The sequence below is a fragment of the Dipodomys spectabilis genome, unplaced genomic scaffold (genome assembly GCF_019054845.1).
Source record: "Dipodomys spectabilis isolate Male_0828 unplaced genomic scaffold, ASM1905484v1 ptg000229l, whole genome shotgun sequence".
In the NCBI taxonomy this organism is placed as follows: Eukaryota; Metazoa; Chordata; class Mammalia; order Rodentia; family Heteromyidae; genus Dipodomys; species Dipodomys spectabilis.
The window spans coordinates 415,007-665,000 of record NW_024870906.1 but is presented as its reverse complement, the minus strand read 5'-3'; the positions used below and the strand labels follow the sequence as shown (position 1 = coordinate 665,000).

The 249,994-nt window shown below is 48.6% G+C and overlaps 6 protein-coding genes across 8 annotated transcripts; 4 read left to right on the top strand and 2 right to left on the bottom strand.

Annotated features, from left to right (window-relative positions):
• Positions 1–13,485: 13,485 nt before the first annotated feature.
• On the bottom strand, positions 13,486–27,016 carry Trim35 (tripartite motif containing 35). The gene is made up of 6 exons (XM_042697838.1): positions 26,538–27,016; positions 22,881–22,976; positions 18,696–18,926; positions 15,862–15,884; positions 15,005–15,123; positions 13,486–14,152 (listed from the first exon to the last, which is right to left on the bottom strand). The coding sequence occupies exons 1-6, from the start codon at positions 26,973–26,975 to the stop codon at positions 13,575–13,577; spliced, it is 1,485 nt and encodes a 494-aa protein (XP_042553772.1). The 5' UTR covers positions 26,976–27,016; the 3' UTR covers positions 13,486–13,574.
• Positions 27,017–32,281: 5,265 nt separating this feature from the next.
• Ptk2b (protein tyrosine kinase 2 beta) lies at positions 32,282–129,141 on the top strand. 3 transcript variants are annotated; one of them, XM_042697790.1, is made up of 31 exons: positions 32,282–32,348; positions 89,034–89,274; positions 100,269–100,447; positions 100,905–100,992; positions 102,341–102,420; positions 106,986–107,048; positions 107,233–107,287; positions 107,680–107,820; positions 108,074–108,148; positions 108,664–108,765; positions 109,378–109,495; positions 110,007–110,046; positions 110,409–110,455; positions 111,108–111,158; positions 111,537–111,634; positions 112,306–112,390; positions 112,686–112,786; positions 113,003–113,118; positions 113,843–113,943; positions 114,122–114,211; positions 115,117–115,321; positions 116,720–116,828; positions 117,934–117,999; positions 119,508–119,633; positions 123,707–123,853; positions 123,983–124,018; positions 124,352–124,376; positions 125,587–125,633; positions 126,090–126,227; positions 126,415–126,495; positions 128,088–129,141. In XM_042697790.1, the coding sequence occupies exons 2-31, from the start codon at positions 89,071–89,073 to the stop codon at positions 128,301–128,303; spliced, it is 3,030 nt and encodes a 1,009-aa protein (XP_042553724.1). In that variant the 5' UTR covers positions 32,282–32,348; positions 89,034–89,070; the 3' UTR covers positions 128,304–129,141. The 3 variants fall into 3 exon arrangements, with proteins under 3 accessions (XP_042553724.1, XP_042553722.1, XP_042553725.1); XM_042697788.1 differs by lacking the exon at positions 32,282–32,348 and adding an exon at positions 67,071–67,163; XM_042697791.1 differs by lacking the exons at positions 32,282–32,348; positions 119,508–119,633 and adding an exon at positions 67,071–67,163.
• A 1,281-nt stretch (positions 129,142–130,422) lies between these two features.
• Positions 130,423–138,332, bottom strand: Chrna2 (cholinergic receptor nicotinic alpha 2 subunit). Its single transcript, XM_042697819.1, has 6 exons — positions 138,260–138,332; positions 137,231–137,382; positions 136,794–136,838; positions 135,636–135,745; positions 131,662–132,688; positions 130,423–130,605 (listed from the first exon to the last, which is right to left on the bottom strand). The coding sequence occupies exons 1-6, from the start codon at positions 138,330–138,332 to the stop codon at positions 130,480–130,482; spliced, it is 1,533 nt and encodes a 510-aa protein (XP_042553753.1). The 3' UTR covers positions 130,423–130,479.
• A 10,578-nt stretch (positions 138,333–148,910) lies between these two features.
• Ephx2 (epoxide hydrolase 2) lies at positions 148,911–172,196 on the top strand. Its single transcript, XM_042697823.1, has 19 exons — positions 148,911–149,089; positions 153,291–153,375; positions 153,996–154,155; positions 154,948–155,138; positions 156,045–156,167; positions 156,959–157,033; positions 158,146–158,241; positions 158,717–158,795; positions 160,018–160,052; positions 162,771–162,797; positions 164,043–164,128; positions 164,678–164,789; positions 166,768–166,839; positions 168,203–168,236; positions 168,858–168,960; positions 169,998–170,067; positions 171,186–171,266; positions 171,538–171,596; positions 171,747–172,196. Exons 1-19 carry the CDS (start codon positions 148,989–148,991, stop codon positions 171,823–171,825), a joined length of 1,668 nt encoding a protein of 555 aa, XP_042553757.1. The 5' UTR covers positions 148,911–148,988; the 3' UTR covers positions 171,826–172,196.
• A 5,497-nt stretch (positions 172,197–177,693) lies between these two features.
• On the top strand, positions 177,694–222,058 carry LOC122123509 (disintegrin and metalloproteinase domain-containing protein 2-like). Its single transcript, XM_042697829.1, has 21 exons — positions 177,694–177,781; positions 183,246–183,322; positions 187,252–187,307; positions 190,165–190,243; positions 192,499–192,575; positions 192,886–193,054; positions 194,973–195,029; positions 200,458–200,529; positions 200,926–201,092; positions 202,382–202,463; positions 204,337–204,473; positions 205,741–205,924; positions 207,920–208,018; positions 208,200–208,395; positions 211,207–211,312; positions 213,841–214,024; positions 217,532–217,609; positions 217,895–218,024; positions 219,780–219,939; positions 221,363–221,423; positions 221,792–222,058. The coding sequence occupies exons 1-20, from the start codon at positions 177,694–177,696 to the stop codon at positions 221,394–221,396; spliced, it is 2,232 nt and encodes a 743-aa protein (XP_042553763.1). The 3' UTR covers positions 221,397–221,423; positions 221,792–222,058.
• Positions 222,059–233,653: 11,595 nt separating this feature from the next.
• Positions 233,654–246,267, top strand: LOC122123508 (L-gulonolactone oxidase). The gene is made up of 11 exons (XM_042697828.1): positions 233,654–233,803; positions 234,728–234,853; positions 236,006–236,100; positions 236,731–236,821; positions 239,057–239,242; positions 239,468–239,575; positions 240,502–240,578; positions 243,716–243,865; positions 244,023–244,187; positions 245,553–245,643; positions 246,139–246,267. The coding sequence occupies exons 1-11, from the start codon at positions 233,654–233,656 to the stop codon at positions 246,265–246,267; spliced, it is 1,368 nt and encodes a 455-aa protein (XP_042553762.1).
• Positions 246,268–249,994: the final 3,727 nt, after the last annotated feature.

Genomic DNA, 249,994 nt, shown 5'->3' with positions numbered 1-249,994 from the left:
TCTTTGAAGAAAAGGTCATTGCCAATGGTCAAATACTTGTATTAGGCTGTACAAACAGAGAAGCTACCGATAGAAAGAATATTTGCCTTCTGTGTGCACTGTGTCTTTCCCTGCATCATCTGCAGGGGTTAAACACCGTGAGATATGGAGCAGGCGGCTCTGACTCTTCCAACACAGGTTAGGGGTGAGGGGCCATCTCCTCAGTGGCCCAGTTCTAACATCTGCTGCATGTTTCTCTGTGTGCAGAAGATGCTGGAACCCTGGAGCTGGAATCACCTCTGGGGTCAATCCTCACACAGTCCCTCTGTCCCACTCAAACTGGGGTAGGGGCCCATTTACACCTCTCCCATAAAGAGTAAAAGTTTACAGACACTAAGGACTTAGAAGAGAGTTAGAGCAGGTTACAAAGAAGTATGGACTGGAAAGAAATATACAGTTCCTCACCAGGGTTACCAAAAACCATTACTGCGACTCTCATCCACCTTACTGTACATTAAAACTTTTTTCATTCTCTTTAAGTAGTGGTACAAAGGGGTTTCAATTCAACAATGACGTGCTGAATGTGTGAGTGCAATGCATCTTGATCAACATCACTCCTTGAAATGCTTAAGATGAGAGAATAGATCTTAAGTGTTGTTGCAAAAAGTAATCATAACAAACAAAGGAGGAGGCTGCAATGCTTGGTAAGAAATGTACACATTATCCTGCCCATGTAACTGTAACTCCTCTGTACAGTATGTTCACAAATAAAATTAAATTAAAATTAAAAAAAAAAAGTAATCATAACAATAGTGACAGTAGTACTAATTAGGTACCTTGTGAAATGATGGCTATGATAATTAACTTGATTATGATCACGGTTTGATTTGTCAGTGGATATGTATGTCACTAAAGCACACCGTACAGGCAATTTTATTTGCCAATTGTATCTCAACAATGAGAAAAAAAATGGAAGATGGAAGGGGTGTGACTGGCTTGCATGTGAGGAAAGGTTCAGTTTCCTTAGGAGAGGGGCAGGACTTCAGGCTCCAGCCATCCTGCGCAAGGTAAAGTGACTGAGGTAGTAGAATGGTATGATCACTACTGTCCCTGGCAGAAAATCCTGAAATGTCCCATGACCTTGGTGATACTCAGATAATGGACTCTGCCTAACAGCATATCAATAATTACCATGCCCAAAGCTCCCAGCTTTGTTTAAAGTCACCACAATCTCCTCTGTGATCTGAGCTATCGCTGCCTGAGGACAATTCCTTCTCTGCCCATGCGTTGGCCTCTGCTTCCCCTGTCCACTCTGCCAGAATACGGGCAAGGGGGGTGAGGAAAGGGAGGATGTCACTCTTGTGGCAGTGCTGGGCACTTTCTGCTTACCTTTTCCCTTGCTCATACACATACCCTACCCTCTGTCTCCATGTCCCAGACTCTCCACCACAGCTCTTTTGCTTGCTCAGGGATAGGTGAATTTCTCCTAGCAGATCAAAGTTCCCTAGCAGGCCCTGTGCATATGGATCTGTGCCAACTTCTTTGGGTTTAACGTCCCTCTTCCCTTAGGCATACAGCTCAGGCAGAATCTAGGACAACTCTAGATAGTGTGTCTCACAGGCCACATCTGATCCTCAGAGGATTCTCAAGAACTCATCGTTCTAACGGAGCTTGCAGGTACAAACCACCATGTCCTCATCCCTGTGCAAGCCTCTCTCTCCTCTGATAAGGGGGGCTGGAGGCCAAGTAGCCACCTTCCTAATGCAATTTCTCCAGCATTCATCATGGCAGCCCATTGCAACTTCCCAACCCCCAAGGGTGTGTGGCAAGTATTGCAGGTCATCAACAGAGCTACGGGTGCTCAGTGTGAGAAGAACTGGGGATGAGGGCCTGGGATAGAAGGTGGGATATCAAGCACACCACCCATGTTCCTCAAGGAAATCCCTTCTCACCCCAACTCTGTCATTGGTTTTCCACTTTTGTACACATTGAGGGAGATTATTAACTTTCTATCATCTTATGGTATCTCAGTGGAAAAATTTGATCCCAGTCTACCACCTTGGGCCAGTCTACCCCAGGAGGCTGTGATCCTTCACTATTTCCTACCAGAACTGACCTGGGAAGTGCAGTGAATCGAATGGGAGTGGCTACTCTCTGTTCATAGCCTGGCCTCCCCCAGTCCATGGGCCTGCCCTCTGCCTGGGGAGAGCTCACTAGAAACAAGCACAAGGATTGTTGTCCCAGGGAGAAGAGGCTGCATTAGGCATGACATCATCCCGGGGGACTGAGGCTCTAAGGACCCCATTAATGTGATCAGCCCCTAAGGGACACTGCTGGGCAGGTACTCCAGGGATCACAAGCAGGTCTTTGGGTAATGAGTATCATTGCTGTAGGAGTCAACCATTATCACAGCCTGTCTACATACGGAGAATGACTTCACTGGGCTGGGGATTGGGAGAACAGAAGGAAGGGAAATCTGCTTCTGATCACACCTTTACCTGCATTTAGAACCCCCAGTGGTTTCTCAGCATCTACAGGAAAATGTCCAAACATCACAGTCCCACAACCCTCCACAGACACCACTTCCTCCCACTCCTAACACACACAGGTTCACTATCTTAGGGAACTCTAGAGAAGCAGAATTAATGTACTATAGATATAGTTATTGATATAAATATATGTTATAGCTGTAGATATGGATAGGTTGAGAAGATTTATTGTAAGACCTTTATCATGGAAGCCAAGAGATTCCATAATTTTCTGGCTACAAGCCAGTGGCATAATTTCAGTCTGAGACTGGAGGATTGAAAAGCAGGAACTAGGAAATCCCAGCACAGTTACTAGTGTAAGATGACCTAGACCTAAGAGCCAGAAGCCCAAGTATCTATGGACAGAAGACGGATGTTCTAGCTCAAGAAGAGAGGGAAATTTGCCTTTCATCTACTTTTAAGTTTGGAACCTCTCATTGGATTATTTGGGCCTCATTCATTGGTGAGGGCAAATCTTACTCAGTCAACTGATTCAATTGCTAATCTCTTCTGGAAGCACCCTCATAGATACAACTGGAAATTATCTGGTTACTGGTCATCTGGACAACCCTTAACCAATTCAAATTGATACATGACATCAACCATCACACACCCCCTATGTACGGAGAATTACTAGGCTGCAATTAAATGCTATTGGCTTCCCAAAGATGGTACGTCATTTCCTGCCACCCACCTTTGAATATGCAGTCACAAACAGGGTGACCTCTTGCACCTCTCCTAATTCCTAATTCTCAGTGCCCACTGTCTTCTCGTATGATAGTTCAGATGCCATCTCTTCCCTAGTTCATCTGTACAGTCCTCAGAGAATGATAATGATCAGACACAGCCAAAGGGAGAGCTGAATGTGAGTGTGGCATTTTTATGTAGAATTTGAAAATTATAGGAAGAAGCGTGATGGTCATGTATGGATGTTGGAGTGCAAATGTTTACGTGTGCAAAAGATATCTTGAATAAAGGTGGCATATTACTATTGTAACATTTTACACCACTGTCTATGCCCTTTATTTTCCTGCACAAACATGAAAATATTTACTTATTTTAATTTCTGGATGCATTCTCAATTTCATGTTGGGTTTATAGCCAAATGGTACATTCTTGTAGCACATATGACATATTGACTAGGATTGTACTACATCTATGCACCAACTGAGGGGATAACTAGGTTCTTAGCAATATTGAGCATTAGCTTCCATGAGCATGGTATATCTGTCATTTATTTAGATCTTCTTTAAGTTTACAGGTTGGAATTTTATGTATAGCCTTGCATTTTATTGTGTTTATTCCTAAATATTTAACAAATATATATACATGTGTGTGTGTGTGTGTGTGTGTGTGTGTGTGTGTGTGTGTGTATCTTTAAATCCTGCAAGTTTTGGTTCATTGTTTGTTCAGAACTTCTGTTAAGGGTCTTTAGTTGAAAGTGGCCTATCATTATCTTTCCTTACAATGTCCTCCTCAAATGTTGATGGTTAATGCTAAACATGACAGTTAAAATCATAGAGAATTTATGTACTTTCAGTGTTTCTAAAGGAAAATATAGAACAAAAGATGAAGAAGATGAAAATGAAGTAAAAAAGTATAAACAAACATTAAGCTGCTGACAGCAAAAATAAGTTTTACATGTTTCAATTAAAAGCAATGTTTGGGTTGGGTATGGTGGCACTCAGAAGACAGAAATCAGGTGAGTCAGAGTTTGATACCAGCCAAGGAAAAAATTAGTGAATCCTCATTACACGAAATAAGCCTGTGGCCTCAGCTGTGGGGAGAGGCAGATAGGAGGATTACAGTCTGAGACCAGCCCTAGAAAAACAAACACATAATCAAATACATAAACAGAAGCAATCAAAACAAAGTAGAAGTAGAAGCATTCAAACCACAATTCATAGCATAAATCTGATGCAGAATTAAATTAAATCATTCAGCTTATTTGATGTTTTACTTTGCTTAATAAAAAGAAAGAATTCACAGACTTGGTTGATACACGTACGGATAGCTATTGTAGGATTATTTGTAGTTGTAGATATTAGAAATAGTTTAATTTCCCTGAAAAATGAGATGACCAAATAACTAGATAAATTATTAGTTCCAGATAATGGGATATCATAACAGCTCCTTAAAAGGAATGAATTAACTCCACATGTAATTAAATAACACATGATCTCTAGACTATATTATGATTTTAAAGCAAGGAAAAACTATTGTGTGTGACTATTTTATGATTGAAATAGAAAAAATGTACTTATTTTTAGAGAATCCCTGGAAAGACCCACAATAAAGCAATAACAATGATTGCTTATGAAAAGAAGAAATAGGTAAAGACAGAGAAGAGAGACTTACTTTTTCTCATCATCTTCCCTTCTGAAGTTTGCATTTGTACTCAAGTGAATATTTCTCATTTTAAACAAATTAGTAAAAAGTTAAATCATGTGTTAACAAATTAACAGATTTGTTAATTAATAAATGAGCTCTTGGTTAAAACTTTAATTATTTTAACAAAAATAATCAAAATTAAAAAGTTTAATAAGTAGCTAATTAAATTGAGTTGGTTAATAATGTGAGATTTTAGAAGCATCAAAAAATTAACAGCAATGATAGCAGGGTCCTGTATATGTCCCAGGAGTGTACTACATACATGTATGCTCAGCAAAGAGAAAACAAGAGACATCATCTGAGTGTGTTTCAGAAGTTAGGGCACATCAACATGCAAGCCTGTGGACCAAGCGCACAATAAAAGGAAAAGGTTCAACCACATAGGCTGGGAAAAAGAGATCCACAAAAATGATGTCAGGTTGAAAGTAAAGATCTTGCAGACAAACGGATTAGAAAAAGCAGCCACCCTAACATAAAAGCCAGCAAAGAACATGGATAATTCAGAAAGAAAATACGAGACCACCGCATGTATGGAAACATAGTTAAGTCCCTAGTAATAAAGGAAACAAAAATAAAACATATTAATGTGGTATTATCTTGTACTGAATTACAATAGTTTTAAAAATGGATGACATTCAAAGTTGTTTAGAGTATGAAGAATTGGCAGTCTCTTAGACTGTCTACACATTTCTGTATGGTAAACTAGCAAAATGTTTTCCTTCCTCCCTTCCTTCCTTTCTGACCCCCTCTCCTTCTCTTTCTCCCTTCCCTCTCCCTCAGCCTTCTCCTCCCTTCATTTCTCCTCCTTCCATCTTTGACAACCGAAGTTTCCCTTCTAAGACTTTGTTCTAAGGCATTAATTGGACAGTAGTTCTACAAAATAATGTATATGTACTTGTGTTATTTGATTTTTTTTGTTTGTCTAATTTCTTGAAACTACTAAGATTAATACCACAGATGTTTATAGGGAAAATGGTAGTTATGAAATGTCCACTTGAAAAGTTTTGCAACTACTAAATACTACGCATTTGAAGGTTAATGCTAATGGGAAAAAATCACAATAATACAAAGGACCACAAGAATATATAATGTGAGCTGATTCCTGTAAAAAAATCACATTTTTTTAGTTTAAAAACATAGGTGTTCTTGTAGGTGAGTGTGGCATTTCATACCTGTCAGAATCCTAGCACTCAGGATGCTGAGGCAGGAGTATCCTGAGTTCAAGACTAGTCTGGGCTACATGGTGACACCCTATCTCATAAAACAACACAACAAAACAAAATGATTATAGCATTACTCTGTATAGGGAATTCTGGGCCATCCTGTTGATGAATTTCCAAATAAATATTTATACCTTAAACGAAAAATACACACTCACCCACCCCTATAGAATATTGGCACTATGTTTCCTCTTATTTGGCTTATTTCCTGTCTTCACCTCCTCAGCCCACTACAAGGGCAAAGAGGAATCAGTGGTGAGTGGCCTTGTTTTTGAGGGATCCCTTGGCAGGAAAGAGTTAACTCCTACTTAACTCCTTTGCCTGGGAGGAGCACTGAATTCGGATTGGATGATGGTGACATCATGCCAGCAGCAACAGCCAATAGTGTCATCCATCCAGGCGTGGGAAGTTTCTTAAGACCCAGATGCGTTAGGGAGGCGGCTGGACCAGCTCAGTCCAAGTGATTTCTGCTTTCAAAGTGCTCGGCAAGGCACTTCCTGCTCATACACCTGAACCCTCTAGGCTTTGCCTGGCTGTGGATGTGTTCACCAGGAACCCTTGCAGCCCTAGCTTCGGGTTCCAGCCCTTCCATTCCGGAGCTTCCTTCTTTGCCCCCCTGGGCAGTTTTGTTGCCGGTGACCCTGCATTCTTTCGAGAATATCCTGGATTTCCAAGGAGTCACAGCCATTGCTTTTTTTGGTCCCTCTTTATTATCCTCTCTTGAGATGCAGCCCCTGGGCTGTGCCCTCCTCCCTGGCCTATTCAGGATCAAAGCAAACCTCTGCTGACACCACCAGTAAGCTCCGAATCGCCAAGGCTGCAGGCAGGTTTCCTCCAGCTCTGACCCCACCACACTTCCTCCTTTGTCGTTCAGAGCCTAGTTTGGTGACTATAGAAACAACAATGCACTGTATTAAAAAATAAATAAAAATCTGAAGAAAGGATTTTTAAGTTTTTTACCATAAAGCAATGATAATGTCTGAGGTAATGGCCCTGATTTGGACATTACACACTATTACATGTATCAAAATATAACATACTTTCCCCTAAATATGTATGAGTTTTATGTATCGGATAAGCAAAAAAAAATGTAAGTAATGTAGAAAGAATAGAGAAGACATTGAAGAGAACCCCTCTAAAATAATGTCTTGATCCTCAACTGCAAGAAAGGTCATTCCCAAGCTCAACATGGTAGTACACAGCTATCGTCAGGCACTGGGGAGGATGAGCCTGAAGGATCAAGAGTTTGAGGTAACTCAGTAAGACTCTGCCTCAAAATAAAAACAAAACAAACAAGAGAGGGGAAAAAATTCCAAGTTGAAAAGAAATGGTTGGATCCCACAATCCCCATTTGCTTCCGGAATTCACTTTCTATTCATCGGTTTATGCATTTCTTCAGTGGTCCTGTTATGCGCTGTCACCTGGTGCTGATGTTCAGAGAGCCCCAGGGAGTCAGTCTACATATAATTCCCACAGCTGAAACCAGGCTGTCAGGAGAGCAAAGGAAAGTGATGAATGGATGAACTCAAGGGCATGATGCCATAGCACCAAGACCAACAAGATGCAAGTCCAAAGACCAACATCAGAAGCTCCGCAGCTGCTGCTCCTCAGGCGCGAGAGGGGGAAAGGCACGGGAACTTTCCATGTTTTTAGATGGGTGGCCAAACTCCAGCTCCATTTTATAGCTAGTGGGGACATTCCTTTCCATCTCTGCTAGGAGGCTGGACCTTTACCATGTTTGGTTGATGATGGGTAATTTAAACTTTACTTCTGGATTTGCTAGCATGGGAGGAAGCCACTCTAGTATCTATAAGGTGTTTCAGACATCTTAAGCCAGTGACTTAGTTCCCATCTTCATTTTACCTGGCTGCCTGGCAGCATTCACCCACTTTCAACATAGCTTTCATTGTCATGTTTTCTTATGTACTACCTTCCTTGGTTTCTGTCTCTGCCTGTCTATTCATCCCTCTGTCTCTAACTGGAATTCCACCTCTCAAATGGGTCAACATTCCCCAGAATTTTGTCTCAGCCTTATTCTCTTATCTGGATGTTCTATGTCAGAGCCCAGCCTCCAGTGGCCCCCAATAAAGGGTCACTGCTGAACTCATATCTCCCATCCAGACCCTAAGTGGCCTCAAAGTTCACACAACAACAGACCTCACATGCCTTGTGACCAGCTGTGTTACTCAAGCTGGAAGTCTGGCAGCCATCAGACTCCCAACCTTCCTCCTCTGATGCATTCTGTCCACTGGGCCTGAACCCCACTCCTTCAGGATTCTCAAAGGTCATTTTTCCACTTACCCCCATGGTCTGTCTTGGGACAAGCCCTCAAACAAGACTGCCTCAGTTACTGCTGTTCAAGATTTGGGATCCGATAGACTCTAGACTTGGATTTGAAGTCTAGCTCTGTGCTGCTAAGTCCTGAAACTTCATAAGCCTCCTTCTTACCTGTGAGGATTAAGATGAGAGCAGGCAGGACAGATGTTGTCAGTGAGTAGGGCGGTTCCTGAGATAGGTGGGTTAGGCAAGGGCAGCCTGTACTTATGGCTGAAGGCTGGGAGGTAAAACAGCAGGACTGGATGGGCCCCCACACATGTAATTTGAACTGTGCCCTGTGGGGAACACTGTTCATGCCTCCTCTCCTCTTCCGGGGGTACCTGCTGGCACCTGTTCAGAGAGCTTGGAGGGTATAGTTTCAGGCCCAAAGAGCTAGGGTGGAGTGTCTCCCCAGACTCTCCAACTCATACCCATGTGCCTTTTTGTTCTCAGTCCACCGTGTTCCCAGACTGTCTCTGAACTACATTATGCAAATCCCAGCCAGCCCAGTATCCATGGAAACTGAATCTCCCATCTTTTCCAGCCTGTTCCCTGGCAGATAAAACCCACCCAAGTGACACCCAAAAGCAGGAGTAACAGTACACAGAGCAGAAAAGCATCTCTATGCCCTGGCCATCAGACTTCCAGGCTTTCTGAATCTTCTTTTTGGCCTCTTATTTGTACAGGGGTGGGTGAAACAGGCCATACGAAGCAGCAGCATTTCTCTGAAACCTTGAAGAAGATGCTATGACTTCAGCATCTCCCATCACTCACAGTGGTCTCTAGCCAATCCTAATAGCTGCTAAGACAGCCTTCTCCGTGACTGTGAGGCAGCACTTGACATCACTCTTAATTCCATACGTACGGGAACCATCTTGGAACATGACAACACAATTATAAAGTGCCTGGTCTGATTAGTAGTTTTATGATCAGTCTCTCAAAATCTGTTCCTCATTACAATATCCTTTCATATAACTCGTGTTTTTTTCCCTCCAAACCCAAAGCACAAGGCAAATCTTCAGATCTGTTACCCTGATTCTTAAAGACCCATCTGTAGCACCACCCCCAATCAGAGGTGATGCCAGGTCCCACATAGCTCAGTCAGAGTCTGAAGCCAGGCTGTTGATCTCCTATTCCAGCCTCGTAACTACTAAATGCTTTTGTGAAGATTGAGATTTTTTTCAATGTGTTTTGAGGTTGTTTACGAAGTTCGCATTTTAACTTTTTCTTTGTTTTAAAGCCTTAGGGAGGAATATTTAAACAGAAACAAAAGGTGAAATTCACCAATTGAATGGATTACATGAAAACATCCAGGACAAACCTCCCCCATGAGGAGAGAAATTTTAATAGCATCCTTCTGAGTTTTCTCCTCTTGCTTGGGCTGCTGAGGATACAAAACAGGACAGTCTGCTCTTCAATTGCAGTATATGGAGGAAGGAGGCAGAATATATTCATAAACAGAGTACTGCTATGCACAAATCTCTGGAAAGATTATAAACAAAATGATGATATGAATTACCTGCTGGGAGGAAGATAAGGTAGGGAAGAGGTTGCTCCTTCATTTCGTACTTTTGCCATTTACAGCCATATAAACACATTATCTAATCAAATACATACAGGTTAAGTTCTGGCTTGTCTTTTTGTATGTTGCACATCTATGCATTTAACTTTGAGGCCTACTTTTGAAAGGTTAAAGTTTGAGGCAGTGACCACCACGTGTTGCTTGTTTCTGTCTAGCAAAGCAACACGTGGTGGTAATCAAAACACCTGGTTGATTGTGTGCCTATATAAGACCTGCAAATCCTTAGCTCGGGGCTCTCCTCCTGGGCTCCGCTGTGTCAGAGTGTAGGACGAGGCCCAAGCTGCAGCCCGTTTAAATAAAACAGCTGTAGAGTCTGACTCTCGGTGGTCTTCTTGTGGGGGTCCTGTGACCTTGGCATAACACTTTTTTGTTATTAAAATATATTCATTGCCCCATGTACCTGAAAGTTTTTAAGTGACATATATATACATATATATTTATATATATTCTTGTTTTTAAAAAGTTGATGAAAGTGAGAACTCCCAATATAACTTGTACTTTTCAGGTTTTTTCGTTGGGATTTGTCATCATTGTGAATCATAATTTCAACATACCAACTCTCCCACCTTCTGAAAAACTAACCAACATGTTCTAAGCCTATGCTAGGTTTAGGACAGAATAGCTGGCATTTTCACCTAAAATTGCTTCACTGGACTCTTCTGCCTCCCCCAAAGACTAGAACAGATGCTATCATCCTTATTCTCCTTGTGGGAAGCCACATTTGGAAGCATGTTCAAGTTTAGGAACCTCTTCCATCACAGGGTTAGTATCTGATTTGAGAATCTGAATTTGAACTTTTGTATAACTTTTTTTTTGGTAACAGTGGGTCTTGAACTCAGAGCCTTACACTTGCCTAGCCTGAGCCATACATAGCCTAGTCCTTTTGATTTTAGTTTGTTTACAGATAGGGTCTTCCACTTTTGCCCAAGTTTGCCTTAGACCTTAATCCTCCTACCTTTGGTCCTCAAGTAAAGTACTACCACACCTGGTCTTTGTGGAGCTTTTGAAGATGACCTATTTTGCACTAAGTTCTCACTAAACAATAATTAGGGACCAAGGTTGAGGTTCAAGGAGCCAAGAATATCAACAAGGGACTGGCATCCACAAGTGGTGTCATGACTCAGGTCTGAAAGGCTCTGTACTTTCAAGAGGTGATCCCTGTTGCTAAAGGCACAAGCTCTAGCCAGGAAGGATGTGCCCAGGGTGCCCCAGTGAGCTGGAGAACGCAACCAGAATAGCGAGGATGAAAAATGGCAGAACACTGTCATGAAAATGCCTGAGTGCACCAGGCAGAAGCCTGTCTGACCAGAGTCCCATGTGATGCAAAAACAGAGCCAAGAGATCGTGAGCTTCAAGACACATTGGAAAAGGTTATATAGGCAGACTACCCGTGGAGACACTCAGGGTAACCAGGGGAGACTTCAGCCACGCTCAGGATGAGTAGGAGGAGACTGGGGACAGGAGGCATCCTAGTGAGCTGCTGCCTTTGGCTTGAAGGAAGGAAAAAGGGCTGGAAGCATAGGGAAGGATTAATAAAACTATCAGACCACAACTTCCTGTCACCCAATCCAGCTGCAAAAAATTCTCCAATTGGGATATATGGGCTCAAGTCAGTGCCCAAAGCAAGATTCCTAGAACTAGAGGTATCACTCAAGTGGTAGAGTGGCAGCTCTAAGTGAAAAAGCCAAGTGTGAGCTCAAGTCACAGTCTTGGCACACACAAAGCAAGATTCCTCGAATGGGCAAGCAACAAAAAGAAAACATAAACAGGACATCACACAATGGTAAATTTTTGGACTTCAAAGGACATCAAGAAAATAAAAGGACAAAAAGTGAAAAGATAGGGGCTAGGAAGGTGGCTCAGTGGTAGAGTGCTTGCCTTGCATGCCTAAGGCCCTGGGTTTGATTCCTCGGCACCACATAAGCAAAAAGAAAAAAGCCGGAAGTGGCACTGTGGCTCAAGTGGTAGAGCACTAGCCTTGAGCTGAAGAGCTGAGGGTCAGCGCCCAGGCCCAGAGTTCAGGCCCCATGACTGGACCCCCCCCCAAAAAAAAGTGAAAAGATAAGTCATGGGATAGGAGTTAAGATTTATAAGCCATATAGCTGACAAAGGGACTGGTATCCCAAATGTTAAAAAGAAGTCTTACACTCAACAATTAAAGTATAAATTTCCCAACTAAAAAATAACCAAAGGAGCAGGGCACTCGTGGCTCATGTCTGTAATCCTAGCTACTCAAGAGGCTGAGATCTGAGTACTGAAGTTCAAAGCCAGCCTGTGTAGGAAGGTCCATGAGACTCATCTCCAATTAACCACCAAAAAACCTGAAGTGGAGCTGTAGCTCAAAGTGGTAGAGCACTAGCCTTGAGCAAAAAAGCTCAGGGATAGTTCCCAGGCAGTGAGTTCAAGCCTCATGACCAACAAATTAAAAAATGGCCAAAGGCTCTGAAGATTGTCTCCTAAGCAGACATTTTATAATGGCCAGTAAGCACTTGAAAACCTTTTTTGGGGGGGGAGGGGATGACGAATACAGAATCAAAGGCCTTGGGCACGATAGGCAAACACTCTACCATTGAGTAATACCCAGAGGTCAAGTGATGATCCATCACCAACTATCAGGGAAATGCAAATAAAAGCCACAATGGCAAACTATTTCACCCATACTAGGATGGCTAACTTAGAAGACACTAGCCAGTGTTGGCAAGGATGTGGCATAATGTTCTTACATTCACTGCTGGTAGGAATATACAGTAGAACTGCACTAGAGAATGGCTTGACAGTTCTTAAAAGTTAGGGCTCCCATAAAATCCAGAAAAACCGGCTGGGAAGTTGGCTCAGTGGTAGAGCACTTGCCTTGCATGCCTGAGGCCCTGGGTTCGATCCTCAGCACCACATAAGCAAAAAGAAAAAAGCTGAAAGTGGCACTGTGGCTCAAGTGGTAGAGCACTAGCCTTGAGCTGAAGAGCTGAGGGACAGTGCTCAGGCCCAGAGTTCAGGCCCCACGACCGGGCCCAAAAAAAGAAAAAAGAAAAAAGAACTGGGGCTGGGAAGGTGGCTCAGTGGCAGAGAGCTTGCCTTGGATGCATGAGGCCCTGGGTTCGATTCCTCAGCACCACATAAGCAAAAAGAAAAAAGCCGGAAGTGGTGCTGTGGCTCAAGTGGTAGAGTGCTAGCCTTGAGCTGAAGAGCTGAGGGACAGTGCCCAAGCCCAGAGTTCAGACCCCACGACCGGACCCCCAAAAAAAAAAATCCAGAAAAACCTTTCCTAAGTATATACCAAAGAAAATTAAAGACATTTACACCACATACACACACACAAACATTCACACAAATGTTCATAGCAGCATTATTCCTAAGAGCCAAAGAAGTGGAAACAAGCTGAGTGCTCGTCAACCAACAAATAAACTGTATTTATTTCACTGAACACAATGAGATAGTACAAGGAAAAGGAATTAAGGTAAAACATCAACTTTTGCTTATAAGAACACTAAAAGAAATGTAGGCTTCCAAGGCAACAAGAGAAGAGGCACATGGCATAACACCTAACAAGTTAGAGACAGCTCAGCCATCCAGCTCCTCCTTGATAGTGATGTGAAGGGGGCAGATACGCAGAGGCTCATGGGCCTCATTGCCCTGCGGGGGGCCTATGTAGAAGTAGGGCCGCACTGCTCCGAAGTAAGCATGAAAGGTATACATGTGGCATTGGCGCTCAACATCATAGAATGACAGCTCACCATCCTCGCACTCCAGCTCAACACGCAGGCGGTGTGGCATGGGCAGTGGCAGAATCACTGTGCCCTGTTCTGAGGCTATACACATGTCATCCTCCTGACCCCGCATATGGTACATGTACCAGAAGCCTGAGCGTGTGTCGTAGAAGCAGTTACGTGTGTAGCATTCTTCTCCTGCTTCTGACTCCACACGCATCACACCTACACGCCAATTCTGCAGCCCACCCACAGAAACCTCCCAAGCATGGGAACCCTGGGAGAAGACTTGGGAGCCCATCAGGGCTGGTGCTGAGGAAAATCGATCTGGATTCTCCACTTGTCTCCAGTAGGGTTGGTTGCTGACACTTGCAAGGTCATCATGCACTGACAACCAGCCAGAGGCAGTGTTTGGATCCAAGGTGATGGGCACTACAGGCAGAAGGAGAAGGGGGACAGTCAGTAAAACAGTCACCTTCCAGCTCCCAGGTCAGCTGACATCATCAGTATACCAGCACTCTCCCACTTGCTCCAGTGTGTACAGGAACTGATGGAGTGGACATGGGTTGAACTATGCTCCTCATGAGGAGATGTGAAAGCCCTTAGTATGTGACTTGATTGGGAATAGGGTCTCTGTAATTAGTTAGGCTGAGACTAGACTTTTAATCCACCATGACCATGTCATTGTAAAAAGAGGAAGAGACAAAGATACATAAAGGAAAATGCCATGGGACAAAGTATTGCAGCTTAAGCTAGAGACAGCTGGCACTATCAGCGACCACCAGAAACTAAGGAGAGGTGAGGAGGCTCTTCCCTACAGGCCTCAGAGGAAGCATGGCCTTGCTCACAGACTGACAGTGGACTTCTAATGAGAGACTAAACATCAGTCATTTTAAGCCACTCAGTTTTTAGTCCTTTGGTTATAGCAGAAAAGCACTGACATTTCTTCCTGTAAAAACAGGACAGAGTGACTAGTATGTACAGAAGTCACCTTGGGAGAGGTGATGCTGGAACAAGGAGGTAGGATTCTGAATACAAAGGAAAGCACTTGTCTTTCTGAAGAGGAGGCAGAGGCATGACCTGAACAGGAAGGGCCTAAACTCCATCCCCTACTACAAGGGGATGGAGTAGAAGCAGGGCAAGGAAGAAAGCAGAAGCCGAGGAGGAAAGGGCCAGGAGCCTTTTCTAGACTAGAAAGATAGCAGGTGGAAAATGAGCTGGATCTAGCAGAGGTAAACTCAGCTGGCTCTTTGCTAAAACACTTGCCTGCACCCCCCCACTCACCAACTTCAATGAATGAAATCATCTTCTTCCAGGTGCGGTACTGCAGAGATCCCAGGTACTTGCAAACATCAATGAGCATGCCAGGCTGGATGGGCTCCGGCTCCAAAGTGTAGAAGAGCCTGGGAATGGAGGACTGGGCATAGTGGTTGGGGCTGGGACCAGGCATCCCAGACTGAAGTGTGTTAACTGAAAATGTGCAACAAGACTGGGTCCCTTGCTTAAATCCTAAATTTCCTCACGACTTTCCTCAAAACAAACTGGTCTGGACCAGGAGCCCACTGGGCTGCCACACCCCTTCAGGATTCCGTACTAAGAGTCCTCCCACCCAGCTAAGAAAGATACATGTAGGAAGTTCTCCAACACTGAGACTTCTTCTTGTGGGTAAAAAGCACATGCATCTGCTCAGGAGATGTCTGAGTTGGAGGGACCTTAACAATGCTTTTGCCTACAGAGCCAGGTATCCTAAAGCCTCTGCTTAAGTTCGTCTAGTAACAAAGAACTCACTACCATTTTCAGTACTCTTCCATTTTTGGACATCTTGGACAAGGACCCAATTCTTTCATATTCATCCGAGAGCTCAATGGCCATTAACCTAGTGTCCTGAAGCTCTCAGAGGTAGGAGGCCAATCAAGAAGCTAGTTTAAATGACTAGTGGAAAACACAAGCCACAGGTCTGGTGTTCTTCCCTGAAAGGTGAACAGTGGCTCTTCACTTTCCCTGTGCCAAGCAGAATTGGAATGCTTTGAAAAAGAGCTCTTTCATCTGATCTTGCCTGCCTGGTCTTAGAGCCACTGGATTTTAAGCCCCTAATTTCTCTACCTACTCTTCCCCTTCCCTCACAAGACTTAAAAACTTACCGGCGTTTTCGGGTCTTGTGTTTCTGAAAGAAAAAAAAAACAACAGGAAAAGTATGTAAGTTTCTGGGCTCAAAAGGATGTTTATCAGAAGACTTGCTAGTGTTAAGATGTCAACATTGCCCAAGTGTATCTACAAATTCAGTGAAATCATTGTGCCAAGGCTGAGGGAGAGAGCGCTGGCTTAGCATTTATAAGGCTATAGCACCTCAAAACAACATGAGTGATCATTTAACTAATCCCACATGCCTTCTTGGCAGAAACGGAAAAACAAATTTTTAATTGATATAGAAATTCAAAAACAAATAGCACTCACACACGGCTATTTCAAAACTTACTATAAAACATTAGTGATCACAACAATGTGGTATATAAGGATAGACATGAGTCAGTGGAATAGAACTGAAAAGTCCAGAAATAGACCCTCACATTTATCCCCAGCTGATTATCTACACCAGGCCAAGGTCAATGAGGGAAAGAACAGTCTTCCCAACAAATTATGTTGATAGAACTAGATACTAACATGGTAAAGAATGGAGTAGGGCCCTAATCTTAAACAAGATTGAAAAAACTCAAAAGTATACAAAAATATTCAAAATAGATTTAGTAGTAACTATACAGCTAAAAGTGAAAAAGGCCCTATATCTAGAATATTAAAGAAGTATAAAAAGTAAATATTAAAAAGACAATCCAATTAAAAGTAGGCGAAGAATCCAAATAGACATTTTCCCAAGAAAGATCTATAAATACCAATAAGCATGTGAAAAGATGCTCAATATGATCAGCTATCAGGATATGCAAATCATATCATAAGATACTAGTTCACACTCAAAAGGATGGCTATCTAAAGAGAAAAGAAAATTGGCAAGGACATATAAAAATTGGAGTCATGATACACTGTTAATGAGGATATAAAATAGTACAGTCTATTTAGAAAATAGTCTGGCAGTTCTTCAAGGAATTTGAAAAAATCATGTGATAAGGTAAATCTTAGGGATATACCCAAGAGAAATGAAAAAGATATCCACATAAAACTTGTGTATAAATGCTTATATCCCTATTTTCCATAAGAGCCAAAGAGTAGAAACAATCCAAATGACTATCCATTGAGGAATAAAATGTAATAGATAAGGGAAATTGTCCATAAAAATGAAAGAAGCATTGAAAGATGCCACAAAGTGGAGTTTTAAAAGAAGCCAGTCATTAGCCAGGCAGCAGTGGCTCATGCTTGTAATCCTAGCTACTTAGGAAAGTGAGATCCAGAGAGTCATGGTTTGAAACCAACTCAGGAATAAAAATCCTCAAGGGGCTTTATCTCCAAAATAAACAGCAAGAGCAGAGCATCAGCTTAGCAAGCAGGACAGACTCAGTTCAAGCCCCAGTACTGCCAAAAAGAAAAAAAAGTCAGTCACAAAAGACTATATATATTTATATGACTGCATTTGTATGAAATTTTTAGAAGAGGCAAATATAGACTTTTTTTAAAAAAAGTAGGGTGGTTACAGGATTGGGGAGAATTGCCAAGGGGTGTGAGGCTTTTTATTAGGGTGATGAAATGTTCTAAAATTGATTGATATGATGGTTGCACAACTCTATACAATACTGAAAACCATTAAATTATACATTTTTAATGGCTGAATGAAGCCAAGCATGGTGATGCACGACTGTAGTCAAACTAGTTAGGAGGAGGAAAATTTAAGCCCAGGAATTTGAGGTCAGCCTGGACAACACAGTGAGACCTCATTTTCTTAAAAAATAAATTTTAGAAAATGGGTGAATTGTATAGTATAGTACGAAAATGACATCAAAACAGCTGTTTTCTAAAAAAATTGTCACAAATAAAAATCATTTCTGAACACAGGATAATACAATTTCCTAAACAGAATAGGCAATGAGCACAATGCTAAGAAACTCAAATGACTGTAAGAAGGGGCCTCCTACGGAATACAGATGTTATGGGTCAAGGCTTTGTATAGTACACACAACTCACAAAGGTCCTACCCAGGATGGACGACACTGTCTCCAGAGACTTCCCTGACCCTTCCAACTCCACTGTGCAAAGACTCCTTTCTGGAAAGTTCAGCTGTTCTATGGGAGGAGACTGTACCTCAAATCCTGACTGATTTACAAACCAGCTGTCAAGTTCCAGAAACTTCTCTGTAAGGACCAATGACAAAATCACTAAATGGCAGAAAACCTGAATTCAATCTTGTTTTGTTTTTTTTTGGGAGGGGGTCCAGTCGTGGGGCCTGAACTCTGGGCCTGGGCACTGTCCCTCAGCTCCTCAGCTCAAGGCTAGCACTCTACCACTTGAGCCACAGCGCCACTTCCGGCTTTTTTTCTTTTTTGCTTATGTGGTGCTGAGGACTCGAACGCAGGGCCTCTGGCATGCAAGGCAAGCGCTCTACCACTGAGCTACCTTCCCAGTCCTCAATCTTGGTTTTTAAAAGAGAGAATGAAATCATTCTTAAGAAGGGAGGAGGACTGAGGACTGATGATGTAGCTTAGTGGTAGAGTGTTTGCCAAACATATACAAGATCCTAGGTTTGATTTCCAGCATAAGCACACACACACACACACACACACACACACACACACACACACACACACACACACACGAGAGAACCAACCCCTTACTTAAGTAAAAAAATTCAAATCATAACATAGAAAGTGAAGACCCCCCCTAAGAGGCTCCTGGGACTGCTCTAATGGACTTCCTAGTCTCAATCACAACAACATAAGCTCATGGGGGGCCAGTTTCAGAAAGTCACAGGCAGAGTGAGTGAGGGGGAACTGGCGGTCTGGGGCACCCTGAACCCAGATGCTGAGCCTCTTACCAGGAGAAAGGAAATATCATCTTCCCTCATCTCCACCTTCAGCCGCTTAACCTCTCGGTTCAGCGCCTCCACCTCTCGTGAGAGCTGCTTCACCCTCTCATCTATCAGCAGCTGCTTCTGTCTGCTCTCCTGAGTCATCATGTCCAAGGTGGCCTTTTCTTCTACCCTCAGGAACTCTTGTAGCTTTTCAAACTCCTGGTGAATGCGGCCCTCCAGCCAGGTAGTCTCAACCTGCAGCAGAGCAGAGGGCTCAAGGTCAGATGTAGGGAGGGGCCTCATCTGTTCTCCAGCTAGGGACCTTCAGACTTTAAGTGAAGCACTTGTGTTCTATACTTCACTGTAATCATGGGTTATCATGGGGGGTTAAGATCACCTTAGAAATGGAGAAACAGTTGTGCTGAATATTTTTTAAATGGAATCACTGCTTGTAGCTGACCTTGTCAACCTCAGTCCTATAACCTCCACTACATAAAATCTTCTGAATCTTATTTAGGTTGAACAACAAGGAAAGTCCTGAATCACAGAAATGAATTATTGCAAACTAGCAGAAACTTTTACAAGTGATTTGTCTTCAAATCTGAGGACCTTAGATGTATCTAAGTGAAAAGCTTTAGTAAAGATGAAATATTTCTTTTAAAACGCATTCATTAATAATATTTACACTCCAAATCCTAATACAAAAAGTAGTAAAGAAGGGAGGATAAAAACCACACAAATACTTAGGGAAAAAGCAAAGAAATATTTCTTACCTTGGAATGAGAAAGACCTTCCTTAGCATTACATGAAACTTGGAAGGCTTAAAGGAATGAGATAACTGAATTATGAAAATAATAATTAAGACTTTTATATGGCAAGATTATTAACACAAGTAAGTATATAGACATAATTAGAAGACAACTATTAGAAAAACAATCAAAATGTATGTTTAGCTACAGCAGGTTGTGACCTCATTTTGGTGGTGGTGGGGCCTGAACTCTGGACCTGGGCGCTGCCCCTCAGCTCTTCAGCTCAAGGCTAGCGCTCTACCACTTGAGCCACAGTGCCACTTCTGACTTTTTCTGCCTATGTGATGCTAAGGAATCGAGCCCAGGGCCTCATGCATGCAAGGCAAGCACTCTACCACTGAGCCACCTTCCCAGCCTGTGATCTCATTTTGGGATTGAAAAATTCAATAAATATGTATGGTTCTGAAAAGATGACAAAAATAATTTACTGAGAAAATAACAAACTTGAAAAATATTTACAACATATTTGATAGACTACAGCTAGTCTTAATATACAAAGCACTTTTACAAATGAACTAGGAGAAAGATAAATATTTCAAGAACAAAAAGGACATGAACTGACATTTACTGAAGACAATTATATGAAAAGACTTATACTTTGAAATGATACACAAATTTACCAATAATAAAAAAGGTAAGTGAGACAGACAACAGCATTAGGCTAAAAGACTGATAATGTACATAATAGAGAGGATGGAAGATAAATTTTTTCTTTTTTTGTGGGGGGGGTCCGGTCGTGGGACCTGAACTCTGGGCCTGGTTGCTGTCCCTCAGCTCTTCAGCTCAAAGCTAGCGCTCTACCACTTGAGCCACAATGCCACTTCTGGCTCTTTTTTCTGCTTATGTGGTGCTGAGGAATCAAACCCAGGGCCTCAGGCATGCAAGGCAAGCGCTCTACCACTGAGCCAACTTCCCATCCCTGGAAGATAAATTTTTATCATACAGAACAAAGAACTGAACAAGGTAGGAAAAATCAGTAGTGTCAAGGCACCTCTAGCCATTATCATTGCTAGCAATAAAGGACATAAACATTGAGATGTATATTCACGGTTTTGTGGGATTTAGCAATAAAAGCATCAATCAAACAGAAATTCACTGGACTATGTACAACTCTTGACCTGTACAGAAAGCAGAGTCTTCCAATATCTGGGATGATGGACAGACTGATAGATCTCACCTCTAATATGACTAGTCCAGCCCTGCCCCATGGCAAAGCCACTCAAATTATTTTAGTCATAAAGGAAAGCAAAGTAAAGAGCAGAGATGAGGCTAGATGAGTCCACGACAATATGGGAAAAACAACTTGAAAGGTGTCCTCCAGCAATGGCAGTGTGGGTAATTTTCTGACAGTGAGCTCAATCTGTGTTTATTGTTCTGACATATAACAAAATAATTCAATGAAAAAGTAGAAACAACCCTATTTGTAAGGAAATGGAAAGACTTGGAAAAAATAATATTAAGTGAAGTAAGCCAGACCCAAAGGAGTAAAGGTCCCATGGTTTCCCTTATTTGCAATAAACAGTATACGTCTAGGATAATCTTAGCAGATGGGCAGAATAGTTCAATAGCTACATACATATGACCCTATAAGATGATGCTAAGTGAAATGAACACCAAGGCATGGACACAAGAGGTTTTTCCTTTGTTGTTGTTTTTTAAATAAGCTTTTTATTGTGAAAATACTGTACAGAGGGGTTACAATAACATAAGCAAGGTAATGAGTACATTTCTTATCAAGCATTGTTGTGTTATTGTTTTTAATGTACTGTGTGATTTCTTGTATTTTTTTTTGTATTTCTTCCCCCAATGCTATATCCCCTGTTGTCACTGTATTTGATTTTGATACCCTGTACTGTATATCTATTTATCTAAATTAGGGAAAGGAAGGGTAACAGCAGAATTTTGAGACAAAGGACAAGCAGGGAACCAATGCATTAGCGATATTCATAAGACAGTATGCTGGAAATAATCTGTACAACTTGAGGGACTGGGGAGGAAGTGGGAGAAAAATGAGGGAAGGGGTAACAAGTTTGACAAAAAAAATGTATGTACAATATTACCTTACTTATGTAACTGTAACCCCTCTGTATATCACCTTGACAATAAACAAAAAAAGTAGAACCCTATGAACTTGTGGGTTTCAAAGACATCAGAAATACTGAGTGACTGCTCTCTGCTGGATACTTTTATGCTTTGCCTTATCTAAAGGAATAAAAAGAATCAGATTCAGGGAGTTTGTTTGGCAGGGTCTGAAAGGCTTGCCTGGAGAACTGGACTTGGTTGTGAAAGGCTACTGGAGAGTTACTGTCCTAATCTTTCTAGATTATAGCAACATGGTTTATCTGGGTCTATTACCTCTTCAGGTGAATGCTCTTAGTAATTATCATTCAGCTGGACATATCCATAGCAGAGCCACACCAGTTTGGGCTGCCTGACACTGCTCTGAAAAACATCCTAGTATGTGTGCCCACTGACAAGGCTTGGGTTCAGGAAAGAGCCTCATTATCAGCTGGCTATGGAACTAAAACCCACTGCTACGAGCTTTTCCTTAGTCATTTACAATTTGCCCAGAACTTCAAGATAACAGGAATAGTGTATCCACTTGTCTTTATTTGGATGGGAAGAGATAAAAAGAAGGGACCAAAAAAGTGATGATAAATAATGAAATGTCTTGAAGAGGATAAAGCAGGGAGACTTGACAGTGAGCCATGTTACCAGGAAAAGCTCCGAGAGGGGAATGTGAGCCGAGGTAAGATGCTGAGTGAGAGGTCTGGGGAGACTTGGCTATATAAGAAACAGAGAGGGCAGGTGGCTGTGGCAGACAGCACCAGGCAGGCAGGGCAGATCACAGCCTTAGTGAACGGCACTTTCAGGGGAATATGCTGCCACGGAGCAGTTTTAAGTAGAGTAGTAGACTGGTTGATGTCCAGTACACAGACAGCAGACAGTGGAATGCAGAACAAAGGCAGAATCAGGTGGGATGCATATGAGCGATTTGACAGTGACAGTGATGGACATTATATACTTAAGGAATAAGGGGTCTAACACTGCCATGGAGTAGATATGGTTTGAAAGGAAACAAGGAATCACTAAGGAACACCAAATCATACTGGCTTGAAAACCCAGTAGATGGTAGCATATGACACATATGCCAATGGCACAGGGGACTTCTTAGGCAAGCCTGTGGCTGCTGGCCTTACAAATCCAGGTTATCAAAGGCAGAGTGGCCCAGTTCAGCATCCAAAGGCATGGTGAACAAAACCATCAATGCTGAAGTCAACTCAGAGTCAACAGTTACCCTAGGGGCAATGTCGGCCTAAGTCAGAGCCAACTCTCCCTCTCTTACCTCTACTGGATTGTGGTGTCCAACCACTCCCACTTAGCCCTGTCGCTCACTCACCTGATTGTGCTTGGCCAGGGCCTCATAGGAACTCCGAGTACTGCTGAAGGTCCTGACTTTCTGCTGCAGTATATGCTCCATGTTCTTACATTTGGCCTGATGTGGGGAATGAGTAGGCAGGAAGGTGAGTTAAGGGCTGGAGACCAAGCACATCTACAGCTAGAATCTCAGTTTAACATCTATATTACTAGTTACAGTTGAGCCACGTACTACAGGCACAGCTCAAATCCTGTTTAAATCCTAGTGTTTAAGTCCACATTTGCAGTACAAAGGGCCCTCAGAGGTTTCTAACCAAACCTTCATCTATGCTTGCTGCAGGTGGATAGATGGGGCTGAGGAATTAAAGGGGCCCAATCTCTCTCAAGCTGGTGATAATACAGCAGAGTAAGCTATCCTGTCCAGACCTACAGCTAGTCCAGGGTGGGCCCTGGGATCCCAGAGCTATGGGAATAGCTATAACCTTTCCAAATTCCCAAACTGGATGGTCTGACAAGGATAGGGATGTCATCTCCCCAGAGGCTTTACCTACACATGACTGATTATTTGGATAGTGTGAAAGACTTTAGCTGACAAACTCAGACTTTGTTTAATTTAGTTTTTTAAATTTTATCTGTCACTTCTGGCCTCCATATACTTCCTAAAGAACCACTCTGAGCGAGGCATGATAGTGTACACTCTGAGCCAGGCATGATAGTGTACATCGGTAATCTCAGCACTCAGTAGGATGGAGGCAGAAGAATCAAGAGTTTGAGGCTAACCTGAGCTACAAAGACCTTCTTTCAAAAAAGAAAAGAACCACTGAGTTTTAGGTTAAATATCTATCTTTTACATCTGAGGCTTATCACATCCCATACCCAAACTAGAGTTTAGACTCAGGGTCTCACATTTGCTCAGCAGGCACTTATCCTCTACCACTGAGTCATACCTCCATCTAGTGACCTGATATTTTCTCTCTATACTTTTTCTTCTCCATATTCTGAGAAAGGTTTTCAAGGGTTGTCTTTGGAAAAATAATAAAAATAACAATTCTAATGATACTAATTATAAACAGCCATGATCATACCATGTAAGATGGTATGTGCTTATTAACAAATTATGACATTTAATCATCACATTCTCATTCTGTATAAGTACACAGAAATGCAAATATACTGGATCTCATCCAGACCTTATCCTTACCCAACTCAAAACTGACTTCCAGATTCATCATGAAATACATGACCTGTCAACACACAGGTGTCAATCATGGCACCTAAGCTTGCAGTTCAGTTACTCAGAGCCTCGGTGTAAAGCAGAATGAGAATCCCTCTGCCCTGGACACAGGCTCTGACAAGTAGGCAATAACTGTGCTCTGTTGCATCTGAGATCTGTAGGGACTGGCTTGAAAGCTGAGGACAGCAAGTGTGTCAGTAATCAGGGCAGGATGAAAGAAGTTACTTGGATGGGGAATGTTTTAGTCCATTTTCTACTGCAGATAACAGAGTACTACAGACTGCATGTCCTCAGATCCTCAGGTACTAGATCTCTCCAACTCTCAGACCTCTTGCATGACCACTGATCTCACATTACCCATTTTCTTCATTAAACCTCAGTAGAGATAAAGCTACAATTTGTGCCTCCTGGCTTTGAGTGCATCTCCACTCCCAGTTTAACTACTCTGAAATTCTCCTGGTGCCTACAAGGGCAAGCTTTCCACCTTCCAGACTTCCATGTGCTGTTGCCTCTGCCCAAAATACCTTTCCTTTGCCTCCTTAACCTGCCTAGCACTTCTGGCGAGGGAACTATTGGCTAGCTCACCTCCTGCCTGAGACTTAGCAGTTCAAGGCATCTGTGCAGATAATGGCAAGATGCCCCTGGACCTGACCTCTTGAATCCTGGCTGGGGGCTAACATGGGGCCTCTGCCTGAGGGTTCTCAGCATTGTCTCCTGCCTATCCTATCTATACCAGCTGCACCAGGACTAATCAGGACTTGATCTTCAGTCTCCCTACTAAATGAGTCCCAAGTCCCCAGCTGCCCAACTCAGCTCTCCAGGCACCTCTGCCAGCTCAAGTGGGGAAACACATTGTTGTGGATCCTTGCTAACAAATACAGTTAACCAGGGTTACTTATTCAAATATGTATATTGATGTCATCTTTCCATCACCTTTCATTGGAACTGTGTCAACATGTGTATGGAACTGTAATGTTTTTGCATGGTGCTAGGGATGGAGCCCAGTGTCGTTCATGCTAGTGTCCCATACATGCAGTGCCCCACACATGCTAGGCAAGGGCTCTACTACTGAACTACTTTACTTGCCCTGTATTCAACTTTTAAAATAAAGTTATTGCAGAAAAGGGGATAAAGGGGCCTAGAGGACAAGTATTGGGGGGCTCCTGAACTATCTCCTTTGCAGTACAACCCTGCTTCCTGCCAGCTAACCTGCCAGCTAACTCAAGTATTAGTAGGTGATGAAAAACTAACTTTTTTTAAAAGGATGGGGAAAACTGGCCAGAATACAACACACATTTTCAGAAACTTGTTTTTTTAGTTGATACATAAATGACCACATCGGAAGATACATTTCTAAAGGTGAAAAGTCAAAAACATTTTAAGCCAGTTATGGGTGGCTCACACTTGTAATCCTAGCTCCTCAGGAGGCTGAGTCCTGAGGATCTGAGTTCCAAGCCAATCCTAGCAGGAAAGTCAGTGAGGCTCTTATTGCTAATTAACCAGCAAAAACCACAAGAAACTCCACAAAACACTGAAGTGGTGGTGTGGCTCAAGTAGTAGAGCACCAAGCTTTGAGTAAAATAGCTAAAGAACAGTGCCCATGAGTTCAAACCCCAGTACAGGCTCACACACCAAGTTTTAAAATTAAAGCAACAACAAACCTCTGAACCAGATGAACACTTTTCTAATCATTTTCTCATCCTGTAAGAAAAACTACTCCGTGTTAGTTTTGCCCTGCTAAGTATATTTATTGCCTATTTAGAGAGATTCAGAATAAGTTAGCCCACTACTGCCAGGGCCTTCTCCCACAGCTAGGCACGCTGCAAGTTCTGGGCTCCAGGGAGGAAAAAAAAAATCTCCAAATTCCTCCTGCCATGGGCCAGATCTTGGACTCCTCCTCCACCTCTCAGCTGAGGGTGCCAGGCTTGGGAGCCCGTGGGTATATCCAGGTTACCGTGGGGCTGGGCCACATGCCACTGTCTGACCTGACCCCTTGAGCAAAGGGCAGGGTGTGGTCTTGGGAGAGTAGTCCTAGCTATCACCTAGCTGCCATTGCCTCTCCTGCCATTCAGGAGCCCTGGGTACCTTGGCCACAGATGGGAGTGGGGATTCACTCAAGCCAGAGAAGCCACCAGAAGCTGGGGCAGGAAGGGTGTGGGGCCGTGGGACGGGTTGCGAGGATCGCGGGGCCGACACAGGATCGCGGGAACAGCGCAGGTGGCGGGGACGTTTGCAGGGACCGCGAGGGGTTGGGAGGGGGGGCGGGTGTACGACGTGAGGTTGTGGGACGTTTGAGATCGCGAGGACGGGCGCGGGGGTTGCGGGGCGGGGGAGGCGCTCGGGGACGGCGCGGGGTGGCGGGACCGCTGGGGGGTCGCAGGGGCCGCGCGGGGTGGCAGGGACGCTCGGGGTGGCGGGGACGGCGCGGGTCCCGCCGGCCCTCACCCGGGCGTTGCGGGCGGCGTCCTCCAGCAGCAGCACGCGGTGGTCCTGGTGGCGCGAGTCGGCCCCGCAGGGCCCGCACAGCAGCTCCTTGTCCTCCTGGCAGTAGAGCGAGAACTCGGCGCGGTGCTGGCGGCAGCGGCGCGTCGGGCGGCGGCCGGGCCCGCACGCGCCCTCGGCCTGCAGCACCTTGGCCACCAGGTTGTTGAGGGTGTGGTTGGTGCGCAGCGCCGAGGGCGACGCGGGGTCTTTGCACACCGGGCAGGCGGGCTCCAGCTGCTCCAGCCAGCAGCGGCTCACGCACTCGCGGCAGAAGTTGTGGCCGCAGTTCAGGGTCACCGCGTCCCGGAAAGGGTCGTAGCACACCGCGCACTGCAGCTCCTCCTTGAGGGAGGCCGCGGGGAAAGGCCCCGGGGTCTCCGCGGAGTCTGGCTCCATCATCCCAGGAGCCCCGCGGGTCTCCCAGAGTGGACGCGCGTGCCACTCCCACCTTCAGGCGACGCTCGACTGCCTAAGCCCCAAGGGTCCAGAACGTTCCCACTCAGATTGCTGAGCGAAGGCAGTGCGGACCAATCGCGAGGCCCGCTTCCGCCGCGAGCGACGAATCCCGGAAGAGCGGGGCGGGCCTTTGAGCCTTAGTCTCCGCCTACCTTGGTTTTCCCGCCAAGGGCCTTCCAACGGTCGTCGTCGAGCGGCCTGGGTTCCATGGGGAAGCCTGGGGATGGGGCCTACAAGCTGTTTCCCGACCTGGCCCGGGGTCGAGGGGAAGCCCCGGCCCGGGAGGTGGGAGGCGCTGCCCCTCTTAGTCCCATCAGACCTGCTGCCTGCCCTCGGGTCGCACTTGGTTTACTGATTTGGGGGTCGGGAGGTCGAGGAAACCAGTCAGGAAGCGGGTGGAGGGAGCCCCAGAGGAAAGAGGGTTAAATACAGGCGCCCACCCGCAACATGGCTGTCGAGCCTGTGTCCCGTGAGCTGAGAGGGTTGGAGTGAACTCAGAGGACAGTGCTCATGGCTTCGGCCATGGCGCGGGCCTGCGGCTCAGGCCCACCACCCACCAGGCACAGGGCCGGGAGGACAAGGCCTAGACCCTGGGCAGACTTTATTCTTATTTAAGTGGAAACGAGTTTATTATAGGGCGAAGGGGGAGGGGACACATTTCCCTTTCCCCGTACAGGAAATGGGAGCTGAAAGAGCCTTTGCAGCCCTTGAAAGAATGTTCTCCAGAAAGGGATGAAGATGGGCTCTTCTTGTCTTCAGTGTCTCTGGATAGGCTCCCCAGCCCTCCTGCGGTCACTGGGGAGACTTAGGGACCAACATTTCCTTCCACAGGTTTGCAGAGGGATGCTCAAGTACATTTGAGAACCATTGCCCTACACCTACTTACCCCACAAGTTGTCAAATCTCCAACGTTGGCTAGCGGTTTCCAAAATTAATCCTCTAAGCAGTTAGTGAAAGAGCCACAAGATGGAGCCCACGTACTCTAGGAACTTCCCTGGGAAAATCTTGTTTCCTGTTCTTTCCCTGTGTTCTCAGCTGTGACCTAAGATTCTTACTTTCTAGGCTTCTGCCTGTGGCTTTCCAGATTGAAAACTGAGTGTGGAAACCCCACGCATCGTATCCTGATAGGAACCAGTATATATATATGACCCTGGTAAGTCTTATTTCTTGAGCAAGACTCCAAAAGACTTCTTCACCAGACTGGGTGACCCACTCTGCCCATGAAAGTAAGACCATCATGACTGAATTGAACCAATCAGGACTGACCTGAATCACGTGGTAGGGGAGGAAGGTCATTCAGACAATTTGAGGCTTTGCGCTTTGCTATGGAAGAAGGGAAAATCATCATTAGGCAGGCAGTTACAGGTTCAGAACAACGCAGAACTTACCATTTCTACCTTTGCTTCCCATTAAAATTGTCTTAAGTTGTGAGAATAAATGAGGTGGTCAGTACGATTAAAGTACTGTATATTCATGTGTCAAATACTGTGGTAAAAAACCCTATTGGACAATCAATATACACAAAAACTAATGACAAGAATACAAAACAGAGGTGTGGGTACTAGTGGGAAGGGGAAGGGGAATGAGAGGAATAAAGGTGGGCGAATATGGTCAAAGTACTTTGTGTACATGTGTGAAAATGGAATGATTAAGCTTGGTGGGCTAGTTTGGGATGAGAGATGATGAGAGTGATGGAATGGGGGCATTTGATCAAGGTACTTTGTATGCATAGGTATGCGGGGGTCCATATGGACTTGTTAAAGTGAAGTTCCTTCATGCAATTAATGCTAATAAATACGTTTTTAAATTTTTTTAAATTTAAATTGTAATATAAAAGTTATCCTGTACATTTTAAGTGTACAGTTCATTGAGTTTTTTTCAGAGTTTTTTTTCTCATTGCTATGTACCAGTCTCCAGAATTTCTCTTCACATAAAACATTTTATCTTTACCAGTTTTTATGCCAGCCCTCTAGAGTATTGGTTACTGCATCTTTGTACATTTTGAAATCTGGAAGTGTAAAGCCCCCAACTATGTTCTTTTTTTGGGGGGGGGTCCGGTCGTGGGGCCTGAACTCTGGGCCTGGGTGCTGTCCCTCAGCTCTTCAGCTCAAGGCTAGTGCTCTACCACTTGAGCCACAGTGCCACTTCCGGCTTTTTTCTTTTTGCTTATGTGGTGCTGAGGAATCAAACCCAGGGCCTCAGGCATGCAAGGCAAGCGCTCTACCACTGAGCCACCTTCCCAGCCCCCAACTATGTTCTTTTTAAAGATTATTTTGGCAACTTAGGGCCCCTTGAGATTCCACATGAATTTTAGGATTGATTTTTCTATTCATAAATAGTGCTGGGATTTTGATAGATACACATTAAATCTGTATTTAGATTGTTTTGGGCAACGTCAGTCTTATAGTGTAAATCTCTTAGTCTTTGATGCTGTCTTTCCATTGATTTATGTCTCCTATGATTTCTTTCCGTGACATTTTGTGGCTTTCAGTGCGCAAGTATTTTACTGCCTAAGTATTTTACTCCTAAGTATTTTGTTCTTTGTGATACTACTACAGCTGAATTTTGTTCACATGATTTTTTTTAGAGTTCTTTGTTTACTTTTGCTTACTGTGTATTAAGAACATAGGCTTAAATTGAAGGTGCATTAGGATGTTAAGAAAAAAGAATGTCTTTTTTCTCTTCTGGCTCTCATACACCACTTGGTATTCATTTCAGATGCAGGAAACTTTCCAGCAACAGACAGCGCTCTGTCAGCTGGCCTGTAATTCAATTTGGACTGGGCTGAAAATATTTTGAACCTGCTTTCTGGGGACAGCTCTCATTCTGAGTTCATTTAGAGGTCTCCAGCCACTATAATCACATTGGTGTGCAAAAGGTAGTTCTCACACTGGAGATTCCCAAGGTTTGGGGGAACCAGGAACCCCAGGCAGTGGCCAAATACACATTTCTTCTTGTATTTTGTTGTTGTTTTCTTTTGTTTTTGCTGTGTATTCTAGGCTGGCCTCAAACTCATGATGATCTGTATGATTTTGTTTGTTCATTTGTTTTAAGACTCACTATTCTCCTTCTTCAGCTTTCCAAGTGTTTGGGTGTGTTTGGGTGTGTGTGTGTGTGTGTGTGTGTGTCCCAATTTCTTAATATATCACAGTATCACAGTGCAGGTTAAGATGTGGTAACAGAAAGTCTCCAAATGCAGTAACATGAACAACTTAAATGTTTCTTGGTCTTTTAAACATTCACTTAGATCCAGACCGTATCCAGGCTGTGCGTGGTGCTGGGTGGCACTGAGGGTTCAGACTTTATCTCTCATGTAGTTTGTAGCTTGTCTGCTTTCAGCAAGAGCTGAGACCAAGATGGCCATTCCAGGTCCCATCATCAGGTAGAGGTAGACAATGTGGCCCTTCCCTTAAAAATCGTGTTCCTGAGGCTGCCTGTGTAGCTCCCTCTTGCTCCAGACAATCGAGACCATTCTTGTAGTTTCAAATGCCAGCTGCAAAGTTTATCACTGCTCAGGCAACTTTCTGGAGCTCCAGTTACAATGACCCCCAGTCACAGAGGTGGAGGATCTTTCACAAACACCCAGACAGGAAACAAAGATAATCTGAGCCAGATTGGGGATGATGGAAATGGGGGGAGGACTAGGGAGAAAATGCTGCATAAGAAAGATTCTTGGTTCCAGGTGCTGGTGGTTATGCCAGTGATTCTAGCTACTCAACTGAGATCTGGAAGATTGTGGTTCAAATCAGCCTGGACAGAAAAGTCTACAAGATTCCATCTTCAATTAACCAGCAAAAAATTGGGTTAGAGATATAGACCAAGTGGTAGGGCACCAGCTTTGGGCGAGACAGAGAAGTCTTGTGAGGTCTTGGGTTCAAACCCCAATACCATTTTATAAAATAGGAAAAGTGCTTGAAGCAGGGTTTGTAGCTTAGTGGTAGCATAAGGTCCCAAGTCCCAGCGTTTGAGCTTCAACACCATGCAGACACAAAAATAAATGCTTGGAAAGATTCCTAGAGTGTAGATTTCATAGCTATGGGGAATGAAGGAGTTACTGGTGACTCTCAAGGCTAAACATGGTGCCCGGGAGAAGTCTCTGGGAAGACTGGCCTCTTGGGTGAACAGTGAATGCACGGCTGCAGACGGGGGGGGGGGGGGGGGGGGGGGGAGGGGGGGGGAGGGTGAGAAGGCCAAGGCCCAGCTAGCGAAGCCATTCCTTCCAGTGGCTTCCCCCTGGCGGCACAGGACGCGCCTGTCCCGGGCCAGGGCCTCCCTCCACGGAAGCAGATGCAGACTGAAGGGGAACGGTTTGCTTCTCCACTGGGAGTAGGTGGTTTCCACACCCAGGAGTTCTCAGGACAGGTGCTGGGACCGTGTGCGCCTCTCTCCGCCGTCGCGCGGGGGCTGCTGCGTGCGCTGGGCTCGGGCACCGCGGGGGCTCTCCAGAGCCCTGGGGTTGGAAGTACGGTTCCCACCACAGGGTCCAGGTTTTACTGCTGCTCACCGGGGGCCCAAGGACTCAGCGGCCGGGACTCCGCGCTCCGCGGCGGCCGCGTGGGGGCAGCACACGCACACACCCGCCTCGACCCGGACCCCGAGCGGACCTCCCCGGCCGGCCCGCCCCGTCCGCCGGTCCTGCGTGCAGGAACTCGGGAGGTGCCCCGGGGTCGTTCGCCGTCCCCGACCCCCCCCCCCCCCGCGCCCTCCGCCCGCGGGTGGCCCTCGGGGTAGGCCAGGAGCGTCGCGGCCCTGCGCCCCGGCCTCATCCCCGGTCAGGGAGGGTCGGCGCGGGGACGGGCCTCGGCCTCCGACCCGCGCGGGCGCCCCCCGCCAGGCCCGCTCCTCCTGTGCTCGGGGACCGGGGCCGCTTCCCCCCGAGCCCCCGGCGGTCCTCACCGGATGGCGCCCCGCCGCCACGGGGGCTGGCGCGGCCGCCGGAGCGTGCGGGGAGACTGAGGCACTGCGCGGGGCGGGAGGGGCCCCGCCGGGGAAGGGCGGCCTCCGCGAGGGCCACAGGTGTGCGGGGGACCGGGGCGGGCGCGGGGGGCGCACGCGGGGCCCGGAGGCCGCGGCCGCTCGCGAATCGCAGGCGGCGTCTACTTGAGAGTTTATGGTAGAGGCTGGGGCCGGCCCACGCCGCGCACCCCACCCTCGGAGGAAGCGGGCGGGGAGCCGCAGGGGTGTGGTTAGCGCCCCGAGGAGGGGGCCGCAACCTGCCAGCCTGCTCCCAGCCGCAGCCGCGGAGCCCCGCCGCGGCCCCGCGCACCTGGCCGGCCCCGGAGCCGCCACCGAGCCCGCGCCTGCCTCGCACGCACGGTGAGTCCCCGCCGGTCCCGCCCGCCCGCCCGCCCGCCGCGCCCGGGCCGGGCTGGGCACGGTCGGCTTGGCTGGGTGGAGGGGGGCCGGCGGGACCCGGGTGCCCCGGAGCCACGGGCCGCCAAGTCCCAGTGGAGGGCCCGGCCCGCCGGCCTTCGGCGGGGCCCGAGTCCTGTTCTGATAGTTCACTTAAAACCCAAGGGTGTTCCCCACCGTTCGGCGTCCTGGGTGTGCAGACGGGGGTGCGGGTCAGCCTGTGAGGGCGCTGAGAGGAGCGGATTCAGACCGGCCCCTCCCGCGCCTCCCGGCCTGCCTCCAGCACCGCGGGGGCTGAGCTCCCCACGCCCTGCTGGTCTCCCCCTCGCACCCCGCGGGCAGGGGAGGGGTCTTCCTGATGTTCTCTCTGCAAAGGGGACTGGAATCTAACTCTGTCTCCGTCTGTCTGTCTCTGTCTATCTGGCTCTCTGTGTCTCTGTCAGTCTGTCTGTCTCTGTCTATCTGGCTCTCTGTCTCTGCCTCTGTCAGTCTGCTCTGTCTAAGTCTGTCTCTATATGTCTGTCTGTATCTATCTGGCTCTCTGTGTCTCCTCGGTCTCTGTCTCTGTCTGTCTGTCTGTCTGTCTGTCTGTCTGTCTGTCTGTCTCTCTCTCTCTCTCTCTCTCTCTCACTGTGTGTGTATGGTTAAAGTTACTGCTGTCCGAACTGGCTCTTTCGGAAGCTGCCTTTCCAAATGCTGCTCAAGGGTTAAGTTCTGGGCTGCTTGTTCTGCTGCCAGGCTGTGCGTGGGCAAAGCTTTGGGTGGGTGAACATGGAACACATGGGTGATGTTCTGAAATCCCACCAAACCCTGCCACCTGCCCTCACCCTCAGCCATACGACACCCACATCTCCCCACACCCCCAAACTGGGAGTGAGAGCCTACTGGGCTCCCTGAAGGCTGTTGGTACCTAGTGGGATGGGCTGGAGGGAGGGGGGCCATGGGCCAGGAAGACCCGGAAGTCAGAAGCAGCAGGCTTTCCCAGACCTGTACCTAGGATGAGTCCTCCGAGGCAATGTGCATGGCACAAACAGGGTTAGGAAGCCCCTCAGTGCCTAGGCTTCCTCTGACCCTCTGAAGGGCGACCCTAAGCCCCTGCTTAGACTTGGTCAAGACTGCTGAGGGGGAGGGGAGAAAGTATGCCGCATGGAAAAAAGTAAACTCATGAAGGAAGGAAGGATGGAGTCACATTCAGAAGACCCAACTTTGGCGGGACAGCATTCATTCATTCATTCATTCATTCACTCACTCCCTGGCTTTCTACTTGATGCCAGGTCTAGTGCTTCTTGTGGGAGACTTGATGGGTCAGTTGCTATGGCCCTGCTTGTCAGGCACAGTGGGAAGGGGCAGGGTACAACTAGCCCTGGGCAAGGGTTGACATAATTGCTTCCTGGCAGAGCCGGCTCAAGTCCAGGGAGGTCTGAAGAATTAGCCCGGCCAGGGAGAGGGGAAAGAAACGGCACTGAGCTGGGGAAATGCAAATGCCCAGGGCCGAAGGTGGTAGAAGCAGCCTGACTACACATTCTAGAAACTGAAAGTCCTTATGCTTGTTCAGAGCCCGGAGAGCAGGAGTGAGGGGAACCGCTTCTCAGGGCGCAGAAAGGTGTGCTCAGGCTGCCCTGGCAGCTCTTGTTGAAACAAAGATGGGGGGCCTGGAGCTGGGCTTGACATTTCCCAGCATGCCTGGCTTCAAGGGTGGAGATGCTGGATTCTACAAAGAAAATCACAGGATAACCAGATCTGAGTTTTACATAAGCATACTAGAATATTTTGTTCTTTGTAAAAGTATGTTTCATGATGCATGTGAGAGATACTCAGACACACTCTGCTTGTCTGAAGTTCAAATTTAACTAGAAGTCTTATATCTGTCTGGAACACAGAGTTTGGCGCTCTGCTGGGAAGTCAATGCCAGGAGTTGTCTTGGTGCCCAGAGGAGGACAGGTTCTGAACAGAGTTAATTTATAACCAAACATCCTAGATTCTCCTTGAGTTCTCTGCTAATAACATGATGGATCGTGTTGTTATTATGGGGACCAAAATCAGCTTGGCTAGCTTGTTTATCTACATGGAGAAAGATGATACCTTGGGGCAGGGGGCGGGGAATTGGGCTTTAGATCCTGACAGACCTGGGTTCAAACCCATGTAAGCCAGATAGCTTCTCTCAGCCTCAGGTTTTGTTTGTTTAGTCTGTGATAGCTCTTGTAAATTACCCATGAGCACTAGGGGAAAAAGTGGTACACATTAACCTTTATAACACCTTCACAGAGGGTGATCAAAACAGCAACGCACAACGTGGGGCTTATTTATTTTGATTTCTACTAACCCAAACACACAAAGGTCTCAGGAGAAATGCTTGGTGGTCTGAATTCCTGGTTCAAGTGAGAGAAGTTAGCCCCTGGGTAGGGAGAGAAAGCTGGAATCATTTCTCAGGCTACTGCTTCATGGAAGGAGACGGCAACCAGCTCTCCTCTTAGAGGGTGACAGGTGGGCAGAGTGGCTCAAAGTTCTGGTAACAGGAGGGAAATGTAAATGAATTAGGGAGAATGCACATAAAATGCCTAGCACAGTGCCTAGGTGTGTGGTACCTAGGCAACCAAGGTACCCATAAAGTTAGCATTCTTAGTTTTATAAGGAGTCCTTATTAGAAAGGTGGAGCTTGGGGAGACAAAGGAAGGATGCCTTGTGGATGTGTTTTGACTTTAATAGGAACATTAGTAAGGACAAATTAGAGGCTTCTCAAAAAGGAACCTGAGGGGAGTTAAGAATTCGTTAAGAGAAAGAGGAAGTGGAAAGTATGTTTCCCTTTGTGGGAACTGCTGGGTTATAAATGATCCTTCTTTCCTCCTCCCCTCCCCCCCAGCCCAGTAATAAGCATTTTGCCCTCAAGCCCTTAGGGCTGCACTTAGCAGGCAGTACTCAGAGGCTATGCCTTGAGAAGCTGGGGTTACTCCACTGAGGAAACATTCATACACATTGGCATGGCCAAGGTGGTGCTACTTCTGGCAGAAAAAGAGAATGTATCACTTGGCTCCCCTTAGCATTCCCTGACTCTGGCCACAGAACTCTTGCAGGTTCTTGTTGGGCATGCTGGTTCACACTTGTAATCCTTGGTATTCCAGAGACTGAGAACGGGAGGATCATGGATCAAGGCTAGTCAGGACAAAAAGTTCACAAGACCTGATCTCAGCCAATAAAAACTGGGCATGGTGGCTTGCACCCGTCATCCCAGCTACACAGGAAGTGTATATACAAAGATTGGAGTCCAAGCTGGGTTGTGCAAAAATTGAGAACTTACTAGAAAAATCTTGAAAACTAAAATGGTTGGGGGCATAGCTCAAGGGGTAGAGCTGACAAGCAGAGGCCCTGAACATTCAATCCCCAGTACCATGAGGAATGAAGAGGAGGAGGAAGAGGAGAAAAAGAACCTTTTTAAGTTTCCAAGGGAAATAACCTTTCACACGCAGGATGTGGGTACAGTGTGGGAATTGCAAAGGCCTTTCTGAAGGCATTGTCCAAGTCAGAGACCTCAGGGAATGGAGTCTGGTGCACAGTGTTTTAGCATCACCATCCTTCACAGATTCAGACTCCTATCTGCAGCAAGAGATCTCATGCCATGGCTCAGAGCCCCTAGGGAAACCTGCATTTCTGGCATTACATTCTGCATGGTGATGCCAGTAGTTTCGTATGCCTGAATTCTGACTTCTGGAACAAAATTTCAAGCAAAGATAATGGGATAGAGACTGCAGAAATGGGCTTTGATTACAGGGGATCTCTAAGTCCGTAGGTTCCTCCCTGCCTAGGAGCTTCTTGTCCGGGGACCATGTGGCCTGGCCTTCAAGATGAATGGGGCTCTGAGGTAGTCACCCTGGGCATGGGCATGATGGGAGTAGACACACATAATTGCAACAGATTTAGGGCTTAGAGTGTGGTTAAAGAGCAGTTTGGGGTGGTTTCATGGCATGTCTCATAGAGTTGGGGCCAGTAAGGGAATAGAAACAGGGCATTGGTGACACATACACTTCCTGCTCAAGCAGTTAAGTAGTCAAGATCTTGGGCTCCGAGTCACTGCCCCGGCTCTTGCACCAGCCTCTGCTCCAGCCCCAAGCTCCCTCTATGACCTCAGGCAGTCAGTTTAGCTGTAGCTCCCTCATCAGTAGGTAGGCTTAAGGTGGTAGTAAGGCTTTGGTGAACATGGGGTTCAGCAAGGTAACGGCCACTACAGACAGGGCACTGATGGAACAGGAATGAAATGAGTCACTTGTGTACCAGGGTGACCCCCTCAGGGCCAGGTCAGGGAGAGTCTTGTACAGGAGACAGCCCTTCATGGTGCTGTGGCTGTATGCACGAATGGGGGAGCACAGGCTGTCTTTTCAGCATCGTAGTAGCCAGATGGCTTCATGCACCCATTTAATACCTCAACTGCACATTTCCCAGAGCAGACACACAGTAGGCATCCAATAAGTGTTAGCTGACCCATTTCTTGACATAATTGTATCTGAACCTGTAGGAAAGTACTATATTTTGTTGTTTGAGTCTTCTGTTTTAACTTCAGTTTTTGTTTTTCTTAAGTAGTTGTATACAGGGGTTTCATTTCAACATGTCAGTTTATGAGTGCCATGCATCTTGATCAACGTTACCCCTTAGGTCATTCTTCCTCATCTTTCCCTCTCCTCCTTTTATTGACAGGGTCTTCTTATGTAGATAACCTAGGCCAGCTCTGAACTCACAACCCCTCCCTCCTCAACATCCCAAGTGCTGGAATTACAGGCATGTACCACTAGGCTTGGCTTTTTTTTTTTCTTTTTGCAGTATTGAGGGTGGAACCCAGAGTCTCACGAATGCTGGGCAAGCAGTCTACCACTAAGCCACATCCCCAGAACCTATGCCAGTTATTTTCATTATTATTATTCATGAGGACATAGTCCACCTACTAAGAGGAAAGGACAGCTCCCCCAGAGCACACACTACTATTTGCTCCCAGTCTACTGTGCTTTGGGAACAGCTGGTCTAAACAGCCCTTGAGCCAGCAAAGACACTGTCTTCCCTTAGTCCACCAGACCCTGCAGTCCTAGCAATCAGTTCATGCATTTGGAGAGCTGTCAGGCAGGAGAACATGGTGCACAAAGCTCTAAGCTGTTCGAGGGGGTGGATGTGGGGGGAAGGGATAGCATTTTGAGTCACTCTGCTGTTTCCCAAGGTATAATTATTACTCATGATGACAGTTTGATTTAGAGAGCAGACTCCAGGCTACATGTTCCCATGCGCTGTCTATGTAGACACAAGGGGCAGAATGATACAACTGTTTGGTCTTCCAATAGGCCCTCTGTGTAGACTCTAATGTACTGCAGGTGTGTGTACTGCTCCAGGCTCTGGATCTTCCATTAGCCTAGTGCCAAGGGAGTTCGACCCCTTACAGAGCAGTCAATCAGTGTGATTAGAACCAAGATCAACAACTGCCAATACTCAGGAAGGACAAGCTGTTTTTGACATCTTGGCCACAGTCCACTAACATTTTCCCCTTCTCCAGTTCTCTCTCTTCCTCTTGTGTTCTGAAATCTACCACACAGAATCTGGGAGAGCATTCATGAAAGACTGAGGGCTAAAAGGAATGTATCTGATCCATCGGTATGGATGGGTTTAATTTACATCTCATGGATTTGTCTCCCTCGAAAGTGGGCAATGCCCTGGTCAGTGCTGAGGGCAGCCCTGTTCTTGCGCATCCTCTAGCTGAGGATCTGATGCTCTCTGATTTCTGTTCTGAGGCTTCTTCCAACCATAGATGTCCCAGCCTCTGGTGTTTCTCTCAGACCTACAGGGAATTCTCCTGAGTTTGGCTCTTCCAGAGTTCTTTCCCATCTATGGGACAAAGGTCCAACAAAGGTTGGGGGTCTTTGAAGCCACATAGCTGTTCCTGGTTTCTGAACATTGTGCATGTGTACATTGCCCCTCCCTGATCTCTTGCGGCACCCCAAAACTTCTCTTTCTTCTCCTGTAGTACATGGCACTAGAAGTTTTCTCACTTAATGTTTCCACTTCCTGCCCCTGGTAGGTTCAAAAGAGCTGGTTCTCCCACCTTTGTGTACAAGCTCCCAGCATCTGATCACCCTGTCTACCACGGTGCAGGTGCTGAGAACTGATAGAGCCCAGGCCCTCAGGTCATGAGGCTTGCTTGGTGCAGCAGAGACTCAGCTCAAGCAGTGCTTCAGCCAGAGTAGTGTGGAAAGGACCCAGGATAGGGAGTCCTGGGCCCCAGCGTATTTCTATTGTGGGACACTGAGTGTCTTTGCTCTTTTAAGCCTCTCACTGAGCATTCTAAAATGAAGATGTAGTCTCTCCTGTCTGGTAGAGTCTTTGAAAGAAATACTTGGAGTGAGAGGGTCCCATAAATTATCACCTGCTCTGCCCCAGGGAAGATGGGCTGTTTAGGGGGTCAGAAAGATATGTGTCTGAGTCTTGACTTTATCATTTTCCACCTGTCACATTGCCAAGTGATGGAACCCTCCCAGCTCAGTGTTCTCACTGGTAACTTGTTCTGAGTACTTGGGTGTCTCCCCCTACTCTACTTCCTGCACATTTAGGATATAGTCTTTCCCCCCAAATTTGAAGGGTTTTATCTGCCTGCAGCCCATTTGTAGTCTGGCAGGGAAGGTAATAAATGAATATGAGTAATTATAAGGCCAGGGGTTTTTTGGGGCCATGAGAGAGACTCAAAGTGTATAAAGGAGAGAGAGATTCCTTCTCACTGTGAAGAATGATAGAGGTTCCTAGGGGAAGTGACACTTGGAAAAGCTCTGGAAGGACAGGTAGGATGCCCCCATAGGAACCTGGGACCATGGTTGTGGTCAGAGAAGAATGTAAATATAAGCAGGAAGGTGGGTAGGCAGGTGGGTTTGGGTGACTCATTTTGGTGGAGCCAAAGGTGGCAAGAGATAGTAGACATAAGGTTGAAAGGTGAACTAGCACCTGGACATGGAAACTAAAGACTGTGGAGGTTGTTTGGAAAGCTGTGGGACTTTGGAAGTTTGTTGAGAAAGTGTCAGGTTGCTGTTGAAGGTGTTGACCTAGGGAAAGGGGCTTTGATCAGGTGGAATGTGGGTTGGAACGCTGTAACGATTTGGCCCTTAAGCGTCAGAATAAATTGTGTGATATGAGATAGTTGGTGTCCTGGAGAATATCTACATGTCAACTAGAGGCTTCTACTTTCTCCGAGCTGAAATTGGTTCTTTAGGGGCCAGATATGGTCACGTGTTTCTGTGGTCCCAGCACTTGGGAGACACTGGCAAGAAAAACACAAGTTTAGGGTTAGAGTGGGCTATCTAGCAAGTTCTAGCCAGTCTAATATGCATCGTAAGACCTTCCCTCTCCAAAAAGTAACTAGCAAGAGAAAGAAAAACAAAAGGAAGAAGAGGCGGAAAAAGAAGAAAACAAAGGAGAGGGAAGGAGGGGAGGAGACAGAAGGAGGAGAGGACTGGTTCTTTGATAAATCTGAAAGCTGAAGGGCTTATGCACCTTGTTAGGTATATAGATAATTTAGGTTACAAATATGATTTAAATTATACAGATGATCGGCTGTTCTCCTGGGTCCTTCCCTTCCTCCATGTTCTTTTTTTTTTTTTTTTTTTTGGGTCCCGTCGTGGGGCCTGAACTCTGGGCCTGGGCGCTGTCCCTCAGCTCTTCAGCTCAAGGCTAACGCTCTACCACTTGAGCCACAGCTCCACTTCTGGCTTTTTTTTCTACTTATGTGGGCTGAGGAATAGAACCCAGGGCCTCATGCATGCAAGGCAAGCGCTCTACCACTGAGCCACCTTCCCAGCCCTCCTCCATGTTCTTGACTGCCTCACGGCCCCTGTGTATGGGCCTTACCTTTGCCATACTCTCCACAGCAGCAGGAATGCACACAGGGTCTGCGGCCCTTTTCTCACCCTCGTCTCTAGGGACCACTAGGGTGTGATAATTCCTGGACTCTGTTCCCCATCTCTTCTTTGCTTCAGCTTCGACTTCCAGGAATCTGAAGGACATTCCCACTGGAGCAGTCCGCCTTCTTCAGTGCTGTAGCTACTAAACTGCTTTTCCCCTCAGCATCCCCCTTTTCCTGCCAGCCCTATCTTCATGCAGTTGTCTTCTCCCACATGCTTAGGCCAGCCTCTGCTCCCCAACCTCCACTCCACTCCCCATCCTCTAAGCCTTCTTTCCCTGCTCATATCTTGTTCATCACTGAATCCCACAGATTCTTTCTTCATGCCTCTCATTCCTTCCCTCCCCTCGTTATAGCCCCTACTGATTACCTAATATTACTTAATAGTGCTTGAGGGCCTGGCTTCTTCCCACCTCCAGAAGCTCCCCAGTGCCTTTAGACAAAAACCCAGATTGCTTAAATTTACAACTCAGTGCCTCCCTCAATCCGAATTTCATCTCCCTTTGTAACCCAGAGTCCTTATGCTTCCCAAACAAAGCTGTTCGCTGCGGTCATCCTGCGCTGCCCATCAGACCTTTCCTGGAGTCCTGTGTCCTTCCTAGAACAGAGAGCCCTTCCCTTCCAAATTTGAGTCCTATGTACTCCTCCTTCAAGCCTGGCCTCATGTCCCCGTGGAAAACCCACTGCAGTCCCTGCTTCTTTACGGCTCCAATATTCCAGAATCTAGTAGGGAGGAACTTTTCCTTTTACTCTCTTCTCTTGGCCCTCAACTTCTACAGCCAGGAGACTCCATTTTCTTGGGCCAGAGAAATGTGATCTCTCACTCCTTCCTGGCACACTCACGTCTGCCTCACCTGAGCCAGACACAGGCCGGCTCTTCCTCATTCCCTTCACTGGGCGTCACAACAGCCAGTTGCAACATAGCAGGGTCACATCAGCAGCCTCTTGATTTCTCCTCCACTGCCAGAATGTCCTGCTGTCCCCTCTTGGAGCAGGAGGTTTCCTGCAGCTGAAGAGAAGAGCTCAGGAATCTCTTTACTAATCCACCCCTGGATCTCCCCATCTGCCTATTGTGCCTTTCCATTCTCCCACCCCTACCCTGAACTTGCCAGGGCCTGGCTGAGGGGAGAAAGGCAGCTGTTGGAAAAGTTAGGCAGCCTTGGGAGAGGACACACAAGGCAGGGACTCGGACTTTGCCCTGGCAGGGAGCACAAATATACCACTTGCTGTGCTTTCTGAACTCTGAACTTTTTACTCCTCCAGTCTCAATAGCTGAGCATACTTGGAGCATCGTAGCTCCTCTGCAGAGGGCCTTCATTCTTCCAGGGCCTCTCGGTCCTCAGCCTCCTCTCTCCTTTATTGTATTATAGAAAGGCCCATCCTGCGTGCATGTGTTGAACACTCATCTACCTCCTGTGTTCACACTCAGTGGGTGCCTGAACTGACCAGAGTCCTACCTTGAATGGAGGAGCTGTTGGTTGGAGACTAGCTTCCTTTTAGCCCTACCAGCTCCTGTACCAGCTCTAGAACGTTCCTTTGTAAATCTGGGGGGGAGTCTTTTATTTAAACACAGGAATGCTTCCTCTAAGTGGATCTTAGGTAAAAGCAAAGTGTTTAAGCCAGACTGAAACAGACCCCTCCACGGGAAGGGTGCAGAGGGCAGGTGCTGCCAGGCACCCAGCTCCCCTCCATAGAGGTCCTGGGGACCCTCTCTGGATCCCTGAATCTCCAGGACACCTAGAATATGGCTCATGAAGTGTTCACTGTGTGTGTATGCCGTAAGAGCTGGAGAACTAGGCAAGCGTAAGAGAATTCAGTTAAGAGAAGCCGGCTTGGGACATACTCAGTATCAAGTAATGATATATGTATATACATATATATGTATTATATATATATATATATATATATAGTATACATTATGAGGGGGGTCATATGCATTGTTGGGGAGAGTCATACATTTTTGGAGAGATCATGTGTATGTATTTGGGGTTATATATACATTGTTACAGATTGTATACAAAAACTCTCTGACAGAAGAAGCCTAATTTTGACCCCCCCCAAGCACATATATGATTATGGGAAGAAAGTCCATAGCTTTCATTTCACTCTTCAAGATCCTTGTGACCTCAAGCGATTAAGAATGACGCCTAAGATTGTCGGCTTTCCAGATGGCTCCTGGCTCCAGCCATCAGATGTGCTGGGCTGGGAGCCCTGGCAGGACAGAATCACGCTGTTCTGAGAGCCACTGTTGTAACCCAAGGATGCAACCTGGTGTGAGCGCTCAGTTGGCATTCCCTGGGTACAACATGTGCTAGAGCATAAGGTCCCCCCTCCTCCAGGAAGGAGGGCCTTTACAAAGCAAATCTGAAGCTGCAGTTTTTTAAAGGATAATACTAGCACATTGTTTTAGTGACACATTTTAAATGAAATACTTTATAAAACAGAACATTAGCTTTAAAACACAGCTATGATATTGAATGATTTATTAATTAGATTCTGTCATATTAATGATATTGAAAATCTCTTAAACTCTCTTAATTAATACAGAGTATGTCCATCTTCTTAATAACTTTTTGAGGTGTAATTCACATACAATATAATTCACCCTGCTCAAATGTTCAGCCACTTAGGTGGTTTTTATTACATCCACAGACTTGTACAACCTTTCTCACCCACTACTAATTACACAATCCTTTCAGTACTCCATATCATTTGCAGTCACTCCTGATTCTCCATTCCCTTCAGCCCAAGCACCATTAACCTACTGTCTATTTTTATGGGCATGCCTTTTCTGGTCATCCAGTGTTAATGAATCATATAATATCATGCCCCTTATAGATGATTTTTTCATATATCATAATATTTTGATGGTTTATGCATGTGGTAATGTCTATTAGTACTTCATTCCTTTTTTATTGATGAATAATATTCCATTTTATTTGTCTAGTCATTGAATTGGTGAACATGTGTGCTGTTTCCATTTTTGAACTATTAGAAGCACTGCTGCTGTGAACATTATGTGAAGTTTGTGTGAACATATATTTTCATTTTTCTTAGCTAAATACTTGAGAGTGGAATTTCTGGATCATGTAAATAAAGCTACATTTAACATTTTGAGTAACTGTCTCACATTTTTATTATTTTACATCCCCTCAACAGTACAAGATACTTTCAGTTTCTCCTCATTCTTATTGACTCGTTATTGTCTGTCATTTTTGTTTAGTTATCTTTGTGGGATGAAGTCGTATCTTATGATTTTCACTTACATCTCACCAATACTAATGATATTGAGTATCTCTTCATGTACTGGTTTGACATTGACACATCTTCTTTGGAAAAGGCTTATTCAAATCCTTTAGAAGGTGTTTATTTTGATGTCTGCAGTGTAACTACAAGTGGCTATTAATTGCTTTTTAAAACACATTTATAAACACTTATAACATCCAACATTTTATGAAGTTGTGTCTTCAGTGATAGTTACTAAATCTTACCATAGTACCTTACCTACTTAAACCAAAACAAAGAACAAAAATTAATTCTATTAAGTGATCTTTGTAAGCATCCCAAACAGATAATTTGGGAAGAGAAGAGCTTCACTTTATATTTAAACATATATAATATTTAAAAGTGGATGGAAGATTGGTTGGATGCATGGGTGGGTGGATACATGGATAGATGAAGGATGTGTAATTTGGTAGATGGACGAACTAATGGACTAATGACAAAGGAACAAGAAAGGACTGGATGCCAGTAAATCAAGAAGTCATACTAATCTTTCCATCTTTTCTAAGGATTTTCTAATTGGCATTGGTCTTTAACTTATATTTCACAGAACCACAAGAAAAGTAGTTTAAAAACTACAGGTGTTTTTGGTTGAAGTTTAGAAGCAAGCCACTGCATTTTTATTGTCTGGAATATAGCTAAAATGTTTCTTTAAAACAAGAGAACCTAGACAGCTGTGATAGTACATGCTTGTCATTCTGGCTACTCCAGGGGTCAAGGTAGGAGGATGGAGAATTCAAGGTCTGCCTGGGAAAAGGCAGCCAGAACATGTCTTAAAAATAAAAGAATGGCTTCAGTGGTAGAATATGGGTATGGGAGAACCTAGGGCTTCCTGGTTTCTGGATATGGTTGAGAAACTCAGAGACCTAGAGATACAACTCTAGATTCCATGTCACCAGATGTGACATTAGGGATGTGATGGAAGCATGGCTCTTCTTGGGTTTTGACCTTGCTGGCCCTGCCTACCACCATCTTTCCCACCAGTGTGAGACTTCTAGGCCACTCCTGTCTTAAGTTCTTTTTTCTTCTCCTGTCTCTGGGATGGCAGCCTGGTCATTGCAATGATTCACCACCAACTCCCACCAAGAGAGACTTCCTACCCATTCTTTCCCTTTGGTCCTCCTCCAAGAAAACATATGTGAACTTCCAAATGGAACTGGAGTTTGGGTTAAGAGCAAGCAAAGGAAAAACATTCACAAAAGCTACATGAAGGATAGCATGCTAGTTATTTTTGCATCACTGTGACAACATGTGACATAAACAACTTAAGCAAGGAAAGATTTATTTTGGCTCATGGTTGGAAAAGTTTCTTCTATCGTGGCAGGAGAAGGGATGGTGGCGTAGGGCAGTTCACATCCTGGCAACCAGGAAGCAGAGAAAAGGGAATGCAGAAAGAGGTCCAGACAAGACATAACCCCTAAAGGTGCCGTTAGTGGTCTACTTCTTCTAACTAGGTCCCACCCCTACCTTTCCCCGCCCCCCAATAATGCCACCATATTCTGAGTCCACTGAAGGATTAGTGCATTCATTAGGTCAAAGCCCTCATGATCTAATCATCTGTCACAGACACACCCAGAGTGTGCCTTACTAATCTCTTAGATGTTTCTTTATCCAATGGAATTGAGAATGAATAACCATCACAGTCAAGTTCCTGCCAAGTTCACTCAAGATTTGTGGTGGGAGCTCAAAGTCAAGAATTAAGGCAGAGTAGAAGGAACTGGGACTACTGCCTTTTCTGCTGGTGGTCGGTGGGTATGGAATTAGGGGTCTGGGTCTGTATCTCTCAGCAACGCATCTATAGAATTTTAGGCCACTTTGAGATAAGACCCCAGTGGACTCCAGTGACAGTCATGTCCTCTGGTAGGTATTTCCTTTGGATTTAAACATCGTGGAGGAGGCTTTTTTCTTTCCCCAAACCATATAGTTTCTTTAGCGCATGGAGTTGGTGGCTTTGACATGGTGAATCAGAAGCCCTGCAGTCTTACCGGCAACCAATCTCCAACCAACGATGCATTGAGCCTAGGAAGATTGCATCTGTACTGAACATTTACAGGTTTTTTTCTTCTTGTCTTTATTCTTTAAATGATATAGCATAATGACACAAGCAGCACTTCCATTCTATTAGGTATTAAAATAATCTAGGGGTGATTTAAAGTCTCAGCAGGATAGGTGCAGGTATGCAGACGTGATGTCATTTTGTATGAGAGACCTGAGAACCCATGAGTTTTGTTACCTGTGTGGGGTCTTGGAACTGCTCCCCTCTGGCTATCAAGGGTGACTGTATTTACTATTGGGAGGCAACTGTATTTACTACAGACCAGGTGTTATGCTAAGTACTGGGGATACAGACATTTATGGAAACTACCCACAAGATGACATAGCAATGAAACAGCAATGTGCCTTGAACATCAGATTTGCTGCCAGAGTGGAGCCAATACTGAGGAGTTTGGAAGGCCAGAGGCCCCGGTGTTAGCCCAGGGGAAGCTCTGCAGGTTATGTCATGAGATGGTGCTGTGAAAGTTCTTACAGAAAAGGGTGTGGCTGGTTTGGAAAATTGAACTACTCAAGGTGTCTGGATCTAGCAGGATGGTTGTGGAGAAATTGCTGGCAAGAATTGCTGGCAAGATTCAGAGAGACCCTCTAATGTGGTACCTCAGTATTGGGTTGGTTTCAATGTTGCTCTCAAGCAGCTATTGGATATATAGGGATAGGATCTGTAACGATAGGCATTCTTAAGTTGGGACGAGAGTTAGAGTTTTGTTTTGGAGAGGAGTTTTTGGTGCCAGGCCAGAGGAGCTCTAGTGCCAAGTACAGAGAAGCTCTGGCTAGAAGATTTGCAGATTGGCATTCTGGAGTATGGCCAAGGGCTGAGCTTGGGCTCTGCCAGTGGTGGTGGTGGCAGTGGAAGGTGCAAGTTCTCTGGGGACATAGTCCAAAGTGCCAGATGCCAACTTGGGTGTCACTCACAGTTACCTACTCTGCTGGCCACCAGAGGGAAAGGTGGGGAGGGCTGTCCCCAAGAAGAGCCCACTTCCTGCTTGCTTCCCCAATAGGAGTGTGTGTGTGCATGTGTGGTATAGCAGAGAAAACAGAAGGCCTGGCCAAGTGAGCAAGAATCAACCTGCCTCCAGAGGCAGGCAGGGAAGGGAAGACCCAGCTTACTCCACAGGAATGGGAAGGCTACAAGAGCACATCTACCCAGAAGGCGGGTGGGGGGCGGTGGGGGTGGTAATCAGCCAGACTCAGCTTACTCCACAGGAATGGGAAGCCCACAGGAGCGGGAAACAGCCAGGCATGCGCCTTTTCCCCACAGAATAGATGATTGCAGAGAAATGCCGGGTCATCTAAGATAGGTAAGATTAGAGGACTCTGGTGGAGGCTGAGTGCTTGGGCCAGAACAGGGGATCGTGTTCCCCCCTCCCCCACCTTGCGCCCCTCCCCCACCGAGCACTTGGTTGCTCCATCCAGCTATGCCTGACACATGTTTTCTTGAGATAAACTTATTTTTCACAAGTACACGCCTTGCTAAAAAAGAGTGGGGAGAAGACAGGTCTTGTTTTGTGTCCTTTGTTTTCCAATCCTAAGCCAGCAAATGTTAGAATTCCCAGCTCGTCCTTAGGAAACATTTGTTCAGGTCTGGGAGGTTTTGGGGGAAAAGACCTGCAGGGAACATGTGATTTGAAGATGGTCTCCAGGACCCATGGGAATCTAGAGCATTAGATGCACAAAGCCTCACCTGCTGCTACCAGAGGTGAATGCACTAAAGGCTGGCTTCCTAACCTGGATTTCAGTCACTCTGATGGAGAAGGACCCCAGAGGACGCTCATTTAAGGAACCCTGAGAAAGTGGTGACAGTGGCCCCTGTACTGACCATGTTGTGACCCAGCTCCTGTAGCATTGTGTGGAGTTGTGCTTCCCAGAACCTCTGAATGCTCTTTAAAACCTGAATCCCCAGGTGCCACCCACACAGCTTCTGACCCAGCTTGTCTGGATGGGACCTGAGCATTTGCAAGTGATCTGGGGCCCAAAGTTTGAGAATCACTAGAATTTGGAGGTTTGTAGGATAGTCCCTCAAGTGCCTTTCCAATTCTGCTTCTAGGGTGCTGTGTTAGAACCCTCTCATCTGGGAGCTTGTAAATATCTCTGTGCTGTCTGTCTGCAGGCAGGCCTTAGCTGTTGCTTTCTCTTTCTTGGTTTTATTTAGCTTAGTTCTTTGTGTTCTAAAAATTGTTCTGGAGAACTCTGCATGAAACAACCACCCTGACACTGTGAGCTCTGCCATCTGACCACAGCTTTTGCCTTCGCCCACGGTGTCTCTCGGTTAGGAATCCCCTCTCCTAGGCATCCTAAGTCCTTACCTGTCTCCCAAACAGATTCATCTCTGCACTCCACTTGCCCCTCCAGTCCTCTTCCTGATTCCTGAGACTGCCTTTCTTCCTTACTGTGCCCTTCACTGTATGTCGGAGCTTTCCAGTGCATTGCCAGTCCTGAGGATGGAGTCCTGGTGCCTGCTGCCTGGCTCAGCGGGTCACACAGAGCTGTGTTCCCAGTGACTGTTCAGCTGCACTAGAGGGCTAGAAACAACCCTAACAAACCAAGACCTATCAGTGTTGCCTCCCAGTGGTCCCCACCCTGGAGATGTACCTAGAAAGGCTTAGATGAGAGGAAAGGAAGCTGCCAGGGAACATGTGTAAGATAATGTAGCCAGAAGCTGGTGGGTACTCAGCCTTGAGAATAATTTGCTTCCTAATCTCCTCACAAAGGGAACTTCTAGCCCTGGAGCTGTATTAGGGATATTTTCCTCAGGAAAAAAAAAATCGTGCTGCCTTTGGCATCCAAGTCAGCTTCAGGAATTTCATTTTATGACTGATCCTTCTTTTTAAAAATTTTATTTATTTATTGCTCATCCTTGTCCTTCTTCCAGATCTTTTCTTTCTGAATACATAGCCAAGCAGTATCCTGCCCCCTTTAACTTGCACATAACTTCCAAACATCGTTTCTCTCCCTCAACTCTGTCTTTAGGTCTTGTTCTTCTCATTCATTTGTAGGGAAGCTCATGGTGTCACCTGACCTGGACCCCACATGACCCTCAGAAGTTCTGAAGGGTTCTAGATGGATTTCTGGGAACCATTGCCTTTCACTGTTTATTTAAACCCATGTGTCACTCTGAAGAGAACCATAACTTGCCAAATGCACCTTGAACAGATTCTAGCATTCACAGCATTCACAGAGGCAGTCTTGGTAACCACCCTTCAACCTTTCCTTACTTCTTTGACCATTGCCATCTCCCATGGCTTCTGCAGAAGATTGTAGGGCTGGAGAAAAGACTGCTGGGCTCAGCTCCTCACCCCATCTTTCACTTTTCAGGAAAACGGCAAGCACCTCATTCATTCCTATGCCCTCTTCCCACCCCTCCCACGATTCCCCTCTCCAGAAACAATGTTGGAGATCATGATTTTGCTCTTTTAAGTATGGAAGGATGAGTCTCCCTGTGGAGGAAGAGCAGCCTGGGTTTGCACGCAAGCCATTTTTCGTTGTTTGTGTGGAGGCAGATCAGGAGAGTCAAAAACAAGAGCTCCGGCTTAAGGTGTGGCAGCCGCAAGTGCCTCTCCACCTCTTTCATCATCCTCATCCTTCCTCCGAGCTGAATGCTGAAAGTAACTGTGTTTTCCTTATAGGGATATTGCAAAAATAAAAAAGGAGATAAGGCACTTATGTACGTAAAGCACTTGGCATCGGTACATTATACAGAGTTAGTGTTCAATCCATTTAGTTATTCCATCTATCAGTGGCACCATTACCGGAGACAGATGTGTGTGTAACTGAGAGGCCAGCTGAGCCCCACCCAGTCTATCTAATTGAACTTGTTACAAACCCCAGCCCTCAGCCCAGGGCAGGCGTAGGACCTCGTTATGACCTCAGCAGATTCTAAACTCACTTCCTATGCCTCTCGACACCTCTATACTGTCACTTCTTGGCTGGTCGTAACAGTCCACACCAAGAAGTTTCAGACCCCACAGACTACTGTTGATTTTACAGGCTGCCCTGGAGAAATGGAAGATGAAGAGGAAAATTGAGTAAGAGCATGTAGCGTCAATCCCTTCCCTGTCTCCTCTCCTCCTCCTACCGACCTTCCCTTCTCCCTTCACAGAGCAATGAGCGAATTATAAGGAGCCCTGCCCAAACTACTTAACCCCCATCTTCAACTCTGAGGATTTAATGGACAAATTTCTCTACAGATACAGTCTTCTTCCTGGGGTGGGGTGGGAGCTTGCACCTCTTCTTCAGCTTTTTCCTGAGATTAAACAAAGATGCTCCTCAGGGTGGAGCAGCCCATGTTGGCATGGGGGAGAACGTGAGATACAAAGCGGAGTGGTGAGGGCTCAGTGTGGAAGCGAGCCCTCAGCTCCCGGGCCGAGAGTGAGGGACCACGTGGGGATGGCTTTTGCTACTTGTGAAGGGGAGCAGTTGCTTTTCCAAGACTTCATACCCCACATTTTGACACTACAACTGTGTAACCTTTTTGTTTGTTTGTTTTTGGTGGTTGTGGGGCTTGAGCTCTGGGCCTGGGCACTGTCTCTCAGCTCTTTAGCTTAAGGCTAGCACACTACCACTGAGCCACAGCGTCACTTCCAGGTTTCTGAGTGGGTTATTGAAGATAAGAGTCTCATGGACATTCCTTCACAGGCTGGCTTTGAATCATAATCCTCAGATCTCAGCCTCCTGTGTAGCTAGAATTACAGGTGTGAGCCACAGGCACCTGACTGGGTAACATTTTTGTATAGAATCACTGCATTGACCTTCTGGTCCAACAAGGAGTGGTAATAGTATCTGTGGCACATAGATGATTCCAGGCTTGGAAAACAAACAAAACTTATGATAGACTTGACACATTCATGGGAAGGTGAGTCAACCCCCACAAAACCCAAACTTAAATATACGCTGCAGACATGGCAGCTGCTATAGAGGCCACAGTGAGCCACGCAGTGAAGCTGGAGATAAGCACGCTACTGATTATAGAGCCTGGTCTGCCCAAGACCCTGCGGCCTCCCCACAGCTCTTTGTGTCTCACTGATTTGCCAGAAGCGCTGTTCCTTCAACCCAAACATTCCTCCTTCTCCCTTACTCTCTTTCTTCTTTTCTCCTGTTTGAAATCCTCCTGAGCTTTCTACCACACTGCCTTCATGAGCCTGTCCTGGATCTCCCATTTCCTGGGTCAGGAGTAGTAACCTGCATTGACCTGTGGTGGCCATCTGCCTTGAATGATGGATAACGAGCACTCTCTGTCCCCTCAGACAGACAGTGTTTAAATCCATTCTCAGATCTGGCTGGGGACTTAGGTAGAATCTAACACGCAAGCAGTTCTCTGCATCTCTCTTAAAACTCCATTGAATGTGTAATTTAGGGCAGCTGGCTGTGGTTGCCGAGTTGGGGAGAACCTGATTCAGCTGGGGTCTGGGGACTCCAGACCATCGTGTGTGCTAGATGCCATTTGCTCCTTGGAGCTCCAGGGTTCCATTTGCCCCTGGAGAAGAAGAGGCTTTGTGCATCTTTTCTTTTAATCTATTCTCAGAATTCAACGCTCTGCTCCATGGTGCTGTGGAGGAAAGTAACAAAGAGTTTCTTCTCAGTACATAAAAATGGTGTGTCACAAAGGACTGGAAAAGTCCCCATTGGACTGCTCAAAGTTACCTAGTTCACTCTCCTCATGTAGAAGGTCTTTCCATAGAGCTCCCAGGTATCCCAACAGCACATTGCATGCATTGTATTCATCTTCTTGTTGGCTTAAACTCTCATAAACCCAAAAGCTAGAACTGCTCTACTCTGATGGCCCTCAAAGAGGGGGTCACTATCCCTGTTATTCTGTGATCTAACCTCAACATACACAGTGAGTTGCTTCCCTTCTTTCTTGCATGAAGTGGTTTCTCAAATGTTCTATCTCTCTGTCTCTCCACTTCTGGACAAATAATTTTGTTGTAATCATGAGAAGTCATGGCAGCAGTAGACAAATCATTCCATAAGAAACAGACTTGAGCAGGGGGTTCTCAGCTTCCTTATAGTATGGGCTCCTGTCTCCAAATGAACTTTATGCTTCATATGTTTTTTTGTTTTTAATAATTAAGCTTAATAAATAAAATACATCCACAAATCCCTTTATATTTGAATTCTTCAATCTGACCTTTACGACTAGCTTTTCTCTGTAGTTTGCTTCTGGCATATTCTCCCAGCCTCGTCCTTCCTCGTTCTTGTACTGGTCAGCTCAGGCCTCCATCACAAAGTACCATAGGTCGGGCGGCTTTAACATCAAATTTTTAGTTCCTCCCAGTTCTGGAGACTAAAAGTCCATGATCGGGGTGTCAGCAGGGTTGGCCCTTCCATGATCTCTCTCCTTGTTTGGCAGATGGCCATCTTCCTTCTCCCTCAGTCTTCACAGGACCATCTATGTGTGCCTCTGTTCTTATCTCCTCCCCTAATAAGTCCTACTAGAAAATTATCAACCCATATGGCCAATCTCATACTATCTTAATGGCTCTCTAAAGGCCCTATCTTCAAATGTGTCACATGATAGGAATTTAGGGGGACACAGTTGAACCCCTACCATTCTACCATATCTTTATCCACTTAGTATGACTTCATCTTCTTAAGAGTCCCTATATTTTCATCTCTTATGCCTTTGTCTCTGCTGCCTCTTTGCATGTGTGTGTGTGTGCGTGCATGTGTGTGCGCGTGCACACGTGTAAACAGCACATTGTTTACACTAGTACTGGGGCTTGAATTTGGAGCCTGGGCACTATTTCTTAGTTTTTTTCCAGTTAAGGCTGATACTTTACCACTTGAGCCATAGCTATACTTTCAGTGTTTTGCTGTTTAATTGGAAATAAGAGTCTCATGGAATTTTTTGCCTGGGCTAGCTCTGAACCATGATCCTCAGATCTCAGCCTTCTGAGTAGCTAGGATGACAGGCGTGAACCACCAACACCTGGCTCTGATGCCTCTTGCACTGCCTGAGAGAGGGCTATTCTTCCAAGACATTCCAGGGTCATGTGCTAGGCTGCTTATACATCACAGAGGGCAGAGACGCCCTCCTCCTGATACAGCCCCTTCTGTTTGCTTCACCTTAACAAGGGCCATCAAGTTCCACAAACAGAAGTTACTTTCCCTTCCAAATCAGGTCAAAAAAGAAAATCCGTAAAGAAATTGAATACTGAGTAGCATATGGAAAAAGTAGAAATATCCCTGAAGGTAGAATCTATTGTTTGTCTCCTGTGAGACACTGCTGTTGGGGAGCAGTTCTAACTCGAACATGAGCTTTTTCCTATGCTGTGAATGCTCAAATGTTTCTCCATTTGACCTTGACTATTCAAGGGTACAGTGCTGTCCACCATGTTCCCCTCTGCCAGACAGAACTCCCCTAAACATCACTTGTCACAACACCTCAGTCAAAGCAAACTCCAAAGGGCCTACTTTTCTTCCCATTGCACTTTCCAACTTTCCCCCAGCATGCACATACTCCAACATGCACACCTCCCAGAACATCAGCCTAGTGCATCATCTAAATGCCGTTGCCTAGTTACGATATGCTTAGCAACCAGTAAGGAAAGTGTGTTCGCACCTCCCAGCATTGTACATGGAGCACTGGCTGCAGACAATACAAACAGTTCCCTGGTTTCTCTCTGCAGCTAGAGAAAGGTAACTGTCAGAGGTGGCCAGCATTATGCTCTAGAGATAGTGTTCATCATCCGGGGGCCCAAATTGGTTGTTGTTTGGATTTTACTTGGCATTGGGTAATATCTTTATGGGGGCGGCTGGGTAGGTGGTTCTTGAAGGGCCGGATCTTTCTGCTTGCACTTGTTCTCAGGATGCCTGTGATGCAGCAGGGCAGCTTGCAGAATCCTCTCTGCTCCCACGCAGCCCTGCCCTGCACCGAATCTGCATCCCCCACCACCATCCACCTCATTCTCCACTGCCTCTTTCATTTAGAGATGGTTCTTCTGGTCTCTGGCACTGCCCCAGTCTCCACAGTTAGTTCTCTTGTTCTTCTGGTACCCAATGTGTCTGCCCTTTGGATGCTCCTCTGTGATGCAAGCAGTCCCCGCTTCCCCAATCAGCATTTCCTTCTAGCTCTGTCCCTCAGTTCAGCTGTATACCAGCCTCCAGTCTTTGGGGAGGCAGACACTACACAATGTGGGCTAAGCCCACTTCTTGCTCTCTGTTGTATGTTCTGATCAGAAACTAGGTTGTTGTGACTGGGAATTCCTGAGTGTCACATAGTGCAAAACCATTAAGAAAACTAGAGTTTGAATCTAAATGTATATGTTCCAATTATATGTATATGTACATGCAAACATACTTATATGTGTTTGTGTGTATTGTTTGGTCTTGACTATATGTTCAGACATATTTATACATATGGCCTTGACTCTGTGATTTAGGTCAAGTTTCTTTAACCCAAGTCTTAATTTTCTAAAGGAATTGGGATGTTCGCTTCACAGGATTGTGATGAAAATATATGAGGTAGCAAATTGGATGAACCGAGCAGAAACACACAGCATGAAGTTGGAGAACTTTTACAAAATGTTCCCTTCTTCCTCCTAGCATCTCTACCTCTTTGTTCTTCTTTTCATATCCACTGCCCCAAAACTAAAGCCAGTTTTCTAGCTGGATTCCCTGCAGGCAGTGAGGGGCAGTGGCCGTACTTCTTACCTCTTGCTCTGTCACTTAGTATCTTTGATCTCAGGTTCTGCTCTCATTTACCTATGAAATGGCGCTGTGCGCACCTGGCCTGTGAGATCCACAGAAGTGCTGGCAGGCTCAAAGGAGGCAATGTGCTCCCATCTCTTGTACACATTTCAAGCTGTTATAGAAATGTTGGAGAAAAGCATTTTCTTGGACAAACCTGATTCAATTTTGTTTTGTACCTGCAAAGTGTAGAGATTCCAAAATGTCTAAAGTCCCTTTAAATCCTAAAACTGTAACACATTGACAAATGACAGTCACTTACCGTGGTTGAACCAAGTCCTCTTTACAGATGCTATTCTCTTATCCTCAGAATAAATTGTAGCACATACTGTTACCGTCTGTTTCCTGGGGTCCGGCAATCAGGACAGCTGGTTATTACCTAGTTAAAACCTTCAGTCCAGGAACATTCTCAAGGTTTCTTCTTATTCTGGTTTAGGAATGCATATGATTATGTCCTCTCAATTCAGAAAACAAATGAGTCAGAACATGCCCCAGGCCTCTTAGAACTCCTGTGGAAGCAATTGCTGAGGTAGGTTTTTGGAGTTTATGTCATGGGCCTTCTATGATGGTTATGTATTTAGTAGTTGAATTTAGAAATGGAAGATTCCTGAAGCAAGAGGTATTGAAGTAGATAGCATAAGTCATTTGTACATAGTTAAAGGAAAGTTTGAGAAATAAAAATTTGAATGTTATTGGATTTTGAAGGTTGGGAGTCTAGCCAAGAATGAAGAAAAATTTCAGAGATGTTGCAGTCTCTTCTAGTAGACTTACCCCTGGAAAATTGAGGGTCTTCTTTCTTTTCCTCTTTCCATTTTCTTTCTGTTCCATCACTTCCTTTCCTCTGTATAGGGATTAAACCCAGGGCCATGTATAATCTTGACAAACTTTTTACACTCTAAGCCATAGTCACAGCCTATGTGAATTCTTCTTGTAACAGACAGGATTTCAACAGGTAAAGTGGGAGATGAGAAAGTTCTCTAGGCACTGGTTTTGCCTGAAAAATCAATTTCAAATCCCTTGAAGAAAATCCTGTTGTTTTAGTGAGGAATTTCACCTCTTGCCACCTTTTAGCCCTATGACCACAGCAGGGAACTAAACCCAGCCCACTGTTAGAAAGTGTCCCACATTTTAAAACCACAAGAGATTACATATAACAAGAAGATCAACTTTCAGGCATTTTAGAACTAACTTTTGAAAAAAATACAGATATTTGAGCTGGGTGCATGGCTAAGTAGTGTACCTGCCTAGATAGTTTGAGGCCCTGAGTTAAAAAATACATATACATATTATATATACATTATATACACATAGATGTATACATGTGTATAAAATATATAATATACCGAGGTGTCATGTATATTGCATTTGGTAATGAGCCATGAGGAGACAGAGTCATCAATATTCTACTTGGGCAGCTAGAAGAAAAAGCCATAAAATGAAAGAATGTTAATTTGGAATAGACCTGTCAATCATCTAATCTACTCCTCCATTCCCAAGAAAATTGTCCCCACGATTCCAGCGGTGGAGAAGTGATTTTTCTAGACCCCAGATCCACTGCCTTCCCATCCTTGCCTAGCCCAGTGACAGTCCATCTCAGGATGGAGCTGGGTCTCCACAAAGACTGGCTACAAGAGCAGCACAGTTGTGCCACCAAGGAGTCTTTTCCAGTTAAAACTTTAACTTATCAACACTTCACAATTTCTAGGATAATTTCAGGAACATTATCTTTTGAATAAAACATAGACATTCTATGGGGAAATGTTCAACAGAAAATATCCCTAGTAAGCTGATCTCTCACAGCAGCCTGGTCTGCAGGGTTATAACCACCTGGCGGGGTGTGAGGGTACAGTGAAAAAGAGGTTGTATTTGGTTTCTATAAACGTCAGCCCACATAGCCCAGCCACTGGAGGTAGGGAAACAGTGCTAATGGGGTGGGAAAAGCAGCATGAATGCCATCCCCCGCATAGGCTCCTGTCTATAGTTTTTGTTTCCAAGGTCTTGTCAATAAATATGACTCAGTCTGCTGTTCAGAATCCATTTCCTCTGGGTGGGGAGCTGACTCCACCATGCCTATCCTGGGTGACTCAAGGCCTGCTGGCAGGGCTGCCTCTCCTCTCCTCTGTCCTGCTGATCTAGCTCCCTTCTGCCATTGGAGCACTGCTGGGCCTCACTCCTCCAACTTTCAAGGTCCTCACCAATGAGTAAGAGTGGCATCTTCCCAACCCCACTGTATGCGGATCTTGGTAAGCTGCCAAACTGATTTATTCCCCACCCACCTAGTCCTCTATAGAATTTGTAGTGTCTGGCATATGCATGATGCAGGGAAGGCCAAGTGAGGGTCAGAATGTATTTTAGTAAAAACAGAAGCCAGGAGAAGCTTCCCAGCCTTTTCTCCTCTTCTAGATGCCTGTCAGGACAAGAGTATGGCATACTTCATGTTTACTAGGGTGGAGAGTAGGGGTCTCCTGGGCCAACTCACACTTGAGAACCTGTTTTCTCTTGTAAGAATCAGCCCAGATAGAAACTTTGGTTTATTTGATATCCATTATTCTAAACGCAAAGAGATAGTTTCTATGGCTAAAACAGCACGTTTTCTACAGTAATGACACTAAAAAACAATGGATAAGAAGTATGAGGTCTCCTCCTGTATAGGCATAGGCACTTCAAGGACACAGAGAAGTGACAAGAAATGCAAATTCACAAGCTGACTGGTGGTCTAAACTCAAGAACAAAGAAAATTTAATTCCAAAAAATACTTATTTAGGGGCTGGGAAGGTGGCTCAGTGGTAGAGTGTTTGCCTTGCATGCATGAGACTCTGGGTTCTATTCCTCAGCACCACATAAGCAGAAAAAGCCGGAAGTGGCACTATGGCTCAAGTGGTAGAGCGCTAGCCTTGAGCTGAAGAGCTAAGGGACAGTGCCCAGGCCCATAGGTCAGGCCCAATGACTGACAAAAAAACAAAAAACAAAAAAATATATTTATTTAGCAAATAGACATGTTTATTTTGTCAACTAAACAAAAAATATTTAACATCCACTATGAAGGAGTTGGAGAAAATCTCTGGTACAGATTTTCCATGAGTTACACACTGGTTGGGCTGCTAATGTTAGAGACTGTGTTGGTTATATACCTAAGACAGGGGTGGGCAGGATGGAGCACCATGTCAAGCCATGAGTCATCTTTAACTTTGGGGGTGGCATGCCCTGTCCAAGAGAGTGCTGTGGTTTTCCCAGACATCTCAGATATAGTTCCTGTTGCTTACCAACCTCTCGTAGCTTTTTTTCTCCTTCATCTTTCTTCTCATTGGATGGGAAGAACACAGTTTGACTTAATTATTGAACCACACAAATGAAGATACAGAGCTCTAAATTCATTTGCTTTGCATATTTCCTTTCTTGCATACACACATACATACATACCCATGCACACCCACCCCCCTATCCCTCTGTCCAACCTAATACTTCATGACAGAGTTATTCTAAGGGGAATCTGCTTAAGAGGTGAGATTCCCCTGCTGCTCAGCTGATTCCACTGCTCTCAGCTTCTTGATAATGGACAGCCTGGGAGCAACAAGGCATTAAATCTATCAGACACTTAGACCTGGTTATGGGTGACTGTGATGGTTAATATTGACTATCTCCTTGATTGAATTGGGAGACACTTCGAAGATTAGTAAAGCACACCTCTGTGTGCTTTATGATGTTGTTGTGATGATGATGATGATGATGATGATGATGATGATGAGAGAGAACGAGAGAGAGAGAGAGAGAGACTGACTTCCTGCTGGCTTTTAAGATAGAGAAAGGGACCATGTGCCAAAGCATGCAGTCATTCTCCAGAGACCATAGGATCATGAGGACTCTCACCCAAGCAGTGGTTTAATTAACTGATAAAGTCAAAATTTGGATGGACTATGGGGAAGGGATATTTGCCTTTGAAAGTTATACCTTGGCCTGGATCCTTCCTGCTGCTACTCTTTGCTTCCTGGCTGCCATGCAGTGAGCAGCTTTCCTCCAACATGCCCTTCCTCTGTGTTGTCTGTATCACGTCATAGATCTAAAGGCCACAGATTCAGGCAACCATGGACTGAACCTTCTAAAACCATGAGCCAAAACAAATCCTTCTCCTAACTCCAATCTGACTAACACAATGGCTTTGTAAAAACAGTATGACATAGAAGAAAAGAGATTGCTATGGAAGTTATCACAAATCTGTTCATTGTCCTAGTACTTTTCTAGTTGTAGATGACAGAAATCTAGTAGAGGAGATTTGCTGGCTCACACAAACTAAGGAAGCAGCTGAACTCAAAGAAGACAGAACAGGGGCTGAGACATGGCCACACAGCTAAGTCTGCCCTTCTGCCTCTCTGTCTGTGTCTTGTTTCTCTGGCTCTTGATGAGTGTGGACTTGATTCTTTCAGAACAGTGCCTGCCAAATGTAAGGAACTTGGCTGTTCACCATGTCCAACTTCTCAGCTCACATAGAAGAAGCTTCTGTCCTTAAGCTTAAAATCGCCAAAGATGTTTTCATCATGTATCCACTTCTGAGCCATCTGCGTGGCCAGAAGGATGAGGTACAATGCTTGCTTTTGCTCAGTTAATGGGTCCTATCCTGTGTACCTGACTGGAATGAGGAAGTAGAAGAGATAAGCCTTCTCCATAGTGGTGCTAAGTGGGTATGAGAAGAGAAAAGGATGGCACCAAGAAAGTAAGTAAAAGTCTCCAAAGAAGTAGAAGGCAGTACAGACAGTCAGAACAATTGAGACCCTTGAAATATTTTACAAACGCCAATGGATTGTGTCGCAGCTTATGATTCATGACCTCACGTCTGTATGGCTATCAAACTTGGAAAACTGAGAACAGTAAAAACATTGTAAGTGCTTAGAAATTGATCTTGTCATGTCATGAGAACAGAATAAAACTTTTCAGAAAGACCAGATATAAAGGCCATGAAGTCTACATCTCTAAGTCCTGTATATGTGCTGTGCTATTAGGTTAGAGCTGAGTTTGCCTTCCTTGGGGTAGACTGCTGTCGATTTTCATGAACCAATGGCCACATTTGATGGTTGTTCTGTTGTTTCTGGGTTTGAATCTAATGTGAATATCAGTGAAGATCTTCCCACAGAATCATCCCTGTTTATCAAGAATGATATTTTTATTATATAGCAGTGTCTGAAATGGAAAACCATCTTGCCCTTCAGTCTTGCATGAATGCTTGTTCTTAGATTAAATGGCTGTCTTTGATTCTGCTTCTGGGATTCAGACTATACTTTGCTGTCATTCCGAAGTTGATAATGGTGACCTAAAGGTGTCTATGTCCAAATCCAAGTATTTTTTTTAACATACTGTATCTCATGGCAAAAAAGACCTTGCAGGTGAGATTAAGCTAAAGATCTTGAGATGGGGAGATTTTCCTTAACTATAGTTGGATTTAATGTTATCATAAGAATCTTTGTAAGAGGTAGGCAGGATGGTCAGAGTAAGAGATGATAAGAGAGAGAAAGAGAGAGAGGGAGAAAGAGAGAGGCTTCCTGCTGGCTTTGAAGATGGGGAAAGGACCATGTGCCAAAGCATGCACTCATTCTCTAGAAGCTGGCAAAGACAAGGAAAAGAATTCTCTCCTAACATCTCCAGTAGGAATGCAGCCCCGATGGCACTTTAATTGTAGGACTTCTAACCTCAAGGAATGAAAAAGAAATCTGTGTTGTTTTAAGACACTAAATCTGTGGTTATTTGTTACAGCAGTAGTAGAAAATTAAATCATCTACTTTCTGGAGAACAACTTGGCAAAATGTACTACAAAGTGTAAAAATAGTTCATGCCTTTTGACTTACATCTTAAGAGGCTCATTATTTTATTTCCATAATAGCAGAACCTTGAGACCATCGGGGGCCCTACTGTTTCTTGTCACAGGACAAGAAGGAAAACACCACCAGCTCCCTGATGGCTGTTACTCCCATCAATGTGTTGTGATCATAGGTGGAGGTAGGTGCCTGTGTTAGAAAATAACTGTAAGGACAGTTATTCTGTTGAACTTCTGATTCAACAAATGCTTGTTGACCATGTCGAGTGCTGGACATAGAGCAGAGGACATAGATGGTAGGGAGTTGCCCAAATCTGGCCAGGGAGATGGTTATAAAACCATCTCAAACCTTATTGATGCAACTGTAACCTCTCTGTACAGCATCTTTACTATAAAATAAAATTTAAAAAAAGAATTGGCATTCTGCTTCAAACTTAAAGGATCTATGAGAATTAACTGAAGTGGAAAATCCAGTTAGTATCAGGCCGCTCTTCGCTCTTCCCCGTTTTGGTACTCCGAGTAGAAATGGAGCCTGGCTGCTTCCTCGGAATCTTGAAAACGTCACTGAAGCAGAACATATTCTTTGGATAAAGAGCAATGGTCAGTGGCAGACTTTATAAATAGAAACAAGACAAATGTTCTCATTGAGTGATTGGTATATTCATACAATGAAATATGATTTAGCAGTGCAGGAAAAAAAGGATTAAACCACAGTTACAAGTCATAATCTTGTTAGATCTCAACGGTATTATGTGGAGGGAAAAAGTCAGTCTCAAAAGGTTAAATGCTGTATTATTCCACTTACAAAACATTTTACAAAAGACAATCCATAGAGATGAAGAAATCAAGACTATCAAAAGAGCCCCACCATCAAGGGAGTTATTTCACGGTGAAGTATCATTTCTGTATCATAATTGTGGCAGTGGTTCTATGAGGGTACATGCAAGATAAAGCTGCATAGAACTACACACACACACACACACACACACACACACACACACACACACACACACACACGAGTTCACAGAAGAGTGAAAATAGAATGAGTGTAGTCTAGTCACACTATGCTAATATCAGCTTCCTGGTTTAGATATCATATTGCATGATGCCATCATTAGGGGGAAGTGGGTCATAAGTACACAGATCTCCATGTGCTATTTGTGCAACTTCCTGTGAGTCTAAAATTACTTCAGAATTTAACATAGAAAAATATAGCTACAGGCTATAGCTAAAATTCTCCTGACACTCTGTCCCTGCAAACGTTCTTACTACCTGAGTAGTTCCAAGGCCATTTGAGTTGGTGTTTATTTACATTATGGTCATCTGAGTTGGTGTTTATTTACATTATGGTCTTACGTGGCTTCTAGGTATCATAGCCTCGTGAGACAGGGAGAGAATTCAGCAACCAACAGCAGAGGGGAATGGAAAGCTCATTTCCTCCCAGCTTCCCAGTGCTTTGGACCACCTTGTGACAGACCATTCTCTCTCCTACATCTGCAGCATCATCTCCTAATCACCCACTTGTAAGGAGATGGAATGTTTGTCAGCCCTCCTCTCTACAAGATTGTCTTCCTTCCTCCCTCCCTCCCTCCCTCCCTCCCTCCCTTCCTTCCTTCCTTCCTTTCTCTCTCTCTCCTTTTTTCTTCCTTCCTCTCTTTCTTCCTTCCTCTCCTTCTTCCTTCCTCTTTCTTCCTTCCTCTCTTTCTTTCTTTCTTCGTTTCTTTCTTTCTTCGTTTCTTTGTTTCTTCCTTTCTTTCCCAGTACTGGAACTTGAATTCAGGATATAGGTGCTATCTATCCCTCAGCTTTTTCACTCAAGGTTGATGATGCTCTACCACTTGAGCCACAGCTCCACTTCCAGATTTTTGGTAGTTAATTGGATATTAAAGTCTCATGGGCTTTCCTGCCCAGTCTGGCCTCAAATCTTGAGCCTCAGATCTCATCCTCTTAAGTGGTTGGAATTACAGGCATGAGAAACTAACACCTGGGCTAAGATTTTTTAAATGTTGTATAAATGGAATTATACATGTGGTGTGAGCCTGGCTTTCTTTTCTTTTGCAAAGTCTGGATAGGGGAGGTAACATAGCTGTACACAGACGAGAGAGGAGAAACCTATGCTGGAAGGGAGATTTGAGTAAAGATAGATATCTCTAAGATTAAATTAGGTAATAGAGTAGGTGCTCTGGCATGATAAAAATGCATAGGCTTAGAGTGAGATTGAATTCATTCATACATTCATTCACAGGCATTTATCAAATATCTATTCTGTGTCTGGCACAGTTTTATATATTGCACTGGGAATACCAGTAGAAAATGGTCCCTGGCCTCATGGAGATTATAGTAGATGGTCTGAATTCAGACTTTATTGCTTATCTGTCATATGACCTCTGGAGAGTTACTCAACATCTTTGAAACTTGGTTTCTTCTGTGTATACGAGAGCTACTCAAAGCAATCAGTAACTGATCTGACCTTGTTGGGCTCCCCTGAGTGATATGAGATGATGTATCTAGTAGTTAGCACAATGTCTTCATAGTAGGACTCCTATTTTCTCTGTCAGTTCTTGCCATCTTGTCTCTTTGCTCCCCTCCTGAGATTACAGTCACCACCTGAATTGCACAAGGATGGCTAGCTCGGTGCTTAGGACACAGCTCAGTGTGGAGGCCGACCTGCTCCCCTCTCTCCACTTCTGGTGTGACTCACAGGCAGCACCCTGTCCACACAGCAGGTGTGTGTCATTTCCTTAGGATGGGGACACCCAGGTTTGCTGTGTCCTCCACCCTGCCTGACTCTGCTCACCTGAAGGTAGACAGAGGTCCTGAGATCTGTCATGACAAATGGCTCCCCTGAGGAAGGGACACTTTCTGTGTTCTCAATGGGAAGCAGGGTTCTAGATCAGGCCATCATCTGCTCTGCACTTGGCTCCCATCCATCCCTCCTTCCCTGACACCTCAGGTGACCTTTGACAAACCAGCACCTCACCACCACTGTCCCCCAGTGCTGTCCCATTCCCCCAGCCATGTTCCTTAGCACCCTAGGCCTTGCCTGAAGCCTGTTTCAGCTTCCTGAGGTGGGGAAGACTCGGGTCCTAGTCCATTCCTGACTTTACCCAGAGCAATGTTGAGAGCATAGATCTGTAGGCACAGGACCTTCCGTGTAAGGTCTAGAACCACTGGGTAGAAAGGAAGTTCAGTAAATGCCACCTTGACATCATGTGAGCACATTCTGATACCCACCTGGGCAGAGTGGGCAGGGGATTCTTGTGATATCCACTCCTCAGTCAGGTCTTCCTGGGCAGGCATTGACCTGGGCCCTACCCACGGTGGGAGATGCAGAAAGCTCAGTGAATCTCACTGTATCTGGCAAGTGACCTTGTGAGGTGGGGTCTAAAATGCCAGCTCGTTGGCAGGTCATACCATTCAGGGGTCTTGGGCTCCATTCCAAGGGAGTCTCTTGAAGCAGCAGAAAGGCTTTGGGGCAGTGTGGATGAAAGTGAAGTTCCGGAGAGGACATCTTGTTATTGCCCTTATCATGGGGAGAACTGAGCTGTTGAGACTGACAATACCTGGAGTGGAAGATGAGCGGCTTGCTAAGCACAGGAGATGGCTGTGAGACCTGTGCTATTCTCAGTGTGTCCACAAGGAGATCCAGGAAGTTACAGAAAGCTGTATTTAGCTTTCTAAGGAAGCTGCTTGCTGGTCTTAAGGGCTTGGGGCCATGAAAACGGGCAGGGGGAAAAAAAGTCACCATAGTAAGCAGAAGGCTCCCCTATGGTCTATGTGACCTCTGACAGCTCCCCCAAGCTCAGCCTGTGTGCTGCCATTTGGGCCTAGCCCTGCCCTTCCCCTGCCTCGGCGTGCTGCTGTAGCCAATCCATCTTTCCCATCACAGAACTCCTCTTCTGAGCAAGGTGTCCTATGGGCCTGCATCTGTTCGATGGCTGTCAGCTGAAGCCCCAGAAATGTCTGCCCTGGGCTGAGCTGGGACGTGTGTGTGTGTGTGTGTGTGTGTGTGTGTGTGTGTGAACTTTCACTGGTCATGGCACCACCCCCAGGCCTGTGGGTCACGATTATTGCCCCACACACTGCAGAGGAGGAAGTAAGGAAACAGCCAGGCCCCAGCAGGGCCGATTAGACAGCTGGCTGCCTGCCCTCGACATGCTTGTACAGGCAGAGCAGACATTGGTTGGGTGTTTACATACTGCCCACATCGCCCTGAGCCTGGATGTCAGTACATCCCACATCCATCCAGCCTGGCTTTACCACCTCACTACCACTCTGAAACAGGCGCTTTATTGTCCCTGTGTTATAGGGGAGGAAGCGGAGGGCCAGCTTAGTTGGCAGTGTGCATGTGACATGGCTGGGGGTGATCGAGCATGCTTATCCCCAGCTCTGTCTGCCCAGGCTGCCTGCTGTCCCCCAGGGACTGGAAAGTACACCTCTTGTGGATGCAAGGAGGGTGTGCACCTGCAAAGCACATCTCAGGATCATGGGCCAGGGCCATGTGACTCCATGCTCCTGGGGGAATGGTAGCCTCCTCTGTGTATTCCAGGTCCTGTGTTAAACAAGAGTAGGATTAAAAAGTATGTCCTGGAGCTGGGTGCTGGTGTCTCACGCCTGTAATCCTAGCTACTCAGAGGGCTGAGGGCTGAAGATGGTTCCAAGCCAACCCCAGGCAGAAAAGTCCCCATGAGAATCTTATCTCCAATTAACCACTCAAAAAACTAGAAGTGGAGCTGTGGCTCAAAGTGGTGGAGTGCTAGCCTTGAGCAAAAGAGCTCAGAGACAAAGCTCAGGCCTTGAGTTCAAGCCCCCCCCCCCCAACAATAACAACAAAAAGTATGTCCTGAACTATTTCTTGATCACAAAAAATCAGCAGCTCCCCCTTCCCCAAACTGAGCACAACACATTCACAGTAAGCAAGACTTATACTACTGCACAAGGAACAAGTACTCAGCTTTTCAGGGCTGTGCAAAGCAACTTCATGGCAGAGATGGCACTGGAGATTGCCTACAAAAAGGCCAGGTAGGCATGGCATGGGGAAATGCTGTACTCAGTCCTAAGGGGCCAAACAGAATTTTGCCACGAAGTCTTGAGCTATAGCAAGGCAATCATTATTGATTTCCCTCCTTTCTTTACCCTCTAATAGCTGGACCCAGCCCCAGGAGGACTTTGCAGCCCAATCCCTCACCTGACTTGATGAAGAGTCTCACTCTAAGGTTCCTTGCATTGGCTGGACAAGGTTATAGATCACATGAGTGCCTCTTCCAATTGGCCATAGATTCCCAGGGATTCTCCCTTGGGACATTAGCCTTTACCTAGTCCTGAGTGAGACTCTGTTATTGGCAGAACTAATGCATTAGTCACCACATTGCTCTTCCCAGGAATGTTTTTACTCTTTCAGGTCTGGCTGTTGTGTAATGGTGGGTAGGGTCATTTTTATGGACCTTGATAATTTTGACCAAATCCATAATACGACCAAACCCCTGACTTTCCGTCATTTTTCCTGCATGCATCCTAAATTTGCTGACCACCTTCTCACCTCCTCTTCTCTATAAATATTTCCATCCTGTATGGCCTTTTTTTACACTTTACCTTTCACATAGACTTAAGATTAATTTCCTTTGCTTGCATTGCTCCTTTTTTAATTTCATTTGTCCTCATTATTTGGTGGACATGTCCATCTCTCCGGTCTCTCCCAAGTTCCCCATTCCTTTCTGCCTCTTATTCCTTTCTAGCCTTTGTATTCTGACTTTTGTCTACCCAGTAGGTGGGTACTCAGAGGTGTTCATTGAATTGACTGGAATCACAAACCGTGCAGCACAGCCCCAGTCCAGCTGGGTGAAGACAGAAGACCAGGAGACTCACAACACAAAATTAGCCTTGACATTTTTTTCTGTGTGCAAAAAAAATCACGTTAGCAAGAACAGTGAGCTGCCCAAGCTCTGCTTGCTTTTCCCCATAACATGAAGTGATCTTGGCGTTGCCATTTCTTAGCTGTCTGTGGCTTTGAGTGTATTGATCTCACCATGCCTCATGGTGATATATCTCATGACAGAAGAATAATAGTATCAATCTGTTTGCTGCGTTTGGTATTTGTAACTGGAACAATACATGTTGGTAATCATAAGGTGATTCTAGGCAGATATCTTCAAACTGGGGATTGGGACTGTTCAGCTTAGTTGATAATTTACCATCCTTCTACAACACTGGCTCCTAGAGGATGCGGATGTGAGGTAAGATAATGAAGGAGGTCACCCCAGGAGTCCCAAGCAAGGATTCCAAACAGGACTGCTAATCACACCTGATCTGTTTAGTGCTTTGCATCTCATACCTGACTTGTAAGGGCTGCAGTTAGCCGCGACTCAGCACATCTCCTTTCCTCTCCTATGCCAGAGTCCAGCCCAGATTCTTTGTGTAACCTCCTATTAGACTTCCTGTCAGTGACAAGAAGTATGAAACTCCTTGAGGTGAAGCATGGCCCTTTGATCTAGCAGTGACACATCACTATCCCACGTGAGAGCTAATTATTAGTTAAACTTCCCTGGGAACAGGCCCTAGCACTTCCACCCTCAGAACTCCCCACCTCCTCCATCGCTTCATCCAGGATTCAGAAGGCTTTCCACTATTTTTCAAGTTCCCAGTTGCTTAGATTTTGTGTTAACCTAGTTGGTCAACTAATGATCAGCAATCTCCCCAGCAATGTTCAGCCTCTAGAATGGGTGCTCCAGGTTCCTATGGTGGTATAATGGCCTTTACTGGATTAACTTGAGGAAAGCTCTTTACAACAACTAAATCCTGCAGTCCCTGGCCAGGATCCAAGTGAGCCTCTGGGGTTGGGGTGTCTTCTGGACACCTATCTTCCTCCCTTACAGTCTAACGGCCTGTGCTCAGGCAGGTGTTTTAGGACTTGCTCCAGTACAAGTCAGTCTATGCAATATGCAAATTTTGTGTGAACTAGCTTATGGCAGGAAGTCTCAAATGAAACTCTAGAGTACTGAGGAAAGAGCCTGAGAGGAGAGGCCCTGAAGCTCAGCTCCAAGTAAGTCCTGGGGTGTTTGCATTTGTGTGTCCCTGTGGGGGGGGGGGGGGAGCAGGGCAAGGCTGGGGGAGGGGTTATTATATAGGGGGAAATAAACACCAGCTTAGCAAAACAGAATGGAGGGGAGGGGAGAGGAGAGCTCCTCTGATCATTCTCTAAACTCTGAGCTGGATGAGCTGGATGTGGTGGTGCATGCCCAGGCCTTCAGAGTACTGGTGTCTCAAAAAGGAAAAAAAAAAAGGTGAAAGGAAAGAGAGAGAGGGGAACTTAAGGAAAAGAAGAGGAGAGAAAAGGAGAAGAGAGGAAAGGAAAGATGGGAAGAAGTAGAATGGAGCCGGGGGAGAGACAGAAAGAAAAAGAAAGAAGGAAATGAAATGGGTCTGGGCTTCTTCCATTTTTGAAGGCTCTCGAGGTTTTTTAAGAAAGAAGAAAAAAGCCAAAGTACAAATATTATGAAGTATTTTAAATGTTTAATTTTACTAGTTAATGGTGGGTTTTTAATGTTTTTATGTTGCTCACCTGTGTACATGCATACATTCTTACACTGACAACATGAGTAGACTGGACTGTAAACAATGTTAAAGGTCACCTCTCCTGTTAGGCCTGGAGGTCATCTGTCCTGTCAGGCCTGAGCAAGGAGGGCTTGGGCTTTTAGAGTTGTCCAGGCTTGCCTGAGAAAAACTCTAGTGGACGTAGGGAGGCAGGTTGGAAGGTCTGCTTTTCTAGAAAGTTAACTTTAAAAATCCAGAACAAAACGCTGTGTCCAGCTCAGCCTGTAGACCTTATTGGGGGCTGTCTCTTAGTGCTTGGGATGCTGATAGGTTGGACAGCTCAGGTATGTAGGCATCTGGACAACCAGCCATCATTTTCCTTTCCTTTTCCCCTTTCCTTCTCTCTTCTCTCTTCTCTCTTACCCCCTCTCCCTTGCCTGCCTGCCTGCCTGCCTGCCTGCCTTCCTTCCTTCCTTCCTTCCTTTGACAGTTCTCTCTATACAGCCCAGGCTGGCCTCAAACCCTTCATCCTCCTGCCTCAGACCCCTGAGTGCTGGAATTACAAGTGTACACCACCACACCCCGCTGCCTCGCTGTCTTTTTTGAGCCAAATACCCACTTCAACAGAGAGACAAGCTGAAGGCCCCAGGAAGATGGTTGTCTCCTCTCAGCCACCCTGAGACAAGGCATGGGCCTACGCAATGGGCATGCCGTGGGGAAGCCTCTGCCAGGGTCTCTTTGATCCCTCACTGGAAACCAGCTGACAAAGAAGACCCCATGGACTAGGATGTGTGGAGTCGGGCCCCCACTAGGCCTGTTTGGAAATGGGATTGCCTTTCTGTGGCCCAAATCCTGGTGTCAGCTGCTACCAGATAGCCTGGGATCCCAGTGACCCTCTGCTGGGGAGTGGGGAGTGCAAGCAGGTGATGGCTTATGGAGGACAAGAGAGAGTGACAACTATGACCCAAACACACGCTGTCTCTGCGTCCCTTCTGCTTGCAGGGAGGAGTGTCTCTTGAACAAACTGTTGTTTGGAGGCCCCCGCAAACCCTTTTGTGCACCAATCCTTGGCCTGCTAAGCCCAGTTTGTCTCAACTCCATTGCTACTAAATTAAATGTGTCTAAGTAACCGTCATTCCTCTGACTTCCCATCCCAGCTCCTCCTGTGGTGACAACTGAGTCCAATCTCTGTCCCTCATTGCCATTGTCTTGGTCTCTGCTGCAGTAATCTTGAAAATAGTCTAATGGATTTTCTTCCATCCAGTGTGATGATTTGTGCCCACAACTCAAGCAATTCTGATCTCAGATTTTTTTGTCATTTGTGGGGCTTGAACTCAGGGCCTGGGTGCTGTTCTTGTGCCTCTTTGTACTCAAGTCTATCATTCTACCACATGAGCCATAGTGCCACTTCCAGTTTTTGAGTGGTTAGTTGGAGATAAGAATCTCATGTTGACTTTTCTGCCTGGGCCTGGCTTTGAACTATGATCCTCAGATCTCAACCTCCTGAGTAGCTAGGATTACAGGTGTGAGCCACCAGTGCCCAGCTGATCTCAGATTTTAAGAGAATCTGTACATCCAGCAGATTGTCCAGTGATCTCTCCTGCTCTCTCAAAAAGGTTTCTTGGAAAGGAAACTCAAGCCTAGGAAGAAGAAAACATACCTGTGCCACATGGGCACAGGGGCCCAGTCTGGGAAAGCTAGCCAGACTCCTGGGGTCTGGGAGCGACAGCAGGCTATATACATTTAGCTCCCTAGAGCCGGGAAAGCGGAACTGAGTCTGCCTGGTACTAGAGAAAGGAGGAGGGACGGGCCAGAGCAGGAAGAACCCCCAGGAGCATTCCCTTCCCCAGGCCCTGGGGTGCTTCTGTCCCTTGAAAAGGGCTGCTCCATGCTTGGTTCCCGCAGAGGCTTCTCTGTCATTAGAGGCGGTTCTCAGCATATCTATTTTGGAACTGCAGCTGGTTGCTTCTCAGAATAAACAGAGCTGTGATATGGGGATAAAACAAGAAAGGGCTCTCATCTTCTTTTTATGTTCCTGTGTGTCCCAATGTTTTCCAACTTCTCTTCCCTCTTGAAGGCTCTGCTCTGGGACTCCTTCCTCCAAATCCTTTGCCCCAGTGCTCTCCTTCTTCCAACTTATCAATCACAAGTATAGCAGACTCTGCTTTAGCCAGTCCCTGGTCTGGGACCCAGGTCTCCATGAAGTCCAACCTACAAAGATGACATCAGGTAATGCTGGAGTTCACCTACAGGTTCTGGGTAGGACCAGGAGTGTTTCAGATTTGAGGGTTTTTGAGTTTTGGAATGTTTGCACAGACATTATGAGAAATCTTGAGGATAAGACTCAAGTCGAAAAATCGATGTTATTTGTGTTTCATACACATCGTATACAAATAGCCTGAAAATGATTGTATATAATCTTTGTAGTGCACCTGTGTTTTGGCTGAGACCTGTCACATGTAGTCAGTTCCATTATGAAAATTTCTACTTGTGGTGTCATATTGGCCTCAGAAAGTTTCAGGTTTTTAGAGCATTTCAGATCTTGTATTTTCAGATTAGGGAAGCTCAACCAGATTAAGAACTTAAAGAATTTAAAAGCAGTCTCTTCCTGCTTAGACAAGGCAACTGATACTGAGCTCTGCAGGAACATACTATGCTCAGAGAAGGCATACTATGCTCAGGTTCTCAGTACTTCTGCCAGTGCCAGTGGGAGCCATACCACCCCAAGCGTTCAGATTTCCTGGAACTTTACTAAGTCCTGATGTCACAGCCCTGTTGCGTTGGAATCCTTGAAGGGACAAATGTGTGCTAATGCAGAGTCTAGCAAGATAAACCAGACTGACTGTTGTTTATCTTAGACAAAGCATACTTGCATACATACAGTCTGTTTTATCTTTCTGTCCCCTGAACCGTCACCCCTTCCTGCCACATTTCAGAGATTTCAGTGTGACAGGGCTATGTGATTAGAACACAGTCAGTTCAGATCTGCCTGGCAACTTTGTTACCTGAAAGAAGCTCTGAGAAAAGAGGGAGCTCTGAGATACCTTTGGTGGGTTTCCTCTCTTGGTTTTGTCTTATTTTTGAAGATGAAACTGTGGTTAGACTCCCCAGTTAGACTTTAGAAACCTCAGTGGGTAGTTGAGGAGCATAGCTCTAGGTCTGGGGGTGGCCAAGGAGTCTGAGCTGTGAGGGAGCTTCACTGTGGGCATTCCCATTGGCCGAGAGAGTTGTAGGTGTACATGTCAAGGCCAGACTATGGAGATGGTCCTGATTCTACACCATACACTCAGAATGGGGCACTCAGTCAAGAACAAGGGTTCTGAACTCAAATAATGGGATTGTTAGGAAACTGAGTCATGAGGTTATTCGAATAAAAAAAGAGCAGAAAGCGAACTCAACAGACCAGATCGACTTTAATGGAAAGTTGGAAGAGGGACTCCATGGAGACCTGCGCAGAATCAGGAGTCACAAGGCATAGTGGGGGCAGGGGTAGAGGGGCTTAAGTAGAACCCCAGGTCAGAGCAGGGTAGAGGTAGTTAAGGGGGTTTTGTGCCCTGAAAGTTAGTGGTGAGGGCCTGAAATGGAGGCACTGGGGTGCCTGATACCTGAGGGGTGCGGATGGGCAGCGAGCTTCCACATTTAGATTGTGATTCTGGGGCTGGAGAATGGGCTAGAGAATTTCAGGAAAGGGAGTGGGGAGTAGTCAGTGGCCACGCTGTGGGAGCAACACTGAGTAATGAGAACAAAGCAGATTCCCATCAGGAAACTATGTCTCGATTCCAACATTTCTTAGTGCTGGGATCTTAGGCTGTTATTTAGTGTCTATGAGAGTTTCTTTGGCTATAATATGATGTTAACAATATTTTTAAAAACTGATTTCTTAGTTCAACACATTGTTTACTGGGCATCTGCTTGAATCAAGCACAGGTCCAGAAGTGGGCATCGAGTCTGTCCTAAGGATGCCCGTGTGTTCTCTTAGGGGATAGCATGTTATTGCCTGATGCAAGTATTGCCTGATGTTATGACTGACACATGAAAAGAACTTGCTAAGTGGTGATTGTTACTACTATTACATTCATAGAAATAGGGTATAAATGAAACAGAGAATTGGAAGAGGTGTTTTCATTTGAGAAAATGTTCTGCTCCTTCCTTAAAGCTGCAGCTTTAGAGGAAGTTTTAGAGACTATAGCTATAGCTGCAGTCTTTTGGTTAAGGAGAGTTTGTTAATCAGAATATTCCAGAAAAACTGAACAAATAGAATGTATATAACGAGGGCAGGGAATGTCTCTTAGTGATAGAGTATTTGCCTAGCATGCATGAAGCCCTTGAAGCAGGATCCTGGGAGATTGCTAAGCCTTGGGATAGAGTCTTCTAGAACCACAGAACAGTGACAGCCATGCCACTCCACTTCTGGGTACAGTGAGGGAGCCAGGAGTGTTTAGGTAGGAGAAGGAAACTTCTGGAAAGCCAGATCTGGTGCTTTTAAAAAAAAAAAAAAGCAGAAACGATGTCACACTGAAGCATGATTGAACCAATTCTGTGTCCCATAGTGTGCAAATCCATTCAGGGCCCACCAGCTGTGAGAAGACAAAGCTGGCAAGGAAAGTTCCCCGGGGTTAGAAAGTCCTGGTACATGGACCACGAGGCCCAAGGCCCAAGGCCCAGGGGCTCCCAAGACTGCAGAGAACTAGAGGCTTAGGATTCTAGACCTTTCTCATGTGTGGTTGACACTGGAGATTTCGCATAGCATGCAAGAGGTAGGCTGGAACAGATCTGGAGCCTTGGGGTGGCCATTCAGCCCAGAGATTCAGACCGTGTCAGGACCATTTTGAAGTTGCTGGGGATTTGTTTCAATCAGGTACAGGAAGACACATTACAGATATGTAGAGGTGACTGTCATGAAGGAAGAAGGTCATACATATCCCTAGAACCAGCAGCAGGCCCTGCCGAGCCCCACAGGGAAGCCCAGGGTGGATTAGGAGGCTGGTGAGCCTTTTCTGTGGTTTCCTCCTGAAGGGAGGGTGAGGCAGGGGAACAGGTTCAGGAGTGCCTGGTGTGAAGGCATTCGGAGGCTGTAGGGAGCAGAGTTGCTCCTAGTTATTTGGAACCTGTGCCGGGTACTAAGGGCAGATGAGCAGTAGATTAAAAGCCCCTTGGAGGTGGTGGGAAACCAGGGCTCTCTCATAGGAAAGGCAAACTACCAGGAACTAGCTAATCCCAGAAACAATGTTCTCCATTTTTGGTTAGGTCTTGTTAAAGCACCAAACTCAGAAACTAGAACCATGGTTATTATGAGGCTCCATCCTGTGCTCTGAGGGCTAGAAGATCAATTTCTCTAGGTGCCCCCTAGGCATCTGGAGGGCAGTGTTGGGTTAGCTAATGTCTGTTTCCTCCCAGCCCTGAGCTGCTATAAATTGGGCTGGAATAAACTGACAGTATAGCTTTGCTATATCTTGAAGTGAAGATCTGAGTCTAGAGAGTTGAGCCACTTTCACCAAAGTGTTGGTTAATTGCAAGTCAGGGCCTGGAATTCAATGCCTTCCCACTATTTCCTGAGATGGGAAGGGGCTGGAGAGAGCAGCTATTGTATTTTTGCCTGGAAGAATCCATAAAGACTTAGGCAAACTGGCCTCGGAAGTGTCTCCTGGCTGTAGCACAGGTGGCCTCTAAGAACAGCCGGCATGGGGGCAGTATTGCAGTCTCTGTCTAAGGTTCTAAGCCTCATCTGTCCTGGACACAAATGCAAAGTCTTAGAACAGGGATGAACAGACCTCAGTCCAGTCCCAGCCTTGCCCTGAACCATGATGAGCAGCTGAACTGGTGACTCAGGAATCGGCCTACCAGTCATTGCCAGTGTGCACCATCTTGTTAAATGCAGACCCTTTGCATGCATTATGAGCAGAAAACATAGACTAAGCCATGTATATTTTTAAAGATTTTCCCGCAAGTACCAAGTTCTAGAAACTACCAGACTAGATGATCTCTGAGATGCCCCTCCAACACTACAGTGTTTTGTTTAGTCTGAGTGAGTCCATGTACAAAAATTAGTAGCAATGTACTATAGAGCAACGGAGGTTTGGACAGGTAAATTGTGTCTATAAAGGTCACAAGCTTTGAGAGCGGGACCCAGGCATCCTGTCTCCCAGGTATGTTGCTCCCCCAGCTCAGCAGGGCTCTTTCACGGTGGACCTTGCTTCTTCCTCTGGTTGGCTGCTGGTGGCCCCCACAGTATGCAGTGTGCACTGTGCCCATTCCTGCCTCCTTTAGTATTGTACCCATATGACCTCTTCGTTCCCAGAAGGGCTGTGGGCTGCGGCAGTGAGCGGGCCAGCCTATGTTCTGGATCCCTCTTCTCCCTCAGTTGGCTCTCAGCCATGCAGTGAGACACTTGACAAGTGATGGCGCTGTTGACAGCCGAGAATAGAACCCGAGAGTGGGCGGTGAGTCTGCTCAGCCAGTGCTGTGGGGACCCAGGGGGTTCTGTGTGGTTGCTACCTCAGCTCAAGGATGAGCGCAAAGCAGGGGTCAGGTGGACTGAACATCAATCGGACAGGAACCCTATGTGTGAGCTACAGGACCGTGGAGAAAGAAGCTCCAGGGATGTGTGACCTTGAAGCCCATTGAGTTCTAAAATCCTGAGAACTGAATTCAGGCTAGGCAGATTGGCCAGGACCATTGTTTGGCTATTCACCTTGCCTCTCCTGGGAGTAGCCCTTCAAAGCTTCCAGTTACTATTACTGGGGTCACCAGATCACCTCCAAATCTATTCCTACAGATTTCTTGGAATAAAATATATACTTATACACATTTTTATCTGGGCAACCAGGTATACAATAATGGGTGAGCCACCTGCAGAGCCTCCTGTTTCTGTGTAGGCTCCTGTTTAGAGCCTCAGACTCACAGTGCAAAGCCAGGGTGAGGCTAATGCCTGATTAGCAACAAAGGCAGAGCTGGTACCTGTAAGTAGATGTAGAAAAACTCCTTTAACACACTGTAGGAATGAGTGACAGATAACTCTCTGGGCCTGCAGTGACCCAGAAGTGGGTTGTTTTGACAAGATGGATCCCTGTCACGAAAAAATTTATGCAGACATTTAAAGGAACTTGAATAAATTGGAGGATTTGTAGTTACGACCCATATCCAGTGTTAGGGATTTGTGGTTTACAAATAAGTGCATCGTAAATTTTAGTTTTGTTGATCTTCAAGGTATCGCTAGTAAAGAATGAACATGCCCAACTTAGTAAGCAAGCCCAGTGAGGTTGGGCGAGGATGATGCAGCAGGATTTGTCTCAGATGATTCCAGTGGTTGGACAGACCTCCTGACGTGCTCACTCTGTGTCCAGAATGCAAGCTTCCTCCCTCATTTGAATCCCTGCTTTGGCTGGCCTAGGAGGCCTCTTCTAGCCTAGTGTCTGATCCCTGTTGAAGATAGCTTTTCACCCTTTCCGAGCCCACATTTCCTCCCTATAAGGGGGCCCACATTACTTCCACAGAGAGGAGGGAGGAGAAAGAGCAGAGCTTGTAAGCTGCCATGTGCAGTTTGTAAAGGAAGAGTGCTTTCACCAAGGCCCCATTACAGTAGATCTGTGTCTTTGTACGTGGGCAGAGGCTGTCCATAGCAGGCAAGGTAGGATAGAGTTCAGAGAGATGCACTAGGGGGAAGGATCTAGAAAACAGACCTTGTTCTGTTTAGCTCTGTAATTTAGTCATCTGCATAATCCATCCTTTGGAAGGTGGGGTTCATAACAGATCAGCTCCTTCCATCTTGTGGTAGCACAGGGCCCGGTTTACCTCCATAAGTATCCCCCTTAGCTTTTGCCGAAGTCAGACTCACTACTTTGTATGTTATTCTTTCTTAGCCACTTTGCCCTCCCTCACATCTTGTCTTTCAGTTGTCTCATTTCTCCTTCCACAACCAAAGGACTGTCTCTGGGGCCAGTGATTTCAGCCCCTACTCAGATGCATGGAGTTTTCTCCAGGAGCATTACTCTGGGCTTGCGGGGAGCAAGGTGTCTTTGGGGTTCTCCAGACTGGGAAGCATTTTTGACCAAACAGTGGTGTATTTGATGGTTTGAAGAACCTGTTGTTCCAAGCAGTCTGAATATTCACTCTCAGCTTCCTTGGAAAATCATTCCTCTTAGTTAATCCCATCACTTTTTAGATGAGAAGAACTGAGGTACAGACAGATGAGTTGTCTTACCCAAATTATCGGAGTATGTTTCAGGAATGTCAGTTGGGTGTGATTCCAAAAAATGTAAAATCCTAGCCTCTGTCTCTGTCTCTGTCTCTCTCTCTCTCTCTCTCTCATGCGCGCATGTGTGTGTGTGTGTGTGTGTGTGTGTGTGTGTGAACTAGAAAAGGTTTTACCAGAAGAGAAGTAGAACTTGGTTTCGTTGGGAGCTCCCCAGCACTAGATGTGGACATCACCCTCACACTCAGTCCGTGCTTGTGTTCAGACCCACTTCCCTTGTCTGCCAGGAAGTGACCTGTCCAGTCCGGGAGCCCTTCTGCTCCACTCCCCCACCTCATGTCTGCGGTGAGCTATGGAGAAGTCAGTTGCTGTTCTTTTTTCTGACTTCCTGTGTTCTTCAGAAACCTCAATAAAAAAAGATCTGAAGGAAGAAAGGAACTGTTAGGTCAAACAAATGTGGGGGAACTAGATTCATGATTCTTAAGTAAAATCCAGGAGCCTGACCTCTCTCTTCCTAGCCTGGCTCCATGAGGAGTGTGGGTGGGTGCTGGAAGATGGAAGGAGGGCATGGCTCTTTTAAAGGCATTGTAGCTATTTTGATCCTTCTTGTGGCCAGGAAGTTTTTAGTTGGTATTTCTTTTTTCCTTTTTTTCTTTTAGTTTCTACCAGGGGAGGAAAACACCTGTGTAATTTGAACAGTGGTGAGAAAGTTGCTAGAGAATAGCTCCCACCGGGGGTTTCTTGATTCTGCACCCAGGCTCACAGTTGGCTTTGTAGAAAACCGAAGTTCCCCCAAATTTTTTGAGTTCTTTATGATCCCCCAGTTTGTTTTCTTTCTGTCCATTTCCCAATAGAGGGCTTGGGTAACAAGACAGTCAAACAGAAACTACCACATGCTTTGCAATAAGAGGCTTGTAGGCACCTTGGAAGGGTGATTGCAATACTGAGCTGTGGTGAATCCCACCCTGGCCGTGGGGGGCCTCCACTTGGAAACTGAGCTCCCCACTGAAAGATCAAGCCAGATCCTCTGAACTCAGTTCGGACGAGTAAGACAAGGGCCAGACTGGTGGCTCGTCACCCTCCCAGGACAGGTGTCAGCATCACAGGGGAGGCCATGGGCCTGCGTTGTCCACAGGAGACAAAGTTTCACTAATGTAGAATGAGTAAGTCCTAGTGACCTAATGGGCTGTGATTAATCATATGGTATTAGGTACTTTGTGTTTCTCTTACTGCAGAGAGAAACTTCCATAATACAAATTGTAACTATGTGAAGAAATGACTATGCTAATTGACTTGAATATAAGGCATAATGAAACTGTATGCCTTAAGTATAAACCATTTCAATTAAATTTTATTTTAAAATGTAAGCCAAGCATGGTAGTATATCCTTGTAGTTTCAGCTGTTATGTGGACAAAGGCATGAGGATTATTTGAGCCTAGTGAGATTGCATCTAAACAATAAACAAATAAATGAATACAAAATGAAAAAGAATCACCTGGGACCTGGGCACTTTAGTGCCTGCTTGTAATCTCAACATTTGGGAGTCTGAGACTGGAGGGGTCATTAGGCTGGCCTAGGCTACGCAGTGAGTTCAAGACCAGCCTGGGTTATACAGTGAGACACTGCCAAAAAAAAATTGCTCCTGTAAAGTACACATGGCAGGGCCAACCTCAGACGTCTCCATTCAGATAGGTAGCTCTCAGGCCATGCTTTCAGTCTGGTAAGCATTCGAACCCAGAGCTCCGCAGCACACTGCTTGGGTGTGGGCAGAGGCCTCCTTAGAAGGCCCAGGCTGGGGTCCACTGCCAGGTTCTCCATTACCACAGGGTGTGGCAGCCAACAGCCCGGCCTGGGGCTGATTGCACTCTGTTCAAATCACACTTCTACCTTCTGCCTTCCCCGGGATCTTTGGGGAGCTACATGCTCAGACCCAGGTCCTCATGCACCAAAGCAAGAGAAAAAAAGTGGCTATCTTTTGAGTGATGAGGGTGGGGGGGGGGTCACCATGCAGGGAAAGTGCTGAGAGGTGTTCCCGCCAGTGTGACATGGGACCAGCCCTTCAGCGGCCACACAGAGCAGGGGTAGAGGAAGGGCTGTGGTGGTGCTGCTGTCTCAGGACTGGAGAGAGAACCTAGGACACAGCATGGCAAAGAACTCAGAGGTCTAGCTACATGCCGTGGACTCCAGAAGAACAGAGTGACTTCCTGTGGTGTCAGGTTCTCCTTGCTACCCTTCACTGGTGGCTTCTCCACACTACATACCCTCAACCCTGATTCTGGATACGATCTGGACATGTAAGTTGTAGGCCCTGTTACTCTCTCCTCCAGCTTCTAAGATTAGATTGACCACCCTCTGAGGGCTGCATGGAGAGCACAGGAAGTCAGACTGCAAGGAAAGAAGCAAGAGGCAGATGCACAGGGAAGAGGACCAGCTTTAGCTTTGTAGGGCAGACTGTACATAGTTTTAAATATATTTAACTAAGATAGCACAAAGAGAACTTAAGGTCTTTTGACGGCACGCAGTTCTAAATGTGGATGTATTTTTATGTAGTTAGATAAAATCAGTATGTAAATTCCATTCTCTGTCACTTAACATTTTTATATAAATTTTTTCATGTACTACTACTCCATGTACGCGCGCGTGCGCACGTGCGCACACACACACACACACACACACACACACACCACACACACACACACACACACACGCACACACGCACACACGTTACTGGAGCTTGAACTTAGGGGCCTTGCATTCTTGCTTGTTTTTTTTTTTTGCTCAAGGCTAGCATTCTACCACTTGAGCCATAGCTCCATTTCCAGCTTTTGCTGCTTGATTGGATGTAAGAATCTCCCAGACTTTTCTTCCTGGGCTGGCTTGGAACCAAGATTCTCAGCTCTCAGCCTCCTTCAGTAGCTAGGACTACAGGGGTGAGCTACTGACCCTGGCTCTGCTCCTTATATCTGTTTCATGACTTATCATTTTTGGTATTGCTTAGATTGTCCCCTAGCATTTCACTGGGTCTTTGTTCTTATTCTCATTATTTCATTATGATGAACAGTATAGCTGTGAACATCTTTGTGTCAGTGACCTATAGCCCTTGCCTTAGATGTGTAGAGCATGTTTCCCAAAGTTGAGGGGACCAGGTCAACACATGCAAGTTGTTTCATACTGAACTGTCTTGCTCTTCGGAAAGCCATTTCTAAATTCATTGACAAAAGTAGCAGTTTTGTTATGAGTCCATAAACATATGATTTTTATTACTTTTCTCTAGTTCTCTTGGCTTGTTTGATGACTATGGTATGGATTCTTCCAAGTTGTTTTCATTGACATTTTTAACCACTCAGATTTTTTTCATCTACTTTTGATTTTCTCCAAATCTTTTCTACACAGGTGGCATCCTGTTTGCATGATGGGGCATCTAAATTGTTATTTTATTCAATTCACATTCAAATGAAGGCTGATTGTTGCACAGTACAGATGGGTGCTGTTGTGTTTGGTGGTTTTGACGTCTGTTTACAGAAAGCAGAGTTTCAGTGTATGCTGGACTCACAGAGGCAGGCTGGAGGCTGGCAGGTGGAAACACTTCTCCATCCCAGCTACACTGGAGACTGAGATCAGAAGAATTTCAATTTCAGGCCCACCCAGGCAAAAATGTCTGCTAGACCCCATCTCAAGCAGGGTGTGTCTGATCATCCCTGGCGTGGTAGGATGTGAAAAGAAGAGGATCATGGTTCAGGCTAGCCCTGGCAGAAAATGGGACTCTGTCTCAAAAATAACAGCAAAAAGGTCTGTAGGATACTATGTAGAAAATGAACTGGATATCTTATGGTAGGGATGGGAGGGAAAGATCGGGAGAGAACAACAGAAGGGGGAACATGGTTCAAAAAGAACTGTACTGATTGTACCTGATTCATGTGACTGCAACCCCTCTTTATATCAACTACAATGACACCAGTTCCTCCTCAACTCTGATTTGTGTAATGTCTCACTGGTATCTTGACATTGACCATAATAGAAGCAATTATACCAGAAAAACTGACAAATGCTTCAATGCATTCTCCCTGGACATATCCCCCTTTACCCTGACAGTTCCTGTGGCTTGCTAGGTCACATCTGTGTGTCATCCAGCTGCCATAATTATAACATTTTAAATGCGAATCTGCTTTCCTGTAGGATGAAGTTCAAATTTCTTTTTAAATATTTTTATTTAAATTTTAATTGTATTGTCAAGGTGACGTACAGAGGGGTTACAGTGACATAAGTAAGGTAGTGAGTACATTTCTTGTCGAACTTATTACCCCCTCACTCATTTTTCTCCCACTTTCCCTCCCCACCCGTCAAATTTCTTAATATGTTGCTAGCATCTAGTCTTAAAGACACCCCACACATTCTCCTTCCCAGCCCAGCATCATATCATTCGGTTTCCTGATCTTGCTGAGTAAGGGTCCCCCGAGATACCAAAGCCTAGTCAGCAAATCCTGTTCAGTGGTCTTCTGATACCAAGCTTAGAGACCTTTTAGAACCCATAGTGTGCGTGTGCGTGTGCATGTGTGTATGTGTATGTGTGTGTATTTCTCTCTTCTAGATTATGACTCTATCCAACAGATTCTGCAGGAGTCAGGTGGAAATTAAGGGTCAGATGTGGGCTGGATTCCAGTGATGTTGAAATTTCCCTTCTTCCCCTGAGGTCTCAGGTAGTGGGGTGCTAAACTGAATTCTTGCCTGCCCCTGGTCCCTGTATGCTTATTTTCATATCTCTGAGCTCTGCTGTGGTTCCTGGTACCTGAGACACAGGAAGAAAGAGAAGGTGAGTGAGTGAGTGAGTGAGTGAGTGTAAAAAAGGAGTGAGACAGAGAGGGTGGAAAGGGAAGGAGAGAGGGAAAGAGAGAGAAAGAGAGAGAGAGCAGAAGAATTGATGTAGGAAATTGACACGGAAGGAGAAAAACACGCTAGCTAAAAATAATTCATGAATTGGCAAATGGAAAGCAAAAGAACTGTGATTTTTTTTTTTAAATTTGAGACAGAATCTTGCTATGTAGCTCAGGCTATCCTAAAAGTGGTGATCCTCCTGCCCCCACCTCCCAAGTACTACCACATCCAGTTTAGAATTGTAGTTTTGTGAAGAGTTGGGGAAGCAATGGAACCCAAAGATCAAATCAGAGGAAAGATGAATCTGACTAGCTATAGAGACAGCTAAAGAACTGGACCAGCTCGGAGAGCAGAGGTCACCCTAACAAAGCAGGTTGAATTCCATGTCCCTGCTTCTCCTTCTTGCCTGAGAACCAGCGGTATCAGCTGGCCCTGGGTGGGGGCAGGTCCTGGCAGCAGAAGGGCTCCAAGTGGGTAATGGGTGCGGGGGTGGGGAGCCAAAATGTGGTAGAGTCTCCACAAATGCTTTTTTGAATTACACTGAATTATAGCTGGCACTAATCACAACCTTTCTGGTTCCTTCCTTCACAAGATTGTGGGGAGGGATCCTTAGAGAGAAGGGAAAGGATTAACCAAATGATGGGGGGCCCTGGAGCAGCAGAATGCCAGCCCTGCAGGAACTGGGGACTGAAAGGACTTGGACTGGCAAGGGGACTCAGCATGGAGCCAGCAGGGGCCAACCTTGCCCAGAAACACAGAAATGGCTCCCTAAGATTGCAAGGTCATTGCAGTTAGTCAAGACTCTGCACTCAGCTGGCCTCTGATCGGAAAGGCCTGCGTTCCCCATTTGTTGGTGGAAACAACCAGGGGAAGTGACTCAGAGACAGTGGAAATAAAGTGTGCCTCTCTCGTGACATTCTGACTTCTGCTAGACCCAAGGGGCTGGCCCTTGGGCTGTTTCCCCGTGAGGCTTCCTGCCCTGTGTGTCCTCAGGCCCAGCAAGGGACCAGAAGGAACAGAGCGTGAGGGAGGGGGACCTTTCCAAGTACATGGTGGATGGAGTGGATGGAGGAAGGGGGTCTTGATGGAGAGGCAGCCCTGAGCCCTGGACATGGGAGCCGGGTGCTGCTTTGACCACTTGGCATTGCACTTGCCAGGCCAAGGGGGCCTCTTAAAGGAACATCTTGCTGTAAGATTTCCAGTTCTTTCTTTGGCCCATCCATAGGTATTTTAAAAACACGTTTGAGGGCACTTCACAGAGGTCACCTCTGACTCTTCCGTAGATGGTCTTAGCCTCCTATCCCAGGGGAGGACACAGAGGCCTCGATGGGTCCCTTTTGTTCAGATCTCACTGTTGATTAACGGCAGAGACCTGGTGCTCAAATTGCCCAAAGCTACTTTATAAACCAGTGTGCATTGTGAATGTGGTAAAAGTTGGATTCTGTTAGAATAAAATGCCAGCTTCATTGAACACATTCAGCTTTAGAATGAATTGTCTATACTGCTCTTAGTTTTCCCATTTTGCCATGGATGCATGGAAACCTCATCAAGACCACCATGAGTGTCCCAACCACTGCATGGAAACTCTGGCCCGCCCAGCTTACATCTCAGGCATCAGAGCTGGTCAGTAGCTGATCCTGACGTCAGCCCCTAAGCATGGTACCAGCCCGCTGGCGTGTGGTAACTGCCATTAGTCAGAGGGTGGTAGGGTGGTGGTGTGACATCAAGGGGATGAGCGCTCATGCACTTGACTCATTCTGCTGGGTTTAAAGCCTGTGGGGTACTGCACTATACCCTGGGGCATTACTCATCTCCAACACTGGAGCTGGTCAACATGGAAGCCCAGAAGCTCTGCCACTGTGATCTGGACAAGCTGATTTCTTTAGGCCTCATGAGGCTGATACTCTCTATCTATTTTTCTTGGGGAAAACAAGTCAGACTACATACTGAAACTCTGGCACATGTGTGTGTTTGTATGTGTGTGGGCACATACCAGTACTTAAGCATGCATTCAGAGCCTGGACACTGTCACTTAGCTTTTTCCACACAAGGCTAGCACTGTACCACTTCTGGCTTTTTGGTGGTTAATTGGTGCTAAGAGTCTCATAGACTTTTCTGTCTGGACTGGCTTCAAACCCAGATCTTCAGATATCATTCTCTGGAGTAGCTAGGATTACAGGAGTGAGCCACTGGCACCCAGAGGTATATGTTTAGTAGGAATCACACTGTTCTTTCATCCAAGGCAAAAACTATCTTTATCTGTGATAGTTAAGCGTAAGTTTAATTTTGCTTCAGTTCCTAGTTCCTGAGGCAGGTAAACGTCTTGCCTTTCAGGAAGAACATAATTTATTTTCTTCCTGAAGATTCTCAGGGACTTGGAGATTGAATAGCCTCCTTTAGTACCTTTTACAACTTTGGGCCAAGAAGTTCTTATAGCCAATCAAAACTTTTCCTGTTTTAATTTGGGCCCATTTCCTTGTGTTTGTTATTCTTCACTTGTGGCTTGAGCAGCTCTGGGGGCTGGGAGGTTAGCTGGAGCCCAGAATGGATCATAGCCAGTGTTTATACTGGTGCCATGGCATGTTCACACCCCTGACACTCTTGAAATATCTGGGGCAGCCCAGGACACAAAGAAGAACAATCAGCAGGTCTGGGAATGCCATGAGAGAGTTCTGGAGAAAGGGTGTGGGCTTTGGGTTCAAAAGTTGAAGGTCAGAGGACTTTGCGAACATCCAAGCCAGAGACCAGCCATTGGGGAGAAATTCAAATAATGGTGCAAAATATAGAGAAACAGGAAAGTTCTGTTGTCGGGAACAGGAGTTGGAACCTCCTAGAGCACTAACTCCACATTCAGTAATCCATGTTGGGACCTGAAGTCAGACATCCTGAGAATATTTACACCATGGAAATTGGTAAATGCTGAAAATTAGAGCTTTTTCCATAGAGAGCTACTAGCAGGAGGAATAAAGTATGGGAAAGCATGTAGTGCTGCCATCTTAGGAAGCAGACAATGATTAGGTGAGACTTTCTTTGGGGCCGTGCTTTTCTGGCTACAATAAACTTCCATGATGTCTACTTACTTCTCATAATCCTCCTCTAAAGGAAGTAGAGCAGGCAGCATAGCCTGGGACAGGCTGAGGTATTGGCACAGGTCTCAGAGCTAAACAGAAAGTGAGCTAGGGTCAGAACACAGGCAGAGTGGTTTGAGAGAAGACTGTGAGGATTCCAGGTATGTTTTCTTAAGATCTTGTGGACAGATGGCTAATGCTCCCTGCATTCCCATTGCTTCCCATTGCTTGGCTTTGGATGGCTATGGTAGTTCACGGCAGATATGTACCTGCTGGTAGGAGGTCGAGGTGCCCTTGTTGACGCTACCACTTGTCCATAGAGCTGGGTACAGCCTTTCTAGGTGCGGCTCTTTTGACCAACTCCCTACCTTTCAATCTTGAAAGGTCCTATCAGGACCGGTGCAGACAGAGTGCCAGCATGGGAAGCATTGCATTACCACAGGGAGAAAAGGCATTTCTCGTGCTCTGGGTTCTTCTATGCTGGGCTGACACATTTGTTCTTGTATGGAATTTATGCCACCCTGAGGGAGGTGCTACCTTCTTCAGAGGCAGCTAGGGAGTGGAAACGTTCTGGGCCTGCATTTAAACCTACTTCCAGACCCAAGTTCACCCTTTCCCTCCTCCCACTTATGCTGAGATTGAATCAAGGACTTCAAACATGCCAGGCAAGGACTCTACCACTGACTGGCATCCCCTACAGGCCTTGGTTCCTTTTTCACAGGCATGAATCCTTGACCAAATGGCTCAAACTTTCCTTGGAATGTTTTTCATCAGTAAAGTGGGTTTCTTCATTCCTGCCCTTGTTGTACAGAACATTTGTGTTTCTGTTTTCCAAACTTTCTATCATAATTATTTTTGGAATGGCTAGTCATAGCAGTGGTGGCTGCTGCAAAGGACTGAAAGCACAGATGAAGGGCTGTGCCAGGCTGAAGCAAAGGAAGAGTCCTAGGTGACACCATGACCCTGTAGGACATGGTGATTGGTGGGCCAGGAGAAGCCGATTGAGATAAGAAACTAGCCTCCTCCAGGCAGCTGGGCGATGCCTGCATGTCTGTCTGCATGGGCCACATTTGATCAGATTTATCGAAGATCAATTTTTGATCACGGCTAGAATTAGACCTGGCTCCTAACTGAAGCAGGCAACCTCTCAGGCGGACCACCTTGTGTGATTCAGGTTGTGGTTTCTCATTATAATCTTTCCTGAAGAGATTTTATTATTTTAGAGAAGTTTTAAGTTCGCAGCAAAACGGGGGAGAAAGTACAGAGAGATCTTCCTATCCTTGCACACACATCCTCACATTTCACCCCAGAGTAGAATATTTATTGCAGTTGGTAGTACATCACTATTGTCTAGTTCATAATGCACACCATGGTTCATTCTTATATTCGACCTTCGCAAAAGGACTTGTATCCACTATTGAGAATAGTTTCACCAACCTCCCATTTCCGTGTGCTCCCCTTGATCATTCTCCCTGCCCCTCAACACCAGAAACCACTGATCATTGCCTTAACACTTGTACCTTTTCCAGAATGTCACAGAGTCCAAATCATGTAGCCTTTCAAACTGGCTTCTTTGATCTAAAAATGTGTATTTAAGGTTCCTCCTTATATTTCATGGATTGGTTGCTCATTGGTTCTGGTGTTAAATAATGTTCTATTAGCTAGATACACCACAGTTTGTGTATCCACTCACCTACATCTCCATTGCTTCCATATTTTGGCAGTCATGAATAAAGCTGCTATAAACATCCATGTGTAGGTTTTTTGTGTAGACGTAAGTTTTCAACTTCTTTGTATAAATACCAAGAGGCGTGATTGCTAGATCATGTAGTAAGAGAATGTTTCGTCTTATAAGAAACTGCAAAGCTGTCTTCCAAAATGGCCGCACCATTGTGCACTCCACCAGCGGTGAGAGGCAGGTGCTTACATTGTGGTTGGATTTTTACCTCCTTTTAGCAACTCTAGTTGAAAAGCACCACTGAGTGCAGCAGCTCAGGCTCAGAAGCACCCGAAGGTCTTTTCCCTACATCCCTGCCAAACTTCACCCTGGCTCCAACTGGGCCCAGGCTTCTAAGTCTCCTGCTCTACTTCTACTCCTGCCTTCTATCACAGAAGGCTTTCTACTCCACGCTGCTCTCTAGATAAGTAAACATGGAGTTTCCCCAGCTCTCACCAGCTGGATCTCTTGATTTTTACTCACACATTCCTGCTTAACTATTCTCTCACACTCTTCCCAGGGTTTCCTGGTTTCCAGTTCACACACATTGGAGTTATGACACTTTGAGTGAGGGTGCTACCTGGGTTGATGAGACAGCTCTTGGGACTTCCAGAGCTGCAGACAAACCTAGCCTGCTTCGTGTGACTGCCTGGGAGCCACATGGTGTGAACTGTGGGTGTGGCTATGATGCCCTTCTTTCCAGGACCGAGTCCACAGCTCCAGCAGCACTAATGGCCCCCAGGTTTCCCTTGGCCTTTGGAAGGCCAGCATGTTGAGATGGATTCATAGAGCCCTAGGATTTCTGTCTAATCAGTCCAGGCTGCTATCACAAAATGCCACAGACTGGTTGATTTATAAATAACATTTACTTCTCACAATTCTGGAAATCCAAGACAGCATGCTAGCATTGTTAAGTTTAGGTGAAAACTCTCTTCCTAGCTGCACATCACCAGCTTGCTGCCAGAAAGGTGATCAGACATGTTCAGGTAAAAGGACAGTACTCACATCCACAAGGGCTCCACCCTCAAGTGACTTCATCACTTCCTGATGCCACCATCTTAGGGGTTAGGTTTTGAATATTAGAGGGCATAGCATCCAGTGCATTGCAGGGACAATCTAGTCACTGGAGACAGACACTGTAAGCCAGGCTACTTCCTCCCTCAGACACCAGGTTTGTAAGTCTGCCTCATGAAGACATCTTGTAAATTTACTCTTGCAAATAAATGCCAAAGGCCATTGGCCCAAGAGACACCAGGACCAGCTGTGTGTGAGGTCTGTACCTAACTACATCTAGTTTCCTGTGCATATGCTTGACCAGAGTCTATGGTCTTTAGGGACACATTCGTGTCCTCTAGTGGTATTTCTGCCATCCCCTGTGCAGTCCTCTCAGGCCTGACCATTTCAGTATTTACTGTTATTGACTCTCAACTCCCTGCTCTGCCTGGTTGTGCTTTCTGAGTTCTCCCTTGTGCAGAACTGACTGGAGATGCTGGGAACAAGTGTGCAATGCTGAGTCTAATAACCCCAGATCTCTCTCCCCCATCTCTCTCTGGGTGGATGTGTTCTAGGTCCCCAAGTTTCCAGCAGAACTGAATGGGAGGTGTTCCGGGGACTCCTCAACGGGCCATCTTGCCCTCCCAGGCACACATTTTTCACTTTCTTGGTGTTTCCTGGGATTAATTCTCAAATAACTTCCTTCAGATTTCTTGTTATAGTTCAAAGGGAAACAGTCAGACCTTTCTCTATCACGTGGCAGAACACTGGCACACAGGACATGTTCGGTCGATGTTTGCTGAAAATTAGGGATACTTCCAGGATGGAAGGATAGCTAGTTAGTCGTACAGATAGGGCTTTAAATACAGATACACTGATAGATGTACATCACCACTATAATAATATACATTGGACCTGCTCTTCTCCATCATTCACATCCCAAATCGTGTCTGTCTTTTTATCTCTGATCCTGGTGCTTTCCTTGTCTATGTGCCCCTGACTGAGGGACTTATCTGCCCTCCCTCTTTTTTATATCTCTTTTGAGTTTTCATAATGCATTTCCTTTTAGAAATGCCTCTTCAAAGATAATGAACATCTACATCTGTCTTTTCTAGTGCCTAGCATAGAAAAGAAATAATATAGAGGGTCTGGCAGAGGCTGAGATCCGAGGATCATAGTTCAGAGTCCACCCAAGCAACAAAGTCCATGAGACTCTTATCTCCCACAAAGCTGGAAGTTGAGCTGTGGCCGATAGTACAGCTATAGCCTTGAGCAGAAAAATCTAAAAGACAGTGCCCAAGAACCTTGAATTCAAACCCCAGTACTGTCACAAAATGGAAAATGAATTAAGTATATAGAATAAAAATAAGCTATGATTGCATATTTAAAATATTTGACTATGTTTGTGTTTCAACTTTGCCAACTGCATCATTTGTCCCAACTTCCAGGCCAAGAATTTCCCTCGGAAGTCCCAATCTTTCTAAAAAAGAGGGATCTTCTCTCCACAAGGATAGATTTAAAGATTTCAGGGCAAGACCCAAGCTTGTCCTGTAGCAGTAGCCCCAGCCCAGGCTGAAAACTCCTGAGATATTTGGAACATACCAATGTCAGGCCCCAACCCAGACCCATACAGAGGCAACTCTGAAGAAGGGCTTAAAGTTAGTATTTCTCCCAATGTAGAGCCTTGCTTGAAACCACCAAGGCAGAGATAGAACTTCTTTGATGGTCCTGTTGGATTCAGAGGGTAGGACTGGCTTAAACTACATATCCACCAGGCTTCTTTGCCAAGGCAGGCTATCAGTACTGATCTGGGATTTTTCTGGTTTGTTCTGATTTGGTTTTTGCAATACTGGGGTTTAAACTAGGAAGCAGAAGGTTGTTTTACTTCAGTTACCCTACTTGTGACAAGAGATACTCTATCAATGTTCTATTGGATCTAGACCTCTGACCCTGAAGGTGGTGACTGGTAGCTGGGGTTGAAGGGAGATGAATCATCCAGTGATGACCTCTCTCCCCTCCCCCAATCATGCCTGGGCCCTTCTGCCTTCTCTATTGTAGTTCCCCTGGGCTCCCATTCTCCAATCCCACTTCTCCTCAGCCTTTTCTCCTTGTCTCTGTTTCTCGCCTGCTATTTTCTAATGTCTCATTCCTTGCTTTTCCTGTGGTGCCTTGGAACCATGCTGTGACCACCCCGTCTCACAGCTGCCTTTGTGAAGTGTAGGCCCCTTGCCTGGGAGCCAGCTGTGTGTGTGTGTGTGTGTGTGTGCGTGTGTGTGTGTGTGTGTGTGTGTGGTGGGGGATCAGAAGGGAGGGGGGTTTCAGAAGAGATGGTTGACATGCTCGGGAGTTTGAAGTCTGGATGTTCTACCACCTGTTTATGCAGGCTGCTTCTACTGCAGCTTCTCCCATCAAGGAAGCTGAATGCCCTTAAGGGGAGACTTCAGGAATGAGAGAATGTGTTATTTGCGTCTGTCTTGAAGCTCAGTGGATGCCATCTACAGACTCATGTCAGGCCTGTCCCTCTGCTGCCTCTGCAGGATTGAGATGTGCCGGTCCTAGCTACTGTCTGAAAGGATGTCCGGGGTGTCTGAGCCCCTGAGCCGAGTAAAGGTGGGCACGTTACGCCGGCCCGAAGGCCCCCCAGAGCCCATGGTGGTGGTACCTGTGGACGTCGAGAAAGAAGATGTGCGCATCCTCAAGGTCTGCTTCTATAGCAACAGCTTCAACCCTGGGAAAAACTTCAAACTGGTCAAATGCACGGTGCAGACGGAGGTCCGGGTAAGTGTGGAGGCGTGTGTGCTCCCTATTGGCATGCCCCTCCTCTCTCTCCTGGACACATCTGAGCAGACCTTTTTTAGCATGGCCAACCCTCTTGGACTGCTTGTGGGCAGGACGCAAGTTGGCATCAAAAGAGATCCTCCTATGGCCAGCTTCTTTAGGTGTCCAGGAGCTAGATATGAGAACCTTTGCTTGAACCTCAGATGTGATTTGATGTCTTTGATCTGATTAATCTCAATCCATTAAGTGTTATGGCATTTGAGGTTCTTCAAATGGCAATGATGGTGGTGCTGGTGGTGTTGACTGTGGTGGAGATGATGATCTTGGTGATCATTTGACATGACATCCTCTTGGTGAGGATGGTGATGGTAGTGGCTAGTACCTTTGAAAACACCTCATATATAGTACCCCACTGACTTCTCAATGTATAGCCTTATAAAACAATATCATTATTACCTTCACTTTGCACAGAAGGAAACTAAGTGGAGAGGAGCTAAGTACATTCCTAGTAAGCAGTAGAATTTGTTTTCAAAGCCGAGCAACCCATCACCATGACCTCTATTCTTAACCGATTTGGCCAGTGAAGAGATGGGATTGAGGGGCTGGGAAGGTGGCTCAGTGGTAGAGCGCTTGCCTTGCATGCTCAAGGCCCTGGGTTTGATTCCTCAGCACCACATAAGCAAAAAGAAAAAAGCCGGAAGTGGCGCTGTGGCTCCAGTGGTAGAGCGCTAGCCTTGAGCTGAAGAGCTGAGGGACAGCGCCCAGGCCCAGAGTTCAGGCCCCACGACCGGACCCCCCCCAAAAAAAAAAAAAAAGAGATGGGATTGAAATATGTAGAGGATTTAGTAAATGGAAGTAGAAGCCCAGAATTGTGGAAGAGAGAGGTGTGAGGCACTGCGGTCCTGGCTCAGCTCCAGTAGCTGAGATGAAGAACACAGGAGGAGAAGCTGTCCGTGAGTGGAAAGTCCAGGAGCTTAGTCTTGTCCCTTGTTGTGCAATAGAGAGGCTTTAACATTTTCACACAGAAAGCTCGATTGAACAATGGACTGTGTAACTGGAGAAGAGGATCTGGCAGGCATGGTCAGCTTCTAGCTTGTGGTTGAAGCCGTGCTATGGATAAATCATTTATGGGAGAGTAGAGAGCAGTTCTGCCTTCCACTCCAAAATATTTCTGGGTGCCACCCGTGCTTGGCACTGTGCTGTCTATAGCATGAGGCATATCAGCATACCCCAGACATAGGCACACTCAAGAGCAAAGCCAACATTAACTCATACCAGCGAGTGAACCTTTCCAAACCAAAGCAGGTATGCTGGCAGGGAGAAATGGACCCTGGGAGAATGCATGATATAGGAAGGTTTGTTCTCCACAGGAAAGACCAGCTTCATTACCCAGGGCCGATTTAAGGCAGCCTCTAGGGCATAATGAGCTCCAGGCCCTGCATCTTTGCCTGAGATTCTCCTAGTAGCCCCCGCCCTTGCTCTCTCTGCTTCCTGACTTTGGACTCTCCTCCCCTCCCTTGGCCTTAATTTCCATGGATATTTTGACTTCCAACTACTTACCGTCTTTCACCATCCTTCCAGTACTGAAAATGCAGCCTGTGCTGTCAGGGTTGCCAGATACATGTCTGTCCGGAAGAACCGTTCAGAACTTAGCTGCGTCCAACACCCACAACTTAGTCCAGTTTGATCACAGAATCGCTGGAGATTCCTATAGCACCAGCCATGTGTGGAACAATTATTCCATGTGGATTGGCCCATATCATGATTTTATCTTTAGTCTCAAGTTCTTTCTATGCAAATAGCCTCTGATGCTTTCTTTGTGCCATTGAAAACTACAGAACCCTGAGCTTGGTGGTGCATGACTGTAACTCTAGCCACAGGAGGCTAAGTTTGGGACCAACCCGGGTTGCATAGTGAGACCCTATCTCAAAAACCACAAAGTGGAAAAACAATGGAAATAACCCCTAGCCTTGGTGCCCAGGAGCTAACACAACTTTGGTGGGTGGTGGAGATCCCCAAACAATGCACCAAATGAAAACAATACTTTGCTTTCCTTGATTTTTTCCCCATTTCTCTTGCTGTTGGATAGTCATAGGAAATTGTGTTTGTTTGGAAGCTCTGAACTCCATAGCAAGTGGAGGTTTATATTATTATATTTTCCTCTAAGGTGCTAATTTGCTTGTCTGGGAAAGGGGTTAAGATGAGACTTAGAAAACAACAGGTAGAGCAACACCCAGACAAGCCCACACAGGAAGTCTCCATATTTGTTCCCTCTCCTCTCTACTCCTTCCCTCTCCTCTCCCTTCCACTCTTTCCCTTTCCTCTCCTCTCCCCTCCCTTCCCCTCACATCCCCTCTCCTCCTTTTCCCTTTGTTCTACTCTCTTTTGAGTTGGGTATCTATGTTCTGGGTTGTTCCAGTTCCAGTTTAAACACACCATCAGAGATAACCATGAACAATGCCCCTGCAAATGCCTACAGTACCGTGACCTGGGGGACAGTGGCAGTGTCGCCTGGGTCTGCGTTGTGCTCTCTCCTTTCCCTGCCTGGCACCTGCCCAGCAGGCCTGCGGTACCTTCTCTTTCTGGCTGATTCCTGTTGACTCACTCTGCATGCACCGGTTTCTGCCTATCCCTGCTTCTCACACAGTAGGGCATTGACAAGCTGTGATGCAGTTCTGCGTTGTCAGCAGGGTCCTCGTATGCCACACGTCCCCAGCCAGCCTCTCCCACCCAAAAAGCCAGGGCCAGGACTTATTCTTGCTTAGTCCTGAAGCAACAGGGTACTGGGAATCTACGTTTGTGTCCCCAAAGGGACAGAAAGTGAAGCCTCCTCAAGTCCTTCCACCCTGCTCCTTCCAGAGGCCACTCTCCCACCACGGTGGAGTCTTAGGATGCAGGGGGAAGCCCGTGGGTGTTGCTTGCCTGAGGAAGGCAAGAGTCCCATCATATTCACCACCACCCATCTGAATTCAAGCCCCATAGTGCCTTTTAGAATGGCCAGAGGGACACAACCCAGATATCACGACACATTGACACTGCCCTGTACGCTTACTTACCTGTCAGACACTGAACCTAGCTAGCTTTGAGTTTAAACCTATCACCTAGCCAGACACAGAGTATTATGAAACCCCTAATTTACACATGGAAGCCCTGGCTCTGGTGTTTGTTGGGAGGTGCTGTGGTCTGAATGTTGCTGTCCTCCTAACAATAACTTACGCTGGAACTCAGTACTAATGGGATAACTGTTGCAAGTAGAGCATTTGGGCAGCACTTGAGTTGGGAGAGTACAGCCTCACCGATGAGCCCAGCATCCTATAGAAGAGGCTTACAGGACCAGCCCACCTTTCTGCCACTGCTGTGAAAGCCCAGCGAGAAGTCCTATCTTAGACCCTTACCTGACATCGCCTCTGCTGATGCCTTGGTCTTGAAAGTCCCCACCTCCAGAAATAAAAACATTTTGTTATAGTAACCCGTCTAACACAGCGATCGGCAGCTCTCTGTGGTTGGAGGACAGGTCTCCAGCCCCCAAGTCATGAGCTTAGGTTCTTTGCTCTCAGAGAAGGCCCTACTGCTTTCCTTCAGCCGCCACGGAGGCCAGGCCACAAGGTTAGGGAGCAAGTTGTCACTTCTAGCTAAAAGAATGTCTACCCTGAAGAGAATAGAGGTTTAGGTTTCGGAACATGGGAGGAAGCCACAGACCTGCCCCACGGTGACGTAAAAAGGGGTGCATTCACTCCTTTCTGCACCCCTCCCCCATTTCCTGTGTGTGCTCCTGGCCCCCCACCCACACAGACACCTACCCAGGCGAGCCCAGGCAGACATGCAGTGCTCAATGCTGGAGGCCTTTCTGTCTCTGTAGGCTCATGACATCAGCAAGTGAATAGTCAGGTGTCTGTGCTGTTGTTTCTATTTTTGATCTGGCAGTTGCATTGCCGGATGTCCTTGATGGAGCTTTTATCACCTCAGAATGAACACTTTCTGAGTGATCAGTTATGTGCAATTTATTATTTTGTTCTTTGGTCCCTTTTTAAAAAGTAGTCTGTACTTGTGTTGGGGACCAGGAACTTGTATGGCCATTGTATCTGTTTCCTACTGCTGCCATAATAGACCGTTACAGTCCTGGTAGCTTAGCATAATGGAAATTATTTTCTCATAGAGATCTCAGGCAAGGTTCCAGCAGTGCCTCACTGCCTCCAGAGGCTCTAAGATAGACTCTGCCCTTACCTCACGCAATTTCTGATGGCTCCAGGCCTTCCTGGGCTTGTAGCATCACTCCAGTCTCTGCCTGGATCTTCACATGGCCATCTCTTCCCTCTGTGGTCTTTTATAAGGATAGTTGCCATTGGGGTTAGGAGTGACCCAGATAGTCCAAAATAACCTCATCTTGAGATCCTTAACTTAATCAGACTACATAGACTCTTTTTCCAAGTGAGGTCTGACAGGGCTGGGAGTTAGAATATAGACATGTCTTCTGGAGACCATTCAATTCCCTGCAGCCTCTAATAAAACCACAGTGTGGGTCCTGGTTTCTATAGTCATGCACACATGGGCCAGAATGCATGATATGTAGATCTGCTGAAGTAGTTAAGTAATTCTCAAATGGTAGATAGTTGGGTAGTTGAACAGATGAATGGCTGTGTTCGCCAAGGAGACATCCACAGTGTCATTGCTGTCACCGTAATTGAAGAGGGCTATGGCTTTCACTGGGCTGTGGTTGTGGCATTAAACAGTCCCTCGCAACGGAGCTTCTGGCCTGAATGTCAATGGTGCCCTGTTAAGATTCACTGGTTTGAATTATGAGGCATTATATAAAATGAATGTCTTCAGTCCCATCCCCTCACAAAAAATAACATTCTTTACCTGTCATCTTAAAGCAACCCAGGCACCCTCTCCTAAAGCTCAGAGATTCCTGGCCAACTTCAAAGTCATACAAGGTGGGGAGGGTCCCGACGTGGGCCAGAGGAGGCCCACAGCACTTGGTACAAGACAGGATTCTCATTGGTTACCCATGGCTATCTGCCTTATTGATAACTTTGTAGGCCTGCCAATGATGTTATACTACCCAAATGGTGCTCGGCAGATAAAAAGTTCCCCACGGCAGCAAGTGTTTTAGTAGGGGAATTCTTCTTTTGAAGAAAAGTACCAGGTAGATTTACTGGTACTTTTCTGCTGGGTATTTACTATTCCTTCTTCCTCCTAAAGCATGTACCGAGTGGTGGGACCTTAAGTGAAAAGAACCTTGCGGTTCTTTCTCGGAGCAGAAGGGAGTTGTTTTTCCTATAATGTTTCTTCTGGCTGGACGGCCTGGCTGGCAGGACCAGCTGTGGCCACAGTCCAATCACCTCAGAGGATCATTTTATCATTTATCATCTTTCTCCTGCCTCTGCTTCAACTCACGCAGTGCTGCCATGGCCACAGAGATCCTATGGTCCTAGCAGGATAATAGCTACCATTTACGCACCTACTATGTGCTGATTGCACAAAATAACTATTTTATCTGTAAACCGCATGAGGTCAGCCAGTCTCAGTAAACTCTCACACTCCAAGAAATACTAGTTTTCCTCCTTAAACTCATTGGAAATAAATGTAAATCTTGACTCTCGTCTCTGGAGGAGTACCAGGAATCGTCTATCAAACTATTCTTCATGGAGCTCTGGAGCTGGAACTGACTAGGGACATAACAGGCCTTCATTGCCTTCTCTGGACCAGGCATTGGCTGCACACCACCTCCAGTTAGAAGTGGGGCCTGAGGGAGGGAAGGGGCAGTCCTGGAAGAGGTGTGGAGGCCATGGCTATCACCGCACCTCTAAAACTCGATTATGAACATGAAGCTTATTTAATAAGCCCAGTAGGGAAAAAAGATTGCTTATTAAAATTTGATGAGCCTGAAAAATAGTGAGACTATAGAGATTACCAAAGAAGTCCTATGCTGTGATAAAGAGGATCTTTTTAAATAAATATGAACTAGAAGTAATAGAGGCCTAGAACCAATAGAGGAGAGGGAAAGTGAACGGAGAAGTTGATAGTTGGGGTGATCTTTCCCTTTCTGGAAATACAGTCGAGTGTGACTTAATGACAGGCAACGGTGTTGTTGTGAGATTTTCTTTTTTGTCCCTGTGTAACTTATTGAGTAGACACAGACTAAAACGGTGTGCTGCTCCTCGGGGATGTGGAATTCCACAGGACCGTTCTCCTACATGTGGTCATCATCGACCAAAATGTCCTTAAGAGGTCCATGATCCAGTGCCACTCCTTGTGTTGAAGCCACAAGAGGAAAGGGCGGATAAGAGGAAGACAGGAAAGGGCAGTTGGAGGGCTTCACACTAGCAAATCAGCATTAGCCACGAAGAAAGAAAACCCACCGGAAGGCAGATGTTTGCAAGAAGGTATCAGAAGACTGTTCACGTGCAGATCGTGGTCTGTGGACAGCCTATGCACCTGCTTGTCAGTGCTGGGCAGCCCTGCGTGGGAGGCATTCCTGCAGCAGGAGGGGCTCCGGGGCGTATCTGAAAAGCAACTGATATAATTAATACTGTTTTTAAAAATCATGTTACATATAGCAATTGAGTGAGGATGTAAGCAACTTGTACTGTCACTTCTAAGGAGTGCTTTATTAATAGAGAAAGAAATATTGACTCATTAATGACAATTGATGAGCTGTGGGAAGACTGCTGATGTTGCTGCTCCCACTTAAGGGAAGCTTGTGAGAGAAGCTTCCAGATTCCCAGAGAAGAGGCTACAAGGAGCCAGGAAGGGGCTGTAGGCCGTGAGGCTAACCTAAGGGAGATGACTCTAGACCCCCAAGCTTACCTCTCTCTTCTTTCACTCATATCCCCACACTGAAGCCACTTCCTTTTTCCCATCTATAAATGCAAGTCGCGCCCTAGTTGAAGGCTGGGTGCAGGCTTCAGAGCCTTCTAGCTATTCTCTGCCGGGGGAGCACGTGACAGACACTTGCTGATGGTTTCTTTGAATGAAGCGCCAATCTGTGGGTGGATAGGACAAAAGGAGAGTATTGTGGGGAGGAGACTGGCCCAGGGGCCTAAAAGGAGGTGTCAGAACTGGGTTCCTACTCTTGCTGGTGTGTGATCCTGAAGTTCCCACGCGTGTGTGTATGTGTGTATGTGCGTGTGCACACATGCATGTATGCACGTGCACACATGATGGTACCAGAGTTCCAACTCAAGCCCTACCATATCTCTGCTTGCTTGCTTGACTGTCACTCTACCACTTGACCCATGCTTCCAGCCCAGCTTTTTGCTGATCATTTTGGAGATAGAGTCTTACGGACTTTTCTACCCAGGCTGGCTTCAAACTGTGATCTTCCATAGCTGCTGTTACAGGCGGGACCCACCAGTGCCCGGCTGTTATCACTCTTTCTGTCACTTTTAGGCACTGACCTTGTTACACTTGAAGGATAGACACTGCAAGGCAGCTCTGACACAATGCAATTCCTGAGTTAACATAGACTTCATAGGTTGGGGACTCAGTCCACAAGATACCCACCCTCTTTGCCCCCAGTCACAAGCTCCAGAGCTCCCATACTGCTGACTAGCTATGAATTTGGGGGTTCCTACCATCCTCAGATCCCATACTTTGTTAGAACAACACATAGAACTCAGGAAAATACTACCTTCAAACTATAGATTAGAACCAGCTGATGGTGGAGTGCGTAGCTCAGAGTCTGAGAATATCCCAAACAGGAAGCCTCCATGTCCTAGGGATGTGTCCCTTCAGATACATCCATGTGTACCACCAATAAAATGCTCGCCTGCACACCAGGGTCTAGAGTTTCATTATGTGAGTGTGGTTGATGGATGGATTATTGGCCATACAAGTGGACTTAATGTCCCCTCCCATCGCCCAAAGCCAGGCTGGCTGTTTAGCCCTCTGATCACATGGCGGTCTTTCCTATCTAAAACTGAAAGCCCCACCAGATGCCGGGTGATTCGCTGTCATGACCCAGGAGGCCGGCGTAAATGACAATGGCAATTCTATCACTTGGAACGTTCCAAGATTTGGAGGCTCCCCACGCCTGAACCAAGGACAGAGACCAATCAAATTCTTCTTGATCCGATGTCAGCTGTCATATGGCAATCGATTTGTTACAATGACAGAAAAATAATTCATAATTCATTTGGGAAGTCAATAACCAGACCTGAGCAAGTGAAGATCTATATGAACAACAACAAAATAATTTTACCTCTACCTCACACCATATAAAAGCATATATAGTTGTACAGACCTATGTGGATTACAGAACTAAAAGTATAAGTTAAAACCATGAAACTTATAAAAGAAGACAAAATATGTTCGTGACTTGGGGACAGGCAAAGATTTCTTAGGACGCAGAAAGCCATAAAAACAATTTGATAGCTTAAAATCAAAAGATACTGATAGGGAAATGTGTAACAAGCATGCAAGCCCACAGATATGAAGCAAATATTCAAGAAGCATACCATATTTAAAATGTCTATTACTCAATAATAAAACCATAACAGAAAAAAATGGTTAAGCTCTTCAGATACTTCACAAAAGAAGGTATATGAATGGCCAATAAACATATGAAAACATGCTCAATACAATTTGTCATCAGGGAGATGCAAATTAGAGTAAACAAGATATTGTGTGTTCATACACACACACACATACATGATAGATCTATAAAGGTGGCTAATATTAAAAAGAAACCACCAAATGTTATTGGAGACATGTAACAGGACTCTCATGTCACAATGGATATATAAAGTAGAATCACCTTTGATTCAGTAATTCTTCTTCTCAGGATTTACTGAAAGGAAATAACATATATACATTAAAGTACTTATATGAATAAATTCCATAATCATCCAGGTTAGAAATAGTCCAGGTTTGTAGGAGTAGGGGGTGCTAAATATACATATTGTGGTTTGTTTACCAGAAAGAACTCCACCCGTCAATATAAACAAAGTGCTGACACACCCAACAATGGGACTGAATCTATATGTCTATAAGCACTAAGAGAAAACCTCTGTATGTTAATATTGCCATCTAGATGGTGGCCGAACTTAGTGAAACTGGAGGGAGGGAGTGTGGCCAATGAAGGCTGACTAAGACGATTTTCTGGGAATCTGGAAAGCTCTGCATCTTAATTAGTGTGTGGGATACACAAGTGTATTCATGTGTCAGAACTGTACAGATGAAATGTGTGCATTTTATTGTACATACATTTTACCTTAAAAGAAGAACTGTAAAAAAATAATGAGTCATGGTTTGGGAGTAGGCAGTATAGATGAAGCAAGATTGGCAGAATGTTGGTCATTGTTGAAGCTGGGCTGTATGTGCAAGGAAGGTTAATTTCCTCTCCTATTTGCCTTGCATGTAGTTGATATTTTCAATAGTAAGTCTCACAGTGGGGTTACTGAAGGAATTAGACGTTAGCTTAGTAGGTTTCAACTGGGGACAGAGAAAGTTCCATACATCCACATCAGAGGCAGGATTACAGTTGGCGCTCAGGAGGGAAAGAGGGGTTCTGGGTCAACTGTCAGCATAGCGATGTGGACAGAACAGGGCAGAAGGTGGAGACAAGGCCCAAAAAGAAAGTGTCTGTTTCACAACCTTGACCCCATCCTCTTATCTACATTGCCCTTCCTGTGGTTACCATAGACCATACCTTCTTCTTTCACCTTCCTCCCCTCCCCTCCCAGGCTTCTGTCCTACCCATCCTGTTTCCTGATTGAGAGTCATTTTCCCGCCAGGATCTTCTAGCTTCACCCATCTACAGAGTCTGAGAAGGCTGGCAAGGGGCAGCTGGACCCAGACGTGTAGATTCCCACACTGATGCACAATCGGGCATCCTTCCAAACCTGTGTTAAATAATAGTTTGAGGGTTTCTTCTAAGAAAAAATGGAATACCTCCTTCTTTTTGTTCTAAATAAGGAATAATTGCTTTTTACTTACTAAATTAGTCAACTTCTTGAAAGGCATGCTAGAAAAACATAATGTCTCAGAAGCTTCCTGAATCATCCACCCTCCAGGCTTGGTGATGCAAATACATTCAACAGATAGGGGGCATCTTCCGGTTATTAAACTTGAACCACTGTTCTGTCCTAAGTGAGCTAGTTCCCCAGTGTATGTGGAACTACATGAGAAACCGGGGTTCAAATGGTACCAGAGTGTTTTCAGAGCTAGTCTCGGCCTTACTGATAGGCTTCTGGACAGCTGTCCATTAGGCAGTGCGGTTAATCCAACTCTAGCTCCAGGCTAGGAAGCTGTGGTATCAGACTCCAGTCAGGTGGCCCACTGAACTGCTGGGTGACAAGAAAACAGAACAAGAGGGTGTCTTCTTTTTAAGCTCTCCATTTCCTGTGGCCATCCTTACATCCTTAGAGTGCGGAGACAGTGCCACTCAATTTCCTGATGTGGGTCTTGTCTTTCCTTCTTATCCTGCCTCACCAGTCACGAAGTCAGCTTAACCTAGTAGTGATACTCACAGGCCAGTAGACCAGGGTGCAGAATCCCAGTTCAATGCCTTGAACTGTATACCTACATCAGTTTCCTTATGAGGCATTTAAGGATGGTGATAATCTGCTTACGTCCCTGCATTTGTGGACTCAGGGAAATCACATGTGCAAAGTACCAATCAGTGCCTGGACCAGCACTCCGTCGTGTTAGCTGACTTGGAAACCATTCAGAAGTTGCTTTTGGTGTGGCAGATGCTCAGCAACCATTAAGTGATTTGATTGGTACGTGGTGCAGTGCAATAGCTCAGAATCTGTGTTCTCTGCTTTTTGTCCTCACTTCCAATATCTGCTTCTCCTTCCTTTATCTCACGTTGCCTGATTGTTCACTTATCAGACAGAATCCACTGTGTACCATGTCCCCTCACACTGAATGCTAGAGAATCAGAGCAAGTAAGACAGAGCCCACCCTAGCCAGCTCACAAGGGGAAGGGTACATGAGGACAGGGTGTCCCGCAGCACGCACTCCTGAGTCATATCCTCACTCTTCCGTAGGAGATCATCACCTCCATCCTATTGAGTGGACGGATTGGACCCAACATCCAGCTGGCCGAGTGCTACGGCCTGAGGCTGAAGCACATGAAGTCGGATGAGATCCACTGGTTACATCCACAGATGACAGTGGGCGAGGTACAAGACAAGTATGAATGTCTACACGTGGAAGCTGAGTGGAGGTAGGAATGGAGCCCTCCCTTTCAGTACTCGCTAACATCAGAATCTATTTTTTTAAACATATCTGGGCAGCATTCTAACCTTAGTCCTCACATTGTGTCCGATGCATGTATATTCAAGGCATAACATGAGCTCCCAATGAATCCTCATCCCAGACAAGATGCCATTGGTGCTGTGGTGAAGGGAGGGGAAGGTGGTGAAGATGGAGAGCCCCAGTAAGGGTCTATGAACCTAAAGAAAACAGGTGCAATGAAGGAGGAGAGAGGAAGAATCAGGATTAGCTGTGACTACTGCTTGCTGTCCACCTCATATAGCTCTCCACCCAGCCACAAATTAGGGAAAGAAAAACCAATATTGATAGCCAGCAAGGCACCTCATGAGTAGACCTTCAGTACTCACTGCTTCCTTGAGATTCCAGTTTCTCTTTGTCAACCAGAGTATCTGTCTGTCATGTTGCAGGTATGACCTTCAAATCCGTTACCTCCCCGAAGACTTCATGGAGAGCCTGAAAGAAGACAGGACTACGCTGCTTTACTTTTACCAACAGGTGAAAAAGTACCCCAGAGTGTCATTGTACCTTAAATATTGAACACCATCCATCTGTCTATCCATCACTTCATTCATTTCACCATATATCCATCATCTTTCTACTCATCCTCCATCTATCAATCCATTCATGGACCCATCCATCCCCATCCATCATCCATCTCTCCACCCACCCATCCATTCATCCCGATATCCATCTGTCCATCCATCCATCATCCATCTTTCCATCTGTCATCAACATATCCATTAATCTACCCATCCATCAACCATCTATCCATCTACCCATCCATCCATCATATATCTATACATTCATCCACTAATCCATCCACCTATCCATCATCTCTACTGGGAAATAGAAAGACAAAGCCCATACTCTGGAATCACCATCTAGGAAGTTTTTCTTCAAGTCATTCCCTGGGCCTCGATCAGCAGCTCCAACCCAGCTTCCCTCTCAGTTGTTCACATGCAGGCTAACTTGTTCCATGTGCTCCCAGCCCCTCTTAGACTTCCGTGGAAGCCTGGGAGGCCTCGGTAGTGAGGCAGCAAGAGTAAGTTAACACACAGACTCTGAGGCCTGACATGCTTGGTTCCTAGCCCAAGGCTGCTATTGACTAACATAGTATTCCCAGGGACTTCATTTACCTGTAAGATGCTGTTTCCTCTTCCTATTATACTTACTGGGCTTATATGAGAGCCAGTGATTATTGATGGTGTGCTGAGCCATTAGCCCTGATTGTGGTACTTGCCAATTCCGATGGTATAAATATTCCCACGTTATGCCACCAGCTCACAAAATTTTGTACAGAAATTTTGCACAGGCTATGAAGTTTCTATAGACTAAAGGCTATTCTGAGCTATTTAAGCCTCACTGACAGACCATCAGACTAAATGAGTGCTCAGCACAGGACCTGCATAGAGTCTGCGCCGGGCAGTGTGAGCTGCACACGTCCATTTCTATTGGCCTTATCTCCCTCCTGTATCTTCCCCTGATTTACTAGATAGCACATATCCCTTGGACCACAGGAGACATATTTCTGCTTATGAGCACGGCTTTGGATAAATTACTGATTCCACCCCCCCAATCTGTGTCTCTGAGTGGGGGTGCAGAGAGGATCTGGCTTAGGGAAAACTATACGAAAGGGAGGCTTGCACCCCTCTTCCCGGGGTCCCAGGGGAGCAAAGCTGAGAAGCGGGCTCTTCCTGCTTCCCATCCTCATCCTTGTCCTGTGATGTCTGTGGTAGGATGGCTGTGAATTACAGCTCAGGGGACAGAAATTACAGCTCATGGGGCCTCTGCACAGGGAAGGAAAGTGTGGACATGAGCTTGACCTTTGGCCTTTCTCCACCAGCTCCGGAGTGACTACATGCAGTGTTATGCCAGCAAGGTCAGCGAGGGCATGGCGCTGCAGCTGGGCTGTCTGGAGCTCAGGTAGGTGGCCCCAAGGTCTCTCCTGAAAGAGAACTGTGCTAAGATCTAGGCTGGCTGGGTCCTTCCTCCCCTCCAGGGTAGGAAGCAAAAGTGGGTATGTGAGAGCCAGGGGCAGGAGAAGGCAAACAGTGTGGAGTTTGGAGATGCAGGGGATCTGGCAGAATGGAAGGGAGAGAACCTTCTCTCTGCTTCTCTCCTGACTTTCTCCGTCTTCCCTTGCCCTGGCCTCCAGGCTGCCTGTGCTTCTGAGAATCATCCATTGTCACCGCTGCCACTCAGATAACTCAGCCAGTGCTTCGGGGGTAGCAGGCTGGGTCCTGGGCTGTTCCCACGTAGGATCCAGCTGTGTAGCCCACTGCTGTGTCCCCAGCTCCACGAGGCACTCAGTGCACATGTGTGCAATGAGCACATTGGCTAGCAATGTCTTCAAATTCACCATGTTGGGATGTAGCCCACGTGTACACAATGAACACCTCTGAGGCAGAACAAATATGTATCTTCCAGTCGTCCAGGTAGATAGGATCCATAGAAACCTTGCAGGAAGAGGGAATTTGAACTGCTCCTGGAAGGAAAGGAAAGATTTTCATTTGCAGATAATGGCAGAGTTGGGGCAGGATTCTGGGTGATTGGAACCCAAAGATGAATGAAAAGAAAGCCTAGACTGGAGAACCATGAAGGAGCTTAGAGTAAGAAGATGATGTTCGCAGTGAAAGCCACCACCATTAGTGGTGGCCACCACGGTCTAATGAGGTCATTCGAATGATGGGACAGGATTAGAATGTCAGTTAAGAAACTAGACCTTCCTCCTGGCCATCGGGGAGCCATTGCCCTTAGGAATGAAGAGGAGGAATACGATAAACCTTTGCTCTGGCCTTTCCGTGACTAAGGCCGCACTAGTGAGTCTCACCGTCACCTGCCTGTCCCCCCTCCTCCCTGCTCTGTACCCCTTACCTGTCTCAGATTTCAACATCATCTGGGTGCAGATCATAGCTACCAGGAGTTCATACAGGTACAGTCCCCTACGCCATTGAGCGCTGCTCTGGTGGACCCAGATGGGGCTGGGGAAAGCACATTTATGGCCAGCCTCCCAGGCAGTCTGGATGTAGGCAGCCCCTTGGGAGTTACTGGGAGACCCATTGAGACCTTTGCCAGGAGAGCAGTGACCAAGGGGTACTGCTGGCTTGCTGAACCTGCATTCCAGGGGTGGGGCGTCTGACTCTAATGTGGCTGTTACGTTAACAGAGGGTAGAGCTCTGCTGCTAGTGCTGCATCCTGGGTCTCCGAGAGCAGGCTGAGGGCCTCTGCTGAGGAGTGTGAGACAAGATGGGGTAGGAGTCCCACTTTCACTTCAGTGTCTGAGACTGCTGGCATTTGTGACGCAACATGCTCAGGACATTCCCCAGGGTTCCTCGTTGCCTTATACTTGGTGGCACTGTCTCTCAACCAGCAAGGGAGCACTGGGGTCCTGCAGCCCGCCTCCATGCCCCTGGAGTGACCTTAGGAGCTCAGTGGACCAGCAACAGTGTGTGGAGGTTACTTCACTCCTTGAGCCAGTGCTGGCCTATAAGCCTCAGTACATCCTAGCCTTCCCCTCCGAAGCTAGGCAATTCCGCAAGGCTTTCCTTTCCCTTTTTATGTGTGGATCTCATCTGAAGCACTGCAGTATCACTTTGAGTTTCCAATAAGTCAACAGCAGCACAGAAACTCCATAAGGAGATTAAAATTTGGTGTCTCCTTTTCCTTTCATTCCTAAAAACTGAACCCAGGGGCTCATGCCTAATAGGCAAGTGCTTCACTGCCAAGTGACAGCCCCAGCATTCTAGTTCACATTTACCAATTCTGAGCTCATCTCCAAACCACTATTGGTTGCATCTTAAGAATCAAGCACGGTGCTGATAGCTGGAAGATCAGCAGGCACCTGACGTAGCTGCCGAGCAGACTTGGCAGGATAGGCAGTCTCACAGTGTCTGCTTTTCCTGATCAAGGAAGGACTGTTCCCAAACCCACACTTGTTTCAGCAAATAACCTCCTGCTTCTGATCTCCTGAGAAACAGCAGAATAGATGTTCCTGTTCTTTCCTGGTGTCCACTGAAGTACAGGGATGTGATATTCAACAGAGGACTTGGGAAAGACCTGTGTCAACCCAAGAAGATTTGGGGCCTCGTAATGCTTAGATATGACAGATGTAGATTACAACTACCTTTAATAGGTACACTTCCAAACATCAGACCATAAAGCCAAGGCCTTCAGACGTGTGGCTCTCTCTTAAACCATGTGAGCAACAGCTTCTTGTCATTGCTAATATCACAGATTGTGTAACCTATCTACAGACATGACTTTGCTAGGATAAAAAGTAACCTCTCCTTTCCTGGCTTAAAGAAGAGGTATGAGATGGGAGCTGTAATCCAAGATTGGAGACTGCAGTTCAGGGCCAGCCTAGGCAGAAAGAAAAATCTGATACCCCCTCCTCAACAAGAGCTGAGTTCAGTGGTTTGTGCCTGTTTTCCTAGCTATCAGGAAGCCTAACATAGGTAGATTGTTACCAGGCTGCACGCCCAGGAAGGAAGATAGACTCTACCTAAAAAAAAATCAACTAGCAAAACTCAGGGCTGGAAGTGTGGCTCATGGGTAACAGTGCCCACTTGGTAAGCATGAGACCCTGGTTCAAACCCATTACCACCACCAAATAACGAAGTGTGGTATGCATACAAGATACATGATTAGTGATATGAGTCCTCTGCGAACTCAGTTCCTATCTGAGCTGGTTTTCCATTAACTTATTACTCTCTGGCCCTTTATAAACCAATTTAAATTAGGTGCTTTTTCACATATATTATTTTATCTAAATACCACACTACATTAGAATGTGAACTTCCTATAACCTGCATGCAAGTTTGTCTAAGGAACCAAATAAAACTTGTCCCCACTGACCTGAGACAACTAGGCATATCACCCACCCCGAGTCCTGGGCGGTTCTGACCTGAAAAGTGGAAGTACAACCCAAGGCTTGTTAAGTAACTGAATACAGATTACAGAGCAAATATTCGCCTAGCCTTGCTTCCCTAGACATGGGAGCTTGTAGTTAATTTATTAACATTGTTAAGAAGCGACTACCTTTTTGCTCTTTGGGAGAAAAAGACAATCAAGTGACACATCTGTCTTCTCTCCTGTCCTTACCCCAGCCCTCATTCCCAACCCCCGGCCCCGTCATTCATAGCCTGCACCTGAACAGACTGCTCCAGCTGGCGCTGCTGCTCAGCAGTGCAGGCTGGGACTGGGGAGAGCCGGCTGGCATTGGAGGGTGCTCCTGGCAGGTGCAGCGTGGCTCAGTGACAGGGCTGGTGTGGATTTGGGCTAGCTGGGAGCTGGCTGACACATGAGACGTCTCTTAGCACGGAAGGCCGTGAAGCTCACTCTGGGAAAAGCAGGTCTGATAAGGGACAGTGACTTGTTCTCATTCTTTTGCCCCAAGTGTTAGAAACCAAAGTGTGTACACTTCAGCCTTGGGGCAGCTCTGTCCTCTGGAGCTCTGACTGACCTCAGGCTCGGAGTGAGCTCTGCAAGCCGCAGCTGGCTTACCAGGGTTAACTGAGCCTCTTCTCCATGCAATGCTAGTATTAACTGAGCCTCTTCCCCATGCACTGAGAATGTTAACTGAGCCTCTTCTCCATGCAATGCTAGTGTTAACTGAGCCTCTTCCCCATGCACTGAGAATGTTAACTGAGCCTCTTCTCCATGCAATGCGAGTGTTAACTGAGCCTCTTCTCCATGCAGTGGTTTCCATTCACTTCCTCCTCAGTCATTCTAAGCTTTCTATTAATTTTAAAACTGTCAATTTTGAAAATGTCCACCCTTGTGTTTAGCTAACCCTCAGTCTTTACATTCACTATCTAACTATCCTTGCATTCTGCATTCTTTGAGCACTGGTCTCAGTCCACCGATTCACTAAGCCATAGCCACCCACCAGGGACTCTGAGAGTCCCATGTAGGGAAACAGGTCTCAGATAGAGTTTTCTTCCCCTTCCTCATCTCAGCCTAGTAAATTCTTCATTTAAAAAATGGTGCTTGTAAATATATAATAATTGTATTTACAGGTATCATTTCAAAAGCCTTCCTCTAGCTTTTTGAAATGTACACTAGTTTATTCGGAGTTCCAAACGTGCCCTTACTCTAGGAGGCACCCAGTGTGTTCCTTGGTAGTATACTCGGAGACACCATGTAGTTACAAGCTTTTAAGGACAGGCCGGACGTGGTGCCGCAAGCCCATGATCCCAGTGGGAGGTAGAGTTAGGAGGATCATGATTTGAGACCCCAAAAAAGTTAGTGAGACCATATCTCAAATACCAAGCCATGCCTCCTAGAGCCCAGGGCTAGAATCTTTCCTAGGAATGAAATTTCCTCGCAGCTTGTAAAATTCCCGATTTCATGACTTTCCTTTCTCCTTCCCAGAGACCCCCACACCTGTCAGGGAAAGGGATCTAGGCTAACACCTGGGCACTGGTGTCCTGCTGGCAGCCTCTCGCTCTAGCCATCAGCCCTCTTCTCCATGACTTTTCTTTTTCCAGGCGGTTCTTCAAAGACATGCCGCATAATGCACTTGACAAGAAGTCTAACTTTGAGCTCCTGGAGTAAGTTCTGCCTCAGCCCCTGCTCTTCCTTTCCTTATCTCCAATGCCTGACTTCCTATCACCACCCCTCCATCATCCACCAGAGCCTATCTGCCCAGCCCCCAAGGGTACCTCCTTCCTTCCAGTTGCCCAGGAGTTTGGGGTATGAAAGAAGTCAAATGCTGCTCCCATTTATTTCTTTCAGAAAGGAAGTAGGCCTGGACCTGTTTTTCCCAAAGCAGATGCAGGAGAACTTAAAGGTAAGAAAGCCAGAGGTTGAGGCCCAGGGCCCCCTTTGTGTAGGTCCCCAAGACTAGAGCTAGGGGATCAGGCCGGCACTCTCAGCGAAGCCTGGGCTGTGGATAAAGAACAGCGAATGTGCTTTGGCTGGGAGTTGGGATGGGATACCTTGGGCTCCAGCAGGCCTTGGATGCTGACCCAGTTTGTGTCCTGAGCCCTGGGATGCCATCTTTCCCACCGCCCTCCTAGAGTCAGGGTGACTCGCCCTGAGATGCCAGGGGACAGATCCTGGCTTCAGTCAGGGCAGGGGCCCTGGGGCCACTCCCACAGTGGCCAGCCTCTCAGCGGGACCTAGGGAAGAAGGCCATGCTCAGGAGAGGGCCTGGCTCAACATCGCTCCACTCCTCCCCAGCCCAAGCAGTTCCGGAAGATGATCCAGCAGACGTTCCAGCAGTATGCCTCGCTGAGAGAGGAGGAGTGTGTCATGAAGTTCTTCAACACCCTCGCTGGCTTTGCCAATGTCGACCAGGAAACCTACCGCTGTGAACTCATTGTAATGACTTGCTCTCCTTACCTGCTCCTGGGCCTGATTTCCAGGCCTCTTGGATGTGGTACAGAGGGACGCGGGGGTGAGGAGTAAGCAGGGAGCTGAAGGGTGGCCTCCAGCTCTGGGCAGGGTGTCAGGAGGAGCAGGCTTTGTGGCTGGATTTATGTTAGGCGAGCTGTGTCTAGCTTCTTGAGCTTTAGATTTCTGGATAGGGGTTGATAGAACAGGAGTGAGAGTCTCTCCTCTCTTTTTATTCCAGCAAGGATGGAACATCACTGTGGACCTGGTCATCGGTCCTAAAGGCATCCGTCAGCTGACTGGTCAAGATGCAAAGGTAGAGAGAGCCCAGGGCTCTTCTCCTTTGTCTGCCTCCTCTCCTGTCTCACGATAAGTGTTTTTTTTCTCTCTCCATTGCTGAGATCAGAGACCCCATAAGGCCACGCCCTGGGCATGAGTTTGGGAGAGAGAGTTTGGGGATTGCAGCATGGGGCAGATGGTTCTTTACTTTCCTATGACTTTGTTCTGCTCAGAGAAGGGCAAGGAGGGGGAAGAAGGCTGCTGCTGAGGCTCTCGCAGCTCAGAGACAAGAGTTGCTCCTTCCATGGCAAGATGAGGTGGTGACTCTGGGGACACAGGTCTATTTCTGGCTCTGCTGACAGCATATGACCTTGGACTAGTCCTGGCTTTCTCCAGACCTCATTGTTTCTGCTGCTTGGAATAGATGATCCTTCCAGCCTTGTTCTCTTTTTCCCAGCCCCTTGTCATCCTCATCCCGACCCTGACTGCCCTGCTCACTCAGCTCCAACCTCTGTGGTGGGATGAGCCTCAGTACCCCTTCCTCTTCCACAGCCCACCTGCCTGGCTGAGTTCAAGCAGATCAAGTCTATCAGGTGCCTCCCACTGGAGGAGGGCCAGGCAGTCCTGCAGCTGGGCATTGAAGGGGCCCCCCAGGTGAGCTCTGGGGACCTGGGGTTGTCATTCAGGTGAGGACCAGCTCCAGACAGCCTGGCGTGCAGTCTCGGCTTTGGATTTGTTAAGAAAACTGTACCCAGTTCCAAACAAAGCACTGGGATGGTATCCATTGTGAGGAAAGTCAGGAAGTGACATTACTATTATTTTAATGACTGGAAAGAAGTAGATAAAGATTTTAAGTCAGGTCAAGGTGACCAGAAATCAGGTGCAAAAAAAAAAAAAATGAAGGCCTACATTTACCAAGTGAATAATGACTCAAAAAGCAAGACCTGGGACTGCAGGCATTGTCTCTCCTGTCCCCAGTCTGTGCCTGCCCTGTCCCGCCCACTTCCCACTTCATCTGCTTGTGCATACTGACACCCACAGGGTGCAAGTTATTGTGAGTGATTCAGAGCAGAAAAATTGAGACCCAGTCCTGCCTGCCTGGTCAAGCGATGACCAGTGCGCCCCCTGGTGGCTGTCTCCAGGAATGAGAGCCCTAGCTCGGGAGCAGAGTGAGGGTACAGGTCCTGCAGCCTCTAATCCAGCCCTGTGAGATGGACCTCAGCCAAGGCTCTGGGGTCTCATCCTTGCTTGGCTTCTTCTCTCCAGTCTTTGTCCATCAAAACCTCATCCCTGGCAGAGGCCGAGAACATGGCGGACCTCATAGATGGTTACTGCCGGCTGCAGGGGGAACATAAAGGCTCACTCATCATCCATCCCAAGAAAGGTGGGTTTTCTCTAAAGGCAGAGTGGGCAGAGAGTGGATAAAATCACAGCCAAGCCAAGCCCATGAGACAGAGCAGGGAATCTAAGCCGTAGACCTCCAAGCCAAGGCAGAGGTTGTAGGAGCGTAGGTGGTACTGGTACATGGTTCCCCTCAGGCTCATCCTGAGCTATCAGTTACAGGACGGACTTGGCCCAGGCCAGCCACCCCTGGCCCGGATGGCCATGGAGATGTAAGGCCAGTTTCCATAGAAGCCCTAGAAGGACCAGAGCCATTGCCAGCATTGCAGGTTCCTCCTGCGTGTGGCTGTGTTGGGGGTTGTGTTGAGGAGCAGGGTCTGGGCTGCTGGATATCACGTGCACCTGGCAAGCAGAAGGCTACAAGAAAGATTCAGTTCTGTACAGCTTCTACCTTGAATGCCAAGAGAGCAGAGTGGTGGGATGAGAGTCCCTTGTAGGAGCAGTGTCCATCCAGACCCCTGGTTCCAATCCTCCCTCTCCTCCTTTTTCACCAGATGGTGAGAAGCGGAACAGCCTGCCCCAGATCCCTACGCTGTGAGTACATGGGGGAGGACGGGGGTGGGGTGGGGGTGAGCTGCGAGGGCCCGGCACTCAGCCTGTGTCTCACAGGGACTCACAGGGAGCCACTGCAGCCCTGGTTCCTGGAGGCACATGGGAGACCCAGCCTGGTGCGGGGTCGTCCCTGCTAGCACGCCTGCAGGGACAGTCCCCATTAGCACCTGCATCATCGTGGGGGGCTGCTGTTCCCTCCAGCCCTCGGAGCCTCCTGGCTTGGTGCCGGCCAGGCTGGCTGTTTCTGCAGATGGGGTAGTGGGCGAGGGTGTGCCAGGCTGCTCAGAGAACATGGCTGGTTTCTGAGCTCATCCAGCTCCTTTACTTCTCTCCAAATCCCGTAGAAACCTAGAGGCTCGGCGGTCCCACTTCTCAGAGAGCTGCAGCATAGGTGAGCCTGCCCCCGGCCCATGTCCAGCCCCTCTCCCTGTGTGTGCGACATGCCGAGAGGCAGAAAACGGCCCTCCCTGTCACGCTCCCTGAAAACTTGAAAACAGCACTAACTGTGCTTGTCTGCATCAGTTCAACTGGCTCCCCCCAAAATACCAAACACTTATTTGTCCCCGTTCTGAAAGCTGGTGGGTAGAGGCCCTCGATTCCATTTCCTCCCCAGTTTGAAGGTGACCAGGTGATATGCTCACCTGGTAAGGAGAGAAGGAGAAAGCAATAAACCTAGAATGGGGCTCCACCGTCAAGACCTCACTGAATCCCTCTCAAAGGCCCTCCGTAAAACCATCACACTGTAGGTCAGAAATCCGGTGTGTGAATTTGGGAGACAAGCATCCCCTTCATCAGGTGTTTTTGAAAGGTCAGCTAACTTGCCCTGAGTAACACAACTGGGTCAAAGCAGGCAGGGCTTCGACCCAAGAGTCTCAGCCTCCGTGACTGCCCTGATGCCCGGGACAGGAGCCTCGGCCTTGCCCGGCTTTTCTCCCCTGAGCCTTGAACTGAGCCGCTGGCCTCCCGGTGGTAACCACACCATCAAGGCTGGCTGTGCAGCGAGCGCGTCTTGCTGCACACTGGGCCTCTTCCTTTCTTTGCAGAGTCAGACATCTATGCAGAGATCCCTGATGACACCCTGCGGAGGCCTGGAGGTAGGCTCTTGACCCCCCCTGGGCCCCAGAAGGAACACTGAAGACTCTGAGACACCCCAGGGGGACATTCTGCTTTCCCTAAATCCTCCCACATGCTAGGACAAGGACAAACCGGAGAAGCCTCTGATCTGAAGGCTGAGACCACATGTGGATTAACCTTGGTGGGCCTGTGCCCTTCTGTGGAGATTCCAAGCATAAGAACCCAAGTCCCAGAGAGTGGGGTGATGGCTCTTTTCTGGATCTGAGACAGTAGAACGTTCTAGATCTCTTTCCCAGCTCAGTCCCTGGATCTCTGGGGTGTGGCTTGGGGTGTGGGGACACTGAGTTCCCCGGGGGTGCAGCTGCTCTCTGCCTCCGTGGCTGTCTTCTTGTCTGCAGGTCCACAGTACGGCGTTGCCCGTGAAGATGTTGTTCTTAATCGTATTCTTGGCGAAGGCTTCTTTGGGGAGGTCTATGAAGGGGTCTACACGGATCATGTGAGTCTCCGGCCTGGCCGACTCCTCCTCCATCTGTCTGCAGGGCGGAGCAGGAGCTCAACTCTGAGCCAGGGCAGGGGCAGTGGTGCCCTGGAGCCTCATCCACGAGGCCGGGGAGGGTTTATGAAATTCCTGGAGAGTGATGGGGACGAGACTCATTGCCAAGAAGTGGAGAAAGCCGTAGGGACGGAACCAGAGGCAGGACGTAGGGAAGGGTCCCTGGGCTAGGGGACGGGATCCAGTGCCCAGAAGAGGAAGGGCAGTGGGCACATGAGAATTGGTCTCAGGTCCCTAGAGGGTGGGCAAGCTTTGCCCTGTGGTCTTGCTTCTAGAAGGCAAGAGCCCAAGGGCAAGGTGAACACAGTTTAAATCCCAGCACTAAAGACAGAGATGAGCCAGGCTCCGTCAGATTGGAGGCCCTGCGGGTGCTCTGCCACATACCTGCTCTCCTCGGGCGGATCCCATGGCCTCATCAGAACATTCAGGCTTACTCTGAAGCCATCTCTAGTTCTAGCATAGCCGATCAAGAAGAAAGGGGAAAACGAGAGAAAGAGACAGAGGATACTATACTAAGCAGGGACCAGCTGCCTCCTCTGGCTGGATCTGTGGGAAGGTGGAGAAGAGAAAGCACTAGGCTGGACTGAGAGTCCCTGAACACATGCCTGTTGCAGAAAGGGGAGAAAATCAACGTAGCTGTCAAGACCTGCAAGAAAGACTGCACCCTGGACAACAAGGAGAAGTTCATGAGTGAGGCAGGTGGGCATGCCCTGGGCCAGGGCCCCTGAGAGGGTCGGCCCTGCGGAGGAGGGAGGCCGGGGATCCTGGAAGCCAGAGCGTGAACTGTGCTGTGCCCCACATGGGAGAGGGGCTTTACTCCCTGTTTTCACCCAGCTGGGACAGGAAATTGCACCTCTATCTGACGAGCTGGGAGGATAGCTCAGGCCTAGTGCACATGAGGCCCTAAATTCCATCCCCAGCACAAAACAAGCAAATCAGAACAGCCGATGCCACCCTTGAGCCACCCCTCTGCCCTCTCTCTCACGCCCCACAGTGATGATGAAGAATCTGGACCACCCGCACATTGTGAAGCTGATAGGCATCATCGAGGAGGAGCCCACTTGGATCATCATGGAGTTGTACCCCTACGGCGAGGTGAGCGGAGAGGAACCCCTGCCCACAGCTGGGCTGAGCAGAGCCCAGCCTCCTGCCTCCCAGGTTCTGCTGCAGCGGAGGCCCTCCATCTGGTAGAGGAAGTTGCTGGAACAGCTTTCCACCATTGGGCTTGCCCCTAAAGGAAGGGAAGGGTCAGTAGCAGTCACCATGTGGGTTGAAATGAGGGGTCTTCATGCCACCTCTCCCTTCCTGCAGCTGGGCCACTATTTGGAGCGAAACAAGAACTCCCTGAAGGTCCCCACCCTCGTCCTGTACTCGCTGCAGATATGCAAAGCCATGGCCTACCTGGAGAGCATCAACTGCGTGCACAGGTGAGGCTGCCCTGAGGCAGGCCCTTCTACCTGAGCCCCAAGAAGGATGGGGGGGGGGAGGGCATGGCACCTGCTCAGGCTGGAATCCCGGGGTCAGATACTGCCCTGGATGCCAGTTCATCTCCCTCATGGCTGGTTTTATTCCCTTCTCCTGAATGGACAATGCTGCCTTGGGAACATGATGACCTCATGGCCCAGGGAGACAATGCTAGGAAGTTCACCCTGCCATTAACATTACCTCGGTGCCTGGCCGTGTGCATAACCACGAAGGATATACACACATGCACACATGTTGAAGGAGGATCCGCTCCTTCAACACATACAGCGGACTGGACACTTGGTTCCAGCCACCATGATGATCAAAAGAGACAAAAAGCCTTTTCCTTGTGAAACTCGGGTTCTATCCTGAGGGTCACACGTGAGCGGCCAGTGGGCGAGAGTGAGGAGGGCAGGACGGCGTTTACTGGTTTGCAGCCACGTGCTCTGCAGTCGTCTTCGCAATGGTGGGAAGAGCTGCCCGTGGAAGCAGGCAGGCACCGGGCTTTGGGTTGCCAGGCACGCAGGTGGCCTGGTCATTCTCCGCTGCTCCAGCCCAGGAGTGAGGTCACCTGGGTGGAACCCTCCTCCGGCCAGTCTGGGGACATTCTCAGCCCCTGTCCGTTCTCCCCCCTGTACCAGGACCCCCAAAGCGCCATCCCAACCTAGTCTCTGATCTTCCTTCCAGGGACATCGCTGTCCGCAACATCCTGGTGGCCTCCCCCGAGTGCGTGAAGCTGGGGGACTTTGGCCTGTCCCGGTACATTGAGGATGAGGACTATTACAAAGGTGAGGGATGTTCTGGTCACTGCTTTGCCCCTGGAGCGTTGTCTGAATCCAAAATCCCGGCAAAGGGAAGCCTAGGGTTGGACAGCCCAGGCCAAGGGTCTTTGGAGAAGAAGCTGCGTCATTCTGGATATTTTCTTCCTGAAATGTCCCCTGCAACATTTTTTTTGCCCACCCAAAGCCTCTGTGACTCGTCTCCCCATCAAATGGATGTCCCCTGAGTCCATCAACTTCCGCCGCTTCACCACAGCCAGTGACGTCTGGATGTTTGGTGAGTAGAAATTTTGCAAGGGGCTGGGAAGGTGGCTCAGTGGTAGAGCGCTTCCCTTGCATGCATGAGGCCCTGGGTTCGATTCCTCAGCACCACATAAGCAGAAAAAGCCGAAAGTGGCGCTGTGGCTCAAGTGGTAGAGCACTCGCCTTGAAGAGCTGAGGGACAGCGCCCAGGCCCAGAGTTTAGCCTCCACAACTGACAAGAAAGAAAGGAAGGAAGGAAGGGAGGGAGGGAGGGAGGGAGGGAGGAAATTTTTCAGGGTAGGTTTGAGAAAGGGCAGAGCCTCACTTCCATGCCAGGCCAGGCCCAGGGAGCACAGGGAGCAGGGGTCTGACCTCCTGACCTACAGGTCCCCAGGGTCCTGTTCTACTGTGACAACTGAGAAGACCTGGAGGTGGCCTCTCAGAGGCTGGCCTGCACAATCTGGGCCTGTCTGCTGGAGAGGGCCTGGGGACAGAGCCAGACTTGCAGTCTATCCTTGGAGGGGATCTGCAAACAGGAAACTCAGAGCTTCCCTGTGAGAAGGAGGCAGGGAGGCAAAGAGCCAAACTAAGTGTGGAACATCTCCACTGCTCCTGTTTTCCAGCCAAGCAAACTGAGGCTCAGAAAAGTGAGGGGCTTGCCTGGGATCACAGAAGCAGCGAGTGTTGCTGTGAGGCTTCTGATGCCAGCTTCTGCCAGGGCTGTGGACCTCACAGCGGGGCCCAAAGAGAGCCCAATAGCGCCATGTTGAGGGGCTCAGGGCGGGTTCAGGCAGTGCAGACGTAGACCATTGGTCCCCTGGGTGAGCGACCATGGTGGCGTGATCCCAGGAGAGGTGGTGAGACAGCAGGGTGCTGCTCCCCAGGGAGGGCGGCCTGGCTCCTCCCCAGCACGGGCCTGAGCCTCCTCTCCGTCCTCAGCCGTGTGCATGTGGGAGATACTGAGCTTTGGGAAGCAACCTTTCTTCTGGCTGGAAAACAAGGACGTCATCGGGGTGCTGGAGAAAGGGGACCGGCTGCCCAAGCCGGAGCTCTGTCCCCCGGTCCTCTACACCCTCATGACACGCTGCTGGGACTACGACCCCAGTGACCGGCCCCGCTTCACGGAGCTTGTGTGCAGCCTCAGGTGAGCATGGGTGGGGGCTGTGGGCAGAGGGTGGGCCCAGGGGCTCAGTGACACAGAGAGGTTTCCACTGAAGTCAGCCTCGCTCCCACCTGCTGGGTGAGAATTCAGGCTGCAAGTGGGCTGCAACTTGTCCCCAGACCTGCCTTCTCTGCACACAGAGTCATGTGTGTAAGTCATGGAGTAAGCCGGTCCTTGCAGTAGAGGCCTTGTGGGAGCCCGGTACCCAGGACAGGGGTTCTCGGCCAGCTCTGTTGGGGGGGCAGAAGGTTGCAGGTCACGGTCAGACATGAGCCCACAGACAAGGCGACCCTTAGGAAGCCTTTCTCATCTGGGCATGTCAGCACCAAGCACAGTGCCTTGCTCACAGCATGTGCTAGGGAGGTACTTCCTTAGATGGAAGCAAAAGACCAGAGCAAGCTTGGGGTGGTAGCCCATGCCTGTGATCCTAGCTGCTCGGGAGGTAGAGATCAGAAGGATGGCAGTCCAAGGGTAACTTAGGTAGAAAGTTCACAAGACCTCATCTCAATTAAACAAACAACAAAAATCTAGATGTGGTGGTGTGCCCTCCTACAGGGGCCGGAAGCATAAATAGGAGGATCATGGTCCAGGACAGCCCAGGGAAAAAGGAGAACCTTTATCTCAACAATAACCAGGGCAGGGGCTGGGAAGGTGGCTCAATGGTAGAGTGCTTGCCTAGCATGCATAAAGGCCTGGGTTCAATTCCTCAGTACCACAGAAACAGAAAAAGCTCAAAGTGGCACTGTGGCTCAACTGGTAGAGTGCTAGCCTTGAGTAAAAGCAGCTCAGGGACAATGCCCAGGCCCTGAGTTCAAGCCCCAGGACTGGAAAATAATAATATAATAATAGTGATAGTAATAATGAATAAATAAATAAAAATAACCAGACGAAAAAGCAGCTCAAACATAGCCAAGCTGGTTGTGAGTCCACCCCTCCCTCAGCCTCCGGCATACACCCACGCCCACACCCACAGCACACTGGAAGTGTGGGGGTGGGGTATATACTGAGACATGGACCCTGAGCCTGGTCGTGGCGGTTGTTTGGGGCAGTGGGAACATCTGCAGGGTGTTAGTGGCGAAAGCAAGCCAGGAAGTGGGCAGTGTGGAAGGCAGGGGCAGCGAGCGTCTGCCTCACAGTTGGGATCTGGTTCTTTGTGCATCTCTTTCCATCATTCCTGTGATTCTCCCAGGCTCAGCTGGGGTGGCCTCCAGACCCTTATCCCCCACCCTAGCCCCTCTTCAGGGCACAGGGAGGGGGGTGGAAATAGGGTTCACTGGTCCCCGTCCAGGCCTTCCTGGTTCCACCATAGTACAGACATGAGGCCAGGAGTCTCTCACTTTGACCCTGTTTCTCTCCCTATCCGACCTGTCACCTTGGCAGCGACATTCATCAGATGGAGAAGGACATTGCCATAGAGCAGGAAAGGAGTACCCGCTACCGACCCCCCAAAATCTTGGAGCCGGCCACCTACCAAGAACCCCCGCCCAAGGTAGGCCCAGCCCCCAGGCTGGTTAGTCCTGTGAGCCACGGCCCCGCCCTCCCCAGTGTGGGCAGCGTGCTCCCAACCTCTCTGTCCTGAAGCCGATGTCCCTCACTCTTGGCCCCTGTCACTCTCACCTTGAGCCTTGATCATGGATTTTGAGTCAGTACACACCATGTGGAGCAGCTAGGTCAATTTCATCCCTCCAGAGTTTCCTGTGGGAGGCTGGGCACTTTATTCTGGAGGTTTCTAGGGATAAGTCAGATCCTCTTGAGGACATGTGGGTGGGGAGTGTCCTGAGCTCAGGACCCAGGGCCCCGCCACCCCATTGGGTGCATGGGTCCTGAGAGACCAGGCTAACTAAAGCTGCCAAATGGAAAACCACAGACCAAGTGGCTTAAACCAGACATCTAACTCATTGTTCTGGAAATTGAGAGGTTCAAGATCCAGACACAGATGAACAAATGAGTTTAGCTTCCAATGATGTCCTCTTCCTATGACGCCACCTGGTGATGTCTGTACCTGGAGGTCCTCTGGTGAAGATCTCCTCATGGGGTGCCACCCTCATGACCTCGTCTGGCCCTGGTCTCTGTCTCAAGGACCTGCATCCTAATGTCACATTGGGATATGAATTTGAAGAGGACAGAAACAAGGTCCAACCTGGCCCCAGGCCTTTCCTCATTGCTCCTTTGGCCTGGATACACCGCCCTTCCCTCAGCCCAGCTCAGTTTGCACCTCCATGAAGCTTTGCAACTTCCTGGGTCCTTAGGGTCTTCCTGCCTGACTGTCTGTGGCTGCCAGCTGCTGACTCAGCAGCCCCTCCCCCCCCCCATGCTGCCCATGACAGACCAGCAGCCCCGCCCACCAGCTATCACTCCAGGAAGGCAGAGAGGCCCTCACCACTCACCACCCACTTTCCCATCTCTGGCACATACTCAGTGCTCAAAAGTGGCCGTTAGATCATTTTTTCTGATAACTTGGTCCCCCTCTCTCCTTCACTGAGATGGAACGAGCTGCCACTGCCTCTGTCCTGCCCTTCCCCCGGGGGGGGGGGGGGATGCACAGTCACTGAGGGGAAGAGACAGTGAGTGACACAGCTCTGTTCTCTCTCCAGCCCAGCCGGCCCAAGTACAGACCCCCGCCACAAACCAACCTGCTGGCCCCTAAGCTGCAGTTCCAGGTACATGCACAGCTGGAGGGTGGGGCTGTCAGGGGCATCCTTCATCCTGAAAACCCACCTGCATCTTTAGGGAGCAATGAGCACATACTCGGGTGATGCAGATGCCTGAGGGGTTGGTTCTTCTTTGGTACCTGGGGCAGTATTTGAACTCAGATCAAAAGAGCAAAGTTTGGATCCTGCCAGACTGTCCTCTGCTGAGAAACCCTGCCTGCAGCCCAGTGCAGCTGTCTGCGTGCCTGCTGCTCCGTGTGCCTGCCTGCAGCTGCATCCCTGTCCATGACCGGCCTGGCCTCCTACCCTGAGCAGAGCCTCCTAAGAAGGAGTCCCAGGGAGAATGGGCCATATGAGGCCCCCAGAGAATAGAACTGCCACCAGGGCTCCCTGCAGAGGCCCTGGGTAGCCAGGCTCCCAGTCATCAGCAGCCACAGATCTCCTCAGGCCTGCTCTGTGGTCTCTCTTCCATCTGAGGAAGAGCCATCACAGACTCTTCTCTTCTCCTACACCCCAACACAGTCGTTGCTTGAAAGTGGAGCATCTCAACCAACACCGTGCTCGGTGCTCCTAACAGAAAGCTAGTGTTGTGTGATCATACCCTTCCTCTCAAGGAAATAACTCCAGGACCCACATAACCCAATCAAGAATAATCAGAAAAATCCTCTTCATGTGGAGAAAGTGCCTTCATCCAAAAGGTGCCAACAGTGTCCTGTAAAGACTCCATAAGAAGCATTCATAATTGTTTCAAAATAAACACAATTACATACATCATCTATATACTTACACACACACACACACACACACACACACACACACACACACACACACACACACACACACACACCTGCATCCATGTGCACAGCCCACCCTCCCTGACTGTGCATTCTGCATCTGTGGATTTAACTAACCCAGAATCAAATATGTGCAAGGAACACAAGTGTGTTTGTACCAAATGTGTGCAGACTTGTTCCAAACAGTGCAGGGTAACAAATATGTGTGTAGCATTTACATTGCATCTGTTACAGGAAGTAAAGCATGCTGGAGGGCATGTGCAAATTCGATGCAAATACTGTACCACATGAACATGCTCAGGTTTGAGTTATCCTCAAGGCATCCTGGAACGAATCCCCTGGGACACAGAGGCACCACCATGTGTGCACAGGTGTGCATTTATTTACCTGTAGACCAATCAGATCGATCCGTTCATAACACAAATTGTGAAAACAAGGCCTTTTCCAAAGGGTCCTCAGACAGTCAGCAACCTGCGCATACCCCCTGTGAGCAGAGCATCAGGGGAAAGACATGTTAGGCAAATGAGAAGCCACATTGCTCCACCATGTCTCTCCAGCAGGGCCACAGAAATGCCATGCCTAGTTCTTTAATAGCTCTGCAAGAGTAAGCCTACATCCCCAGATGCTCACGCATTGTGTCTTTGTGCTCCTGTTTGTAGCAGCTAATTGTCTACCCTCTTGCCTTGTCTCTGTGCCTTGTGCTTCTTTGCTTCTCCTGAATAGGTCCCTGAGGGTCTGTGTGCCAGCTCTCCTACGCTCACCAGCCCTATGGAGTATCCATCTCCTGTTAACTCTCTGCACACCCCACCTCTGCACCGGCACAATGTCTTCAAGCGCCACAGCATGCGGGTAAGAGGGCTCTGCATGCTGGGTCCCAGCCCAACTGAGGAGACGGCTGGAGGGAGGAGGCCTGGGACCTCGGGGTCCCACATCCGCAGCCTCAGGAGGTTCTCTGTGCTTCCGTGTGCCAGGCAGCCCACTGAAGGGACTCTGTGACCTCCTTCCCTTTGCAAACATGTAGGAGACGAGGGACGAGCCAGTCTGTGTTCCAGGGGGCACTGGCTGGACCGGACTTGGCCCTCGTCGGTACTGGTGCTGTGGCAATGGGTGGGAAAACCTTCCCTGTGGAAGGGTAGAGGCTGGCGGGCAGAGCGTGCCAGCCATGATGAGGCTGGAGAATTGCCCCAGGCTGCCTTTCTGCCTCATCGCTTCAGTTGCTAAACCTTTCCCCAGTCAGAGGAAAGGTTTCCTGGTGGCTGCTTCTCCTGCTGTTGCTTCTGTGGATGAGGATGTGGGGAAGGAGCTTGGGACTGGTGTGGACTCCGGCCCAGGAAGTGGCTGGAGAAGGGCTAAGCTGTCTCCCTGCAACTTCCCTGTCCTCAGTGACCCTTGAGGCCCTTAGAGCTTCCTGGACCAGATTTTCAGGTTGTTCACATAAAAATAAACACCTTTCATGCAGAGAGCCACCGGCCCCCAGCCAGGTCCCCTACTCCAAGTGACCTCTCATGTAGTCATTCGCCACTTACAAAAGAGACTCAAAACCCTATCATTTCAGCTCAAATTCTGTATATATGCATGATATTTTGGACTTGAGACGCATAACTCTAAATTTTTTGTGGGTTGTAAAAGTACATGTTTATTATAATAGATTTGGAAAATGTAGGCAATTATGCTGATACACTTCTGTGCTGTTATTCTTAATTTAGTAAAATTTTGCAATAAGCATGTTAGAGTCCCAGGCAGCAAGATCTGTTGCGAAATGATTCTGTAGCCCACCTCATTTTATTCTCTTACATTAATTTAACCAGTTTCTTTCTTTGCATGTGCCTAACAATAATCAAACTACAATTTCAAACATGTTCTATAATTTAGCCAATGTTCAGTTCCTCCACCCTCCTGCCCTTGTCTCTTTATTCATAATTAATTAAGTTTTAGGGAGCTGTACTTAAAAATATGTTCTTAAAGAAAGAAGCTATTTCTCACACTGGAAAGGCAGAAATGCCTTTCTCTAACCTCTGCTTCATAGTGGGCACTTTGTTCTATAGCATAGAGACAGGCTGTGCAGCATGAGAAAGGATCCTTTGTGCCAGGGGTTTAGAAGTAACTACTATAGGAAAATCTGCCCAAAAGAACATAATGAGCATTTCTTTAAATAAACAAGAAAAGTTAAAAATATAAACGCCAATGTCTGCTATAGATCAGAAATGCAGAGAAAGCCTCTTCCAAGTAGAAAGCCACAAAGGTTTAATAACTATGCCCTCCCCTCCCCATCATGCATTTGAAATCATTTAATAAGGATTCAGAGATGGCAAACACAATTGTCTCCTGACTGGCTCTATAGCCTCACCCATCTGCAAGTCTGTGGTATGCCACAGGCTGGAGGGCAGCAAATTTCCTACCAAAGACCTCACAATTAGTAATAGGTACACTTAGCATGGAGGCCAGGCGCTGTCCCCGGTGCTGAAGAAGGAACCAGCTGGTCTTGCCTGCAAGGAGTGTAGAGTCAGAAGGAACAGGTCAGGTGCATGCTCACCTGTCACACAGCCAGAATGTTCTGGGGGCCACAGCGTGAGAGGTCAGGAAGAAGAGGAAGTCCTGCCTGCTGCTTTCTCCCAGCTTGGCCTTGATGGTTTGGATGGGATGCCAGGGATAAAAGAAGCTGAGGCACCAGTAGGAGCCAAGATTGAATAATAAAACCAACAAACACACATAGGGCAGGTAGAGGGGATGAAGGGGAGCTAGAACAAGGAGAGGTCTGCGTGAAGTTGGAAATAAGACTGGCAGGCTGGATTGTAACAAGATTATGAAAGGTGTTCCAGTTCACGTTGTGTCATTTTAAAATACAAATGCCAGATTCCTCAGGTGGCCTAAGAAAAACACCTGGGGTACATTTCAGCACATTAGCCTAAAGAGATTCCGGCTCCAAAATACCTTGATTAGACTATTCAGTAAGATCAGGCCTGGGACATACAGGGCATGAATGTGTTAGAAATCTTTCTTTAGTAGTTATAATACTGTGCAGTATTTTCTGGACTCCAATAACTATTCCTACTTGTATTTTATCTTACTCAGTCTGTGCATTTTTGGTACACCTGTGCTTTTCTAACTCTATATTTGGAAATCTGGACAGTTAATTCCTGCTTTTCACTATTTGTCAGTAGCCTGAGGCAGCCAAACCATTGCATTAATTATGTTGACATTTCACTGGGCATAATGATAGCCTTAAAAGTCCATCATTTCCCACCACAGTGTCTTAATCCATTTTCAGTTGCTGTAACAAAATACCTGAGGCTGGGATCTTTACACAGAAAAAGGTTTTATTTAACTCCCAGTTTTTGAGGTTGCAGAGCATGACTAGTGTCGGCTTGGCTTTGGTGAGGCCCCTGTCTGTGTCTCTGTGGTGGATGGCATCAGGGTGGAGACACCAACATTCTGTCTACCTACTGTCTTCTCAGCTCCTGGAGAGGGCCACTGTATATTTAAAAATAACTCTTCTCCTAGTGTTCAGACCCCTACCTGCTACACCGTGCTTGCTTACTGAATACTGAATTGACTAGTGAACAAAGAATATTTAACGAGAAACTTGTAGGGAAAAGTATTGTTAGGAATTAAGATTAGCAATTAAAGTTCAATGGGAAAAACATCCCTGCATGACTATTTTTAAAGTATATTGTGATAGTCAAGTATGTCTTAGAGGAAACTCCCTTGGGGGGGGTATGTCAAGGATACTGTCATCTTCATGGTATTTTATTTCAGTGATTTGGATGTGAACCAGCCACATCATAGGAAATGAGTGGTCTCTGTTTTGTGTTTCTATGACGCTGGAGAGTATGTAGCCTACAATGAGCAGTTTATGTCTTGCATAAGGGTGGTCTATGGTGAGGGCTATGTTGTCATAACGTGGGTGGGAGAGGACGTGGGACATGAGGGAATCAGACAGACTCATCCGTTCATCAGGGACTCTTTCCAAGTTAAAGGCATTAATCGATTCAAATGTCTCCTCTTGCAACATCGTGTGTTGCACTAGAGATGCAGTTGGGAACATGGGAGCACATTCACACCACAGAAGGAGCAGAGGGGCCTACTAGTTTTTGTGTCCTAGAAGGACCCTGTTTCTTGCAAAGGCCATCCCTGGCCACCCCTGCCAGTTCCAAAGGCCAAGGGATCTTGAGTTAGGAGGAACTGAGAAAAAAAATATATATATAATTATGTAAAAATATATAACTATATAAAAATTGTATAAATCGGCTCTGGGGAGTTAGAAGGAAAATAGGAAGGCATCAGCACCCACTTATCAGCCGAAACTATAACTCGGTCCCAGAGCCCCCAGATGTATGAAGACCAGAATTTGGTGAGTAAGGAGAAGAGCACTTGCCTTGCCTCCATACAGCGGCCGTTCATCACAGCGTTTCTCTGAACTTGAGTTACATTATCCAGCTGTGGCCCTCACTGCATACACTTTAATAGAAAGGCCTGCTCAGAAATCCCATGCCGTCCTACACAGTGTGGAGCAGCAAAGGGCCACACCACTGCCCAGAGGAAGTTCCAGAACGGCTGGTATGACCAGTGCCAATGCCTTTGGGGATGGTTTGTGATTCTAAATCTATTAAATGACAACAGCCTTCACAAAGGCCACCTGTGTAAACAGAACTCGGTGTCACCTGACTATAGCATGTCATTGATAGATCACATAATGGTTTGAATTCAGTGCACAGAGACACTATATGTTCTGGGGTTTGGTGTCCCATTGCAACTGGGCATGTGTGTGGGGTGTAACCCAATAACGTGGCCATGGGTTTAAGAACAAATGTATAAAAACAGGACCTGGTGACACAGCCAGGACTTTGGCTCCCTTGGGGCTCTGGAGGCTTCCTCCATACCCTGGGCCTAAGAGCAGGGGCTCATTGGGACTGTTCTCCCAGGAGGAGGACTTCATCCGACCCAACAGCCGAGAGGAGGCCCAGCAGCTCTGGGAGGCTGAGAAGATCAAGATGCGGCAAATCCTGGACAAGCAGCAGAAGCAGATGGTGGAAGATTACCAGTGGCTGCGGCAGGAGGAGAAATCCTTGGTGAGCCAGCCCTTTAGATTTGCTTCTCCTCTGACCATCTAGACACAAGGCTTGCCTTGCTTCTCTGGACTTTCTACTGCACCCCGCCACCCCCCGCTAAGTCCTTTGGCCTGGTCTCTTCCTCTGCAGGACCCCATGGTTTACATGAATGACAAGTCCCCATTGGTAAGTCACCAGAAGAGGCCACTTCTTAGAGTCCAGGTCTGGGAAAGAATCACCCACTCTGGGAGCCTCCCGCAGGTCCCCAGGCCTGCCCCTCTTCCCATCTTGGAGCCCATCTCTTCCCAAGGCTGATCCTACATGGTGGCTCTTTCCTGAGCACCTGTGGGATCTGTGTCCTTGGCACTGCCTTGACCCCTCAGGAAGGTCATGTGGGGTCAGAAACCCTCCCCCCATCTATGGTGATGATCTCAAAACCAGCAGTGGAGGGCGGAAAGAGGGGAGAGGGCGGCCTCAGAACCACAGGAGTGACAGTTCTCTTTCCTCCCTCCCTTGCAGACACCAGAGAAAGAGGCTGGCTACAGTGAGTATTCAGCTCTTCCCTCCGGGATCCATTTTGTGGGGCCCCGTCCTGGCTCCCGGCCCCAGAGAGAGCAGCAGAGTGTATCTGCAGATTGAAGAACCATCGGCCTTTTCAGGCCTGCCTTGCACACTCCCTCTCGCTCTCTCACTCTCTCTTTGTGCCTCCCTCTGCTCCTCCCCCACACTCTCAGCCTCTTCTTGCTTCACCTTCCACCTGTGTTTGTTCGGAGCAGTCTGCAGCCCCCTTTCCATTTCCGCCCACCCTGTCAGAGGCTCTTTGTGGAGGACCATTCGATAGCCCACCTCTCCCAGTTCCTACTGCCCTTCCTTTCGGTTCTTCAGGGGCGGTGATGAGGATGCCAATGACAGTAGTCACAGATTGCTCACCACAAACCAGAACAGCCCTAAGTCATGCACAGTGTCAGCTCATTTCCTCTTCACTCCTGCACGAGACAAGTGCATTTTATCTCCTTTATACAAAGCACCAAATCAAGCATGGGATGGTTAAGTAACCTGCCCAGTGTCATACTCCAAGACTGAGTCAGACAGCTCCGAGTTGAGCCCTGGCAGCGTGGGCCCAAGAGGTCTTCTCTTCTAGCTGGTCCTGCGGCTTGAACTCAGGACCTGGGACTGTCCCTGAGCTTTGTGCACAAGCTAGCACTCTACCGCTTGAGGTACAGCTCCCCTTCTGGCTTTTTCATGGTTAATTAGAGATGAGAGTCGCGTGGACTGTTCTGCCCAGGCTGGCTTCAAACCACAATCCTGAAGTCGCAGGCTCCTGTGCGAGGATTGCAGGTGTGAGCCACTGGTGCTGGCCTCATCTAGCCTCCTTTTCTACAGATGAAAAGCCAGATTCAGGGCAGCAGGGGGGAGCAGAGCCTGGTCAGTGCACAGCGGGCAGACCATGTTGGGGTCTTCACAGATTTACCCACGCGCTGCCCTGCCCGGTAGAGCCAGCAGTCTCTTCCCCACGGGCAGGGCCGGGCGTGGCTCTCAGGTACACTCATGGGAGGAAGCAGCAGCAGCAGCACTGGCTCCCACCCCACACTTTCGCTGCAGCTCTGCCACACCGGGGACCCAGGAGGCCAGGATGTTCTTCTGCTGCCCTCTTCCTGTCCCTGGGGTCTCTCCGTGATAGGGGGAGGGGTTTCTTGGGTACCAGCAGGTGGGAGGGGAAGGAGCCCCACCTACCCACATCTCTCCCGTTGCAGCCGAGTTCACCGGCCCCCCACAGAAGCCACCACGGCTCAGCGCACAGGTATGCACAGGCTCCACCACAGCTGGGAATGGTTCTGACATGGGGTTCCACAAGGTGGAGACCGCGGACTTCAGAAACTTCCAAGATGCTTGGAAGACCCATGAGGCCCAGAGAGGGCTAGGCCTTGCCTGAGGCCTACAGTTAATTTAGGAGACGGCAGGGGAGAGCCGGTTTCCTTTCTCCTGTGCTCTGATGTCTGACCAGTGGGAGAGCTCATTGGTAAGGTCCCAGGCCGTGGAGGTATACTCCATCACCTAAGGACTTTCGAAAGGGCCTGGGTCCCAGGGCCTGGGGATGGTTCACTTGGTCAGATGTAAGGCCATCGGCCGGATTCCAGGATGACTCCCTGCTAGAGACCGCTGCCCGGGTAGCAGGCCTGCCCAGGAATGAGTAGTCGCAACAGTGGGGTCCTCCTGGCTTCCCTACTCCTCCCCAGCCATCTGCCTATGCTCTCAGTCCATCCAGCCCACGGCCAACCTGGACCGGACGGATGACCTGGTGTACCTCAACGTCATGGAGCTGGTGCGGGCGGTGCTGGAACTCAAGAACGAGCTCTGCCAGCTGCCCCCCGAGGGCTACGTGGTGGTGGTGAAGGTGACTTCAAGGGCGCACCTGTGGGGGCGGGTGGGGGACTGCTGCACACTCCAGCCCTGGAAGTAAGAGGGGTGTTGGCAGCCGACCCCAGGGGAACAGGTAGTCAGAGAACTCAGTCCCAGGCAGCCTCAGCGCGCAGGTCCCACAAAGCAAGCCGTGACCGCTGCCCTGCCCCTTGTCCCCGCAGAACGTGGGGCTGACCCTCCGGAAGCTCATCGGGAGCGTGGATAGCATCTTACCCTCCCTGCCGTCGTCTGCGAGGACGGAGGTAAGTGTCATCACCCCAGACCTCTCCGCACGGGTCACTGCCCCCCAGCCTCCGCCTGTGCCAGGGAGGCGCCCCGCAGGGCCAGCCCAGGGGCTTCCTGTCTGCCTGTCCAAGACCCCTGCAGCAAGCTCTCACTGTGCATCTGAGCAGCGACCACCAGAGGGCCCCAGAGGGCCAGCGCCTAATTGCAGAGTTCTTCCCCAGTGAGGGTCCTACTGTGGCTTACCCAGAATCCCTCTGTCCTCTGTGTGCCACTGAGTTAGCAAACCTCTGCTGATGTCCAAATGGGAGTCTGCGGGTGGACAAAAGCAATGACTCTCAATGACACCCTAGTCCCCAGCACCTGTGTCCATGTTATCTTGCCTAGTAAAAGTGAGCCAGCGGATATGACGTGAAGGATCTGGAGCCAGGGAGGTTATACCGGATGGATAACCCAGGGGGGCTGGTATAGACAACAGGTCCAGGTAAAAGGGAAGCAGAGCTCATGCCTGTCATCCTACCTACTCAGGAGGCTGAGATCTGAGGATCACAGTTCAAAGCCAGCCCAGGCAGGAAAGTCCACAAGACTCTTACCACCAATAAACCACCAGAAAACCAGAAGTGGTGCTGTGGCTCAAGTGGTAGAGAGCTCGCCTTGAACTGAAGAGCTGAGGGAATGTGCCCAGGCCCAGAGTTCAAGACCCATGACCGACCAAAAAAGAGGGGAGGGAGATGAAGGGGGGGGAGTTCATGACAAGAGCTGAGGCTGGAGTACCACTGCCACTGGAAGGGACCCCAGCCAAGGCAGCCACGGCCTCAGGGCCGGACAGAGCAAGGACAGGCTTGTCACCCCTGCTGACAGCCAGAGCCTTTAGAATGGAGCGTCTCCGCGGATGCCTGCCTTTCAGCCTTCGATCTCCAGCTCTGTAAGAACGCATCGGCACTGTTTCATGCTACTGACTTCGTGGCAGCTTGCTATTCTGTCCCCAGGAAAATGTCTATAGCCAGTTGTCAGGCTCCTATGGAGGCCTGTGAGCCGTCAGCCACGCGGCGCGGCCGGCCACTGTCCTTGTGGGCAGTCTGTGGCTGCTCAAGGCGGGGCAGAATAAGAGTGTTTAGGACATTTTCTCACCTTCTGGGTGACAGCCACAACCCACAGAGAGGCAGGCCTGATGCTGACACTAGGGATGGCCTTTCTCTCCCTGACCCATCCACTTGATGAGAAACCCTCAGGGTCTGACGGCTGGGCACCAGGAGGCAGTGGCAATAACAACAGCGATGGTAGTAGTAGTGATGGTGATGATGATGATGATGATGTGTTCCCAGGGAGGCCTAGACAACCAAACAAATGGTGGGTGTGTTTGACTGGACGGTGAGCTTGACTGCTGGCCAATGAAAAGCTACCGCTGCGAAGGGCGGGCATGTCAGGCTAGCTCGGGCTCCCTGGTTGGCTGGGGGTCTGGAACGTGTGTTGGTCAGGCCTGGTGGATCTGGACCCGTGCCATGTGGAGGACTGGATCCGGTCTAAGTTCGGGTCCAGTTCACTCCCTGAGAACTCTGACTCCCTTCCCACCCTCTGAGCAGCTGGCCTCTCCCATGTGACCTCCCTATAGATTGAGGGCACCCAGAAGCTGCTCAACAAAGACCTGGCGGAGCTCATCAACAAGATGCGCCTGGCCCAGCAGAACGCGGTGACCTCCCTGAGCGAGGAGTGCAAGCGGCAGATGCTCACGGCCTCCCACACCCTGGCGGTGGACGCCAAGAACCTGCTGGACGCCGTGGACCAGGCCAAGGTTCTGGCCAATCTGGCCCGCCCACCCGCAGAGTGACCGGGCGGGCCGCCTGCCCGCGCCTTCCGCCTTCCGCCCTGTGTGTCGTGTGCCTCCCTGCCTTGCCTTTGGTCACGTGGTCTTCCGGGGAAGGCTGACGGGAGTCTTTCCCTCGCCCTGTTGCACGACCCCCCTGCTCCCACCCTAACCCAGACCGTGCTGCTCAGGCTGCAGCTGGACAGAGGGGATTCTGGGCATGGACACGGGCCGGGGTGACGTATGGTTCAGAGGGCGGGCGTGCTGCCACTGCCCGACACACACACCCCCACCCCAGCTTGGGTGCTGGGGTTTCCTGGGGCTCACAGTGGTGCTCCCCACGGCCGAGATTGCTTTATGCATGGACATGGCAGGCCCGCTGAAGAGCCAAGGGGTCCTCTCCCTGACCTCCCCAGGCCTCAGGGGTCCCCTGCTGACGGAGGGCCAGAAAGGGGCTCAGCTTTGGGGAGCAGGAGGTGGTGAGAAAGCATCGGGCCTGATCCCTCTTGTACAGTGTACATTGGAGTTTATTTAATGTGAGTTTGGTGTGGACTGACTTGGGCCTGGGACATCGTCCAGGGCCAAGGACGCTGCACTGTTGTGAAACCAGGTGTCAGTCAGGGAACAAGGCAGAGAGACGGGACGGAGGCCGCAACAGGATTTGGACCACGCTCTGCTCTCTTCTGCACCTATCTTCTCTCATTTCCTAACTTCCTCCTCCTTCCTTCCCTCTTTTCTTACTCTTCCTCTCCTCTCCCCCCTTTCCTTCTCTGCCCTCCTCTTTTCTCACGTGTTTGTGTAGCACATTCTTTTACCTTCTTTCTATTTGCCTTGTGGTTGAATTAAAATTGTTACCATTTGCTTTGTGGTTGGGTTGACTGTTTGATCCACTCCTTCTGGGAGAATGCTGACCTTGAACCACAGCCCTGGAAGAAATCCACTGTGCTCCTGACGGACACAGATCAGAGTGACCCGTGCTGGGCTTTGCTCATGGAGAGCACATGGTGACCCCAACAGTGGGATCGGGTATGCGTTTTCCCCCCTTTGCTCTGCCGTGGTCCACATGGCCACGTAACTCAAAGTCCTTTTCCTTGGGAACCTGGGGCATCTCGCAGCTGCCCCCAAGCCCACCTGGGTTCCGGAGGGCCTGAGCGATGTGCATGGGGAGATACAGCCGGCAAGGAGAGGTCACACCTCGGAGAGCAGTAGGCAGCTTGATTTCATCTCTTTACTCACATGCAAGATGGGCAGGGGTCTAACACCCCCCTCCCCCAGACTAGTGGTGGCATAGAAGCCTGGAGCAAAGGGGAAGGGAGGCTGGGCTGTGTTCATAGGGAGAGAGAAGACCCGAGGCCAGAATGGGCCACTATGCAGGGGTCTTGGGAGGGAACTGAGGAGCAGAGTCTGGGCCAGGGTCACACGAGCAGGTTTACCCTGGATCTGTCAGGGAGAGGCATGTGGAGCTCAGAAAGAGGGACCCTAAGACTGAAAGAAACTGGAAGCGCACCCTACTCTGCTCCCCGCCTGGGAATCTCTTCACTGGCGAGAGAGAGCTGGGGTCCCACCCTCAGCGGTGGACAGAAGTCAGGAGAGGCCCAGTCCTCTGGGGATACCCTATTCCACAGTGTGGAGCAGGCCCAAGCGGCGCAGGAGGGTTCCGAGTGAGCTGTGTTCATGGCAGGGCTCGGGGAAGGCCCTTCCTGAAGCAGCAGTCTCAGGCCCCAAAGCCATCCAGCTGCCCCATCCCCCGCTCAGAACCAGTGTCCATGTGCGGAGCCCCTCACCAGGGCGTGAGAGGCATGGGTGCAGCCCCTGCCCAGGCCCCCCTTCCTCCCCCAAGCTCCTCCTCTAGAGGTTGTATTCCGTTTCTTTCCGGGCCTCTGCTTCACCCCGCCCCCTCCCTTCTGTCACTTAGATTCCTTTTTGCTTCTTCAAGGACATCTAGTTATTCCACACCACCATACTGGAATCTGTGTGGCAAGTTCCTTCATCTTCCCTAGTTCCTCAGCATCTAAAATAGAGCTCTCTGGTCAATAGTCTCCGAACCCAGTGCAGTAAAATCAGGGCAAGAACCAGGTTAGGGGTCCGCAGAGCCGCCGTAGGCAGACGATGTGGACCCTAATGGGTACCCCCGAGTCAGCGCAGTTCAAGATGAAAGGTGAGGCTTGCAAGACTCTTGGAAGCGACCGAGGGACCGAGGTCAGATCATTCCAGCCAAGAATGGAGGAAGAAAGAGCCCAACTGTTCCTAGGAAGCAGACGATGATAAACAGCCAGAGGAATATCCTGTCGATGACCATGGCCACATACTTCCAGTCTTCCTTCACCTGCAAGTAGAAATGAGCTCATGGAGATAGAGGCCAGGCCTTGCAGAGAGGAAGTCCCTCCCACGCCCGGCCTCTGGGGATGACAGCAGGGCAGCGGCAACTGCCCCGCCGAGGCCCCCATCAAGCTAAAGCCACAGTTAGGCAGTGGATGGAGGGGACGGGGCTGGCCCGAGGCTCAGCAGCCCACCTCCAGGAGTTCAGCCTTCCCAACCCTCCACGTGGCCCAGAGCCCTCTGGATGCAGCCACGCCCAAGAGGCCAAAAGGACCAGAGGTTCTAGAACTGTGGAGGCACAGCGTGGCTCTGGCCCTCCCGGGGCCGCGCCCAGCAAGTGCAAAGTCCACACTGTGCTGGTCCACACTGCCCGGGAAGCAGGCAGCTGAGGCGAGGTCCAGGGCAGGGCAGCGGGAGCAGGGGAGGGCACAGGGGAGGATTCGTGGGGCTTGAGCTCACAGCCCAAGTCAGGGGCTCTGCATTCCTCATCGCCTGCAGATTAGTATTCATGTTCTTACCCACCTAACAAAGCCGCCTAGTACCCGCCTTGGCCTTCCATCCCTGCGGGGCGGGTAAGGTGAGCCCTGATGCTGGGCATGGGATGGGGCACTGAACAGGGCTGGAAGACCCCCACCTTGCTACAAGTAAGAATCTGCAGTGTCTGTGGGTGAAGAATGAATTTCACCCGAGGCCTGGAGCCTGTGGAGGAGAGCCCTGGTACAAAGGGGAGGTCATAGATACCAGACTGGTATCCCTGGATTCTCCACCTGCCAGGCCCTGTCCCCACCTCTTCGGCAATGGCAAGGAAAACTGGCAAGAGGCTGCCTTGGCATAAGCCAGCGTGTGAGCATCTCCCTCGCCGCTAGCTGCCTTCCAGGTGGGCCCAGCAAAGGGCTATCTCTACACCACGGTATTCTGCCCTAGACAGCAAGCGTCCACAGAGCTGCCCAGAGCCACGACTGAAGGACATGCCAGTCTTCAGGAACAGAGACCGAGTTGGTCCAAGCCGGTGTCCAGGGTGTGAGATGGCGCCCCGCTAAGCTCCTCACCCTGCCCAACGCACCATCGAGTCGGCATCCTCCGACCGCAGGTGCTCGGCGATGTAGTGCACGCCTTCCAGAGCCTTGTGGATCTGGGGTGACAGGAGGAGCTCCCCGTCCGGCGGTGATACAGCCTCGGCCTTGGGCCCTGGCACTCCCGCGCGCAGGCCCTCACGCGAGTAGAGGACCCCCACAGAGGGGGGCGGGAGGCCCGCACACACCCATCTGTCTTCCTCCTCCTCCTCTTCATCTGTCTCCTCCCGCTCTTCGGCATCCACATTGCTCTCCAGCCAGTGATAAGAGGGGCTGAGCTTCAGATCGGGGGGTTGCCGGAGCTCCACGGGGGGCAGGGGACGCCTCATCAGCAGCCACCGGGGCAGACAGCCAAGCAGCACCATGCGCACCCAGCAGGGCATGGTGTGGGTGCTGGGGGAGCGGTGGTGCACGTTGAGCACGAAGACGGTGATGACGATGGACAGCGTGACAAAGATCATGGTGAAGAGCAGGTACTCGCCGATGAGCGGGATGACCAGCGAGGTGGACGGGATGATCTCGGTGATGAGCAGCAGGAAGACGGTGAGCGAGAGCAGCACAGAGATGCACAGCGTGATCTTCTCGCCGCACTCGGAGGGCAGGTAGAAGACCAGCACGGTGAGGCAGGAGATGAGCAGGCAGGGGATGATGAGGTTGATGGTGTAGAAGAGCGGCAGCCGGCGGATGACGAAGTAGTAGGTGACGTCGGGGTAGATCTCAGCACAGCAGTCATACTTCTTGCTGTTGTAGGTGCCCGTGGCGTTGATGATGGCCCACTCGCCGCTCTCCCAGTAGTCCTTCAGGTCCACCGTCTGCTCCATCTGCTCCAGGTCGATCTTGGCTTTGTCATAGGTCCAGGAGCCGAACTTCATCTTGCAGTTCTGCTGGTCAAAGGGGAAGAAGGTGACGTCGATGCTGCAGGAGCTCTTGTAGATGGCCGGGGGCACCCAGTGCACGGTGCCCGTGGAGAAGAGGTGGGCCTTGGTCATGTGAGTCACCGCAAACTCTCCATCTGCACTGGAGAGAGGACACGAGCTGGGGGGGGGGTCTGCACGCGGAACACCCCAACCACCAAGTCCGCTGCCGGCTGGGCAGTGGTACATGCCATGCAAACGTGCAGTCGGGCTGTCAGAGAGATCAGATTTGCACTCCTGTGGCATATTTGAAGTCACAGTGTTTATAAGTAGTTTGCTTGTTTCGTTTTATTTAACTTTTTTTTTTAAACAATACTGGAAGCTGAATTACTCAGGGACTCAAATTTACTAAGAGCCACACTCTAGCCCTTTGGCGTTTTTTTATTTTCAAAGGGGGTCTCAAGCTAACTCTGTCTTTGAGTAGCTGGGAACACAGGCTTGTGCACGTACATGCGAACGCACACACGTGCACCCACACACACAGCTATTCCGTTAGTATTCTAGACGGATCCATTTTAAGTGCATTTTTCCCTTAATAACAAATGGCAGGTCAGCTCCCAAGTGGAGAATCATGACTTTTCAACCTGGATCTTTTGTTCCTTGCTCAGAAGAGAACTAGGCTTCGGGCTGGTGGAGTCCACACAGTTACCATGTGGTTCTGAGCCAGCCTCATTCATCAGGACAAGGACTCTACCTGAGGCGCTCGGGGACCCACAGAGAAGGAGCCACCTTTCCCAAGGGCTTTGCCACCAGGAGGCACTTTGAGCACACCATGGGGGCATTCAGAGTGCTCTTCCCACCTCAGAAGAAAGAGGCCCTGCTGCTGGGGCCAACACGGTCGTGATCAACACCACGCCCAAGGCCTTGACCACCATGGTGAGACTGGGTAAGGAGACGGGGAGAGACTATCGCAGCAGAAGGTCTCAGAGCAACAAGGAACAGACCAGGCTAAGGACAGCTCTCCCAGGGCACACCGGGGCTGGCCGGCGGGATGTGACTCGTGGTGGTGGAGATGAAGTTGATCATGTTATGGGACTCAGTATCCAAAGTCCCTGATTCCACTGGTGTTGATACGTCCCAGGCTCTAAGCTCCGTTCCTTCCCACCCAATACCCAAAGCTAACCCTACATCCTCGGATTCAGAAGTCGCAGGAGCAGAGAACATTCTTTCCCACACAGTAGCTCAAGGGTAGGGATAGAGGCTGACTGTAAACAGGAGCTGTGAAGGAGAGCAGCCAACACCGCAAGCAAAAGTTTAGCTTTTGAAAAGAGCCAAGTGTGGTGGTGGTACAGGTCTGTAATCCCAGAACTCAGAAGGCTGGGGTAGGAGTATTGTGAATTCGAAGCCAGCCTGGGCTATTCCAAGAGCTATCTTAATATGAATATCGTAACATAAATACTTTGATTTGAATAAATACCTTCATATTTCAAATAATGAAAAAGCACTTGGCAATTTTATACAGTCACCATTAGATGGCAACACACTCTCATATCGGGAAGGGAACAGTGCTGGTTTGTTGATCTCTGCTCATCATTAGGAGGCTGTGTCCGGACCAAATAGGCTTAAGAGACTTTAGACTGGTCTTGGTCCTATCAGAGTATTTTCGTGTAATAGTCAGGTGACACCGACCAAAGCTTTGTTGGCAATCTTAAAACTCCAAGTCATTCCTGACCCCTGGACTCTGTTTCTGACCTCTGCACAGGACACAAAAACTAGAAGGAACCAGGGTGCCAGCTCCTGGGCGCAGAGCAGGAAGGGGCCAGGCCAGATTCCAACAGCAGCACCGGCAAATAGGAGGCACCTGGTGATAAGTGGGTGTTTCCCAACATGGCTTGGGGAGACTCTGGGCCTGCCCAGGATTAGACAGTGTAAGGAATTACTGCTTTCCTTTGACCTATCTGGAGAGAGAGAGAGAGAGAGAGAGAGAGAGAGAGAGAGAGAGAGAGAGGACCCTCCTCTTTGTCCTATTGTTTAAAAATAGCATTTCTATAGTAGGCTCCTACTGTCTGTGTTTCTGTCCCACAGGTTTCCTGCAGCAGTCCAAAGGTTCCTGTGCTCTGATGTTTTCCACAGATCTGGGGGGGTGGGGGGGACGTTGTATGTGTGGCAGACGCTGTGCTGACACTGTTATCTATAAACTGCCAACCACAGGGCCTTTCTTCACCTATTCATACCTCCCGAGGTATCGGCGTGCTCCTACAGACCTGCTCCAGAAAACATTTTTAGACAACTGTCACATCGGCTTTTACATTTTAACACTTAACTTTGTCTGCCTGATGTCACACACCAGTGAAACTATACATTTTCTTTCTTTAAAAAATATATATATGTATATTTCCATTTCTTCTATCAAAATGTTAATTATTGAGTGGGTTCATTTTGCCCCTGTCTTCTATGGGCTTCACTTATGAGCCTTTCATCCCTTTTGGTCTTATATACAAGGCAACTAACAAATAAAATGATGAAGAAAAAACAAGCCGGGCACCGATGGCTCATGCCTGTAATTATAACTACTCAAGAGGCTGAGATCTGAGGATTGCAGTTCAAAGCCAGCCCAACCAGGAAAGCCCATGAGACTTTTATCTCCAATTAACTACTAGAAAACCAGTGGCACTGTGGCTCAAGTGGCAGAGCACTAGCCTTGAGCCAAAGAGCTGAAGGACAGCGCCCAGGCCCAGAGTTCAAGCCCTGCGACCGACCAAAAAAAAAAAAAAGAAAGAAAGAAAGAAAAGAAAAGAAAAACCAAACCAAGTGATTATGTCTCTGGTGTAGGTGTTATTACCGTAGGGCGCGACTGAGCCGTTCCAACAGCACCGTCATCCTCAACTCCTACCCTTGGCTGTTTTAGAGAGCCAGCACCATGTTTTTCAAGAATATTCAACACTGGAAAACCTTGTTCAGCTAGCGCCGGCTGCTGGTGGAGCCGGCACTCAGTGAATGCTGGTGTAGACCCTTAGAAAGCTTAGCAGGTTGGAAGGAGGGAGCAAGAGGCTAAGCACCGGAGGGGCCTCCAGGCGGGGGGGAGGGGGGGGGGCTCCAGAGGCTCCTACTTGTTGTAGAGGACAATGTCGGGGATCCAGATCATCTCTGAAGGGACCCGGAGGGAGGTGATGTTGCCAAAGTCAGCGGGGTTCCAGCGCAGCTTGTAGTCATTCCACTCCTGCGGTGGGTGACGGGAGGCGGTCATTACCTCGCAGCCCGGCGCCCAGCCCCGCGCCAGCCCCACAGAATGGCTGACAGGGGATGCTGCGCCAGGAGAGGGCTCCGGCCTGGCAAGCGGGCACACCATCAGAGAACGCACCCGCTTGCTTCTCCCCGACGTGGGGTACAGCAGGCTAGTCCCTCAAGCCTGGGCTCCCCAGGGGAACGCCCCACGCACCATGGCATGCACCCGCGGGAAGTCACTCATTACAGTCGCTGCCGCTGGCAAGGTGTGACCCTCCGCCAGGAACAGCCGCCCCCGGGGGACACGGCTTTCTCGACAGACGAGAACGCTAAGGACAGGCAGGCGTGGAGACGGGCAGGACGGCGCCCTGCGCGGAGACGGGCGGGACAGCGCTGTGGGAGGCATTGTCCCCACTTCCCCGCGGAGGACGCGGAGGCTGTGAGGGGCCAGCTGGCTGGCCCAGCTCCCCATAGGCGGCCTGGCCCCCGCTGACCCTGGCTGGACCCCTCACTCTCTCTGTAGACTCTCAGGGTCTTTTCCTGGAGGCTCTTTAGCTGAGGAGCCACCGGACCTCACAACCACAAAACCGTGAGACGTGACCAGCGAGTCCTTGCTTTCCCTGAGCTCAGTGCCTAGGCCCTCAGCACACAGAATTCTCTAGTGGCAGAGCCCAGGGCTCAGAGCCGGACACACGTGAGACCTGGGGACCCACTTTTCTAGCTCAGCGGTTCTCTGCTTCTTGCTTTCCTCTGCTGTAAAACGGGCAGCATGTGGCTGCAGTGACTATACAAGGAGCTTCCCTGAGAACTGTTGGGTGACGTGCAGGGGACATTCTCAGGAGGAGGACAGAGAGAGCCTGGCCACAAACGAACCAGCCCCGTAGAGAAGCAGAATCAGCCGTAGAGAAGCAGTCTGCAGGTAGCTGGCTTAGAGCAGCCCACATGCCCTGTGTGTGAACCCTGAATTCAACACCTCTGTGCCTAGGTTCTGGGTGGGGCTGAGGCCCAGTATCTCAATCCCTCCAGCGAGATAAGCCCTTCACCTGCTTCAGCCAGACGTTGGTGGTCATCATTTGGTTCTTCTCGTCCTGAGCAGAAGCGGAGAGAAAGTAAGAACTAAGAGTGGCTAGCCAGGCTAGAAGGCAAGGGCACGCAGGAGGCCCCTCTCCTGTGATCCCCAAGCCCAGCGCCCCCCAGCCCTGCCATGGACCCTCAGATTCTTTAGGGTCACCCTGGGGTGCTCTGGATGTGTGTTTAGGGAACTTGCAAACCAGTGCACGGGAGGGGCCGAGAACTGAGGCAACCCAGGAAGAGCAGGCCGGGCAGGCCGGGTCCAGGCTGGAGCTGGGTGAGGGGGAGAGCTGATGTGGGGGGGGAGCTGGAGGGGGGAGAGAGCTGGTGGGGGGGAGGGGGCTCCAGGGAAGGGCTGGGCAAGCTGGGGACTGATCCTGTGGGGTTCAGGGCGGAAGGACTGGAGTACCACGTCAATGAGCTGGGCAATGGACAGTCCGAAGCGCACAATGACCACATCCGAAGTGTTGGGCACCGGCCTGGCCCAGCGGTTGTAGCTGCCGAAGAGGTATTTGAAGAGGCGATCCTCGGCCAGGCTGTGAGAGCCGCGCTGCACCAACGCTGTGGGGCGGGAGAGAAGGGGGGTGGGGGGGCTCCCTGAGACTGAGGAGCTGGGTGCTGTTCTGTCAAAGCAGAGGTGCCAACCTCACCACCTGCACTTGGTCCTGGCCACTGGGCATGTGACTCCAAACCCCGCCTCACATCCTTGTTGGGATTCAACATAACAATGTCTGCCCGAGCCCAGGGCAGCGCTGAGATGCCACAAGGTTCCTGCTCTGACTGCCACCCGCTGTGCAGTGACAGAAAGCGTGAGGACTAAGTGCTCAGCCAAGCAGCACCTGGGGAGAAGAGCATTCACAGGAGAGTCCAGACTCAGTCCAGAGGGGAAGAGCCCAAGTAGGGACAGGAATTGGGGAGACAGCTGGTCTCTGGGGGTGAACTGCGGGGGGGGGGGCTTCACCCTGTATAGCAGCAAGCAGATTCCTTCCCTCCCACTTCCAGACAGACCAGCGGGGCAGCCAGCAGATCATCCGAGCCAACGCAGCTCTACAGCCCTGACCAGCCGCTGGCTGCCATTTCTATCTGCGTTCCACAAACATCCTCACCCCTTAGGATGCCTTGGTCCCCAGCAAATGGTAAACTACAGCAGGACCACATGGGACAGGGAGCGGGGCGGTGACGAACGCCGTGTGTCCCGAGTGCCTGTCACAGCCCAGGGGCTGGCCCCCGGGCCTTGATCCCTGCCCCCCACGGGAGCCCTGCAGGGTACGGTCTGCAGACAGTGAGGTGTGAGGCAGGGGACAGTCAGGACGGCAGAGCTGCCCACGGCCCTAGAGAACCAGCCATCAGGCCATCACTGGCCCCTGCAGCCGTGGTCATGACTGTGAACCAGCCAAGCAGGTTCCCACGGAGTCTGTGTGGAGTGGGTTCCACTCACCTGCCGGTATCAGAAGCAGCCACAGCAGGCCGAGTCTCGTCAGGGAGTGGAGTGCAGGACAGAAGTTGCCCATGGCTTCAGAGCGGGGCTGGCTTTAGGCTGTGCCCTGGGTAGCCTCAGGAAGCTGGCAGGGAGGGCTGCAAGGCTCTGTCTCTCTGCTGCCCCTGTGTGTGCCCAGAAAGGCTCATGAATGACACAGAAGTTGTCCATGTTGTTCATTCTGCACAGAGGTGTGAAAAATGAGCAAGTAGCCCTGGCAGGCCTGCGGGGGGAGCAGGGCTCCCTGCCTGTCCCTGGATCGATGGAGGAACTGACTGCTTCCTCTTCTTCCCAGGGCGGCTCTGTCTACCAGGCAGGGGCTCTGGGGCACCCCTCATTCTGGCCTTCTTGTCTCAACCTTTAAAACAGGCTAATCATACCAGAAGAAAACAGGGTGATACCTAGCCAGAAATGTCCATCCACCAAAGACTAGATGAAGAAATGGTACACCCAGATGATGGAATATATTCATCCTTAAAAAGGGATGAAGTTCAACATGTGCCGAATGAGCTACCTTGAAAACTGTGTGCTACGTGAGAGAAGCCAGCCACAGACAGCCCCTCCGTGTGTGAACTGTCTGTCCAGGGAGATCTAGAGAGGAAGGAGGCAGACGGGTGAGGGGCTGAGCAGGGGCAGGAGTGGAGTGACTGACAATGGCCACTGAGTTTCCTTGTGTAACAACAAAAATAATCCCTTAACTAGGCAGCGGCCTGGCTGCACAACTCTGCAGAGAATCCACAACTTCCCAAACCACAGTGTGTCTAACGATGAATTCTATAATGTGTGGATAATCTCAGAAAATCTGTTCCATTGAAAGAATGAACACCTTCTGGATCAAGAAGAAGAAGAGGTCCCTTCCTTCGACTGAGGAATGGGCCTATGCAGGGCTCAGAGTGCCACTGGGACGTTTCTGATGGACACATCTACACCTGACTGATTTCCTACCATAGGCTTGCACTCCTTACTGGATATAAGAAAGTGTTTTGTATTCATCATTGCCTGCTATGTGCTTGATATGCCCTTCCCAGTTTCTTTTCTTTTCCTTCCTTCCTTCCTTCCTTCCTTCCTTCCTTCCTTCCTTCCTTTCCTTCTTTCTTCCTTTCCTTCCTTCCTTCCTTCCTTCCTTCCTTCCTTCCTTCCTTCCTTCCTTTCTTATTTTCTCCCTTTCTCTCTCTCTCTCTTTCTTTCTTTTTTCCTCCCTCTCTCCCTCCCCCCCTCTTTCTTTTTTTTTGGTCAGTTGCAGGGCTTGAACTCAGGGCCTGGGTGCTATCCCTGAGCTTCTGTGCTCAAGGCTAGTGCTCTACCACTTTGAACCACACCTCTGCTTCTGGTTTTCTGGTGGTTAACTGGAGATAAACATCTCGGAGCTTTTGCTTCTTAGGCAAACCCAAGTTGCTCAGATCTTAGCCTCTTGAGTAGCTAGGATTACAGGTGTGAGCCACTGGCGCCTGGCTTTGCCCTCCAATTTCCTAAGTAGGGGGCCAGCCAGGCTGCATATCGACTTCCATCTCTATTCCCCCATCTGAACGGCATGCAATAGTCAGTCAATTGTAGGAAGGGGAAGCAGCCCATACTCATGGACAGACTCATAGCTCCACAAAAGGCAGAGCGTCTTACAGTGGAAAATTGCTCAGCCCTGAGAAAGAACGTTCTGGCACGTTCCCCAGTAGATATGAACCTTGAGGGCATTATGCTAAGCTGACTTAGCATAAATCCACTTACTTGAGGCACCTGGAGTTGCCGAAGAGACAGAAAGTAGAATTGGGGCTGCCAGGGGCCGGATGGAGGGCTAAGGAGTTGGTGTTTAGTGTTTAGTTAAAGCTGGGAAAGATGAGAAGGTTCTGGAGATGAAGGGGGGTGATGGCCGCACGGCCCCGTGATGCACGCTTGGGCGAGAGTGAGAGCGGCCCGTTAGGTTATGTGTATCTTATCCTATCAGTGAAAACCAGGCCCCGGTGCACACGCGGGATCTGGCCAGCTGAAGCATTTGGAAGCCACCAGAGGCGTCAAAGCTAGGGCAGAGGCCGAGAAGCTTCTGGAGAAATGAGACTTGCTGTTGCAAGCTTGCTCGGGAAGGGTGAAGACTGGGTCCCGTTCCCTTTGTCTGTCAAGTGGCATGCATGGCGTGCTCTTGGAATGTGCCCATGAGGGTCGGGGGTGCTCACAAGAGTCGCTGGAGGGAGGGAAACCGAGGCTGACCCCTGAGTGGAGGGAGCAAGACCACTATTTGTTCCTATAAACATTCATCCACTTATGCTGCCACTACCTCCTCCTTTATCAAGACCAACAACAAGCCAGGTAATAGTTCCCCTCAGAGGAGAACTGGGAAGAAAGAAAGATGTAATCTAGATTAATTAGATCTAATCTAATCTAATCTAATCATTCTCACTGCTCTCGCAGCCAGGTACAACTTTGTTCCTGAGACCCCACTGGTTTCCAAGGTCACAGAGCCGCCATCCGGGCTCCTCTCCTCTATTTTGTGCCCTCTACCCTGGCAGGGCTCTGGACCCTCTGAATTTACCTTTGGCCATTGCTACCTCACCTCCACTATCACCACCAAGTGGGAGATTTGTTTGCTGGTTCAAATAACAGAGTGAGAGGCGGCAATTCTTTATATTGTTTTTATCTGGAATTAGGAGTCAGGGCCGGAGAAGAGCAAGGAGAGGGCTCTGGGGTTAAGATTGATTTCACCTTTCAGCCCAGTGCATTAAACACGTGAAAGATGTTAATGAGAACAGGAATGGAGCAGGCCGAAGCTGTGCCATTTAGAGACCCAAGGAAGCTGTCCTGGACGCTGTGGGAGGAGGTGCAAATGAGAAGAGGTCCCCTCCAGAGAAAAACGAGCCGATCCTGCACCATGCCTCTGATTTACATCCTTTGTAATTAGCCGACTGTGATCATTTCATTAATTTGTCACCGGAAACCGAAACAGAAGTTGCGCCAGGTAATTGGCAGTAATCAGACTACCCTCCACCTCTAGTTGCAGTGGCATTTAAAGAGAAAGAGCTCTGGATTCGAATCTACTCTATGGCTATTGCTAGGTTTGGGGGTGAAGGCCAGCAGTGGCTGATTTCCGGCTTAGGGAAATGGGGTGCATGGAAAAGCCTATGTGAAAACCATCGCCCGTGTGAAGCCCTCAGGCATGAACACCCCATCCCACGCTGTGACCCCCTCCCGCCCTGTGACCCCCTCCCGCCCTGTGACCCCATCCCGCGCTGTGACCCCATCCCGCGCTGTGACCCCATCCCGCGCTGTGACCCCATCCCGCGCTGTGACCCCATCCCATGGTGTGACCCCATCCCGCGCTGTGACCCCATCCCGCGCTGTGGCCCCCTCCCACGCTGTGACCCCATCCCGCGCTGTGACCCCATCCCGCCCTGTGACCCCATCCGGCGCTGTGACCCCATCCCATGGTGTGACCCCCTCCCGCGCTGTGACCCCATCCCGCGCTGCGACCCCATTCCATGCGCTCACTACAGCACCTCCCACCCATTAAACCTTTGTACTTTGGTCCCCCCCTGCCGTCCATCCTGCTGCAGCGTTGTCCAGCTTCTCACCGAGCAGGCTGCATTTGAATCTTCACATCAGCACCATCTCCTCAGCAGAGTCTGCTTCAATTCCACCCAAGCCTCCCTCCCCCTTACATCAAGCAGGGGAGCCCCAGCTCTTGCATTAATGGTCCATAAGGCACCCCTGAAGAAGCCCCTGGAATTGAGGATAGGATATTTCCTCTCCTTCCAAGCAGTGGTCACGAGGTTACAGAAGCACCTTGGGGCGCAGTGTGTGCATCCAGCTTCCACAATGGCTCTGTTCAGTGACTTGATCCTCACGGGACCCAGATGTCAAGGTCAAGCGTAATCTCAAAGGTCACATGAACGCCAAGCCAGCCATGTGCATATCTTCTCCCCAAGCCCCAACCACCAGCCACCTAGCAATGGAGAACTTGCTCCCTTCAAGTCAATAAATACTTCATCAGGGTCTGATAAGTCTAACTCACTGAAGCATTCAATTTACCACGTTAGTTAATAAATGAGCAAAAGGGAGAATCATAGTAATAAAGATAGAGATGCAGATTCAGTACCAGAAAGCCCCTACTTCTGAGACTGGAATAACACAGAAGCTCAGGGGTGTTTTCCTTACATGGCTCTGAACAGTGCCAGTAGGGACAGAACTGGGGAGAAAATTCTCCCAGGACCAGGCAACTTCCAGCTTCCTGCCACGGTCCCCTCCAAAGTACTTGCACGTTGCCAGTATCCCTCTGCACACATCCACATTCTCCCCACACAGCTAACATCCCAGGAGCCTCAGAGGCATCAGGCTTACCTGCAGTCAGAGAAGAAGAAGAAGAAGACGGGCTGTTCCAGGGACACCCAGAACCAGCCTGCTCGGAGACTCGGGGAAGCCAGTGAAAGTCCCCTCAGAAATGGAGAGGCAGGTGCAGCGGGGAGCTGGCCCCTTCATTTCATGGTCAAACAGATGCAGAAACAGGAGGGTCTAAGAGGCACCCTGGTGGGGTAATGGGGGCGGGCTGCCTTCTTCCTCTGGTAGCTGAACAAGTTCTGCAGGGCGCTCACTTCGCCTGGAGCTGCCCAGTGTCCAGGTCAGGGAGCCAGGGAGGACATCACACAGGGACCACGAAGGAGGGCATTGGCAGAGCCCGCACAAAGGCCCGCAGGCAGAACTCAAGCCCTGCCCAGGAGGGGAGGGGCTGTTAGTGTAGGGAACACACAGACACCCTCCCTGCCCTCCCTCTCTCCATCCCTGCCTCCCTCCCTCCCTCCTTCTCTCCATCCCTGCCTCCTCCCTCCCTCCCTCCCCCCCTCTTTCCCTCTCTCAACACACACACACACACACACACACACACACACACACACACACACACGCGCGGGAGGGGCAGGAGGAGGAGGAGCCTCTGACTATTCACTCTGTGTCCAGTGGGGACAGACACAGCTCCGGCTTCTCTGCCTGGCTCCTATGTGCCTTGCTCCCCGCCCTGAATGACTCTGGGCTCCCTGAGCTCACCTCAAATGAGTACCCCTCCCCTCCCCATCTCAGGTTTGTCTCTATTACTGCAGTGTGGTTTTAGCAAGAGAAGAATGAGGATAGACTTATGGGCTGTCCAGCTTCCTTCCCTTCCTTCCAAGACCCCTCTACTGTCAGCTAGCTCCCAGCAGGACGGCCAGACAGACCATTCTCCTGCTGTCTCCAGCTGTTCCTCCCTCCATAGACTGCAGGAGGCCTTACTTCTGTTTTCAAGAGAGATGAGATGTCACACTCCAAATCCATTACCTGACCTCTTGTCTCCCACTGTCTAGAATGACACCAGGAATCTTGATCCTCGAGGCTGATGATCTGAATGGCAGCGCATCCCCTCACGTAAATGTCCCCAGCTTTCTCAGAGCTAGGCCTGCACCTCCCTCTGGTCCCTCCTCTCCGCCTCTAAACAAGCATATTCTTATCCTAAAAGTTCTCCTTGAGTTCGGCCTCATTTTCATATATACAATGTAACATTTGCTAATGATGAATAGTGGGAATGTGTGCTTCATGATTTCCTTTTTTGTATTTTATGTCTTCTAGTAATCTCATGCACATGTACAAAAGTAACTGTGTTTTAGGAACTCACTTGCTCCGTATGATGTGAGGAAGTAGAAAGCATTATTTCCAGCATCTTTTTACCTCTGAGGAGACTGAGGCATGGGAAGTTTTAGAAACCACACAGTTACTAGGAAGTCAAGGCCCAGGGCCTTCACTGTTTTTTGAATTATATGTTAGAAATCACTATGTAAGAGGACAGAATTCTAAAACCAAATTACGTGGAAATACATACCACAATATCTACATAACAGGTAAGATAAATCCTCATGATAGAAGAACAAAGGCAAAGAAATCTGAAGGAGGTTGGAGAGGGGTGGAGGGCAGGTGCTTTGGGGGGAAGGGAGAGAGCTGAGACATGGCATTAGGTAACCTTCTTCCTTCTGATGGGTTACAGGTGTGTGTTCCCAACTCAGCTTGTCAACTTTTAACAGCAACTGCAGCAATAGAATGCCTGTATTTGTGCATGCTTGATTACATATACAAAAATGAAGTTAGAAGAAAGTACCATGGATCGTATTCACCAGGATTCTTGATCGCAAGCAATGAAAATCTATCACCTACGTGAAGTGGAAAATTATCTTGGTAAACAGAGATGGGTAGCTCTCAGCAGTACTTACAAAGATGGCAGTTCTGCTTGGAGAACAGCAGCAAATGTGAGACCCTGGGCCAGGCCTCAGCTGGGCTCCCAATCCAGTTACCCCCATGGGTAACTGCAGTGCAGCTCTGCCCAGCTCCACCCAGCTCAGCCCAGCTCAGCTAGGCCCTGCTCACCCCAGCTAGGCCCAGCTCAACCCAGGTAGGCCAGCTTGGATCAGCTTGGACCAGCTTGGCTCAGCTTGGCCCACATTGTCCTAGCTCAGCCCAGTTCAGCCCAGTTGGCTTCCTGGTGCTACAGAGTTGTATGTAAAACTTTGCAGGATGGAAGGGACTGCAGGCACCAATGTCCCCAGAGACCAGCCATTCCTGCTGCTGTTCCTGCCACAATTAATTCTCATCCAGCTCTGATTGTTTGTTTCAACCGCTCCCCATGCAAAGGTCAGGACAGATGAATGCCATTACCCATGAACTAGATACAAGGAAGGCAGAGGGTGCGGGAATCTGGTATTGGACTTCTGTGTGGACAGTGAGCTCTATTACTTTCAAGGGGAGGGGGCATTTCTGGAATATTTGGAAGGAGTATAAATGCTGGGAACCCCCTCCCCCAACCTAGTGTCTGGCTCCTAATGTGAGTTGCATGCTCAGCCTTCCATAATCATGCTTTGAAAAAAACATCACTTTCTGCTACTTGTTCTAAAACTTGTACCTGGAATTTTTTTTTAAAACAAGTGCAAGTGTCTGTAGCTACACCTGCAATCCTAGCTCCTGAGAAGGCTGGGAGCTGAGCACTGAGGTTCGAAGCCAGCCCCGTCAGAAAAGTCCATGGGCCTCTTACCTCCAATTAACCACCAAAGAAAAGGAAACATGAAGGTGTGACATTGTCCAAAAAGAAATGTGATCATTAACAGATTCACATAATTGTAACCTCTGTGTATACCACCTGCATAATAACAAAGATTTTTTTTTTTTAAAGGCAAAATGTCAGAATGTGACCTTAGCAAATGGTGAAGGCAACTTTGGACTCAGTTCAAACACCCTACAGTAGGGAGATGAAGCAATGAAATCCTCTTGCTATTTTCAGAGTAAATTAAGAGTTCTGTAAACTAGGCCAGGAAACCAAAGACGAACAGGAGATAGGAATGCCAGGAATCCCAATGAACTCACTGTGAGTTCATTACACATTCAGTGATCAACACTAGGCATCATTTGTGAATTTGCACTATGGGCCAGATTTTGTGAGTTCATGAATTGTCTAAAATATACTCCATGCATATTACAATTAGTAGACGTGAGGGTTGGGATTTATATGTGAAAAATGCTATCTAGTTCTCCCAGCCCAGCCAAGGGAGCTCTTATTTCTATCTTGGGCAGCAGCAAGCATGAGGGATGCGTGACCTATGGCTTAACCAGAAGAAAAGGCAGAGTGTGGTGCTGTGTCATCAAGACCTTTCATCTCTGCCTAAAGTAATTCAGTCCAGCAATGCACAGGTATCATAAATTATTCCTGATCACAGCTAGTCATTAGCCAAGTGCTCTGGAACAAACACAAGGCCGTGTTACGGCATAAGGACATTCTCATTCAAAGATGACTTCCACAGAAGCAAAGTTCTATATTTCTACTTTTTATGGTTTTTCTCCTCCAAAGGGAGATTGATAAAGTCCAGTCCCCAGGCCATGTTTTTCTTCTATGCTACTTATACAAACCTATCTATGTATGTATAAACAATACCACTCAGAATTCAAATGCAAGAACAGAAATCACTGCAAATATTTCAAACAGAAAGGGAAGAAAAATGATTATATATGGAAGACCAGGGGCCTGGTCTGTCTTACTTCTTTCAGAGAATCTGAAAGAAATCTCAAAACTCCTCTGAAAGAAATAAGACAAATTTCATCTCTAGTCTGCACCTTTAAGAAAGAAAACACCATTAAACTAGAAGCTGCTACCTCTGTCCCAGTTTGCTGTTGCCCACTAGAACTTAGTTCAAAGAGCCTGGAGGGGAGCCAGGGTTCAGGAAGCAAGTCCACATTCTTTGGCCTGAGCAACCAAGTGAATAGGGACGGAACTTAACAGGGGTGTGCTGGCTTTCTATCGCTGTAACAAACGCCTGAGATAATCAGCTTGTAAACAGAGAAGGCTTACTTTCCACTTAGTGTTGGAAAACCGTGACTGGTTGACCCTTTGCTTGAGCAGAGACATTTTGTCATTGGTGGAATTACAGAGCAAAACCATCTGCCTTTCTGCCAAGATAAAAGAGACAGGGAAAAGAATGGCCTATAGGCACCCCTTTCAAGAGCACACCCCCAAGGGCAGGAAGACCTCCCAGGAGGCTCCACCTTCTCCAATAATGCCATGGGCGGGCGGGTGGGGTCTTTAACACGTGGCCTCTAAGGGAACTTAGGCACACCACAGCAGCCTGGAAGGAACAGATGTTGGAGGTGAGAGGAGACAGACAGATCTGTGTTAGTTGCCAGTTTGAGTCAGTTCAAAGGAGCTGAGTAAGAAGCTGGTATGGAGAAGGGAGGGAAAAACTAGGAGAGAGCAAGGGAAGAAAGAAATGTACTCTTTAGTAACGTATAACTATAACCCCTCTGCACCTCACTTTTATAGTAACAATTTGTGGGGGAAGCTACATATGCATGTTTGGAGTTGTAAGCAAAGTCCATGTTCCAGGTTTAAAATCAATATAGGTCATGGTGCAATTTATTTAAGTTCAGTATAGGTCATGGTGCAATTTATTTTCTTTTGTAAAAAAAAAAGTCAACTTCAACTTTGAGACCACCAAATTCTTGAGATGTCTACTATTTCCCTTCTTTTTTTTTTTGTTTTGTTTTTTGGGTCCAGTCGTGGGCCTGAACTCTGGGCCTGGGCACTGTCCCTCAGCTCTTCTGCTCAAGGCTAGCACTCTACCACTTGAGCCACAGTGCCACTTCCGGCTTTTTTTTCTGCTTATGTGGTGCTGAGGAATCGAACCCACGGCCTCAGGCATGCAAGGCAAGCGCTCTACCACTGAGCCACCTTCCCAGCCCCCTTCCCTTCTTTTAATATATGCCTCTACCTTTAAACACAGAGAAACCTCCACAGCCCGGGGGTGGGGGTGGGGGGAAGTGCTCCAGAGCCTTTCTCTGGGCAAGTGGGAGCACTAGGCCATGGCCTGCCTATAATCCTGGAGCTGCCGCCGCCGCAACCCTCAACACAGCTAAGCTCAGGCCTCCAGCAGGATTCGGCCCAGCGTTTCCAAATACAAATGAGCCACGTGTGGAAGTCAGTGATTAAAAACAAACCTCACCCAGTTTTAGGCAGGTTTAATATCAGGTAGAATGTGTACAAAAGGGAAATAGATTCTAAGCCTTAAAAGATTGGAGTATGGGGGGGAGGGGTTGTTGCACTTTATTCTGCAAGCACATTTATTCTACAAGCAAGATGAGGACCTTTTGGAAAAGGCAGGCAGCAAGCTATGCATTTACTAAATGTGCCAGCCAGGACCCAAAGCTGCCAGACACAAAAGTTTCTCTCTGTCTCTTTCTCTGTCACCGCCCCCCTCCTGGTCCTGCCTGTATCTCCTGCCCAACCTGACCCCGCCTCCTCTACTCTCCCAGCCCCCACCACTGCCCCCTCTACCGTCTGTCTGTCTGTCTGTCTGCTTCCCCCCCCGCCCCCCCCCCCCCCCCCCCCGCCACTTGTGGGTCTCAGGCCTCCCTCTCTCCCTCCAGGCCTGCCCAGGAGAGGTGAAAGTCTGGAAAGTCTGCTCCCCAGAAGGGAAGCTGTGTGGAGAAGCCTTAGACACGGGAGGATTCTAGAGCCTGGGAGGGAAGGACTGACTCCTGCCTTACCCCCGGGGCCAGGCGAGACTCAGGGTGTTCAGGACCAGGCGTGACCTGTCTGCAGGCAGCCTATCCCAACCTAGGCCTGGCTGGAAGCCCCCATCACCCCAGGCGGGACAGTGCACTCGGGACCTAACCAAGAGGACCTGGCCCCAGTCCCCCAGTAAGCACAGACCGAGTTTTACTCCCGTGTGTGCTCCTTAGGACCCATATAAACCCGGCCCCCAAATCCAGTCCAAGCCAGGGTCGAAGTGGTTCCACGAGCAAACCGGAAGTCCCCAACCCAGCACTCCCTAATTACCGCCAGCCCTCAGGGAGGGGGCGTGGCCAGGAAGGGGCGGGGCGAGCCACAGGTATCGCTGTGGGCGTGTCCTGGGCGGGGAGCGGGGTGGAGAGCGGGGCTGGCGCCCAATGGGCGTGGGCGTGGCGGGGAGGTGGGCGTGGTGAAGCCGAGCTCTGGGCGTGGCGTGGCTGGGAGTGGGCGTGGCGAAGCCGAGCTCGGGGCGGGGCTGGGGAGTGGGTGTGGCGAAGCCGAGCTCGGGGCGGGGCGGAGCTGGGAGTGGGCGTGGCTGGCCCGGGCAAGGCTACCCCGCAGCGTCCGGCCGTCCACTGGCCCCAGTTCTTCGCAGTCCGGGGCGCTTTGTGTCTCGGTGGGAGGCGGCAGCCGGGTGCCATGGCGCTGCGCGTGGCCGTGTTCGACCTTGACGGGGTGCTGGCGCTGCCCTCGGTCGCGGGCGCCCTCCGCCGCGCCGAGGAGGCCCTGGCGCTGCCCAGGTAAGCGGGCCCACGCGCCACCGGCCGGGTCGGGGCCGCGGGGAGGGCCGGGAGCTGCCCGGCGGGGGCCTTGGCTTCCGCCCGCTCTGGGACCAGCCCCGGGAAGGGTGAAAGCGGTTACCTGCCCTGCGTTACCGGCGCGCGTCAGTGGCCCCGTTGCCTTCTTGATCGCCTGGTCTGAGCCTCCGACGGAGTCCGGGATCCGGCGGCTTTCGGGAGGCCCGGAGACCCCGGAGCCGGCGCGCGCGCTCCGAGGAAGTCCTGCCGGAGACCTGTGGCCGCTGCCCCGTCCCGGCGTGTGCGGGGCCGCGCGTCGCGTGGAAGTTCTGCCGGAGACCTGTGGCTGCTGCCCGGTCCGGGCGTGTGCGGGGCGTCGCGTGGAAGTTCTGCCGGAGACCTGTGGCTGCTGCCCGGTCCGGGCGTGTGCGGGGCGCCGCGCGGGTGGGAAATCCCACCGATTGCAGAACTACACGCGGGAGTTCCAACTGTGGGGAGGGGGGATATCCAGGAGAAACACCCCGACTTCGTGACCCCCGGGGGGGAGGTCTGGCAGCTTTGCATCCTGAGGTTTGCCCCATCGAGGGTTCTAGAATGGGGGGGGGCGTCCGGAGGACCATGGGGGGGCAGGTGGCGCCTGCCCCTATCCAGGTGGCCGCAGTGGGGCCGGTGGGGACTCCGCTCGTGCGCAGCCAGGTCCGGGCGGGGAGCCGCCAGCTCTCCTGGGGGGACTCCAGGGCAGCGGGAGCTCAGGTCTGGGCGGGGCTGGGGGGGCGCTACAGGCTGCCCCCCCCCCAGAGGTAGTGGGAGTGGCTGAGGACCTGGGGTGGGGAGAATGCCAACAGCCTGTCCTGGGACTTGAACTCAGGGCCTGACACTGTCGTTGAGCGTTTTTCACTCAAGGCTAGCACCCTGTCCCTTGAGCTGCAGCTCCACTTCTGGCTGTGGCGTGGTTGATTGGAGATAGGAATCCCACGACTTTCCTCCGCACTGCCACCCCCAGGTCCCAGCTTCCCCATCACAGGATCACAGGCGTGAGCCACTCCCACCCGGCCAGCAGGGCTGCTTAACCGTTGTGCCGCATAAATCATGAAAGCATCCAAAGCCACCTCAGTTTTCTCAGGTGTGGAAACGGGCTTTGCAAGGAACCAGCTTGTCCACACCACCGCTCCAACGGGTTTCCCTCCCTTCCCCCTCCTGCCTAGACTCTTTTTACCTCTGGTTTAGTAAGACTTTGCACCTCCCCAGCTGCTATTCAGAACACGATAGCAATCTTTCCAGGCTGAGTAAGTGCATCAAGAGCTGAGAAACAAAATCAAGCCGGCCCCGAAGTCCACGATCAAACCAGCCACACTCTAAACAATTAGGATTGGGCAGAAAACTTCACTTGAACAGGGGAAGCCCCCTCAGAGCCAAGAACACCCAGTGCAGGGCTTTTTTTGGGGGGGGGGAATGAATTGAGGAAAAGAAAAATGAACTCATTTCCAAGAAGTCATATTTAACAAATGTCATTTCACTACACTTTGACTCAATAATTTGATTTTAAAAAGAAAAAGGCGCAATCTGCAGGCAAGCTATGAGGTCTCTTGGTGCGTGTGACTTCATTGATGTGGAAATGCGTGTGATTTGTGAGTCTACAAGGCACAGGTAATTCAGAGAGCATGGGTGAAGGCTGGGCATGGTGGCTCACACCTGTAATCCCAGCTACTTGGGAAGCAGAGACAGGAGAATCATGGTTTAAGTCCAGGCAGGGCAAAGTTAGGAATGAGACCCTATCTTAAAAACTAAACTAAAGGCAAAAGAACTGATTTTTTGGCTCAAGAGGTAAAGTACTTGACTATGCAGTGTAATCCCCAGTACCACAATTAATTCATAAATTAAAGTACTGGTTGCTGCTGTCAGACCTAGGTTCTCAGCTTAGTTCTGGCACTGAGAAGCAAGCATGGCTTGCATCTTCTTTTCTAAATCCCCTTCTGCCCTTGTATGCCTTCAGTGATGGTCCTGTTCATTCCTAACTCCTCCATTCTCCAGGCAAAAACCCTCAGGTTTTCTATCTCACTCATCCATGGCGGCTTTCTATGTCATCTCCCTTGTTTCCTGTGAACTTCTTAGAAACAGAATGTATTTTTTCATTTTTCTCTCACAGCATGTAGCATAAAGTCTCATATACCTTAGGTGCTCATTTAAACATGGTTGAAGCTGGGCACTGGTAGCTCATCTCTGTAATCCAACCTATCTACTCAGGAGATATAAGAATTCCTGTTTGAAGCCAGCCTGGACAGACAAATGCTCAAAACTCTTATCTTTAATCAACCAGCAAAACCCTGAAACAGGAAGCATTGCTCAAGTGGTAGAGTACCAGCTCTGAGTAAGGAAGCCAAAAGAGAATACCCAGTACCAGGAAAAGATTGTTGGGTCCAATTGTATATTCCTTCCTAAACTGGAGGACAGGTGTGTGTGGCGTGGAAATGTTGTAAGGGCAGGAATGTCTCAAGTCAGAAATACAATGTCTACAGAAGTCTAAATTTATACAAATCATTGAGAATGTGATTCTGATGGCATGCAGTCATACCTTGATAAAGCGCTGTCCAGAAAATACTAAAGGTAAAGGGTGGCAGAGCCATTCCTGGTACTGGAAACTTGAGCAGGGCCGCAGGTAACAGGGATGGGCCTTCCTTTTTCTTTCTTTCTTCCTTTTTTTTTATGTCAGGCATGAGGCTTGAACTCAGGGCCTAAGCACTATCCCTGAGCTTTCTCACTCAAGGCTAGTGCTCTACAACTTTGAGCCACAGCATCACTTCCTGTTTTCTGGTGCTTAATTGTAGGGAGATTTTCCTGCTGGAGCTAGCTTTGAACCGCAATCCTCTGATCTTAGCCTCTTGAGTAGCTAGGATTTTAGGCATGAGCCACCAGTACCCAATCTCCTCCTCATCCTCTTCCTCTTCCTCCTCCTCTTCTGTCTCCTCCTCCTCCTCCTTTTTCTTCTTTCTTTCTTTCTTTGTTTCTTTGTTTCTTTCTTTCTTTCTTTCTTTTTTGCTGCCAGTACTGCAGCTTGAACTCAAGGTCTGGGCTCTGTCTCTTAGCTTTTTCACTCAAGGCTAGTGTTCTATCACTTGAACCATAGCTCCACTTCTAGCTTTTGGCTGGGTAATTGGAAATAAGTCTCACAGACTTTCTGTCTGGGCTGTCTTTGAACCATGAGATCCTCAGATCTCAGTCTCCTGAGTAGCTCAGGGATCAGCCATCAGCACCCAGCAAGTATGTCTTTTTACTATTTGGTCCAGAGCTGATCATTTTACCTGTCAGAAGGTAAGCCCGATGTAAAGGTCCTTGGCTGTTTATCAGAAAGGAAAATGCCAGGGTGGAGATATTTGTTCTCTTACTCAAGGATGGTAAATAACTGCAACTAGTTTGCCAGTTACAGTAGATAAGAGCAAAGAGTATTTATTTATGGCCCCTGCCATGAGGAATAACATGGACTGGTTGTCTCTCGTAAGGTACAGTCCAGGGTTACAAGTCCAAGATCAGGGGCTGGCCCCTCACAGTGTCCTCCCTCCAGATCTATGGCCAAGTTTTCTTTCCTCACAAGGACACCAGACATCTTAGATTAGCACCAGTGCCAGTGAGCTTATTTAACTTCCTTGCCTCTTTTTTTTTGGGGGGGGGGGGTTGTGTGGGTGCCGAGGATCAAACCAAAGCAAGCAAGCAAGCAAGCAAGTGCTCACTAAGCTTTGACTCCAGCCCAACTCATTACCATTTTAAAGACTGTCTCCAAATGCAGAGGATTAGAACTTCAGTGTAGCAATCTGGGGAAAGGTCTGTTTTAGCTCTTAACAAGGGAAGCTTAAAAATAAAAGAGAGATCAGAGGAAGTTATAATCACAGCATTTAAGTGGCTGAGGCAGGAAGACTAGTGAGTTCAAGGCCAGTCTGGGCCCGGCCAAAATAATAAAAGAGAAAAAAAAAGAAGATAAAGTAGAAACTATATGTGCACAATTGAAGCCAGAGGGAGAAACACTTCCTTCCTTTAGAAGGCTGTGAGCTGCGAGGGCAGAGGCTAGGCGCCCCTCGGCTTCTCCCAGGCTGAAGCAGGCGCCTTCCTCACAGTGGTTTGTGAATATAAATGGTGTCTGGAGTTTATCCGCTACCTTATCCACTGTCTTGGCAGTGGATAAACTGATGGGTTCTTTGTGTGTGTCTTCCAGAGGTTTCCTGAGTGAAACTTTCCAGAAAGATGGGCCGGATGACCTCAGTACCCGCCTCATGAAAGGGGAGATCACATTTTCCCAGGTGAGGCAAGGTACAGACCCAACCCCACACCCTTGTACACATTCTTGGCTTGCTTCTGTTTCCTCATTGGCTGAGGGAAACTCCCTACATTCTGTCATAAGTCTCTGTATACTCTGTGTACAATACACCCTGTGTGTCGTGTATTCAGGGCCAATCAGAAGACCTACAGCCTTCCCGGGTGACATTTAGGACCGGTTTGTGGTTTCTTTGGGCCAATCAGAGATTCCATTGTCAAGCCCCTGAAGAACGTTTCCAGGGACTCTACAGCCAGGGGAGTTAAGTTAGGATAGAGAGGCCACTGGGACTGTTAGATAACTCTACTTCAGAGTCAGGAGCCTGGAGAGACTGAGACAGTGTTCTTAGGAGGCAGTGCTCTTAGAAGTGCTCTGAATCAGAGACCGAGGTCCGTGGGTAGTTTCCAAGTTGGCTGTGTAGGGACGGTGCAGCCAGGGACAACATTGGTCCATGGCTTCTGGGAAGCCATGTGACGTTCCCAGTGGGTGATTCCCCAGCGCAGAACTGCATGGTTGCGAAATGCACACATTTGGAGCTCGTGGGAACCGCCCAGGATTCTCTGAGAATTACACCCTTTAATGATTCTCCTGGGGTCACTTTTACAGTGGGTGCCCCTCATGGAAGAAAACTACAAGAAACACTCTGCAGCGTCTGGAATCCACCTCCCAGAGAATTTCTCCATAGGTCAAATTTTTAGCCAGGCAGTGTCCTCAAGAAACATCAACCAGCCCATGCTTCAGGCAGCACTGGCCCTCAGAAAGAAAGGTAAGATTTGCACACTGCCACTCTCCTGACTGCAGCAGAACCCAGGGCAGGGCAGAGAACAACTAAGTATGATTACCAAATGGAGAGGACAGTGCTGTTAGAATACCCTGAAAAATAGCTGGACTTTATCTGGTTAAACAGCTTAGACCCACGATTGCCTTATAAACAGAAGCCTGTCTTTCCAGCAGCACGAGTATAACTGCTAACCCAAATGACCCAATCTCCCAGCACAGGTGAAAAAGAAAGCATTTTAAACAACTACAGTTTTGATCAAATGAGCTGACAAGCGTGAGAACAGTAAGGTACCAGTGATTAAGGATTCCATCCAAGCTAGGCTGAGTAGTTCACACCCATAATCTCAGCTACACAGAATGTAGAGATCAAAAGGAGTGTCGTTCAAGGACAACCCAACAAAAAGTGATTGAGACCCATCGTAGTGGCAGCAGACACCTGTCATTCCAGCCATGAGGGAGGCCAGGAGGAGTATTTCTGTCTGAGGCCAGTCCAGGGCAAAACCACAAGACTGTTATCTGAAAAGTGACCCAAAGCATAAGTGGTTCAAATGGTAGAGTGCTTGCTTAATAAGCACAAGATCCTGAGTTCAAATCCTAGTCCTGCCCTTTCTCCCCCCAGAAAAGATTGTAGCCACAGCTCACCCTCAGATCTGTGTCTGATCTGTGCTGTGCATGGGTGGAGATACGACTTGTCTGTTGGAAGTTGGCTCCATGTGGGGCATTTGAGCATTGGGGGCCAAGTTCTGTCACTGGGTGTTCACCACCCCTTTCTGCGCAGGGTTTACGACTGGCATCTTCACCAACAACTGGCTGGATGACGGCACTGAGAGAGGCAGCGTGGCCCGGCTGATGAGTGAGCTGAGCCCGCACTTTGACTTCCTGATAGAGTCGTGTCAGGTTGGGATGATGAAGCCCGAGCTGCAGATGTACAAGTTCCTGCTGGAGACCGTGAAGGCCAGTCCCGGTGAGGTGCGTGGATGCCTCCTCAGAGCGGGAAACACGGCCCGCCGCATGGCGACCAGAGAGACATCGACATTCTCGTCTGGGATACATTTAGGGCCTGGCAGGAAGTTCTAGGTTTGTTCCTCCAGGCTAGGACTTCTAAAGGCTTTTTACCCAACCTTCCATCTAGAAAGTTCTCCCACAGGTGGGCATGAGTCCCCTTTGTGTATCTCTTAGAAGACTCTGGGCAAAATGGAAATCACAAAAGGTGTTAGACAAACTATCTCTGTTTACCTATGAAGAAGGAGACTTTGCCAAGGCCACAAGGCTCAAGAAGGTCACCCCACCAAAGTGGGGAGGGAGCAGAATGTCTCCTGAGAGTCTGTCCATGTCCTCTGAGATCTCTACACTAGAACGCTTGCTTCCTCAGACACTACTACGCTAACCTTCGAAAGGTGATAGAACCAAAATGAATCCCTCTTCTTCACTCTGTCCATCTCTTTCACTGGCCCCGCCTACAAGCTGAGCAGAGCAAACCCTGCCCTGTTCCCCCGGGGAGTCGCTCTGTGCTCAGTGTCAGGAGCGTTCCCTTCATGCCATTGGAGATGGCTGCTGTCCTCAGCACCTGGAGTCCGGTGGGAACAGTGCTCCAAGCCCTGGGCTCCTGGGTTGGGTGGGCTATTGAAGATTGTGAGCTGCCCTCTTCCAAGATTATAAACAACCTCACCCGTATCTGCTCTGTGACTTTCAAGGTCTCTTTCTTATTTCCTTTTCTTAAAAAATTGTTAGTAACCAGAATTTATTTCAGAATAAGACATGAGGTCAGAGAGTAAGTGGGTCTGGAGAGGATTCTGTCTCATTATGAAGCAGTCTCTGTGTGAGTTTCCATGTGTTTCGTTCTCCTGGCTGACAGCCCTCCTGTCTGGGGTCCAGGTTGTTTATCTGGATGACTTTGGGAGCAATCTGAAGCCGGCCCGTGACTTGGGAATGGCCACCATTCATGTCCAGGACACCGACACAGCCTTGAGAGAGCTGGAGAAAGTCACCGGGCTGCAGGTAACGTTGTGTCTGTGCAGGTCTGCCTTCCTGCCACGCGTGTGAGATCATATAGAGAAAACAGCAGGTGGGAAGCCGGGGTCTAGGTTGTCAGTGCTTTGTGTGTGATTCACATGCACCTGTGCTGGCAGCTCATTGCCCGTGGTGCACTGAGCGCGTGGACCCTGGAGGGCCTCCCATTTCCCCTCCAGTCCTTAGCGGGAAGCGCAATCTGACAGCAGGGGTGTGAGCTAAATTTTGTTCCAGTCAGGGAACCAAGACAAGAGAAGGCTGTTCAAAGACTCCCTGCCTTGCTCTTCCGACAATATGAACAAAAAACTCATTTTCTTTTTCCTTTCTCCTGTTGAAAGCCAGGGTCTTGCCATGCAGCCTCAACTCACCATCCTCCTGCCTCAGCCTCCTGAGTGCTGAGATTATAGGCATGTACCACCGTGTCTGTTACAGACAAAAATGTTTCACTTAAGTAAGGAGGATGGTATAGGCTGTGATCTTTTGGCGGCTGTGGTTAGCTGACACCTTAGCTCGGAGGCTCTGGGGTTCCTGTGGACTGTAGAGCATCGTGTGAGGGTTTCCATGTGCCAGGGTGGGAGGCATGCTTCCTGTCACATCCCATGGGCCAGAGCCAAGTCATGGCGCTCCACTGACCTGGAGGAAGAGTGGGAGCAGGGAGGGATGCAGGGCGGGCAGGACCGGAAGGACTCTGGAAGGGAGGCTGGGCTGGCCAGCTCCCCTTGGGGAACGCTTGCAGGAAGACGCTGTCCCGCGTCTCACCTCACCATTGGTGTTTGCAGCTTCTCAGTCCCGCAGCCCCCCTGCCGGTCCCCTGCAGTCCTAATGACGTGGGCCACGGGTACGTGACCGTGAAGGTAAGTCTGCCGAGCGCTGTCTGCTGGTGCACACAGAGGGACTTGCGCGGGGGCACAGGAAGTCCACTATTTGCGAAAACAGGAAAGAGTATCTCCCCCAAGTCTCAGTAGTCAAACACTGATGGACACGGCCCCTGTATCACATTGTATACAGCAGTGGGGCCAATGTGGCCGCAGGGACCCCCCGGCCTCTGAGCCCTGGTCTGCCAGGGCACTGCAGCCTGGGCAGAGCTGGCTTTGTGCTCTGGCAGAGCAGTTTTTCCTGAGCTTTTCCTTGTGTCGGGCCTGGCCTGGGTGGGAGGGGCGCAGGCATGAGCGAGGAACTCACAGTGAGGATGACGGGAGGGAAAAACTCTTAAGTGCCCAGTGGTCGAGGCCAGGGCTAGGTCGAGCGCATGTGAGGCAAGGCCCTAACTCTGGGCCCAGCAGCTTCTGACGGGAAGTCTCTAGGGGTTCACTGTGGGATATTTCTTGCCTTGTCTTTGCTCCATTCAAATGGGCCAAAAGCTATGGATCAGCTCGCGAGCAGAGCAAGATGAGACAGTGCTTAGGAAGCAGGCAGATTCCAGGCCGAGCCAGGGCCCTGCCGTTGGCTAAGATCAACCTCGCTAAGATCAATCAAGCTTCTCCTCACTCAGCTGCGGTGCCCACCGCTCTGAAGCGAGCTGGTCACTGTCTTTCTCCTGAGCTCCTGCTACAGAGTAAATGAAATGCCAAGTACAGATGCCGGGCCCAGGCCTTGGCACTGTCATGTTCCATGATGGAGAGAGCTAGCAGCCCCAGCTGCGCTGCCCAGATGCCCGGCTGCTCAGAAGCTCAGCTGAGCTCATTCGAAGCCTCGAGAGGAACGCTTAGCTGTGGGTGGCTCAAGGGGCAGAGCACTCGCCCAGCAGGTGCAGGGCCTTATGTTCAACAGTTGCAACAGGGAGAGAGAGGGAAGGGAGAGGGAAGGAAGGAGGGAGACACACAGATATATAGAGAGAACTTGTTAGTTGTGCAATGTCGTTTCCCCCCTCTCCCCCCCCGACCCCCAGCCTGGGGCTCCTGATGCTGATGTCACTGTCCCCCCTCCCCTCTTTATCTCTCTTCTCCCTCCCCCGTCTCTCTCGCAGCCTGGGGTTCGCCTTCATTTTGCCGAGCTGGGCTCTGGCCCCGTTGTGTGCCTCTGCCATGGATTTCCTGAGAGCTGGTTCTCTTGGAGGTACCAGGTAAGGAAAATGGAGGCAGGCAGCCCCCAGACAGGGGGAGGGGAGGGGATCCTCTAGACCTTGTGGCCTGGCCTGGAAGGTGATAAAGCAGCTGGAATCCAAAAGTGGAGCGTTGACTCCGAATTGCCACTGAAGGCCTCAGAAGTGTTAGGTGGGAAGAGGCCCCGCCCACGGCCGCGCCAGGCCCAGGGCCCCGGTGCAGGCTGGACAGAGAACTTCTGGAAGACACTCTTAACCGCTGCTTGGGAAGTCTTCCTAACGAATGTCCGGTGCCATCGGTGCAGTGCATGAACCCCACTGCCATGCGTGGAGGCCGCCCCCAGGCTCCGGCTAGTGCCCTGGTGCAGAGACCTGGGCCTGCCAGGGCGCTCTGGGACGGAGGCATCCAGAGGAAGGGCGGGGCTGGGCATGGAGGCGGCCAGCCCGGACAGCGGCCAGGCTGCACTGCTGCCTGTCCCCACCACTTGTTTTCCAGATCCCAGCCCTGGCCCGCGCGGGTTACCGGGTTCTAGCGATGGACATGAAAGGCTATGGAGACTCATCCTCCCCTCCTGGTGGGTTGGCAGCCCTGCAGCTGTCCCCGGGGCAAGAACTGTCCTTCGAGGTCCAGCCAGCCTCGCCCCCTCTCCTGCTGTGTCCCGTGTCTGTGTGTCAGCCCCACCGGTTCCAGCTGCCCATACCCAGGGGCAGGAAGCTCTCTCCGGCAGAGGGAGCCTGTGCTGCCGCTGGCCAGGGAAGTGGGAGGGAGCAGGTGCACCGTTCATCTTCCAGACCCTTCTCATATGCCTGGACGCAGGAAATAACTCCTCCCCGGGCAGCCCTGGTCCTCCCCTAAACACCTCATAGAAGCACTGTACTACAGTGTGTGGTCCTCCGAGGCTGGCGTGTCTCCTGGCTTCGTGTCTTCTAGGCATGTTGCTAAAAATATCTATTTGTCCAGTGGTAAACGCGTGGACACCTTCACCTTGGGGGTGGCTGGCTCCATGAAGGTGTGGTGTGAGGACTGCAGGCCACACTTCCAGTCCTTAGGATTCGTGCCTCGGGGTAGAGGGCCTATGGTGATGGGTGACCAGATTGTTACGGTTTTTAAGTGCTCTGATCACATTCACCCTCTCCTTTGCCCTCCCATTTCTGACTGATTCTCGCCTTCAAATAACCTCCTATACCCCTAGACTGCTCTATGCTCATCGTGGACCAGATGATTAACCCAGTGTCAATGGGCCCAAGCAAACAGCTGTCCAGGGACAGCATGAGATCACCTTTGTGCTAAGACCCCGTGCGGGTTTATCAGTGTTTTTCTAGTGGATACACTTCTTTGGTTTTGTCAGCTTCAAAGGGATCCTCAGAACAAACTTTGTTGTTTTTCTACCTCAGCCTCCTATGTGCTGGAATTACACATGTATGCTATCATGCCCGACAGCCCAAACTGTTAAGGACCCAGTCCTGGGGTCAGAAATGTGAAGCAGCCAGGTATCACACTGTCTTTGGTCCTCTAAGGGTCAGAAATGCCCCTGGTGGCCTGGCACGGTGAGCCAAGCCAGCTGCCCCTGTGATCACACATCTAGCCGTGACTAAAGCCAGATGACCTCGACTCCAGTTAACCAGCAAAAGCCATAAGTGGAGTGGGGCTCAGGTGGTAGAGCACCAGCTTTAAGTGAAAAACCCAAGTGAGATCATAAGGCTCTTAGTACAGGTAGAAAAGAAAAGGCCCTTTGGGTTTATTGCTATGTTTAAACATCTCATGGATCAAGCATTCATTGTTACTTTTAATTACAGAAATAGAAGAGTACGCCATGGAAGTATTGTGTAAGGTAAGAAGGATCTCTGGTAATGACCATCCCATCCTGTCCAGCCTGGATTTCTCACTGATAGAAGCCAGACGCTTGTGTGTCCACCTAACCCAAAGCATAACACGTGACGCTCGGGTGTAACTTCTGGAAGTTATGGTGATAAGTTCCGGGCGATAACCAACATGCATGGAGCACTTAGTGTGCTTGCCACAGGAAACTGAGTCACAGCCAGGTTAAGGTCACGGTCTGGGCTGAGAGCTAGTCGAGGAGGTCTGAGCCCTGCCCGACCCTGCTGAGGCCTCTCCATCACGGGAGTATTCACACGCGGTTCGCCCCAGCCCCACACGCACTCTGAGGCCTCTTAGCCTCAGAACTCAGGTAAAGCTGGCTTCCAGGCCAGCCGGGCTGTCATCCTACCTCAGTCTCCCAGCTTTGCTCCTTTTTTTTCCTCCTGCCCCTGATCTTATTCATGACTCCCGTGAAATCCTTCCACGTGTCCTTGGGGACCCTGTGTGGAGTCCTCCTTGTGTTCTGCTGCTGTCCAGGCATCCAGATCCCACTTTATTATTATTATTATTATTATTTTGCCAGTCCTAGAGCTTGAACTCAGGACCTAGGCACTGTTCCTGAGCTGCTTTTTGCTCAAGGCTAGCATTCTACCACTTGAGCCACAGCACTACTGGCTTTTTCTGTTTCTGTGGTACTGAGGAATTGAACCCAGGGCTTCATGCATGCTAGTCAAGCATTCTGCCACCAAGCTACATTCCCAGCCTGGACCTCACTTATTGCCGTCAGAATTCATTCTTGAGGTGGGTATATTGGGTTACTTCAAAGGCCCATGCTCTACAGAAGAAACCAGACATGTTCCTATCCACCCAGGCCACTTTAAAAACAAAACAAAATACTACCAGTCCATCCACTACAAGAAATGTGCCCAAGAGAACTGCATGCCCATACACAAAACTCCCCAGACACCCGTGTTCACACCAGGACTAGTCAAGACCGCCGTACACAGAAATAGCCCAGATAGCCACCAACTGACTAATGCATAGACACGTTTTAATCTGTGCACTGGAACAGTACACAGCCCTAAAGAGGTGCAGTACTGTCGAACGCTTCCCCATGAGTGATACTTGAAGATAGGACACTAAGTAGAAGGCGCCAATTATAAAAGCAACATTATTTCATCTCATCTCCATGAAGTATTGAGAAGTGACTAATCCACCTACCAGAATGAGATTAGTGGTTGCCAGGAGACAGGGAAAGTGATATATAGTTATTAATTACTGTGTTCTTGAAGCACAGTCCCCTGATCATTTATTCTCCTAGCTGTAATTGTGTGTCCCTTGACCAATGCCTCCCTCACCCCCTTGACCTCTATCTGGTACCTTCAAGCACACGTTCTTGCAAATGATGGTATTTCATCCTTCTGTCTGACTAGTATTCTCTGTATATCTATACCCCATTTTCTTTTCTGTCTATTTAATGTGGACACTTCAGTTGACTTCATCGCTTGGCTCTCTTAAACCTGGGTGTTCAGAGGTCTGTGTGTGTGTGTGTGTGTGTGTGTGTGTGTGTGTGTGTGTGTGTGTGTTTGATTTATGGATAACTTTATGGAACCCACAGACCTGAACATACATAGACTTAGACCAAACTGGGAATGGTGGACTGTAGCACAGAACCACTATCTTCTAGAATGCTTTGTACCCAGTGCTTCTGCCACTGTATGACCTTGGGTGAAGGTCATGCTGTCTTGCAGAATGCAGTAAAGGTCAGGGCTGCATGCTCTCCCAGGCTCCTTTACACTCCTTCAGATCTGAGCATGGGCCTCCATTTGTGAGCTCAGCCAGCTATCCCCAGCCTCTCTGGTACATTGGAGAGTGTAAAGGATGGGTGTACCTGTGGTGTTCAGATATGGAATTCGAGGCATGGGTGCCCATGTGTGTTTTCCTGGGGAGAGGACCCTGGGAATTTATCAGTGACTCCAAGAGGTCTCGGGTCTGGGGACACTGTGATTGGAGGAGGGGGTGGGGCTAACACAGCATATTCTGTCCACCCCTTCTCTCCATCTCTGTATCTCTCCTTTCCAGTACTGGGGATTGATCTCAGGTCCCCGTTTGCTACACAGGTGCTCTATCACTTGGGCCACACAAGCGGCCTTTTTCCTTACTGTTTGTTTTATTAGCTAGGTTCTCAAGCTACCTTCGTCTGCACTGGCCTTGGACTGTGATTCTCCTTTTCTCTTCTTTTTTTTTTTTTCTTTTTGCTTATGTGGTGCTGAGGAATAGAACCCAGGGCCTCATGCATGCAAAGCAAGCGCTTTACCACTGAGCCACCTTCCCAGCCCTCCTTTTCTCTTCTTCACTGAGATTTGTTTCTTCTGCTTATTGCTGTACCCCCATGTTTAGAGTGACTGCAGCATAGCAGACACATGTTGTGTGTGTGTGTGTTCTTACCAGGATTTGAACTAAGGAGCTCATGGTTTTGCTTGACATCCTTGCTCATGGCTGGTGCTCTACCATTTGAGCCACATCTCAGCATAGCTTTTTTCCTGGTTACTTGGAGGTGGAGTCTCACAAACTTTTCTCAGGGCTAGCCTTGAACCGTAATCTCTCAGGTTTCAGCCTCCTGAGTAGCTAGGACCATAGATGTGAGCCTCTGGCACCCAGCTCTAAATACGATTTTATTGTATCCACCCAGTTCCCCTTTCTGAATTGGTGTCTGTGTTTTCTTTTCTAGGAGATGGTATCCTTCCTGGATAAGTTGGTAAGTCACTGTTTATAGTCAATCTCTTTGGAGAATTCCATGTATTCGGTGGGGTGTACTGTGGACAGTGCAGGGCAAAGGGGGAAGGAGTTTCCCAGTCAGCCATGTCTGAGGAGAAGGGCAGCAAGAGCCAGAGGCAGGGTTGGAGCTTGTTAACAGTTCATGGGAGCCAGCACAGTGCCAGGCCTGGGAGGAGCGGCAGGGTGGGTCTGCCCTCCGCGTAGTCGCCACTCCGTGGAGCCGGGCTTGGAGGTGGTATGCAAGAAGGGGACGGGACACTGGGCACGGCTTTGGCCACCCAGGCTGGATTCCTTAGCAAACAACCTGAGACTGCCTCAGACTGGGGACGGAGGGACTGGAGGTTGCAGGTCACCAGGCCCTTCCCTGGAAGACACTGTCTGGTGCAGCTGCAGCATCTGCCCCCTGGGGTGGTTGGTAGTTGAAGTGGTCAGAGGGGAGGACCCAAGGAAGAAGTCTGGCTGCAGGGAGGTTCTGGGGTGCTGACAGGCACAGACCACCGTCAGCTCTGTGTGTGGACGCACAGGTGTGGAGCCTCACAGGTGCCTGGGCCGGGGCTCCCCTACCCCTCGTGAAGAGTAGGGGGATGGTGAGGGTCCAGAAGACCCTCAGGTGGCAGGCTGGAATAGAGGACAGCACAGAATTACTTTTATTGGGAGACATGGGTCCGAACTGTGGTTCTCCCACCAGCCATCCATGTGGCCTTAGGCAGCTCACCTCCCTGCCAGAGCCTGTCCTCCCATTTATAAAGCGGAGACTGAAGATGCATGGAAGGTTGTAGGTGGGATGGAGACCCTTCCCCCAGCTCCTAGGAGGAGCTCAGTCAAGGGGAGCTGCTGTTATCTTCAGCAGAGGCTTCAGGAAGGAGAATAAGGAAGCTTTTGGACTTTCTCATGGCTACCTACGAGAGTCCCCAGGGGGCCCGCCATAATCACTGGGTGAATGCTGATCATGGGGTGCAGGAAGGAACTTCCACTCCTCTTCAGAGAAGGAGAAAGTTCCGTTTGCGGGAAGGTGGAGGGGTGGAGCTCATGCCCCGTGGCCTTGGTCATTCGTGAGGAGCGTGTGAGGCTGCAGACGTGTGGGGTTGAGGCTAGATGAGGGTGGACGTCCTGGATGCCATTCTGGGAGTCAGTGGGGAGTCCCTGGCTTGCCAGGGAGGGTCTTGCCAGCGCATTCACCATTCCTGACCCCACCCTACCCACTCCCTGTTCCCTCCTCATCCAGGGCATCCCACAAGCCGTGTTCATTGGGCATGACTGGGCTGGCGTGCTGGTGTGGAAAATGGCTCTGTTCTACCCCGAGAGAGTGAGGTGGGTGGCCACAGCCAGAAGAACTTGGTAACCTCCCACAGAAGTGTGCCCCCATCTCTTACTTACCCCAGAAGACATATCAAAGACAGGAAGGGAGTGTGGGAAGTTGAGCCCTCCACTGCCCCACTAACTTGGAAGGCCTACAGAGCTCATCTCTCAGGAAGCAACTCCCGGCCTAGTCGCTAGCATTGAGACAAAATGATCAGGACCCCAGTGAAAAAACCATTCCACAAGGGGAAAGCAAAGCCTCCCCAGAGACCTCAGGCCAGGCCACCTCCGCTTCTCAGCTCCCTTCTCGTTCTTTCCCTGGCTGTGGTGTTGTCACAGAGGCCACCTGGCCATGGTGGGGTGGGAAGATGCTAAATGGGGGAAAAGAAAAGCGAACCCCCTGGGCTAGGAATAAAAACATCCTGAGTTCCCATCCTCCTTTCCCATGCACTGCCCGCTGACACCCATCACAGACCACTTCCCACTCGGCGTCCATTTTGACGTGTGTCCTCATAGGCCGACTTCTCACGGGCCCTGTCGCCACGCCTCTTACTTCTGCAGGGCAGTGGCCAGTGTGAACACTCCCTACAAGCCAGAAAATCCCAGCATACACCCCATGGAGGTCATAAAAAACATCCCAGTTTTTAACTACCAGCTCTACTTCCAAGAACCCGTAAGTGTGGGGTGCCAAGGGCCGTGGCTTCCACATAACTGTCCTTTCCTCTTCCTTTCTCTTCCTGTTGGCTTACCTCCATCCCCGTTAATTGTCCATGGCATTGGTCACAAACGATTTCTCAGATCGACTTGATGCATGGGCTGCAGAGATCAGTGGGTCGTGTGTGTGTGTGTGTGTGTGTGTGTGTGTGTGTGTTGCTTCTGCTGCTGTGGAACTACATGGGTTCAGGGTGGGTGCTGGCTTGGCACTGCCTCCCTTGGCCTCTCCCCAGAGACCTGGAATCTCTGCTCACTGAGAACTGAGCTTTGTGTGTTGGCACCCAAGGCCACAAAGTCCCACAGCCGGTCCCACATGTTCTGTAAGAGTATGGCAATGGGCTGGAATGCGGCTTAGTGGCAGTGTGCTTGGCTAGCATGTATGAAGCCCTGGGTTTGATTCCTCAATACCACATAAACAGAAAAAGGTGGAAGTGGCACTGTGGCTCAAGTGGTAAAGTGCTAGCCTTGAGCACAGAGAGGCTCAGGGACAGATTCCAGGCCCTAAGTTCAAGCCCCATGACTGGCAAAAAAAAAAAAAAAAAAAGTATGGAAGTTTGCCAAGTACACTCAGATACCACCAACACAGTCCTGAACCACGGGTGGCACACGTGGTAGGTGGGGTGTCACTGCTACTATTAAGGACACAGATAGCAGTTCATGAGTGACTTGTCCAGGAGTAAAGACCCTTCCTCCATGCAGACCCCCACAAAGCAGCCACACATTCACCCAGGCACCGGCGTAGCCAGGCTGTGATGTATTTGTGGAATGAGTACTCTGCTCACAGAGAAACCTTTCAACTGACTCTCCTAGCTGTACCCTTCAACCACTGTCCCAAACACAGCCTTCTCCAGGCTTTGCCACCTCCTCCCGCCATCACTGAATAACTGCTGCTGTGGACGTGTGATCTGCCCCTGAGCCACCTAACTGCCTGGATGCCGTGGTGGCAGCCTCTGTGACTTATCCTGGGTGGAGAAGAGGCTGGAGTTGTGTTGTCAGGGAAGAGGCCCCCAAAGCTTGAGCTCCACGGTCGTGCTCACTCTGGGAGGCCACCTCGCTCTTCCTGAGCACTCTGGACCCCTGCCAGGAGCAGGGCAGGGAAGGCCACAGGGATCACCCGTGGTACGGAATCTGGGCTTGGAAGGGTTTTTGAGTATGAGACGCGGTACCATGGAGAATCAATGGAGCCTTCTGCCGTGTGATGGATGCCAGGGCTCCGGAGGCGGAGCCGCGGTGATGGATGTGCGTCTGCTCCGGGCGGGTCGTCCGCGCTGGTGCTGCTTCTTATTTATGACCCCCGTCCCCACTGCAGAACTGGCCGCTGCTTATGAGCTCGGCCCTGCAGAGGCCCGGACAGGGGCTTGCTCTCAAATGGGCCCCAGAAGAGCAAAGGACACTGAGACGCAGTAAAAACGTAGCGAGCACAAAGAGAAATAATCTGTCCACCCACAGAAAGTCCATCAGCCCAGCAGGGAGAACGGGATGGGGGTTGGGGAGGCGGGGGAGGGGAGACAGGCCTGTGCTCAAAGCCCAGGGCTGCAACAAACAGGCCAAAGAAATACCCGGTAAGATGTTCCTGATAGCTAAATATATTTGCAATCATCAAGCCCTTGTCCACACAACTGGGCCCATCTCAGACATGGATGTTGAAGTTACGTGAACAAGAGCTTTGCTCGCGCTGCATTTGACCTTCAACATTGTCCTCCTCACTTAGCTCCCCGCAGCCCCACGTCAGCCTACAGCAGCCCCCCTTAACAGTCTCGTAGCAGGACTTTAGGGAAAAATCGACCTCATAGGATTCTCACGACACCGGGGCAGTGGATGGGGCGGAGGGGCAGGGCCCCCCGGGGCAGGGCAGGGGGCCCTGCGGCTGTAGTCAGCGCTTTGGGGAGGGGCTCAGCTCCCCACGGCCCTCCATGATGCTCTCTTGCCTGTTTCAGGGAGTGGCGGAGGCAGAATTGGAACAAAACTTGAGTCGAACTTTCAAAAGCTTCTTCCGAGCAAGTGATGAGGTAGGCCGTGCGGGACGGGGTGTGGAGGAGGGCGAGGGGGGCTGCTCTGCCGGAAAAGGAGGCCCTGGATGGAGCAGGAGCCAGGAACCTTCCGTGGGGCCTCCTCGTCTGGCAGCTGTGGTCAGTAGATTCTGTTGTGACTGGAGAAGAGTCGCGTTCCCTGTCACCGCAGGCTGAGATGTGAGCGGTGATTTCAGCGGCCTAGTCGTGTGGAAATTAGCCTATTAGCACGATTACCGCTGTAATGTGCATAATTGATTCACCCCAGCGCAGAAGTAATTGCTCTCTCTAACCCTGCTCTAGCATGCTGAAGGAGCTTATAATACCTCCACTTCATAAGCCCTCACCCCTGACCTGTGTCAGCCCTCTCCTCACTCGTGTGTTTGCTGTCTCTCTAAGGACTCTGTGTGTCTGTGTGTGTGTTCCATCTTGGTTTGTGAATTCATCTTCAGCAACACTTAATCTTTACCTCCGTTTGGACTGAGAAAATCACCCTCTCACGTGCTTAGCGTTTCCTCTGCCTGGCACCTGTGGCGTGGCCTCCAGGATTCAGGGTTGTTTGCTTCCGACCTTGGGGGTCCCCCAGTCCTGGGCACTGTGCAGATTCAGATGACGCCTAGGGAAGATCTTTTTGGTCTCATCTCGTTAACTAGCTGAAATGGATGTATTTTCAAAAACATCTTCCTTTGTATTTCTCTGTCATTATGGATAGATTTTTCTTTATACCTTTTTTTTTTTTTTTTTTTTTTGCCAGTCCCGGGGCTTGAACTTGGGGCCTGGGCACTGTCCTTGAGCTGCTTTTTGCTCAAGACTAGTGTTCTACCTCTTGAACCACCACTCAACTTGCAGCTTTTTTGGTAATTTATTGGAGATGAGGATCTCACAGACTTTCCTGCCTGGGCTGACTTCAAACCACAATCCTCAGATCTCAGCCTCCTGAGTAGCTAGGTGTGAGTCATCAGCATCTGGCTTTTATTCCAACTTTTAACTGTGGTGGGAAGTATTATTTATAATCTCTACCCCCTGGTCCGCCTGAGGTCATATCTCTTGTTCTCTTTTTGATGAGCCCCAGACTATCTCCTCTCCAAGATCTGCCAGGGCCTGAGCTTTGGCTATGGGCTCCATGTTTAACTCTGCAGGGTTAAACCTCCCACCTTGCTGTGTCTCGGTGCTGAATTAAACTGCATTAGGCAAGTATGGGACCAAGTAGCGAGCCTGGAGGGTTCAATGCCATCCACGGTTTCTCCTGAGGTCTCAGGACTTACCCACAGAGAAGCGGAGCACCCGAGGGCTCTCAGAGAGCCCCTTTTGTGTTCTGGCTTGGACTCACCCATGACTTCCTTTCGACCTCCTCTTCCAACAGGGCTTTCTGTCGGTGCACAAAGTCACTGAAATGGGTAAGAGCCTTCTAGAGCATGCTGGTATATGAATGCCTCTTCCTCTAACTGAAAATGGTGGGCTGGCTCCATTCAGGCACAGGGTTAGTGGCCCAGGTGGCTCCCTTGGAAGCTACGTTGTCCCTGAGTGGGCAGCGGTCACCCCCTGGGAGGGTGGACCGCTATTGGCAGGACACAGCACACCTCTGAAGATGACACGGGGTCCCACCTCCATGGAGACGGGAAGGTCTGTGGGCATGCAGAGCCCGCAGCCTCTGGTCCTCTGACCTGGATGCTCTTCTTGACCAAGAGGAAGCACCAAGCCAGTAAGCACCTACAAGAATTCTGAGAGCTGGGCAAAATGTGTTCAGCTGTTTGAAGAAGGTTAGCGTGAGGGAGCCTGGCAGGTGGCGGCCACAGGGCCTGGCTGAAATCGAGTCGCCCTGAGCGGTAGGCACGTGTTGGGAGCAGACTGTGCCCACCGTGGCGTGGCCAGAGCGGCGACTGCATGTGGTGCGTGGGCCGCTGCCGTGGGCATGTGGGGTGGGATGTGGGAGCACGCTGCCGCCCAGTCTCAGCTACTGAGGACGCTAGCTTGGAACCTGGGCCTGTGGACAGGAGGAAACAAGTGGCTTTTTGCAGGAGGCCTCTTTGTGAAGACTCCAGAAGACCCCAGCCTCAGCAAGATAGTCACAGAGGAAGAAATCCAGTTCTACATCCAACAGTTTAAGAAGACTGGATTCAGGTATGGAGGGGACAGGGCTCGAGGCCTGGCAGGGAAGGATTTCTAGTTTCCTTCACCTCAGGTCCCCAGAATGCCAGGCCAGCCTTGGCTTGAATGCTTCCAGTGTCGGATGACTCCCTACCTGTGGTGTGCAGCCCGGGTTTGAGGTAGTCCAGCTCGCTGCATTTTATAATCCGTCCACAAAGGACAGAAGTTGTAAATTGCTCTCGAGTCACCACTGCTCTGTGAATCAGATGGTAGCTCTGAGTTCTGTCTTCAGAGTGATACAAAACTCCAGGTAAATCGAGGCCTACATACATTTGGACACCTTTGCACCACCTCCCAGTGTCCCTTTCCAGAGAGTGGCCTCATTGGTGAGGGGCTAATCTTGGGTCTTTCACCCTCCAACACATCAGTAGAGGCCAAGAATGACCCTGTGGCCCTGGCCTCGATGTGTCCTGAGCCTCTCTGATGACTTCAGGCACTGTGGTGGGTCCTCCACCCCTGTACCTGGCCTACTCAGTGTAGTTTGGTGGGTGTGGACTGAAGGCATGAGTTTTGGCCCTGGTCTGCCCCCTCAAAGCACTAAGCACCCTCCCAGGGATGATGGAGCACCCTCTCAGGGATGATGGAGCACCCTCTCAGGGATGATTGAGTACCTTCCCAGGGATGAGCGCCTTCCCAGGGATAATTGAGCACCCTCCCAGGGATGAAGGTGCACCCTCCCAGGGATGATGGAGTACCTTCCCAGGGATGATGGAGTGCCCTCCCAGGGATGATGGAGCACCCTCCCAGGGATGATTGAGTACCTTCCCAGGGATGAGCACCTTCCCAGGGATGATGGAGCGCTCTCCCAGGGATGATGGGGCGCCCTCTCAGGGATGATGGGGCACCCTCTGGGGCACCCTCTCAGGGATGATGGAGTACCTTCCCAGGGATGATGGAGTACCTTCCCAGGGATGATGGTGCGCCCTCCCAGGGATGGTGGAGCTCTTCTGCAGGGACAGAATAGTCAGCCCCTCGAAGCTCATCTGTGCTATTCTCTCATCCACTTTCAGAGGTCCCCTAAACTGGTACCGGAACATGGAACGAAACTGGAAGTGGGGTTGCAGAGGTGCTGGACGGAAGGTGAATGCTGGGTTCCTCTAAGATGCCTTTCATCTCCCTTTGACCCCACCTGGCATGACCTCAGGCCTTGGCTGGGCTGCGCAGTCCTGCCTACTTTGTCATTTCCATTGGGGTTGGGACAGACTTCCCGTGGGAGCTTCTTCAGCACCTCCTCCTGGGATGATGGTACGAGGCACCGGGGACAGTGCAGCATCATTTGGGAAGCCCAGAATTCTTGGCAGTGGTCTGGCAAGGACAGCAGATGTGTCAGGGTAACTCTGGGGTAGCATGGAGCCACGTATAGAGGCTGTCGAGCACTCTCAGATACACAAGGCCTTCGCTTGTGCCTGTGGGTCTCACCTTCCTCTGCTGAGCAGGTGGTGGGTGTCCAGACCTCTGGGTCTGTACAGGGAAGCATTTCACATTGCAAGAGGCAAAGTGTGTTCTCTCCCACAAAGGTAGTACAGTAGCCAAGGCTCCCTGGGCTCCAGTGCCCGCATCAACTCGGTTTGGTCCAGGCGAATGATCGTGCGTGCTGTGTGCTGACAGCACACTAGGCCGTGGGGATGAGCAGCCCACAGAGGAGAGCAGATCCTTTCTAACAAAGGTCCTGAGGTAGCATGTAACAGTCTTTAAAAGCAGGTTAGGAAGCAAGCTGGCCTGGGCCTAATCTACAGAAGAGCTGTGATGCTACTCAGTGGTAGAGCACTTGCCTAGCTGACAAAAGTCCCAAATCCCTAACGCCCTGGAATTAGTCCCCAGGATTGGAGAGAGGGAAGGAGTTAAGAGCCCGTGGAGGCTCTAGGAAATAGAAATAAAGCCCATTTCTGCTTCTACTGGTAACACAAAAATACCTGTCCTGGCCGCTCCATGCACATGTGCACGCACGCGCACGCACTCGCACGCACACACACGCACACCCATCACTACAGTACAAATCCAGCACGAACGATGCCGCTGGCTCCTTCCTACTATGCTTGACAGAGGCCACACCTGGGCCACGGCGACAGGCATAGCGAGGGTCTTTCCAGCGGGGGACGCCTCCAGGCACGCCCGCACGCTGCTCTCCCTGCCCGGACGAAGAGAGGGATCTGTGGTGGTGGTGTGCTGCCTTCCCCTTTACCTGCTCTCTTCTCCAGATCCTGGTCCCAGCCCTGATGGTCACCGCGGAGAAGGACTTTGTTCTCACTCCTCAGATGTCCAAGAACATGGAGGACTGGGTGAGGACACGAGCATCCCCCGTGGGTCCACCGAGGCAGCGCGGGGACCCAGAGGGGAGATGATGGCAGCGGAGGCCACAGTGTCCAGACAGATGGGAGAGTCGGCTAGAGGCTGCCCATGTTCACAGCTGACGCACCATCCCTTTCCTCCTAGTGACGTGGGGTGCTCTAGGGTAGCTTGGGGCGGCAGGAGACCCCTCCCATGTGCTTTCTGGGGTGTGTCACGCTGATGTGAAAGCAAACCCAGGTGTGTTCTTCCATTGTCCTTCAGATCCCCCACCTGAAAAGGGGAAACATTAAGGACTGTGGGCACTGGACACAGATGGAGAAGTAAGGAGCTGGGGGTGGGGGGCAGGATCTCCTGCTCACTTTCACACGCTTCATTCTCCCTGATTTGGGTCTGGCTTGGTCACTTGCTTTGTGTGCTCGGTGAGCTCAGTGAGCTCTGACTGGGTGAATGGACCTTGGTTTTCCCTCCAGGCCTGCGGAGTTGAACCAGATCCTCATTGAGTGGCTGGATGCTGAAGTCAAGCACCTGCCGGTGGTCTCCAAGATGTAGCCGGTGGCTCATTCCCTGCAGTGCTTACATTCTGCATGGGGCTGAAGGAGGGCTCTTGTCCGGATGTGGCCTTCACTTCACCTCTTGTAACCTGCAGCATTGCTCTCAAGGGGTTGGACAAAATGGTTCTCTTGAAGTCCTTCAAAGACGCTGTAATTTTAGATCCAGGAGGAATCGTGTGTGATTAGTACTTTGGGTATAATTGCATCTTCCATTGAGCTCTCACAACCATTAGTGCCCTGACAGGACAGAGCGGGGACAGCCCAGGGTGATTTGTCTTTGAGCAGTGTTTTGCAAGAAAATTTGCAGTTCATTTTGAAGCACCTGAGCAGAGATTAGGAGCCTTTGTTCAGTAAAGCTTAGACTAGGGAGCTCCTGCCCTTTGTCCGTGGAGCATCACGGTGGTAGTTCTGAGAAGCTGGCACAGCTCTATGCATGCCCTGTCTGCCCTCGCGCTGCGTTGCGGGCTTCTGCCAGGATGTGGTGGTCTGTGGCAGCCATCAAGGTCGCCCGGGCCCCTCCTCCCTGCTTCCCCTCGGGCTTTGCTCCTGTCCTGATGCATAATTTGTGCACTTGAAGTGTGTGGTGGGACTGAGACTCTAAGTGGATGTTCAGATGCCCTGTGTGGCGAGCGTGCACCGCCTCTGGGGTTCGGTGTAGTCTCGCTCTGCCTTCTCTTTTAATGGGTCTTATTTGGGCAACTGGGTCTTGAAGCAAGCTAAATTAGGGACACTTAGGGACGGCAACGCAGAGCCGGGAGCTAAGAATAAACTGTATTCGTGGGTGACTTGAAGTCTCGCACTCCTCATTTGGCTAGAACAGCAGTTCTTAACCTTGCAGCACTGAATTGCCCGGAGTTGTAGATAAGCACACCCTGGGTGGCTATCCCAAGAGAAATTCATACTTGGATTAAAAGGAGACCTTTTCATAAATAAAGAGCCCCTAACTATGGATGTTTCTGCCCTGAATAAATAACTTTCTGAAAGCAGATCATCAGTTCATAAGGCCTGGTATCTGTGAATTGATCAGTGATCAGAACATGGGCTATAATTAAAGGAAGATTCCTCTAGCCAATGCCTAACAGTGCAATGGTCACGATGCAGAAATGTGCATGGGAGAGACCACTACACCCCTGGATGGATTTGAGCTGCATGTACACCCTTCATGAAGGACTCAGCACTCTCCAGTGCCCACACTGCCAACTTAGTGGAATGGGGGGGGGGGGAGGGTGTGCGTGTGCGCACACACACACACACGCTTTGCTTTTCGCTTAGCTAGAGTCCTTTATTGCTAAAAGGTTGTACAGAGACGTTACAATCCCCTAAGTCAGGTTGAGCACACTGCTTCTTGGATTTCACAAACTCAGCCGGCGTGGTTGCCACAAGTACAGCACATAGCTCACAAACTCGCTATGCCTTCTGGGAACCTCCTGGATCTGAACTGGTCCCGGTGCTGGTGAGTCTGGTTCTGACTCCTGCAGTCCTCCTTCCTCTGCCCTGCTTTGGGCACCAGGGTTCTGTAGTTGCTTCTAACTGTACCCCGCACACACAGGGCTGGGTCGGGAGCATTGCAGGTCAGATCCTCCCAACTGCCTCCCAGATACAGCGCAGGCATGCTGGGATCCGCTGGGATCTGCTCAGATCCTGGCTCCACCACTGCATGATTCCTACTTGTCCTGCAGCATGGCCATCCTTGTGCCCTGCAAATACCCCATGGGCCCTCCCTGGCCCTTCAGGGCTCTGCTTCCTTCCATCCAGAGTCTCTCGGCTGCCACCACCCCTGTTCCTCCAGCACAGGGCGTTCACAGATGTACGCCCAGCCCTCTGGCTGCCTGTGGAGGAAGTGTCTCCCCGAGGATGTGCTCAGTCAACGTGAGCATTCACTGGCCAGGGAACAAGAGCATGCGTGTTCCTGTGTGTGAAGAAGGCTAAGACAGAAATGCTAACCAGATCTGACATGTGCCACCTCCGATCCTTCCGGGAACCAGATAACATGCCCCAGGTCATTTGCCAGTACAATCCAAGGCTCTGATTCCAAAGGCTGAGCTCTTTCCATCAAAAGTCTCCGCTTTAAATATGGAGGTGGACAAGCGGAGTTGGACATCTCATCTGCTGCTTACTTGCTACATGACTTTGAGAAAGGGCGCCTGTGCTTCATTCAGTGCCTTCGCCTATACCATTAACAGGAGCTAATGCTCAGGGGTTATTGGTGTTAAATATGTTAATATATGCAGAGTTTTAGAGGCGTGCCAAGAGAAGGAAGGGTTGCAGAAGGACTAGATGAGGTATTTCTAGCTTGTCCTGGGACAAACCCAGAAGGGCTTTAAATTTCGAGCCATGCCGCTGTCGTCACCACCTCTGTCTGTTAAAAGTCTCGTTTGAAAGGCAAATACAGGACCTAAGGGAACAGCTACATGCCCCAGCTAGCATTGTTTTGCTAGCTGAATATGTCTAAGTTCTTTTGTAAGAGAAGAATCTTCAAACATTCTGCATTAGGAGCATAAATAGGGAAATCTATTTTCTGTTGGCTCAAGTTCAAATATTCTGACGATTCCTTCAAGCCATCAAAAATGCCTCCTAAAACCTTCTCTTCCGGCAACCGAGAACCCAGTGGATCAATTCTGTATCATTGTAACAAAAATAACCAGCTACACACCACTGAAGGTCCTGTGAGGTGCCGGGGTAGAAAAGATCTTTAGATTGTATAAGAAAATACTAAAATTGGAGACATAGGTGGAGGGCCCACCCCAGGAGTTCCACATTCCAACTGGCCCTTCAGCCCATCGTGCCAAATAAACAGCTGACAATAGGCAGAGAAAGGCTTACTGCCTGGCCAAGACTGTCTGGGAAGGGACAAAGTAACCATGTCAGCCCATCTTTGGGGTACAGACATACACGTTAAGTAATTTTAGTTAGGGTATATTTGTGCTCACTAAACAGTCCTAGTCAAAGTGTGGTCTGTTTGGTCATGACCTCAGACCTGATTTTGAGAGTGGTTCTGGAGAACTAGTAACCTCACTTGGTCAGGACTACCAAGTCACTGTTGCTGGGGGGGAGGGGGGAGGGTCTAACCTCTAAAGGCTCTATTCTTTTTTTCTTTTTTTTCTTTTTTTGCTAGTCCTGGGGCTTGAACTCAGGGCCTGGGCACTGTCCCTGAGCTGCTTTTGCTCAAGGCGAGCACTCTACCACTTGAGCCACAGCACCACTTCTGGCTTTTTCTGTTTCTGTGGTACTGAGGAATCGAACCCAGGGCTTCATACATGCTAGGCAAGCGCTCTACCACTAAGCCACCTTCCCAGCCCTGCTCTTTCTTTACCCGAGGGCAGGTTTACTCCCTTCCACGTACAGTCACTACCACTAGTCCTGTCCTTCCTGGACTCCAAGGTGATGGCAAAGGGACCCAGAGAGCAATGGCAGGTATTCATGTCATGTTCACTTGTTGGTTCACACGATGAAGCTCGTCCATCTACGGTGTCTAATGTTAGATATGGCTAGAGAATGTACTCTGAAGACCGGTGAGCTGCTTTGAACCAATACAATTAGATTCTCATAAAAGAGGGGAAAGGAGTCCATAAAATTAAAACTACTAGCTGGGCTCTGGTGGCTTAAGCCTGTAATTCCGGCTACTCAGGAGGCTGAGATCTAAGGATCTCAGTTTGAAGCCAGCCCAGACAGGAAAGTCCATGAGACTCTTATCTCCAACAAAACTACTAAAAAAGGAAGGAGAGATAATAAAGGAAAGAAAGCCAGAAGTGGTGCTGCTTTCTTTGGTGCTGTGGCTCAAGTGTTAGAACGCTAGCCTTGAGCAACAGAAGCTTGGGGACAGGGCCCAGGCCCTGAGTCCAAACCCCAGGACTGGCACACATGCACAAAATTAAAACTACTTTCCCCCTAAAAGCAATAAAATAAACAACAAAAACACCCAAACCACTGCAGCTAGCCAACAACCACCCTATTTCATCGCAATGGGGAAAATAAATAAGAAGGCCACTGCTTTTAAACATTTGGCAACCATCTAGAGGATACTTCTCACCTCTGCTCACACCTTTCAACAGGAATCAGGACAAGACATAGATTTGCTAATGTGCCAAGGACTGGAGACATGTGGGCTTTTGTTCTGCAGTGTTTCCTTCCACAAGTGAGTCCACTAAATACCAACCAAGAGGAAGCAGGAGGGTGCGCCTTGCTGATCAGATCGACTAGACATGCCTGGTGGCACGTGGCCTGGTCCACCCCCTCGCTTTCCGTGGCTTGGCCTCCTTGGTCTCCCGGCTCTGCAGCCTCATTTGCTCATGGATGGTCGGGATTAGAAGCACTGAAGAAGGCCTGGATCCACAGAGCCGCGCAGGGTCGCAGAACTGGTGGCCACGAGCCTCTCAGAATATCTAGACCTATTCTTCCCAACTTGTCTGCTTTAGTTTGGGTCATGAAACCTACTGTACATGCTGCCGTTGAGTATTGTGCTGAAAGGAAGAGTTAAAAGTCCCTCCCTCAATAACCATAGGAAATACAAGGTTCTATTTGGCTGTCAGAGCCGGGCTGTGCCAGCCGTGCTGGGCTTTCCTGATGCTCTGCTGGGAGCCCAGTCATCTTGTCAAAGCCTGAGTTCCGCCTCTGTTCTCGCCTCAGACTCTGCTCCTTTCATTGAATTTTAATATCGATGGTAAGAAGCATATGAATATCTCCACACATTCAAAAGAACATGTCTGAATCTTGAAAGGTTAAAGTTTGAGGCAGTGACCATGTGTTGCTTGTTTCTGTCTAGCAAAGCAACACGTGGTGGTAATCAAAACACCTGGTTGATTTTGTGCCTTTATAAGACCTGCAAATCCTTAGCTTGGGGCTCTCCTCCTGGGCTCCGCTGTGTCGGAGTGTAGGAGAGGCCCCAGCTGCAGCCCGTTTAAATAAAACAGCTGTAGAGTCTGACTCTCGGTGGTCTTCTTGCGGGGGTCCTGCGACCTTGGTGTAACAATCTGACCCGTGGTATACTCAGTTGTTAAAGGTGAAAACAAGTTCTCAAGGTTTGTCCAATCACTATATCCACAAAGGAAGTCTTACCAAGAATATGTGAAGGGGGGGGGCGGGGGCTCACACCTGTCATCCCATCTACTCAGGAGGCTGAGACCTGAAGATCATGGTTCAAAGCCAGCAGGGGCAGGAAAGGCCTTGAGATTCTTATCTCCAGTTAAGCACCAGAAAACCGGAAGTGGCGCTGTGGCTCCAGTGGTAAGCAACTGCCTTGAGCTGAAGAGCTGAGGGACAGTGCCCAGGCCCAGAGTTCAGGCTTGGCAACCACCACCACCACCAGGCTGGACGTGGGGGTCCCCAGGCTGGACCCCCATCCACAGGCCGGATTCCTCCACCCTTCCACAGCCCAGACTGTCCCCCCCCCCTCCCCCCGCCTGTCCCCAGGCCAGACCCCTGTCCACAGTCCGGACCCCAATCCCCCCAGGCCGGACCCTGTCCCCAGGCTGGACACCCCTGTCCCCAGGCCGGACCCCTGTCCACAGGTTGGACCCCCATCTCCCCAGGCCGGACCCCGTCCCCAGGCTGGAATCCGCCCCCCATCCCTAGGCAGGACACCCCCGTCCCCAGGCCGGAATCCTCCCCCTCCCCAGGCCAAACCCCGTCCCCAGGCCGGAATCCCCCCCCCCCCCCCCCCCCCGCCCCGTCCCCAGGCCGGACCCGTCCCCAGGCTGGACCCGTCCCCAGGCCGGACACCCCCGTCCCCAGGCCGGACCCGTCCCCAGGCTGGACACCCCCGTCCCCAGGCCGGACCGGTCCCCAGGCCCGCACGGCCCGCGGCCCCCGCCCCCCTCGCGCTCCAACGCCCCGGGGCCAACGGCCGCTCAGGTCCGGCGCCCGCGGCATGGCGCGCCTCCTGCTCCTGCTGGACCTCCTGCTCCTGCTGGGCCTGGGCTGGCTGGGCCGGGCCGGCGAGGTGCAGATGGACTGCGGTGAGTGAGGGGCCTGACCTCTGACCCCGGGGCGGGGCCCGCACCCCCAGAGCGCCCCGGTCCCCCGCTGAGCTCGGGCCAGCCCTGGCTGCCAGCAGCTCCTGAGCCGCTCAGGGGGCTGGTTCGTTAGGAGGCCGCAAGGCCAGCAAGCTTGGGGCGTCTGTGAGTCCCATCCCAACCCTGCCATCCCAACCCCCTCAACCCCGCCATCCCAACCCCCTCAACCCCGCCATCCCAACCCCCTCAACCCCGCCATCCCAACCCCACCATCCCAACCCCCTCAACCCCACCATCCCAACCCCCTCAACCCCACCATCCCAACCCCCTCAACCCCACCATCTCAACCCCACCATCCCAACCCCCTCAACCCCGCCATCCCAAACCCCTCAACCCCGCCATCCCAACCCCCTCAACCCCGCCATCCCAACCCCCTCAACCCCGCCATCCCAACCCCCTCAACCCCGCCATCCCAACCCCCTCAACCCCGCCATCCCAACCCCCTCAACCCCGCCATCCCAACCCTGCCATCCCAACCCCATCAACCCCATCATCCCAACCCCATCAACCCCCTCAACCCCACCATCCCAACCCCACCATCCCAACCCCATCATCCCAACCCCATCAAACCCCTCATCCCAACCCCCTCAACCCCACCATCCCAACCCCGCCATCCCAACCCCGCCATCCCAACCCCCTCAACCCCGCCATCCTAACCCCCTCAAGCCCATCATCCCAACCCCCTCAACCCCACCATCCCAACCCCCTCAACCCCCTCAACCCCACCATCCCAACCCCCTCAACCCCCTCAACCCCACCATCCCAACCCCATCATCCCAAGCCCCTCAACCCCATCATCCCAACCCCCTCAACCCCGCCATCCCAACCCCCACAACCCCGCCATCCCAACCCCCTCAACCCCGCCATCCCAACCCCCTCAACCCCGCCATCCCAACCCCCTCAACCCCGCCATCCCAACCCCATCATCCCAACCCCCTCAACCCCGCCATCCCAACCCCCTCAACCCCGCCATCCCAACCCCCTCAACCCCATCATCCCAACCCCCTCAACCCCCTCAACCGCACCATCCCAACCCCCTCAACCCCCTCAACCCCACCATCCCAACCCCATCATCCCAACCCCCTCAACCCCATCATCCCAACCCCCTCAACCCCGCCATCCCAACCCTGCCATCCCAACCCCCTCAACCCCACCATCCCAACCCCCTCAACCCCACCTTCCCAACCCCCTCAACCCCACCATCTCAACCCCATCATCCCAACCCCCTCAACCCCATCATCCCAACCCCATCATCCCAACCCCCTCAACCCCATCATCCCAACCCCCTCAACCCCGCCATCCCAACCCCCTCAACCCCACCATCCCAACCCCGCCATCCCAACCCCCTCAACCCCGCCATCCCAACCCCCTCAACCCCGCCATCCCAACCCCCTCAACCCCACCATCCCAACCCTGCCATCCCAACCCCCTCAACCCCGCCATCCCAACCCCCTCAACCCCACCATCCCAACCCCACCATCCCAACCCCACCATCCCAACCCCCTCAACCCCGCCATCCCAACCCCCTCAACCCCGCCATCCCAACCCCCTCAACCCCACAATCCCAACCCCGCCATCCCAACCCCCTCAACCCCGCCATCCCAACCCCCTCAACCCCGCCATCCCAACCCCCTCAACCCCGCCATCCCAACCCCCTCAACCCCATCATCCCAACCCCCTCAACCCCCTCAACCCCACCATCCCAACCCCCTCAACCCCCTCAACCCCACCATCCCAACCCCATCATCCCAACCCCCTCAACCCCATCATCCTAACCCCCTCAACCCCGCCATCCCAACCCCCTCAACCCCGCCATCCCAACCCCCTCAACCCCGCCATCCCAACCCTGCCATCCCAACCCCCTCAACCCCACCATCCCAACCCCCTCAACCCCACCTTCCCAACCCCCTCAACCCCACCATCCCAACCCCATCATCCCAACCCCCTCAACCCCATCATCCCAACCCCATCATCCCAACCCCCTCAACCCCATCATCCCAACCCCCTCAACCCCGCCATCCCAACCCCCTCAACCCCACCATCCCAACCCCGCCATCCCAACCCCCTCAACCCCGCCATCCCAACCCCCTCAACCCCGCCATCCCAACCCCCTCAACCCCACCATCCCAACCCTGCCATCCCAACCCCCTCAACCCCACCATCCCAACCCCCTCAACCCCGCCATCCCAACCCCACCATCCCAACCCCACCATCCCAACCCCCTCAACCTCGCCATCCCAACCCCCTCAACCTCGCCATCCCAACCCCCTCAACCCCGCCATCCCAACCCCCTCAACCCCACCATCCCAACCCCATCATCCCAACCCCCTCAACCCCGCCATCCCAACCCCCTCAACCCCGCCATCCCAACCCCCTCAACCCCGCCATCCCAACCCTGCCATCCCAACCCCATCAACCCCATCATCCCAACCCCATCAACCCCCTCAACCCCACCATCCCAACCCCACCATCCCAACCCCATCATCCCAACCCCATCAAACCCCTCATCCCAACCCCCTCAACCCCACCATCCCAACCCCGCCATCCCAACCCCCTCAACCCCGCCATCCTAACCCCCTCAAGCCCATCATCCCAACCCCCTCAACCCCACCATCCCAACCCCCTCAACTCCCTCAACCCCACCATCCCAACCCCCTCAACCCCCTCAACCCCACCATCCCAACCCCATCATCCCAACCCCCTCAACCCCATCATCCCAACCCCCTCAACCCCGCCATCCCAACCCCCACAACCCCGCCATCCCAACCCCCTCAACCCCGCCATCCCAACCCCCTCAACCCCGCCATCCCAACCCCCTCAACCCCGCCATCCCAACCCCATCATCCCAACCCCCTCAACCCCGCCATCCCAACCCCCTCAACCCCGCCATCCCAACCCCCTCAACCCCGCCATCCCAACCCCCTCAACCCCATCATCCCAACCCCCTCAACCCCCTCAACCCCACCATCCCAAGCCCCTCAACCCCCTCAACCCCACCATCCCAACCCCATCATCCCAACCCCCTCAACCCCATCATCCCAACCCCCTCAACCCCGCCATCCCAACCCTGCCATCCCAACCCCCTCAACCCCACCATCCCAACCCCCTCAACCCCACCTTCCCAACCCCCTCAACCCCACCATCTCAACCCCATCATCCCAACCCCCTCAACCCCATCATCCCAACCCCATCATCCCAACCCCCTCAACCCCATCATCCCAACCCCCTCAACCCCGCCATCCCAACCCCCTCAACCCCACCATCCCAACCCCGCCATCCCAACCCCCTCAACCCCGCCATCCCAACCCCCTCAACCCCGCCATCCCAACCCCCTCAACCCCACCATCCCAACCCTGCCATCCCAACCCCCTCAACCCCGCCATCCCAACCCCCTCAACCCCACCATCCCAACCCCACCATCCCAACCCCACCATCCCAACCCCCTCAACCCCGCCATCCCAACCCCCTCAACCCCGCCATCCCAACCCCCTCAACCCCACAATCCCAACCCCGCCATCCCAACCCCCTCAACCCCGCCATCCCAACCCCCTCAACCCCGCCATCCCAACCCCCTCAACCCCGCCATCCCAACCCCCTCAACCCCATCATCCCAACCCCCTCAACCCCCTCAACCCCACCATCCCAACCCCCTCAACCCCCTCAACCCCACCATCCCAACCCCATCATCCCAACCCCCTCAACCCCATCATCCCAACCCCCTCAACCCCGCCATCCCAACCCCCTCAACCCCGCCATCCCAACCCCCTCAACCCCGCCATCCCAACCCTGCCATCCCAACCCCCTCAACCCCACCATCCCAACCCCCTCAACCCCACCTTCCCAACCCCCTCAACCCCACCATCCCAACCCCATCATCCCAACCCCCTCAACCCCATCATCCCAACCCCATCATCCCAACCCCCTCAACCCCATCATCCCAACCCCCTCAACCCCGCCATCCCAACCCCCTCAACCCCACCATCCCAACCCCGCCATCCCAACCCCCTCAACCCCGCCATCCCAACCCCCTCAACCCCGCCATCCCAACCCCCTCAACCCCACCATCCCAACCCTGCCATCCCAACCCCCTCAACCCCACCATCCCAACCCCCTCAACCCCGCCATCCCAACCCCACCATCCCAACCCCACCATCCCAACCCCCTCAACCTCGCCATCCCAACCCCCTCAACCCCGCCATCCCAACCCCCTCAACCCCACCATCCCAACCCCACCATCCCAACCCCACCATCCCAACCCCCTCAACCCCGCCATCCCAACCCCCTCAACCCCGCCATCCCAACCCCCTCAACCCCACAATCCCAACCCCGCCATCCCAACCCCCTCAACCCCGCCATCCCAACCCCCTCAACCCCGCCATCCCAACCCCCTCAACCCCGCCATCCCAACCCCCTCAACCCCATCATCCCAACCCCATCAACCCCCTCAACCCCATCATCCCAACCCCGCCATCCCAACCCCGCCATCCCAAACCCCTCAACGCCACCATCCCAACCCCCTCAACCCCATCATCCCAACCCCCTCAACCCCACCATCCCTACCCCCTCAACCCCACCATCCCAACCCCCTCAACCCCATCATCCCAACCCCCTCAACCCCACCATCCCAACCCGATCAACCCCCTCAACCCCACCATCCCAACCCCCTCAACCCCCTCAACCCCACCATCCCAACCCCCTCAACCCCCTCAACCCCACCATCCCAACCCCCTCAACCCCACCATCCCAACCCCCTCAACCCCCTCAACCCCACCATCCCAACCCCATCATCCGAACCCCCTCAACCCCATCATCCCAACCCCCTCAACCCCGCCATCCCAACCCCCTCAACCCCGCCATCCCAACCCCCTCAACCCTGCCATCCCAACCCCGCCATCCCAACCCCCTCAACCCCGCCATCCCAACCCCCTCAACCCCGCCATCCCAACCCCCTCAACCCCGCCATCCCAACCCCCTCAACCCCATCATCCCAACCCCCTCAACCCCGCCATCCCAACCCCCTCAACCCCGCCATCCCAACCCCCTCAACCCCGCCATCCCAACCCCCTCAACTCCGCCATCCCAACCCCAACCCTGTCCCATTCTCACTCCAACCCATCTCAGCCCCATCTCAACCAGTAAGAGGTGAGCGGCCTGTGTGCAGCCTGCCATCTGCCCTGCCGTCTGGTGGAGAGTTGCATCTTAGTGCAGCATCCTATTTGAATAAAAAAGCAAAAAGCACTGGAGGCGTGGCTCGCGTGGTAAAGCACCTGGCAAGGGCAAAACCCCCGAGTTCAGACCCCTGTATTGCCAAGCAAATGGCCTGTGGAGTGTAGGTTTCCACAAGGAAAGAAAAGACAGGCGCTGTGCAGCCGCCGGGTTCTGCTCTAATGAAGCCTTTGCCCCGCAGGTTCTGAAAGGCTCAACGTGCAAGTCACAGTTCCCGAGAAAATACAGTCAATAGAAGGCGAAGGATATGCGACACATGTAATTAACCGCTACCCGCTTTGGGCAGTTTACAAACCCTGTGGACATGGGGTCCTTGGAGTTCCTTTGCCATTTTCGCCTGTGCACTGTGTACTTGGTGGCTGTCCCGTGGGAAAAGCTGTATCTGAAGAGGAAGCACAAGAAACAGTGTATTGCCTGGATGGGGAATGGTGGTTGGGCCTCGGTCCCCCTTCCAAATCTGCCTGGGAATATTCGGCCCCAGCCGGTACTTTCTTCTGACCCACATAGTCTTCAGACTATGCTTTGAGGATTGTTTTTGGGGGGATAGAGTGGTTATTCTATTTACTCGTGTTTCTTGCTCCACTGTGGATTGCACACACGTTATATGGCCAAGAATGTTCAAGTTCATTTCTTTCAGATTAGGGTTCATGTTCATTTTTCTTCACATTGAACAACTCTATCCTTTGTGGTGGTTGTTTGGGTGGTTGTTTGGGATTGTTCTAGAATCATTTCTAGACAAGTACATTCCGATAGTATGGATTAAACACTAAATCTTTTTCAGGATATTTTTAAATCACTTTTTTGTTCAACCATAATAGAAATACAAGCTAGAAATGTAAGTTGTTTTTTAATATTTTGATCATGTTTACAGAGACTTTGCTAGGTTGATTTATTGCTTCTAACTTCCCTCTAGGTCTTATGTTGTATATAAGTATTGTAAGTTTAAGATGGGATGGGGGTAGCATTATTTGCGAAGGGTCTTCCTGTTGTCCTGCTAAAGCTGCTCTGGGAAGAAAGGTAGTAATGATCTTCCCTGGTGTTCCCTGCCTGGGCTCAGACGGGAAGATGGAGTCAGTAGCAGCATTTGATGGGAAGGAGTCATAACACTCAATCTGTGTTTCGTTCAGAGCATCTGGTCCCACCCATTCTCTGCAGCGCATTGGTTGAGCTCCTACAGTGGGTGTTGTCTTTTGAAAAACGCAGACATGGTTCATTGGTTTGTAGGGGGACAGTGAGAAGGTTGTGAAGACACAGAAATCAAATCAAGTGAATACCGGTCCTCCTACACATACGAAAGGATAAGGGTTTGTGTTGTGGCTGCCCGCTTCACTTCCTGTCTCCTCCTCCTGAGTTCCCTTCCCCCATGTCTTTCCTCCTGGGTAGCCTAAAATAGGTGGTACCCACCAGACAATGAATGACGATTAAGATGAGCAGGGCAAATTGATCTTAATTTTAATTTCATTTCATTCAGTGTGTCCAGATAGGTTCAGTTCATGGAGGAAAAAGGCAAAGTTTTGGCTTCAGTGTTCTGGATGAATGATAGCTGTAGACATGGCTATCTTCATCCAGGAACCCTTTCCTCGTGTAATCCTATTTGCAAAGAGTCTTTAATGAAATAATCAAATTAAATGCATTCTTCAGAACAGGCCCTAATCCAAGGTATCTGGTGTGCTTAGAGGAAGAGGAGATTTGGGGGCTGGGCAGGATGGCACACGTCTATAATCCCAGCTGCTGGGAACGGGGAGACAGGAGGATGGCGGTCCCAGGCCCCAGCAAAGTCAGCCTAAGTCCTTACCTGGAAAACAAGCAAGAATAAATAAATAAGGCAAAGGACAAGTAATAGAGAGCTTACCCAGAAAACACGAGGACCAGAGTTCAAAACCCAGTACCAGGGGATAAAAGAAGTAAGATTCAGAGGAGGGCAGTGAAAAGAGAGGAGATGGTCACCTGCCAACCTGGGAGAGGGGCCTCAGGCTTACCTTCCCTCCCAGCCCCCAGGAAACTCCTACCTCACCAACACTTCCTACTCTGACCTAAAAGCTCAGGAAAATACATTTCAGTTGCCTAAACCAACACACACACACACACACACACACACACACACACACACACACACACACACACATGCACGCACGCACGCACGCACGCATGCACACCAAAAATGCAACTTAATAAAAGGCATAGGACTGTTGCTTAGCTATATAATATAATGCCTATCACATGTTAGACTCAATTCTAGCTAATATAAATGCATCAAACAGATTGTTAAAAATTGAAAGAAAATATGAGAGACGTGTTTAGGCTCTTATAATGGAAAAGAATTGAGTAAGGGATTAAGAAGCACAGATCCTGGAGTGGAATAATTGGGGAGGATCTAGGTTTAAGTACATCAACCATTATCAGAAACAAAGTGGCAAATATTCCAACTCAACCTTAAATCTATTTACTACATCTAAAGTATCCAGAATATATCAAGAACTTCTGAAAATCAGTTAGAAATAAAAAAGAAGCATGTATAAAGTTATAAATGTTAACCTTGAGAAGTTAACAAACGTAATCACATTCAGATTGAGAAACTTACAAAGAATTGCCAAATAACTAATGTAGGGCACTATTTTACATCCAGTGTTTGCAACAATTAAATCCAACAAAGCAATATATGATGAGAGTACATAAGTTATAAAAAAAAAAAAAAGTTCATCTTATTTTCTGTTTGTGAATTGATACAACCAATGGAAAGAGTTGTGGGGTTTTTTTTTTGTTGTTGTTGTTTTTTGAGTCTGGTTGTGGGGCCTGAACTCAGGGCCTGGTCGCTGTCCCTCAGCTCTTCAGCTCAAGGCTAGGGCTCTACCACTTGAGCCACAGCGCCACTTCCGGCTTTTTTCTTCTTGCTTATGTGGTGCTGAGGAATCGAACCCAGGGCCTCATGCATGCAAGGCAAGCGCTCTACCACTGAGCCACCTTCCCCAGCCAAGAGTTGTGGGGTTTTTTTGTTTTGTTTTGTTTTTAATTGTTGGTCATGGAGCTTGAACTCTGGGCCTGGGCACTGTCCCTAAGCTCTTCAGCTCAAGGCTACCACTTGAGCCATACTGCCACTTCCAGTTTTCTAGTGGTTCATTGAAGATAAGAGTCTCACAGACTTTCCTGCCCGAGCTGGCTTTGAACCACCACCCTCAGAGCTCAGCCTCCTGAGTAGCTAGGATGACAGATATGAGCCACGGACACCCCGCTTAAGAGTTGTGTTGGGTTTTGTTTTCACAATGTGGGAACAGTCCACACCTTTGGCATTCCTGGAAAGGACTTACAGCACAGGCCTGTCCGCTGTAGATGGACACATTTCAACATCCACCCATCCCATGAGTATACAAAATAAATTCTCAAGGGAAATTAAAATTTAAAAATCCACCTAGCAACATTTTCTGTAAACATGATTGAAATAGTAAAAGTACCTTGCATTTCTAGTGTGCATTTCTATTATGGTAAACTGATTTTTTTTTAATCCTGAAAAAGATTTAGGGTACAATATATACTATCAGAAGGCAATGATAAGCAAAACAAAAACTGGTATGAGAAAATTTTAACTGGAGAGTTAGTCCATGTTTGTAGCCTGCCATGTTCAATAGTGAAAAGAGACTGCTCCCACACAGTGACACAGAGAATAAATTGTCCGTGCATCAGATACCACTTTTAATCTTTGTTAGTAGAGGCCATAAGCATTGCGTTCAAGCAACGAACATATTTCATCAAATCTATAAATAACATACATTATATGCTATTAACTCTTTGCTTTACTGTGTATAAATTTTCTATTGAGTGGAGACTTGACTATTGCAAGGAAATTTGACCATTTTACTGGTCTCAAACTTTTAATAAACGAACACATTCATTGGATAAGAATAATTCATTCTTCATATCCTATTATATTGGGTAAATTTAAAAATGAATAAAAAACTACACAATGCTATTCTTCTATCCAATATTATCATAATGAAGGCCACAATATTAACACTGAAATAACTCAATATGAATAATTTATAAATGATTATGAATATTCAGCTTTAAAATCTCCTTCTAGTGTATTGTGTTTGGAAATGTAATCATCATTAATGTAAAAATAATCATTTCCTCTGCTACTGATGCTTTTTTTTTCTGGTTTTCCTTGCTTTTTAAATGTGCCCACCCTGCAGATATCCTACAGCATTATGATTGAAGGGAAAACATACACTATGCACCTAAAGCAAAAGTAAGTGACCTTTATCTCAACCGTCTTTGTTCTGTGATTATTACTTGCAAATATCTAGAACATGATTATGGTGGATTTGAGAGTAATTCTAGTTAGTACCTACTTATTTTTTTCTGTTTTTATTTAAAATTTTTGTCCTTTTTTTCCTTCTTTTTTAGACAGGATCTTGCTGTGCAGTTCAGGCTGTTACCACCTTGAAACTCTCCTGCCTCAGCCTCCTGAGTATTGGAATTGCAGGCATGCACCCCTGTCCCCCACTTCATTTGTGTCTTATTTGTGCTTGGAAAAATCTTTTCAGTCTTTCAATTATTCCTCAGAGCTGGCAGCTCTCCTCCTCCTCCCTAGTTGAGTCAGAATTGTTTTGGACAGTTTGTAAGGTGGCCTGATAATTTTGCTAATTTTTAAAATAATTTTCTATCTTTTTGATAATTTTTAATCATTTTCTATCTTTCTGTGAACATAAACATGGCCTGTTTTCAAGTTCCTTTCTATCTAAACTATACTTAAATAATCTCAACAGATTCTTTGATGGACTGAATTATGACAATAATTTTAAGTTAGTGTATCACCGAAGCAATGAGAAATGAGAAACGCCTCTGAGCCATTCCAGAGTTCAGAACTGCAGCCTCTTCACCATACTTTATGAAACTGTCTTCTCCCTAAGATACACAATCCTTGTCTGAAAGAAGACATAAAAAGTGCACTCCAGTTACATATTGCTACATTTCTTGAGTGCTGTGTATTTTCAGCAAAAGCACAGGGCCCCGGAGAGAAGCCTGCAGTGGCTGTGACCGCGGCTGACTGCGGTGGGCCAAACCATGCTGCTGCGTGGCAGTCATTGGTGGGCTTTGCTCGGGAAGGGATCCGGACTAAAAACACATATGGCATTACGAATGACAGGCACTGCTAAGAGCCTGGAAGACGCCGTGCTTGGTCTCTGATGCGTTTCTAAGGACTCTGATTCTTCAATTTCAGAATTCACGATCTGCTTTAATTCTGGAGACTTCGTGCCAATTTTTGAGTGTAATGTTCCCTTTTTCTCACTCTAGTACTGTACCTGGCTTGCTGTTGACTGTGCATTATGATCGTTTGAGGGAACCACTGTCGCTTTTCCAAAGTTAACTATACTTGACTCATCTGTCACCTGCCCTGCTAGTCTTGATTTTGTCCTTTATTTCAAATATTTTCTTCAGATATCAGCTTTCATTTTACTGTTTCTCTATACAAAAGATGCCTCATTTACTCTAGGAATTTTTTTCGGTGTATTGCTGTATTTTTGCGTAGAGCATTTCTGAACAAATATGCACCACTGTGATCAGTAAAGCTTGACAGCTTCTATTCCTGGGTCTTCAATGCGTCCATCGTTCACTTAATTATTGTTATTTCTCTACACACAGGGCAAGTGTTGGGCTTTCTTACACATGGACAGCTTTTCTCACACGTGTGGTGAGGCGTCCTCTTCCAGGGCGCTGTCTGTCTGGGCTTTCTTTGGGGTGCACTTAGGGATGCTGGTATTTCACGCCTGGATCAGCAGCTCAGCTCAGATTCCCACCTGTCCTTTCACGGTTTCAGCAGTGAAGGCGTTTGTTTGAGATGTATTTCTCATCCGTGTGGAGGAGAGCTTGGGTTTCCATGTCTTCAGAATCACAAATGGTGAGGCCTGGCCTGGGCCACAGCGCTCAGCCTGCGTCCACCATCTGCACCCAGCAGGAATCTTCATTTATTTGGGCTGAAGTAACAAAACACAGAAACAAATGGAAGTGAAAATGCTCTCCTTTAGTGTGTTCACTCAAGCAATGTGTCATGGTAATACAAAGGGACCAACACGGTTCTGGAGGCGGGAGTGAAGAGCAAGCATGCTCGAGGAGTCTGCTCTTGTGGTCTTAGAATACTGATTCATGGTCTAAACAACCCTCCTAACATCACACCAGTTAAGAGGCTTCAACATACAAATTTAGAGAAGGCACGGTTATGTGATAATTTTTCCTCTTGTTATTCACAAATCTGCAAAGTATTTCTATCTTTGGCAGTATGAAGATTTAAACTCAAGGACATTGTACCTGCTCAGCTTGTTTACTTAGGTCGCACTCTACCATCTGAGCCAGGCCACTGGCCAAGCTTTTTGGTAGCTACTTTGGAGATGGAGTCTTGCAAGACTGTTCTCTTCTTCCCTTTGAACTGTGATGCTCTGGATCTCAGCATCCAAAGTAGCTAGATTATGAGGGTGAGCCACCAGTCACCAGCTAGCTCTACACTTTGGGCTGGAAAACATTTTGCCTTTTTTGTGTCACAGTAAAAAAAAGAAAAATCCTTTCCCAGGCTAAAGCTACAGATTTCTTTCTATGCTTGTTTCCTATCAGCTTTATAGTTTCAGGTAGTAAGTCTTCAATCCACTTTTCGTGAATTTTGTACATGGTATAAGACAAAAAGGTCCAATTTCATCTTCTTTGTGTGGATATTCAATCTTCCAAAAATTATTTAAAGAGAAGTTCTTCCCCATGCATGTTCTTGATAAGTTTGTTAGAGATCAATTGATTATCAATGTATGGATTTGTTCCTCTGACACAACTCTGTTCCATTGGTCTATGTATCTGTTTTCTTTTTAACACCCATAGCATGGAGTTTCTATTACCATAGCTTGGTAGTATATTTCAAAATCAGGTAGTCTGGTGCCACCAACTGTACTTTTTGCTCAAAACTACTTTGGCTATTCAGAGGGAATTGACAGGAGGTGGAAGATCCGTAGAGTGGAAGATCTTTTTCTGCCAACCTGCCTAAGCAGGTTGCACCTTTCTCCAAAATAGAACCTTAGGGAACAATTTTTCTGTTAAATACCTTTTCACCTTTATTTTCACAGACCTTTTTTACCCAGCAGTTTTAAAGTTTATAGTTACGACGGTTCGGGAATTATGACGCCTCTTGATGAAGATATTGAGGTACGTTGTCTGTGTCACCCGTTTCCTCCACAACTGACATTCTGTTTTGTTTTGACATGCACGTAATCATTTCCGGTCGGTGACAGGACTTGGCCCTTATCGCAGCAGGACGGTGACCAAACCCAGTAGGATTTGAGCGCTTTCCAAACTAGCCATTTCCCTGGCGTGCGTGTGCGTGTGTGTGTGTGTGTGTGTGTGTGTGTGTGTGTGTGTGTGTGACCACTGGGTCAAACCTCAAATGGAAAGTCATGATTTACATCAGGGGTTTTCAACCGATCTAATTTTCATACCTGAAATGCAGGGTCCGGCAGCCGCTGGGGGGTTAATCGCTGGCATGCCCCATCATCTCGCTCTGTCGGTCAGCATTTGACTTTTCTTTTTTCTTCCCAGCCATCTGCTTCCCAGAAATCCTGCCAACTGGCCAGCTACTTGCAGACTGGTGCTGATGGAATCTAGGGATCTCCTACCCATTCACCCCACCCCTACTTCCCGCACTGTATTTTTGGGGACTTGTGCTTCTCTGTGTTCTGTTGCACACAGAATCGGCTCGTCTGGGAAGAGATTAGGTGGCACTGTCCCATTTTGCAGCCGGATTCTCATTGGATGATGTGTCTAGGCCGAGGCTGAAGGCTCAGGTGGTCTGCTCCTGTTCTTGAAGGAGCTTGCTCCTGCTGTCAGCGTAGCCCTTTCAACGTCTTCTTCATCCTCTGCTTCTAGAAGCTGGAAGGGTGGGAAGCAAGAGTTGGAACAACTCCTTTGGGTTTACTTGATGCAAGTTTGGTGGGCCTGGCTGTCGAGTGATTAACTGTGGCAAGTCCACACTTGGACATCCTTGTAGGCGCTGCGGGGAGATCCGGTTCCCTCCTCCGATCATGGCTCTTCTGTGCTGTAACTTTCCCCGCGGCTTCTGTAGATCCCCGGCCGCTCCCGCTACCTGTGGCTCTTCTGGCTTCTCCCCTGCCTCTTGCCCACGCGTTCCCTGCCTTGGCCTACCACACACTTTAAGAGCAGATAAACCAACACAGAAGAATTCTCTTCTCTGTTCTTCAGCTGTCCTGGTCTTGGCCAGATTTGTTGGTATCCATGAACTTTTCTAGTTCCTCTCCCTCCAATTTGATATTTCAAAGCCCAGATAAAAGCAAAGTTGAGTTCCAGCAACACAAGCGAATTCTATGGCCAGGGAAGTGGAGCTCTGTGAGGAAAGCACCCTCACAGGACCAATGAAACGGGGCGGGAGGCGGGGGCGCTAGGACAGGCTGAGAGGGGCAGACTAATCATGGGGATTGGCCTGGAGTTGGTGGGGGGTTCTCAGAAAGCAGTGACGCTTTCTGTCATGGTAGCTGGCAGGCGTGGCTCTTCGATGGACATTTGATCACAATGAAGCTAGAGGTTGTCCCGATTAAGTCTATCAGCCATCTTAGGTCCAGTGGTTTTGCACACTCACCTGAAGGGAACTTCCAGCCATCAGGCATCTTGTCTTCCAGGAGTAGTGAGAAATCCAGCCTGGCTTCTAGGAAGCCAGGTGGGGTGGCAGGGAGCATCTTTCACATATTCTCAGTCAAGATTAAGTGCACCTCAGCTAATGGCCCACATTTTACGGCCTCCTTCTGCACCTTCTGCCTCTGTTGGACCCTGAATTTCAGTTTCTAACACTCCTGAGACTGTGGCCACCTCTGCGGAAGGATTGGGTTTTCGGTTGCGATATTGCCTGCCCTGGGAGCCAGCCAGGATCCCCACGGGTGTAATTACCTCCTTTCTTGGGTTCAATATATTTCCCTTCCTGTTTCTGTCTACCTTTGTAATGCAAGCCCAGAAGGTATTTTCCACATTTTATCTTTGGTCCACCCCCAACTACCCCTCCAAATAATTTCTCTTGCAGATGTGAATTCGTTTTGCTTCTCTGGCGTGCAGAATTAAGTCAGAGGAGTATGAAAAAAATAAATGGTTTTAATTATTTTTAAACCTTATCCTAACGATTGAAAGTCACATTGAATTTATAACACAGGAAAAATGTGGAAACTACTACTGAGTTCTTTGGGAACCTGAGCAGGACGGGGGGGGGGGGGGGGAGGGAGGGGTGTGGGGGGAGGGGTGATTTCAGAAAATCAAGCCATGGCCTCCCCTATCATCTTAGAAGTCCATTTTGGAAACAGTGAGTACTTGAGGCACACAACCCAAGACGTGTGTTTTCAGCGTCTAACAATGCTGCCTTGGACATGAGCTCCTCTCATACGGGGTTTCCCTTTGTCTTCCAGAGCTCCTGCCACTACCAAGGATATTTGGAGGGGTACCCCAACTCCATGGCGACGCTTAGCACGTGCACCGGGCTCAGGTTGTAACGCAGCACCGAGGGGTACAAAGTGGATCACTTAGCTGGAAATTATTTCTGCTAATGGCCTGGCTGAATTGGATCATAGTGTATTAATTGATAACTAGACAAATACTAATTACATTATTTTCTGTGCCATACCCATTAACTTTTCTTACTTTCACTACCTAAGTCTGATCACGATATGTATACAAACAAAAAGCAACAGCACCCACATCAATCAAGTGCACTGGCTTGTAAAAGTATGGTGGTGTTTATATTGATGCTTGCAAACGCGTTAGCTCGCTCACACCGCTTTTGTTCTCGTTTGCAGGGGCATCCTGCAGTTTGGAAACATTAGCTACGGAATTGAACCTCTGGAGTCTGCGCTTGGTTTTGAGCACGTCATTTATCAACTACAGCACAAGAGAACGAGTGTTTCTTTATATGCCGAGAAGGAGTTTGAGTTACGAGATCTGCCCTATGAAGTGCAAAGAATAGAGGTTGGTGGCTCATCAACTACATTGTATTTTTTCCTGTAGGCTCTCCTTTTCAAGTATTGGTATTTCCTATGTGGCACCTTGGGTTTATTTAGCTTATCCATTTTATTGCACATTTTCTTTGGTTTTATCTACTAGGACTTACAGGTGTCCTGTTCCCACTCCAAATACCCGAGTTAAGTGATTTCATATTTAACATATTGGTTGCCCCAATTAAACACACACAGAGTTCATCCGTCTGTCTGTCTGTCATCTGTCTACCTATCATATTCCTGTTCCTTCCTACTCCCCAAATACTCATGCCAATGTCCTTTGATATCTTGTAAACTTTAATCCCTAATTACCAACACTGCCACTGGACCATACCAGTAGACTGTCCTTGGATCGGTGTGATGGAGTCAGTTCCTCAGTACTCGCTGAGGCCCCAGCCCGCTTCACCCCACAATTGGAGTCATCTTTGCACACCACGTGTCTCAGCACACACATCTTGTGTTGCTGACCTTTTCCTATTAAACAACCTGGCTTTGAAGTCCTTTGAAATCTGGCCCTTGCCCACCTTCCCAAAAGAATCACAGTGTCTAGAATTCTCTTATGCCTGCATCTTACATTTTAATTTTTTTGGTGAACTGATTTTTTTTGTCGGTTGTGGGGCTTGAACTCCAGGCTTGGGTGCTACCTTATCCCTGCGCTCTTCAGCTCAAGGCAAGCGCTCTACCACTTGAGCCACAGCACCACTTCTGGTTTTCTAGTGGTTAATTGGAGATAAGAGTCTCACAAACTTTTCTGCCCAGGCTAGCTTTGAACCGTTATCCTCAGATCTCAGCCTCCTGAGTAGCTAGGATTACAGGCGTGAGCCACCAGCGTCCGACTGATTATTTTCTTTAAGATTTTTAATAAACAGATCAGCAGCAGTCCTAATTTAAATGATGAAAATGAGTATTAAACAACCAGCACTTGGTAATTGGTTGGAAGGAAGAAATAACCTCGAATCTTTAAACCACTGAATGCAGTGTTTTTTCAGTAGCTTAGATGCAGTAAAGGACTCTGTGTCCAGGAACTTCAATGAAATGACGATTTTTTTTTTTTAATTTCCCCATTGAAACCATGAACTATTCGGTCCTTAAATGTTGGGTAGTAATGTTGGGCAGAAAAATTCATGACTCTTTTCTTCAGTTAACCAGCCAAAAGCCTGAAGTAGAACTATGGCTCACGTGAAGGAACCTTGAGCAAAAAGCTAAGCAACAGTGCCGAGGCCCTGAGTTCCAAGTCTCAGTATCAGCATCAAAAAAATCATAAAATGGAGATAGTAGAAGTGTCTGGCATCTCTGAGCTTGGGGCCTCTGCTCTACATTCTGGTCGCTGTCCACGCACCAGGGTGGTTTTGTTGTCATGGTCACATAGCATTGTGTGTCCTCCGCACTGCAGTGCCCAGGGTTTGCTAAGCTTGTTTTATAGTCTGGCATTAGTGCACATCTCCTCATGTAACAACTACAGTGACAATGGGTTAACATTTTGTTAGCAAACCCATTTTCCAGAATAGTCTAAGCCATAGATAGGTTAATCAAGAACAGAAGCTTCGTGAAACCAGATATTTGGATCTAACATAGCCACTATATTCTAAGTGTCTGACATCAGATGCCAAATGCCAGTGTCTGTGGTCTAGTTTAAGCCAATCCATCATTTGACACCCTGTTACTTACCTTGTCTGAGGTACATGATACAAGGGTTGATGTCCCAGTACTCTCTGGGAGCATGTACAAAGTCATAACACAAAATAATGTAGTCAAAGTCTCATTAGGCTAATAGAACTAAATGCAGGGCCAATGAGAATTTTTCAACACTGAGCTCATTAATAGTAGTGACAAATATTGAAAAGACTAATTCCTCAGTTTGGGACATAATGTTTGTGGATTCTTTTCAGGCACAAAAAGATCTCCCTCACTATATAGAAATGCATATTGTTGTTGAAAAACGACTGGTAAGTACAGTTTGATTTATTTTGGTTGGGGGCTGAATTTTATTCTCAATAATAAATTATGAAAAGAACTTTCTTGTGTTGCCAGTAGGAGTTTTTAATAGAGAACTAATAATAAATTTGCATTTCCCATGTTGTAATGTATTTTGAATTGTTTTTTTATCAGTAGGCAATTGGAAATTGAATTTCTATAAAAATTTTATTATTAATTTATAAATAGTAATATAAACAAAACAAATGTTCCCTAATAACCATTTACAGATAGTTATAGAATTGTAGGGAACTTATTGCATGTACTCTAGCACTAAATTTTGAAAACAACAGTTGACAAGATTTCTGTTGTTTAAAGAAGAAATAAGAAGTTCTCCCTTCATAACATCTCTTAGTAGGTAGGGAAACAATGGTCTTTACTGTAGAAGAGGAAATCATGTTTCCAGAAGGTTCTTTCCCACCAGATTTCCTCCTGAAATAGAACTACAATTAAGTAAAATTTAGAATCCGAAAATAATTTCTTCTTTAATGTAAGTTTTAAAATTATTTTTAAACAGTTATACAAAAGGATTTCAATTCAACATGTCAATTTCCTTTTCCTTTTCTTTTTCTATTTTGCATCCAAGTTCCCAACTTCAGCCTTAAAAACTAAATGAATATTCTGAATATTCTTAATATATTTAGGGAATCTTTCAAAGGAAATACCTGCACCTTTGCCAGTAATCCACTGGCCATCAAAGTTTCTGTGTATTTCAGAACTCTGAATTCTATACCACTAATCAGCATATCTGTCACTGAACTGATCCTAAGTGACTTAAAGATTGTAATTTACAGTTAACTGTGAAATAAGGAAATCTAAGTCTTTATACATCTCTTAATTGGGTCAGTGTGTTATTGCTCAGTCATAAACAATTAAGTCAACCACTAGATTGTCTTTATTTTGTTGGTGATGATATTAACATAAAAGTTTTAATTTTACCAACATATATGTCTTTGCCTGTTTCATCTTCTTATGTCTTCCTGAATATCATTTGATGGGAGTTACTTTGGGTCACTCTCATTTCTGTGTCATTGATCTAAGATTAATCTGGAATCATGAGTATGCTGTATTTATTGCTATACCTTTGCAGTTAGCTTTGAAGTTGAAGACTCAACTTTGTTCTTATTCCAAATCATTCTGGACATTTCAGATTATGTTAATTTTCAAATAGATTTTAGGATCAACTTTTTGATTACCCTGCAATGGCAACTGTAATTTTTGTAGGAATTGACTTGACTCTTTGGACCAATTTGGATATTTCCACCTTTTTAACAATACAAAGCTTTACAATGTCTTTTATGTCTTTACAATGTCTTTACTTATGTCTTTTACTTTCAGCAGTGTAATTTTCAGTGTTTGTCTTGAATTTTTTTTACTAAGATTATTATTATTATTATTTTGTTGGTCATGGGGCTTGAACTCTGGGCCTGGGCACTGTCCCTCAGCTCTTCAGCTCAAGGTGAACACTCTACCTCTTGAGCCACAGTGTCATTTCCAGTTTTCTGGTGATTTATTGGTGATAAGAGTCTCATAGACTTTCCTGCCTGGGCTGGCTTTGAACCGTGATCCTCAGATATCAGCTTCTTCAGTAGCTAGGATTACAGGTATGAGCCACTAGCACCCGACTAGTCATTATTTTTGTGTTATAAGTGATTTGCTTCCTTCCTGTAATTTTTGAACTACTTATTCCTGGCATATGAAATAGAATTGACTTTTGTATCTGCTCTTATATCCTATGGATTTACCAAAATCCTATGGATTTATCCTGATAGTTTTTAGTGGATTTCTTAGGATTTTCTGTGTACAAATGTCTGCTGGCAAAGTGTTAAACATTTTTCTTTCCTAAATGAGTATATATTGATTTCTTTTATTTGAATGAGTACCTTGTCAAGAAGTCTGGATAGCTCAAGCCCCACAACTGACAAAACAAACAAACAAAAAATGAAGTCTGGATAGTATTTGTGCAGTGGGAACAGGTGTCACTGTCTTTCAGGCTCTCAGAAAAAAAACACAAATTCCTTTATTGATTCTGATGTGATCAGTGGGTTTTTCATAGATTTCTTTTCTTTACCAGATTGAATGTTTGATATTGTTTTTTATCATGAATGGGCATTTATTTTCAAGTTTTTATGTTTCTATTGATAGAATTATATGGATTTGGACTTTTATCCTATAACAAATTATATTTTATGGTTGATTTTCAGCTGTCACACCAACCTTGCATTCCTAGAATAAACCCCATTTACTTGGATTGCATATTCGTTTTCTATGTTGTATTTTTTCATTTTTTGAGTATTTTTATTTAGTTGTACAAAGGAGCTGCCAATCAACAAGTACAATTTAAATTAGTATTTTGTGCAGGGTTTTTGTGTTTATATTGATGAGCCATGTTACTTTGAAGTTTTGTTTCTGACCTCATTCATTGAGTTGACAGTGCTTTTTTCTATTTTATAGAAGCATCTGTGAAGAATTAGTGTTAAGTTTTGTAAATGTTTGATAAAAGGAATGAAAAGTTTAATGAAGCAATAGGGAATTAATGCTTTCTTTAAAAAAGATTTTTAAATGCTCTTCAATTTGTTGTTACAGTTTCAAATTGTTCCTAAATTAGTCTAAGTTATCTAATTTTTTGGGGGGGCCCAGTCATGGGGCCTGAACTCTGGGCCTGGGCACTGTCCCTCAGCTCTTTCAGCTCAAAGCTAGCGCTCTACCACTTGAGCCACAGCGTCACTTCCAGCTTTTTTCATTTTGCTTATGTGGTGCTGAGGAATCGAACCCAGGGCCTCATGCATGCAAGGCAAGCGCTCTACCGCTGAGCCAACTTCCCAGCTCTAAGTTATCTAATTTTTTGTTATACACTTGTAACCATAGTTCTTTTATAATTTTTATTCTTTCCTTAAAGTCAGTGTTTGTACTCTAAAGCAGCTTTAGATTTTTCTCTTTTGTTCTCTCAATGTAGTCAATGAGTTTCTTTGTTATTTTTGTCTTTTCAAATAATTAACTTTGTTTTGTTTTCTCTCTTATTTTTCTATCTTTATTTCAGTCATTTTTGTTTTGATCCTTATTATTTATTTCCTTTCTTTGGGTTTATTTTGCTGTTCTTGCACCAACTTCCTGATGTAGCAGGCTAGACAGGTGATTTTGAGATGCTCATCACTCCAATATTGCTACTTCTGGCAATAAATTCACCACTAGCATTGCTGTGGCTGAATACGATCAGTTGGGCTATGTTTGATTTTGATTAATACAACTTTCCAAATACTCTGTGATTTCTTCTTTGTTTTGTATAATTGGTTCCACATGTTTAGAATTTTACAGTTTTTTGTTGTTTTAAATTAAATCTCATTAGGTTCAGAGGGAATATGCCTTGCATTTTTTAAACTAACTATAGTTGGTCTTACCTTTCAGCCTACTATATGCTCTATTTCTTGATTATGTTCCATGTATGCTTGAGGGAGAATGCACGCTGTAAATGTTTTGCAGTGAAATGTTCCGTGGAGACTTATTGGTGTATAGTTTTATTTCAATATTTACCCTCTGTATTGACTTGCTTATGTTAGTCTATTATTACAAGTTGTATACTAAAATCTCTATTATTAAATTTTCCTATTAATTTTTGGTTATTTTTTATTTTGCATGAATTCCTGCTCTGTTCTTGGATGCATAAACAGTTATAATTTGATAGCTTCCTGGTTGACATTGTTTTTTGCCATTGCTCTTTGCATCGTATTATTTCCAATCCTTTTACATTCAAGTGATTTGTGTCTTTGCAAAATGTAGCATGTCTCCTGTAAACAGTTAATTCTTCTGGGTTTTGTTTTCTTAATCAAATCTGACAATCTGATAATTGATTATGTAATCCACTCACATTTAATGACATATGTCTATTTTATGTTTATCACTTTGATTTATTCTGCTTCATAACTATTCTGTTCCTTCCTCTTTTGTTTTTCTTCCTGTTGTCATGGACACTTTCTAGCTTTTAGTTTTCCCTTTTATTTGAAGGTAATTAGGGATTCATGTGTATTTCGTAAGAATGGAAAGAGATCCTGTCCACTAACAGGGTGGATATTGTGGCTGAAACAGTCAAGACACAGGGTAATTGCATCCAAACAAGAATCTGTGGACCACACCCGCTTGCCCATTGCTCTGCTTGCTCTACCTCAGACCCCAAGTCTGTTCTCCGTTCATAGATGTGTTTCAAAAAATTACATAAATGGGGCTGGGAAGGTGGCTCAGTGGTAGAGCGCTTGCCCCTCATGCATGAGGCCCTGGGTTTGATTCCTCAGCACCACATATACAGAAAAAGCCGGAAGTGGCGTTGTGACTCAAGTAATAGAGTGCTAGCCTTGAGCTGAAGAGCTGAGGGACAGCGCCCAAGCCCAGAGTTCAGGCCCCACAACTGACAAAACAAAAACAAACAAACAAACAAAACCAAAAAATTACATAAATGAAGTCACTCAGTATGTAACACTTTGGGATTTTTTCCACACATACTTTCTGGAAAATTTCCCAGACTTAACAACTCCTTTTTTTTTTTTTTTGGCCCGGGGGGGGGGGGGGGGAAGGGGGTCTGGTCATGGGCCTGAACTCTGGGCCTGGGCGCTGTCCCTCAGCTCTTTAGCTCAAGGCTAGCGCTCTACCACTTGAGCCACAGCATCACTTCCAGCTTTTTTTTTCTGCTTATGTGGTGCTGAGGAATCGAACCCAGGGCCTCATGCATGCAAGGCAAGCGCTCTACCACTGAGCCACTTTCCCAGCCCACTTAACAACTTCTTAAACAAAATGTATGTTAATCCTTCAGATTCTTTTCTTCGTGCTAGCCTGTGCTGCTTTTAGAGACATGGATCCAGTCAGCCTGTCAGTGTTTTCAGGATGAATTATGTTGATCTGCTGGTTTACAATTCACATGTCTTGGGTCTCTTCATACATTACCACCTATCCATTCTCACTTTCAAACTCTTGTCTTTGCCCTTTTTTTTTTTTTTACTTTTCCTTATTGTATTCTTCTTGTGACACTATGTTTCTACTGTTAGTTATATAATTTGTTTTAGTAAAGTTTCAGGCAGACATGGCTTTGAATGGGTGTGGTAGATGTGCAATCTTTCTGATTTCCATTTTCAGATTTGCAAAATAGGCAGTCTTCCAGTTTAAAGCTAGAATTTTCTATCAGCCACTACTATCCATAACTTATTGATAGTGGAATTATACCATATTTTGCAGGCTTATAATTTTTTACATTTATAATCTCTAGATACATGCAATGATTTGTATGCTAATAAAATAATGTTGATAATTTAAACAATTTCTGACTTTATCAGATTAAATTTTAGATAAAAGGAAAACAGTAACTAAACATTAGGCAATGTATACATAGATCTCAAAGGCAATTGTCTTTTGCAGTACGATCACATGGGTTCTGACACAACCATTGTCACCGAAAAAATTTTCCAGTTGATTGTATTGACGAATGCTGTAAGTACTTGCTCTTTTGAAGTTTTGTACTTGTCCTGTGCTACTAAAACAATCTCTCTTCACCTTCTTTTAGGATATTGATTAAATGTACATGTGGTATGATACAGGAAAATTTAAGTATCATTTTAACTTCAGACTTTCTGCCTTTTAATTGGGCAGAATGACAATTATATGTACCTATTTAAGTTATTGTGAAGTAAATTAAATGAGAAACTTATTACATGCAAACAGCTTAGAAGTATTAAATATGATTTGTATTATTAACACTGTTGCTTGTTAGCAGACTTGTAAAGGTCCAGTGGAGGCTGACAGTTCACGTGTTTAATATGTGTGAGAAGTTTATTGTCGGAAATGTTTTGCTGCTTGAACATGTTTTCTGCATGTGTTTTGTTTTAGATTTTTGCTTCCATTAATCTCAACATAATTTTGTCTTCACTGGAATTTTGGACAGATGAAAACAAAATTTCAACCTCAGGAAATGCTAATGAGTTATTGCACAAGTTTTTAAAATGGAAACGATCTTTCCTTGTTTTGCGTCCTCATGACATGGCATTTTTACTCATGTAAGCATATTTTGGAATTACTGAAGCTTATCAAAAAATCAGTTTGGCACTATTTCTATTTTTCTCTTTTTTGTGGTGCTGAGAACTTGAACCTAGGACCTCATGCTTGCTCGGCAGGCCATGTACCACTTCATACACACATGCACATGCACACGAGTGCTCATAAACAACCCCCCTCCGCCACACACATCATTGTCTAATTTGACCCTAATTCTCAGGATTGGCAAGCCTTTGGAGAGAAAAGTCTTTAGTCATTCTTTTCTGATATTACCATATGACTATTATTTTTCAAAGCACCATACTTAGGACAGAATTATTGACATCCACCACAATAGCCATTGACGTGTAGCTCATCCTTCTGCAACCTGGATACCACATGCCTTCTTACCTTAAAATACCCACCACATCTTTAAATATCCTTAACCAGACCTCAAGTATCAGTAGCTACATGGAACATCAGATCTTGATTTTATTAATGTTGTGACTGAGCCTTCCTTTCAGTGTTGTGATCATTCTTTTAAAAATAACAAAGAAATGGAAACTTTACTGTGCATCTCAACATAATGTGAGCACCATGCAGCCTCATGCTGCTGAGGATTTTAGTATCCAAATGTGCCAGTACTAGGGATTGAAGTCAGGGCTGGACCTGTTCCTGAGCAATTTCACTCAGGGCTAGAGCTCTACCACTTGAGCTACTGTTCCACTTTGTTAATTGGAGAGAAGTCTCATGAACTTTTCGGCCCTAGCAGGCTTTGAACTCTGGATCTCCAGATCTCAGCCTCCTGAGTAGCTAGATTACAAGTGTAAGCCACCAGGGCCCACCTCTCCTTTTGTTTAATAAGCTTTTTGCTTTTCTTTTACCAGTATTTCAGAATACTTACATTTTTTCCATCTTAATATATGTTTTCTTCCACCTCACACATATGACATACTTTTTATGGCCTGTCTGGCTGACTTTTATTTATTTTTACCATAATTATTTGGGAGGATTTATTCATTTTCACATAGAATGAGTCTTCATCATATTCAACAGTGCAATACAGAAATTTCACTTTCTATTTTTTCTGTTTTGACTCTGTTCTATCACCTCAAAAAGATGCACAAACAGTATAGACATGGCCCATACAATGTTACCTGAATGCTATCTGAAATGTAAATGTAGCAATGACCCGAAAAGTTAAACTCTGTCTTTGGCCGGGGGGGGGGGGGGGGGGGGGGGGGGGGCAAGGAGTTTTTCTTATGATTACTTCTGCAAAATTGTATGATTCAAATCTATTTTTAAATTTCAGTTACAAAGAAGCATCTAATTATATTGGTGCCACCATTCAAGGGAAGATGTGTGACAAAAACTTTGCAGGAGGTGTTGTTCTGGTATGGTATGATGTAATCAGATTAAACTATATACGTAGACTGCTGGGTAGAAATGAAAGACTTCCTTACCTTATTATTTTCTTGCATACTAAATGTGTATTACTCTAGGAATCTTTGTCCCTACTGCTGATAGGCTACAAGGAGTCTGCACTGAATTTACCACATGGAAGAACTTTAGCCTGTTCCTCTCCTGAATCCAGCATAGCCTATTTAGAAGTTACTAAGGTGGTGATTATGACTGGGTACTATTGTAGTCAATAATGTTCACAAATTTATGTTAACTAGGCTTAGATTTTGTGCATTTTCTCAATTATGTAGCTGACATAGTTACAAGCTAGATTAAAAGCAGACCTTTGAAACTATCCGTCACCTTAGAATGCTTTATAGGATGCAAGTGAAGAGAACCACAGTCAAATGCCATAGGCTGTTGGCATTATTTAATCTCATAGATCTTAGTGTATGCCAAACTGGTACATTTTTGCCACTACTTCATATTGTTGTTCTCACAAACAGGATATGTCTTGTCACCTTGCTTTTTTGTAAATGTGCAACGTGTATTTTCTATTGAGCTCAGGCATGGAGGTACATAGCTGTAATCTCAGCTTACTCAGGAAGTGTAGACAGGAGGATCGAGAGTTTTAGACCAACCTGGGCAATGTCAGCAATGACTTCTCTCAAAAGCAAAACAAAAATCAAAGCATTGTTTGACGGGAAACATATTCATTGCCTCACTTATATAACTAACCCATCTGTACAACACCTTCACAACAAAAATTTTTTAAAAAATCAAAGCACCAGGAATGTGACTCCACTGGAAGAGAACCTGCCCCACAGACACAGCAAGAAAGTAGAAACACGGGGCCTAATTCCCAGGGCTGAAAACATGTGAGATGACAAACGTATTATAGGCATACGAATTCCCAACAGGATTGCCAAATGGATGAGTGACATTGAGAAATACTTACAGAAGTTATTTAAATCCACAAAAAGCTATAAAGATAATGAAAACAGAAAAAGGTAACACTGCATATTGTTGTCTTAACTGGAGAGGGAGAGAGAGAGCGCGCTCACTACCAGCGTTATCTTCTTCAGAAGAAAGTATAGATCTTAGAAAGGCTTCAGAAGTGAGGTACGCAGTGAAAGGACAATAAAACTCAATTTATGGCCGTTTGCCGGCGGCTCACACCTGCAATCCTGGCTACTAAGGAGGCTGAGATCTGAGGATTGCAGTTAGAAGCCAGCCGGGCAGGGAAGTCCATGAGATTTTTTTATCTCCAACTAACCACCAGAAAACAGGATGTGGAGCTGTGACTCAAGTGGCAGAGCGCTAACCTTGAGCAAAATAGCTCAAGAATGGCGCCCAGGCCCCAAGTGCAAGCCCCACAACTGACCAAAACAATAATAAATTAATAACATCTCTGGAGACTCAAATCACAACCTGTTCATAACCTGACATGTGCGTGCCTGAGTTTTTCTTCTGTGAGAGAAATTTAACAAAACAGTGTTGTCACTTACACCTAGCAAGTCACAGCAACAGCTTTGTTCCTCTGTCCAGTTCCACCCAGTGAGTCACCACTTGTGTGGCAGTGTGATTCCAGGTGTCACTGTTCCCAATCTGATACTCCAGGACCCGGGAGATGCTTTTATTTTGTTTGATTGTGCCGCTATTTAAAAAAATCTGATAGGGGCATGTATATTTTGATATTTAAGTAGTTGCACAAAGGGCTTTCAATGACGTGATTACTTTAAAAATTATACTTTTCTTACAGCAAAGTAGATCACACACACACACACACACACACACACACACACACACACACACACACGAGTGTCCATCCACAGCTGTGGGTTTTGTTTCGTTTTGTTTTCCCAGCACCCCAGAATCATAAGTCTGGAATCACTTGCTATTATTTTAGTTCAGTTACTGAGCTTCAGCATGGGTATTTCTTACGATGATTTGAGCAAGTGTCGCTGCCCGGGAACTGTCTGCATAATGAACCCAGAAGCAATGTAAGAGGCTTGACTTTTATATTATCCATATTTGGGAAATAAAAACCACAAAGAGCATGTGTTGAAACTCATAGCCAGTTTCCAAGCTGTGTCCTGAGCCGGTCGTGGGAGACGGTGAGCGCTTGGGACAGAGAGGGTGTTAGGGAGAAAGCGTTCTGGAGAGAGGTGGTGGAGAGAGTTGATGGTGTTTCACGGCAGATATGGGGTGAGCAGGAAATAGGGGAAGCCCTCAGTCTTTTATCCTGGTTTATTTGTCAGCTGGAGGTTAACTTCATTGAGTGTGGAAACAGTAACAGTACAAACTTGCAGTCTCGCAAGGTGCAAATGGTGCCTTTCCCTCCATATTGTAAAGATGGAGCACAAATATAAAGAATGGAAATACCTCTTCACACACACACACACACACACACACACACACACACACACACACACACACACACACACACACACACACACACACAACCTGAAGCTGGGCGCTGGTGGCTCACACCTGTAATCCTAGCTAGTCAGGAGGCTGCAGCTCATAGCCAGCCAGACACAGCCTGTAAATGACAAGACTAAGACTTGATGTGATTTTGGCTGGCCAACGATTGCGCATTGGTTTTCTTTCATGAGGGGCAGATGTTGGGGAGGGGCATCAAAAGTTTAGGGGATTTAAATTCAATGTGCCTATGAGGAAGGCAAAAGGAGAAACGCCGTGGAATGAATCGTATACTGAATTCTGGGAATGAATCGTATACTGAATTCTGGAATGTAGCAGGTACGTTTGAATTATGGAAACAAAAACATGAGTATCAGATATTGATGGTATTTAAAACTATGAAAGTGGACAACATTACCTATGAGTAAATATGGATAAAGAAAGGAGGTGGTAGAAAGCTTACCTAACACGTGCAAGGACCTGGGTTAGACCAGGACAGCAGAAGGGGGAAAAGAAGAGAAGGAGAAGGAAGGAGGGAGGGAAGGAGGGAAAGGAGGATGAAGGAAGAGAGGGGAGGAGAGAGGAAGGGAGAAAAGGGAAAAGAAGGCGAAGGGAGGGGAGGGAAGGAGAGGGAAGGGAAAGAGGAAGTGAGAGAGGAAACATTTGTTAATACAAGGGTGTTCCAAGGTTTGGAGATCATTAAGAGGGAAGGAAGGCATCCAGGGAAGAGAGATAAGGCAGTTTGTAAGGAAGAAGCTCAACAGGAATCGCAGCCATAAAGCTCCACGGGAAGGGCAGGCTGTCACAGAAAGACTTACACAAAAACTTAGTGCTGTGCATTTGCAGCCATGCCAGTGGCACCAAGACCTTCAGCAACTGCAGCCTGGAAGATTATGCGCTCTTTCTGGCAAGTCCCATGTCCCATTGTCTCCAGAACCAGCCGCACCTACAGCCGTCGTATAAGACAGATGCAGTGTGTGGGAACAGTGTCGTAGAGAAAGGAGAGGCCTGTGACTGCGGGTCTGAGGCGGTGAGTACCGAGCGAGGGCAGCCGGGCGCCCGGCTTGCGTGGCAAGCCGTCAGCCTCGAGCGCTGTGGCCTGGGCCTCTTCCTCCTCCCAGAGACACCTGAGCAGAACTGTGCAGTGATGTACGGGGGCACCGATGCCTAGATCTTTACACCGGTCAGTTTAGCTCTCTAGCTTTATTGAGGTAGAATTGAAAACCTAAAATTGTATGAATTTGGGGTATATGAGTCAATAATTTGATAGAGATATAGAGTGTGAAATATTCACCAGAATCAAGCTAACATCTCTGTAACCTTACATATATGGAAGCTGAGGATCCAACATGGTCCTCCCCCCCCCTCCCTCCCTCAATTCCTTCCTTCCTTCCTTCCTTCCTTCCTTCCTTCCTTCCTGCTCTTTCTTCCTCCTTCCTTCCTTCTTTCCCTTTCTCCTTCCTTCCTTCCTTCCACTTTCTCTCTTTTTCTGGCAGGAACTATTATTGATATCCCCCTCAGTAAGTTCCACGTTTACAGTGTTGTAACTGTAGTTGGCTGTGCGTTGGGTTTCCAGGATTTTTTCCTCCTGCACAACAGAGCTTGCACCCTGGACCTATCGCTCTCCACTCCTGTCTCACGCTGCTCTTCAAAGTCACCACTCTAAAGTTTGCAAACAAGTGACTATCAAGGTTACTAATCCTGAATCTGACTTGATCCAGGCTCTGGAGAACATACCTTTCCTAGCATGTCATTTTAACCTACACCCTCTTCTATTCAGAAAGGTAGAGGTAAGGTTTTCACGATATAATGGAAATATATGGAAAGAACGTTTGTTTAATACTTAACTAAAAAAAAAAAAAAAGATCTAAAGCACACACAAACAAAATGTGTTTTTCCAAACCACAGAAACACTACATAAAACTGTGAAGTTGGAGGAAAGTGGGAAGGCTAGAGAGAAAACAGAGATCAAAATGAATTAAGTAAGATTTTTAAAAAATAAGATCAAGTGAAGGAGAGGGCAAACTGTTGTGGCACAGACTGTATTGGGGCTCTTGGTCACCAGGAAGCCGTGGGTGGATTCCCTGTTCCCTAGGCAGTGGCTGAACATGACCTTTCCAACATAAAACATACATTCCTAGATACTTGAATGGTCCCCACATACCTTTGTTTGGTTTTCGTTGAGTGGAAATCCCATGAATTTTTTTCTTCATGAAGTCTTCACATAGTAGATCACATGGTGTCATTCAACGTAGTGATTGAGTCCTGAGCCACTGTGATCTTTTCCCCCAAGGGACTCCCACACACTTAGCAACAACAGCAACATTTGTTGGGAATATTTCCAGTGAAAACTACTGAAAGTTGTGTGTGTTCTAGTGGTGTCCTGCTATACATCATAGGAGGATCGTACGTGTGTGCGCGCGCGCGCGCACACACACGTAATGAAGTTTGATCTCAAGGCCATGCACTCTCATTAGGCTTTTTTGCTTAAGGCTGGCACTCAGCTACTTATACCACATCTCTACTTCCAGCTTTTTTGCTGGTTAGTTGGAGAGAAGAGTCTCGTGAATTTTTCTGTCCCTGCAGGTTTCACATCATGATTCTCAGATCTCATCCTCCTGAATAGCTAAGATGACAAGTATGAACCACCAGCACCCAGCTGAAAATTCTAAAATCTTATCCTTTTCTTTCCCATATTGTATTTAACCATCTCTTTGTCTGCACAAACCAGAGATCTGAGCGTCTATGCCCTGACAGAATGCATGGCTCAGAGAATTGTATTATTGATAGAATAAGGCTCACTCTAGAGATACACTCCTCCAGGAAAATGTTCCTACACCAGGGAGGTGTAGGTAAGTGCTAGATGTCTGATGGGTCAGTGAATGAACAGATGACCTTTTTAAGTTTGTTTGGAGGTGAGGCATCTCTTTGAGTGTTCTAGAATGTGCAATCATCATGTGTGCCTACTTCCAGCAAATGAAAACCTAAATAAGATGTCCTTGAGAGCATTTGTTTTGCCTTTCAGGAGTGTAAAGCCAAACCATTTCAGTGTTGCAATTTTCAAACCTGTACACTGGCATCTGGTATGGAATGCGACACAGGACCCTGCTGTGCAAATTGTCATGTAAGTGCCTTGAAACAATTGTTCTCCATGACTCACACAATGAAAACTATTCCCTCCTCCTCCTCCTCCTCCTCCTCCTCCTCCTCCTCCTCCTCCTCCTCCTCCTCCTCCTCCTCCTCCTCCTCCTCCTCCTTCTTCTTCCTTCTTGGTTCACAGTCTATGTCATTCTGAACCCTGTCAGTTTAGACAAAAAGGAACTATGTGCAGGCCTGCCCTGGAGGAGTGTGACCTCCCAGAGTTCTGCAACGGCTCATCTGCATCCTGCCAAGAGAACTTCTATATCCATGACGGACACCCGTGTGGACACAATATGTGGATATGTGTGCAAGGGACATGCAGGAACGGGGAGAGGCAATGCCAGGACCTGTTTGGACAAGGTACTTTTCAACTTTGTATAGAAGCAGTTTTTTTTTTCTGGTTACTAACAAGAAATAGATATTACACTTCATTCCTAAAATTGCAACAAATGAAACAGAAGCAGAAATTCGGTAGCTGTTGGCTGCTGGTCTGTTTCACACAAGATTTTCACAAACAAATGAGGTAGTTGAGTTAACACTGCGAGCAGGATAGAAAAACTAGCATTGAGAGTAAACCCTCTAAAAAGGATACTCTAGCAACCCCTGAGGCATGAATGAAGAAAATAAATTTGAACAAACAGCCTACAAGTAGGGAACTGCAGTGGACTTGGTCTTGGTGAAATGGGCCCTGGAAATTGACTGTCATGGAGTGTGAATTAAAACAATATTGTACGTGTAAATAAAATGCAACAAAATCACACTACTTGGGTTACAGTACACAGAAAAGATGATGAGTGTTATGATACGAGAAGAAGGGAAAGAGACTTTAAACATGAATCTTTATTTATTTATTTATTTTGAGTCCGGTCGTGGGGCCTGAACTCTGGGCCTGAGCACTGTCCCTCAGCTCTTCAGCTCAAGGCTAGCGCTCTACCACTTGAGCCACAATGCCGCTTCCGGCTTTTTTTTTTCTTTTTGCTTATGTGGTGCTGAGGAATTGAACCCAGGGCCTCAGGCATGCAAGGCAAGCGCTCTACCACTGAGCCACCTTCCCAGCCCATAAACATGAATCTTTAGAAACTTAAAGATCATCTGCCATTAAGTGAAAACCATAATTCTCTCTCATCTCTGGGGCAATATCTCAATAAAATGATTTTAAATAGATAGCACCAAGGCAAAAGAAACCACTCCCATCACCTCCATGGAAGACTCTGCTTCTGCAGTAGGTATCATTAGCTTGATTTGGACAAATCCTCCTAATGAGAAACAATGATCAAAACCAAGCAGCAGTAAGCCTCCACCCCAACACATGCATCTTAGGGGGGGGGGTCAGCTACAGATGAGTTCTCTCTGATTTTGTCTATCTCAGATTTCTAGAAAGAATTTATCTGAACATAGTTCCTGATTGACCGACTTTCTCTTTTAAAACTGTTGGTTTGAGCTCCGCCTCTAAACTGCTAATCTCACTGAGCCTCCTGGCCTAGGATCAGCCATTGCTCCTGGGCCACTTCCAAGGCTTCTTTGCGTCTTGACCCTGTACCCAAGCAGGGGTCTCTTTGAAACCACATCAAAGCCACCAATGTCTTCTTTTCTGCATACTAACAATTTTCTTTAATTTAAATACTCCACTCACTGTTTCTTAACCAGTGTCTCTGTCCCCGCCATGTCTCTCCTCCGTTTTGGGGATCCTTTTATACAGGGACCATGGTGCTTGACGGGTCCCACAGGCCCTAGATTTTGTGATTATCTTTCATTAATTATAATGAACTTTTAATCATTCTATACCACTTCACACATGGAAGCAGCTCTTCAAGAGCTTCACTCCTGCTCTTCCCATGTTCATATGACATTGTACTCACTGGAGGCTCTCAGCTCATTGCTTCTGGTTTTGCTTTAGAGAATTATCTTTGAGAATGATGGGGGGGGGGGGGGAATTGTGCTTGCTTCTCTTGTTCAAGGCACATCTTTTTATTTCTTTGAGTCGTTTCAAGTCTCTATGCAGTTCTTCCTTCCTCTTGAATATTTTTCATTAAACTCTCCTTGAAGAACCACTGGAAATGTATTTTTGGCTTTCCCTCTCTGGCATTTTAACGATGTTACTCCAATGCCATATGGCTTCTAAGGGGAAAAAAATCAGCCAGAATGTGTTTTTCTTTCATCAGGGTATTATCTGTTTTATCAGCCATCTTAATTTTATAAGTTTGTATATGTATGTGAATGTGAGAGAGAGAGAGAGAGAGAGAGAGGGAAGGAGAGAGAGAGAGAGAGAGAGAGGAGAGAGAGACATTGCTATAACACATGCCCGGGAAAATCCACTTAAAAAGAAGGGTACACTCTGAACATCTACTTATAGTAAAACATAATTTTTTAAAAAGTTAACTTTGGATTACAGTTTCAGAAATTTCAGTCCAGCATCACAAGGGAGTAATCAAACAGTTTGGCAGAAGCCTTTTGTCTTGTCTTCAACTAGAGTAGAGCTAGCGGAGGGTTTGAGAATAAGTAGTTCTCATGAGAATTAAAATTAAATAATTATGTACATAGATTTCAGGTGGCCAAAATAAATGATTATTTGGTGTTTTAATTGAAGAGACATTTATGCAAAATTATAATTATATTGGCTAGTGAGCCAAATATTTCTTTAAAATAGCCTGTATGTACCTACAGATATTTTTCAAGGCCTGTGAAAATTACAAGTTAACTGCAAGTTAATGCAGGGCTCTGTGTAATGTGTGTGTGAATAATAGCTCCTTTAAATACTTTACTAAAGGGGCTGGGAAGGTGGCTCAGTGGTAGAGCACTTGCCTTGCATGCTCGAGGCCCTGGGTTCGATTCCTCAGCACCACATAAGCAAAAAGAAAAAAGCCAGAAGTGGTGCTGTGGCTCAAGTGGTAGAGCGCTAGCCTGGAGCTAAAGAACTGAGGGACAGTGCCCAGGCCCAGAGTTCAGGCCCCACGACCGGGAAAAAAAAAAAACAAAAATAAATAAATAAATACTTTACTAAAGCGATTTTGTATGTTCATAAAAATGCATGGTGTATTAAACCTAGTTCTCATTTTCAGTTTTATATTTCGATTTCATCTTGTGTAGTAATATACTTTAGGCCATTTCAGAATGCTAAATGTGTTCCCAGGTGATTTTCATTTAAATTACCATATGTTTGATGTCTTTCAGAAGCAGGTTTTGGTAGTGACCAATGTTTTGAAGAAATGAATTCTAGGACAGATATATCTGGAAACTGTGGCATCGAGGATTCAGTATACCAAGCGTGTGCACCTAAGTAAGCTTTCAGAAATCTCACTGATGGGCTGGGAAGGTGGCTTAGTGGTAGAGTGCTTGCCTAGCATGCATGAAGCCCTGGGTTTGATTCCTCAGCACCACATACACAGAAAAAGCCAAAGTGGTGCTGTGGTTCAAGTGGTAGAGAGCAAAAGAAAAGCTCAGGGACAGTGCCCAGACTCTGAGTTCAAGGTCCCAATGCTGGGGGGGGGTGGGGGGGGGAAGCCACATTTAATGAGAGGATCAAAGTCCTAAGTGCAGAAATACAGTGTATTTCTGTTTCTCACATGCCACATATATTATCCTGTGTGTGTTGGGGGTTCTTGGGTTTGGTTTTTCATTGGGTGTGTATTTGGTTTTTCTGCATAATAGTATTTTCATTAAATTTCAGATTTTTGTTCATTTTCTTCACAATTTCTGTTGTTGTTTTGTTTTTGTAGTGCTAGGGTTTGAACTCAGGACCTTGTACTTGCTAGTCAGGAGTTCTTGCTGCTGAGCCAAAGAGATCTGTGGCTGTTTTCCGGCACTGTTTTCCTCTGGTCATATTGGAGATTAGGTTTTGCTTCCTGCCCGGGCGCAATCCGCCTATGTCCAGCTTGCTATTTAGTAGCTAACAGTCCTGCACCACACCTGGCTCTCCACAGAGAAAGGGAGGGGTCCTGTGGACCTTTCTTGTCTGGAGTGGCCTTGAACTATGACCTGCACTGAAGCATCAGAGAGGTCATCTTCACGGACAGCTCTGCCCTGATACAGATGAGAGCATTAAGTGAGCCAGACAGGTGCTGGGAGCAGACGCAGGGGGAAGAGCTCGGGCCCCACCGCCCTTTCCTGACTCTGCAGTGGCTGTCAGCGAGGAGATGCATCTCTACTGTGTTCACTGCGCAAAGGCTGTGTTGGCTCACAGCACAGGGGGTCCGGGAGGAGATGGAGACCTAGCCCGTGAAGAGCTAGCTAAGGGAAGATGGCCGACTGTCAACCTACAGAGCAGCCTTGGCAGAAGGCTGGTCTGGGGGTGTTTCATCCAGGATCTGGGTGCCTCCACTTCAGTGGAGGTTTGTTGCCACGTGAGGCGTGTGTGATCTTAACTGCCTTATCGGGAGAAATTTTCCATTTTTGTGCAACAATTGAAAGAAAAAAAAAAAAGACTCTCTGCAATGGATGTGTTGTCTTCAAACCATTAAGTTGCTTCTTCGCAGTTCCCGACATGCTAGGCCATGGCCAGGCCAGAAGGGGCAGCTGCCCAGAAACAAAGTCACAGTAAGGAGAGAGCACATGCTTCGCTCAAGCGCTGAGGAAGCAGCGTGCCCGCCTCCTGCTGCTGTTCGCTTTGGACATGCTAGTGCAGCACTTGCAAGAGCTGTTTTTGACCAGCTGACTTGGTTTAGGCCTGATTTTGTGGGAAGGAAGTTCAGTATCTAGAATCTTCTCAAGATACCTTCTCTCTTAGGACTCCCTTATTTAGATTTATCTATATAATTCCTCTATGTGTCTGATTTTTTGACAAAGTCTAGCAGCAGTCCATGATAAGCACTGTCCTCTAGGAGAAATAGAAAAGTTCCTTCTGAATCTGGGAAAGTTACTTGCCCTTCATACTGCTGACCTGCTCCATCTAAAATAGATTCTCTTCAATACAAAGAATCTGGGTATGTTTCCTTTAGCTCAGTACTCCCAGGGAGGAATTTTCTTAATTATTACCTCCTGTTTTCTTGTGGGAAGGAGACAAATATTTTATTAGGCTCTTTATGATATCACTCATTAGTCTAAGAGAGACAGACAGAAAGACAGAGAGACAGAGAGTTGGTATGAGGCTTGGACTCTGGTCCCGGGTGCTGTCCCTTAGCTTTTCCACTCAAGGCTGGTACTCTACTATTTGAACTCCACTTCTGCTTTCTGAAGGTTAAACGGAGGTAAGAATTTCAGGGACTTTCCTGCCCAGCTTGGCTTTGAATCGCTATCTTCAGATCTCAGCCTCTTTCGTAGCTAAGATTACAGGTGTGAGTTGCTGGGGTCCAGGCAAGTCCTTGATTTTATTACGGTCCTTTTCTGGTTACTTTTACAATTTTCTCTGTGATCAGGATGTGCTGTTAAGGTTTTCTTGCTGTATGTTGTACATTTCCCTTTTCTCCAGCGTGGGTTTTCAGGATCTTGTCAGCTTGGTACCCACAATGCTATGCTGAAAAGAAAACCTAACAGGACTGGTTATTACCAAGCAATCGTTTAAAAGATAGCATAACCTTATATCTGGCTGTGATTGAGAATAAACAGTGAAGGCATTCACAGAGAGAGGGGAGAGGAAGGGGCACACACGAACAGAGTAATCAAGTAACTGGGAGATGGTTCAAAATGATTAAAATGGTCCAATTATCATCAGCAAATCAGGAAAGACCATCTTTTTTTGATGTTGCAAAATAAATTGTAGACCCTCTTTTGCAAATCCTGAATGTTCTATTTAACTCTACTCACTCTAGAGATGCTATTCAACAATTTCTCTATTAAAATGAATGATTTTCCTTTCTGAATAAATGGTAGCAATCGGAAGTGTGGAAAAATAGTATGTAGATATAGAGGGAGTGAGGTTCTTAAACTACGAGATGCCATTACTGTGTACATCAACGCCAGCGGACAAGTCTGTGTCTCCCTGGAGTTTCCAGAGAATCATAATGAATGGCAGAAAATGTGGGTGAATAATGGAACGATCTGTAATGCACAAAAGGTAGGTCATCTTTCTTCTTTTCTCAGGTCACCTACCAATGTTGTATACTTTGTTCCTAAGGGATAACACATTTAGTTCTGGCTCTCAGCAACAACAGGTACCATCAACATGCTACATTTGCTAGTTCAGTGCAGGTAAGAGTCTCATGCACTCTTCTGTGCAGTCTAGCTTTGAACCATGATCCTCAAATCTCAGCCTCCTGAGTAGTAAGGACTATAGACATGAGCTACCAGCTGGTAAGTAGACTTTATTGGTCATTTTTTAATGAAAATTACATGTTGTAAAAATAGTTTCACATTGTGAGATGTACAATTCTGCTTATGATTAATATGTTCATAGTATTATGAAGTATTTAAATGTAAGTCACATTTACCTTTAAAATTTTTATTTTACTGTACAGATGCTGCAGAGAGGGGCTACAGTTACACGAGTAGGCAATGAGTGCATTTCTTGTCAAGCACTGTTACCCCTTCCCTTGCTGGGCTCCCTCCTCTCCCCCGCCTCCCTCACTCCTCCTCCCCACCCCACCTCCTCACCTTTTGTTTTATTTCCAGCTTATTCCTTTACAGAATTAACTAAACGTAGAGTATAATTAATCTTTAAGTAAATAATATCGTGTATAAGTATATAATAAGTACATAATATAAATTTGTCTTAACCATTATTTAATTAATTTCAAATTTGTATTAATCGTTAATTTGTAGATTGTAAGAACTGACATATTAGCATTAATATGCCCTCCAATAGATAAACATGTTGTATTTCCCCATTTATTTGTACATTTCTCATTTACCTGCATTTTTTTTTCAATTTTCAGTGTAAGTCTCTTGCTCATCTTTGGTTTCATTTATTCCTAGTATTTTTGTATTGTGACAGCATTTTAAAAAGTCCTGAGTTAAAGTTGATTTCTATTCCCAGTTGTAGCAATACAAGTGATTTTTGTATCTCGATTGTTCCTACTGATCTTTTGAAAGGCACTCGCTGCATTTAGAAATGTTTCTGTAGATTTCTTAGGGTTTTCTGCATAATTAATCATGTTATGTGCAAATGAACACAATCTCTCTTCATCTTTCCTAGACTTTTTGTCCCTTCCTTCTTTGTCGCTTAGTTTATGGTGAGGACCTGTCACAAACTGCTGTCTGGACGCTCTGAGAACAGACATACAGTGCGGAGGGCTGGTTCTCACATGTCTGCATTTGAGTTCCTGTATTCTTATCTTATTTGTGCTCATTTTGTTTGTGGGATCTCTAGATCCATGGATTTCAACTACAGGAACATTTCAGCCATCATTTCTTCAAATAATCTCTTTGTCCCACTTATTAATGACTCAAAAATGAGCAATTTGGGCTAGGCACTGGTGGCTCATGCCTGTAATCCTAGCTACTCAGGAGGCTGAGATCTGAGGGTCACGCTTCAAGGCCAGCCAGGGCAGGAAAGTCCGTGAGACTCTTATCTCCAATAAACCACCAGAAAACTGGAAGTGGCACTTTGACTCAAGTAGTAGAGCCCTAGCCTTGAGCTGAAGAGCTGAGGGACAGGACCCAGGCCCAGAGTTCAAGACCCATGACTGACAAAAAAAAAATGTGTATGTACATATATATATATATATATATATATGTATATATTTATATATATATATACATACATACAGTAATTTGGTTCTGTGTAAGTTCTTTTGGCTCTGTTAACTTTTCTTCACTGTTTTCCTCTGGCTTTGCAGAATCATTAATGTCAAGTATTGAATCTTCTGGTTCATTGATCCTTTCTTCTAGATGTTCAAACCTGCTATCCAACCCATCTACTGAATGTTTTCAGCATCTTTTGGTTCCTTTTTATCATTCAATCTCTTGGTTGATATTCTCATTTTTCCCCTGTCACTGGCCTGGTTTATTCTGTATCTTCTCCTGTGAGGTCCTTGGACACATTAAGTTCAGCCATTTTAAATAAACTTCTGTCACTTCATTATCTTCTGCTGTGTTTTTTCTGTTCCTTTTTGTACCTTGACAGTTTTTTTGTTATTGAAAATTGGGCATCTGAAAAGACTTCTACCTTTCCCAGTGTCTATAGATGGGCTCAGTATTAGGAAAGTTTCTTATTACTATTTTATTGATACATAATGCTTGCACATATTTAGGGGTGCAAGGCAAAATTTTGAAATATCCGTTGATATGTGTAATGATCAAATCAGAGTAAATAGCATATCTCAACATTAAACATTTGTCTTTTCTTCATTGTGAAATTATTCAAAGAGAAGGACAAGAGCTCTTCAGCTGAACAGGTCCTCCAGCCTCCATAGGGCACCTGCTCTGCCACAGGGATCAGGACTTACTCCTCCTTTCTGATTGTGACATTGTAACTCACCCTCCTCCAGAGCATCTCCTGATTCTGGTCACCAACCATCGCTCTACCAGCAACTTTTATTTAGCTTTTTCAAATTCACATAGGATTGAGATCACATTGTATTTTTCCTTCCGTTCAAAACTTATTTCACCTAACATAATGTCCTTTGGGTTCATTCATGTTGTCACAAATAACAAGATTCCATTATTTTTATAGCATTCTATATATGTAGCTAGACATGATACATAGATGATAATAGACAGACAGAGGATAGATAGATAGATAGATAGATAGATAGATAGATAGATAGATAGATAGATAGATAGATAGATAGATACAAATATATCAAATTTTGTTTATCCATTTATCCATGGTTGAGCATTTAAGTGGATTCTGTTTCTTGGCTGTTGTAAATAAGCTGCCATATTGATTCTTTTATACTCCTTTGCCATATTGATTTATACACATACACACACACACATACACACACATCACACACACATACACTCAAGAGTGGAATTACTGAATCCATCCTTTCTCTCTCTCTCTCTCGCTCTCTCTCTTTCTTTCTTTCTTTCTTTCATTCTTTTCTTTCTTTCTTCCATCATGGGGCTTGAACTCAGGCCCTGAGCTCTTTGCTCAAGGCTAGTGCTCTGTATCTTTGAGCCATAGCACCACTTCTGGTTTTCTAGTGATTAATTGGAGAGCCTTATGCACATTCCTGCCCCGGCTGGCTTTAAACTACAATCCTCAGATCTCAGCCTCCTGAGTAGCTAGAATTACAGGTGTGAGCCAGCAGTGCCTGGTTGAATTGTTGAACATTCTGGTAGCTTTTCATTTCTTTTTCTTTCTTTCTTTTTTCTTTCGTACTTTTCTTCCTTCCTTTCCTTCCTTCTTTCTTTCTTCCTTTGTTTCTTGTTCTTCACAGAAATTCTGTAATGCTTTACAAAATAGTTATGCTCATTTACATTTCCAAAGCAATATGTAAGAGTTCCTCTTTCTCCAAATCTTGCCAGGACCTGTTTGTCTTTTGACAATAGCCATTCTAACTGAGATGAGGCAATATTTCACTGTGGGTTTTGTTTTACTTTGATGTAACATAAAAGACTTCTAAGTGAATGGCAAGTCTAGATGACCTATAAACAAACTTTTGGCTTGCCTTTTTAGGTTTGCAGGAATAAGGAATGTGTAGAAAATTCATATTTGAATTATGACTGCACACCACAAAATTGCAACAATCGTGGTGTAAGTATCTGTACCATGAGCAAGAAAAGAAATGAGTTAAGACTAATCTCAAGAAAGCCAGTGCTCAGATCTCTGTCTGTCTCTTCGTATCTCTTTCACACTCTCTTGCAAGCTCTCTTTGTCTACACTCACGCTCTCCTCTCTTTCTCTTATTACCCACTCTTGCTTTCTCTCCTCTTCCATATGACACACAGGAAAATCAGCTCTATCTGACCTAATCCTTATTATTTGATCCTCCTTGGATACATCTGCACCTGTCTTATACGTGGCGCTGCCTGCTCTCAGGTATGCAATAACAAGAAGAACTGTCACTGCGAGGCCAGGTACTTGCCCCCGGACTGCGCAAATACAAATGAGGACTGGCCAGGCGGGAGCATCAACAGTGGCAATCACCCAATGGAGAGTACCATCTCTGGTAAGTAGTCAGAGCAAATGAAGACAGAATTAAAACAGCCTTTTACTTTACTAAGAGTATATCAGCTTATGGTTAGATCATATATGGACCTCAAACTATATTTGGCTATCTATGTTTTACTACCAGAGGATAAAATATTATAATATATGTGATATATATGTGACTTTATACATATACAATCACATAAGACATTTTATAATATATTTATTATCTGTATATAATGAGAGAGAACCAGGAGGAAAATAGATATTGTTTGGTCCTGTAACAGAAGGAATTCAATATGAAGCAGCAGGAAACACACAATGGGAAAAATGAAAAGTTAACCAGAGAATGGCAAAACAGCCCGGTGCCAACAAGATACTACTACCCCTTCTAAGGGCTAGGGAGGGATAATATGTAGAAGTAATATTACCCAGACCTGAACCTGATCTATACACCGCATGACAATAACCATAGTTGGGCTGGATAGCAGGGTCTGGGCTCTTCCATGCGTAGAGGTTTAAAGAACACAAGCGCCTACAGGCGAAGCCGGAGAGGATGCTGAGAAACTCAACAGCTACTTCATCCAATCTTCTGGTCCTCCATTCATTCTATCTAGTGATCAGGCCTGAGTAGAAGATTCTTACACTGAAGTGTAGATATGAAGCTAGAAATACCCAAATTAAATACATAAATAAATAGAAATATCCAAATAAATGGGATCTATGACATGTTTACCTATTGAAAAGCTTATTAATTCTAATATGTCAATTTGCACCAAATTAAGTCTACAATTTTAATGACTAACACAAAAATGAAATTCATTAAATAAATAATACACACACATTGTATAACCTGTGCATGATACTATTTATTAAAAGGTTGATTATACTCTAAGTTTAATTAATTCACTGTCTATAGATTGAAAGTACCAATCATAGCAACATGTAACTAAAATAGACAAGAAAGTGCTTAGATGAGCCAAACAGACCTGCAAAAGAACAATCAAGAAAAACCACCAGCAAGCAGTGCAAATCCATCTGCCTTCTACTGAATTTACAAAGATAACTATAATACAGTACAGACTTTGGACAAAGGTCCATTGAGCAGGGTAGTGTGGCATTGATGAAGGAGAAGGAGAAACTCACAGAGGGGTGAGGGTTTAGAAATACGCCTACTGGACTGGAGCCACTCAGGGAGGGAAAAGCCAACAAACTGAGCTGAAGCACTTGGATATTTGGATAAGACCAACGACCTGCAAAAGCCCAGCATATTTACCAAGCTCTGAAACAGGTCCGTGAACGGTGTCTTTCGTCTCCCCAAGGAAACCGCACAGTGTAGAAAGACACATGGAGATTTCTTCACAATCTTGGGATAAACAACAACAACATAGACAAAATGTGAGGAAAAAAAAAAAGAAGGATGGTTTCAATGGAAGAAGAGTTGATTCAGACTAGGTCTTTTCACGACAAAAAGTTTGAGAATAGAGGAACAAGTCCTACAGGGATCACCCCTTAATTCTTTTCATCTGTATTATCAGATGGAGACTTTCAGGATTAGCAGCTTCTCAGTGAAAAAGCAAGGGGTGGGACTCTTGTGTGAGCTCAGAGGGCTTGCTCTGGTCATTAGACCACTGACCTTCTTCCTTCATATAAAATATGTGAAGTATCAAAGTTGATTTAAAAAATTTATTATAGTCATCCTGATAAACTTCAGAAATATCTTTATTATATTCCTGCTGGTTGCTTTCTAATCCCAAGCATTTGTTTCTCATAGGAAGGCAGTATTTTGAGAGTGTTTACCATCCCAAACCTCCCAGGTGGCCATTTTTCTTGATCATTCCATTTTTCATTATTCTCTGCATCTTGATCGTGATGCTGGTGAAACTTTACTTCCAAAGGAAAAATTGGAAAACTGATGACTACCTAAGTGATGAGTATATTGATTTCATATTTAAGTTTTATTATTTCATAATTTGCATAAATTATTAGCATGTAATATACCTGAATAATTATAATCATTCATAGTTAACTCTTGTCTTTATGTAAGCTTAATACTTTACACGTTAGTGATTCATACAATTAAACAATGAACAGAAGGCCAGTCAGTTTAGTCTTACAAAACTTGGATTCCTTTTGAGGTAGGTAAAATTAAATGAAAATGGTTTCTAGAAAAAGTTTACTTTCGGGCTGGGAAGTTGGTTCAGTGGTAGAGCACTTGCCTTGTATGCCTGAGGCCCTGGGTTCAATTCCTCTGAACCACATTAAGAAAAAAGAAAAAAGCCAGAAGTGGCACTGTGGCTCAAGTGGTAGAGCGCTAGCCTTGAGCTGAAGAGCTGAGGGACAGCGCTCAGGCCCAGAGTTCAGGCCCCACGACCGGACCCCCCCCCCCCAAAAAAAGAAAAAGTTTACTTTCATTATTTGATTTTAATTATTAAAAATGTATCAAACATTTACTTTTTAGCATTTATATATTTGAGATAATTTTTACATACTACTTTGATAAATGACTATTACAGGAAACTAAGATTGCCTTTTTGCATTTTTAGCCTTTCTTTAACATAAATTGAGGAACATTTATTCAGAAGTAGAAAAGATTAAAAATGAATATTTAACATAACACTAAAGATACTAATCTACAGTAAAAGAACTAGAAAAACTTTTTCATTAAAAAGAGGTATCTGAAAGTGTGCTATAATGTGTGCTATAATAATAAAAGTAAATACTAAAATTGGTTTACTTCATTTAAGAAAAATAGCTATATCTGCATTCGAATTTCATACCTATACCCTTCAATTTACTTGACATAAGCTGAATTTTATTACAACACTTAATTAAATTAGTCAAACAATATAGATAGAACACATTTGGTGGAAATATGTAGAAACGTTAGCATGGAATTGCAGAAATAAAACGAAGCCCCCCAAATTGTTTTAATTCAATTAATCCTGAAATATGTTGAAATAATTTTCTTATACTGGATAACCTCATTGTGGAAAAATTGATATCAAATAACTGTGGTCCAGTGGTGTGGGAGAGAGAACCAACAAATTTAATGGAAATAAACATGGATTAAAAAAAAAAGAAAGAAAGAAACAGGGATAGATATAAATGGGGGGAAAAAGCTTAAAAGTTATTTAATACTAGTATAACACCATAGGAGTCCGCCTTCGGGTGACCATGTCACATGACCTGTCCTCCTAGGGGAGGGGCCCAGCTCACAGCAGGGAAGTGTGCCCCATGCTAGGGCATTCCCAAACAGTGGCCACACACAGCCAGCACACAGGTAGAAAATCAGAATAGCTTGAATGCCAAGAGATGACACAATGAATCTCAGTATTTTTATTTTTAAATTCATAGGCAAATTGGGAGTGAAAGTGAAACCAGAGAGTAGCCTGGAAGAGGCACCGGCATGTTCACAGTGAGTGTGTCCTTGGGGAGTGTGTGCGCGGGCTCTGGTGGACTAACTAATACAGAAAGATACTACACCTACATAGACATAACACAAACAACCTGGCAGAATAGCATTCAATAATGTGACTTACACCATAGACCTGTACCAGTTTCAACTGACATTACAGATTTGTCATTGAAGACGTTTCTTGCATTTTGTTTTCAGTTATTTTCTCTAATTAGATTGATCTCTTTTGCATCTGTGGGCTCAACATGTCTGTGCCTGCATTGTACGTTGTAATGGCAGTTCTCCTGTGGTCTTGTTTGCACCCTGGCATCAGTTCACTTGCTCAGGTCCTGCAGAGGAACTCTTTTCTCCTTTATTTGTCCTTTCAGAGCAACTACGGTCAACGCACAGAGGAAAGCGGAGGCCGATCGCAGGCACCCCCAGGTTTACCAGGAGTCAGACTTACCTACCGTGGTTTCCATCTGTGCAGAGATGCATACCATTTACATAGATATGCCTAGCATTTCACAAAGTACTTGTTTGTAATAAGTGCATGGCTATGAGTTTTATATTACATTTTTCTTGTTTTACAATTTACCCACCCTATTTGTAGTAGCCAGTAGGCGCTGTTTCTGTGAGCTAGTACCCATGTTTTGGAAAAGTTATAATGTAATGTTTGTTGTGATTAAAGATATGGTTGTGTTTTAAATTGCAATAGATATATTGTTGTGTCTGATGGTTTGTAAACTACCCCAAAACAATGACCCTGAGATTAGAAGACATCCTCACATCTATGCTATTTGCCAGAACGCTCATGTTCAAGTACATGCAATTCCAGAATAAAGGATGGAAAATATATGCCACAAGAACATTACACAAACCGGGCACCGGTGGCGCACGCCTGTCATTCTAGCTATTATTCAGGAGGCTGAGATCTGAGGATCAAGGTTCAAAGCCAGCCCAGGCAATGAAAGTCTATGAGACTCTTATCTCCAATTAACCACCAGAAAACCGGAAGTGGTGCTGTAGCTCAAGTGGTAGAGTGCTAGCCTTGAGCTGAAGAGCTGAGGGACAGCGCCCAGGCCCAGAGTTCAAGACCCATGACTGACAAAAAAAATAATAATATCACACAAAGGAATGCTGAACATCTTTAACACGAAAAGAATTTGTAAGACGACAGAGAGAAAGAAGTCACAGGGCAAGAGACAACCAGGAAGGGAACAGGCTTGCTCTGGTAGAGCTACCCACTCTTATGGGAGAGAGCTCCTTCCGATGAGACCGCAGGCACTCCGCAGGCCAGCATGAATCTAGTCACACATGGGGTCATGGGACCCCACCACTTCTCACCAGGCCCCCCCATCATGGTGCATTTTGATGCCAGGATGTTGGTAACCAAACATCAAGCATGGAAATGTTTGGGGGACAAATCTTACCCAAGCCACAACAGCATCTTAACCGCCTTGAAGTGTGCAGTTCAGTAGCATTACGCACATTCACATCTGGGTATAACCATCACAACCACACAACTCCTCCACTGTTTTTGTCTTCCCAAACTGCGAGATGGCCTTCACTACACTAACTTCCTTTCCTCACTACCCCGAGCTTTCCTCGGCCATCCTAGGTGTACCAACCACAGCGCGGAATGGGAAAGTACTTGTCCTTTCATAACTAGCTCACTTCCTCTTCCACAATCCACCCATCTATCCGCTGCGGGACCTGGCGTTGGAACTACTGCTTTTCTGGATGCCTGTACACCGGGTGACTCTCATCTTCACATCAACTCTGGAGATTTCAGTTGAGCAAACAGACTCCGGGGACCACGTGGCCAAGGCCAGGCTTGTGACTGAGTCAGGACACTGACCTCGGCTTGTTTGACTCCAGAGCCCAGGTGCCACCCACGGAGCTATGTTGGGAGGGAACATGGACTTTATTCTGTGGGCTGTGGAGCCAAACAGAGAGGGGAGGAAGACACTGAGACAAACTCGATGTCCTGACTGGAAAAGTGACCTGGAGGGGAGGGAAAGAGAGAGAGTGATAAATTGCAGATCTAGAAAGGAGAGAGGTCATTACAGCTATTGTCAGGAGATCAGTACCTTTTCTTTGGTTCTGTGGTGGCAGCTGGGTTTTTATAATATGATGGGGGGGGGCTGTTGTTGTTGTATGTGTGTGTGTGTGTGTGTGTGTGTGTGTGTGTGTGTGTGTGTGTTTGCCAGTCCTGGGGCTTGAACTCAGGCCCTGGGCACTGTCCCTGAGCTTCTTTTGCTCAAGGCTAGCGCTCTACTACTTGAGCCACAGTGCCACTTCTGGCTTTTTCCATTTCTGTGGTACTGAGAAATCGAACCCAGGGCTTTGTGCATGCAAGGCAAGCACTCTACCACTAAGCCATCTTCCCAGCCCAGTAATAGGGCTTTAAGGGAAGAATTTGTGCAACCCCTGGGCAGGGAGATATCAATATCCAAATTAGTGATCTGACCACCAGAAGACAGAAAACGGAGGTAGGTAAGTCTCGGGCTTGGGTATGTCAGGATGGACACAGGGCTGGACTGATGGATGTCCATCAGTCCTGCCAGCATGCCTGCTATCCACTCATTGAAGAACCCAGTGGGCAAAGATGCCTCTTACCTGCAGCCCTCAGTTTCCTCCTCTGCAAACAGCGGGTCTGTTTGGATAGCTGTGTCACTGCGGTTGTGAGCTGAATTAAGGCTACTTGCAGAAACTGAGTCCCTCCTTGCTGTCTCCTCCAGGCAGATTCCCAGCACCCATCTGGCCAGGACCAGGCAGCGAGGCTGTCTGTAGCTTCTGTTGTCCCAGGAGACAGCAGACTTCCTGCTGCCGGGGTGGAGGGCGGCCTCTGTGTGGGAAGCCCACCGTCCTGGCCTTCACCCCAGCCTTGCCCCTACACCACAATGGGTTCTCCTGGAAGAAAGGAGGAGACAGGCTAGGCAGGGGCATGCTGACTCATTGAGAGGTGTCTTACTGAGGCTGGGAAGGTGGCTCAGTGGGAGAGTGCTGGCCTTGCATGCATGAGGCCCTGGGTTCGATTCCTCAGCACCACATAAGCAGAAAAAGCCAGAATTGGCGCTGTGGCTCAACTGGTAAACCTCTAGCCTTAAGCCTTGAGCTTAGGGATAGCGTCCATGCCCAGAGTTCAAGACCCACGATTGGTTGGGGGGAAAAAGAAAAAGAAAAGAAGCGTCTTACTGGCACTGGAGACTGAAGGCCATCTGCTGTCTTTGTGCTCAGGAGCACAAAGGAGCAGCCCCCTACCAGCTGGGCGGATAGGATATTTGTTGTGTATGTGAAAATACAGCCTCAGAGTCATATCAGCAAGGCAGGTACCAGAGTACGCCCCCCTCCCCATCCCGTTCTCCCTGCTGGGCTGATGGACTTTCTGTGGGTGGACAGACTATTTCTCTTTGTGCTCACTACGTTTTTACTGCGTCTCAGTGTCCTTTGCTCTTCTGGGGCCCATTTGAGAGCAAGCCCCTGTCCGGGCCTCTGCAGGGCCGAGCTCATAAGCAGCGGCCAGTTCTGCAGTGGGACAGGGGTCATAAATAAGAAGCAGCGCCAGCACGGTCGACCCGCCCGGAGCAGACGCACATCCATCACCGCGGCTCCGCCTCCGGAGCCCTGGCATCCATCACACGGCAGAAGGCTCCATTGATTCTCCATGGTACCGCGTCTCATACTCAAAAACCCTTCCAAGCCCAGATTCCGTACCACGGGTGATCCCTGTGGCCTTCCCTGCCCTGCTCCTGGTGCGGGTCCAGAGCGCTCAGGAAGAGCGAGGTGGCCTCCCAGAGCGAGCGTGGTGCAGGACACGGATCACACTGGCACTGTGTGTGCCCATTGTGTCTTGAAGGTGCCCTTGACACCCACGAGTGAAGTGCTTGGTCCCAGCTTAGTGCAGGAGGGAGGCAGTGGGGACTTAAGCTGTGGTATCCACCCCCCAGGACCAGTGACTCAAACTTGTAATCCTAGCTACTGAGGACACTGAGATCTGAGGATCACAGTTCAAGGCCAGCCTAGGCAAGAAAGTTAAGAGACTCTTATGTCCAGCTAACCAGCAAAAAGCCAGAACTGAAGGTATAGCTCTGGTGGTAGAGCACCAGCCTTGAATGAAAAAGCCGAGTGAGAGGGCTCAAGGCCCTGAGTTCCAGCACCAGCACCAGCACATGTGCATGTGTGCGAGCATGCCCGCACACATAGAGGCCACAAGGTCCAACAGGGCACGAGGTGGGGGTATGTTGTGGAGGGGGGAGAGTAATGGGCTGTGTGTCTTTGCTCTGCTACACCCGACACGCGGCCTGACCCAGACCCAAAGCAACAGGGCTCATAGATCAAGGACTAAAGCCTCTAAAACTTCCAGCCAAAACAAACTTTCTTCTTTAGAAGTCAATTGACTTTTGTTGTGGTGACAGCAAGCTGATACCACATGGCTTTAGGATTCTGCTCTCTGGGACCTCAGTACTGGACCCCATGACCAGCCATTGATGTTGCCAAGAAATAACAACCCCCTGCCCACAAGATGGAGAATTATTTTTCTCACCCATTGTAAGGACCATGGGCCTTGACAAATGACAGGATGCTGAGAGAAAAGCAGAGCTGAGGCATGGCTCAAGCGAAAGCACCCGTTCAGCAAGTTCAAGGCCCTCAGTCAAACCCCAGTACCAGCCACAAAACATTTTTTTAAAAGGGTCACAGGAGAGTTTTCCAAAACAGAGATGTGAAGACCCAGGGCAGTGTATTTCGTAGGCATGGGTTGAATGAAGAGTGAGACTGACCTCATAATAGAGAGGAAAGGCAGCAGGGCTTCGGTGTCTTAGTGGCCTTTCTTCCCTGAGGCCTAACTTTCTCAGAGAAAGCAGAAAGAGGCCTTTCTAGATGTAATGGCTCTCTTTGGGGGAGAAGGTTCTAGATTCTATGACTGGCTTGAGGAAAAGAATTCTGGTTTCAGTGACTGGTTCTGGGGAAGAAGGAAGAGCAGGAGACAAGGAGGTCAGAAGAATTGTGTTTCTGCTTGTCCTAATGTCCCTCAGTTACACACGCCTACGAGTGGAAGCTCACCTCCTAATCCATTCAAACTGGTGTGCGGCTGGGCTGCGAAGCCTCACACCTTTCATCCTAGCTACTCTGCAAGCAGAGATGAGGAGGATTGAGCTCCCAGCCCAGGGGGAAAGTTCCTGAGACACTCTCTGCACAGAAAAAGTGAGGCACCGTGAGTGGTTCATGCCTGTCATCCCAGCCTCCGTGGGAAGCAGAGCTGGGAAGATCGTGGTCCCTAGTAGCTCATGCAAAAATCAAGAACTTGTCTCAAAAATACCCAGAGCAAAAAGGACCTGGGACATGACTCAAGCGGGAAAGGGCCTGTCTGGAGAGCACATAGTCCTGAGTTCAAACTCCCGTACAGCCAAAGAAAAATGAACAAGCTCTTTAAAAAAGAGTTTGTAGGCCAAGACATAAGTTCTTTTTTTTTCCCTTGTGAAATTCTGCTCTTCTGTGATTTCAATGCTGCAGGGCAAAACACCTTAGCCTGCAATAAGAGGATTTGGAAACTTCAAAGACAATGCTTTGTTTATACAGCTCAAAGAGAATTTCGGAGAAGCCCAGTTTGAATGCCTGCAGGAGCAGGTAGAATTCATCACCTTGAGTTCTGTAATGGCCTGGGGGTATTATCTGGGTGGTCTGGTCTCTATTTAGTGTAGAAGGAACTTTTTATTTTTAAAGAGATTGAGCCAACAGAGAAAGTCTTACCCAAGGGCCCAAAATAGAGATCCTACAAGACGCGCGCAGTGAGAAGGTGGATTGAGACCAGATACAAATGGTGCAGGAAGGGTTTCACTCTTATTGATTAGCACGTCTGGGAGGGGAAAGATCTAAATCACTCCAGAGATCGCTGAACTGGCAATATTCTTGTCTTTGCTCATTAATGTTGGAAAAGAATTGAGTGAGTGGTTACGGAACAAGCTGAGTCCTTCAAACAAGAAGAGATAAACAAAAATCCCTCTTCCTCAATCACAGGAAGATGGCAACACATGGAAATAACCAATATGCCTGAGTGTTATTGACTTTTATTCTCATGCAACTTTTTTTTTCGAATAAAGGCAATATATACCACCGCTGTAAGTGGCTTGGGCTGGGCACAGCATCCCAGGGTGGGGGGCCAGAAAGTCTCCCCTGGGATCTACATCCTGGGAACCCTAGTAAAGTAAGCAGAGAACCAGTCCAGGCTGTGGGATTAAAAAGGGTGCTGACACTGCCTTTGCTGAAAAGCACGGACTCCTTTCATGAGCTTAGGAATTAAAGCAGGATAAAAGCTTGGCAGCCTCACCTCCATTTTCTATCTGTCTTAGCTGAGTTGTTCTGTCCAAAGTCATTTTGTCGTCCTGGAAGGAAAGGACTGATTGACAATACCATCCGTCACAAAGAGGAAATAATTGTGTCCCTCCCATTCCCCTCTCTCCCCAAAGGAACCACTGAGCCAGGTCTGGACAATGAGGATTGGTTTATCCTGATTAGTGGTGATTATGATAACAGCTTCCCAAAGCTCGAACTCCAGACCCTTCCCAAATGCAGAGGACTGAGCTCATCACCCACAGGAACACACCTGGGACCAGGACTGTTGAACAACTGTGTGGCCCTCGCTCCTACGGCTCCTAACTCCTTGTCTGTTTACACCTACAGCTCATGTCTAAAGCATGTCTTCAGACGGCAGAAGATGGGCTCAGGCATTTACTTTCCTCTTCCTACAGAGGTCCTTGCCAAATAACACCACTCCTGTGGCACCTCTTTATTTGGAGTATGGAGGTGAGAGGTCAAACCTGATACACAAATCCCATTAGTTTAAGTTTAGGCCCTCAACCGCTGGTTTCAGGACCACACCTCAAAGCACAGGAGACACAAGATTCACACACACACACACACACACACACACACACACACACACACGGAGGACATTTGGCCTTAATTATTGCTGAAGGGGCCTGAAGTTAGGGACAGGGTTTGAGGGGGAAATGGGACCTGAGTCACCAAAATGGGGTGACACTGGGCCGTCTGTCAATCAGCATTCTCTCCCCTTCCTGCCGGAGCCTTCTGTCCCCAGTGCCTGACACTGACCGGCCCAGGTCTGAGCCACGGCCCCCGACCCTTGGGTCAATGAATGTCAGGATCCACCGCCACCTTGCTTTCTCCATTTTTCAGCCTGGCCCATCCCGGGGGAATCTGGAGTGCTCCCAGAGCTCTCTTCCCTTAAAAAAAAAAAAAAATGGAGCTGCAAGCCCAGAAGGATGTGGGCCCTGCCTCCTCCATGGGAATGCCCCCCCACCACGCCACATTTACTTGCATGCCACATATACTTGGTTGAAACTTCTGGAATGAAAGGTTCTGGACAGGAGTGGAGCCTGGCATAGACTCAAGCCCCAGGCATCCCCCAGGAGTTGGTGGAGAACCGGATTCCCTAGAGAAGACAATCTGGTCAGACTTAACCCGTTGTTCTCTGAGAAACAGAAGTTCCAGTGTGACTGCTGCTCACTACAGTGACCCAGGGCCCAGTGGCAGAATGCCTGCCCTGTGCCCTGACAAGTCCCACCTGGGAGAGCGTCTGTCCTGCCTCCAGGCCAGTTCAGGCCTGCCATTATACACAACAACCCTTGTTTCCTCCTCTAACAAGCAGCTCAAAATCCAACCACCATGGGAACACAGTCCAAGAGGCACAATGGAGGGGAAGCTGCCGAAGCAAGCATTTGGAAAGGAGCAGAGATCACAGCAGGCAAAGCAGCCATGAGGATGTGTCTGCAAGGAGTCCTTAGCTGGGTTCAGCAAAGAGAGGCCGGCGCAGGTGGGCGGAACACTTCCATAAAGCTGCCTGTGGTGGATAGATGGCTTTTGATTTGACATCGGCACCAGAATAAGGGGCTGCAAATTCAATGAATAGTCTCTGGCCAGAGAAACAAGGTCAAACGCTTAAGTTTCTGCACTTCCAGTGGTTCCTGGTATCTCCAGCTGAGTGGACATCTTTCTGTGACCAGTGGGTGCCACGCCACCTTCTGCGGAGTCTGCGTGAGAGATTGCGTTGGACAAAGAGCTTCAAGGAAGCATGCCCCCAGGAAGGGGGTGTTGGTTCAAGGCTTCCCATACACTTGCCTGCACCTTTATAGCCTCTACCTTTATTCTTACTATCTTCTTCTTGGCTGTACGTTCATTGCCTTTATTCTCGTTTTGGCTATTTTTCTATTCCACAAACAGAGCATGTTGTATCTTTCCAGTCCAATAGAGACAGCTTCTCTAAGTAATAAAGACTAAGACCAAAGATTAAATGTGGGCAATGCCCCAATCAATCTATCATCTGATGTGACGTTGCCTCCAGAAACTCCTACAACTTCACAAGCGGTTTTGCAGCTCACGCATAGTAAATATAGAGACTTAAAATTTCCAGATATGTCCAACAGACAAAATCAATGAATTAAACTAAGTTAGAGTTATCCCAGTAGTTCAGAGAGTTCTAAAAAAGAAGGGACTTGGGCTGGAAAGGTGGCTCAGTGGTAGAGCGCTTGCCTTGCATGCCTGAGGCCCTGGGTTCGATTCCTGAGCACCACATAAGCAAAAAGAAAAAAAAAAAAGCTGGAAGTGGTGCTGTGGCTTTAGTGGTAGAATGCTATCCTTGAGCTGAAGAGCTGAGGGACAGTGCCCAGGCCCAGAGTTCAGGCCCCACGACCGGACACAAAAAAAAAAAAAAAAAGAAGGGACTTCTGATTATAAAAGAAAAAGAAAGATTCTCCCAACAGTTATGATTAAGTTTAGTCCAACTTACGTTATAGGGAATAGATGGTGGTTTCACACAAAATATAAAGTTAGTAACATATTTCCTGAACCAACCAAGAACCATTTCCTTATATAGGAGCTTATAAAGTTGAAAATAGTTGGATAAAAATAAAAATAAAAAGAGTACAATATAAGTACAGCCCTGTCTTAGGTTTGTTAATTATTAAACATAAAAAGGCTGAATAGATGACGCATTCTGTTAAACAATATGCTAGACTTGTTTCGCACCACTTAGCTTAAACAGTTGGCGGGATAGTCATCAATTTTCACATAATTCATCAATGCTTTGCCTTTAAAAAAATTGATTACATGCTTAAATAAACAAAGAATCTGTCACAATCACACACTGTATAAAAATGTTAATTCTCCTCAATAAAGATACACTCAGATGCAACTCTTTTGAGTTTGTGTCTGTTTGTCACTTCGCCCACTCCCTGCCCACCTATCCCGAGATCCCTGTCCCGTCGGTCCCAGTGCTCCGGCCGAGCTGGTCCATCGCACCCCCCCCCCCTTGGACACACTGTCCTTGCTCCCCCAAGGTTTGGGTGGCCCCTCCCTTCCCCCTTCAAGGGCCTGCAGACAACCTGCACTGGGCTGCTACCAGCACCAGAGCAAAGTCCCCCTGGCGAGGCTGCCACCCACCCGAGGGTCCCGAGCTCCATCAGGCAGACCTTAGCCTTGCTGTCCTAGCAGAGAGAGGTGGCACGCAGGGACAGAAATCCCGTACCCACTCAAACAAAGGAAAGATGCCCTACGGTGTGGGAAGAGACTGGGTTTCTCACTGTATGCAGACGTGGAGTCCTGGCTCCGCCTCAGTCCCAGCCCCCCAGTTCATGCCAAATCACAGGTCCTTGAGATCCATGCATGAAAAGCATTTCAGGGCATCTCAGGTCAAGGTGAAAGTTTTAGCACAGATTCATTGAAGTAGAAAACAAGAGAAATATTTCCTAGGACCCTGCATCCCCTGGCAGGAAATGGAAGTCCAACAATCAAAAGCTTTTCCTCCTGAGCTAAACACAGCAGTTTAGCAACTCCTAATCCTTACACCAGGACTTGGGGTGGGGAGGATGGGTGAGGCCCACCCCAAACCCAGGTACCCTGCAGGACTTCCTTGTGCTAGACACACCTATTACCCTTCCCCTTTTTACCCAGTCCAGAAGAAAGAGTTCTCAGCTCTTTACCATCCCAAAGGACAAGGCAGATTGGCCCCTCTGAAGTCTCCTGACTTACTTTCTAGAAGAGGGCATGGTGGGAGGAAAACTTAACTGCTTTCTCATGTTTACCTCTGAGTCTTGCCCCGTTGATACTTGTCAAAAATTACTGTTTCCCTGTCTCCTCATCTACCTGTGCTGCATCATTCCATGGGTCTTGTTCCTTTCTCAGATCTTTTACGTGATTTTTAGCACACTGATAGAATCAAGGTTGTTATAGAACACGGATGTTTCTCGTGTTCATGTGCTCTGGCCCCTTACCAACTAGAACCTGCTCCCTGTTATCTAGAAAAGTCATTAGTTTGGTTCTACACTGCCCTGTCTTAGTACACTTGGTGTTAGTGATCTTAGTCTTCTTGACCCTGGTTTCCTAGTAGTGTCTCTACTAAGAATGACTGACTTCTAGATCTCCTCTCTCCTTGTATTCGACCTTAACTTCATACCTTAAAGACTGGTCTTAACTGCCACTTTTCCAGTATGTTTGTCACCCTGTAAGACCAAGGCCACCACCCTCACTCACCTCGTAGTGTGTCATTGGTGAATGTGACTGCTCACGTGCCTATGCACACACACAGGTGTGCCTCTCACCCCCTCGGCAGGACTTCTCATGTGCAACGTGGCCAGTGCCCAGCTGTTTCTCCTCCAGAGCCGTCAGCCGTGGCTCAGGCTTTTCCCAGACACTGGCTCTTGGCTTGGAAAGATCTACTATCCTGGGTGCTCAGCACCTTTTCATTTGGCTTGCTGCATTAGTGTGCAGGGCGTGTGGCATCTCTGCAGGAAGAGTTGGCTGAGCTAAGGGATTGGAATCAGTGTCCCGGAGCTCAGAACACTGGCAAACTCACCACTGGGCACAGAGGTAAGCACTAGCTACCCTTTCCAGTACTGACCATGTCCCAGGCTAGTGCTTCTCACAAAGCAACTGCACCCTGCATGTTGATCTCAGGAATTAAGCACAACTTGTCCCAGTGTATGAAAGAAGAGGCAGGTCCCTGGTGGTTACCTGGCAAAGTGTAGCTAGGAACCCAGGGGCATCTACAGCAAAGCCTTGCTCCGTGTGTGGATCTGAGGAAGGGCAGGGCTCTCTAGAAGACAAAGCCTGCAGCCCCGGGGTCCTTTTCTGTGTCTTCCTGGTGGGGATCACCCTGCTCTAATAGGCCCCACCTTGGGGGTGTCGGCCCCTCCTCCCCCGCTGACTCCTCAATCATAGCCCTCCTGATCTTGGTGTCAAGGATCCAGTTTTGAGGCTGGCAGTGTTCTTTGGCTCCAGGATCTCTAGGGTTGGGCTCAGAGACTCTGCAGCTCTTAGGAATGGCTTTCTGGGCCCTCTAGCCTGCCCGGGGCTCCAGAGCAAGGGAGGGCCCAGCCGCAGTCAGTCCTGTGACCTTGTCCTGGGGGCGGAGCCTGGCCCGGCACTGATTACCTGCCTCCCGCCCAAAGCCCCTCACCCCGCGCTGTGACGGCCCATTCGGCCTGCGCTCCCCAAGGTGGACGCATCTCTGTTCCTGCTGCCCAGAGCGTTGACCCTGAAGAGAGCCAGAGCCAGCCAAGGCCACTGACTGCTGGAGCCATGGTAGGGCCCGTGGGGTGGCCAGTGGGTACAGCTCCAGGCGGGCCCTGGAAGCTGGGTGTGGGGAGATAAAACTGAGCCAAGCCTGAGGCCCTGGGGGGCACTGGGGAGGCCACGGGCACCCTCTTGGAGTGAAGGCTCTAGGGAGGTGCAGGGGTGCTAGGCTAGGTCTGGGAGGCACAGGCCTGGGCTGGACTCCTGTGTCGTCTTGTGTGAGCTTGGGGAAGTTACTTTTAGCATTATTCAGTTTCACTACTACCAGGCCTAAGTTAGGTATGAGACAGAGAAGAGGCCAACGTAGTATCTGTCCAACAAAGGGCCCGGGACTCCAAGCTGAGGCTTAGAAATCAGGGGACTGCCCTGCCCTGGAGCTGCTCCGACCAGCCCCAGCCCCGGGCTCCCCTGGGCAGCTACAGTCCTTCTACCCGGCCCTGAGCAAGACATCCAGCAGGCCCCACCCCTCACCTCATCTTGGCCTAAGAATGGACAGAGCTTTCCGTGTGGTCTGTTCATGGCCCGACATGGCCCCACGTGGCTTCAGAGCTTCCGACGTGCTTTGATCTTCTTCTTGCCCTGACAGCTGAGGGCAAAGGGGAGCTGGGCCTCGCTCTGTGGCTGGCTGCCATGAGTGGGGTGTGGGGTGGAATTCGGACATGACCCGGATGCTTGCCTGCTCAGACCTGGCTTGTTGCCTGATACAGGTCCACGGACACAAAGGAGTCCAGTTCCAAAACTGGGCGAAGACGTATGGCTGCTGCCCAGAGATGTACTACCAGCCCACATCCGTGGAAGAGATCAGAGAGGTGAGTGTTCATCTCATGAGCTCACCAGGCCCAGACGCCCAGCCCCGGAGGCCATGAGCAGGGAACCAGCAGTGAGAGCGATGGGGTAACTTGATGTGACACCAGGCATCCATCATCTCCAGCGCTACCTACTGCCTGGAATAGACACCGGAGAAACAGAACTCTAGGCATTGTCCGGCCCTGGGAAGCCTTGGTGCTCAGGTGGGATGTGGACCGGAGGTTTTGTGGCCAGCCTGAGAAGCTGAGGCGTAAACACAAACAGAAGGACTGGGCATGGCTCCATGGAGAGAGCATGCGAGGGCCTGGGTTCTAGCCCCAGTATTGCAGAATAAAAACAGGAAAGAAAGAGGAGGGAGGGAGGAAAGGAGCAAAGGAGAGAGGGAAAGAGGAGGGAAGGAGGGAGGGAAGAAAGAAAAAAGAAAGGAAAAGAGAGAGGGAGAAGGAGGGAGGGAAGAAAGAAAAGAAAGGAAAAAAGGAAGGAAGGGAGGGGAATGAGGGAGGGAGGGAAGAAAGAAGGAAGGAAGGAAAGCCAGAAGGAAGAAAGGAAGGAAAGAAAGAAAGAAAGAAAGAAAGAAAGAAAGAAAGAAAGAAAGAAAGAAAGAAAGAAAGAAAGAAAGAAAGAAAGAAAAGCAAGCCAGTACTGGTGGCTCACAACTATAAGCCTAGCTGCTCAGGAGGCTGAGATCTGAGGATTGTGGTTCAAAGCCAGCCCAGGCAGGAAAGTCCGGGAGGCTCATCTTCACTAACCACCAGAAGTGGTGGTCACTTGATAGGATGGATGATAAGTACTGGGGTCCGAGCTCAACAGGCAGGGTCTCTGAGGCCTGGGGCACCTACGCCCCCTTCAGGCTGGGCCGGGCCCTTGCAGGCTCTCTGGCTTCTCTGAGAAAGGCCCGCTTCCCACTGTCTTCCTTGTCTTGGCAGGTGCTGGCGCTGGCCAGGCAGCAGAACAAGCGGGTGAAGGTGGTGGGTGGAGGTCACTCACCCTCCGATATCGCCTGCACCGATGGCTTCATGATCCACATGGGCAAGATGAACCGGGTCCTGAAGGTGCTGCTGCCCTTATCTGCCCCCACCCCGGACAGTTCCCTGAGAACCCCCTGATTCCTGGCCCACTCCTGAGCACCCTCACCTGAGCCCTCCTCTGGGATTGCCCAGGCTGCCTCTTGGGTCTGCCTAACCCCGACAGCCATGGAGGCTCTCTCCCAGAGCCTCCTCTCCCCTTTGCTAGAACCGGAGTAGAAAATCCGACTCCCAAAAGGTCCACTCACAACGAACCCACAAGAGCCCCAAGTGGGGCCAGCTTGATTTAGAAATGGAGACGGGAAGTCAGAGAGGGTCAGCGACTCAGCTGGACATAGATCTAGGACTGAGCCTGCTCCTCGTGTGGGCATTGTTATTCTTTTCCTAGCCTCCCCTGAGCTGTAGGTTTTGCTGGGTAAACTCCCCTCCCTGCAGCCCACCAGCGGGGATCAGCGTTCCTCTCTTGTTTTCTTCATTTGCTCAAGCTGACCATTTCTGCCTCTTAGGAAGATATCCTAGCCAAGGCATCAGTTGTGGCAGTCATTAACTCTGATTGCTAATTAGTGAGGACTGGGCGCCAGCAATCGATTTTCCCCAGCTCTGTCTGTGTCCCGGGTCAGATGGACGTGGAGTCAAACTCTCCTTTGGCTTCTGCCGCTGACATTGGGTGACCTTGGGCGAGTGCCTTCAAGTTCTTGGATCTCAGGAGTCCGCGGCCCTGGGCACTGCCGGGCGGGGCGTGACACCGCACCCAGTCGGCACCGCAGGCTCCAGGCAGAAGTTAGGTGTCTGCTCATTGCCCTGGGCATCGTAGCCTTTGCACAGGTGCAGGTTGTCCCACTGCGAGAGCAAGGGGAGAAAGCCACTCCATGTAGAGAAGCCGACACCCTGAAGGCCCTGAGGCTCATTTCCTGCCTCCCTTGCCTAGCTTCACCATCCCAACCTGGCTGGACCCAGGGCCCAGTAGCCTGCAGAAAGCCCCGCCCTTCCCGTGCCACGTGACCCTCCTCCCTGGACTTGCAAACATCTGCATAAAGCATCCCTGAAACCCCACGTCTCCAGGCTGGGCATCCTTTTGACCACAGGAGATGGACACATGCCTGAAGAGCCTGGTTGTGGGGGACGGGGGGACGGGGGGAGGGTAGCCTGTCTCCTCCCAGCTTGCGTTGGCTCTTGCAGGTGGACAAGGAGAAGAAGCAGGTGACGGTGGAGGCTGGCATTCTCCTCGCTGACTTGCACCCACAGCTGGACAAGCATGGCCTGTCCCTGTCCAAGTAAGAGCCCTCTCTCCCGTCACGGAGGGCGGGGCGGGACAGCACCTCCTGTTCTAGCATTGGCCCCACACTGGAGGACCCAGCTGGTGGGAATTTCTCAGAGGAACCTTTTTCTCAGGAACCCGTCTTCCTCATCAAGGTGCTTATCACCCATCCTCTGTGGGCTCAGGGAGTGTTTCACGGAATTAGCAAGAATCGCACCCAACCGAGGCTGAGCATTCAGTAATAGGCTCAGACAGAGTGGGGCTCTCGTGGACAGAGTGTTTCTACACCTTTACAGCTACCAGCTGGAGATCAAAACACAAGGCCGTGCCAAGTAAGCTGTGAGAGGGTCAGGAGAGCTTCCGGCTCCCCTGCCCGAGGCTGCTCTGTCCTCTCAGAAGGAAGCATCAGTGTTAGCTCAGTTTAGTACCAAGGGATTTCCTGCGGAAAGGGGTCTTAGGGCCTCCGAGCATCTCAGCCAGGCCTCCATCGACACTGGCCTGTGTTCCCACTCGCTCATATTGCAAGGTTAGGGGAGATGTGGGGTGAGGCTGCGGGCAGAGGCTGAGCAAACCCTTCTCCCCTTCAGGCCCCCCCACACCTACTCCATCCAGGGGAGTCTAATTGCTCTCCCTCTTGTCCCCATAGCCTGGGAGCTGTGTCGGATGTGACGGCAGGGGGCGTTATTGGGACTGGGACGCACAACACTGGCGTGAAGCATGGCATCCTACCCACCCAGGTAAGTCTGCAGCCTCCACCGGCGGCTCAGGCCCAGCGCCACGCGCCCCTCCGCCCTCGGCCCCCAGACAGCATTCCCTCAACGCCACTGTCCGCAAGGGTCCAGCTTGAGGGACTAGCTAAGAGACCCAGGTTGGGACTCAAGCCTCGCACCCCCTTTCATGGGATACAATCACGCAGTTGTGTTGCCTAAAGTCTCCTGATGTTGTTGCTGTAATGTTGCCAGTTCAAATGAAGAGTCCACTCAGCCGGGGGTGGGGATGCACACCCATCATTGTCGGGGGAGAAGGATTACAAGGCAGAGGCCAGGCCACGTTAGCAAGACACCATCGCAAAAACTGAACACAACAAAAAGAGCTGGAGATGTGGCTCAAGTGGTCAATGTTTCCCTCCCATGCTTAAGGCCCTAGGTTCCATCCCCAGCCCGTGGAGAGAGAGAATCAATCAGGTATGATCACAGGTACAAAACACGAAGTGGTGGCCAGCCATGAGTGACTCAAGATGTCCTTGTCAGCAACGACCTTTGTTGAGGGCAAAAGAAAAAGGAGGGGCGGGGCCTTTAACTTTCTCTACTGGGTAGGAAGGGCCCCATATGGACTCCTTCCACGGCTTTGCCATCGGCTCCTCACAGTGGGGCTGGCTTTCCAAGACAGCGCAGTGGTAACTGGAGGTGAAGCAGCCTGAGAGCCGCCCCACAAGATTTGCCCTGGGTCGTCGACCACTAGCCAGGATTCGCATATCAAGCTGGTGTTGATCCCATGATCAACGGAGGAGGAAAGTCCTTTGGGGAGACCACACATCAAAGTGCACACAGAACTTACTGGCCACTTCTCCTTGCAAGCCTAGATGAGCAGGCTTGATGGGAAAAGTGGGGCCGGCCGTTAGATCTTACCCGTGATACCGACGGGAGATGTGGGTGAGCTAACTGATGAGCCTGGACCCCTTGTGAGTCCATCACCTCCCCAAAATCCATCAGCATGCAGCCAAGACTTTAGCATAGGAGCCTCGGAAACATTTCAAATTCTAGCTGTGACCGCAAGGAGCAGCACCTGCCGTGCACCAGGCCCTTAGGTGATCCAGGACATCTTCTCATGTGGTCCTTGCCGACCTTCTGAGGTCTTATTCCTGTTGTTCCTCCTCTCCACGGAGGAGGAGACAGAGGTGTTAAAAATCATGCCCAAAAGCCAGGCCCCAGTGGCTCGAGCCTGTAATCCTAGCTACTCAGGAGGCTGACAGCTGAGGATCTCCATTTGAAGCCAGTGTGGGCAGGAAAGTTTTTGATGCTGTTATCTCCAATTAACCACCAGAAAACCAGAAGTGGAGCTGTGGCTCCAATGGTGGTGCACTAGTCTTGTACAAAGAAGTTCAGAGATAGTACCAACCAAGGCCCTGAGTTCAAGGACTGGCATGCATGCACACACACACACACACACACACACACACACACACATGCCCATATGCACACACACGCCCACATGCACACACACGCCCACATGCACACAAATCATGCCCAAGATCCTACCTCTCATAAATACACAGTCCTACCCGTCACAGGCTTTTAGATCTTTTTGTGAAGCATTTCCCAGGTGAGCTCTCGTCTGTTGCTCTGGATCTAGCTTTCATAAACAGTCATCACGAAGCAGAAACTCTCTCCCCCAGCTGGCCACCCTGCCCTGCTTCTGCCACTTCCTCCTCTTGCCTTTGGTCGCTGTTAATCGGAATTAGTTCAACTGTAACTGTTCTCTCGCCCTGAGCACCCTGCCACCAACTACAAATGTCAGAAGCAATTTCCATCCAAATTAGCAAAGAGCGGAGCGTGGAGAAGGGCTGAAGCAGCAATGAGAGCCGTCCCCTCGGGGAGGAGGGTCAAGGGGAGACGCTGGTGTTTTCCAACTCCATTTCCAGCTGAGCGGCTGAGGGCTTGCAGAGACCCACAGTTTCTGACTGGGTGTGGCTGGTCTGGAGGACACGGCCCCTTCCTGGGGGCCACCCTGTGTCACCAAGGAGGGACAGATTCAGTCCGATTGTGGGGACCCCATAACCTAGGGCGGTGGTATGACCCAGAGGCCCACAGGCCCTCATTTCGCCTCACTAAAGTGAGCACTTCCAGGAGAGATCTTGTCACCTGGCCGTCCTCGGGCGTGGCCTCCCTTCTGAGGACGAGCCTGCGCGTGGGGGAAGCTTCTGGCCAGCGTCGGGGCCAGGGCTGTGAAGTGTGGTTCTTCTCCACGGCCAGGTGGTGGCGCTGACCCTGCTGACGGCCGATGGAGTCCTTCTGGAATGCTCCGAGTCCAGCAATGCGGACGTGTTCCAGGCTGCGCGGGTGCACCTGGGCTGTCTGGGCGTCATCCTCACCATCACCCTGCAGTGCGTGCCTCAGTTCCACCTGCTCGAGACGTCCTTCCCCTCCACCTTGAAGGAGGTGCTGGTCCCTGGCTCCCCCTTCAGCCTCTGGATGAGGACTGGGCCTCCGTACCCCCTCCTCGATCAGGAGGGGTCCTGGAGACAAACCAGCTCCAGTGGGATGGTGTGAACCACTCCCCTGGGTGGCCCCATCTGCTGGTGAGAAGATGGGGCTCACTTCCGGGGCTCCCCGCCCTCTTCCCACGACCAACACAGTCTGTTCCCTCCCCTCCGGCCGGGCCAGGTCCTCGACAACCTGGACAGTCATCTGAAGAAGTCAGAGTACTTCCGCTTCCTGTGGTTCCCGCACAGTGAGAATGTCAGCATCATCTACCAGGACCACACTAACAAGGTGACCGCGGCCACACCCAGCTCTGCCCAGCCCTGACCCTCTCCACCCGCACCCCACGCCCCTGCAGCCACCCTTCTCCCCCCAGGGTGGCTGACACTCAGGCCACCCCAACAGGCAATGCGCCGGGGCTAGCACTGAGTACAAGGCGCGAGGCAGACAGGCCAGAGGTGTGGAAGAAAGATAAGAAGGCAGCCAAGTGGGGCCAGTGTGTCCCAGAGGAGGGATGTGGAGGTACAGCCAAGGGAAGGCTAGACGTAAGGCAGAGGACAGAAATACGGGCAGGACTGAGCAGGATGGAGAAGAGTCTCAGACAGCCGGGAGAGACTGACAAAGCCTCGCACTTCCCTCATCTCCAATCTGCAACAGAAGAGAAGAGTCCTTTCCGCCCTCCCCACGTCATAGTAAGCAGGCTGCTCCTCGTGGAAGAAAGCAAAGCTATTATCAGTGTAAATGCCCATGAGACCAGGGAACCGCTGTGTGTAGGGGCCAGCACAGAGCCTAAGGAGCGTTGCTGGAACCAAGAGTGAGGACAAGCGCATGTCTTTATCTTGTGCAAAATCATTGAGAGCACAGAGAGAGAGAGAGAGAGAGAGAGAGAGAGAGAGAGAGGGAGAGAGAGAGAGGGAGGGAGGGAGAGAGAGAGAGAGAGGGAGGGAGGGAGAGAGAGAGAGAGAGAAAGAGAGGGAGAGAGAGAGAGAGGGAGAGGGAGAGAGAGAGAGAGAGAGAGAGAGCATGAAAAGAAAGCGGCACAGCAAGGACTAAGGCCTCATCAGTCCTGGGGGGTGGGGGGAGCGTACCCTTCTTCCTTCCTTCCTCCTCGGCTTGGAGCCACTCCCAGAACACATCTCCCTAAGAGGACCTTGTGAGAAACAGGTCAGAAGGCAGCTCAGCCCCGTGCTGAACTAATGACAAATTCTCCTTCTCAGCCACCGTCCTCTTCAGCCAGCTGGTTTTGGGACTATGCCATTGGATTCTACTTACTGGAGTTCCTTCTGTGGACCAGGTAGGAGACAATGGGGCCTTTGCATAGCATCTGCCACGCGCTGGTGAGGATGCATTCCCCATCAGAAGCGTAACACCTTAGCCTTATGCATGCAGATGGAGTCTGTCTCCCAGGTCTAAACAGAGGTGCTCATCCCAGGGGTGCATTAGGATCACTTGGAGTGCTGAGGGTCATCTTAAGGGTAGTGGAAGCCTTGGGTAGGAGTTTGAACAATGGATTCTTTTTTTTTTTTTGCTGGTCATGAGGCTTGAACTCTGGGCCTGGGCGCTGTCCCTCAGCTCTTCAGCTCAAGGCTAGCGCTCTACTACTTGAGCCACAGCGCCCCTTCCTGCTTATGTGGTGCTAAGCAATCAAACCCAGGGCCTCATGCATGCAAGGCAAGCACTCTACCACTGAGCCACTTTCCCAGCCCCAAACAATGGACTCTTTTAAAGAAGCCAGCCAGGATTAAATGAAAGCTATCTCTTTGTAGAAAAAAGAAAACTAATTTTGTACTTACTCCTACAAAAGAACTCAAATTAATAGTGCCACCCTCAGCATGAATTTCCTGCCTTTGGATATAGAAATAGGACACTAAACTGTGTCTAGTCTAAAATAATGTAAGCTGTCCAGCTGCTGTGTGCAAGTAGATTGGAAGGGAAAAGAGGGGATAGATGGAGGAGGAATTGCTACATAAGTGCACAGGAACCAGGACTGATGTGGCAGTGGCAATGGAGATGAAAGGAAGGGGGTGTTGAAGGAGGATGGACGGATAGATAGATATGAAGAGATGAATATAAGTGAGTGGATGGATGGATGATGGATAGGTGGGTGGGTGGGTAGATGGAGATGATGGATAGCTGGGTAGGTAGATGGATGGAGATGGATGGATGGATGGAGATGAATGGGTAGATGGAGATGGAAATATGGATGGAGGTGGGACCATCATGTACAGGTGCTGACAGGCCCACCGCCGGGGAGGGGCAGGACCATCATGTACAGGTGCTGACAGGCCCACTATTGGGGAGGGGCGGGACCATCATGTACAGGTGCTGACAGGCGCACTGCCGGGGAGGGGCGGGATCATAATGTACAGATGACTGACAGGCGCACTGCCGGGGAGGGGCGGGACCATCATGTACAGGTGCTGACAGGCCCACTGCCGGGGAGGGGCGGGACCATCATGTACAGGTGACTGACAGGCCCACTATTGGGGAGGGGCGGGACCATCATGTACAGGTGCTGACAGGCCCTCTGCCGGGGAGGGGCGGGACCATCATGTACAGGTGACAGGCACACTGCCGGATGGTAGATAGATGGAGATGGATGATGGATAGGTGAGTAAGCAGATGGGTAGATGGATGGATGGATGGATGGAGATGGATGGATAGGTGGGTAGATGGATGGATGGATGAATGGATGGATGGAGATGGATGGATAGTTGGGTAGATGGATGGAGATGGATGATGGATAGATGAGTAAGCAGATGGGTAGATAGATGGATGGATGGATGGATGGATAGGTGGGTAGATGGATGGAGAGAGATAGATGGATGGATGAGTAGAGATGGATGGATGGATTCCAAGTGTGTTAGTCAGGATATGATATTTCATTCCTGTGACAAAATACCTAAGACAGTCAGTTTTTAAAAAGAAACATTTACCTTGGCTCTTGACTTCAATGGGTCCAGTACATGAGTGCATGACCCCCGGCCCCACTCCTGAGGGCCTAGGGGGAGGCAGACCCTCATGGCTGAGAAGGCAGAGTGCGCAGAAGTGCTGGCTCACGGCAGCCAGGACGCAGAGTCAGGCGGAGGAGCTCTGAGGAAAGAGCTGCCTTTCAGAGCAGTCCCCTGCCAGGCCCGCCCTCCTAACAGCCCGCTCAGCTACGAACTGATCAATGCGCTAATCCAGTGATGAAATCAACATCCTCACCGGCCAATCTCTTCCCAGAAATGCTACCCTCGAGGGGCTGAGCCTCGAGCACATGAGCCCAGCGTGACCCAAGCCAACTAATCTACAGATGAGAATTCACCTGCACATGTGACCAAATACAGCTTCCACAGTCTCTGAGAGCCTGACCTAATGACCGTGGGCTTCTTATTGCCATAGCCTGAAAGAAAAGGGGTGAAAGGGGAGAGGGCACAAGCTGAGGTCTGGGCCCGGGGACTTCCACACCTCTCCTCTGCTGCATCCGATGCTGCCAGCCCGTTCCTGTCTATGCTGTGAGCCCAGGTCTCCCCCTCAGGCTCAGAGATGATGACATTTTGTCATTTCCTTTCCATGGTTATAAGGCTCTGAGTCTCAGCCTCACTCTGAGCAAGCCGCAGACACCATCAATGGTTTGCAATGTGCCCAGTGCTGATCGGATCCCAAGCACTGAGCCATGGGATCAGTTCCTGGGCCGCTTTTTAATCACTGCAACCTCCCTGGAGGGTGATTCCTTACCCATAATTTGCTATTGAGGAAATGAGCTCACTTTACGGAGGGCAGTTGATGAGTGGCTGGGAACAGACCCCCTTCCCCAGGGATGAAGACCTCCTTCGCGTTGTTCTGGTGTCGGCCCTGCTACTTGAAGTCAGAACCTCACGGTCTCAGTTGGCTTTCTTTGCTCCAGGTTGGAGCTCTATCACTTGTGCCACACTTCTACTTCTAGCTTTTTGATGGAGTTAAGCGTTTCACAGACTCTCCTGCCTGGGCTGATTTCAAACTGTGATTCTCATCCTCAGATCTCAGCCTCCTGAGTAGCCAGGATGACAGGTGTCAGCACTGGTGTCCAGCGCCATTAGCTTCTTAATTCATATAATAATTAAGAATAGGATGAATACCACAGTGTTCCTGGAAATTAATCTGTCAACAGCCTGCTGAAATGAAAACTCCCGTACCCTTTGCCCCAACAAGCTGGTAAAGCTTTGAGACAGAGACATTAGTGACAGGTGACGAGACACTGAAAATTGTCCAGATAGTTATGAACGATGACTGCTGACTCAACCCAGCAAGCGGGAGAAGGAGTCACAGCCATGCTGGTTGGTCTCCCGACCGAGAGCAAGGCCTAGGTTTGGAAAGGCCCCAGCCCAGTGCCTGGCGCACAATGGATACCAGGTGTCAGTGATCTGCTCCTTCATCCTGCCCACCGCCTCCCTGCCCTGTGCCCCACAGCACCTTCCTGCCGTTCCTTGTCTCCTGGATCAACCGCTTCTTCTTCTGGCTGCTATTCACCCGCAAGAGAGAGAACAGCCATGTGAGCCACAAGATCTTCACCTACGAGTGCCGCTTCAAGCAGCATGTCCAGGACTGGGCCATCCCCAGGTAGGGTCGGGTCCCAGGCCACCAAGAGGAGGAGGCAAGCTGGAGTCCGAGCCTTGTCACAGAGGAGGCTGGGAGCTCAGGCAGAACCCGGGGCCAGGCATCTGACTTCCCTGTCCCACCCTGATGTCTGCATTCTGATGGCTTGGGCTGAGGGCAGAGAGAAGACCAAGGAGGCCCTGCTGGAGCTGAAGAACATGCTGGAAGCTAACCCTAAGGTGGTGGCCCATTACCCTGTGGAGGTGCGCTTCACCAGGGGTGATGACATCCTGCTGAGCCCCTGCTTCCAGAGGGACAGCTGCTACATGAACATCATCATGTACAGGTGACAGGCCCACTGCCGGGGAGGGGCGGGATCATCATGTACAGGTGACTGACAGGCCCACTGCCAGGGAGGGGCGGGACCATTATGTACAGGTGACTGACAGGCCCACTGCTGGGGAGGGGCGGGACCATCATGTACAGGTGCTGACAGCCCCACTGCTGGGGAGGGGCGGGACCATCATGTACAGGTGCTGACAGGCCCACTGCTGGGGAGGGGCGGGATCATCATGTACAGGTGACTGACAGGCCTACTGCCGGGGAGGGGCGGGACCATCATGTACAGGTGCTGACAGGCCCACTGCCGGGGAGGGGCGGGACCATCATGCACAGGTGACTGACAGGCCCACTATCGGAGAGGGGCGGGATCATCATGTACAGGTGCTGACAGGCACACTGCCGGGGAGGGGCGGGACCATCATGTACAGGTGCTGACAGGCCCACTGCCGGGGAGGGGCGGGACCATCATGTACAGGTGCTGACAGGCCCACTATCGGGGAGGGGCGGGACCATCATGTACAGGTGCTGACAGGCCCACCGCCAGGGAGGGGCGGGATCATCATGTACAGGTGCTGACAGGCCCACTGCCGGGGAGGGGCGGGACCATCATGTACAGGTGCTGACAGGCCCTCTGCCGGGGAGGGGCGGGACCAAGGTGGAAGCTGTCCCCTCCACTTTCCCAACCTTTCACTGCCAGCTCAGGTGCCACCTTCTGATCCTGGCATCTAGACACCATCTCTCCCCTTTTCTAAGATCTCCTTCTGCCTCCCTTTCACATCCTTAAGAGCAACCTTCCTCTCGCTCACTGTTATCTCAAGCATCTCAGTCAAATAAAAGAAACTTCTGAGGAGCCCAGGGGACAGTTCAGGGATGCACAGCTCCTCGGAGAGCCTGGGAAGACTGAGGGAAGTGGCTTAATTGGTAGAAGGCCAGCTGTGTGGAGAGGCTCACACCCCAGCGGTGTTCTGGTCTGTTTATCTTGTCTACCTGTGAATGCAGACCCACATGAGGGAAAGCTGTTGTGTGGATGCATCACAACATGCATATATGATTTTTTTTAATGAACAGTTCTCACACCAGGAAGACTGACTGGCAGCATCTAGTAGGTTGTGTGGTCACATTTTTCCAGGCATTCAACGAGTTGATCAAGTTCACATTCAGATTCCAATTAGATAATGGGAGGGGCACACATTGTCAGAATCCTTTGGAGAGGCGTGGTGAACTGAAGATCTCCAGTGTGGTGTCTGCTGCCCTGTCCTATAGGCAGAGCTAGCCCGCCCTCCCTGCCCCCCCCCCTCCCCTACCCCCCACCAGCGCTGTGCTAAGAGAGGGCCGGGCTGGCTCACCACCTGTTTCCTCCTCACTCCAGGCCCTACGGCAAGGACGTCCCTCGGCTGGACTACTGGTTGGCCTACGAGACCATCATGAAGAAGTTTGGAGGCAGGCCCCACTGGGCCAAGGTAGGACTTGAGGCCGGAGCTGTTGAGCAGCAGCGGAGGGCCGCAGCTGTGTGCCGTGGCCTCCAGCAGAGGGCGCCAGTCCTCCCTGTTCCTCTAAGCACCCAGGCTGACTGGCAGGAAATGCCAGGACCTCACCTCCTGTCCCAGACCCCGGCCTCCTCGCCAGGGCTGTGGCTCTACCAGCCCAGAGGTTGCCATGAGAAACGTCCCCTTGGTAGCTTTATCTGGTTCTCACAGGAAGCAGCGAGCAGGATACCACAGGCACCCACAAAGTGTATCACAGCCGCCACATTGAAACTGGGGTTCCAGGGTGGCCTGGCCCTTTCCTGCTCTGCTTCCCAGCCCCCTCCCCCCCATTCTGTTTGGCTCCCTACACCGTGGGCCCCGGTGCTTCTAGGAGGCCGGCGTCACAGAGGCTCACAGGGGGGGAGCATGGAGAGGCAGCCTCCAGACCTGTGCCTCTGACAGTGAGGCCCGTTGACTCTGCTTCCACAGGCCCACAACTGCACCCGGAAGGACTTTGAGAAAATGTACCCTGCCTTCCCCAAGTTCTGTGCCATCCGTGAAAGGCTGGACCCCACCGGAATGTTCCTGAATACCTACCTGGAGAAAGTGTTTTACTGAGGGGGGAGGGAAAACAGGCCCCCCTCCTCTCCCCCGCCCCCACCTCTCCCCGCCCACCTCCTGAAGCTTGCAGCCCTGCAGCCAGTGACCCCACTCCCCCCCACACTCCCCCCCCACCCCGGTCCTCCGGAGCAGGAGGTCACCCCCACCCCCACCCTGTCTATGTCTTCCTGGGGCCCGTCCCCCACTTTCCTACCCAGAGCCATCGCACCTCTTTCCAGGAAGAAGGGGCTCCCTAGCCTGATCTGCCGAGGAGGAGCCAGCCGGGCGTGGAAGTGAACTTGCAGAGGCCCGCAGAGCTCTGGCTCGGCCTCCCTCGGAACGGGACTCCTTAGCCAGAGCCTGGGCGGAGATAGAGGCCATGGGGCCCCACTCTCTTCCGTCCCGCGGGATCTTGGGCACCCGTGGGTGCGCACCCACTGGCTCCAGAGCTGCCTTCCCCAGGCAGGTCCCCGGACCTTCTGGCCCCCACAGCCTGACCTTCCTGCTGCCTGTCCCTCGGGCCCAGGGCTCTTTAGCACCGCCTCTCCCCTCCAAGGTGATTCTTTGAGCTCTGCTTCTGGGGAAACAGGCCTCGGGCTTGCCTAGAAAATGTTCTTTATATTTCTTTTTCCCACTTAGTTTCATACTTTGTGGCCTTCGGGAATGTTCTGTGAAGGTCACCCGTGGGCCAAGTCCTGTGCAGGAGTTAAAAGAAACAAGCTATCCTCCTGCCTTTGAGAAATGGGTCTTTTCAACAGGTAGCCAGAAGGGACTGCTGTGCAGAATATAAGAACTCAATAAAAACCATGCAATATCAACAAACGTGCCGCTGAGTTCAGTAGAGCTTTGTCTAACGGTAGCCAAATGGCGATGCTGCGTGAAGAGGTGCTCACAGCATCGCTAAGGAAATGCCCTTCCACATCCTGAGTCCCCCTTCACGCCCGCTACGTTGCCTGTGTTCAAAATCTGCTTTTGCTAAAAAGCACTCGCTGGTTATTGGGCCCATGAATGAACTAGAAGCAGGAGGAAAGCTCGATGAACGTCAGGGCTTCTGCAGCGCGTCTGTCTTCGCTCGGCATTCTCTCCGCAGTCCCGGGCCACCCCCTGAAGTCCTGGAGGGCCGGCATCTGACCACAAGGGATGGAACCACCCCAAGGAAAGGAACAGCAGGCCTTGGACGGAGCCCCAGGCCCCTGTAATCCACTGCCAACATCAGGATTGGTCTAAACATTCTTCTATTCCCAGGCAGCGGTGACTCCTGACCAGATCGCTCCCCTCAAGTGGTCAAAGTGGGAGCTTCGCCAGAACCACTCAGCTGATCCGCACCGTGCCCTGGCCTGGACTGTGAATAATTACCCATTCCTTTTGCCACCTGCACACGTTTTTTGTCTATTTAATCCAAAAACCCACGTGTCTGTCCTGGAAACAGGCGGATGGGCTGCCTTTGTCCCTCCATACAGCCTGTCCATTGGGGGGGGCATTGCTCCCTCCTCTGCCCCCCCCATGGTGTTGGGGTGAGTGGTCAGACTTCCATGGGGATCCCCTCGTTTAGGCCTGGGGCCTCAGACTCCGGTCTCATCCGGATCAATGTCAACAATAACGAACATTCGGGAAGCAGAAGCTAAGTCCTGTGTGGACGTGGGCCCTGTGCTCCGCTGCTGGGAACGCGGGCCTGGCTGCGGGAATGGCATGGTCCCGCAGGGCAAGCAGGTGGTGGAGCCGTGAGTGAGTGCTCCCCGCATTCTCCACAGCCTGAGGGGGAAGACGCCAGGGAGCCCGCTGCCGGGCGAGGGGGGAACCAAGGCCTTCCACACCATGGATGACCCACCACTCAGCCCTGCGCCTGCCAGAGCCCCGGGCTCAGCCTGCCATGCTTCCATCAGCCTCACCCCTCCCTTTCTCCTCCTCCTCTTCCTCCTCCTCCTCCTCTTTTCTCTGCTTCCTCTTCCTCCTCCTTCTCCCCTCCTTCCTCCTCCTTCTCCTCCCCTCCCCTCTCTTCCTCCTCCTCCTTCTTCTCCTTCATTTCATTTTGTGAGAACTACTAAGTGTTGTTGCTCTCCCACTGAAGCGACTCCCTCCATCCTTTTGCTTTTGTTTGGTCTTTCCCATCAGTCCTTGTGTTTTTGCAGGGGTGAAACCAGGGAGAAGAAATGCCCAGCCAGCTAACCCCTGAGGCCTCAGAAATCCTCAAGTCCAGCCACCCCGCCAGCCCCGCCCCTCTGCACACGAGGAAACGGGCTCAGAGAGACGAAGACTCTCATCTCGTGTCACACAGCAAGATAGCAGGCGATGTCTTCCGTTTTCCCCACCAAACAGGCCTCACTGCGCTAGTTTAGATGGCTTACATTTTAATTCTTATATGCTATGAATCTGCATCCTATTCCATTAGGACACTATGTTTCCGGGTTTTATTGTGTGTGCCAGTTCTGAGACTTGAACTCAGGGCCTGGACACTGTCCCTGAGCTTCTTCTTCCCAAGGCTAGCACTCTACCACTTGAGCCACAGCACCACTTCTGGCTTTTTCTGTTTGTGTGGTACTGAGGAATGGAACCCAGGGCTTCATGCATGCTAGGCAAGTGCTCTACCACTGAGCCACCTTCCCAGCCCCAGGTCACTATGTTTTAAATTGTTAAGTAATGTTTTTTTTTTTTGGGTCCGGTCGTGGGGCCTGAACTCTGGGCCTGGGCGCTGTCCCTCAGCTCTTCAGCTCGAGGCTAGCGCTCTACCACTTGAGCCACAGTGCCACTTCTGGTTTTTTACTTTTTGCTTATGTGGTGCTGAGGAATTGAACCCAGGGCCTCATGCATACAAGGCAAGCGCTCTACCACTGAGCCACCTTCCCAGCCCCAGTATTATTTCCTAAATCCTGAGTGACATTTCTGCTTTGGCAGGAAAGGGTACTGGGACTGCTCCATGGTGGTTTTTTTTTTGGGGGGGGGGAGTTGGCACCTCACAAGTACTCAACTAGAAGAAGTAAGGGAGCCCACACACAATGGCTTCAGCCCAAAGCTCGAGGTTCAGCGCAGAAGTTCAGAAGAGAGAAGCAATCAAATGTTCTAGAAACAGCTGTTCCGGTTGCCAGGAAACCTGTGTGTCCTTTGGGGTTTGGGCTTTTGATAAATACAATCTATTCTTTGATCTGGATCTTACTTTGCCTGAAGGTCATCCATCTAGAAAATTCTCCCGGCAAAGTCCTTTAGACTTTAAGTGTTGTGTTCTGAACCCAAAAACTGGCCTCCTGCAGATGGCCTGTTACTGAGCTTTCTTGGTTCTGACTAGCACCTGTTCCAAGTCCCCCCCCCCCCCCCAATCCGCTGAACCTGAGGCGGCGTCCCTAGCCCGCGCTGCCCCCTGGTGGCCAACTCTCTCTCCTCATCTCCGACAGGAAGGCCTGGGGCGGCCGCAGGGGCTGAGACCCAGGGCTGCAGCCTCCAAGAATCTAGAATGGAGTAGGAGAACTTCCCACACCTCCCCGCCAAGGGGGAACTACCTCACGGCACAGCATGGCCCCTCGAGGTTGGATTTAGGGTGAGAGGTTGCCCGCCAAAAGGAAACGGGCAGATCTCACGCATGGTGGCAGCTTCTCCCCGCGTGCCCTCCACTCCAAGAAAAAGAGGGGCCAGGAGAGCCCCGCGGGTCCCATGAGATGCGGCTACCTGGCCACCAGCTTCTCCCCAGCTGCAAAGACGCGGGACATTTACATGCCCAAGACAGAGCCGCCTCACCTCCCACGGGTGCCTGGAA

Excerpts from the sequence above, each read along its gene's own strand:
- Trim35 (XM_042697838.1), bottom strand. The coding sequence starts at position 26,975 with ATGATGGAGCCAGACTCCGCGGAGACCCCGGGGCCTTTCCCCGCGGCC. Across the intron at positions 22,977-26,537 it reads ACGCCGCCCGCAACGCCCGG|GCCAAATGTAAGAACATGGA; the intron begins GTGAGGGCCGGC and ends TCCCCACATCAG. Across the intron at positions 15,885-18,695 it reads ATGATATTTCCTTTCTCCTG|AAACACAAGACCCGAAAACG; the intron begins GTAAGAGGCTCA and ends TTTTTCTTTCAG.
- Ptk2b (XM_042697790.1), top strand. The coding sequence starts at position 89,071 with ATGTCCGGGGTGTCTGAGCCCCTGAGCCGAGTAAAGGTGGGCACGTTA. Across the intron at positions 113,119-113,842 it reads AGCATCAACTGCGTGCACAG|GGACATCGCTGTCCGCAACA; the intron begins GTGAGGCTGCCC and ends TCTTCCTTCCAG. Across the intron at positions 118,000-119,507 it reads CCCCTAAGCTGCAGTTCCAG|GTCCCTGAGGGTCTGTGTGC; the intron begins GTACATGCACAG and ends TCTCCTGAATAG.
- Chrna2 (XM_042697819.1), bottom strand. The coding sequence starts at position 138,332 with ATGGGCAACTTCTGTCCTGCACTCCACTCCCTGACGAGACTCGGCCTG. Across the intron at positions 136,839-137,230 it reads TTGCCCAGCTCATTGACGTG|GACGAGAAGAACCAAATGAT; the intron begins GTACTCCAGTCC and ends GCTTCTGCTCAG. Across the intron at positions 130,606-131,661 it reads CGGAGGATGCCGACTCGATG|GTGAAGGAAGACTGGAAGTA; the intron begins GTGCGTTGGGCA and ends TTCTACTTGCAG.
- Ephx2 (XM_042697823.1), top strand. The coding sequence starts at position 148,989 with ATGGCGCTGCGCGTGGCCGTGTTCGACCTTGACGGGGTGCTGGCGCTG. Across the intron at positions 162,798-164,042 it reads TATCCTTCCTGGATAAGTTG|GGCATCCCACAAGCCGTGTT; the intron begins GTAAGTCACTGT and ends CTCCTCATCCAG. Across the intron at positions 171,267-171,537 it reads CCAAGAACATGGAGGACTGG|ATCCCCCACCTGAAAAGGGG; the intron begins GTGAGGACACGA and ends ATTGTCCTTCAG.
- LOC122123509 (XM_042697829.1), top strand. The coding sequence starts at position 177,694 with ATGGCGCGCCTCCTGCTCCTGCTGGACCTCCTGCTCCTGCTGGGCCTG. Across the intron at positions 214,025-217,531 it reads CGATCTGTAATGCACAAAAG|GTTTGCAGGAATAAGGAATG; the intron begins GTAGGTCATCTT and ends TTGCCTTTTTAG. Across the intron at positions 219,940-221,362 it reads GATGACTACCTAAGTGATGA|GCAAATTGGGAGTGAAAGTG; the intron begins GTATATTGATTT and ends TTAAATTCATAG.
- LOC122123508 (XM_042697828.1), top strand. The coding sequence starts at position 233,654 with ATGACCCGGATGCTTGCCTGCTCAGACCTGGCTTGTTGCCTGATACAG. Across the intron at positions 234,854-236,005 it reads AGATGAACCGGGTCCTGAAG|GTGGACAAGGAGAAGAAGCA; the intron begins GTGCTGCTGCCC and ends TGGCTCTTGCAG. Across the intron at positions 239,243-239,467 it reads TCCCCTCCACCTTGAAGGAG|GTCCTCGACAACCTGGACAG; the intron begins GTGCTGGTCCCT and ends CGGCCGGGCCAG.